We start from the raw sequence: 288,358 nt of genomic DNA, 5'->3' as shown, positions 1-288,358 counted from the left end.
CCGGCCATCGTGCTATATAATGTCGCTGTCAGTGATTGACAAGGGCACTTAAATACTCAAAACAGCAGCAATCAAGGCGAGCTCTGATCACTGCTGTTACAGGCAGACGCTGGCTATGTAACACAGCCGACATCTGCCCGGTATGGAGCAGGCTCAGCTCCTGAACCCGCTCCATACAAGCACATCCATATGGTGACAGTTATGAAAAGGTTAGCAAATTTCACTTGTCTGTTCCTAAATGTGGAAAGAAATGGAATTCCCTAACACATGAGAAGGAGCCGTAATAGATTTAGTAAAGGTGCCCAAAGCATATGATTGTTATTACACACCACAATGCACAGTTACATACATGCATCTTACAAAAATACATATTATTCTAGATACGCAGACGAGCACAAACACGCAGACGTGCACAAACACGCAGACGAGCACAAACACGCAGACGCGCACAAACACGCAGACGCGCACAAACACATCAGTACATGAATACATCATCTGAACCACCATCAATTGTAATGTCAGGTCAGCCCCATATATCTTTATATCGCATGAACCTACAACTCCCAGTATGTGACGCACCCCCTGGGCCATGTTCAAGGGGATACCCGGAGCCGGATCAGTATGGGGGTAGTAGTCCTTGTGGCGGTGACCCGGTCCGTGCCCAGGGTGTCAAACTAAGTGGCAGTCTATGGCAGTAGATGTTGTTAAGTGTCGACTACGCCACCCGTTGAGTGCGGCTTTGAAGCCGCCGCTGCAGAGCAGTCCGCTGAGGCCGGTGGTATATGTGCAGCAGTGATGGTATAACCCCCAACGGGAGGGGCAGGGGCGGAACTACCGCCCGTGCAGCCGGTTCATTGAACGGGGGCCCCGAGGGAGAGGGGGCCCCTCCAGCCTCCAGCAGGGCCGCCATCAGGGCATGACTGCCCTGACTCCAGTATGGGGCCCGGCCGGTAGGGGCCCCCCTCTTGTGCGTCTCTCTCCGGGGCCCCATGCTATGCGCCGGGTCCGGGACATTTCAGCGCTGAGCTGCGCTGTTGCAGCAGCGCCTTGATGATTCCCCTGACTTCCGGTCATGTGACGGTGCCGTCACATGGCCGGAAGTCAGGAGAACCTGCTGTCAGCGATTTGGACGAGCGCCAGGATTCTGCAGGGATCGCATGGGGGTAAGTATAACAAGTTTTATTTTTTTTAAAATACAATTAACTAGGAGTGGAGAGATGGGAGAAGCACATGTGTGTGTGTATGTGTGTGTGGGGGGGGAGATGGGAGATGCACATGTGTGTGTGTGTGTGGGGGGGGGGAGATGGGAGATGCACATGTGTGTGTGTGTGTGGGGGGGAGATGGGAGATGCACATGTGTGTGTGTGGGGGGGGAGATGGGAGATGCACATGTGTGTGTGTGGGGGGGGGAGATGGGAGATGCACATGTGTGTGTGGGGGGGAGATGGGAGATGCACATGTGTGTGGTGGGGGGGAGATGGGAGATGCACATGTGTGTGGGGGGGGGAGATGGGAGATGCACATGTGGTGGAGGGGGATGAGATGGGAGATGCACATGTGGGGGAGGGGGATGAGAGAGGGGCACATGTGGGGGAGGGGGATGAGAGAGGGGCACATGTGGGGGAGGGGGATGAGAGAGGGGCACATGTGGGGGAGGGGGATGAGAGAGGGGCACATGTGGGGGAGGGGGATGAGAGAGGGGCACATGTGGGGGAGGGGGATGAGAGAGGGGCACATGTGGGGGAGGGGGATGAGAGAGGGGCACATGTGGGGGAGGGGGATGAGAGAGGGGCACATGTGGGGGAGGGGGATGAGAGAGGGGCACATAACGAATGTGGGGTGGGGGAGAGTAAATGATAAATGATGATGGGGTGGGGAGAGCACGGACATGATATAATGAATTGGGGCAGGGGGTGCATGTAAATATTGAATGCGGGGAGCAGGAAGTATAGAGTAGGGGGCGTTGCGGATGCAGGAGTGTGACTGGTAACAAATTGGCGGAAAGAGTAGAGGTTCTAATTAAATTATATATTAAGTGCCTATTTACAGTTAATGGGGGCACAGTGGTGGATTACAATTTATATTTGGAATGGTAGGTTGCCTAATAACTAACCATATATTGATGGTGGATGCACGTCTGTATTCAGCTGCGTAATGTAGAAGTTGGGGAATGTGCTCTAGATAACTGTGTTATTTTATGCAGAGACGAGTGATGGCGGTCTGTGCTGGATGAAGGAGAAAAGCGAAGATGAAGGACTTCACCTAGAGACGTCACCGGTGAGTCAGTCTATTACATGTACACTGTGTATAATGTCACTGGTGATCACTGTATTACCTGTACACTGACACTATATACAGAGCTCCTGTGTATAATGTCACTGGTGATCACTGTATTACCTGTACACTGACACTATATACAGAGCTCCTGTGTATAATTTCACTGGTGATCACTGTATTACCTGTACACTGACACTATATACAGAGCTCCTGTGTATAATGTCACTGGTGATCCCTGTATTACCTGTACACTGACACTATATACAGAGCTCCTGTGTATAATGTCACTGATGATCACTGTATTACCTGTACACTATATACAGAGCTCCTGTGTATAATGTCACTGTATTACCTGTACACTGACACTATATACAGAGCTCCTGTGTATAATTTCACTGGTGATCACTAGATTACCTGGACACTTACGTTATACATACCATGTATAGAGCTCCCGTGTATAATGACACTTATGGTAATATTAGTAATGTGGTGGTAATATTAGTAATGTAGTGGTAATATGTGGTCTGGTCATGGTGTGGCAGTTTTTCTCCCTTCTGTGTGGTATTATTCGGTCACTATGTTGTGGTAATATGTGGTCTGGTCATGGTGTGGCGGTATTCCCTGTATGTGGTATTATTGGTCATTTAAAAAAAAAATGTATATGACACATTCCCTTAAAGAAAACTAAATAAAAATATATCTAAAAAGAGTATTGGATATTTTAAGAAAATTTTAATAGGTTAGAGTAGGGCCCGCCCAGAAGAGTCTACCTTATCGTGGTGGCGGCTTTAAAAATCTTTTGGCCAAAACAAAAGCTGATGGCTATGTATGTGGCGCCGTCACATGGCCGAACGTCAGGAGAACCTGGTGGCAGCGACGTGGACGAGCGCCAGGATTCTGCAGGGATTGCATGGGGGTAAGTATAACAAGTTTTATTTTTTTTAAATACAATTAATTAACTAGGAGTGGGGGGAATCAGAGATGCACATGGGGGGGGATGAGAGATGCACATGGGGGGGGGGTGAGAGATGCACATGGGGGGGGGATGAGAGATGCACATGGGGGGGGATGAGAGATGCACATGGGGGGGGATGAGAGATGCACATGGGGGGGATGAGAGATGCACATGGGGGGGATGAGAGATGCACATGGGGGGGATGAGAGATGCACATGGGGGGGATGAGAGATGCACATGGGGGGGATGAGAGATGCACATGGGGGGGATGAGAGATGCACGGAGGGGGATGAGAGATGCACATGGGGGGGATGAGAGATGCACATGGGGGGGATGAGAGATGCACATGGGGGGGATAAGAGATGCACGGGGGGTGAGAGCTGCACATGGGTGGGATGAGAGCTGCACATGGGGGGGTGAGAGATGCACATGGGGGGTTATGTTTACATAACTTTGTTGCCTTATGAAGGGCAGGGGGGGCCCCCCAAAATTTCTTGCACAGGGGCCCACTACAGTCTGTGTCCGCCCCTGGGGAGGGGTATGGCCTCAGGGCAGCAGGTGTGGATGATGGGGGTTGTGATGATGCAGGAAGGAGAGGCAGAGTCAGGAGATGCAGTTTCAGGGTTTTTACTCACTGATGTTGCTTTTAGTCACTCTGGCCTTGAGTGACCACCCGAGCCGTGCTGCGTCCACCAGGTCCTGGACTCGGCCAACCCCCAGGCAATTCCGGAGCGTGGTCCTGAGCTCCTTTCTGACTCTCCCTTCCTCTGGCCGTTCCCACCAGGGATCCACTTTTGTCCGGCTCCCTCGGGCCTCTTAGTGGTTGAACCTTCTCTGGCTTCCCTGGCCCTACTCGTGGTGTGCCTTCCTGGTGGATATGGTGAGGGTCGTGGCAAAACTTGACCACGACCTCCGGTTCCTGGCTAAGGTTTACTTCTGCCTCCGCCAGCTTGGGTTCCGGTACCCTTGTCCGCCAACCCTTCACCCTTCTGTCCTTATTCTGGGATCTTGGGGTTCCTTCTGTCTTTCTCTGGGTCCTTCTGACTCCTCTCTCCTCTGCTTCACTGCAGGCTTTGCTCTGGAGCTGGGCCCAGCCGGAGCCACAGCTCCCTGTCAGCCCTCCTGGCTGAGCTCCTCTGCTCTTCTCCTCCTCAGGCTGAACTCACCCTGATCTAAGATGGTGCCCACCTTATATACTCCCTCTATGTGTGAGCCCAGGTGACCAGCACCCAATGGGCTCCTAGCTTTAACCAGACTACTCCCCCTATCTGCCCCTACACTACTGGGATGTTCCACCCCCCTCCCACTCCAGCCAGGGACAGACGCTGTCGTACCTGCACATATACTGGTGGGAGTACCGTTGTTCTGTCCCCCGGAAATGGGATGTATGTAGTGCATGCAGCCTACTAAGCTCAGTTCCACACTCCATTGAGGTGTAATACCCCTGTAGCAGCCGAATCCTCAGGGTGCTACATATGTACTTAACAATAAAGATACTGGGAGTTGTTGTTACCAGTCACCATCAGACTGTGGACCATACAGGAACCACAGTATTGATGAGACGTAGTCAGTATCATAAATAAACATTTACATCCAGGTATCTTACCTGAGACGTCTTCTCTGATTAGAGTTGTTCTCTCTCTTTTCGTCTTCATCTTGTCCAGACCCCTTGAGGACTTTTCTCATCCACAGCCGTCTCTGCAGACTTCCATCTTCTCCGGTCTTCTGTAGCACATCCCAACATGATGCCATTAAGGATAGCAGAGTCATTATAATGCTCCTGAATAAAAATATCTGTCCTACGCTGAGCCCCTGAATAAACTTAACTCTTACAATGCTCCCTGCACAAAATATGACCCCCACACTACCCCTCTTATGGTACATGCTCTCCACACTCCCCCTCCTCAGCATACTGTTCCCTCCTTGCTGTGTCCTCACACTGTTCCCCCCATACTGCCGCATCTCTCTACCTTCCCCCACACTACCTAGTCTCTGTTCTGTGACCCCTCACACTGTCTGACTCCCTCCATACTGTCTCCTCACACCATTCCCCCACTCCCAATACTGTCTCCTCATACATCACCCCTTCCCTAGTTCACCATACTGTTTCTTCACACATCTCCCCATACTGTCTCCTAAAATTTCTCTCCCATCTCTCCCCAAATATAATAAATCTTCGGAAGAGCACAAAGACACGCACAAAGACACACACAAACATGCAGAAGCGCGCTTACACACACGAAAAAAAGCGCTCACACAGGCACACACAAAGGCTTCTTTCACACGTCAGTGTTTCCGGTACATGTGGTGACAGTTTCCACAGGTACTGGAGACACTTACACACGTAGACTCATTCAAGTGAATGGGTCTGTGCACATCTCAGTGTGTTTTCACTTTCCACAGACCATGTGTCCGTGGGCAAAACATGCTGATATGTCTGTTTTTTACCCGCTGCACGGGCCGCAAAAACATCCCACACTGATGACACACGGATGACAGTTAGCACTGTTCCCAAGCACTGGCTGCTGAACGCTGCCCTCATCATTATTCCCTATCGGCGCTGCAATCAGCACCAGTAGGGACAGTGATGAGGGTAGTAGTCTTCTCCCGCAGTGTCCAACTGTAAAAATAAGAATAAAAAAATCCTTATACTCACCTCTCCTAGGTGTCCCCCGCTGTAATCCATGCGACCACTCACGCTGAGGAGAATGACTCCTGCAGCGAGCGGGCCCCGGAACTGCACTCAGTGAATGACAAAACACCGCTTGTTGAGCGCAGCTCCGGGGCCTGCTCGCTGCAGGAGTCATTCTCCTCAGCATGAGCAGTCACATGGAATACAGTGGGGACACCTAGGAGAGGTGAATATAAGGATTTTTTTATTTTATTCTTATTTTTACAGCTGGACACTGCGGGAGAAGACTACTACTCTCATCATTGTCCCTGCTGGTGCTGATTGCAGCGCCGGCAGGGAACCATGATGAGCAAAGCCCACAGGTGCGGTAGACAAGCAGAGCAGAGCAAAACCCACAGGTGCGGCCGACAAGCAGAGCAGAGCAAAACCCGCAGGTGTGGTAGAAAAGCAGAGCAGAGCAAAACCCGCAGATGCGGTAGACAAGCAGAGCAGAGCAAAACCCGCAGGTGCGGTAGACAAGCAGAGCAGAGCAAAACCCGTAGGTGCGGTAGACAAGCAGAGCAGAGCAAAACCCGCAGGTGCGGTGAACAAGCTGAGCAGAGCAAAACCCGCAGGTGCGGTAAACAAGCAGAGCAGAGCGAAACCGAAGATGCGGTGAACAAGCAGAGCAGAGCAAAACCGCAGGTGCTGTGAACAAGAAGAACCAGATACACACAAGGTACTTACAATGAAGTAGCGAGTGTACACAAAACTCACAAACAGAAGTTCAGAGACAATGAGTTGGAGTTAGGTGCAGGTTCAGACACTGCAGGAAAAGGGAAGGTTTGGACATAGAGAGAAACAGGTAACGGGCTAGGACACAGTTCAGACAGGAACTGAACCAGGAACAAGATACAAGAACGAGCCTGGGAACTCAGCCCCCAGGGTGGCAGAGACAGACTAGAAGTCACAGATACAGTTAACAGGCCTGGGTAAACTGCCCCCAGGGGCGGAAACAGACAAGATACAGGACAGGACCTGGCAACTCAGTTGCACAGAACACACTGAATAAAAGTGTTGCTCAGGCACCTCCTACTCGGTGGAGGGGGTTTAAGTATCCAGTGATTCACAGCAATAGGCTGGGGAGGCATTAGGAGTGTGCACACAGTAACTATAAGAATCAGGCAGTAGCCACGCCGCCGCCCTAAGCAATCAGACAAGAGACACAGCAAGTACTGGAGCAAAGTGTGCAGCCTGGATTGATAGGTAAAATGGTAGTCTTGCATAGTGGGAGGTGGTAAGCCATGCCAGCATGCCGCCAGGGATGTTACAGTACCCCCCCCCTTTACGCCCCTTCTTCTTCAAGCCTGCAAGGATTTTCTGCAGAGAATTTGGAGACCGATCCTTCTCTTCAAGAAGATTACCTCTTCTGTCCACTAGAGGAAACGAAACTGGTCTCACCATCTTGGTGACTAGGATGCTTCCTCCCATCGAGACATCCTCAGCAACAGATGAAGTGAGTGAAGTACCAGGAACAAGACACAGGAAAGTCTCTCTCCATTTGTTAATATCGGATAGCACCCCAAAAGATTCACGGGACAACTGGAGATCCTCCACCGGGTTGGAGGGGTGCAGAGACTCGGGGGTAACCACCGCCTTGACGTAGACTTTGCCAAGCTTACTGGATGAAGTGGGCGAAGTACCAGGTACAGGGTGCAGAAAAGTCTCTCTTCATTTGTTATCAGATAGCACCCCGGAGGATTCAGGAGGTAACTGGAGGTCCTCCGCCTGGTTAAGGGGTGCAGAGACTTGGAGGTAGCCACCGCCTTGATGGACTTATTGCCAGATTTGTTAGAGATGGAGGATCCTTGCTTAGTGACCAACTTCAGTCTGGTTTCTGAGATGACACGTCTGCAAGGCGGGCGGTGCCTAAAGCCAGATCATTGGTACAATCGTCGAGACTGTGTGGGGACAATGCCTCCGCTTCCCTTCCTTCGGAGACTTCAGCGCAAAGTGAGTCAGTGACTAGCAGATCTCGTGAAGAAGAAGACACTGCTGACCGTCCTGAAGATATGGGGACTGGACACCCCTTGTACCTCAGCAGTCCCCCAGGAAACACCATGCAGGATCTCCAGACCTGAGCGGGCACTAGATCTCTCGGCTCTGGACGACCTGTGGGTAAACCAGACAGCACCTGGAATGTGAACTTCTTCATGTGTAATACTCCAATCTGGAGCCTAATTTGTACAGACATATTTTGACTGTTTCTAAGTAGGGCTCGTCCTTCCGCTGACAATGCCCAAACCGGATTCTGGAGTTGTCGGACGGGAATCAGACACTGACTCTTCAAGGCTTTACACCCGAAACTTCCGGTTAATCCGAGGCTTTCACTTGCCACGGAGACAGTCATGGTCATCTGTTGAGAGGAAACAGTAACGCCAAAGGCAGCCTCTCCTACAGGCCTAATGTCTTGGGATTCTCCAACCTTCGCTGGAAAGAGACCATCAGGGTGTCCCAAACAACTGCAGCGGGACCGCAATCTGATTTTGTGACTGAGTTCCGGCCTCTGCTTTGCCTGACGAACATGGTCATCCTTCATGGATTCTGTGCAGGTAGCTGCCTCAACAGGCTGGGGAACAGGAGGTCTTTGGGAGGACAGAACCTGGAGTGACGGTTTACCTCTACGCCTTGCACGTCTGGACTGCCTCTTGAGGTTGGGAAGAGAAGTATTCTGTGGAGCATTGTCATCCTGTGTGAATTCTATTTGGACGGCAGTCTCTTCAGGCTGGAGAGCTGGTGGGCTACCTACACGCATCACCCATCGGGACTGCTCCAGGATATTGGGAAGGAAACCTTTAGCAGAAGCCTCAGGTTTAGGGTCATCGAAGACCATTAGAAAGGCCACCAGGAAGGCCTGCAGGTCAGAGACGATAGGATCCCATGCTTCCCATAGGGGGGTGATCCAATTCAAGGCATCACCCGCTAAGTAGGACATCATGAATGCTACTTTAACCCGATCAGTGGGAAAATAGTGAGCATAGAATTTGAAATGCAGCATACATTACTCCTCAAATGCACGGCTTTGTTTTGGATCCCTATAGTACCGTGGTGGATCTGCAGGAACGAGTGTTGATAGCTCCATTTAGGCTGGTGTGTAAATCACCTGGACCTCAGCTTGAGAAAAAATTTTTCCTTGGTGCACGTATTCACCAGACAAGAATTCAAATGTCTCTGAGAGCGAAGGGCCGTGGGGCTCACCGGGGACCATGGCCTGAGCAAACTGTTATGCTCACGCCCGTACTGACTGGCGTGAGCATGATTAGTGATCCCACTGAACCATGAACCGAGGAGTGCCTGGAGGGGCGTGACTAAGTATCAACCCGGTCCGACCAAGGTCGCACGGCGGCTCAGTCGACTCCGTGAACCAGGGAGGAACCGAGCAGAGGGATCGGGTGCTACTCCAGGTCAGATCCCGGTCACAGCTGTTGACCCACACCGGGGAGTGCAGGAACAGGCAGGTTAGACTGGCATATAGACAGGTGGGTACTGGCAGGCATGGCTGGTATGAAGACAGGTGGGTATTGGCAGGCACGGCTGGTATGCAGACAGGTGGGCACTGGCAGGCATGGCTGGCATGCAGACAGGTGGGCACTGGCAGGCACGGCTGGCATGCAGACAGGCGGGTACTGGCAGGCATGAACGCAAACAGGATAGGGACCAGTACAGACTGGGATACAGGAACGGAGCCGCAGGTGCGGTAGACAAGCAAAGCAGAGCAAAACCCAAAGATGCGGTAGACAAGCAGAGCAGAGAAAAACTAGCAAGTGCGATAGACAAGCAGAGCAGAGCAAAACCCACAGGTGCGGTAGACAAGCAGAGCAGAGCAAAACCCACAGGTGTGGTAGACAAGCAGAGCAGAGCAAAACCCGCAGGTGCGGTAGACAAGCAGAGCAGAGCAAAACCCGCAGGTGCGGCAGACAAGCAGAGCAGAGCAAAACCCGCAGATGCGGTAGACAAGCAGAGCAGAGCAAAACCCGCAGGTGCAGTAGACAAGCAGAGCAGAGCAAAACTCGCAGGTTCGGAGAACAAGCTAAGCAGAGCGAAACCGCAGGTGCGGTGAACAAGCAGAGCAGAGCGAAACCGGCAGGTGCGATGAACAAGCAGAGCAGAGCGAAACCGCTGGTGCGGTGAACAAGCAGAGCAGAGCGAAACCGCCGTTGCGGTGAACAAGCAGAGCAGAGCAAAACCGCAGGTGTGGTGAACAAGCAGAGCAGAGCAAAACCACAGGTGTGGTGAACAAGCAGAACCAGATACACACAAGGTACTTACAATGAAGTAGCGAGTGTACACAAAACTCACAGACAGAAGTTCAGAGAAAACGAGTTGGAGTTAGGTGCAGGTTCAGACACTGCAGGAAAAGGGAAGGTTCGGACATAGAGAGAAACAGGTAATGGGCTAGGACACAGTTCAGACAAGAACTGAACCAGGAACAAGATACAAGAACGAGCCTGCGAACTCAGCCCCCAGGGTGGCGGAGACAGACTAGAAGTCACAGATACAGGTAACAGGCCTGGGTATACAGTCCCCAGGGGCGGAAACAGACAAGATACAGGACAGGACCTGGCAACTCAGTTGCACAGAACACACTGAATAAAAGTGTTTCTCAGGCACCTTCTACTCGGTGGAGGGGGTTTAAGTATCCAGTGACTCACAGCTATAGGCTGGGGAGGCATTAGGAGTGTGCACACAGTAACTATAAGAATCAGGCAGTAGCCGCGCCTCCGCCCTAAGCAATCAGACAAGAGACACAACAAGTACTGGAGCAAAGTGTGCAGCCTGGATTGATAGGTAAAATGGCGGTCTTGCATGGTGGGAGGTGGTAAGCCATGCCAGCACGCCGCCAGGGATGTTACACAGGTAAGTCCAAAAATTCTTCTTTATTGTATTAAAAACAGATGCCAAAGCACATGTCCATGTAAGCAATGCATTTCGAACGCAAATGTTGCGTTCTTCATCCAAGCTACATACAGATGCAAATGCCTGGTATATATATATAAGACTCCACCAATAAAACTGCATACTTAAATCACGTGAGTGTTTAAAAACAAACGATGCTAAAGGATAAATAGTCAACTACACTGCATCATATAGTACTGGATAATACAGACACAGAACAAAAACATAATGTAATATTAGTAATAATTCAAAAAAAGGAGAAAAAAAGAAGAGAAAAGAGTACGATAGGGAGCTACTAGTTGCAATGGAATAAAAGCTCCCTCCGCATCTTTAAGCCGGCCGGATGGCACGTGTTGAGGTAGTACATCCAGAAAGCTTCACGATCAAGAAGACGTCTCCTATTATCCCCACCTCTTGGATTCATAGAAAGACTCTCAATGCCATACACTTGGAAAGAAGAAGTATTTCTATTATGAGTCTGTATAAAGTGCCTAGAAGAGCAAGATATATTGCGGTTATATATTGCGGTTAGTAGCATTAGCAATGTCTCCAATATGTTCCGCAATAAGTTTCTTAATTTTACGTATCGTGAATCCAACATATAACATATTGCAAATCGTGCATTCAATTATATATACAATGTACTCACTATTACAATTAATAAAGTTCCTTATCTCATGTTGTGTTTTTTTCTGTATTAGAGGATTCTTTTGTAACCTTTACATATCGGCACATCCCACAACGATTTTGGCCACACTTGAAAAAACCCTTGCAATCAAGCCAAGTGTGGCGCTGTCTTTTTGGGTTAATAAAACTTGGGGATAGTAAATTCCCCAATGTTTGGGCACTTTTAGCTACCACTCTACATCCCGGTTCCAATATGCTAGCCAATGTGGCATCATCTGGTAATATAGGAAAATATTTTAAGATGATGTGTTTAATTTGATAAAATTGAGGACTAAATGTTAAAGAAATCACTGGTTTGTCACTTTTATTATTAATTGAAACAGTGCTATCAGAGTTACTATTGGGGTGTGTCCGGATCTTGGTTTTTTCTTTACTATGCCCTCCGCCCTCTTTAGTGTCCACGAGGGATACCCACTTCTAGATCATTTATTCCTGCACTCCTCAATCTCATTGTCCAACTTGGTGGCATTACTACAATTTCTCTTAATGCGAGTAAATTCACCCACCGGTATAGATTTAATAGTATGCAGTGGATGTCCACTACTTGCATGTAAGATACTGTTACCTGCCATGGGTTTCACAAATGTGGATGTGATGATATTGCCATCAATAATTTCCAATTTAAGATCTAAAAAAGAAATGCAGGTAGGATGAAAAAAATGGGTGAAAGACAAAATTGAAGGTGTTGTTATTCAAATATGCCAGAAAATCTGGTATGGCAGATACATTGTCCCTCCAAACAAAAATCAGATCGTCGATGTATCTGCCATACCAGAAGAGGTCCCGGGACCAAGGATTGGTGGAGACATACAGCATCTCGTGCTCCCAATATGACATTACCATGTTGGCGATGAATGGTGAATATTTAGCCCCCATGGAAACTCCTTGGGCTTAAAGGTAATATTCCTGCCCATACATAAAAAAGTTGTGAGTCATCAAAAATTGTGCAACAATTAATATATAATTGGATAAATCAGAAGTGTAATTACTATGCTTTTTCAGATGGAAATTTAAAGCATGCATTGCAATATGATAAGGTATGCTGGTGTATAGTGAGACCTTGTCGCAACTTAACCATGTAAACTCCTTCTTCCAGTTTATTTGGGCTAACTGGTCCAATACGTCTCTAGAGTCTTTTAAGAAGCCGGCAGATCTCTGTGCTAGAGGCTGCAATAATGAGTCAGGCCAGTCCCCCAAATGTTCAGAAACAGATTGAACACTGGAGATGATAGGTCTCATGGGTGGGGGTATGATTCCTTTATGAGTTTTGGGTAATCCATATAGGCAAGGTAGCATGGGATGATCAACTAGGAGAAAATCCCTCTGTTTTTCAGAGATGACTCCCAAAAAATACCCTTCTTAAATGTTGGAGTGTGTTTCAACTTTATATGAACCCAATGGGTTGGAAGAAAGTTTTTTGTACGTTGTAACATCAGACAATAATGAAAAAATCTGGGAATCATATATATTCTTGTCCATCATTACCACCCGTCCTCCTTTGTCTGTCATCTTGATCACAATATCCTTATTATTAATACGCTCCTGAAGTGCTCTGTTCTGTCTTTTATTTAAGTTGTTAGTGACACTATGGGTCTCAGTAGACATATGAAGAGTTTTTAATTCTCGTTGAATGATGCCTTGAAATTTGTCCATGGCTTCCGTCCTGGACTGGACAGGGTATAAGTATGGATTCTGGGTTTTGAGGGAAAATGATTGCTTAAGAGAGGGTTGTGTGGATGTAGAAATTCCCTGGAGATCTTCCAAGTTGATTGTTGCTTGTTGCTCTTGAATATTGAACATGCGTTATTCATTGCATATTTGCTTAGTTGCATGGTTTTCCTGCTCATCGGACTCTTCCCTAAAAAAATGTCTTTTAATAGTAAGATTTCTTACAAATTTGTTAATATCCATAAGAGTATCGAACAGATCGAATTTCTTGTCTGGTACAAAATTGAGACCATAAGACAGAACTTGGAGTTGTTCTTGCGACAAGAATATGTACGATTCCCAGATTTTCTCATTATTGTCTGATGTTACAACGTACAAAAAAAATTCTTCCAACCCATTGGGTTCATATAAAGTCGAAACACACTCCATCATTCAAGAAGGGTATTTTTTGGGAGTCATCTCTGAAAAACAGAGGGATTTTCTCCTAGTTGATCATCCCATGCTACCTTGCCTATATGGATTACCCAAAACTCATAAAGGAATCATACCCCCACCCATGAGACCTATCATCTCCAGTGTTCAATCTGTTTCTGAACATTTGGGGGACTGGCTTGACTCATTATTGCAGCCTCTAGCACAGAGATCTGCCGGCTTCTTAAAAGACTTAAAAGCCCAAATAAACTGGAAGAAGGAGTTTACATGGTTAAGTTGCGACAAGGTGTCACTATACACCAGCATACCTTATCATATTGCAATGCATGCTTTAAATTTCCATCTGAAAAAGCATAGTAATTACACTTCTAATTTATCCAATTATATATTAATTGTTGCGCAATTTTTGATGACTCACAACTTTTTTATGTATGGAACCTACAAAAGACAAAAAATATATATCACATACCCTACCATCATTATATATAAATGTAAAGCAAAGTTGCATATGAAATATAGGGTACTTAGTGAACTATTTTTGATCAAAAAAAGTATACAAGCCGTCCCACCAGCGACAAGGTGACCCTAATTGGGACGGTCCTACACTGTCTATATTAAAAACCTTACTGTATATCAGAGTTGAAGTAATGCATATAAAAGGGTCGACAAATAGAACCGGGTCCCAATATCAGGCCACCTAAGCCCGTGGTAAGCTACATGTATCTTTTTGCTAGTGTGAACATGCTCTTATTTCTTGCATGTGTACCATCTTAGACCTCTGCTTGGTTTTTTATGTATGGGCAGGAATATTACCTTCAAGCCCAAGGAGTTTCCATGGGGGCTAAATATTCACCATCCATCGCCAACATGGTAATGTCATATTGGGAGCACGAGATGCTGTATGTCTCCACCAATCCTTGGTCCCGGGACCTCTTCTGGTATGGCAGATACATCGACGATCTGATTTTTGTTTGGAGGGACGATGTATCTGCCATACCAGATTTTCTGGCATATTTGAATAACAACACCTTCAATTTGTCTTTCACACATTTTTTTCATCCTACCTGCATTTCTTTTTTAGATCTTAAATTGGAAATTATTGATGACAATATCATCACATCCACATTTGTGAAACCCATGGCAGGTAACAGTATCTTACATGCAAGTAGTGGACATCCACTGCATACTATTAAATCTATACCGGTGGGTGAACTTACTCGCATTAAGAGAAATTGTAGTAATGCCACCAAGTTGGACAATGAGATTGAGGAGTGCAGGAATAAATGATCTATAAGGTGTAATGCACACGCCCGGACTGACTGGCGTGTGCGTGTTTAGTGGTTCCACTGTGCCATGAACCGGAGAGTGCCTGGAGGGGCGTAACTAAGTATCTGCTCGATCCGACCAAGGTCGCACGACGGCATACGACGCCAGTGCACCAGGGAGGAACCGAGCAGAGGGACCAGGGTCTACTCCAGGTCAGACCCCGGACACGGCTGTTGACCCACACCGGGGAATACAGGAACAGGCAGGTTAGGCTGGCACACAGACTCGTGGGTACAGGCAGACACGGCTGGTATGCAGACGGGTGGATGCTGGCAAGCACGACTGGTATGCAAACAGGGAGGTACTGGCAGGTACGGCCGGTATGCAGGCAGGTGGATGTTGGTAAGCACGACTGGTATGCAGGCAGGGAGGTACTGGCAGGTACGACAGGTTGGAGCACAGAGTGGATAGGACCCAGTACAGACTGGGACTCAGGAACAGAACCTCAGATGCGGTGGACAAACACAGCAGAGTGAGGCCGCCCGGAGCCGCGAGCAAGAGCAGAGCAAGATGAGACCGCCTGGAGCGGTGAGCGAGCATAGAGCAGGACGAGGCCACCTGGAACAGCGAGCAAAGGGTCAGAGCAGAGCGAGACTGCCGGAGCAGCGAGCAAAGGGTCAGAGCAGAGCGAGACTGCCGGAGCAGCGAGCAAAGGGTCAGAGCAGAGCGAGACTGCCGGAGCAGCGAGCAAAGGGTCAGAGCAGAGCGAGACTGCCGGAGCAGCGAGCAAAGGGTCAGAGCAGAGCGAGACTGCCGAAGCAGCGAGCAAAGATTCAGAGCAGAGCGAGACTGCCGGAGCAGCGAGCAAAGGGTTAGAGCAGAGCGAGACTGCCGGAGCAGCGAGCAAAGGGTCAGAGCAGAGCGAGACCGCCTGGAGCGGTGAGCAAAGGCAGAGCAGGCAAGAACCGCCAGAGCGGTGAGCAAGGCAAAGCAGGCAAGAACCGCCGGAGCGGCGAGCAAGGCAGGGCAGAGGGTACAGGGCTCTGTTCACACGGAACAGACAGGAAGGGAAAGGCAGAACCAGATACCCACAGGGTACTTGCAGAGAAGTAGCGAGTGGACCACAAACTCACAAACGGAAGTACAGTGACAACAAGCAGGAGTTAGGTACGAGTTCAGACTCTGCAGAAAAAGGGAAGATAAGGGCGTAGAGAGAAACGGGAAACAGGTTGGAAGATAGTTAGGGCAGGGACAGACACTGGGAAAAGACACAGACAACAGATCTAGGTATGCGGCCCCTAGAGGGCAGAAGGAACAGGCTAAGAGCGTGTTCACACGGGCCTGGAATTACAGCCTCCAGGAAAGGCAGCTGGCTAGAGTACACAGACAGGACACAGTTCAGACACGGGAACTGATACCGCAAGGCAGGAAACATAAACAGGACCTGACACACCAGTGACAAGAAGCCAACTGACAGAACAAGATGCCCAGGCAAGGATTCCAGGGAGGAGCTGGGTTAAATACCAGGTGATAGACAGCAATAGGCTGAGGACGCATTAGGGGTGTGTCTGCAGCAGCTACAAGAAACAGGAAGTTCAGCGGGCGTCGCCCTAAGCAGACAGAGCAGAGCAAGGCAGACCATATGGAAAGAAGCCAAAGTGATAGTCTGGACTGGAAATCAAGTGCGCGCTGTTGCACAGTGGGAGATGGACCACTATGCAAGGACGCCGCCAGGTATGTTACATAAGGCGGTATCCCTCGTGGACACTCAAGAGGGCGGAGGGCATAGTAAAGAAAAAATAAAGATCCGATCTTATTCGGACACCCCCCAATAGTAACTCTGATAGCACTGTTTCAATTAATAATAAAAGTGACAAACCAGTGATTTCTTTAAAATTTAGTCCTCAATTTTATCAAATGAAACATATCATCTTAAAATATTTGCCTATATTACCAGATGATGCCACATTGGCTAGCATATTGGAACTGGGTTGTAGAGTGGTAGCTAAACGTGCCCAAACATTGGGGAATTTACTATCCCCAAGTTTTATTAACCCAGAAAGACAGTGTGGCGCCCAGCTGCGCTTGGTACCACAGATCCTAGAGGGTTGCATAGAAGGATTTCTCTACAAGAGGCCCTCACAGCACACACACACCTCCACCTTCCACCTCAGACCACCAGAGGGAGCCCGTTAGGGATATAAATAGGGAAGGTGGAGCCAGGCAGCTCAGTGACTCAGCAGTTCCTGCTCAGACACAGAAGGAGTCAGTGCAGTCGAGCCAGAGCCTAGCAGTTCCTGAAGAAAGAGTTCAGTATAGTCTGTAGAGTGAGTCCAGACTAGAACTCACAGAGCTCAGGATAGAGAGCTAGGAGTGTGCCGACACTCTGAGAGCGGCGAAGAAGAGCAGCGTCGCGACTGCAGTGTGTGTAGCCTAGTGAGGGCCCGAGCGGGGCCGAAGGCAAGTGGAAGAGAGTAACATAGGGGGCAGAGGAGCTTTACAAGCTCACCCCAGAAGCATATACCGGACACCGGGTCCAAGCTTACCGGGATCTCTACGACCCAGTAAGGCATAACCGGAACCCCTGGCAAACTACATGTCCCAGGATCACCAAAGGCTGATACGTACCAGGGTCAGAAATCACGGAGACCCCAGAGAATAGGGAGAGTGATCTCCAACAGAAGGCCCTATCACCAAGTCAGCAGGTGCAGAACAGAAACCAAGTTAGGCCTAGCTCCAGGCAGGACAGAAACTTACTATTGAGAGGCAAGAAACAGGAGGCCCTACACCCGCTCACTGGGGAGAATCCGGACGTGCACCCCTCACCCTACAGTGCTCAGGGATGTGCCTGAATTTCCATCAGTAAAAGGTACTGAAGTGACTTTCGTGTGTGCTCCTATTCTTGCTCTGACCCGGCTGGGTCCCCTCTGTCCTGCATCCCCCCTCCTAGGCTGCCCTGAGGCCCTGCTCCACCTGTGGGGAGCGATACTATCTAAGCTGCCACAACACCGGCCTCAGTGGACTGCTGCAGTGCTGGTGATCCTCACCAGACACCACAGGTGGCGTCACGAACATTTACAAACCTATTATCCCAATATACATTCCCCTCTTTTCAGTTGTCCGCCCTGGGCCACGGACCGGGTCAGCCACCGTGATACCCTCCAAGCTTCTGAAGGCCCGGTGCTTAGTACCCCACGGCCCCAGGGGCGCGACAACAGCGCCACACTTGGCTTGATTGCAAGGGTTTTTTCAAGTGTGGCCAAAATCGTTGTGGGATGTGCCGATATGTAAAGGTTACAAAAGAATCCTCCAATACAGAAAAAAAACACAACAACATGAGATAAGGAACTTTATTAATTGTAACAGTGAGTACATTGTATATATAATTGAATGCACGATTTGCAATATGTTGTATGTTGGATGCACGATACGTAAAATTAAGAAACATATTGCGGAACATATTGGAGACATTGCTAATGCTACTAACCGCAATATATAACCGCAATATATCTTGCGCTTCTAGGCACTTTATACAGACTCATAATAGAAATACTTCTTCTTTCCAAGTGTATGGCATTGAGCGTCTTTCTATGAATCCAAGAGGTGGGGATAATAGGAGACGTCTTCTTGATCGTGAAGCTTTCTGGATGTACTACCTCAACACGTGCCATCCGGCCGGCTTAAACATGTGGAGGGAGCTTTTATTCCATTGCAACTAGTAGCTCCCTGTCGGACTCTTTTCTCTTCTTTTTTTCTCCTTTTTTTGAATTATTACTAATATTACATTCTGTTTTTGTTCTGTGTCTGTATTATCCAGTACTATATGATGCAGTGTAGTTGACTATCCTTTAGCATCGTTTGTTTTTAAACACTCACGTGATTTAAGTATGCAGTTTTATTGGTGGAGTCTTACATATATACCAGGCATTTGCCATCTGTATGTAGCTTGGATAAAGAACGCAACATTTGCGTTCGAAACGCGTTGCTTACATGGACATGTGCTTTGGCATCTGTTTTTAATACAATAAAGAAGAATTTTTGGACTTACCTGCAGCTGGAGCTTCTCTTTCTTTTTGCACATTTGCCTTCCAAAGTGGTTCCTCGTGTTCCGTGCTTCAGGACGCTAGAGCACAGGTGAGCTGGTGTCTCCCTCCATTACACAAAGAGCCCTAATACACACCCGCAGATACACATACTCACAGAAATGGGGACACGTACACATGCAGACAATCACACGCAGTCATGCACAGACACACTCAGACAATCACACACACAAAAATACAGACATGCAGGGAAGCACGCACACACGTGTAAAGACACATATACACACATAGACACACACACACAGACATGCAGGCACTTAAATAAATACACACAAATGCACACAAACACAGACACGCACAGAAATGCATATGCAGACATACACACATCCAGGCATACAGTACAGACCAAAAGTTTGGACACACCTTTTCATTTAAAGATTATTCTGTATTTTCATGGCTATGAAAATTGTACATTCACACTGAACCCAATCGAGATGGTTTGGGGTGAGCTGGACCGCAGAGTGAAGGCAAAAGGGCCAACAAGTGCTAAGCATCTCTGGGAACTCCTTCAAGATTGTTGGAAGACCATTTCCGGTGACTACCTCTTGAAGCTCATCAAGAGAATGCCAAGAGTGTGCAAAGCAGTCATCAAAGCAAAAGGTGGGTACTTTGAAGAACCTAGAATACAAGACATATTTTCAGTTGTTTCACACTTTATTGCTAAGTATATAATTCCACATGTGTTAATTCATAGTTTTGATGCCTTCAGCGTGAATGTACAATTTTCAAAGTCATGAAAATACAGAAAAATCTTTAAATGAGATGGTGTGTCCAAACTTTTGGTCTGTACTGTATATATACACACACAGACACACACACATGCAGGCATATACACACACACGCAGGCATATATACACACATGCACACACACACAGGCATATACACACACACACACACGCAGGCATACAGTATATATATGTGGTGCCCAGGGGATGGGGACTACTCGGCGCCCCGGCCTTAATGCCTGGTCTTGGGGGAAGTCGCAGTGGTCGGCTCCCAGGCCCGTACCCTGGGGTCTCTCTTAAAAAAGGGGAAAATAAAATGTCAAAGTTCGTGACACCACCTGTGGTGTCTGGTGAGGATCACCAGCGCTGCGGCAGTCCACTGAGGCCGATGTTACGGCAGCTTTGATGGTGCAGCTCCCCACAGGTGGAGCTAGGCCTCAGGGTAGTGATGTTTGACGAGGTGCACGATATGGCGGTGACCCAGCCGGGTCCAAGGAAGAACAGGGGACACACACACACGGTTTTCTTCTGTACCTTTTTACTGGTGGAAATGCTGGTACCGTCCGGAGCACTGTAGGGTGAGGGGTGCACTGCAGGACTCTCCCCAGTGAGCAGGTGTAGGGCCTCCTGTTTCTTCGCTGCTTAGTGTTAGTCTCTGGCCTGCCTGGAGCTAGGCCTAACTTAGTCTCTGTTCTGCACCGGCTGATCCTGTGGTAGGGCCTTCTGTTGGAGTACACACTCCCTGGTATATAGGGCCTCGGTAACTCCTGACCCTGGTATAACAGTCAGCGTTTGGTATTCCTGGGACATGTAGTTCACCAGGGGTTCTGGTTGTCTTCTGCTTGGTGTAAAGAATCCCTGCAGACTCGGACCCTGTGTCCGGTATATGGTTTCTGGGGTGAGCTGGTAAAGCTCCTCTGCCCCCAATGCTCCTCGCTCCTCTAGCCTTCGGCCTACTCGGACCCTCGCTAGGCTATACACACTGGCAGTTAGCTGGCTGCCTCTTTTGCTGCTCTCTGAGCGTCAGCAACGCTCCTAGCTCACTTAACTCGAGCTGCTTGAGTCTGACTGAGCTCCACTGCAGACTGACCTGTTTCTCTGAGTCTCACTCTGCAGGAACTGGCTGTGGACTCCAGACTGTTCTGTCTCCACTCACTTCCTGAGGAGAACTAACTCACAGACTCTTCTGCTCTGTTCTTAACTCTGGAGCAGACTGACTCTGCCTAGCTCCACCCTCCGTATTTATATCCCTATCCGGGCTCCCTCTGGTGGTCTGAGGTAGGGTGGAGGTGTGTGTATGCTCTGAGGGCCTCTTGTGGAGAAATCCCGAAATGCACCCCTCCAGGATCTGTGGCTCCATGCACAGCAGGGCGTCACATTCCCCCCTAGTTGAGCTCAGCACTCCCGGGCTGAAGCACATTTTGTAACAACAATAATAACAAGCTTCCCTTTATGGGAGGTTAGGACACTTGAATGTTGCATAACCAGAACATGGATAAATATACATATATAGTTCATAAACAGTAGGCAATGAGCAACCAGAAAGTCCAAGTCTCTTTCGGAGAGGGTGCTCAAAGGGGCACTCCAGGGAGCGCAAATATTTACAATGCAAAGTCTTTGGGCTGCACATAGTCCTCAGTCACAGAGTTCTTAGATACCCAAGCGGGTAATGGGAAGCAAATAAGTAAAGTGTCCGTTTCACTTGGATTGTCCATTAGAGGGGCAAAATATAAGTTAAAGGCATGTAAAAGGCAATAAATACATAGCAATACATACACAGGACAATGCAATAATATACAGTATTATACAATACAATACAATACCCCAGGGGTAACTATCTACATCTGTCGGGGTTTAACTATTTTACTTAGTGTACCTGACAGGGAGTTGACCTTTCGTGCTACGTGTAGATCTGCGTAGTGCGGTGGTCTGTGTAGTGTCAGTGTTTCTCTCAGCTACCCTGTTTGTTCTACTAGCAATGGTATTGAAAAACTGCCTTAACCTCGCTACTGGGCTGGCAAGTTCACCATTGGCTGGGCCTTCTTGCTCTGCTTCTGCCGGGGATCCTTCTTCCGGGGATTCTTCCTGAGCAGGCTCTTCTGCGGCACTAGGCTCTTCGGCAGCACTTACAGGTTCAACTTGCTGTGGAGGGTCTTCTGGCTGTTGGAAGAATTGGAGTACTGGAATTATGACTGCTCCGCCGATTTGAGGCCAATCTGCCGGGAAGTCTCCTAAATCAGTATGTATTACTGCTTCATCAGGTTCCTCCGGGAAAATGAGAGGCACTTCTTCTTGGGGTTTTAGCAGATCTGGACACAACTTCAGGCGGTCCCTAGATACTGTCGCAGTTGTTCTTCCTCCATCTTTGCTGATCAGACACGTCTTCCTGTTGTCAAACCTTGAATTCAACACAGTGTAGGGTTCTCTCTCCCACTGGTCATCAAGCTTGTGGTTCCTCCGCTTCCTTTTCAATACCACTTCTCCTGGTGTGAAGGGTTCCGCTGGTGCACTTCTGTTGTATTGTGCTTCTTGTTTATCCCTCACCCGAGTGAGACTGTCTTCGACACAGGCTTGTACTCTTCTGTACTGCTCCTGTCTGGTCGTGTCCCAGTCCTCAGTGGTCACATCAGCTTCAGGTTCTACAACACCAAGCTCCAGGTCCATGGGCAACTTCCCAGGTCTTGCCCGCATTAGGTATGCCGGAGTGCAGTTGGTGGAACTTACTGGTATATGATTGTACAGGTCTACTAGGTCAGGTAGTAGGTCTGGCCACTGGTTTCTCTCCTCAAGTGGTATGGTCTTCAGCAGGTCGATGATGATGTTATTCATCTTTTCACAGAGACCGTTAGTTTGGGGGTGGTAAGATGTAGTCCTGATCTTTTTACACCCGTACAGATGGCAGAACTCTTTGAACAATTCAGCCTCAAAGGCCGGGCCTTGGTCAGTCAGTACCTGCTCAGGGTATCCATGGGGTCTGCAGAAGTACGCTTGGAACGTCTTTGCTGCTGTCTCTGCTGTCAGGTCTTTGACAGGGGCGACCACCAGGAACCTGGAGTAGTGATCCACCATGGTCAGGGTATAGGTATATCCTGACCAGCTGGGTGACAACTTGACATGGTCCAGGGCCATGATCTCCAGGGGACGAGTCGTCTTGATGGGTTGCAGGGGTGCCTTCTGGCTGCTGTAGTCTTTTCTTCTGAGGCTACAGGGTCCACAGTCTCTGCACCACCTCTCAATGGAGCTGCGCATTCCCACCCAGTAGAATCGACACTTCAACAGGGTCTCTAGCTTTTTTCAGCCAAAGTGCCCCGCCTGGTCATGGTAGGCCTCCAACACCATCTGGATGTCTGTCTTGGGGACAACTATCTGCCATACCATCTCATGGGTTTTTGGATTGACGTACCTCCGGCACAGCTTCTCACGGTAGAAAAACAGCCGGCTTCTCTCATTCCACAGCTGCTTTGCTTGGAGAGACGCATCCTTCTCCAGGGAGGAACCTTCTTGGGTTATCAGCTCCTTGATACGGCTGACAACCGGGTCACTGTCCTGGGTCTCCTTCCAGCTGTGGTGAGGCAAAGGGTTTAACGCCTTACCATGCTGCCTCCTGGAGGCTCGTTGCTCGTGGATCATCCCATTCCGGTGGAAGGCAGGTAGCTCAACCTCTTCCAGGTCATCCACTTCTTCTTCTGTGCCTGACTGGTGAGGCATCCTGGACAAGGCATTGGCGTTGGCGTTCTTGCGGCCCGCCCGGTACTTTATTGTGAATTGGTAGTTTGACAGCCGAGCCATCCATCGTTGCTCCATGGCTCCCAGCTTGGCTGTTTCAAGATGAGTTAAGGGGTTATTGTCAGTGTAGGCAGTGAACTTGCTGGAGGCTAAGTAGTGCTTGAACCTTTCTGTGATGGCCCAGACCAAGGCCAGGAACTCTAACTTAAAGCTGCTATAGTCCTCCTTCTCCTCCGGCTCATCCAGGGGACATCCTCAGGGCAGTCGGCTAGCAGGATCTTTCCCTCTGTCTCTGACTCCGTCCGTAGTTGCAGGGCACTCATTACAGTGGCCAGGTTTTTGGTCAGCTGGCGCACTTCTGAGCGCAGACAGTCCAGCTCAGTAGGGGGCGCTGCCTGCACTTTGGCTTCAGCAGCCAGCGGGGAAAAGGTGGGTGCTGCTGGCATTAGAGTGGCCCCACCCTGGTAACGCTGGATAGACGTATCTGCTTTCTCCAGGGGTTGCAGTCCCTTGATAGCCATGTCCTTAAGGGTATCAAAGGTAGCATCTGGATGGTCCAAGGACCACCAACGCACAGTCCTGCTCTCCGCTTGAGACCTCAGCCCCCGGACAAATTGTTCTTTTAGCATTTTACTCTCATTGGTTCTGCTAATTGGACTAACCTGATTTAGAGCTACCAGGGCCCCTTGTAAACGGCAGGCATAGTCCCGAACGCTGTCCTCCGGCTTCTGAGAGCATTGGTAGAACCTCATCCGGAGGTCTGCCTCAGTGCGGTCCTCAAGGCAGTCTGTAACTTTTTGAAAATTGCGGGCACTGATTCCTGATCTGGGGCCTCGGTAACTCCTGACCCTGGTATAACAGTCAGCGTTTGGTATTCCTGGGACATGTAGTTCGCCAGGGGTTCTGGTTGTCTTCTGCTGGGTGTAAAGAATCCCTGCAGACTCGGACCCTGTGTCTAGTATATGGTTTCTGGGGTGAGCTGGTAAAGCTCCTCTGCCCCCATTGCTACTCGCTCCTCTAGCCTTCGGCCTACTCGGGCCCTCGCTAGGCTATACACACTGGCAGTTAGCTGGCTGCCTCTTCTGCTGCTCTCTGAGCATCAGCAACACTCCTAGCTCACTTAACTCGAGCTGCTTGAGTCTGACTGAGCTCCACTGCCGACTGACCTGTTTCTCTGTGTCTCACTCTGCAGGAACTGGCTGTGGACTCCAGACTGTTCTGTCTTCACTCACTTCCTGAGGAGAACTAACTAACAGACTCTTCTGCTCTGTTCTTAACTCTGGAGCAGACTGACTCTGCCTAGCTCCAGCCTCCGTATTTATATCCCTATCCGGGCTCCCTCTGGTGGTCTGAGGTAGGGTGGAGGTGTGTGTATGCTCTGAGGGCTTCTTGTGGAGAAATCCCGAAATGCACCCCTCCAGGATCTGTGGCTCCATGCACAGCAGGGCGTCACATATATATACACACACGCAATCAGGCATATACTATATATATATATATATATATATATATATATATATATATATATATATATATATATATACTGTATATATACACACACTCACGCAGGCATATACACACACATGCAGGCATATATACACACACACACATATGCAGGCATATATACAGTATATATATATATATATACACACACACACACACACATATGCAGGCTTATATATATATATACACACACACACAAACACGCATATACATAAAAGCTCATACAAACACACATAAATATTACACTACCTTGGCTTGTCTTCAGTCCAGCCCATATAGTTTACAGAAGCGCTCCTAAGGCGGGAGACTGCAGTGCAGGGCGCGCTGTGACGTAACTTTTATCAGACGTGCAGCCCTGTCTGCTAAATGTGACGCTGCAGTGCAGCCCCTGCTCTCCTGCTTCCAGGCCCAGGCCGTTACTGTCTTGGGCATCGCAGCGGTGAAAGTGCGTGCGCGCGCCCTTAAAGGGCCCGCAAACACTCCCCCCCCCTTTTTTTATTTTTATTTTCTGACTCCGACACTGTCTCCTCTGCAGGGGGCCCGGGGCCCACCGGGAATTTACCCGACACCCCGCCAGGCCAGTCCGAGCCTGGCTGTGACCGACTATAGAGAATGGTGGATCCTGTGTTATCTACTGTATATACAAGTGTTATCAGTCATTATACAGGAGGAGAAGGTGAGCTGTGACATCACCTATTGTGAATGGTGGATCCTGTGTTATCTACTGTATATAGAGGTGTAATCAGTCATTGTACAGGAGGAGGAGGAGGTGAGATGTGACGTCACCTATTGAGAATGGTGGATCCTGTGTTATCTACTGTATATAGAGGTGTTATCAGTCATTGTACAGGAGGAGGTGAGCTGTGATATCACCTATTGTGAATGGTGGATCTTGTGGTATCTACTGTATATAGAGGTGCTATCAGTCACTGTACAGGAGGAGGAGGTAAGCTGTGACATCACCTATTGTGAATGATGGATTCTGTGTTATCAGCCATTGTACAGTAGGAGAAGGTGAGCTGTGACATCAGCTAGATGTCGACACGCATGAGAAACCATTGTCAAAAGTGAATAGTTACATGTCCCTTGATGTCTTTGCCCAGCATCATATAGGAAGGTGCGCCCAGAATATATCCTGCAGATGAAGCTATAATAGGATGATGGAGAGACACAGAGGCAGATATGAGGCACATGAGAGGCTGCAGACTGTCCTGCGCAGCAGCATGCATGTCACAGGCAATGTGCACACTCCACTGTAAATGAAGGGTGGAGATAAATGCTTGTCATCATCTACAGGAACCCGGATGCCGTTTAGAGAATATTTAGTGATGATGTAATTTATCAGAAAACTCAACTTACATGGGAGCCAGTGTGGGTAACATGGCATGTAGACATTGGATGTAATCATAAAACAACCCCTCGACTACTGGGGTGCGTATTCCAAGCCAGGCTCCAACAGCTATTGAGTTATTAAGTCCCGAAACGGCATGAGACCGGACACTCTATAAATATGGATGACTCCTTTAAATAAAATAAAAAAGTTCTATAATAAATAAATGAAGTGTTTAGTGTTTCCGTCACATTCTGACCTTGAATCCATGCCCTGTACACTTGCACAATACATGTTCATAAAAATTGGGGAATGATCTTGCATACTAAACAAGGAAATTAGACGAAAGCGAGGGCTCGGCCTGTGCCAAGTGCCTGCTATGTTATGCAGGAACTAATTTTGTGCCCGGTGGATGAACCCTGGAAGAAGAATGTATGTTCACAGGTGCTAAAAGTAAACAAGCTATACGACATTCATATACTTACAGCCAAGATATGAAAAAAATAAGGTAACCGTGCATAGTCTTGATTAAAAAATAGATCACCGTTTTGTGGTTACAGCTCCTATGCAAAGCTATAGGTCTCCATAGACACAGACTACAAACACTTCCAATGTAGTCTGGTGTTGCTCTTGTGGGATCTGATCACAAAGTATCTTGTAAATGCACCGTCCGAGTACAAGTTGAGTATGAGATGTTCTTGATCTTGGTCTGATCCTGCCCTCGAGGAGCCCGGTGAATTTTGTTTTTCCTTGAGGAGAGCACCATTTTGGCATAGGGGTAAATGCAAGGCAATGCTCCCTGGGAAAAAAGGTATGTAAATAGCCTCCTCGAAGAGGAAGGGAACAGGTTCTCTAGTGCCACCTATGAGAAATAGCCATCCTAAAAGTCAATATTTGCCCGTTAAAGAACGTTGCCACATGACTTAGAATATAAAGCCAAGCCAAGATAATCTTCAGTAGGAAAAAGACATCTGTGAAGACACGGGGTCTTCCGTGGGCATAATACTACTCGCACAACACAGTGTGAGGGTAAAACAGCGTGGCAATATTTTATTGAACCACAAAGCGGACAATACATAGAACAGTCCCAGAAAATACCCAAGATGGTACAATACTACACAGTTTCACCCTTCCGCTCCGCCCGCCTGGGAATAGAACAGCTGCGACTTTGGGACTTTCAGGGCCAGCTACCTTAACTAGTGGCCCACCGCTTCTGGCGGGCCCCCCACAGAAAGGAGGTAGCGGCAAGCTTAGGAAGCTAGCAGTCCATCGAGGTACAAGGCCAGGAGACCCGAAGGTCCCACCCTGGCGTCTCTGAGAGTTTCCATGGGGCCAGATGACCAGCTGGTCCCAATCTGGCTTCTCCAAATGTCTCCATGGGTTCCAGGCAACCGGACGGTCCCTCCTGGCAACCCCAAACAACATATCCATGGGACCAGGTGACTTCATCGTCCCAACCTGGTCTCCACCAAATGTATCCATGGGCTCTCTGATGGTCAATGGAGCAGATCCGTATCTTTCCAGTCAGGGCCTCATACCCTTAGTCCAGAATCATGTAGAATCCAAATCTGTGTCTCTTTTTGTAAAGCCATTCTTCCAAGCTGATGGTCTCAGAGAGTCTGAGACATTGACAATCCCTGTAAAGTCTCTTTCCAATTTCTGTTCCAAGTCTCTTTGCTACAGAGGCACATGTCATTTTTAAGTATACATCCACAGGTTTGGGGGAAAGGGCAGCCTCATGTCTCATTGTTTGAGCATTTAATGAATTTGCTTAGTTTGTCCTCCTGTCTTGTGAGTCAATAAGCCACAGGGTCCACAAAGGTTAATCAGCATAATTAGCAAACATTCATTGTTCCACAGACCAATAGAAGATAATATTGTATTTCTGTTGGGTTAACAAATCTAAACATCTGGCTTGTTAAGATTATAGGCTGTATCGTCACAATATCCAATTTTGCAGTCAGCTGTTTTGGAGTCTTTGCCCCTCATCAGTGCAAAGTAGGAGACTGGTTGTCAGAATCATAGAATGGTAGAGTTGGAGGGGACCTCCTGAGTCATCTGGTCCAACCCCCTGCTCAAAGCAGGATTCACTAAATCATCTCAGACAGATGTCTGTCCAGCCTCTGTTTGAAGACTTCCATTGAAGGGGAACTCACCACCTCTCGTGGCAGCCTGTTCCACTCATTAATCACCCTAACTGTCAAAAAGTTTTTTCTAATATCTAATCTGTGTCTCCTCCCATTCAGTTTCATCCCATTGCTTCTAGTCTTTCCTTGTGCAAATGAGAATAAAGATGATCCTTCTACAATGTGACAGCCCTTGAGATATTTGTAGACAGCTATTAAATCTCCTCTCAGTCTTCTTTTTTGCAAGCTAAACATTCCCAAATCCTGTAACCGTTCCTCATAGGACATGGTTTGCAGACCGATTACCATTCTGGTCGCTCTTCTCTGAACTTGCTCCAGTTTGTCGATGTCTTTTTTAAAATGTGGTGCCCAAAACTGGACGCAGTATTCCAGATGAGGTCTGACCAAAGAAGAGTAGAGTCCGATAATGACTTCACGTGATCTAGACTGTATGCTTCTGTTAATACATCCCAGAATTGTATTTGCCTTTTTTTGCTGCTGCATCACACTGTTGACTCATGTTCAGTCTATGATCTATTGTACCTAAGTCTTTTTCACATGTACTGTTGCTTAGCTCTATTCCTCTCATTTTGTATATACTTTTTTCATTTTTATTGCCCAGATTTAGTACTTTGCATTTTTCCCTGTTAAAACCATTCTGTTGGTTACTGCCCACTGCTCCAGTTTATTTAGGTCTTTTTGAAGCCTCTCTCTCTCTTCTCTAGTATTAGCTATCCCTCCTAGCTTTGTGTCATCAGAAAATTTAATCAGTTTACCCTCAATTCCTTCATCTAAATCATTGATAAAGATGTTGAACAATACAGGTCCCAGGACAGAGCCCTGTGGTACCCCTCTTGAGACATTCATCCAACTGGATGTGAAGCCATTTACGACCACTCTTTGAGTCCGATCACTAAGCCAGTTATGAATCCACCTAACAGTTGGCTTGTCCATTCCATACTTGGTAATTTTTTCAATAAGGATGGTGTGAGATACTTTCTCAAATGCTTTGCTGAAGTCAAGATATACTATATCTACAGCATTTCCCTGATCCACCCAGTCAGTGATTCTGTCATAGAAGGAAATTAAGCTAGTCTGACATGACTTGTTAGTTACAAACCCATGCTGACTCTGGTTAATCACTTCATTCTTATCCAGGTACTTACATACATGTCGTTTAATAGATCTTACATACATGTTGCTCAAAGATCTTTCATGGTATAGAAGTCAGACTCACCGGCCTATAGTTCCCTGGGTCCACCTTCTTCCCCTTTTTGAAGATAGGAACAACATTTGCTCTTCTCCAGTCTTCTGGGACTTCTCCTGTTCTCCAAAAATTTTCAAAGATTATGGAGAGTGGTTCTAAAATTTCTTCTACGATCTCCTTCAGTACTCTGGGGTGTAATTCATCTGGACCTGGAGACTCGAACTCATTTATGTTAGCTAAATATTCCCTCACAATCTCTCTGTTTACAGATAACCTGGATTCTTCTATTCCTTTAATAGGACAGTGAAGATCAGTTGATGTTACATTTTCTTTCTGAAATCCTTTTTTATTGCTTTTGACATCTCTTGCAAGCCTTAATTCATTGTCAGCTTTAGGAAACCTGATACGTGCCCTGCAGGATCTGCAGACTGCATTATAATCTTCTTTAGATATGCCTCCCTCTTTCCATTTGATAAACCAAAATGCAGTGAGAATATGCAAATTATCTCCTCAGGACTCCTCCCCTGGTTTACCGATGTCCTCCTTTCAGCTCCAACGGCCAAAATCCAGTGTTCTTTGAGCTCACGGAGACTCTTCACTTATCCCAAAATGCAGTGAGAATATGCAAATTGTCTCCTCAGTACTCCTCCCCTGGTCAGGATATTAGATTTTCCTGAAGGAAAATGCATGGACTATATTGGGTCCTGCAACACATTCATAATGCAATGCCAGACACTGCCAACAAACCTTACAACCATTGCTGGTAAAAAACAGCCATGGTTTTTTAAAGGTTTTTTCACCATCTTCATAAATGCCTACTGTTGGATTGTACTTGTAAATACAAGCAATTTTGTAATTTACTGTTTCTTTAAACTTTAAGCCTTTAATCTTGAGATATTAACATTTCTTTTTTTTGTTTATAGCTCATTGCCTTGGAGACTGACCACCGCTGCTATATAACAGAACATAAACAGTGTGTTGCATCGGCGTCTCTGCCTCCTGCTAGGCAGAGACGCCGTCCCTCTCACCTTCCTGTTCAGCGCGCGGCGTCCTCCAGCGCTCCTTCCCTCGCTGCTGCCGGCGCGCGCTCCTTCCCGGGCACTGTGCTTAGGGCGCGCGCTCCCCCTCTCTTAAAGGGGCCGCGCGCGTCGTCCTAAGGAGTCCCCGGCCAATTGCCGGAGGACTTCCCATATATAAGGCACCTCCTCCAAAATGGAGGTGCCCGAGCAAAGTTGTTTGCACTGTGTCTGATCTGTGCTTCAGTCCTCAGGTCCCGCTGCTAGCCTGACTTCTCGTCCTGCCTGCCAGCCTGTTATCTGCCCGTTACCTGCCGAGCCTGCCAGCCTGCTCACCTGGAGCGCTCACCTGTTACCTGCCTTGGCTATCTGTCCGCTCACCCGGGAGCATCCGCCTGCCCTGTCTGTCAGACCGCTCACCTGGGAGCGTCCACCAGTTACCTGCCTGTTACCTGCCTTGGCTATCTGTCCGCTCACCTGGGAGCATCCGCCTGCCCTGTCTGTCAGACCGCTCACCTGGGAGCGTCCACCAGTTACCTGCCTGTTACCTGCCTTGGCTATCTGTCCGCTCACCTGGGAGCATCCGCCTGCCCTGTCTGTCAGACCGCTCACCTGGGAGCGTCCACCAGTTACCTGCCTGTTACCTGCCTCGTCTGTCTGCCTGCTCACCTGGGAGTGTCCACCAGTTACCTGCCTGTTACCTACCTCGTCTGTCTGCCCGCTCACCTGGGAGCACCTGCCTGTTTCCTGCCAGCCTGCCTGGAGACCCTGCCGTCACTTGCTGTGACCACCTTCCTGGTAAACCTAAAGACTGCTACTTTCCCTGCTTTCTCGAACTGTGCCCACCTGTCAGCTACCAGAGACTTCCGCCTGCTTGCCGTGTCCATCTGCCATACCGGTCAGTCCCAGCCATCTGACCCGTGGGAGCCACCTGCTCTCTTACAAGGTCGTCCCCAGAGTAGCACCTGGTCCCTCAGCCCTCCCTGGTCACGGTGTCGTTAGCTGCCGTATGACCAGGGTCGGTTCGGGTGGATACTTAGTCACGCCCCTCTGGGTCCCTCCTTGCACCTCGGCACAGAGGTTCCACCACCCGGACCCGTAACACAGTGCTTACAACCTCTTTTCTATTGAGCTTGTAAGCATTTGTTTTGAAGCTGACCAGGATCACTGGAGAGCACTGATAACTCCTAACCTCAGCTATCTTCAGTGCTGTGCTTACAAGCTGAACAGCAGTGGTGGTCGGTCTCCAAGACAACGAGGTGTAAACAAAATAAATAAGTGTTAATATCTCAAGAACGGCTGAAAGTTTTAATAACCAGTAAATTGCAAAAGTGCTTGTTTTTACAGGTTCTATCCGATGATATTCATCTATGAAGATGGGAAATAACCCTTTAAGCTTATTAAACCCCTTTCATGTCTGACATTCATGAAAAACAGTGGAAACAACTTCACATGTCCAGCTTTATACTTCAAGAATCTCGAACAGGAAGAAAAACCCGGGCAACTATCCATTTTGTAATCAAACTAGATGTCAAGTATTCACAACTGTGAGATTAAACCCCGATGAGGAATCCCTTCCTGCTTCTATTGTATTCTTATTACTAATTGTTTGCTTTCTTGTGCTATGTTATGGCGTTTTTTTTTAGGCATAGGTGTTGGCGCGATGAGGCATGGATTGGGATGGGGCGGAGTTTGTATGAATGGGGTTAGTATGTAAGTTTTGTCAGACTATATATTTTTTCCTAAATATTCCCTGAATTCTGTCCCTATTATAAGTACCATGCAGTCAGTAGCGAGAGGATGACACAAAATAGTGATCTCAGACACCATTTTTGCACTTAGGCTATGTTCACACATGTTGGGTTTTTCAGCGTCACAAATCTGCAGCAAAACCTAATCTCTGGCAGGAAATCAGCTGCGTCAAAAAAGCAGTTTTTGCTGCGTTTTTTCAGCGTTTTTTCGGCATTTTTTTCCCTGTCCTTCTGTCTCTATTTATTAATGTACATAACGTTTTGTGAAAAAATGAACCCCATTCTATTTTGCCATCAAAAACGCTGAAAAAAACGCTGATGCAAATTTTGATGCATTTTTTCAGCGCTTTTTTCACTACTCATTACTTCCTATGGGTGAAAAAATGCTGTAAGAAGTGACATGCTCTATTTTCCAAAAACCCAACCAAGGCCCAAAATACACAACAACAAAAAACATGATGTGTGAACAGAGAATTCTGGTTTCTCATAGACTTTGCTGGTACTGCAAAACACAGCTGAAAATCTGCATAAAAATCTGCAGCAAAAAATGCTGAAAAACCCAACATGTGTGAACATAGCCTTAAAGTTACCATTTCAATGCATTTTGGATAACCTCTTTATTCTACACCAGACCTAAAATTAGAATCTAAAACTTAGACCCCAGACCAGAACCCAATAATTGATTCCCCTAGACCAGGGGTCTAAAACTCAGCAGGGTATATGTGCTGCACATACAAAATTTGAATTTGGGGGTCCACATTCTTTGCAGGACAAAGTGACATTTTTAGTGATACCATTTTTTTTCCATATACCTCTTGATGATTTTTTGAACATTTTTGGCATGTTTATTTAATTTTTTTAAATGGCATTCATTGTATGAGTTATGGTACAATTTTATAGCTTGGGTCGTTATGGATGTGACAATAACAAATATGCACTTTTTTATTTACTTTAGTTTATATATAAAACAGCATTTTTAGTGGCAAAATATTTTTTCATGCTTTATTTTGAAAACTGTTTTTTATTTTTTACAATTTTTCCCCCAGTTAGCCACATACAGTAATATTGTCTAACAATTAGCACCATATAGTAATTTTGGCAAACATTTTGTAGTAATGTGCCCCATCCTGGTCCTCTTCTTGTAGTAACGCCCCATCCTGGTCCCCATCTTGTAGTAACGCCCCATCCTGGTCTCCATCTTGTAGTAATGCCCCATCCTGGTCTCCATCTTGTTGTAACATCCCATCCCGGTCTCCATCTTGTAGTAATGCCCCATCCTGGTCTCCATCTTGTTGTAACACCCCATACTGGTCCCCATCTTGTATAATGTCCCATCCTGGTCCCCTTCTTGTAGTAATGCCCCATCCTGGTCTCCATCTTGTAGTAACACCTCATCCTGGTCCCCATGTTGTATTAACGCCCCATCCTGGTCCCCTTCCTGTAGTAATGCCCCATCCTGGTCCCCTTCTTGTATAATGTCCATCCTGTTCCGCTTCTTGTAGTAATGCCCCATCTTGGTCCCCATCTTGTAGTAATGCCCCATCCTGGTCCAAATCTTATAGTAGTATAGTATAACGGCAATCAGACTGCTAAAAGTGAAAGTCCCATAGTGGAACTAAGTAAAAAAGTGCAAAAAAATTGTAAAAGTATTTTAAAAATAAATAAATAAATAAATCAGGAAATAATAAAAAAAATAAAAATATATTGTACTGATAACTTTGTAATTTTATGTAAAAAAAAAATAATGATAGAATAATACAAATGTTTGGTATCGCCGCATCCGGAACAACCTGCCCCCAAAAACTGTCACACTAGTTAACTCCCTTCAGTGAAGACAGTAAAAAAAAAAAAAAAAAAACAGGGCAAAAATGATGCTTTTTCATCATACCACCAGGCAAAAAGTGGAATAAAACGCAATCAAAAAGACGACTGTGAATAAAAATAACATTGCTGAAAACATCATCTGCAAAAAACAAGCTGACATACAGCTCCATCAGTGGAAACATAAAAAAGTTATAGCTCTCAGAATAAAGCAATGCCAAAATAATAATTTTTTCAATAAAATATTTTTATTCTGTAAAAGCGCCAAAACATTAAAAAAAATTATATAAATATATTATCGCTGTAATCGTACTGACCCAAAGAATAAAGTCGTCTTATAAATTTTACCACACACGGAACGGCAAAAAAAAAATCAATTCCTGAATTGCTGGTTTTGTTCATTCTGCCTTCCAAAATTTGGATTAGAAAGCGATCAAAAAATGTCATGTGACCAAAAATGGTAACAAAAAAAATGTCAACTTGTCCCGCAAAAAACAAGCCGTCACATGACTCTGTCGGCAAAAATTATAGCTTTCAAAATATGGCGATGCAAAAACTAGTTTTTGCAATAAAAAGCGTCTTTTAGTGTGTGACAGCTGTCAGTCATAAAAACCCGATATGAACCTGGTATCGCTGTAATCGCACCGACCCGAAGAATAAAGTCGCCTAATCAATTATACTGCACGAGGAACAGCGTAAAAAATGAATGAAACCAATTCTTCACCTGCTGTTGATTTGTTCATTCTGCCTCCCAACGATCGCTGTAAGGCTTGGCGCGCTGAGCACTTACACCGGGGTTTCCGCGTAAATCTCTGAAATATGTGATTCAGACGGAACCCCCGGCGGATGATTCCTTGTAATGAGGCAGATGGAGACCCTGTGGACGCTGTCTGTCCTGTGATCCGGCAGTGTCTGTCTTTTCAGGCGTGCATAAAAGTTCCATCGGCCACAGTTTTGTGCACTTCTGAAAAGAAGAACAGAGGCCAGATGGAGTACAGAATATCTCTGCTGCCTCATTATAGTGAATGGATCCCTCTGGGTTTCATCTGAATCATGTCACGCGGAGATTTAGATGGAAACCCCGATATAAGTGCTCCGGGTAGAACGCCGGATAAATGTGATCCAAAATGTTATTTAAAATGTTCCCAACAAAAGCTTCAACTCAATCCTAAAAAAGCCCCCACTCAAGTCTGTCATCTGTTAGCGGAAATATAGGGGCTTCCACGTTACTGGTAGCACAAAGGCTCTGGAAAAGCGCTGTGGCACCTCGCCCCCCAAAAGAAATCCAACGAATTCTGCACGTCCAAATCCAAATTCCCCCCTCTCTTCTGAGCCCCAGTGTGCCTAAACCACATTTAGCTTCCACATGTTTGGCATTTCTGTAGTGATGAAAGCCTGCCTAATTTACAAGTGTATGTCTCCAGAAGCACGAGCTCGGCACAACATACTGGTCACTACAATGTTCTGTTCACTACAACTTACTGGGCACAACATACTGGTCACTACAACGTACTGGTCACTACAACGTACTGGCCACTACAACGTACTGGTCACTATAATGGCAGTTTGCAATTTTCACTCAACAACATCCACTGCTGCTTGTTTCTGGAAAACTCCTATGGAGTCAAAATCGTCACTACACCTGTGTTACGGATCCGGGTGGTGGAACCTCTGTGCTGCGGTGCAAGGAGGGACCAGAGGGGGGTAACTAGGTATCAACTCGGACTGACCAAGGTCGCATGGCGGCTCAATCGACTCCATGAACCAGGGAAGGACCGAGCAGAGGGACCAGGTGCTACTCTGGGCCTGTCCTTGTATGAGAGCAAGTGACTCCCACGGGTAACTGGCAGGAGCCTACGGGTAGGCACGGCAGGTAACTGACAGGAGACTCCAGGTAGGCTGACTGATAGGCACGGCAGGTAACTGGTAGGAGCCTCCAGGTAAGCTGACAGATAGGCACGGCAGGTAACTGGTAGGAGCCTCCAGGTAAGCTGACAGATAGGCACGGCAGGTAACTGGTAGGAGCCTCCAGGTAAGCTGACAGATAGGCACGGCAGGTAACTGGTACAATCTCCGGGTAGCCAGGCAAGCCAGGCCCCTAGACAGACTGGCGGATTTGGATCGTAGGCAGACCGTCGGGCTGGAGAGTACACTTGGCAGGCGGAGACAGGGAGTCAGGCTGGTGGACTGGACTGGTAGTCAGGCTGGTGGACTGGACTGGTAGTCAGGCTGGTGGACTGGAATGGTAGTCAGGCTGGTGGACTGGACTGGTAGTCAGGCTGGCGGACTGGACTGCTAGTCAGGCTGGCGGACTGAACTGGTAGTCAAGCTGGCGGACTGGACTGGTAGTTAAGCTGGCGGACTGGACTGGTAGTCAGGCTAGCAGCGGGACCTGAGGGCTGAAGCAGAGTTTAGGACACAAAGCTGCAACCTTGCACGGGCACCTCCATTTTGGAGGAGGTGCCTTTTATATGAGAGGTCTTCCGGCCATTGGCCGGGGACTCCTTAGGACAGTGCGCGCGGCCCCTTTAAGAGGGAGGGAGCGCGCGCCCAAAGCACAGTGCCCGAGAAGCTGCGCGCGCCGGCAGCAGTAGCAGGAGAGCCGGAAGACGCCGGGCCGAAAGCGCGGCGGTAAGAGGGACGGCGTCTCTGCCTGTCAGGGGGCAGAGACGCCGATACTACAGTACCCCCCCTTTACTCCCCCTCTTTTTTAGGCTGGAAAGACATTTTTTAAGAAGCGGGGCACGGATGTTCTCCCTGGGTTCCCTAGTTCTTTCCTCTGGGCCAACCCCCTTCCAATCCACCAGAAAAAAAGGTTTTTCCTCTTACCCTCTTGGTGGCCAGAATATTCTCTACCTCATAGATGTCCTCAGCAGAGACCGGAGCTGGGGAGGTACCTGGATTGTCAGAAAAAGAATTAAGCACAACTGGTTTGAGGAGAGATACGTGGAAGGAGTTGGGAATCCGTAAGGTGGCCGGGAGTTTTAACTTGTAGGCTACTGGGTTGATTTGCTTGAGGACTTAAAATGGACCGATGAACCGTGGACCCAACTTATAGGAGGGTATTTTGAGGCGAACATGTTTGGAGGAGAGCCAAACCTTGTCCCCCGGACGGAATTGAGGCGGATCTAGACGTCTCTTATCAGCATGTTTCTTCATCCGCTCGGAGGATTGAAGAAGTGCGGACCTAGTGTCTTCCCAAATGGTGGAAAATTCGCTGACCAGAGACTCCGCGGCAGGGTTGTCCACTGAAGCGGAGATGGGAAACGGAATCCGGGGATGTTGGAAGAAGATTCGGTCTCATGGTTGTTATAGGAGAACTCGGCCCATGGTAGGAGCTCCACCCAATTGGTATGGTGAGTGTTGACAAAGTGCCGTAGGAAGCTGGTAAGGATCTGGTTGATGAGTTCCACTTGGCCACTTGGCCATTGGACTGCGGATGGTAAGCAGAGGAGAAATCCAGGGTGACATCCAACAGTTTACACGTAGCTCTCCAGAAACGCGAAGCAAACTGGACCCCGCGATCAGACACAATGTGAAGGGGTAGGCCATGGAGACGAAAGATGTGATGGAAGAAATCCTTGGCCAGCACAGATGCAGACGGGAGACCAGGCAGAGGGATGAAGTGAGCCATTTTAGAAAAGCGGTCAGCGACCACCCAAATGACAGTACAACCGGCAGAAACAGGGAGATCAGTAATAAAGTCCATAGCTATGTGTTGCCACGGGGCAGCAGGTACGGGAAGAGGCAGGAGGCGGCCGGCTGGAAGATGTCTGGGAACCTTATTGCGGGCACAGGACGATCAGGCCGTGACGAAGTCTACCACATCCTTGCGCAGGGTAGGCCACCAGTAATGCCGGGTAATGAGCAGGAAGGTCTTCTTCTGGCCAGCATGGCCGGCTAGTTTAGATGAATGACCCCAGTGAAGTACCTTCTTACGATCCGGAACCACTACAAACGTCTTATTGGGTGGGAGACGAGACAGGTCCAAGGGGGCCACATTCATCACTTTGGACGGATCGATGATATGCATAGGCTCCTGCTCTTGATCGCAAGACAGGAAGGATGGGGACAATATGTCTGCTTTAACATTCTTGTCCGCTGGGTGGTAATGTAGGGTAAAGTTGAAGCGGGGGCGAAGAACAAAGACCACCGGGCCTGACGCTGATTGAGTCTTTGGGCATTCTGTAGATATGCCAGGTTTTTGTGGTCAGTATAGATGACCACTGGGTGCAGAGCCCCTTCAAGCAGGTAACACCACTCCTCCAGCGCCAATTTGATGGCTAGCAGTTCTCGGTCTCCTATGGATTAGTTGCGCTCGGACAAGGAGAAGAGTTTGGAGAAGAAACCACAGGTTACCATTCTCCCGGATGAAGATTTCTGGGTGAGCACCGCTCCGGCTCCGGAAGAGGAAGTATCAACCTCCAGAAAGAACTGTTTGTTGCTATCCGGACAGTGCAGCACTGGGGCAGAAGAGAAGACTTGTTTTAAGGAGAGGAAGGCCTCCTCCGCTTCCGTCGGCCATTCCTTAGGATTTGCTCCCTTTCAGGTGAGCGCAGAGATGGGGGCAGTCTGGGAAGAGAAATGTGGAATGAAGGGACGGTAATAGTTGGCGAAGCCCAGGAATCGCTGAATCGCCTTCAACCCCTCTGGACGGGGCCACTTTAAGACGGCAGAGACCTTCTCGGGGTCCATCTGTAGACCAGTCTTAGAGATAATATAGCCCAGGAATGGAAGAGAGGTCTGCTCGAAGAGGCATTTCTCAAATGTTGCATATAGGTGATTCTGCCTGAGCCTAAGGAGAGAAGACCAAGATGTCGTCCAGGTACACCACCACGCAAGAATATAAGAGGTCACGGAAGTTGTCGTTAACTAATTCTTGGAAGATGGCTGGAGCATTACAGAGACCGAAGGGCATCACACGGTATTCATAGTGGCCGTCCCGGGTATTGAATGCCGTCTTCCACTCGTCTCCTTGGCGGATAAGGACCAAGTTATACGCCCCACGAAGATCGAGCTTGGAGAAGATCTTCGCACCTTTAAGGCGGTCGAACGGCTCAGAGATGAGCGGCAGAGGGTATTTGTTTTTGATAGTAATCTGGTTGAGTCCTCAATAATCGATACAGGGGCGTAGTGAACCATCTTTCTTTTTTACGAAGAAGAATCCGGCTCCAGCCGGGGAGATAGATTTCCCGATGAATCCCCTAGCCAGATTTTCTTCAATGTACTCCGACATGGCCCGGGTCTCGGCCAATGACAACGGGTAAATACGCCCACGGGGTGGAGTGGCACCGGGTACCAGGTCGATAGGGCAATCATATGGCCTATAAGGTGACAGTGTCTCTGCTTCCTTTTTGTCGGAGACACCTGCATAGGACCAGTAAGGTGTCGGTAGACCAGGTAAATTAGCCGGAGTAGACGGAGGTCGAACCGGGCGTACTGGGACCAGGCAGGTCTCGTGGCAATCCTGCCCCCAACGGAGCACCTCACCGGATTGCCAATTCAGAACGGGTTCATGTCTCTGTAGCGAGGGTAGACCTAGCAAAAGGGAGTGAGAGAGTCCGGAAAGCACATGGAAGGAGATCCTCTCTGAGTGCAGCATTCCCACCTGCAGGGTTACGGGCTCTGTGACAAGCAAGATGGTCACCGGAAGGAGTCTTCCATCCACGGAAGCGACTGCCAATGGTTCAGCCAGAGGTTTGGTAGGAATCTGATACTTCTCTACAAGGGACTGGGAAATGAGATTCCCAACGGCTCCGGAATCCAGATGTGCAGTTTCAAAGAAGCGGTTCTCTCCACAGGAGATAGAGACGGACAAAGTCAAGAACGGAGAGGATTTACTCTTGCCTAGGACGACCTCTCCGAGCGGTCCTAGACACTGGAGTTTCCCAGCTTGACCGGGCTGCAACGGATCAGGTGCTCCTTACTACCACAGTAGAAACAGCTCCCCTTGGCTCGGCGTGTCTCTTGGCGAGATTTGACCATCTTGGTCTGGTCGATCTGCATAGGTTCGGGCGAACGTGCCCGTGGAGTTGCAGGTTGGGAAGCAGGTTTCTGGAAAACAGGAGCAAGACGAGGAAATCTTTTCTCCCGGGTAGTCTCCATAGCACTTTCTAGGAAACGGATGTCAATCCGGGTAGCTAGGTAATCATCCAGGGTGGCAGGAATGTCCCATCCTTAATCCGACCGGAAAGACCCTCCCAGAAGGTGGACACCAGTGCCTCGTTGCCCCGAGCAAGCTCAGAAGCGAGGGTACGGAACTGTATGGCATACTGGCCCACGGTGAGACTCCCTTGGCGGAGACGGAGCAATGAGGAGGCAGTAGAAATCCTTCGTCCGGGCTCATCGAAGACCCTCTGGAAAGTAGTGAGGAAAGCCTGAAGATCGGACACCAGGGGATCCCCTCTCTCCCATAGATGGTTTAGCCATGCCAATGCTTCCCCGGTGAGGTGAGACATGATGAACGCCACCTTGGCCCAGTCGGAGGGAAACTGATGTGCCAGAAGTTCAAAGTGCATCGTGCACTGGTTCAGAAAACCTCGACATAAGACGGGGTCACCTCCAAAATGAGGAGGCGCAGAAAGCCGGGGTCCTAGGGTGGCTGCCGTGGTATTTGCAGGTCGTGGCGCTGCCGGAGCGGGTGTCGCTCGGCTCGAGGCGGGCACAGGTGGGACAGACAGCGTGTCCAGGCGAGAGTTGACAGACTGCAGGCAGGTCAGGATGGTTTCCTGTTGGGATCTCTGACGAGAAACCTCCTGGTACAGGTCATCAAGCGAAGGAGCCTGGGGGCCATTGGGTTCCATGGCCCGTACAAACTGTTACGGATCCGGGTGGTGGAACCTCTGTGCTGTGGTGCAAGGAGGGACCAGAGGGGCTTAACTAGGTATCAACTCGGACTGACCAAGGTCGCACGGCGGCTCAATTGACTCCGTGAACCAGGGAAGGACCGAGCAGAGGGACCTGGTGCTACTCTGGGCCTGTCCTTGTATGAGAGCAGGTGACTCCCACGGGTAACTGGCAGGAGCCTCCGGGTAGGCACGGCAGGTAACTGGTAGGAGCCTCCAGGTATGCTGACAGATAGGCACGGCAGGTAACTGGTACGTTCTCCGGGTAGACAGACAAGCCAGGCCCCTAGACAGACTGACGGATTTGGATCGTAGGCAGACCGTCAGGCTGGAGAGTACACTTGGCAGGCGGAGACAGGGAGTTAGGCTGGCGGACTGGACTGGTAGTCAGGCTGGCGGACTGGACTGGTAGGCAGGCTGGCGGACTGGATTGGTAGTCAGGCTGGCAGACTGGACTGGTAGTCAAGCTGGCGGACTGGACTGGTAGTCAGGCTAGCAGCGGGACCTGAGGGCTGAAGCAGAGTTTAGGACACAAAGCTACAACCTTGCACGGGCACCTCCATTTTGGAGGAGGTGCCTTTTATATGAGAGGTCTTCCGGCCATTGGCCGGGGACTCCTTAGGACTGAGCGCGCGGCCCCTTTAAGAGGGAGGGAGCATGTGCCCTAAGCACAGTGCCCGGGAAGCTGCGCGCGCCGGCAGCAGCAGCGGGAGAGCCGGAAGACGCCGGGCCGGGAGTGCGGCCGTAAGAGGGACGGCGTCTCTGCCTGTCAGGGGGCAGAGACGCCGATACTACAACCTGTACATAAATTCCCAAGGGAGTATAATTTCCAAAATGGGGTCACTTGAAGGGGGATTCTGCTCTTCTAGCACTTATGGGCTCTGTATATGGAGTCCGCAAACTATTATAAAAAAATCTGCATTCCAGGAGGCAAACAGCGCTCCGTCCCTCCCGAGTCTCGCCATGTGGCTAAGCAGTACTGCACAGCCATATATGGAGTATTTCTACGTTCAGCAGAAATTGTAGGACAAATTTTGGCGCCATTTTTCCCCATTTCCCAGTGTGAAATTGAAAAATCTGGGGCTGAAACTCAATTTTGGTGGTAAACATGTAATTATTTTTTCTTCACTGCCCAATGGCATAAAATTCTGTGACAAAATCGTGGTGTCAATATGATCACTGCACCCCTAGATGAATTTGTTGAGAGGTGTAGTTTGTGAAATGGGGTCACTTATGGGGTTTTTTGCTGTTCTTGCACCACAGGGGCTTTGCAGTGGGTCATGGTGCCTGCAAACCATAACTGTAAAATCTGCACTATAATATGGCTCTCTTTCCCTTCTGAGCTTTGCACTGTGCCTGACATGTAGGGTATTGGCGCACTCAGGAAAAAATGGACCTAAGTTTGTCCTATTACCCCTTAGAAAAATTAAAAACTTGGGGCTAAAACAACATTTTAGTGGTAATTTAAAAAGGTAATTTATTGTTTATTCTCTGCCCAATGGTATAAAATTCTGAGGCACACGTGGTGTCAATATGATCACTGCACCCCTAGATGAATTCATTGGGGGGTGGAGTTTGTAAAATTAGGTCACATATGGGGGGTTTCTGTTGTTCTGGCACCTAAGGGGCTCTACCAATGTGATATGGCACCCTCAAACCATTCCAGCAAAATCTGAATTCCAATATGGCGCTTCTTCCTTTCTGAGTTTTGCACTGTGCCTCAAAAGTAGTTTTTGACCACATATGGGGTATCAGTGTACTCAGGAGAAATTGCACAACAAATTTTGGGGTCCATTTTCTCCTGCTATCCTTGTGAACATGAAAAGATTTGGGGCTAAAACAAAATTTTTGTGGGAAAAATATATATTTCTTCATTTTCACAAATCAAAGTTGTAAAATTCTGTGAAGCACCTGGGGGGTTCAAGGTGCTCACCACATGTTAGATAAATTCCTTTAGGGGTCTAGTTTCCAAAATGGGGTCACTTCCGTGCTGTTTCCACTGTTTAGGCACATCATGGGCTCTCGAAACACAACATGGCGTCCGCTAATTATTCCAGCAAATTTTACATTCAAAAAGTCAAATGGTTCTCCTTGCCGTCCAAGCCCTGCCGTGCACCCAAACAGTGATTTTCTCACATATATTGGGTATCGGCTTCATTTTGGGGTCCATTTTTTTCTTCTTACCCTTGTGAAAATAAAAAATAAAAAAGATGGATCGAAAGTAAAATTTTTGTGAAAAAAAGTTACGTTCTTTTTTTTCTACATTCCGAAAATTCCTGCGAAGCACCTGAAGGGTTAATAAACTTATTGAATGTGGTTTTGAGAACTTTGAGGGGTGCAGTTTTTAGAATGGTGTCAGTTTTGGTATTTTCTGTCATATAGACCCCTCAAAGTCACTTCAAATGTGATGCGGTCGCTAAAAAAATGGCTTTGTAAATTTTATTGGAAAAATTTGAAATTTGCTGGTCAACTTTTAACCCTTATAACTTCCTAACAAAAAAAAAATTATGTTTAAAAAATTGTGCTGGTGTAAAGTAGACATGTGGGAAATGTTATTTATTAACTATTTTGTGTGACATATCTCTCTGGTTTAAGGGCAAAATAATTCAAAGTTTGACAGTTGCAAAATTTCTGTTTTTTTCCACAGATAAACACAAGACATACAGTTATATGAAAAAGTTTGGGCACCCCTATTAATCTTAAGCTTAATGTTTTATAAAAATTGGTGTTTTTGCAACAGCTATTTCAGTTTGATATATGTAATAACTGTTGGACACAGTAATGTTTCTGCCTTGAAATGAGGTTTATTGTACTAACAGAAAATGTGCAATCTGCATTCAAACAAAATTTGACAGGTGCATAAGTATGGGCACCCCACCAGAAAAGTGACATTAATATTTAGTAGATCCTCCTTTTGCAAAAATAACAGCCTCTAATCACTTCCTGTAGCTTTTAATGATATCCTGGATGAAGGTATTTTTGACCATTCCTCTTTACAAAACAATTCCAGTTCAGTTAAGTTTGATGGTCGCCGAGCATGGACAGCCCTCTTCAAATGATCCCACAGATGTTCAATGATATTCAGGTCTGGGGACTGGGATGGCCATTCCAGAACATTGTAATTGTTCCTCTGCATGAATGCCTGAGTAGATTTGGAGCAGTGTTTTGGATCATTGTCTTGCTGAAAGATCCATCCCCTGTGTAACTTCAAGTTTGTCACTGATTCTTGAACATTATTGTCAAGAATCTGCTGATACTGAGTGGAATCCATGCGTCCCTCAACTTTAACAAGATTCCCGGTGCCGGCATTGGCCACACAGCCCCAAAGCATGATGGAACCTCCACCAAATTTTACTGTGGGTAGCAAGTGTTTTTCTTGGAATGCTGTGTTTTTTTGCCGCCATGCATAACGCCTTTTTGTATGACCAAACAACTCAATCTTGGTTTCATCAGTCCACAGGACCTTCTTCCAAAAGGAAATTGGCTTCTCCAAATGTGCTTTTGCATACCTCAGCCGACTCTGTTTGTGGCGTGCTTGCAGAAACGGCTTCTTTCGCATCACTCTCCCATACAGCTTCTCCTTGTGCAAAGTGCGTTGCATAGTTGACCGATGCACAGTGACACCATCTGCAGCAAGTTGATGCTGCAGCTCTCTGGAGGTGGTCTGAGGATTGTCCTTGACTGATCTCACCATTCTTCTTCTCTGCCTTTCTGATGTTTTTCTTGGCCTGCCACTTCTGGCCTTAACAAGAACTGTCCCTGTGTTCTTCCATTTCCTTACTATGTTCCTCACAGTGGAAACTGACAGGTTAAATCTCTGAGACAGCTTTTTGTATCCTTCCCCTGTTGAATAATCTTTGTTTTCAGATCATTTGACAGTTGTTTTGAGGAGCCCATGATGCCACTCTTCAGAGGAGATTCAAACAGGAGAACAACTTGCAAGTGGCCACTTTAAGTAGCTTTTCTCATGATTGCATACACCTGGCTATGAAGTTCAAAGCTCAATGAGGTTACAAAACCAAAAAAAGTGCTTTAGTAAGTCATTAAAAAGTAGGTAGGAGTATTTAAAACAAGAAAATGATAAGGGTGCCCATACTTATGCACCAGTCAAATTTTGTTTGAATGCAGATTGCACATTTTCTGTTAGTACAATAAACCTCATTTCAAGGCAGAAACATTACTGTGTCCAACAGTTATTACATATATCAAACTGAAATAGCTGTTGCAAAAACACCAATTTTTATAAAACAATAAGCTTAAGATTAATAGGGGTGCCCAAACTTTTTCATATAACTGTATTGAAGAAATTTTACCACTAACATGAAGTACAATATGTACATGAAAAAACAGTCTCGAAATCAGTGGGATCCATTGAAGCATTCCAGAGTTATTACCTTATAAAGGGACAGTGGTCAGGATTATAAACTTTGGCCTGGTCATTAAGGTGCAAACAGCCTTAGGGGTGAAGGGGTTAAAGTAATGTCATATCCTGGTGACCTTCTTATAGTAATGCCCCATCCTGGTCCTCATCTTATACAAATGCCCCATCCTGGTCCCCTTCTTATAGTTATATCTGTGAAGACCCGGGGTCTTCCGTGGACATAAAACTACTCAAACAACACAGGGTGAGGATTAAACAGTGTCGCAATACTTTATTGAACCAAACGGACAATAAACACATAGAACAGTCCCAGCAAAAACTCAAGATGGTACAACATTACACAGTCTCACCAGTCCGCTGGCCCGCCTGGGATAGAACAGCTGCGACTTTGTGACTTCCAGTGCCAACTACCTCAACCAATGGCCCCCTGCTTTTGGCGGGCCCCCACAGAGACAAAGTAGCAGCAAGCTTAGGAAGCTGATAGTCCATCAAAGTACAAAGCCAGGAGACGCAAGGATCCCACCCTGGCCTCTCCAAGAGTTTCCATGGGGCCAGATGACCGATTGATCCCAATCTGGCTTCTCCGAATGTCTCCATGGGTTCCAGGCGACCGGAGGGTCCCACCTGGCAACCCTAAACAACATATCCATGAGTCCAGGTGACTTCATCGTCCCAACCTAATCTCCCCAAATGTATCCATGGACTCTCTGATGGTCAATGGAGCAGATCCATATCTTTCCAGTCAGGGCCATATACCATATATCATGTAGAATCCAAATCTGTGTATCTTTGGTTAAAACCATTCCAAGCTGATCAGGTATAATATGCAATTAGCATAGTAACAAACATCATTGTTCACAGACCAATAGAAGACAACATTCAGGGTTATACAAATACTGGTCTGTACTTCTTGACCAGCCACAGAAATCCACATACATTTACAAGTCAACACAAACACAATAGGGTATTTCTCTTGGCTTAACAAATCTAATCGTCTGGTTGATTAAGATTATAAGCTGTATCGTCACAATATCCCATCCTGAATCCCTTCTTACAGTGATGCCCCATCCTGGTCCCCTTCTTACATTAATGCCCCATCCTGGTCCCCTTCTTACAGTAATGCCCCATCCTGGTCCCCTTCTTACAGTAATGGGGCGGCTGAGGGCTGCTTCCTAGGCTATTAATATCAGTCCCCAGCTGTCTGCATAGCCTTTGCTAGCTGTTAAAATAGTGGGACATTTTCTTTTGGGGGGGGTCCCCCATTTTAATAGCCAGTGAAGGCTAAGTATTCAGCTGGGTGGGTATAACCCCCTTCCCAGGCTTCAAACATCTGCCTCAGCTGTCCGCTTTCCCTCTGCTGGTTAATAAAATTACGGGGGACTGCACGCCAATTTTTTTTTAATAAAATCTTTAAGTACAGTAACCAACAGTCACTGTACTAATTATATATGTGACTGACATCTTTCTATCTATCTATTCTATGTGTGTAGATCTATTCTTTATATTCTAAATTGTCAGGTACCGCTGTATTGTAACTGTATGCGGCTGATAAATTGCCGAATTTTAAAGAGACGGGTGCGTGAAAATCGGACGGCACTCGCATGGTCCGAGTGCCGTGCGATTTTTTTCACGCACCCATTGACTTGCACTGGCGAGTCTCATCAGAGATACGTGACAAATCGCAGCATTATGCGATTTTTATCTCAGCCGGATTTCAGCTGAGAAAAAAAATCACAGATGAGATGTGCCTCATTGATTAACATTGGTCCGAGTGCAATCCGATTTTTTATCGGATTGCACTCGTCCATTTTTTTCGCAGATGAGTATGAGCCCTTATAGTAATGCCCCATCCTGGTCCCCTTCTTACAGTAATGCCCCATCCTGGTCCTCATCTTACAGTAATGCCCCATCCTGGTCCCCTTCTTACAGTAATGTCCCATCCTGGTCCCCTTCTTATAGATACAGTTCATTGTGAAAGTATTTGGGCCCCTTGAACTTTTCTACCTTTTGCCACATTTCTGGCTTCAAACATAAAGATATAAAATTCAATTTTTTGGGGGAAGAATCAACAAGTGGGACACAATCGTGAACTGGAACGAAATTTATTGGATATTTTAAACTTTTTTAACAAATTCAAAACTGAAAAAAGGGGCGTGCAATATTATTCGGCCCCTTTACTTTCAGTGCAGCAAACTCACTCCAGAAGTTCAGTGAGGATCTCTGAAGGATCCAATGTTGTCCTAAACGACTGGTAATCATAGATAGAATCCACCTGTGTGTAATCAAGTCTCCGTATAAATGCACCTGCTCTGTGTTAGTCTCAGGCTATGTGCCCACAATGCAGAAATGAAGCAGAAAATTTCTGCATCTCCCTGGCAGAAAAAACGCATGCAGATTGTGCATGCGTTTTTCCTGCAGAATACATGCGGATCCACATGCGGATTCACATGCGTTTCCGCATGCAGATTGACAAGCGCTTTCCAGGTGAAATAGCATCACTTGGAAAGTGCTTGACAACTAGGTCACACTGTATAAATCCATGCAAACAGCATGGATTTATACAGTGTGAACCGTAAAAATTAAAACAAATAAAGCTATACTCACCCCCGAGGCCCCGGCGTGGCTGCAGCGCTCGTTCCTGTCTGGTTCCCGGCTGCCGGCATATTGCGAGACAGAGCGGTGAAGGGCCTGCGGTCATATGACTGTGACGTCACCGAAGGTCCTTCAGCGCTGCTGGCATTCAAAGAGAAGCCTTCGGAAAGGTGAGTATAAAATGTATTTGTTATTTTATTCTTTTTTTACAGGTACAATGGTACCCAGGTCTGGATGAGAGTCTCCTCTCCTCCAGAACTGGGTACCATCCGCACATAGAGACGCATAGAAGCCGCTTGTAAAAATGTACAGTCGCGGTTTCTGTGCGTCTCAATGCAAGTCAATGGCGGGAGTTCCGCTGCGCTTCCGCAAAATTAAATGACATGCTGCGGATTTTTGTACGCAGCATAAACGCTGCGGAAAAATCCGCAGCATGTGCATAGAACATGCGGAATCCCCTTGGGGACCATGGGGTGCGGATTACCTAGCATTTAACAAGCGTTTCCGCTGCGGAAAATCCGCAGCAAAAACGCTTGTAATCCGCAACGTGGGCACGCAGCCTGAGGCTATGTGCCCACGATGCAGAAATGAAGCAGAAAATTTCTGCAGCATTTCTGCATCTCCCTGGCAGAAAAAACGCATGCAGATTGTGCATGCGTTTTTCCTGCAGAATACATGCGGATCCACATGTGGATTCACATGCGTTTCCGCATGCAGATTGACAAGCGCTTTCCAGGCGATAGCATCGCTTGGAAAGTGCTTGACAACTAGGTCACACTGTATAAATCCATGCAAACAGCATGGATTTATACAGTGTGAACCGTAAAAATTAAAACAAATAAAGCTATACTCACCCCGAGGCCCCGGTGTGTGCAGCAGCGCTCGTTCCTGTCTGGTTCCCGGCTGCCGGCATATCGCGAGACAGAGCGGTGAAGGGCCTGCGGTCACATGACTGTGACGTCACCGCAGGTCCTCAAGCGATGCCGGCATTCAGAGAGAAGCCGCCGGACAGGTGAATATAACTTTATTTGTTATTTTATTCTTTTTTTACAGGTACAATGGTACCCAGGTCTGGATGAGAGTCTCCTCTCCTCCAGAACTGGGTACCATCCGCACATAGAGACGCATAGAAGCCGCTTGTAAAAATGTACAGTTGCGGTTTCTATGTGTTTCAATGCAATTCAATGGCGGGAGTTCCGCTGCGGTACCGCAAAATTAAATGACATGCTGCGGATTTTTGTACGCAGCATAAACGCTGCGGAAAAATCCGCAGCATGTGCATAGAACATGCGGAATCCCCTTGGGGACCATGGGGTGCGGATTACCTAGCGTTTAACAAGCGTTTACGCTGCGGAAATTTCGCAGCATAAACGCTTGAAAAACGCTACGTGGGCACGCAGCCTCAGGGTTCTGTTTCAAGTGCAGAGAGCATCATGAAGTCCAAGGAACACACCAGGCAGGTCCGAGATACTGTTGTGGCGAAGTTTAAAGCCGCATTTGGATATAAAAAGATTTCCCAAGTTTTAAACATCTCAAGGAGCACTGTGCAAGCGATCATATTGAAATGGAAGGAGTATCAGACCACTGCAAATCTACCAAGACCCGGCCGTCCCTCTAAATTTTCATCTCGAACAAGGAGAAGATTGATCAGAGATGCAGCCTAAAGGCCCATGATCACTCTGGATGATCTACAGCTGAGGTGGGAGAGTCTGTCCATAGGACAACAATCAGTCATACACTGCACAAATCTGGCCTTTATGGAGAGTGGCAAGAAGAAAGCCATTTCTCAAAGATATCCATAAAAAGTCTTGTTTGAAGTTTGCCACAAGACACCTGGCAGACACACCAAACATGTGGAATAAGGTGCTCTGGTCAGATGAAACCAAAATCGAACTTTTTGGCCACAATGCAAAACGATATGTTTGTCGTAAAAGTAACACAGCTCATCACCCTCAAAACACCATCCCCACTGTCAAACATGGTGGTGGCAGCATCATGGTTTGGGCCTGCTTTTCTTCAGCAGGGACAGGGAAGATGGTTAAAATTGATGGGAAGATGGACGAGCCAAATACAGGACCATTCTGGAAGAAAACCTGTTGGAGTCTGCAAAAGACCTGAGACTGGGATGGAGATTTATCTTCCAACAAGACAATGATCCCAAACATAAAGCAAAATCTACAATGAAATGGTTCAAAAATAAATGTATCCAGGTGTTAGAATGGCCAAGTCAAAGTCCAGACCTGAATCCAATCGAGACTCTGTGGAAAGAGCTGAAAACTGCTGTTCACAAACGCCCTCCATCCAACCTCAATGAGCTCGAGCTGTTTTGGAAGGAAGAATGGGCAAGAATTTCAGCCTCTCGATGTGCAAAACTGATAGAGACATACCCCAAGCGACTTGCAGCTGTAATCGCAGCAAAAGGTGGCGCTACAAAGTATTAACTCAAGGGGGCCGAATAATATTGCACGCCCCACTTTTCAGTTTTGAATTTGTTAAAAAAAGTTTAAAATATCCAATAAATTTCGTTCCACTTCATGACTGTGTCCCACTTGTTGTTGATCCTTCCCCAAAAAATTAGAATTTTATATCTTTGTTTGGAGCCAGAAATGTGGCAAAAGGTAGAAAAGTTCAAGGGGGCCAAATACTTTCACACGGCACTGTATATCTCATCTTGTTCCTTATTTGTAGTAATGTCCCATTCACTTTAGATCCTTTGACAATCGCGATCAGTCCAGGGGCCGCCGACGGCAGCACTTTATTTCAGTTAAATGTGCATCCTTGGACACAAATTCAGTTGTAGTGTATTGCCGTGCAGAGAAAAGTTGTTTTTTTTTACATGCATTTATATCTTGTTTTTTTCAGCTGTTGATCGTTTCTCTTTCTGAGATATCATGCATTAAATAAAACTGCTTTGTTTTGGAAAGTCAGATGCAGATCACATTAGTTTCTGCTGAGGAAACGCAGCAAAAATGTTTATACGTTTTTTTACCTGTAGATTTTTTACATCTCTTTCAATTATAATAGGGAAAATTTGCAAATAAAATCCATATTTACGCAAGAGAAATTGACATGCTGCAGAAAATTTTTGCAAACCGTTAAAAAACAGCACAGTGGGCATGACAGTGATATAAATCCCGTACATTTTGCTGGAATTGCAATACGCTCCGTTTTATGTGCATGAAAATACGCAAACCAAAAAAATGAACCAACTACTCATTGTGGGAAGTTATCCTTATGTGCACATGTGGCACCCCAGGGGTCTGGTTTCCACAGTAATAGCAGTATTACGTCTGTGAGCAGGTGGGAGGTCTCCTGGGCAGGAATCCTAAGCATGCCACACCTCCTGCCCAGTCCTGGGAGGGGAAGAACTTCCCCTACAAAAACTGGGGCTGAGGCAGGGTTAGAGAGAGGAGTTCCAGACAGAGACGGAGTCTGGTCTGGACACGCAGAAACAGGGACAGATAGAGATCAGGAGCTCTGTAGGAGCCAAGGAGAAGCGCCAGGGGCTGGAGCTGTGCAGAGCTCGCCCTGGGAGAAGGTACTAAAACCGGACACAGGAGTCCGAGGCTGTGGGGACTAAGATTTACCCAGCAGCAGAATCCATCCGGCAGGGGATTCCAGGTCCTCTGGCCATAAAAGCCCGGAGGCTCAGTCACAACGAAGGGACCAGCACCGCCATCCCGGAGCGGAGGCTAACAGGAGGCCCCAGGTCACCAGCCATACGGGTGAGCACCACACGGTATACCCAGGGACGTGGGCTACTTGTAACCGCTGAAAGCAGGGTAGCCAGGAAGGGTACAGACTAACGGGAAGGCCTACAACTCCACCTGGCCAGGGGAACTCCGGCTTACTCGCAGACTAACCAGGCCCCAACTACTAGCCAGTACTCCCGGGGGAATTTGCCTTGTACCATCAGTAAAGGCCCTGAACTGTACCCTCGCGTCTCCGTGCTTCCTTGTCGCACCGTTAGTGCTGGGACATCCACACCATCACTCCCAACATCATCCACATCCGCTGCCCTGAGGCCATACCTCTCCCGTTGGGGGTTATATCAACATTGCTGCACACCTATACCACCGGCCTCAGCGGTCTGCCCTGCAGCGGCGGTTTCATAACCGCATTCAACGGGTGGCGTAGTCGGACACTAATACCATCCTACCAATAACTGCCACTTAGTTTGACCACCCTGGGCGCGGACCGGGTCACCGCCACACGAAGACTACTACCCCCATCGGATCCGGCTCCGGGTATCCCCCGCGCGCACGCGCGCCGCACTACAGCACTGGCCCAGGGGGTGAGTCTACTTTGGCGTAGTCGGCAGGATTTCGTGCCCGCAACCACCGGGTACTGCGTGAAAAAGAGACTTTTATACTTACCTGTGGTGAAGTTTCCCGCCGTCCGGAGTCGTTTCCCGCCATCTGGAGCCGATTCCCGCCATCCGACGCCATCTTCTGCCTTCTTCCCGCCATCCGTGGAGTTTTCCCGCCATTGGACGCCATTCTGAGGGCGCCGCGCGGGAAGAAGAGGGGCGTGGACTCCGAAAGCCCGCGAGAACTGAAGCCCCGCCTCACGTCCGGACGTTGCGTAAGATCCTGGAAGGAGCCCAGCAGACGCCGACGTCACAGGAGCGCGACGGAAGGTCCTCAACCCTGACGATCCACTGCGGAGCCGCGGCCTACGGAAGAGGATCATCGCAAGGTAGGCCACGGTCCACTAGGGGGGAGGAGGATGTCGGATACGGAGGAGAGCTTCCCCGCCACAGCCGCCGCCAGCGCCACCGCTGCTGCGGTCATGCCTTTCACCATGCCCTATATCCCGGGGGCAGCCTGGCTACCCCAGTACTCAGGGGAGTCACATACCCTAAATGACTTCAGAGAAAGGCTGGATAGCCTCTTCCAGGTGTATCCCCTCACGGAGGCACAAAAAGTGAGCATCCTGGTGGCCCAATTAATCGGGGCAGCCCAAAGGGAGGTAAAGTCCTGGCCACCTGGGAGGAAGAGGACTGTCAGAGACATACTAACCCGGCTGAAAGACACATTTGACACCCGCACCTCAGCCGAAATAAAACTAAGATTTTATGGGTGCAAACAACGGGCACATGAGAGTATAAGAGACTATGCTCTAAACCTACAAGAGGCCCTGAGAGCCATTAAGCAGGCAGACCCTGACAGCGTGGGAAATGAAGATAAGCTGTTGACTGAACAATTCATTGAGGGTCTACTGTGCAATGCCCACCGAACCCAGTTGCGGGCAATGGCCTTACAGGACCCTGACCTGGACTTTGCACAGTTCAAAGACAGAGCCATCCGGGTGCTCCGAGAACCGGCACCAGGTGGCGCTGTGACCCACAGGCGCCCTGCTATCACTTATCACCAGGAGACGGCGCCCTTGTCTGTAGGACCTGTGGGAGCTGATGCGCAGGCTTTAAACAGTGACCCGGCTACAGACCTGCACCATCAGGTCCAAGAGCTGACTAAGAGCGTTGCCGCGCTAACCAGAACTGTGCAGTCTTTACAGGTCTCTACTGCAGGGAAGATCGAGCTGGCATCCGGACCGGAGGACATCCCGTGGCGCCGACCAAGGAGGACCCCACCGGCCAGAGGAAGACCCAGCGATCGATACAACGAGGACGGACGACCTATTTGCCGCCGCTGCAATCAACCCGGACATGTGGCAAGGTACTGTCATTTAAACGGGCACAACCTGGGGTAGAGGGCCAACCCCCAGGCATAAGACCATCAGGCCCATCAAACTGGCGTGATAAATACGTAGGGGGACGTCCAATCTTGCCTGTGGTACTGGATGGCATTCCTATGAGTGCCCTACTAGACACTGGGTCACAGGTCACCACCATCCCGTACGTGCTCTTCAAGCAGTACTGGAATGATTCGGACATAACCCGCTACCCAGACGACGACCTGAGCATCATCGCCAGCAATGGTCAGCCCGTGCCGCAGGTGGGATTCAAGGAGGTGACCATTAAAATCGGTAAAGTCGAACTGGCGGCACAAGGACTGATTATAGTGGACATAGACCGTCATAAGAGTCACCCTAGAATCACCCTAGGAACCAATGTAATTGAAAATTGTCTTGCAGAGGTGATTCTCATTTTACAGCAGGTTGCCAAGAACGCCAGTTCCGGCCAGCAGCGTGTGCTCCAAAAAGAGATCCGGGCACTGATGAAGCGGCAACAGGTGGAACTATCTGGTGGTGAGATAGGTAGCGTGAGAATGTGTGACCCGTTCCCTATTGCCATGCCCCCAAAAAGTGAGATGATGATTTGGTGCCGGGCAGCTATTGGTCTAAGAGGTAGAGACTACCAAGCAATGGTAGAACCCGTCTACTCAGACAGTAGGCCCACCATTTTGACAGCACGGGGGGTGGTCGATGTACGCCATGGGAGGGTGCCCGTTCGCATCATAAATATCGGTGAGAGAGAAGTACACCTGCCCCGGTATGCCACGCTAGCTAAATTGTTCACCATAAACCAGAATTCTGTACAGGCCGTGGAACCCTTGCCTCCATCTCAACCAGAGGAAGGTAACGGCTCTAAGAAACCAGTGGAGGACTGGTGTCAACAACTACATCTGGGTACTGACTCCACTCCCTCACACCAAAAACAAGGAGTCTATCGGGTGGTTCAAGAGTACGAGAGAGTGTTTAGTAAACACCCGTTAGACTTCGGGCGAGTAAAGGGGGTAGAACACCACATCCCCACGGGAGACCATCCTCCCATAAAGGAGAGATTCCGACCCGTACCCCCTGCACACTACCAACACGCCAAGGGGATGCTTAGAGACATGAAGGAGGCTGGGGTAATCAGGGACAGCTGTAGCCCCTGGGCAGCTCCACTAGTCTTAGTGAAAAAGAAGGACAACACTATGAGAATGTGTGTAGACTACAGGAAGGTCAACCGTATCACACACAAAGATGCGTACCCGTTACCAAGGATAGAAGAGTCCTTAGCTGCATTAAAATCTGCTAACTTTTTCTCTACTTTGGATCTCACTAGCGGGTACTGGCAGGTTCCTGTAGCAGAGGCAGACCGGGAGAAGACCGCATTCACCACCCCGATGGGTCTCAGCGAATTTAACTGCATGCCGTTCGGGCTCTGCAACGCACCAGGAACCTTCCAACGGTTGATGGAATGCTGTCTGGGACACCGGAACTTCGAGACAGTCCTGTTATACCTGGACGATCTCATCGTCTATTCCAAGACCTACGAGGACCACCTGAAACACCTGGCAGAAGTGTTTGAAGCTCTGGCAAACTACGGCCTAAAGGTGAAACCCTCCAAGTGTCACCTCCTGAAACCAAAGGTGCAATACCTGGGACATGTGGTGAGTGCTGACGGAGTGGCTCCTGACTCTGATAAGATCACCGTGATTAAGGACTGGCCAAGACCCTCCAGCATAAAGGAAGTGCGGCAGTTCCTCGGGTTGGTAGGCTACTACCGAAGATTCATTCCCGGTTTCACCAAAATGGCAGCCCCTATGCAGGACCTCCTGATAGGTCAATCTCGGAAAGCCAAAAACCAGAAGCCGCCCTTCAGGTGGGAAAAGCTGGAAGAGGAGTCCTTTAGCCAGCTGAAGATGGCCCTCACGGGGGAAGAAATCCTGGCATATCCAGACTACAGCCAGCCCTTTATCCTCCACACGGACGCAAGTAACATCGGGCTAGGAGCCGTGCTGTCCCAGATCCAGCAAGGAAAAGAACGGGTAATCGCTTACGCTAGCCGAAAGCTACGACCCACCGAGAGGAACCCTGAGAATTCTAGCTCATTCAAGCTGGAGTTCCTGGCAGTAGTGTGGGCAGTGACCGAACGTTTCAAGCATTACCTTGCCTCCTCCAAATTCATCGTGTACACGGATAACAACCCGTTGACACACCTGGACACTGCAAGGCTCGGTGCTCTGGAACAGAGATGGATGGCTCGCCTGTCCAACTTTGAATTCACCATCAAATACCGGGCAGGACGCTCAAATGCCAACGCGGATGCCCTGTCTAGAATGCCGAACTTACCGGACGTAGGGGAAGATCCAGAAGATCTGGAAGAAGTTGAGCTCCCTGCGTTCCACCATCATGGGATTACCCTGTATTCCCACCGTGTGAAGGACAGGCGCTCCGCGACGTTCAATCCCTTGCCCCACTACAACTGGGCGGAGACGCAAGACAGTGATCCTGCAGTCCGTCTGGTGAAGGAAATGCTGACCCAAGCCGATGCCAGTCTGGACCCAGACGCCCCAGAAGAGACTAAGCAACTGTGGAAGGAGAAAAGTAGGCTGTTCCTCTACAGGGAGAAGTTGTGCCGGAGAATGGTTAACTCTCAAACACATGAGTTGACCTGGCAGGTAGTGGTCCCCAGACGAGACGCGGCTATGATTCTGGAGGCGTACCACAACGGAGCAGGACATTTCGGGTGGAAGAAGCTGGAGTTCTTGTTGCGTGAACGGTTCTACTGGGTAGGCATGAGAGGAGCCATCGAGAGGTGGTGCAGAGACTGTGGACCGTGCCACCTAAGAAGGAAGGACCGTGCCAGCCAGAAGACTCCCTTGCAGCCCATCATCACCCGACAGCCACTGGAACTGGTAGCCCTGGACCATGTGAAACTGGCTCCAAGCAGATCTGGGTATGTCTACGCCCTCACAATCGTAGATCATTACTCCCGGTTCCTGGTGGTGGTCCCGGTCAAGGACTTAACGGCTCAAACAGCAGCTAGAGCCTTCCAGCAGCACTTCTGCCGTCCACACGGGTACCCGGACCAAGTGCTGACAGACCAAGGGCCAGCCTTCGAAGCGGAAGTCTTCCAGGAGTTCTGCAACCTGTATGGCTGCACGAAGATAAGAACAACGCCCTATCACCCACAAACTAATGGACTCTGCGAGAAGATGAACCAGGTGGTGATAGACCTCCTGAAAACATTGCCCCTGGAAGAACGCAGTCTGTGGCCTGAGAAGCTGCCTGATCTGGTGGACCTATACAACCACATCCCTGTAGGTTCTACCAACTGTACCCCGGCTTACCTAATGAGAGCGAGGCCTGGTAAGCTGCCTATCGACCTGGATATGGGAGTCCTGACGCCCGAGGACACCTCGCCAGAGGCAGACTGGGATACAGGACGGCAGCAGCAGTATCGGAAAGTGCAGGAGAGCGTGGAGCGAAGTCTGTCTCAAGTTAGAGAAAGGCAAGAGAGGGCTTATAATCAGTATGCTCCCGCTGTTCCCCTGGTACCTGGAGAGCAGGTCTTGAAGAGGAAAAGACGGCTCCACAAGTTGGACGACCAGTGGGAGAAGGACCCGTACACCGTACTGCCATCAAGCCATGAGAACCCAAAGATTTGCGTGATCAGTAAGGATGGGGGAGAAACCACAGCCGTTGTCTCCAGAGACCACCTGAAGAAGTGTCCCGAGCAGCTGCAAAACCCTGAAGAAGAAGATCAAGAAAACCCTCGACCCGCAGAGGAAAGGGAAGAAATGATCAGGACTGTACTCGGAGACTTCCCCCGGTCTTGGACACAAGTAAACGGTGCTGTCGTGGTACCCGTCCTCACCTTTCTCCAGCCAGCCCCGCAAGTGCCTACAGAGGAACCAGTAGAGCTGGAAAAGCAGCCGGCCCAAGAGGCAGAAGAGTCCACGCCAGCAGTACAGGAGGATCAACCCTCTGCTAGTAGTGAGCCTGCCGTGCCCCTAGTGAGCCAAAGAGTGCGCAGAAAGCTGCCCAGCCTGCCCATAACACCTCCTACACCCTGTAGTGCAGGACCAGTTAGTGAGCTCCGTAGGTCCACTAGGGTTACCAGAGGCCAGATGCCCGTACGTTGGAGAATCTAAGTTGGCTAGTTGCTTTAACTATTTTATGTTTACCTGTTTTGTTGTAGCCGTTGCTAATTATGTTTTTCAGTTACAGATTTCTTTATATGGACTGACAGGTTATGGACAGTGAGTAACCGGAACTCTGTTGTAAATATGTTTGGAGCGTAACCCAGGAATGGACTAAAGACTGTTGAAGACTCGGGGCAGGACAGACCCCTACCTGGTTACGGCTCCCTGTTCTTTGGTGAAATGGACACCCTTATTGCTTCCCGGTTACGGACACGCCGTGACCATCTCATGTATTTAATTGTTATTGTTTATACCCTGTTATGTTTTGAAAAAAAAAAAAATATATGTTTAGTCCGGGAGTACTAAATTTCACTAGGGGGGAATGTGGCACCCCAGGGGTCTGGTTTCCACAGTAATAGCAGTATTACGTCTGTGAGCAGGTGGAAGGTCTCCTGGGCAGGAATCCTAAGCATGCCACACCTCCTGCCCAGTCCTGGGAGGGGAAGAACTTCCCCTACAAAAACTGGGGCTGAGGCAGGGTTAGAGATAGGAGTTCCAGACAGAGACGGAGTCTGGTCTGGACACGCAGAAACAGGGACAGATAGAGATCAGGAGCTCTGTAGGAGCCAAGGAGAAGCGCCAGGGGCTGGAGCTGTGCAGAGCTCGCCCTGGGAGAAGGTACTAAAACCGGACACAGGAGTCCGAGGCTGTGGGGACTAAGATTTACCCAGCAGCAGAATCCATCCGGCAGGGGATTCCAGGTCCTCTGGCCATAAAAGCCCGGAGGCTCAGTCACAACGAAGGGACCAGCACCGCCATCCCGGAGCGGAGGCTAACAGGAGGCCCCAGGTCACCAGCCATACGGGTGAGCACCACACGGTATACCCAGGGACGTGGGCTACTTGTAACCGCTGAAAGCAGGGTAGCCAGGAAGGGTACAGACTAACGGGAAGGCCTACAACTCCACCTGGCCAGGGGAACTCCGGCTTACTCGCAGACTAACCAGGCCCCAACTACTAGCCAGTACTCCCGGGGGAATTTGCCTTGTACCATCAGTAAAGGCCCTGAACTGTACCCTCGCGTCTCCGTGCTTCCTTATCGCACCGTTAGTGCTGGGACATCCACACCATCACTCCCAACATCATCCACATCCGCTGCCCTGAGGCCATACCTCTCCCGTTGGGGGTTATATCAACATTGCTGCACACCTATACCACCGGCCTCAGCGGTCTGCCCTGCAGCGGCGGTTTCATAACTGCATTCAACGGGTGGCGTAGTCGGACACTAATACCATCATACCAATAACTGCCACTTAGTTTGACCACCCTGGGCGCGGACCGGGTCACCGCCACATGAAGACTACTACCCCCATCGGATCCGGCTCCGGGTATCCCCCGCGCGCACGCGCGCCGCACTACAGCACTGGTCCAGGGGGTGAGTCACACACAAGTCCAATTTACTGGTGGCTAATCTGACACAGTAGAAACCTGAAGCTGACCCTACTGTCGCCTATATGCAGTTTGCGGTGCCGCAGATCTGCGCGAGGATTAACCCTATTCAGAAAGGATAAATTTGCCGTCTTTTCCATGCAACTTCTTTCGTGCTAAAATACCAGGAAAAGCTTCAAGACAGAGGCGATCTTCCTGCACAATCATCTATCTTCCACTAGAGGAGGTATTATGGAAGGTTAATGATGCCACCTCAAACCTGATTTACCCCAAAGGCGCAAGCACGTGGCAAAGGTTGTTATAACAAACCCATAGGGGATCCATTAGCCGATGTATAATGGCAATAAAGTCAGTGACCCCTACTTAGAAATATATATATATATATATATATATATATATATATACACAGTATATATAAAAACTGACTGCATTCATGGACAGTCACCAACTATCCATAAATCCTATTAGAGACCCCCCTATATTAAACCTTTTTCAGACATCTGTGATTTTTTTGCATGCTAGAAAAAAACAGACTTTCATCCAAGTGCTGCATCTGATTTTCATCCATTTTTGTTCCGCTTTTACTGTCCATGTGGCATCCGTTTTCTTATATGCAAAATAATGTTTTCCAAGCTTGTCCTGTGCATTTAAAGGGGTGATTAGTCCAAGTCCAAATTAATTTTTCTCCTCAATCCCTAACTATTTGAAGTCATATTCTAAACTATTTTCTAATACACTTGAATTAAAAATTCCCTATCCTTCCCACACTACATTATCTAACTTTTTTTCCCCACTTCATTTTTATGACGCTTTGTTGCTGCTGGGATACGCAAACAAACAGTCATCTGGAGGCAGAGGATGTAGTCACTGCTGCAGCATTTGCCCCCTCCCTGAAATGAAGCGTCATCAGTGACGCTCCTTTCAAGAGCTGGGCTAGTCCCAGCATGATGTGCACAATGACAGCGCACTCTCTCGCTCTCTGTTTAACCCCTTAACAACCTTGGGTCTTTCTGTTTTTGCGTTTTCATTTTTTGCTCCCCTTCTTCCCCGAGCCAGAACATTTTTAATTTTTGTTCAATATGGCCATGTGAGGGCTTATTTTTTGCGGGACGAGTTGTACTTTTGAACGACATCACTGGTTTTACCATATCGTGTGCTGGAAAACGGGAAAAAAATTCCAAGTGCAGTGAAATTGCAAAAAAAATTTAATTCCACAGTTGATTTTTTTGGGTCCTTTTTTTACCACGTTCACTGATTGCTAAAACTGACCTGCCGTTATTATTCTCCAGGTCATTACGAGTTCACAGGCACCAAACATGTATAGGTTCTTTTTTATTTAAGTGGTGAAAAAAAAATCCAAAGTTTGCTAAAAATAAATGACGCCATTTTCCGAGACCCGTAGCGTCTCCATTTTTTGGGATCTGGGGCCGGGTGAGGGCTTATTTTTTGTGCGCCGGGCTGTCGTTTTTATTTATACCATTTTGGGGTAGATCCGATGTTTTGATCGCCCGTTATTGCATTTTATTGCAATGTTGAGGCGACCAAAAAAACGTAATTCTGGCGTTTCGAATTTTTTTCTCATTACGCCGTTTAGTGATCGGATTAATTTTTTTTTTATGTTGATAGATCGGGAGATTCTGAACGCGGCGATACCAAATATGTGTATGTGGGGTTTCTTTTTAATTATTTTATTTTGAATGGGGCGAAAGGGGGGTGATTTAAACTTTTATATATTTTTTATTTTTTTAATATTTTTAAAAACATTTTTTTTACACTTACTGCATGCTTCTATACTCTCCATAGGAGACTAGAAGCAGCAGTTGTCTGATTGCTTCTACTACATACAGGCAATGAGCAGATCACTTGTATGCAGCAGAAATGCTCACTTGCTATTGTGTCACCCTGGCCTGGATGCCACAAATATAATAAAGCTGTGTCTGAGAGCAAGGGGGAGGTTCTCTGGTCAGCGGAACATTAGCATGCAATACCTCCTGTCTCAGGCCAGTAGGGGGAGCAGGCTGCCCCTATAAAAGCTGGAACTGGGGGCAGAGAGAACTGGACAACCTGTCTCTGGATTGAGAGGTGTCCCAGAGCAGTGAGGGACAGTTGTATTGCACCCTAAGAGGACGTATGGCAGTAGGAGAGCCACAAGCCAGGGACAAGAGGTGAAGTACGCCTGTCCTGGCAGATAAAGAACCAAATTTACCAGACTTTGGCGTCTGAGGCTGTGAGGATTCCACGTCCTACAGCAGATAACCAGTCCGCAGGGGACTGTACGTTCCTTGGCCTAAGAAGCCCGGAGGCTCCGACACAGCAGAAGGGACCAGCAGAGCCGTACCAGGCCGGGAGTAGAAAGGAACCCACGTTGCAAACCATACGGGCGAGAGGACACGGTGAGCTCGGGACCGTGGGCTGTTACTCTACCAGGAGGAGATAGCCAGAAGGAGCGCAGAGAGCACGGTAGGCCTACACCCTCACCCTGACCAGGGCCAATTTCCCGTTTGCTCTCAGACGTCCAGGCCCCCTCCTAGCCGGGCCTGTTTGTGGGTCAGTTCACCTGTTCTAGCAAAGACCCTGGACTGCAACCTGTTGTCTGTGTGCTCCTTGCTCCTCCAGCACTAACGGTACTGGGACGCCCTGCACCATCACCCCCATCTTTCATTATACTGCCCTGGGGCCGCACTCTTCCCGTGGGGAGTCACACTATCCCAGCTGCATACATCATCAGCCCCAGCGGTGTACCTGGCAGCGGCGGTCCGCACTGACCGCAATCCACGGGTGGCGTAGTCGGACACACCAACAGCGCGTCGCAGACTACCAATGGTCTGACCACCCTGAGCCACGGAACCGGGTTTCCACTACTACCCCCATCGTTTCCCGATTGCCCGGCTGCGAGTGCCCCACGGCCCAGGGGGCGAGTCAGCTTTGGCGTAGTCGGCAGGATAGTAACCAACCCGCCACAAACGGGTATTGCGTGCCTGAAAAAGACTGTACACGTACCTGAAGAAGAGGTTTCCCGCCATCCGGAGCCGTTTCCCACCATTTTCAGCCGTCTCCCGCCATCTTCTGTCGGTTCCCGCCATCTTCAGCCGTTTTCGCGCCATCGGACGCCATCTTCAGGACGCCGCGCGGGAAGAAGAGGGGCGTGGACGTCCAAACCGCGCGAGACCCGAAGCTCCGCCCCACGCACCGACGCTGCGCAAGGTCCTGGAAGGGAGAGAGAGCGACGCTGACGTCACCAGGACGCGACGCCAGGTCCTCGTCCAGAGCAGCACCAGCGGAGCCGCGGCCTACAGAAGAGGATCGTCGGAAGGTAGGCCACGCTTAACTAGGGGGGAGGAAGATGTCGGACACAGAGGCACCCACTACCACAAGCGCAGCTGCAGCAGCGGTGATGCCATTTTCCCTGCCTTACATCCCTGGAGCGGCCTGGCTGCCTAAGTATTCAGGGGAGCCCCATGCCCTAACTGACTTTAAGGAAAGGCTGTACAGTTTATTCCAAGTTTACCCCCTGACAGAGGAACAGAAGGTTAGCATACTGACAGGGCAGTTAACTGGCGCAGCCCAGCGGGAGGTAAAGTCATGGCCTGCTGAGGGGAAAAGAACTGTGAAGGGTATTCTGGCCTGGCTGCGGGGTACCTCCGCTGAAATTAAAATGAGGTTCTATGGATGTAAGCAGCGGACACAGGACAGCATCAGAGACTATGCCCTAAATTTGCAGGAAGTCTTGAGAGCCATCCAACAAGCTGACCCTGGCAGTGTGCAGGATACGGATAAGCTACTAACAGAGCAGTTCATAGAAGGTCTGCTGTCTAGCGCCCACAGGACCCAGCTGCGCCTCATGTTCTTTCAGAACCCTGACCTGACCTTTGCCCAATTCAAGGACAGGGCCATAAGGGTGCTCCGTGAACCCGCAACAAGTGGCGCTATGAACCCCCGGCACCCTGCTCTCACCTACCACCAGGAGGCGGCGCCCTCCGCTATGGACTCTGTGGGGGCCGATGCACAGGCCCTGAACCAAGCCCCGTCGAAAGATCTGCATCACCAAGTCCAGGAGCTGACCAGGAGCGTCGCGGCGTTGACCAGGACCGTCCAGGCGTTACAAGTGGACCCGTCAAGACCCATCGAGTTGGCTTCAAGTCCGGAGGATGTCCCGTGGCGTGGACAGAGGAGGACCCCGTCGCTCCGAGGGAGGTCCACAGACCGCTACGCAGAGGATGGACAGCCCATTTGCCGTCGATGCAACCAGCCCGGACACATTTCCAGGTACTGTAATTTAAACGGGTCCAACCTGGGGCAGAGGGCCAACCTCCAGGCATAAGATCACCAGGCCCTTACAATTGGCGTAATAAGTATGCTGGGGGCGCCCGGTTTTACCCGTGGTGCTGGACGGTATCCCCATGAGCGCCTTGCTGGATACCGGGTCGCAAGTAACTGTGGCACCCCAGGGGTCTGGTTGCCACAGTAATAGAAATATTATGTCTGAGAGCAAGTGGGAGGTTTCTCTGGTCAGGAGCCCTAAGCATGCAACACTGCCCGTCCAGACCTGGGAGGTGAGCAATCTGCCCTTATAAACTGGGTCTGGGGCGAGATTAGGTGAGTCAGAGCTTGGAGAGGGAAAGATACAGCAGGAGCTCTGTAGGAGCAGGAGTGAGTGCCACAGGCTGGAAGCTAGATAGCTCACCTTGGCTGAAGACACTAAACCCGGACATGGAGTCCGAGGCAGTGGGGACATCCAGGTCCAGCAGCAGAATCCAACCGGCAGGGGATTCCAGGTCCTCTGGCCTTAGAAGCCCGGAGGCACGGTCACAAGCAAGGGACCAGCACCGCCGTCGTGGAGCGAAGGCTAACAGAAGGCCCCAAGTCACCGGCCATACGGGTGAGCACCACACGGTATACTCAGGGACGTGGGCTACTTCTACCCGCATAGAGCAAGGTAGCCAGGAAAGAGTGCAGATAGACGGGGAGGCCTACAACTCCACCTGGCCAGGGGGAGATCCTGCTTGCTCACAGACTGACCAGGCCTCTACTGCTAACCAGTACTACCGGGAGGGTCTGCTTTATACCATCAGTAAAGACCCTGAACTGCACCACACGTCTCTGTGTTTCATCGCCGCACCAGCACCATTAGTACTGGGACGCTCACACCATCACTCCCATCATCCACACTAGCTGCCCTGAGGCAATACTTCTCCCATGGGGAGTTATCCCATACTTGGCTGCGCTTACAACATCAGCCTCAGCGGCCTGCAGCGCAGCGGCGGTCCCCACTGACCGCAATCCACGGGTGGCGTAGTCGGACATTTGTTATTACACTAAGACTGCCACTGGCTTGACCACCCTGAGCCACGGACCGGGTCGCCGCCACACTGAGACTACCACCCCCAGCATCCCACCAGAGGCCCGGTTCCGGGTTCCCCACGCGGCCCAGGGGGCGAGTCATAACCACTATCCCTTATGTACTTTTTAAGCAGTAGTGGACTGATGCTGATATAACACGGTATCCAGACAGTGACTTGAGCATCATCGCCAGTAATGGCTTGCCCGTGCCGCAGATGGGGTTCAAAGAGATGACCATTAATATTGGTAAAGTTGAACTACCGGCACAGGGAGTGATTATTGTGGACATTCACCGTCGTGAAAGTCACCCTAAAATAACTGTGGGTACTAACGTGATTAAAAATTGTCTTTCAGAGATAATTGTAATTCTACAACAGGTGGCGGTGAATGCTAGTTCAAGCCAACAGAGAGTCCTCAACAAGGAGATAAAAGCCCTGATGAGACGGCAGCAGGTAGAACTGTCTGGTGGTGAGATCGGTAGCGTAAGACTGAGTGACCCATTCCCCATTTCCATGCCTCCCAAAAGTGAAATGATGATCTGGTGTCGGACTGCAATCGGGTTGAGAGGTAGAGACTACCAAGCCATGGTAGAACCCGTGTACTCGGACAGCAAGCCCACCATTTTGACAGCCTGGGGGGTGGTTGATGTCCGTCATGGGAGGGTGCCCGTCCGCATCCTCAACATTGGGGAGAGGGAGGTACATTTACCCAGGTACGCTACACTTGCCAAACTGTTTGCTGTTGAGCACAAAGCTATCAGGGCCGTGGAACCCTTGCCTCCATCTCCACAGGTGGAGGGTAATGGCTCCCAGAAACAAAAGGAGGACTGGTGCCAGAAACTCCATGTGGGTGCTGACTCCACTCCCCTGCACCAAAAACAAGGAGTCTACCGGGTGGTACAGAAGTACGAGAGAGTCTTTAGTAAGCACCCGCTAGACTTCGGCAGAGTAAAAGGGATAGAACACCACATCCCCACATGGAGCCACCCACCAATAAAAGAGAGACACAGACCTGTACCCCCTGCACATTATCAGAACGCAAAGGGCATGCTAAGAGAAATGAAAGACGCTGGGGTCATTAGAGATAGCTGTAGCCCCTGGGCAGCCCTCCTGGTTCTGGTAAAAAAGAAAGACGGCACCATGAGAATGTGCGTGGACTATAGACAAATCAACCGTATCACCCACAAAGACGCATATCCGCTGCCTAGAATAGAAGAGTCTTTAGCCGCACTAAAATCAGCTAACTTCTTTTCTACTTTGGACCTTACTAGCGGGTACTGGCAGGTTCCTGTGGCAGAGGCTGACAAGGAGAAGACCGCCTTCACCACCCCGATGGGACTGAGCGAGTTCAACTGTATGCCTTTCGGGCTCTGCAACACACCAGGGACCTTCCAGAGGCTGATGGAATGCTGTCTAGGGCACCGAAACTTCGAAACGGTCCTCCTTTACCTGGACGACGTGATCGTCTATTCGAAGACTTACGAGGACCATCTAAAGCACCTGGCCGAGATGTTCGAAGCCCTGGCAGGCTATGGCCTGAAGGTGAAACCATCAAAGTGTCACCTGTTGAAACCGAAGGTCCAGTACCTAGGGCACGTGGTAAGTGCGGAAGGAGTAGCCCCCGACCCTGACAAGGTCACGGCAATCAAAAGCTGGCCAAGCCCTTCGAACATCAAGGAAGGGAGGCAATTCCTCGGGTTGGTAGGCAACTACCGAAAGTTCATCCCCGGGTTCACTAAGATGGCAGCTCCTATGCAGGACCTCCTGATAGGACAGTCTAAGTCCAGAAGCCAAAAGCCACCCTTCAAGTGGGATAAACCGGTAGAGGAGTCCTTCCGCCAGTTGAAGATAGCCCTCACAGGGGATGAGATCCTGGCCTACCCTGATTATGGCCAGCCTTTTATTCTCCACACAGACGCCAGTAATGTGGGACTGGGAGCCGTACTGTCACAAAACCAACAGGGCAGAGAAAGAGTGATCGCGTACGCCAGCCGGAAGCTGAGGCCCACCGAGAGGAACCCGGAGAATTACAGCTCCTTCAAGCTAGAATTCTTGGCAGTGGTGTGGGCCGTAACGGAAAGCTTCAAGCATTACCTGGCCTCCGCAAAGTTCACTGTGTTCACGGACAACAACCCGTTAACACACCTAGACAGTGCAAGACTTGGTGCCCTGGAACAGCGGTGGATGGCCCGTCTCTCCAATTATGACTTCGTGATCAAGTACCGGGCAGGCAAAACCAATGCCAACGCTGACGCCCTATCGAGAATGCCTCACTTACCTGAAGGTGACGAAGACCCAGAAGAGCTGGAGGAGGTAGAACTCCCCATGTTTCACCGGTATGGGGCCGCTCAATACTCCCACCGCGTGAAGGAGGAAGATTTAACAACCGTTATGATCAATCCCCTACCTCACAACAGCTGGGCCGAGACCCAAGATAGTGACCCTGCAATCCGCCTGGTGAAAGATCTGCTGACCCAGGAAGACGTCCGCTTAGATCCGGATGCTCCAGAGGAAGCCAAGCAGCTATGGAAAGAGAAGAGCAAGCTGTTCCTCTATGAAGGCAAGCTGTGCAGAAGGCTTGTCAACCACCGGACACACGAGCTGACCTGGCAAGTCGTGGTCCCAAGGCGGGATGCAGCTATGGTCCTGGGGGCTTACCATGACAGAGCGGGGCACTTTGGTTGGAAGAAACTGGAGTTCCTGCTAAGAGGACGGTTATTTTGGGTCGGCATGAGAGGGGCTGTAGAGAAGTGGTGCAGGGACTGTGGCCCTTGTAGCTTAAGGAGAAAAGACCGCACCAGCCAGAAGACACCCTTGAAGCCCATCGTCACCCAGCAGCCTCTTGAGCTGGTAGCTCTGGACCACGTCAAATTGGCTCCAAGCCGGTCAGGATACATCTATGCCCTGACAATCGTGGACCACTATTCCCGTTTTCTAGTGGTGGTCCCGGTAAAAGACTTGACAGCTCAAACGACGGCCAGAGCCTTCCAGCAATACTTCTGCCGTCCACACGGGTATCCGGAACAGGTCCTGATGGACCAGGGTCCAGCGTTCGAAGCTGAAATCTTCCAAGAATTCTGCAACCTCTATGGCTGTAAGAAGATTCGGACAACGCCTTACCACCCACAAACCAACGGGATGTGTGAGAAAATGAACAATATAGTCATTGATCTCCTGAAGACGTTGCCCCTGGAGGAACGCAACCTGTGGCCAGAAAAACTGCCGGACCTAATAGACTTGTACAACCATATCCCGGTGAATGCTACAAACTGCACCCCGGCTTACCTGATGCGAGCTAGACCGGGTAAGCTGCCCGTAGACCTGGAGATGGGAGTCCTAACACCTGAGGACACCTCCCCAGATGCGGACTGGGATACGGAAAGGCAACTGCAGTACAAGAAGGTACAGGAGAGTGTGGAGAAGAGCCTGGCCCAGGTGAGAGAGAGGCAAGAAAAACTCTTCAACCAACACTTCCCTGCTGGTCACCTAGAACCTGGTGAGCAGGTCCTGAAGCGAAAGAGAAGGCTTCACAAGTTGGACGACCAGTGGGAAAGGGAACCCTACACCGTACTGCAGTCTGACCACGACAACCCGAAGGTGTGCGTGATCACCAAGGACGGAGGAGAAACCACTAGTACCGTCTCCAGAGACCACCTCAAAAGATGCCCCGAGCAACTCCGTAGTGCAGAAGAGGATCAAAGTGACCTTGAACCCGCAGAGGACAAGGAAGAAATGATCAGCACTGTTCTCGGAGAGTTCCCTCAGTCCTGGACTCGAATAAACGATGCCATAGTGGTACCTGTCCTGCATTTCCTGCAACCGACTAAGCAACAACCTACACCAGAGCCGGAAGGTGAAGAAGAGCAAGCAGTTCCAGAGGCAGAAGAGCCAGTACCAGCAGCCCAGGAGAATCAACCCTCTGCTGACAGTAAGCCTGCCATGCCTGCGGTAAGCCAAAGGACCCGCAGACAGCTGCCTGCCCTGCCTGTAAGTCCAGCTGGTAGCTGTACCCCTAACGCTAGTGGGGAAAGCCAGGTCGGTCCACCACCAGACAGTGGGCTACGCAGGTCAACCAGGAGCACAAAGGGGCAGATACCCGCTCGCTGGAGAATATAGGGTGCACTAAAATTGTAAATAACCCTGTTGCCAAGTGTTGAAATGTTTGCAAAGTTACATGCATGATTGGTAATTCTGTGTTTCAGTTTCTTACAGTTACCGTACGGATTCAAAGTTTATGGACTATTAATAACCGGGACTTTGTATGGACTGCGTTCGGAGCCTGACCAAGGAATGAACTAAGACTGTAAAGGACTTGGGGCTAGGACAGACCCCCACCTGGTTAAGGCTCCCCGTTGTGTTGGTGAGATGGACACCCGGTTACAGACCACACTGTGATCTTAAGAACTCAGTCTGTGCGTCGTTTGTCTACTAATGTTTTATAGTCATGTATATTATCTTTGTTTACTGTTTAGTCCCGGAGTACTAAATTTTACTAGGGGGGAATGTGTCACCCTGGCCTGGATGCCACAAATATAATAACGCTGTGTCTGAGAGCAAAGGGGAGGTTCTCTGGTCAGGAGAACATTAGCATGCAATACCTCCTGTCTCAGGCCAGTAGGGGGAGCAGGCTGCCCCTATAAAAGCTGGAACTGGGGGCAGGGTTAGGGAGAACTGGATGATCTGTCTCAGGATTTAGAGGTGTCCCAGAGCAGTGAGGGACAGTTGTATTGCGCCCTAAGAGGACGTGTGGCAGTAGGAGAGCCACAAGCCAGGGACAAGAGGTGAAGTACGCCTGTCCTGGCAGATAAAGAACCAAATTTACCAGACTTTGGCGTCTGAGGCTGTGAGGATTCCACGTCCTACAGCAGATAACCAGTCCGCAGGGGACTGTACGTTCCTTGGCCTAAGAAGCCCGGAGGCTCCGCCACGGCAGAAGGGACCAGCAGAGCCGTACCAGGCCGGGAGTAGAAAGGAACCCACGTTGCAAACCATACGGGCGAGAGGACACGGTGAGCTCGGGACCGTGGGCTGTTACCCTACCAGGAGAAGATAGCCAGAAGGAGCGCAGAGAGCACTGTAGGCCTACACCCTCACCCTGACCAGGGCCAATTTCCCGTTTGCTCTCAGACATCCAGGCCCCCTCCTAGCCGGGCCTGTTTGTGGGTCAGTTCACCTATTCTAGTAAAGACCCTGGACTGCAACCTGTTGTCTGTATGCTCCTTGCTCCTCCAGCACTAACGGTACTGGGATGCCCTGCACCATCACCCCCATCTTCCATTATACTGCCCTGGGGCCGCACTCTTCCCGTGGGGAGTCACACTATCCCAGCTGCATACATCATCAGCCCCAGCGGTCTACCTGGCAGCGGCGGTCCGCACTGACCGCAATCCACGGGTGGCGCAATCGGACACACCAACAGCGCGTCGCAGACTACCAATGGTTTGACCACCCTGAGCCACGGAACCGGGTTTCCACTACTACCCCCATCGTTTCCCGATTGCCCGGCTCCGAGTGCCCCACGGCCCAGGGGGCGAGTCACTATGAGTGCTGACCACTATGTGGCGCTCATACCAATTGAGACATGACAACCACAGGGGTCTGCTGCAGACCCTGGGTTGTCATACCCACCCATTGGTAACCCGCGATCATGTGACGGGGCCACCGATGGGCGGGGCCTAGGACTCGCTTCCTGGAAGCGCGAGTTAAATGCCGCTGTCAGAGATTGACAGCGGCATTTAACTGGTTAACAGCCTCGGGTGGATCGCGGTTCCACCCGTGGCTGTTGCGGGCACATGTCAGCTGTAAGAATCAGCTGACATGTGCCCGGTACAGTGCGGGCTCAGCGCCGGAGCCCCCGCTGAACCGGCCTTTCCGACCTGGTGCGTACTATTACTGACCAGGTCGGAAAGGGGTAAAGCAGTAACTAGCAGAGCAGTGTCAGAATACTTGACATGCAGAGACCAGTGACTTCACTTGTGGGGGCGGCGCTGGTCTCTGCACGCCAGTTTTTTTTTACAGCCCGCTATGCTCTCTTGTCGGCTCGTTACTACTAATCTGAGCTGGCGAGGGAGCGCACTGTCATTGTGGACACTGAGCTGGGACTAGTCCAGCCCCTGAAACGAAGGTCACTGATAGCGCTTTGTTTCAGGTATAGGCAGTGACCACATCCTGCCCACAGCATGCACTGGGATTCTCAAATTAAGCATCAAAAAGGAAGTGGAAAATAAAATAAGAAAAGCAGTTAAATAGTGTAGTTAGGGAAGGATTACTGACAGATTGAAATAGTTTTTTCTCAAGAATATCCCTGTGTTTCGTACCATCCATTTTCCCTTCGACTCAGACCATTTTCTCTGTCCCTGCTGCCAAAAAACATCCCCACATCATGATGCTGCCCCCACCATGTTTCAACGTGGGAATGCTGTTCATGGGGTGTTGATTTGAGCTGTAATGGTTTGGCACCAGACATAACATTTACCTTGGTGGCTTTTTGTGGTTGTATGGACAGATACTCCAGTGTCTGCTTGGAAACTCTGCAGCTCCTTCAGGGTTACCTTTGGACTCTGTACTACCTCTCTGATTAATGCCCTCCTTGCCTGGGCTGAGAGCTTGGTGGGCGCCCTCTCTTGGTAGCTTTGTTGTGGTACCACGTTCTTTCCATTTGATGATAATGGATTTGATGGTGTTCCATAGATTTCACACAGCTGGACGTCCTTTCACTAAGCATGTGACTTATGAAGGGAATTGCTTGGACCAGAAATATTTAAGGGCGTCATCGCAAAAGGGGTGAATACATGTGCACATGCCAATTTTTACTTATTTGATCCCATAAATTTAATTTATGCCTATATTTTTCTCACTTCACCAACTTAGACTATTTAGTGCTGATGCCTCACACACAAATCGGATTACAAAAATATTTACACACAGGTTGTAATGTAACAAAATAGGTAAAAAGCCAAAGGGGGTGAATACTTTCGCAAGCCACAGTCCTTTTCACATCTTTAGCTGTCTTCTGAAAAGTTGTAGATTTCTGCATTCATTTGCACTAATTTCAGAAGCAAATTTTAAGAAATGAATCTAGCATCCTCTCTCTTAACCCACCCACTTTTCTACACATTTTTTAAGGTGATGAGATGCAAAAAAAAAGGTGCAAATTTCAGCAAAAATCTGGATTGCCCCAAAATGTTCTTCTTTTTGTATAGGCAGAAAATTAGCAGTAAAAAAAAACCCCAATGAGGGCTCATTCACACCTTGGATTTTTCACCGTACTAAAAAAGAGACCGATTATTATGATCAGAGACTCATCAGAGTGTGGTCCGAGTGTCATCCATTTTTCTCATAAGTGGAGAACTAAAAAATAAAGTTTCTCCACCTTCCCCATTCTAACAGTCCATGAAAATCGGATCGCACTCGGATGTCATCCGATTGCAGCCTGATTTTTTTTTTCACGGACTTATTGACTTGCATTGCCGATTTTGATCCAACCCTTGAATCAAAAATCGTGCGTTTCCACGATTTTTTGCAAACCTCAAGGTCAGTGAAAAGTCGCAGACAAGTGTATGGCCCCATAGACTACCATAGGTATTAGTGCTAAAAGCATGGATCGCACTCGTAAGTGAAAATCGGACGCCTGAAAGAGCCCCAAGACTTAGCCAATATTATCGCCATTACTTAGCTCCCTCTGGGATTCTCATGCAGATTTCCTAGAAGCTAAAACAATAAATTGTACAAGGTATAACAGTAAGGAGTGTATCCTTGCATAAATAGGCCGCAGCCTCTATGGGAGTTATAATGGCGGCCATATTGGTTAATGCTGAGCTTTCCCTGATACAGATCTCGCCAGATGGGAGAGGGCGACAAATGAATTTAGGTTTACTGATTAAATAATCTTAAAATAAAAATAAATCGGCAGATAACAATGGTTTCTTCTGCGTAGGGCTTCTCGCTCCCACCACAAACCATTTCCTGTTTATAACATATTTTGGAAGGTTAATGACCCAAACAAATCTTTCCAAATAAATTTTGAGGGACAAAGTAATATTGTGCTCTGCTGGAATTTACACTTTATATAACCCCTGTCAGAGCGGGATATATTCTACCATACAGCACCATGAAAAGTATTTGCTCCCCGCTCCTGTTATCACATATTGCACACAAAATAAAGTCATGAATTGAAGGAGATTTCGGACTTTATATATCATTATAGGTCTAATTACTGTATATTGAAAAGTTCTGCATTTGTAATATACATTTAATAGTCCTCGTTTATTAAAAATCATTTGGTTGCCCATAGCAACTGACGCGCCCAGGGGATGGGGACGACTCGGCGCCCGGGCCTTGTTGTTGCCTGACCTTGGGGGGATGTCGCGGTGGTCGGCTCCCGGGCCCGTACCCTGGGGTCACTCTTAAAAAGGAAGGGGGGAAAGTTGTATGGGATAGGAATTGTTCGTGACGCCACCCGTGGTGTCTGGTGAGGATCACCAGCGCTGCGACAGTCCTCTGAGGCCGGTGTTTAGGCAGCTTAGTTGGTACAGCTCCCCACAGGTGGAGCGGGGCTTCAGGGTAGGATAGAAGAATAGGCACGCACACAAGAGTTTACTTCAGTACCTTTACTGATGGTGTTTCAGGCACGATCCAGGGCACTTTAGGGTGAAGGGTGCATATCAGGACTCTCCCCAGTGAGCGGGTGTGAGGCCTCCTGTTCTTTGCCTCTCCTTGTTAAGTTTCTGACCTGCCTGGAGCTAGGCCTAACTTAGTCTCTGTCTTGCACCTGCTGACCTGGTGGTAGGGCCTTCTGTTGGAGATCACACTCCCTGGACTCTTGGGCCTCCGTGACTCCTGACCCTGGTATAACAGTCAGCTTTTGCTGTTCCTGGGACATATAGTTTGCCAGGGGTTCCGGTTGTTTCTGCTGGGTGTAAGGAATCCCTGCAGACGCGGACCCGGTGTCCGGTAAAAGGTTTTTGGGGTGAGCGGGTAAAGCTCTTCTGCCCCCTGTGTTACTCTCTTGTTTACTCCACTCGCCTTCGGCCACGCTCGGGGCCCTCACTAGGCTTCACACGGGCAGTGGGCACACTGCGCTTCGCCGCTCTTTTGGCGTCGGCACGCCCTAGGCTCACTAACTCGAGCTCTCTGAGTCTGGACTGACCTGACAACCTCTCTGGCTGCAGCAGACTGTAGACTGCACACTCCAGGCTGTAGATTCCAGACTGAACTGCCTAGCTACACCTTCCCTATTTATATCCCTAACGGGCTCCCTCTGGTGGTCTGAGGTGGAAGGTGGAGGTGTGGGAATGCTATGAGGGCCTCTTGTGGAGGAATCCATCCATGCACCCCTCTGGGATCTGTGGCGCCAATGCGCAGCAGGGCACCACACAACCAATCACAGAGAAGCTTTTATTCTGCCAGAGCAGTTTAAGAAATGAAAGCTGAGCACTGATTGGTTGCTGTGGGCAACAAAGGCAGCTTCTCTGTTAGTTCTAATAAGTGAGGCCCAATGTTTCCATTCTTGATTTTCGAGATCATTGCCTGCTGTCAGTGAATTGCAACATTCATGTTTACATCCAGGCGGTCAAAATTAGTGACCTATTAGAGATGAGTGACTTTACTCACTATACTTCTGTCTAGAGTTATTCTGGTGTTTTCCACTATGGCGCTGCTTCCTATTTTACAATAAAAGTCAATGGGAAAGCTATAACACACCTGGGTGCCTTTTTTTTAGGATTTTTAAGCAATTTTGAGGGGTTTTCACACAAAAAAAAATTCATTGGTTGATGGATTTAAAAAAAATGAGAAAATCAAGCAAAAAACGCCCAAAAAAAGGTCTAAAAAACGTTAACACATCATTAATAAAAATGTTTAGGACAATAACGGCCAATGTTTCCTGAAAGCGGTTTACGCTTGAAAAATACATCGTTTTTTGACCGCGTGATCAAAATGTGAACATAAAATTAAAAAAAAGAAAGATAAAAATACAGAAAAAGAAACAGCCATAAGGCTATGTGTTGTGTTTTTGCTGAGTTTTTTTTTTGCTGCTTTTTTATATGTAAATTAAAAGCTGCGTTTTACAGTACCAGCAAAAGCTATTAGATTTCAGAAATCTCATGCATAGACACATAGACACACACAGAGAAAACTGATGCGTATTTGAAAACTGCAGCGTGTCACTTCTTTCAGCGTTTTTGTAGTGTTTTTTCACCCATAGGAAGCAATGTGTAAGGCTATGTGCCCACGTTGCGGAAATGAAGCATATTTTTTACGCTTCTCCCTGGCGGGAAAATCGCATGCGGATTTTACATGCGGTTTTCCCGCCAGGTAGAAGCGTATGTGAGGCGTCTTTGCAGCGTCTTTGCATGCATTTCCGCATGCGGGTTATCAAGCACTTCTCCAAGTGATTTTAGCATCACTTGGAAAAGTGCTTGACTACTTGTTCACACTATATAAATCCATGCAACCGGCATGGATTTATATAGTGTGACCAAGTAATAGTTAAAAAAAAGAATCAGAATGGTAAAAAATAAAAAAATAAAGTTTATACTCACCTACCGATGCATTCTGTGCCCCGTCCGGAGTCTTGAGCGGCTCACGCTGTTGTGTGCAGGACCTTCGGTGACGTCATTGAGTCATGTGATGGGTCACATGACTCAATGACGTGGCAGGTCCTTCACACACCTCGCGACGGCGGGAAAACACCGGGAAGACATCAGAAGATAAGTATAAACTTTATTGTATTCTTTTTTTTACAGGTTCTTTGGTACCCAGGCCTGGATGAGAGTCTCCTCTCCTCCAGACTTGGGTACCATCCGCATGCGGAAACGCAAAATTAATGAACATGCTGCGGATTTTTGACCGCAGCATATACGCTGCGGAAAAATCCGCAGCATGGGCATTGACATTGCGGAATGCCATTGGGGACCATGGGGTGCGGATAGACATGCGTTTTACAAGCGTTTACGCTGCGGAAATTCCGCAGCATATACGCTTGTAATACGCAACGTGGGCACGCAGCCTAAGTGCTAAAAAGCAGGTGCTGTGTTTTTGGTGCAGAAATAGTTTGTCTCTGTAAATTTCACTCCTGGTTTTGGCATACAAATACTGATGCAAAATACTGACCAAATACTGACGTGTGAATAATCCCTTACCAACACCAGGTCAGATTACCAATGCACTAGCAGGATCCAGGAGACCCCAATGATAAAGGCGGGGGCTGCACCAGGTGCAAAATACTGATGGAGCAACCATTCACAAACCTACCAATTCATGGAGAGGGTGGTTGCCTAGTATTAAAAATGCACACAGATGAGGCCTGTATAGGGCGCCAGACACACAGGTTTCGTATTGGGAATTGGGAATCCCCTCACTGCCCCCACCCCTCCTAAAAAAAGAGTAATATTCAGCAGTGAGTATATCTCACAACTTTGCAGCCCTCACAAAGTAATTTTGGCCATATTGAAACTTAAGCCACGGCTCCACTATCATTATTTGTTCAGTATTCGTTCAGTATTCGGTCAGTATTTTTTCTCAGGAGTGGGAGCCAAAACCAGGGGAGGAACAATCAGAGAAAAGGTATAATAGAAACAAGTCACCAATTCTGCATTTATCACCCACTCCTGGTTTTGGCTCCCACTCATGAGAAAAATACTGACCGAATACTGACCAAATACTGATAGTGGAGCCGTGGCCTTAGTGTTTCATGCTCAAAGATAAGTGGTATGGTACCCATGAAGAATAATGCCAACAATTATGCCCCCCAAACATTGTAAAAAAAAACCCACACTGAATGTCTTCAAACGTACAGTATGATGACCCTACAGTACTCCCCTCCATACAGTGTAGTGGCCCCCACACAACCCTCCACACTGTATAATGACCCACACACAAACCACCATACTGTAGAATGGCCCCCTTAGCCCTGCAAACAGTATGATGGCCCCACACAGCCCTCCAAACACTATGCAGTGTATATATACAGGGCAGGAGAACTGGTACTGTGCAGTGTAAATATACAGGACAGGAGAACTGGTACTGTGCAGTGTAAATATACAGGACAGGAGAAGTGGTACTGTGCAGTGTATATATACAGGACAGGAGAAGTGGTACTGTGCAGTGTATATATACAGGACAGGAGAAGTGGTAATGTGCAGTGTATATATACAGGACAGGAGAAGTGGTACTGTGCAGTGTATATATACAGGACAGGAGAAGTGGTAATGTGCAGTGTATATATACAGGACAGGAGAAGTGGTACTGTGCAGTGTATATATACCGGACAGGAGAAGTGGTAATGTGCAGTGTATATATACAGGACAGGAGAAGTGGTACTGTGCAGTGTATATATACAGGACAGGAGAAGTGGTAATGTGCAGTGTATATATACAGGACAGGAGAAGTGGTACTGTGCAGTGTATATATACAGGACAGGAGAAGTGGTACTGTGCAGTGTATATATACAGGACAGGAGAAATGGTAATGTGCAGTGTATATGTGTCACCCTGGCCTGGATGCCACAAAATGTAATAAAGCTGTGTCTGAGAGCAAGGGGGAGGTTCTCTAGTCAGGAGAACATTAGCATGCAGTACCTCCTGTCTCAGGCCAGTAGGGGGAGCAGGCTGCCCCTATAAAAGCTGGTGCTGGGGGCAGGGTTAGGGAGAGCTGGACAACCTGTCTCAGGATTCAGGTCCCAGAGCAGAGAGGGACAGTTGTATTGCACCTAAGAGGAAGTGTGGCAGGAGGAGAGCCACAAGCCAGAGACAAGAGGCGAAGTGAGCCTGTCTTGGCAGATAAAGGACTTAATCTACCAGACTTTGGTGTCTGAGGCTGGAAGGATTCCACATCCCCCAGCAGATAACCAGTTCGCAGGGGACTGTATATTCCTTGGCCTAAGAAGCCTGGAGGCCTTGCCACAACAGAAGGGACCAGCAAAGCCGTACAAGGCTGGGAGCAGAAAGGAACCCACGTCGCAGGTCATACAGGCGAGAATACACGGAGAGCTCGGAAGTGTGGGCTGTTACCCTATCAGAAGGAGATAGCCAGAAGGAGCGCAGAAAGCACGGTAGGCCTACACCCTCACCCTGACCAGGGCCAATTTCCCCATTGCTCTCAGACATCCAGGTCCCCTCCTAGCCGAGACTGTTTGTGGGTCAATTTACCTGTTCTAGTAAAGACCCTGGACTGCAACCTGTTGTCTGTGTGCTCCTTGCTCCTCCAGCACTATCAGCACTGGGACTCTCACTACCATCACTCCCAACATCCACTACACTGCCCTGGGGCCGCACTCTTCCCGTGGGGAGTCACACCATCCCAGCTGCATACATCATCAGCCCCAGCGGTCTGCCTTGCAGCGGCAGTTCCTAATGACCGCAAATCCACGGGTGGCGTAGTCGGACATAATCATCAGCACATAACGGACTACCACTGGCCTGACCACCCTGAGCCACGGAACCGGGTTGCCACTACTACCCCCACCGTTTCCCTATTGCCCGGATCCGAGTGCCCCACGGCCCAGGGGGCGAGTCAGCTTTGGCGTAGTCGGCAGGATTGCAACCAACCCGCCACAAACGGGTATTGCGTGCCTGAAAAAGACTTTGCACTTACCTGAAAAGAGTTTTCCCGCCGTCCAGAGCCGTTTCCCGTCATTTCCAGCCGTTTCCCGCCATCTTCCATCGGTTCCCGCCATCTTCAGCCGTTTTCCCGCCATCGGACGCCATCTTCAGGACGCCGCGCAGGAAGAAGAGGGGCGTGGACGTCCAAACCATGCGAGACCCGAAGCCCCGCCCCACGCACCGACGCTGCGCAAGGTCCTGGAAGGGAGAGAGAGCGACGCTGACGTCACCAGGACGCGACGCAAGGTCCTCGTCCAGAGCAGCAGCGGAGCCGCGGCCTACAGAAGAGGATCGTTGGAAGGTAGGCCACGCTTAACTAGGGGGGAGGAAGATGTCGGACACAGAGGCGCCCACTACCACCAACGCAGCTGCAGCAGCGGTGATGCCCTTTTCCCTGCCCTACATCCCTGGAGCGGCCTGGCTGCCCAAGTACTCAGGGGAGCCCCATGCCCTAACTGACTTCAAGGAAAGGCTGTACAGTTTGTTCCAAGTCTACCCCCTGACAGAGGAACAGAAGGTCAGCATACTAACAGGGCAGTTAACTGGCGCAGCCCAAAGGGAGGTAAAATCATGGCCCACAGACCGCTATGCAGAGGATGGACAGCCCATTTGCCGTCGATGCAACCAGCCCGAACACATTTCCAGGTACTGTAATTTAAACGGGTCCAACCTGGGGCAGAGGGCCAACCCCCAGGCATAAGATCACCAGGCCCTTACAATTGGCGTAATAAGTACGTTGGGGGGCGCCCGGTTTTACTCGTGGTGCTGGACGGTATCCCCATGAGCGCCTTGCTGGATACCGGGTCGCAAGTAACCACTATCCCTTATGTACTTTTTAAGCAGTATTGGACTGATGCTGATATAACGCGGTATCCAGACAGTAACTTGAGCATCATCGCCAGTAATGGCTTACCCGTGCCGCAGAAGGGGGTCAAGGAGATGACCATTAAAATTGGTAAAGTTGAACTGCCGGCACAGGGAGTAATTATTGTGGACATTGACCGTCGTGAAAGTCACCCTAAAATAACTGTGGGTACTAACGTGATTGAAAATTGTCTTTCAGAGGTAATTGTAATTCTACAACAGGTGGCGGTGAATGCTAGTTCCAGCCAACAGAGAGTCCTCAACAAAGAGATAAAAGCCCTGATGAGACGGCAGCAGGTAGAACTGTCTGGTGGTGAGATCGGTAGCGTAAGACTGAGTGACCCATTCCCCATTTCCATGCCTCCCAAAAGTGAAATGATGATCTGGTGTCAGACTGCAATCGGGTTGAGAGGTAGAGACTACCAAGCCATGGTAGAACCCGTGTACTCAGACAGCAGGCCCACCATTTTGACAGCCCGGGGGGTGGTTGATGTCTGTCATGGGAGGGTGCCCGTCCGCATCCTCAACATTGGGAAGGGGGAGGTACACTTACCCAGGTACGCTACACTCGCCAAACTGTTTGTTGTCGAACACAAAGCTATCAGGGCCGTGGAACCCTTGCCTCCATCTCCACAGGTGGAGGGTATTGGCTCCCAGAAACAAAAGGAGGACTGGTGCCAGAAACTCCACGTGGGTGCTGACTCCACTCCCCTGCACCAAAAACAAGGAGTCTACCGGGTGGTACAGGAGTACGAGAGAGTCTTTAGTAAGCACCCGCTAGACTTCGGCAGAGTAAAAGGGATAGAACACCACATCCCCACAGGGAGCCACCCACCGATAAAAGAAAGACACCGACCTGTACCCCCTGCACATTATCAGAACGCAAAGGGCATGCTAAGAGAAATGAAGGAAGCTGGGGTCATTAGAGATAGCTGTAGCCCCTGGGCAGCCCCCTTGGTTCTGGTGAAAAAGAAAGACGGCACCATGAGAATGTGCGTGGACTATAGACAAATCAACCGTATCACCCACAAAGATGCATACCCGCTGCCCAGAATAGAGGAGTCTTTAGCTGCACTAAAATCAGCTAACTTCTTTTCTACTTTGGACCTTACTAGCGGGTACTGGCAGGTTCCTGTGGCAGAGGCTGACAAGGAGAAGACCGCCTTCACCACCCCGATGGGACTGAGTGAGTTCAACTGTATGCCCTTCGAGCTCTGCAACGCACCAGGGACCTTCCAGCGGCTGATGGAATGCTGTCTAGGGCACCGAAACTTCGAGACGGTCCTCCTTTACCTGGACGACGTGATCGTCTATTCGAAAACCTACGAGGACCATCTAAAGCACCTGGCCGAGGTGTTCGAAGCCCTGGCAGGCTATGGCCTGAAGGTGAAACCATCGAAGTGTCACCTGCTGAAACCAAAGGTCCAGTACCTAGGGCACGTGGTAAGCGCGGAAGGAGTAGCCCCCGACTCTGACAAGGTCACGGCAATCAAGAGCTGGCCAAGCCCCTCGAACATCAAAGAGGTGAGACAGTTTCTCGGGTTGGTAGGCTACTACCGAAGGTTCATCCCCGGGTTCACTAAGATGGCAGCTCCTATGCAGGACCTCCTAATCGGACAGTCTAAGTCCAGGAGCCAAAAGCCACCCTTCAAGTGGGATAAACCGGAAGAGGAGTCCTTCCTCCAGCTAAAGATGGCCCTCACGGGGGATGAGATCCTGGCCTACCCTGATTATGGCCAGCCTTTCATTCTCCACGCAGACGCCAGTAATGTGGGACTGGGAGCCGTACTGTCCCAAAACCAACAGGGCAGAGAACGGGTGATCGCATACGCCAGCCGGAAGCTGAGGCCCACCGAGAGGAACCCGGAGAATTACAGCTCCTTCAAGCTAGAATTCTTGGCGGTGGTGTGGGCCGTGACGGAACGCTTCAAGCATTACCTGGCCTCCGCAAAGTTCACCGTGTACACGGACAACAACCCGTTGACACACCTGGACAATGCAAGACTGGGTGCCCTAGAACAGCGGTGGATGGCCCGTCTCTCCAACTATGACTTCGTGATCAAGTACCGGGCCGGCAAAACCAATGCCAACGCAGACGCCCTGTCAAGGATGCCTCACTTACCTGAAGGAGACGAAGACCCAGAAGAGCTGGAGGAGGTAGAACTCCCCGTGTTTCACCGGTATGGAGCCGCTCAATACTCCCACCGCATGAAAGAGGAGGATCTAACAACCGTGATGATCAATCCCCTACCTCACCACAGCTGGGCCGAGACCCAAGATAGTGACCCTGCCATCCGCCTGGTGAAAGATCTGCTGACCCAGGAAGACGCCCGCATGGATCCGGACGCCCCAGAGGAAGCCAAGTAGCTATGGAAAGAGAAGAGCAAGCTGTTCCTCTACGAAGGCAAGTTGTGCAGAAGGATTGTCAACCACCGGACGCACGAGCTGACCTGGCAAGTCGTGGTCCCAAGGCGGGATGCAGCTATGGTCCTGGGGGCTTACCATGACAGAGCGGGACACTTCGGTTGGAAGAAACTGGAGTTCCTGCTAAGAGGAAGATTCTTTTGGGTCGGCATGAGAGGAGCTGTAGAAAAATGATGCAGAGACTGTGGCCCTTGTCACCTAAGGAGGAAGGACCGTGTCAGCCAGAAGACACCCTTGAGGCCCATCGTCACCATGCAGCCTCTTGAGCTGGTAGCTCTGGACCATGTCAAATTGGCTCCCAGCCGGTCAGGATACATCTATGCCCTGACAATCGTGAACCACTATTCCCGTATTCTAGTGGTGGTCCCGGTAAAGGACTTGACAGCCCAAACAGCGGCCAGAGCCTTCCAGCAATACTTCTGCCGTCCACACGGGTATCCGGAACAGGTCCTGACAGACCAGGGTCCAGCGTTCGAGGCTGAAATCTTCCAGGAATTCTGCAACCTCTATGGCTGTAAGAAGATTCGTACAACGCCTTACCACCCCAAATCAACGGGATGTGTGAGAAGATGAACAATATAGTTATTGATCTCCTGAAGACGTTGCCCCTGGAGGAACGGAGCCTGTGGCCAGAAAAACTGCCGGACCTGATAGACTTATACAATCATATCCCGGTGAATGCTACCAACTGCACCCCGGCTTACCTGATGTGAGCCAGACCGGGTAAGCTGCCCGTAGACCTGGAGATGGGAGTCCTAACGCCTGAGGACACCTCCCCGGATGCGGACTGGGATACGGAAAGGCAACTGCAGTACAAGAAGGTACAGGAGAGTGTGGAGAAGAGCCTGGCCCAGGTGAGAGAGAGGCAAGAAAAACTCTTCAACCAACACGCCCCTGCTGGTCCCCTAGAACCTGGTGAGCAAGTCCTGAAGCAGAAGAGAAGGCTACATAAGTTGGATGACCAGTGGGAAAGGGAACCCTACACCGTAGTGCAGTCTGATCACGACAACCCGAAGGTGTGCGTGATCACCAAGGACGGAGGAGAAACCACTAGTACCGTCTCCAGAGACCACCTCAAAAGGTGCCCCGAGCAACTCCGTAGTGCAGTAGAGGATCAGAGTGACCTTGAACCCGCAGAGGACAAGGAAGAAATGATCAGCACCGTTCTCGGAGAGTTCCCTCAGTCCTGGACTCGCATAAATGATGCCATAGTGGTACCCGTCCTGCATTTCCTGCAACCGACTGTGCAACAACCTGCACCAGAGCCGGAAAGTGAAGAGGAGCAAGCAGTTCCAGAGGCAGAAGAGCCTGTACCAGCAGCCCAGGAGAGTCAACCCTCTGCTGACAGTGAGCCTGCCATGCCTGCGGTAAGCCAAAGGACCCGCAGACAGCTGCTTGCCCTACCTGTACACCCAGCTGGTAGCTGCACCCCTAACGCTAGTGGGGAAAGCCAAGTCAGTCCACCACCAGACAGTGGGCTACGTAGATGAACCAGGAGCACAAAGGGACAGATACCCGCTCGCTGGAAAATATAGAGTGTACTAAAATTGTAAATAACCCTGTTGCCAAGTGTTGAAATGTTTGCCAAGTTATATGCATGTTTGGTAATTCTGTGTTTCAGTTTCTTGCAGCTACCGTAAGGACTCACAGGTTATGGACTTTTTAGAACCGGGACCTTGTATGGACTGCGTTCGGAGCCTAACCAAGGAATGAACTAAAGGCCCCGTCACACATAACGAGATCGCTAGCGAGATCGCTAATGAGTCACGGTTTTGGTGACGCAATAGCGATCTCGCTAGCGATCTCGTTATGTGTGACAGGGCCTTAAGACTGTAAAGGACTTGGGGTAGGACAGACCCCCACCTGGTTAAGGCTCCCGTTGTTCTGGTGATATGGACACCCGGTCACAGACCACACTGTGACCTAAAGAACTCAATCTGTGCGTCGTCTGTCTGTTAATGTTTTATGGTTATGCAAATTGTCTTTGTTTCTTGTTTAGTCCCGGAGTACTAAATTTTACTAGGGGGGAATGTGTCACCCTGGCCTGGATGCCACAAAATGTAATAAAGCTGTGTCTGAGAGCAAGGGGGAGGTTCTCTAGTCAGGGGAACATTAGCATGCAGTACCTCCTGTCTCAGGCCAGTAGGGGGAGCAGGCTGCCCCTATAAAAGCTGGTGCTGGGGGCAGGGTTAGGGAGAGCTGGACGACCTGTCTCAGGATTCAGGTCCCAGAGCAGAGAGGGACAGTTGTATTGCACCCTAAGAGGAAGTGTGGCAGGAGGAGAGCCACAAGCCAGAGACAAGAGGCGAAGTGAGCCTGTCTTGGCAGATAAAGGACTTAATCTACCAGACTTTGGTGTCTGAGGCTGGAAGGATTCCACATCCCCCAGCAGATAACCAGTTCACAGGGGACTGTATATTCCTTGGCCTAAGAAGCCTGGAGGCCTTGCCACAACAGAAGGGACCAGCAAAGCCGTACAAGGCTGGGAGCAGAAAGGAACCCACGTCGCAGGTCATACAGGTGAGAATACAAGGAGAGCTCGGAAGCGTGGGCTGTTACCCTATCAGAAGGAGATAGCCAGAAGGAGCGCAGAAAGCACGGTAGGCCTACACCCTCACCCTGACCAGGGCCAATTTCCCCATTGCTCTCAGACATCCAGGTCCCCTCCTAGCCGGGACTGTTTGTGGGTCAATTTACCTGTTCTAGTAAAGACCCTGGACTGCAACCTGTTGTCTGTGTGCTCCTTGCTCCTCCAGCACTATCAGCACTGGGACTCTCACTACCATCACTCCCAACATCCACTACACTGCCCTGGGGCCGCACTCTTCCTGTGGGGAGTCACACCATCCCAGCTGCATACATCATCAGCCCCAGCGGTCTGCCTTGCAGCGGCTTTTCCTAATGACCGCAAATCCACGGGTGGCGTAGTCGGATATAATCATCAGCACATAACGGACTACCACTGGCCTGACCACCCTGAGCCACGGAACCGGGTTGCCACCACTACCCCCACCGTTTCCCTATTGCCCGGATCCGAGTGCCCCACGGCCCAGGGGGCGAGTCATATATATACAACATAATACAGATACTGAGAATTACACCCAGTATACAGGACAGGAGAAGTGGTACTGTGCAGTGTATATATACAGGACAGGAGAAGTGGTAATGTGCAGTGTATATATGCAGGACAGGAGAAGTGGTACTGTGCAGTGTATATATACAGGACAGGAGAAGTGGTAATGTGCAGTGTATATATACAGGACAGGAGAAGTGGTACTGTGCAGTGTATATATACAGGACAGGAGAAGTGGTACTGTGCAGTGTATATATACAGGACAGGAGAAGTGGTACTGTGCAGTGTATATATACAGGACAGGAGAAGTGGTAATGTGCAGTGTATATATACAGGACAGGAGAAGTGGTACTGTGCAGTGTATATATACAGGACAGGAGAAGTGGTAATGTGCAGTGTATATATACAGGACAGGAGAAGTGGTACTGTGCAGTGTATATATACAGGACAGGAGAAGTGGTACTGTGCAATGTATATATACAGGGCAGGAGAAGTGGTACTGTGCAGTGTATATATACAGGACAGGAGAAGTGGTATTGTGCAGTGTACAGGAGAAGTGGTACTGTGCAGTGTATATATACAGGACAGGAGAAGTGGTACTGTGAAGTGTATATATACAGGACAGGAGGAGTGGTATTGTGCAGTGTGTGTATATACAGATACTTAGATTTGCATGGTCTCATCCCGGCAACTTGTCACTTCTGGAGCCCCTGCCACCTTAACATAGCCCAGCTCTGCTTCATGAACACTGTCATTTTGTAACCACATTAGTATTTTCCCAGTGAATACTGGAGGTGTGTGAATGACTGTTGTGACAATGACAAACTCTTCAGAGCAAACTCTGCAGTTAGAGGCATTAGAAGCTATTAATTAGTGCACACTATACAAGACCAGCTTTTCAAAGTCAAATCTGTGTCTGGATTGCCCATCCTAAACTCTTAGGCTGGTTGCCCACGATGCGTTTTTTTAAGCGCTTCCGCAGCGGCAAAAACGCTGCAGAAACGCTTAAAAAAAACATGGTAGAAGGCCTGCCATGTTCCCCAATGATAATCCGCATGTGCTGTGCACATGCTGCGGAAATTTCCGCTGCGGATCATCATTGCGAAAAAAAACGCAGCACTACCAATTATTTTGCGGAAGTGCTGCGTTTTCGCCGCCATTGACTTGCATTGGAACGCATGGATTACGCATCACTGCATATGTACATGTGCATTCCACGTGTTTCAATGTGCGGATGGTACCCGGGTCTAGGGGACAGGATACTCTCCTCCGGACCCGGATACCATAGAACCTGTAAAAAAAAGAATAAAACAAAAAATAAATGTTATTTTTACCTTCTGACGTCCCCCGCTGCGCTCGTCCTCCCATGCCGGCAGCTCGCGGTGGACTGAAGGACCTGCGCTGACGTCATAGTCATGTGACGGCAGGTCCTAGTGCAGTGTACCGCGATCTGCCGGCAGCCAGGACGGAGCGAAGCAAGACTGCGGGGGCCATCAGAAGGTAAGTATAGATTTATTTTTTTATTTTTACCATTCTTTTACGGTCACACTATATAAATTCATGGATTTATATAGTGTGACCAAGTTGTCAAGCACTTTCCAAGTGATGCTATAATCGTTTGGAAAGCGCTTGTCAACCCGCATGCGGAAATGCATGTGAAGAACGCTTCACATCCGCATGTCCCTGGCAGGAAAAACGCATGTACAATCCGCATGTACAATCCACATGTGCAATCCGCATGTACAATCCGCATGTAAAATCCGCATGTACAATCCGCATGTACAATCCGCATGTACAATCCGCATGTAAAATCCGCATGTACAATCCGCATGTACAATCCGCATGCGTTTTTTTTGCCAGGGAGATGCAGAAACGCTCAGGAAAAATCCGGAGCATTTCTGCATCATGGGCACATAGTCTTAAGGCCCCGTCACACTTAGCGACGCTACAGCGATCCCGACAAGGATACGACCTGTCAGGGATCGTTGCTGCATCGCTAATACATCGCTGGTGAGCTGTCAAACAGGCAGGCTCACCAACGATCAGGGGAGCAGCGACATCGTGGAAAGAATCTTTCCATGATGTCCTGCTCCGGTTACCAGCCTGCTGAAGCAGGAGCAGGCTAGTAACCAAGATAAACAGCAGGTTACTAGGGGCACACGCGCACTTAGTAACCCGCTGTTTATCATGGTTACCAGCCTGATCTCTGGTCCCGCTGGTCACACACAGCGATGTGTGCTGACCAGCGGGAGGGCAAAGACCAAAAAATGGTCCAGGACATTTTGCAGCGATCAGCGACCTCACAGCAGGGGCCTGATCGCTGCAAAGTGTCACACATAGCGACATCGCTGGTGAGGTCGCTGTTGCGTCACCAAAACCGTGACTCAGCAGCGATCTCGCTATGTGAGACGGGGGCTTTAGAACGCTGAGTTGTCCAGTCATTTGTTTATTTACCTACCATAAAGATAAGTAGATAACCTCAGACTCCACACAGAATGCATGACTCACCGATACACAATGGTACACTGATAACAGTAGCCAGGTTGCCCATTTTACAGTATAATGACTTACACACAGCCCTCCAAACAGCATAATGACCCCCACGCAGCCCTCCAACCAGTATAATGGCCCCCACACAGCTCTCCAAACAGTAAAATGGCCCCCACACAGCCCTCCAAACAATATAATGGCCTCCACACAGCCCTCAAAACAGTATAATGGCCCCCACACAGCCCTCAAAACAGTATAATGGCCCCCACACAGCCCTCCAAACAGTATAATGGCCACCGTGCAGCACTCCAAACATTGTAAGGACCCCCACACAGCCCTCTAAACAGTATAATTACTCCCACACAGCCCTCCAAACAGTATAATGGCGCTGGCACCGGTCTATCTCCCCCCCCCCCGACTCATGGGCCCTATAGTGGCCGTGGGGTCTGCCATTATTAGTGGTAGGCCTTTGCCTGACAGTCCACATTATAAGTTGATGGGGTCCGTCTGTCACCATTGGTAGCTGTCACCTGACATATCTTCAGAAAATGGGAAACTTTAGAGTAATGTGAACTCGACATTAATGACAGCACCTTGCAGTTTTGGCATTTTGGTTTACAGAGGATTGTCTAAGACTATTTTTTTTTGTGTACTCACTCCCCACCTTTTAAGCCAGGACAACCCCAAATTTGCTAGGACTGTTTCCGAAAAATGGGGACAGTCAAGTAATACTACTGCGCGTTGAAGCTCAGCATCCGCTCTAAGTGCCGCTCTTCTGTACAGCGCTTCAGCTGTTTATGGCACAGTTTCTGATTTGACGTTTAGCCAAAGTCTTTCCTGTCTTCCCAAGTGACCATTTAACAAACATCTAAACAGCCCGGCCGTGTGATCGACGAGGAAACGCCCCTGGCGAGCTTTATTTTTTTCCACCTGGACATTCAAGCCAAATCGCAGAAACCGCTAACACCACTGATGAGTGATAAAATCCCTTTAAGGATTCGTTCCCATCTTTACAGATGGATATTGTTGGATAGATCTTGTAAAGACCAGCACTTTTGCAATTTACTGCTTGTTAAAATGTGCAGCCGTTCTTGAGATATTACGATTTGTTTGGAGTTATGTTTACAGCTCGTTGCCTAGGAGACCGACCACCGCTGCTGTCTAGCTTGTAAACACTGCGCTGAAGCTCACCAGGATTAGGAGTTAACAGCACACTCCAGTGATCCCGGGCAGCTTTAAAATAAGTGCTTACAAGCTCGATAGAAAAGAGTTTATAAGCACTGCGCATGTTCTCTTGTCTCTGGCAGCAGTGGTCAGTCTTCAAGGCAAGAGCTGTAAATAAAAGAAAAATGTAAATATCTCAAAAACGACTGAAAATTTTAATGAACTGTAAACTGCAACATTGCTTGTATTTATTTACGAGCTCTATCCGACAATAGCCATTTATGTGAAGATGGGAATATCCCTTTAAAGCCAAGTTAGGAGGTGAAATATTGACCTCTCCTAATACTACTAAGGAGGATCTGCAGCTCCAGACTCAAGAACAACTGTCTGACAACCAATAACACCACTACTTCAGCTCACACAGACTGATTATACTGGTATTACTGGTGTATGTGTATTACATAGCTCCATATATGACTGTGCGCATGGACTATACTGGGATTACTGGTGTATGTGTATGATATAGCGCCATATATAACTGTGTGCATGGATTATACTGATATTACTGGTATATGTGTATTACATAGCTCCATATATGACTGTGTGCATGGACTATACTGGGATTACTGGTGTATGTGTATTACATAGCTCCATATATGACTGTGTGCATGGATTATACTGGGATTACTGGTGTATGTGTATTATATAGCTCCATATATGACTGTGTGCATGGATTATACTGGGATTACTGGTGTATGTGTATGATATAGCGCCATATATAACTGTGAGCATGGATTATACTGGTATTACTGGTATATGTGTATTACATAGCTCCATATATGACTGTGTGCATGGACTATACTGGGATTACTGGTGTATGTGTATTACATAGCTCCATATATGACTGTGTGCATGGATTATACTGGGATTACTGGTGTATGTGTATTACATAGCTCCATATATGACTGTGTGCATGGATTATACTGGGATTACTGGTGTATGTGTATGATATAGCGCCATATATAACTGTGTGCATGGATTATACTGGGATTACTGGTATATGTGTATTACATAGCTCCATATATGACTGTGTGCATAGATTATACTGGGATTACTGGTGTATGTGTATGATATAGCGCCATATATAACTGTGTGCATGGATTATACTGGTATTACTGGTATATGTGTATTACATAGCTCCATATATGACTGTGTGCATGGACTATACTGGGATTACTGGTGTATGTGTATTATATAGCTCCATATATGACTGTGTGCATGGATTATACTGGGATTACTGGTGTATGTGTATTACATAGCTCCATATATGACTGTGTGCATGGATTATACTGGGATTACTGGTGTATGTGTATGATATAGCGCCATATATAACTGTGTGCATGGATTATACTGGGATTACTGGTATATGTGTATTACATAGCTCCATATATGACTGTGTGCATGGATTATACTGGGATTACTGGTATATGTGTATTACATAGCTCCATATATGACAGTGTGCATGGATTATACTGGGATTACTGGTATATGAGTATTACATAGCTCCATATATGACAGTGTGCATGGATTATACTGGGATTACTGGTATATGTGTATTACATAGCTCCATATATGACAGTGTGCATGGATTATACTGGGATTACTGGTGTATGTGTATTATATAGCTCCATATATGACTGTGTGTATGGATTATACTGGGATTACTGGTGTATGTGTATTATATAGCTCCATATATGACTGTGTGTACGGATTATACTGGGATTACTGGTATATGTGTATTACATAGCTCCATATATGACTGTGTGTACAGATTATACTGGGATTACTGGTGTATGTGTATGATATAGCTCCATATATGACTGTGTGCACGGATTATACTGGTATTACTGGTGTATGTGTATGATATAGCGCCATATATAACTGTGTGCATGGATTATACTGGGATTACTGGTATATGTGTATAATATAGCTCCATATATGACTGTGTGTACAGATTATACTGGGATTACTGGTATATGTGTATTACATAGCTCCATATATGACAGTGTGCATGGATTATACTGGGATTACTGGTGTATGTGTATTATATAGCTCCATATATGACTGTGTGTACAGATTATACTGGTATTACTGGTGTATGTGTATTACATAGCTCCATATGTGACTGTGTGCATGGATTATACTGGGATTACTGGTATATGTGTATTACATAGCTCCATATATGACAGTGTGCATGGATTATACTGGGATTACTGGTGTATGTGTATTATATAGCTCCATATATGACTGTGTGTACGGATTATACTGGGATTACTGGTGTATGTGTATTATATAGCTCCATATATGACTGTGTGTACGGATTATACTGGGATTACTGGTATATGTGTATTACATAGCTCCATATATGACTGTGTGTACAGATTATACTGGGATTACTGGTGTATGTGTATGATATAGCGCCATATATAACTGTGTGCATGGATTATACTGGGATTACTGGTATATGTGTATTACATAGCTCCATATATGACTGTGTGCATAGATTATACTGAGATTACTGGTGTATGTGTATGATATAGCGCCATATATAACTGTGTGCATGGATTATACTGGTATTACTGGTATATGTGTATTACATAGCTCCATATATGACTGTGTGCATGGACTATACTGGGATTACTGGTGTATGTGTATTATATAGCTCCATATATGACTGTGTGCATGGATTATACTGGGATTACTGGTGTATGTGTATTACATAGCTCCATATATGACTGTGTGCATGGATTATACTGGGATTACTGGTGTATGTGTATGATATAGCGCCATATATAACTGTGTGCATGGATTATACTGGGATTACTGGTATATGTGTATTACATAGCTCCATATATGACTGTGTGCATGGATTATACTGGGATTACTGGTATATGTGTATTACATAGCTCCATATATGACAGTGTGCATGGATTATACTGGGATTACTGGTATATGAGTATTACATAGCTCCATATATGACAGTGTGCATGGATTATACTGGGATTACTGGTGTATGTGTATTATATAGCTCCATATATGACTGTGTGTACGGATTATACTGGAATTACTGGTATATGTGTATTACATAGCTCCATATATGACTGTGTGTACAGATTATACTGGGATTACTGGTGTATGTGTATGATATAGCGCCATATATAACTGTGTGCATGGATTATACTGGGATTACTGGTGTATGTGTATGATATAGCGCCATATATAACTGTGTGCATGGATTATACTGGGATTACTGGTATATGTGTATTATATAGCTCCATATATGACTGTGTGTACAGATTATACTGGTATTACTGGTATATGTGTATTACATAGCTCCATATATGACAGTGTGCATGGATTATACTGGGATTACTGGTGTATGTGTATTATATAGCATCATATATATCTGTGTGTACGGATTATACTGGTATTACTGGTGTATGTGTATTACATAGCTCCATATGTGACTGTGTGCATGGATTATACTGGGATTACTGGTATATATGTATAACATAGCTCCATATATGACTGTGTGCATGGATTATACTGGGATTATTGATGTATGTGAATGATATAGCTCCATATATGACTGTGTGCATGGATTATACTGGGATTACTGGTGTATGTGTATTACATAGCTCCATATATGACTGTGTGCATGGATTATACTGGGATTACTGGTGTTGTGTATTACATAGCTCCATATATGACTGTGTGCATGGATTACACTGGGATTACTGGTGTATGTGTATGATATAGATCCATATGTGACTGTGTGCATGGATTATACTGTGATTACTGGTGTATGTGTATTATATAGCTCCATATGTGACTGTGTGCAGGGATTATACTTGGATTCCTGGTGCATGTGTATTATATAGCTCCATATGTGACTGTGTGCAGGGATTATACTGGGATTATTATTTGGGAACACTGGGCGTGCCCAGTCCAGACATTGGGCGTGTCCATATTTAAGACACGCCCAAATATCAGGATTCCCAGTAGTTGCTCCGCCTACCACTAGATGACTACGCCCACACAGTGGATTTCTCTGGAAAGCCCCGCCCCCAGTGTCAGACGTTCCTGTAGGCCCCGCCCTTGGATCACGTGATGCCGCCGGGCTCTGAGGTGGAGCTGCGCCGCCATTTTCCTCCTCCGCTCCCGTTCAGTGACGCTCGGCGCCGTACGGCGGCTCCTGGGCCGGCAGTGTCCGTGTGTGTGTGCGGGGCCGGCTCCGCTCCATGACCAGGTGTGCGGCCGGGCTGCTCACACCGGATCCCGAGTCCCGGGCCGCTCCCCTCTGATCTGTGAGGTACAAGACGCTGCCATGTCCGGGCAGAGCATCACGGACCGCATCACGGCGGCTCAGCACAGCGTCACCGGCTCCGCCGTGTCCAAGACCGTGTGCAAAGCCACGACCCACGAGATCATGGGGCCCAAGAAGAAGCACCTGGACTGTGAGTACCGGGAGCCGGCGACCACCGGGGTGCGGAGTATCGGGGGGTCTCCCTGTCTGGTCAGTGAGGGGTGCGGAGTATTGGGGGGGTCCCCCTGTCTGGTCAGTGAGGGGTGCGGAGTATTGGAGGGGTCCCCCTGTCTAGTCAGTGAGGGGTGCGGAGTATTGGGGGGGGTCCCCCTGTCTGGTCAGTGAGGGGTGTGGAGTATTGGAGGGGTCCCCCTGTCTGGTCAGTGAGGGGATGTGGAGTATTGGGGGGGGTCCCCCTGTCTGGTCAGTGAGGGGTGTGGAGTATTGGAGGGGTCCCCCTGTCTGGTCAGTGAGGGGTGTGGAGTATTGGAGGGGTCCCCCTGTCTGGTCAGTGAGGGGTGTGGAGTATTGGAGGGGTCCCCCTGTCTGGTCAGTGAGGGGTGCGGAGTATTGGAGGGGTCCCCCTGTCTGGTCAGTGAGGGGTGCGGAGTATTGGAGGGGTCCCCCTGTCTGGTCAGTGAGGGGTGTGGAGTATTGGGGGGGGTCCCCCTGTCTGGTCAGTGAGGGGTGTGGAGTATTGGAGGGGTCCCCCTGTCTGGTCAGTGAGGGGTGTGGAGTATTGGAGGGGTCCCCCTGTCTGGTCAGTGAGGGGGTGTGGAGTATCGGGGGGTCCCCCTGTCTGGTCAGTGAGGGGTGTGGAGTATTGGGGGGGGTTCCCCGGTCTGGTCAGTGAGGGGGTGTGGAGTGTTGGGGGGCCCCCCCTGTCTAGTCAGTGAGGGGATGTGGAGTTTTGGAGGGGTCCCCCTGTCTGGTCAGTGAGGGGTGCGGAGTATTGGGGGGGGTCCCCCTGTCTGGTCAGTGAGGGGTGCGGAGTATTGGGGGGGGTCCCCCTGTCTGGTCAGTGAGGGGTGTGGAGTATTGGAGGGGTCCCCCTGTCTGGTCAGTGAGGGGTGTGGAGTATTGGAGGGGTCCCCCTGTCTGGTCAGTGAGGGGGTGTGGAGTATCGGGGGGTCCCCCTGTCTGGTCAGTGAGGGGTGCGGAGTATTGGGGGGGGGGGTTCCCCGGTCTGGTCAGTGAGGGGGTGTGGAGTGTCGGGCCCCCCCCCCTGTCTAGTCAGTGAGGGGATGTGGAGTTTTGGAGGGGTCCCCCTGTCTGGTCAGTGAGGGGTGTGGAGTATTGGGGGGGTCCCCCTGTCTGGTCAGTGAGGGGTGTGGAGTATTGGAGGGGTCCCCCTGTCTGGTCAGTGAGGGGTGTGGAGTATTGGAGGGGTCCCCCTGTCTGGTCAGTGAGGGGTGTGGAGTATTGGAGGGGTCCCCCTGTCTGGTCAGTGAGGGGGTGTGGAGTATCGGGGGGGGTCCCCCTGTCTGGTTAGTGAGGGGTGTGGAGTATTGGAGGGGTCCCCCTGTCTGGTCAGTGAGGGGTGTGGAGTTTTGGAGGGGTCCCCCGGTCTTGTCAGTGAGGGGGTGTGGAGTATTGGAGGGGCCCCCCAGTCTGGTAAATGAGGGGCTGTGGAGTATTGGAGGGGTTCCCCCTGTCTGGTCAATGAGGGGCTGTGGAGTATTGAGGGGGGGGGGTTCCCCCTGTCTGGTCAATGAGGGGCTGTGGAGTATTGAGGGGGGGGGGGGGGAGTTCCCCCTGTCTGGTCAATGAGGGGCTGTGGAGTATTGGAGGGGTCCCCCGGTCTGGTCAGTGAGGGGGTGTGGAGTATCGGGGGTCCCCCTGTCTGGTCAGTGAGGGGGTGTGGAGTATCGGGGGGGTCCCCCTGTCTGGTCAGTGAGGGGTGCGGAGTATTGGGGGGGTCACCCGGTCTGGTCAGTGAGGGGGTGTGGAGTATTGGAGGGGTCCCCCTGTCTAGTCAGTGAGGGGATGTGGAGTATTGGAGGGGTCCCCCTGTCTGGTCAGTGAGGGGTGTGGAGTATTGGAGGGGTCCCCCTGTCTGGTCAGTGAGGGGTGTGGAGTATTGGAGGGGTCCCCCTGTCTGGTCAGTGAGGGGTGTGGAGTATTGGAGGGGTCCCCCTGTCTGGTCAGTGAGGGGTGTGGAGTATTGGAGGGGTCCCCCGGTCTAGTCAGTGAGGGGGTGTGGAGTATTGGAGGGGTCCCCCGGTCTAGTCAGTGAGGGGGTGTGGAGTATTGGAGGGGTCCCCCTGTCTGGTCAGTGAGGGGTGTGGAGTATTGGAGGGGTCCCCCGGTCTAGTCAGTGAGGGGGTGTGGAGTATTGGAGGGGTCCCCCTGTCTTGTCAATGAGGGGCTGTGGAGTATTGAGGGGGGGGGGGTCCCCCTGTCTGGTAAATGAGGGGCTGTGGAGTATTGGAGGGGTCCCCCTGTCTGGTAAATGAGGGGCTGTGGAGTACTGAGGGGGGGGGTCCCCCTGTCTGGTCAATGAGGGGCTGTGGAGTATTGGAGGGGTCCCCCTGTCTGGTAAATGAGGGGCTGTGGAGTACCGAGGGGGGGGGGGTCCCCCTGTCTGGTCAATGAGGGGCTGTGGAGTATTGAGGGGGGGGTCCCCCTGTCTGGTCAATGAGGGGCTGTGGAGTATTGGAGGGGTCCCCCGGTCTGGTCAGTGAGGGGGTGTGGAGTATTGGAGGGGTCCCCCGGTCTGGTCAGTGAGGGGGTGTGGAGTATTGGAGGGGTACCCCGGTCTGGTCAGTGAGGGGGTATGGAGTATTGGAGGGGTCCCCTGGTCTGGTCAGTGAGGGGGCGTGGAGTATTGGAGGGGTCCCCCTGTCTAGTCAATGAGGGGCTGTGGAGTATTGGAGGGGTCCCCCTGTCTAGTCAATGAGGGGCTGTGGAGTATTGAGGGGGGCGGTCCCCCTGTCTGGTAAATGAGGGGCTGTGGAGTATTGGAGGGGTCCCCCGGTCTGGTCAGTGAGGGGCTGTGGAGTATTGGAGGGGTCCCCCGGTCTGGTCAGTGAGGGGCTGTGGAGTATTGGAGGGCTCCCCCGGTCTGGTCAGTGAGGGGCTGTGGAGTATTGGAGGGGTCCCCCGGTCTGGTCAGTGAGGGGCTGTGGAGTATTGGAGGGGTCCCCCGGTTTGGTCAGTGAGGGGGTGTGGAGTATTGGCGGGGGGGGAATTCTCAATTCTTTGGCTACAGGTTCTTCTAATGTTGGGTCTGGGGTAGTTGTCGATATTCACATTTCCGTAGTTTATTTGTTACCTCTTCCTGCCTGGAGGGGCGCTGTGCTGTGTGGCCTCTGCTCGTCGCTGAGCCCCATGTACATTATATAGTTCTCCATTATACAATGTGTCCATGTTTCCCAGGATGCAGGATCTCCTCTTGCTTTCATGTAATAGGATGATTACTTCCTCGTGATCTGCCGGGTCATGTGACTGACAAACGGGTGCGCGACTCGTTACAGTCCGGTCATTAGAGCCGTGTACCTGTGGGCCCCCCACGTGGCCCGGCCACGGCTAATCATCACAGTGGTGAATCCCATAGGCCGGTGTTTCATACACCAATCTGATAGAGAAGCCCCTGGAATAAAGGGGACTCTTGTCCCTGGTCTTCCCCTTGTAGTTAATGGGGCCTGTTCCTGTTTAGTATCTGTCCTTGTCATCCATCCCAACCTGATACTTCTCACAGTTGAGGGTTCGTTACAAATGTATCCATCCTAAGCAGTCTGATCTCTCCTGTCCTGACAGTTTGATACAATGTATCCGCTGCTTGACCATTTCTTCACACTGATTCAGTAAAGTCTGTTATGAAGACATTTGGAAATAAAACTACTATTCTTCACCTATAGGTATTGTTCCAAAAAATGTTTTTAACACCATAATGACCTGTGATGTAACTAATTACGTTGCCAGATCATTTTTAGCGCACAGTTGAACGACATGAAAATTAAACCCCCTCAAAAAGTAAGATGATTATTATTATTTTTACCATTTCACCACACTTGTATTTTTTTTCTGCCTTTTCTTTTTGTTGTTTGGTAAAGTGAACGGTACCATTCAAAACTACAACTCGTCCCACAAAAAACAAGCCCCCATCTGCTGATATAGGTGGTAAAATGAAAGCAAAAGTTATGGATCTTGAAAGAGGAAGAAAGAATGAAATCGCAAAAATGAAAAATGGCCACGTCTTCAACCCCTTTCCTCCGCAGCCAATATTTATTTTTTCTTCTAAGAGCCATAATATTTTTATGTCAACATCGGGATTCGCCATATGAGGTCTTGTTTTTTTCTTTGTTTTTTTTTTGTCGGACGAGTTTTTAGTTTTGTTTTTTCTTTTGCTTGTGTTGCAATATTCCCAGACTTGTAACATTTTTATTTTTCCGTCGACTGAGCTGGGTGGGGCCTTGTTTTTTTCGTGACGAGCTGGCCGTTTTATTGATGCTAATTTGGGGCAGATACAACCTCTTGATCTGTTTCATCGCATCTCTTGAAAGATGAGTGTTGACTGAAAAACCACAAATTTGCCTTTTTCTTTTTCCTCTTTACAGCGTTTACCGATCGGGTTCATTATTATCTTTTGATAGCTCAGAATTTTATGAATGCGGCGATACCAACAATTTTTATTTTTTTTATATTTCTCAATTTTTTAACTGGAAGAAAAAGAGCAGGTGATTCAAACTTTCATGTATTTTTTTTAAAACTTTTTTGATTTTTACTTTTATTTTTTATATCCTTAGGTAATCACATTATTGCAGTTTATAGTGAAAATCACTGTCCCTTTTTGAAGTTTGGGATGTAGCTGAGCTTCATAAGGGGTACCACGATGGCAGGTACCAGGGTCTTCAGCAGGCCCCTGACGGTCGTCGTAACCCATTAGTGGCGGGGTATGCGTGAGCATCGTCGTGCGTTCCGTGAAAATACCGCCATCAGAGATTGACTGCAGCGTTTAAATAATTAACAGCCGTGTCCAATATTATTCTGAGGGTTTAAAAAGGATTGAAGAAGATTTCCCTAAAACAGTGCCACTCCTTTGTATGGGCTATGTTTGGTATTTCTATCTCATCTCTTTGCACTCGAGTGCAGACACAGACCATCACCAGGAGTGCCGCTATTTCATTAAAAAAATGAAAAAAAATTTTTTTTTTGTCTAATTCCGTGCGACCCCTTTTGCCTCCCTGTAAGCGTCTGGACCTCGGTGTAGACCTATATAGAAGGAGGTGACGTCACGAGTACATATCTAAATTATTCACTGCTGTTAAAGCTTCACTGTATGCTGAGGCTGTGATGGAGGAAATGGCATTTGTTTTTTTTTTATACATGGTGAGGGGCTAATCTTAAAAGTCCCTAAACTGCAAGCAGAATAGTGTGATGGAGTGCTCTAGGCATCCTATAATAGGCACCAGCCTGCTGAGAGTTGTAGTTTTGCAGTCCTGTATCTCTAGTTGAATATGTGTGTACACCCCTGTGTTGTCTACAGGACACTGGCTGCTCGGAGCCTGCATTTTCCTATCATCACGCTGCATTTACTTTCTTCCTCCGTCAACTGCGCATCATTCAGCACAAACCCAATTTATTTTTTGCCCTTATTAAACATAATTGTCCTGTAAGAAATGATTTCCGAGCGTTTCTTCATAATCGCATGTTTGGACGACTCGTGGATCTGTTACCAGAAGCCATTAGATTTATTAAGCTTTTCTCCAAATATTCATTTGTCTCTTTCATCTAGTTTGTCTTTTAAAGAAAAATCTTCCAGGCAAAACTCCAACACTTGAGTTTGTCTTTGTGGGCACAGCAGAGGGATACGTGGGCACGATATGGGGCTGGAAAAGGGGCTCTGCGAACTGTGGGATTTGTATAGACTTAATACACGAGTGTGATTGAGGCCTCACCCCTGCTGTCCTCAGCTTGCCCCGGTGACCTGGGCTATAGGCCCCTACCCATGTTAGCCAGCATGCATGTGTATGGGGCGGCAGGAGACAGCGTGTACCGCACCCTTGAACTCTAGATCAGGACTACTTAAACTTTTTCTACTCGGTCTAGTGCTAGGGTGTCACTGGCAAAGAAAAAACAAAAACCTGCTATGTAGAGTATACTACCTCCATGTAAACACGCACAATATGCCCCAACGGCCTCATATACCACGGTGCAGTACAACATAGCTCCCAAACCTCAGGTACCTGTGTCCCTCTATTACTGCTTTTGGGAATCTAAACTTAAAGAATGTCCTTAACTTGTTTTTTTTGGGTAAAAAAAAAGTTATCCCCTATCGATAGGATAGAGGGTAACCTGCTGTTCGCTTGGGGTCCGATTGCTGGGACCCTTAGCGGTCCTGCGAACAGGGCTCTGGATCTCAGTCCTGAATGGAGAGGAGGTCTCTGCTCCCTTCATTGTCAATGGGACAGGCGGAGAAAATGGAGTACGGGATTCTCCCTCCGGCGTTCCCATATACAATGAATGGAGCGGACACAACTTCACACCATACAAGATGTTCCGAATCTATGGGGGTCAGACCCCTGGCAACCTGCAAGTTATCCCCTATCCTGTCCTTTTTATTTATTATATCAAGTAGTTCACTGCTCCTTATTTATAGACCTTAGATGTTCAACTGACAACCTGCATACGTGGTGTCGGCCCCTTCCGTTACAGTGTAGCAGTGTCTTATCCTGGCCTGGATCAGCCCGCACCTTTTCGAGTGCAGTCAGCAGATCGTGCTCCTCGGGAGCCTCCGATACGTGCCGTTCCCATGATATCAGCTCTGCGCCCGTGACGCCATCACCCGCATTGATCTGTGGTTGCCTCATGAGCCGAGCTTCTCATTTACCTTTCACATGCAGATCAATGTCCTCAGCAGCCGTGTGCGTGGTGTGGACATTGCTCAGATCATGTGTGTTTGCTCTGTCTTATTGCTAGAGCAGCAGCTAAAGTATCATGTGCACCTTCCCACATGGGGGAGAAATGGCATAAGACTCCTTTTTTTCAGCGAAAAGATATTTTTTAATATTGCAGCTCAGCTTCTATTGAAGTGAATGGGAGCCGAGTTGCCGTACCCATTGCTGGCTCTGTGCCCTCTGTATATCCGGCCATAGCATATTGGTGAGGATGTTGAGTATCGGACCCCACTGATCTGATATTGATGACTTATCCTAAGGAGAAAGTTAGGGGCTATCCTGTAGGTAGGTTACATCCAGCTTGTAGGAAGGGGAGCACTTGTGTAACGTCACACCCCTCTTACAGTAACTCCTCGCTGCAGCCCACCTCCAGGCTTGGATCCATAAAGCTTTCCTTAGTCGCTCACGTGTATGTGAATATTTCTCCCTAAGCAGATGGTTTTCAGCAGTTCTTGTTGGATTCTTGGCAGCGTCTGCTTCCGCTGAAGAAGACTTTGGCTGCTCTTTGGCAAACATCGCATGTGTTTACTGAAATAAGAGGGAAAAGGAGCAAAACTGAAGATGGGAGTAGATGAAACTGCCCGAAATAGAGCCGCGATTGTCAGCCCTTCTAGTCAAAGCAATGTCACCGGAAAAACCCCAAAGCTTTATTACATTGGGGGTCGGCTGGCAGCATAATGTACTCCAATGGTGTCACAAGAGCATAAAACAGTCCCAAATAATAAAATCCAACCCGTAAAAAGCAACACAAGAGAAAATAGACGTCAACGCGAAGGTTATATTTCCCAAATTCTTGCCGCCATGCAGTGCTCTCTGTGCCCCATTAATGTCACAGTGCAATTTTTTTAATCGAGGGGTTTCCATGTCACAACATATTGATAACATATCCTTTATTAGATCGGCAGGGGTCCGACACCTGGCACTGCCACTAATCACAGCTACAAAGCGCAGCCCCTAACAATGCGTAGTTGCAGCCGCCGGGTCTTGCCGAACAGCTCCATCAGCTGCCGAAGCCAATGACAGCTGATTGGTGGGGGGTCTGGGCTCCACTGATCTCACATTGATGACTTAATCCGTGGATTGGCCCCTATGACCCGACAATCTCTTTAATCCTGTTCTATAGGGCTACAGGTCGCTCAACAGCAAATTCTCTAAAAAATTGTACGACAAAAATAATTGTGCTTTTTGTCTGCTACTGTTTGTGATTTTGCTGTAAATCAGCATTTTATACCATGCCTTGTGTATTGTCCGGGCTGTGTGTTTTCTGCCGGCCATATTCTTCATATGTGTATGAAGCATTCGGTAGGACTGACATGGGATTCCCACTTCTGCTTTCACTTAGTGCTTGCTGTCTCTGTTTTGTAAGTTCTTTAAGAGATTTTGTGTCTTTTTACTCCGCTCTGTACCTTTTATAACGCAGGTTGGATCTTTGGGTGAATGGAGGGTCCCGGTGCCCCCGTCTGTATGATATAGTGTACTACGGCACCTAGTTCCTTCTCTACGCCAGGCAGCTTCTCGACGCCCACCCTGCTGCTTACACAACTGGACCAGGCGGCTTCTCTACGCCGACCCTGCTGCTTACACAACCGGACCAGGCGGCTTCTCTACGCCGACCCTGCTGCTTACACAACCGGACCAGGCGGCTTCTCTACGCCTACCCTGCTGCTTACACAACCGGACCAGGCGGCTTCTCTACGCTGACCCTGCTGCTTACACAACCGGACCAGGCGGCTTCTCTACGCCTACCCTGCTGCTTACACAACCGGACCAGGCGGCTTCTCTACGCTGACCCTGCTGCTTACACAACCGGACCAGGCGGCTTCTCTGCGCCCACCCTGCTGCTTACACAACCGGACCAGACGGCTTCTCTACGCCCACCCTGCTGCTTACACAACCGGACCAGGCGGCTTCTCTACGCTGACCCTGCTGCTTACACAACCGGACCAGGCGGCTTCTCGACGCCGACCATGCTGCTTACACAACCGGACCAGGCGGCTTCTTGACGCCCACCCTGCTGCTTACACAACCGGACCAGGCGGCTTCTTGACGCCCACCCTGCTGTTTACACAAGCGGATCAGGCGGCTTCTCGACGCCCACCCTGCTGTTTACACAAGCGGACCAGGCGGCTTCTCGGCGCCCACCCTGCTGCTTACACAAGCTGACCAGGCGGCTTCTCGGCGCCCACCCTGCTGCTTACACAAGCGGACCTGGCGGCTTCTCGGCGCCCACCCTGCTGCTTACACAAGCGGACCTGGCGGCTTCTCGGCGCCCACCCTGCTGCTTACACAAGCGGACCTGGCGGCTTCTCGGCGCCCACCCTGCTGCTTACACAAGCGGACCAGGCGGCTTCGTATTTAGAGGGAGTTATCTCAGAGGCTGCCATGTGGATATGGCTGACTGCTGTTTAACACTTTCCCTCCAGGGCAAAAATATTTTCTTAGCGTTTTCGTATTTTCTTATCTTTCCAGGAGCCATAACTTTTTTTTCCACCGACATAATTTTTTCCGTGACGTGTTATAGTTTTAAATGACACCATAGATTGTTATAAAAGGAAGAAACAAGCCGTAATTACCCCTGCGGTTCTCCCTCCCTTTCCCGCTCTGCCAGACTTGAAAAGATCACATCCCGACCACCAGTGACCCGACCGATCGCTTCGGCCACTGACAGATAGTCGGGACGTACAGCGGTGACAGTCAGAGGCAGTACTGGAGCGACGGGTGGGATTCTGGTGGTAAGTTTGGTAGCCCCTTACTTTTGTAACCCATTGCATCTAATCAGGGAATATCTTATTATCATCTCTGCTAAACGTTGTGTGTTTAATATCACTTATTAGTTTATTAGAGGTCATTCTTTGTGAAGCTTTTCCCCTGATCCTGAGAACAGAACATGTTTTCCAGATGTCCATACAGCAGGGCTTGGCCAGATATTCCCGGGCCTACAACGTGAGTGCTGCGTGTACTCCATGTGCTGTGCATCTGCCAGTTGTACAGTAACTGGTGTCCACCAGCTGACACCCACCTGGCGACATCCCACCAGTGTGAGACGTTCACTACTTGTCCAGGGCTTATCTTCTAAGCATTGGCCCGTACACTTTGAACAAGGCCAACTCCTCCATACATGTGCACACTATTCTTGGATGAGCATGCATGTATTTTTGAGGAGAGAAAATCGGGCAAGCCACTGCCATGCACCTCTTGTGGCATCTTATCTCCTAGGATAGTAATTTTAAAGGGGTCATCTGAATTACTTAAATAGGTAAAATTCCAAAATGCTTGTCTAACAAGTAACTTTACAGTTTACCCATTATTGGAAAAACCTCCTTATTCACAAGAATAATTTCCTTCTCATTGCTTTGATCACCGGCCCCCGCTGCAGAATTGCCCGACGCTGACTGGATTACTGGATCCGGGCCTGCTGCTCCAGTGTAGTAAAGGCAAAGCTGCCACATGTTACCGGCCATCGGTACAGCCGTACCGATCATCATTAGTGCACTTCACGCCCAGAAGATGAACCTATGGTACCTCTTTAGGATGCCCAATCTTTCTTTTCCCCAATATTTGTCAAGGGAAAATAGAGAACCCTCATAGATTACATCGAATGCAATTTTTTTTTTCCATTTCCATAGCCGTATGAGGGCCAGGCTTATTGTGGGGTACATACTTTTTTACTTTTTGAGCAAAAAAAAAAAAAACTGAACACCACTTTTTTTCCCCCTTCAATGGAGCGATTTTTCTACTTAAAATACTGAACATGTGAACACGCCCTGAATGTGCTGTTTTTATTGCTTTTTGTTCCTTTTTTCATGAAGTGCAGGGCCTGGAAAAAACAAAACCGCAAATCTGAGATTTTTTTTTTTTTAGTTTTCAGACTTTCACAGATACAGTGAACCCAAATATGTTTATTTTTCTCATTTATTTTTCTGGGCAATTCATACTTGTAAATATCATCTCCTGAGCCCCCTCCATAAACCCGCACCCAATGTGTCGGGAAGGGATTAATGGGTGATATACAGTGAGACTCTGAGGTTGTGGATGCATACATGTTATAACATGGCTCCCCCACTCCTCATTACGACATGACGCGTCTCCCTGGAGTGATCAACCTGCGATCCATAGACTGTAATTTTATGTCTCCTGGACGTTTTTAAGTGGATATTAGCCAACGATGACACCACCAGTAGATTACTAGTAAATGACTCTTCCAAAGAGGTAGTGAGAAGTCTGAGAGCCGGCAGTCGTCATGTCCGGGCCGGCCGCTGTGATGAAACTTTTAGGTCCTTGTGGTTTCCTTTATGCTTTGGGGAAGTCTGTGGTGCAACGAGTTCATCTTGGCTCGGCTCACTGTTGTCTTGCGTGGTGGTCCCTTTTTTTATAGGTCCCTGTGAGGGATATAATATCTTTCTATAGTTTTTGTAAAGCATCTACATTATCTGATATATGTAACAGCCTTTCTAGGTGTGAGGATGCACAAGGTACCTATGTCTGTGTTCTATAATAGGCATTTAACAGTATAATGTATGGCTTTGTATTCTCCGGTAGACTGTCCTAATAGGTGCAGAGGTGGTACTCGTGATCAGTAATTCTCCATTAAAGGCCTATTCCCGTATTATGCCATCATTTTTGGATCGATGGAAGTCTGACCTCAAATGCATCCACTGGTTCTGAGAATGAAAGGCCCGCAATATTTAGTTTGTGTCCTTTTCCTACAGTACAGACCAAAAGTTTGGACACACCTTCTCATTTAAAGATTTTTCTGTATTTTCATGACTATGAACATTGTACATTCACTTTGAAGGCATCAAAACTATGAATTAACACATGGGGAATTATATACTTAACAAAAAAAGTGTGAAACAACTGAAAATGTCCTATATTCTAGGTTCTTCAAAGTAGCCACCTTTTGCTTTGATGACTGCTTTGCACACTCTTGACATTCTCTTGATGAGCTTCAAGAGGTAGTCACTGGCAATGGTCTTCCAACAAACTTGAAGGAGTTCCCAGAGATGCTTAGCACTTGTTGGCCCTTTTGCCTTCACTCTGCGGTCCAGCTCACCCCAAACCATCTGGATTGGGTTCAGGTCTGGTGACTGTGGAGGCCAGGTCATCTGGCGTAGCACCCCATCACTCTCCTTCTTGGTCAAATAGCCCTTACACAGCCTGGAGGTGTGTTTGGGGTCATTGTCCTGTTGAAAAATAAATGATGGTCCAACTAAACACAAACCGGATGGAATAGCATGCCGCTGCAAGATGCTGTGGTAGCCATGCTGGTTCAGTATGCCTTCAATTTTGAATAAATCCCCAACAGTGTCACCAGCAAAGCACCCCCACACCATCACACCTCCTCCTCCATGCTTCACGGTGGGAACCAGGCATGTAGAGTCCATCCGTTCACCTTTTCTGTGTCGCACAAAGACACGGTGGTTGGAACCAAAGATCTCAAATTTGGACTCATCAGACCAAAGCACAGATTTCCACTGGTCTAATGTCCATTCCTTGTGTTCTTTAGCTCAAACAAGTCTCTTCTGCTTGTTGCCTGTCCTTAGCAGTGGTTTCTTAGCAGCTATTTTACCATGAAGGCCTGCTGCACAAAGTCTCCTCTTAACAGTTGTTGTAGAGATGTGTCTGCTGCTAGAACTCTGTGTGGCATTGACCTGGTTTCTAATCTGAGCTGCTGTTAACCTGCGATTTCTGAGTATGGTAACTTGGATAAGCTTATCCTCAGAAGCAGAGGTGATTCTTGGTCTTCCTTTCCTGGGGCGGTCCTCATGTGAGCCAGTTTCTTTGTAGCGCTTGATGGTTTTTACAACTGCACTTGGGGACACTTTCAAAGTTTGCCCAATTTTTTCGCACTGACTGACCTTCATTTCTTAAAGTAATGATGGCCACTCGTTTGTCTTTACTTAGCTGCTTTTTTCTTGCCATAATACAAATTCTAACAGTCTATTCAGTAGGACTATCAGCCGTGTATCCACCAGACTTCTGCACAACACAACTGATGGTCCCAACCCCATTTATAAGCCAAGAAATCCCACTTATTAAACCTGTTAGGGCACACCTGTGAAGTGAAAACCATTTCCGGTGACTACCTCTTGAAGCTCATCAAGAGAATGCCAAGAGTGTGCAAAGCAGTCATCAAAGCAAAAGGTGGCTACTTTGAAGAACGTAGAATATAAGACATATTTTCAGTTGTTTCACACTTTTTTGTGAAGTATATAATTCCACATGTGTTAATTCATAGTTTTGATGCCTTCAGTGTGAATGTACAATTTTCATAGTCATGAAAATACAGAAAAATCTTTAAATGAGAAGGTGTGTCCAAACTTTTGGTCTGTACTGTATGTGCTAAGACCAGGTGACCAGGATTGGTGCAGTGCAAGGAAAACTTAGAAGCAAATGTCGGGTTACAGAAAAATTCCCAGGATCAATGGGTAACTAGGGGTTGGACACCTACCAGTTATAAAGTTATGGCATATTTTATCCTGAATTCAGCAGCTAGGCTCATATTTCTGACAGCCAGTGCACTGGTTACTCATCTGCTGCAGAATAAAACATAAACGTATCACACGTGCCTACAAGACACTCCACAGTCCTGCTCAACTCTACCTCCCTACCCATCCTCTCCACAATGCGGCATCATTCTACATCTCCTCAACTCTACCACCCTACCAGTCCTCTCCACAGTGTGGCACCACCCTACATCGTCTGCTCATCTCTACCACCCTACCCGTCTTCTCCACAGTGTGGCACCATCCTACATCGTCTGCTCATCTCTACCACTCTACCCGTCCTCTCCACAGTGGGGCACCATCCTACATCGTCTGCTCATCTTTACCACCCTATCCATCTTCTCCACAATGTGGAATCATTCTACGTCTTCTCAACTCTACCACCCTACTCATCCTTTCCACAGTGTGGCACCAGTCTACATCTCCTGCTCATCTCTACCACCCTACCCGTCCTCTCCACAGTGTGGCACCGCCCTACATCTCTTCATCTATACCACCCTACCCGTCCTCTCCACAGTGCATCACCCCCCTACAGCTCCTCCTCATCTCTACCACCCTACCTGTACTGCACAAGCCTACAACTCCTCCTCAGCTCTACCACCCTAACCATCCTTCACAAGCCTACAGCTACTCCTCAACTCTACCACCCCAGCCGTCCTCTCCACAGTCCTACACCATCCTATATCTCCTCTCTACTACCTGTCCTCTCCACAGTGCGGCACGATCCTATATCTCCCACATTCCCTAATTGTACCCATTTACTTTAACCTCCCTACCTAATTTATTAGAATCAAATTTCTTAAATGGGTTGTTCAATTAAAAAAATACAGAAATGTGCTTAAAACTATAATTTATATAGTTTAGTAATATCCTTCTGTAATCACTGATGTCCTGACTGTCGGCCCTACCCTCTGATCTCTCATTATTCAGTGACCCTCCTTTGTGCTGGACACAGAGCATTGCTTGTCGCAAAATGACCAGTGCGGCCACGTGGAGGGGGCTGGCTGAAAATTTCATCATTGGCTGCCCTGTTCCTTTTATTTGAAGTATTTATTTATTTTTTTTAATAATTGTTTTCTTTCTATTGAAATATGTTTATCTTTTCAGATTTGATCCAGTGCACAAATGAGATGAACGTGAACATCCCACAGTTGGCGGACACTTTATTTGAAAGAACGACCAACAGCAGCTGGGTGGTGGTCTTCAAGTCACTAATTACTACTCATCACCTTATGGTATATGGCAACGAGGTGAGTGGTTAATTGTTATAACTTATCCGCTATGAATGTCATATGACATCCTATATACACTGCTCAAAAAAATAAAGGGAACACTCAAATAATACATCCTAGATCTGAATGAAATATTCTCATTGAATACTTTGTTCTGTACAAAGTTGAATGTGCTGACAACAAAATCACACAAAAATCATCAATGGAAATCACATTTATTAACCAATGGAAGCCTGGATTTGGAGTCGCCCCCAAAATTAAAGTGGAAAAACACACTACAGGCTGATCCAACTTTGATGTAATGTCCTTAAAACAAGTCAAAATGAGGCTCAGTTTTGTGTGTGGCCTCCACGTGCCTGTATGACCTCCTTACAATGCCTGGGCATGCTCCTGATAAGGTTGCGGATGGTCTCCTGTGGGATCTCCTCCCAGACCTGGACTAAAATATCCATCAACTCCTGGACAGTCTGTGGTGCAACGTGACGTTGGTGGATGGAGCGAGACATGATGTCCCAGATGTGCTCAATCGGATTCAGGTCTGGGGAAGAGGCGGGCCAGTCCATTGCTTCAATGCCTTCATCTTGCAGGAACTGCTGACATACTCCAGCCACATGAGGTCTGGCATTGTCCTGCATTAGGAGGAATCCAGGGCTAACCGCACCAGCATATGGTCTCCCAAGGAGTCTGAGGATCTCATCTCGGTACCTATTGGCAGTCAGGCTACCTCTGGTGAGCACATGGAGGGCTGTGCGGCCCTCCAAAGAAATGCCACCCCACACCATTACTGACCCACTGCCAAACCAGTCATGCTGAAGGATGTTGCAGGCAGCAGATCGCTCTCCATGGCGTCTCCAGACTCTGTCACGTCTGTCACATGTGCTCAGTGTGAACCTGCTTTCATCTGTGAAGAGCACAGGGCGCCAGTGGCGACTTTGCCAATCCTGGTGTTCTGTGGCAAATGCCAAGCATCCTGCACGGTGTTGGGCTGTGAGCACAACCCCCATCTGTGGACGTCGGGCCCTCATACCACCCTCATGGAGTCGGTTTCTAACCGTTTGTGCAGACACATGCACATTTGTGGCCTGCTGGAGGTCATTTTGCAGTGCTCCTCCTGTTCCTCCTTGCACAAAGGCGGAGGTAGCAGTCCTGCTGCTGGGTTGTTGCCCTCCTACGGCCCCCTCCACGTCTCCTCGTGTACTGGCCTGTCTCCTGGTAGCGCCTCCAGCCTCTGGACACTACGCTGACAGAAACAGCAAACCTTCTTGCCACAGCTCGCATTGATGTGCCATCTTGGATGAGCTGCACTACCTGAGCAACTTCTGTGGGTTGTAGAGTCCGTCTTATGCTACCACGAGTGTGAAAGCACAACCAACATTCAAAAGTGACCAAAACATCAGCCAGAAAGCATTGGTACTGAGATGTGGTCTGTGGTCTCCACCTGCAGAACCACTCCTTTATTGAGGGTGTCTTGATAATTGCCAATAATTTCCATCTATTGTCTATTCCATTTGCACAGCAGCATGTGAAATTGATTGTCAATCAGTGTTGCTTCCTAAGTGGACAGTTTGATTTCGCAGAAGTTTGATTTACTTGGAGTCATATTCTGTTTTTTAAGTGTTCCCTTTATTTTTTTGAGCAGTGTATAGATAATTATATTGCATTCATTTCTTTTTTAAGATGTTTAAGGGTTGTCCATAACATTGCTAGTTTTCCGCTATTGTCAGTGGTCGGACCCCATCTGCTCCCAAGGATGGATCTTTAGCCGAGCATGCACGCCGTGGGTCCATTCATTCTCTATGGGACTTCTGGAGATCTACGGCAATCCCACAGAACAATGGTCTCCAAACTGCGTCTCTCCAGCTGTTGTGAAACTGCAGGTCCCAGCATGTCAGGTTGGAGAACGCTGCTATAGAGAATAGATGGAGCTGTGCCGTGCATGGGGGGACATTTCAGACCCCAATTTTCAGAATCGGTAAGGGTCCCAGCATGTCAGTGATGGCTTTCAATGTTGGGAATAGCCTTTTAAAGGTGTGTGGGTTTAGAAAAATATGACTTTCTTTTCAGAAACTGCACCTCTCCCCAACAATGGGATTTTTCTGAGTTTGCTGCTTGGTCTTATTAAAGAGAATCGAGCTGAACTGCAGTCCGCAAACAACCCATCGTCGGCGATGCTGTTTCTGAAAGAAAGGCGCCATGTTTTTCTAATCCATGACAACCCCTTTAAGTGTCAATCAGCCGTTTCTTTGTTTAAAGAGGTTCTCTGCTCATAAGGTAAATTTGTCAGTGCACTGCCATGGTCACCCCGGAACTCTGCTTCCGCTCTGACAGTCTCCCCGCCTGGATGAGGAGTGCGGGGTGGAATTCATCTATTTGATCAGAGAACCCCTTTAATGTGTTTTCTTTTTAGGGGAACTCACTAATGCCCTATTCTTAGATAATAACCCACCTGGATTGCACACTGATCATTGTATAACTGTTAATTTAAATTGACTTTATGAAGCTGTAAAAGGAGATCTCCCCCAGTCCTTAAAGGGTTATTCTAAAGAAAAAAAGTTGTATTTGATTGTGGGAGTCTGTCCAATGGTTCCCAAAACAATCCCAATATTCAGGCTTTAGAACCTGACAACCTCCATTCCATTCATTGTCTGTGGGATTAGCCGAGCAGTCGTCTAGATAATAAATGTGTCGCGAGCATGTAGAAAATACTCACTGCAGTCTTTAAAAGGGGTGTATCACCCAGAAAATAATTTTTTACTATATATATATATATATATATATATATATATATATATATATATATATATATATATACCTTTTTTTTTTTTTTTCATCCCTTTTCTGCCCCTTTGTGCATCCAGCTGCACAGGTCTGAATGGACTGTTGTATTCTTAGATTGCTAAAACTACATTTCCCAGCAGCGCCATGCTTCTCCTCAGTACTGCAGGCCCCTTTCTCTGATTCCTGATAGAAAGAGATGTATCTGAATTTTCATTTATATGAAAGAGGAGACCATTCATTGATTTAAATGTAGTGACTGTCACCCACTATTTGAGAAAATTAGTGTTTTTGGATTTAACACCTTACAGCGTTGGACGACTGACGGATACTTGATCTGGCAGCAGTAACTGTTCTCAAAGTCTATTTTCTGGTACACAGAGATCGCTTTCTGAGCACGTGATGGTATTTGATGAAGTTTATATCTTATCCCTCGGCATTCCCTGCCTTCAATTACTGGCGTCTGTTTCCTGCTCACTCCGCGTGCGATATAAAATCCAGGCTTCTGCTCCGTCCTTGCACTGTTTATAGAAGTCGCTTTGATGTATCGGGCTCGGTTGTCAGCAAATTAAAAGCATAGAAGAGGGAAGTTTGTGAATGCAAACAAAGGAAGTTGTTGTGTTATTGCGCGGTGCGGATCCGCGGTCTCCGGGATGTGGACCGAACATGTGTCTGATTAGGGAATGTAAACAGGTCTGATCAGAGACACACCCCCCCCCCCCCTCCATCTCCCTCAAATGCTGCTGCCATCATCATCATCGACTTCTGATGCAGTTGTCAACGATGGCAGAGCCAGCTTCCTTCAAAGGTGACCTGGTTGACAGCAGAAGCAAAAAGGCCGATATTTCTGGGGATATGATGCACCACACAGATGGCAGTGATGGCTGCAGCTCCCTGCCATACCTAATAATGGGATCATGACTATAATTAGGACAATAAAATGTCCCCTAAACACTAATAACTTGTGTGTGTAAACAGTTTTCCGTATGGCCAATTCGATAATCACTTTATCTTGCTGCGGGCAACAGCATGGATCACATTATACAGCAGAACTGTGCGGTGCAGAGGTGAATCCAGAACTGTGCGGTGCAGAGGTGAATCCAGAACTGTGCGGTGCAGAGGTGAATCCAGAACTGTGCGGTGCAGAGGTGAATCCAGCACTGTGCGGTGCAGAGGTGAATCCAGCATTGAGGCAAGACAAACAGCAGAATGTCGCATCTTATGAATCTGTCTAAAACATCTGGAAATGAATTAAACCACAAACAACTTGAAAAAGGCTCTAAACTTTTGGTGAACTAGTTGCAAATCTAAGTCACTAGCTGAGAGGTATTCACACCAAAAAACTGTCTGGAAATGCCATGATGAATCTGACCCCTCTGTAGTTTTGACGTTTATTTTTTTTAAGCATTTCTCTATTTTGCACTTACATTCTGCCACACGTAAGGCATCGATGTGGCGCCTGATGGGGCAGTCAGAAATCTCCCCTCGCTTTTCCGGAAGGAGTGAAATAAAATGCCTGATCTGATTAGTTAGTAAAGATGAACAGATCAGTTTAAGGATTTGTCCTGAATTCTAGGATGCACCTGTCTGGAGAATGAGCCCGACCTGTGCGCCTCCAGCATTACTGTGTGCTGACAGCAGGGTGCAGGGAAGTGGCTAAATATAACGTTCACCATTTACCGGTAGCTTTGTCCATTAGCTTTCATTATGAGAGGATATTGCGGTAAGCCGCTGATTGACAGCTGGTGGTTCACTAGTCCTGAGTCAATCGGGGATGAAGTGATGTTATTGCTGCTCCGTGCGTTACTTTCCTCAGGCTGGTTTTGTAAGCAGAATCTCAACATTTTATATGTGTCTTTATTCTATAATCTGTTGACTAGCCCAATTACTTTATATTCAACAACACACTTTTATCAAACATTACTTTTTTAATATATATTTTGGGTAAAGCTATCTTGTTTGCTTTATTGTTGGGGAAAATTTTGTGGGCATGTTGTGAGGTATGTGCCAGGGTCACTATGGAGGCTGGAGGTGAGCTGTGATATCCCCTATTGTGAATGATGGATCCTGTGTTACCTACTGTATATAGAGGTGATATCAGTCATTGTATAGGAGGACGAGGAGGAGGAGGTGAGCTGTGACATCACCTATTGTGAATGATGGATCCTGTGTTACCTACTGTATATAGATGTGATATCTGTCATTGTACAGGAGGAGGAGGTGAGCTGTGACATCACCTGTTGTGAATGCCGGATCCTGTGTTATCTACTGTATATAGAGGTGTTATCTACTGTATATAGAGGTGTTATCTACTGTATATAGAGGTGTTATCTACTGTATATAGAGGTGTTATCAGTCATTGTACAGGGGGTGGAGGAGGTGAGCTTTGACCTCACCTATTGTGAATGATGGATCCTGTGTTTAGTCTGTGATAACGAGATGAATGTTGACCTTGTCCTCAGTAATAAATGAACTACAGTATGTCAGGATGTATTAGCCTATTCTGAGGGCTTTGTAGCCATAGTATTTTTATTTTATTACCATACAAGTACAATGTAGACACTGCTTATTTTCGGCCATAACTGTAGTATTGGACAGTTATAGTCTGGGCAGCGTCCATGACTTTCTATCCATGAATGATGTTGGTGTATCCCCCATATCAGGGTGTTGTGCGGGGTGTCATCTCTGCTTCCTCTGTATACAGACTCTTGCGGTGTTTGTGTGCAGCGCTGCCTTGGAGCAGGTACTTTCTGCAGGTACCTTCCTTAGTCTATGGCATTACTAGGTGTGGAGTGAAATGTGATCGGCGCACATCTGCTGCCCCGGGTCAGCACTCTGCTCACTAGTCACCCGACAGTCCGCACCTTCATGTGGCTTTGTGCAGACACGCCTCGCTGGTGTCGGTGAATGCTCCGCTCCTTATATTCATCTCTATAGTCTCTTAGAAACCAGAGAGAATAGATGACAGTTCCCGATGTAACAAGAAATGTATCCTGCGGGTGATGGGAGCGGCAATGCCCGGGATCCACTCGCTTTGTTCTTTCTGTACATACTAGTTTCATGCTTTGCTTTTAAAAGGGAAGGAAAAGAAAACCTAAAGATGGCAGGTGTCCAAAATACAGTGTAAGGGGAGAACCAGAGAACCATTGGGCTGATTGTGGCTCTTGGCTTGTGGTCGGGCCTAGTATTGACTGTCATCCTTACAGCGGTGCAGGATGCCTATTAAAGGCATTAAAAAAATGCCAGCTTACAGATACTTGATGCCCCAATCACCGCTAGGTCTAAAATCATCTTTGTAGACAGGCAATCTACCTGTGTAAGCGATTATTCACCCCCATTTACACCTTTTGAGTAACTTTATAACAATAAAACATCTAATCTACATCCCCCTTCATCTACTTTGTAATACATCTGGATTTCCCAAACTAGAAGCGTCCAAGGCTCAATATATTTCTGTGGATTTCTTGTACAAAGACCGGCAGGGGAGATGTAGTGCTGAAGCAGCAGGAGGAAAACAATGACACTTTTTTTGTTAATTTTTAAAGATCAAGTCTTGGAATTGTTAAAGTTCAAAAAAGGAAAAAAGGTGCCATCTCTATCCTTTTATTGAGCTTGGAATGAGAGCAAATATGGTTTGGGGAGAGGTGAAGGCTCTGGGTGGTAGTAGAAACCCCAACCATAAATTGCTTTTATTTAAATTGACCCTTTAATAAGGTCTGGCCTCTCTCTTAAGAAAAACACCCCTTTCTGGTTAAGCCCTCCTTTATTCATTAAGCCCCTCTTCTTTTTTTTTTTCTTCCCCCTTTGATGTCCTGCCCTTTGTAACGCACACCGCTTTTGGAATTACTGGTTTTTATTGGGGTGATGAAGCTGGAAACAGGCAATTTTAAGAAGCCTGACTTCTATCGAGCCTCCTCTTCCTCGGCCCCTTTCTGTCGAGCATCGCCCCCCCCCCCCACCTACACACTTAATTCAGCTTTTGTAAGGTTTGGTTTTCTTTAGTTGGTGGATGGAGCTTTACAGGCAATGCTCCCTAGAACAAATGTATGCAACTAAGCCCTTTAGCCAATGGATGGGACATTGACTTACAGGATGGCTACCTATAGTTGGCGCTAGAGATGGTTGTCTTCCATCTGGAACCAGACTCCAGAACATACATTTCAAACTCTGGCCCATGGGCCAAATCCGGCTCGTAGGGGGGGTTTTATGTGTCCCGCGACACCGGAACCACCACCCTATGTGGGGCCCATTATTCTGTATGGAGGACTGTGTGGGGACCCGTTATTCTGTGTGGGTGGCCCCCGTAAACTTGGATTCAGTAAAGATTCTGCATCTTGTTGGACATATTTGGCAGCCAGATGCCCCCCCAGGGTGTGTGTAGGGGGGGGGTCGCTCTCAGCAGTTCCTCCTCCATCTCAGCCTTGTCTGTTCATTTGTTGTATTGGCAACCAGAGCTCAACACGTTAATGTGACAGAACCTGCTCCGGCCGAGGTGCCGGTATTTCATGTCAGGCTGCTATGTAGAGGATAAATGAGCGCGTTACTTACCAGTACCTGTACCCGTACCCGTCCTGCACCGATTGCTGGGAAATGTCATGTATTCACATACGCAGGAATGCTCTCCAGCCGTCGGTCAGCTCATTACGGTGCCGGACTCCATCTTCATGTCACTACTTCATCCAGAGTGATTTCTCCCTCATTCTTTCATGTTTAGCTGTAGACTGTGGCTTTTTTTTCTAGTGCTATACATGGGGGCAAATTAATTTAATACCATTGTGGGTGGCCCCTGACTGTGGCTTTATCAGCGCCGGCATGGGGGCACGTCATCCTATGTGCCTATTGACGCGTCCGTGACGTGATCGCAGGGTGCCGATGGGTTGCAATGACAGCAGGGTTGTGTTAAAGACCTCCATACTTTATCATTACAGAGCTCCCTTAAAACCCTGCCTTTGTCCGGGCTTCATGGGAGACTGTGATTTTTACTATATGCAGCAATACTGGGACTAATAAATAAAGTGAAAAGTTAAAGAAAAATGAAAAAAATAAAAATGTTTCCATAGCACTTAAATTTTTTTCCCCCATTTTCCATTACACTACGTGGTAAAATGAACTGTATCATTCAAAAGTACAACTCATCCCGCAAAAAAACAAGCCCTCGTATATCTACGTGGAGAGCCAAATAAAACCGGTATGGCTCTTGGAAGTGGAGAAAAAAAATGAAAAATTTTAAATTGGCCGTGTCAGGAACAGGTTAAGAAACCTGACACGCCTTTCTAAAGAGGCGAGTGGCTTCAAAAAGTCTCCTCCTTTAGGACCTGTCCTACAGATCACGGATTGATTTTTTTTAATGGAAAGCATGTAATGCTTCATATCTCCTGCGGAGGCACTGCAGGGAAACCAAATGCTTGCAGTTAGAATGTCAGCAGCGTCCTCATGTGATTAGCTCATTGTCAGGGCACTTTTCTAACATGTGGGTATTATGTGGAGTTGGGATCCCTTTATTCTCTGCTTTTACTTCATTATTTAAAGGTCTTTTATTATTTTCTCATTTCTAGATTTGTGTCTTTACAGCAATTCCTTTGTGTTCGTCTCTAACTAGAACGGTTTCGTTTACAAGCAGGAGGCCTCGGTGCAGGGTGGTCCAGTAGGACTCAACGTCTATATGTTCTAGATCTGGGTCTTGTACAATTTGACCCTTGCTTTTTGTGTCTCCCATTTCTTTTTCCCCTCATCTTGTTTTTCCTTTCTTCCTCCTGTAGCGCTTCATCCAGTATCTGGCATCACGCAATACGCTGTTCAATCTAAGCAATTTTTTGGACAAAAGTGGACTCCAAGGCAAGTTCTCGTTTCTCTGTGCCCTTATTTTATTCCTTTTTTTATAATTTTTATTTTTAAATCTGTCATGTGGTTTCATATGATATAATCCTTTTTATTTGGTGCTACTTTTTATTTTTTTTTAACAAGGAGTGTTGTTACTGGCAAGAGATGCGTCTGGTCCTTCATTCAAGTGAAAGGGGCCTGCGGTAGATCTCTGCGCAGTGGGCTGTCCGGGAACGCTGCGTTCTTTGCTGTGATATGTTTTTTTGCGCACATTAGGATATTCCATGTAGTCACTGGTGTTTATATCTTATTGTGTCCAGGTTATGACATGTCCACGTTTATACGACGTTACAGCCGCTACCTGAATGAGAAGGCCGTGTCCTACAGACAGGTCGCTTTTGACTTCACCAAAGTAAAAAGAGGGTAAGCCATACCGGGGTTTATATATGTATATAGTGTAAGTCGTGCTGTGAAGCGTATATGTGCACAGAGGGTATAGAGGAGGAGGGTGTAAGCCATGCAGGGGGTATATGGGAGGAGGGTGTAAGCCATGCAGGGGGTATATAGGAGGAGGGTGTAAGCCATGCAGGGGGTATATAGGAGGAGGGTGTAAAGCCATGCAGGGGGTATATAGGAGGAGGGTGTAAAGCCATGCAGGGGGTATATAGGAGGAGGTTGTAAAGCCATGCATGGGGTATATAGGAGGAGGGTGTAAAGCCATGCAGGGGGTATATAGGAGGAGGGTGTAAAGCCATGCCGAGGTTATATAGGAAGAGGGTGTAAAGCCATGCAGCGGGTATATGGGAGGAGGGGGTGTAAAAGCCATGCAGGGGGTATATGGGAGGAGGGGGTGTAAAAGCCATGCAGGAGGTATATTGGAGGAGGGGGTGTAAAAGCCATGCAGGAGGTATATGGGAGGAGGGGGTGTAAAAGCCATGCAGGGGGTATATGGGAGGAGGGGGTGTATGCCATGCATGGGGTATATGGGAGGAGGAGGTGTAAGCCATGCAGGGGACATAGGGACATATGAGCGTGTAGTGCCTGTGTCCTTCTCAGCCTTGTATTTGGGGTGTTCAGTGCTTTCCCAATACCTGTAGATGACTTCATGTAATATTATATCGCCAGGGGCCGCTTCTACTCTTCTCTGCTGCCTTATAACATACTAATGAATGATCCTTGTGTTTTCAGGGCTGATGGAGTTATGAGGACAATGAACACTGAGAAGTTATTAAAAACCATGCCCATCATACAGAACCAAATGGATGCCCTGCTCGATTTCAATGTAAGTCAGTGTACACTTCCAGCACTGGTGATATCTGCACTGGAGCTTCTCTGGGGATTGCCCTTCTCTGGGGATTGCCCTTCTCTGGGGATTGCCCTTCTCTGGGGATTGCCCTTCTCTGGGGATTGCCCTTCTCTGGGGATTGCCCTTCTCTGGGGATTGCCCTTCTCTGGGGATTGCCCTTCTCTGGGGATTGCCCTTCTCTGGGGATTGCCCTTCTCTGGGGATTGCCCTTCTCTGGGGATTGCCCTTCTCTGGGGATTGCCCTTCTCTGGGGATTGCCCTTCTCTGGGGATTGCCCTTCTCTGGGGATTGCCCTTCTCTGGGGATTGCCCTTCTCTGGGGATTGCCCTTCTCTGGGGATTGCCCTTCTCTGGGGATTGCCCTTCTCTGGGGATTGCCCTTCTCTGGGGATTGCCCTTCTCTGGGGATCGCCCTTCCTCTGATAGACACAGCAGAGTTATGTGGGGATCGCGGCTCCAGATCAGGTCATGTGGGTGGATGATTGACAGGTTGGTCCTCTTTGCTGACTGGCAGTGATTTGGGCCACTCGTGTGAATTTTGAGCAGGCAATTCATTCTTCCAGTTCACTTGTTGTATAGTGCCAAGTGCGAGGCTTGGAGCGTCCCCAGGATGGTTTTATTTATTTAATTTTGTCTGTGGTTTTTGTTGCTTACACTTTTTAGGGAATCTCATTGAAAACCTTTTACTAGATCTAAATCATTACTATTTTATATTATACCTCTGACAGGCATCACATGGTACCAGGTATGGGAATCATACCTGCTACCAGAAGTAAAAGGCTAGTTTATGCACGTGATATAGTTTATATATGCTTGTGACCCCTTGAGGAGTCTGGTGTACCCCCAAAACATATAGGAGCATGTGAGATAAATAAAAGCTCATAGGGCAATTTTCCAGCATGGGGTCGCTCTATTTTACTACGGGTTGATCCATTGTGTTTTTTGTGTTTTTTTCCCCAAGAGTACAGAGTAGAGGCTCCACCAACCGCATCTCTATATTTTGAGATTTCTTGCTTTGTTTTTTTTTTTTGGACTTTATTGGGCTGATTATTATAATTTAGCCACATAGATTCAAATCTAAAGCAGAATATTACCAAAGTGGTTTTCCAGGGCTTAAAAATTGATTATCGATTCTTGGATTATAAAATCTATCCCAATTAGCCGATCGAAGGTGTCACAACCACAAGAAATGAGACAGCGCCGTACAGTGTTTAGTGGCTGAGAATGGTACTGCAAGCTGTCTACTACAGAGTTGTGCCACTGATCTGTGAGGGTGCTGGCAGTCAGATCCCCACAGATCTTATATTAATGACCTACATGAATGATAGATGATTATTATTTTTGTTAAATCAATGACTTCGGTGTCTGCATTGAGCATCGTGCATTATCTAACATCAAGTCCCCAGGCTTGTTACTCTGTATTTTTTCCTGCCTAATTATGCAGCTTTTTAGTACTCTGCTGGCTTACAGGCCTTTTCTGATCTTTTGCTTTTCACCTCCGCTCTCCAACTCCAGGTAAATGCCAACGAGCTGACGAATGGAGTCATTAATGCCGCATTCATGCTGCTCTTCAAAGACGCCATCAGACTGTTCGCTGCCTACAACGAAGGGATAATTAATCTTCTAGGTAAATATCTCCATTCTGCCTTATAAAGTAGTCTCTGGATTTGCATTTCTGCGTTGTTTTGTTTTTTTACATAATCGGAATGAATTAGAAGCATTCGCTGTAGCCCGGTCTCGTAATGTTGAAGCCATAAATGTGATGGCTGATCATGGGGACAATGCCTTTTGTGATACCGAATTAAATAGGTTTCTTTTTCTTTTTTTTTCTTTTTTTTTTTTTTTATTTAGGACACATTTTTAAACTTGACAAATCGCAAACTTTTTTTTTTAAATGCATTCTTGGTGATTGAGAGACTACTTCTGAAACCAAATGCGTCACCATTACATTACTTAAAGGGTTTGGGTTTCCTGCTACTGGACACTCCCTTCTTAATGGCTCAGTGCTATAACTCGCAAAGCACAGTATACTGACTTGTTGGACCAGCGCTATTCCTCCTATGTGTCCCCTCACCGGTCACATGACATTGTCACACGGCTGTAGCATTCGTTTTTTTACAACAGATCATAATGTACATATATTACTTAACCTGTACTGATCCTGAGTCACATACTGTATTATACTCCAGAGCTGCACTCACTATTCTGTTGGTGCAGTCACTGTGTACATACATTACATTACTGATCCTGTACTGATCCTGAGTTAGATCCTGTATTATACTCCAGAGCTGCACTCACTATTCTGTTGGTGCAGTCACTGTGTACATACATTACATTACTGATCCTGAGTTACATCCTGTATTATACCCCAGAGCTGCACTCACTATTCTGCTGGTGCAGGCACTGTGTACATTACTGATCCTGAGTTACATCCTGTATTATACTCCAGAGATGCACTCAATATTCTATTGGTGCAGTCACTGTGTACATGGTTATATTCCAAATCTGCATTGATAATTTCTCTGGTTGTTGTAGGAAACAGTCAGCAAGTTTTCCTATAAAACACCACTTCCTTAGTTCCTGTATGGTGTGTGGAGGGTGGTTTCACTTTTCCTATATCATATTATTGTACGTTTCCAAGAATGGAAATTGCTCAAACAGGTATTACACAAGACAGATGGTTAATACATAAAATTCTTTATCTGTTTCCCTTTAGAAAAATATTTTGACATGAAAAAGAACCAGTGTAAGGATGGACTGGACATCTATAAGAAGTTTCTCACTAGAATGACTCGAATCTCCGAGTTCTTAAAAGTAGCAGAGGTGAGGACGGGCTTGCTCCATACCGGATGTTAAAGGGACCCTGTCCTCACAGAATGGCCACGTACGGGCGCTCGGTGCTTCACAGCGTGAAGTGATGTGTGTGCATTAAAATACCCATCGGTCAGTGACTTCTGCCGCTTCCAGCGCTGCTCAGGACCCTCTCCTGCATTGTGACCACAGCTCTGATTTGTTGTCTCACAGTAGACTGTTAGTTTTTCTTACTGTAGCCCTTTATTAGACAGTCACTAGATCAAGTGTCCAGTTTCTGCTCTTACTTTATTCCTGCTGATCCTGAGTATTCCGCTTTTATTTATTTATTTTTTTAAATCCATCTTAAAGATGAAAAAGATTGGCCTTTTGATTTGCTGCGTGTTTTTATGGTCTGACAAGGGGGCGTGGCTGACAAAATCCTCTGGGGCGTGTATTTGGCCTGCTCTGCATTATTGCCCTATGAGCCACACCCACTTGTTAAAACTGTAAATAATAAAGTCTAGATCTCTGGAGCCGTATGGTGGAATTTACTAAAAACAGAATACTCGGAGGAGCTGCGGGAATAAATAGCAAGAACTGGGCACTTTTGACCTGGTGACTGCTCCTCTTTAAATTGAGAAAAATGACTTCCATTCCGCACAGAAGACTGTGTAAGCCGGTGGTCACAACTGCAGTCACCTGGTACAGAAGATCGGCGCTGCGGCGATGAGTGAGCATTTTAATGTACACATATTACTAATGACTGAAACCACCCTCCCGTTATGCCTGTGGGTAGTATGACACAGGAGAGCAGAAGCGAAGAGATAAAGCCCCCTAATTTCCGGCTGAGGCGCGCCGAGGCCCGTCCCCTAATTTCCGGCTGAGAGACGCCGAGACCCGCCCCACCCTTTGGTGTTGGTATTGACGTTTGTCTTGCTCCTCCGGCTGCTCCTTTCTGTGTCACCCGGCCATGTTAATATTTGGATATTATGGAAACTGGACAGAATGACTTGGATTTTTATTTTTATTTTTTTTCTCTCCTTTTTATAGCAAGTCGGGATTGACAGGGGAGACATACCCGATTTATCACAGGTAAGGGGACGTATATTAAGTCTTCTCTTGTTACGTGTAGAGGATATGACACTGTGTAAGGTCCGTACAGGCAGCCATGACTGTCTGCCACAGCTGTTAGTAATTTCTCCTGACTCCCCCATGTACACTGTTCAGCCGAGCATGCATTTTATTTAAGTAGGAAGGATTCAGTAAGCTACCAAAACCTTATGCGAACGCCTTATCTCTCTTGAGAACAATGGATTGGGCATGTGAAAATCCAGCATGCCCAATCCTTCTTAGGCAGCATCCGCAGCTTATGTATGGCAGATGTACACACTGCATGTATGGAGAACCGGCTTGTACAACGGCATTTCAGAAGTTCTCTTCTATTGCCCTTCAAAATCCCCCCACTTGACGCAATTGGTGATGGCATTGTGACGTCCGCTAGGAGCCTACTGAAGACCCCCGTGTCTGCCTTGTTGGTACAGCTATGACGCCCAATGGTAATTGTGCAATTTACTGCAATGCTACAGGAATACACTGTACTGTATAAACCATCACATATTTCCCTATATTGGAGAACAAATAAAAAAAATCATGAATATATATAAAAGTTGAAATCTCCCCTCCCCTTTTCTCAGAACGTAAGTAGTAAAAGCTAATAATGAACGAATCAATTTTTAGGACCGTGTGAACCACTTGCTGGCATCCCCATCACCTCTTCTGATTTGTATGCCTGCCTCATAGCAGCGTGAAACGAGACCCCGGGGATGCCGGCAGGTAGGGCCCTACGTGTCCCCTCACTCTTATGTGAAAACTACAGCTCACTCAAGATACAAGCCTCATATGATGCCATCCACTGAAGAATAAAAATATGGTTACTAAAGCCACATTTTTGGGGGGGAGGTGGGGGTGTTTGTGCAATTTTTTTTTCTAACCAGTAAAACCAAAAAACTATAAACTGGTATCGCCTTATCCGTTCTGACCTGAAAAATAAAATTACCCGGTCATTGTTACCCAAATTACTGGATTTTTTTTTTATTCTCATATTCGATCCCCCTTAATTTTTCCCCCCATATTTTATAGTAATGGGGTTTTACGGGACCTTTTAAGGGGTTCTACAGGATTTGTTAACAGTTTAGCCAAGAGCAGGAGGTACATGAAAAAAAAACCCATCGGTCTTCACCTAATCAATCACCTGATGCTCCGGTGGTCCCAACTGGCCTCTGCCCACTCCATGCAGCATTTGCGTGGCCCCTGCGGTGACGGCGGCATCAAACATTTTAAGTGCACGATATTTGACGGGTGATTTCAAAAGGTGGAACAGATCGTGTTTTTTTTTTTTTTTTTTTTATATATTTTTTCTTACATTTTTGCAAATCTGAGACTCCCATTCCGTGTCTCGTATCATTGGAATATGTCGTATTGCTGCATATAGATGAGAACACGTCGGTTATTTACGTACTTCTAGGTACGATGGTCTCCTGGAGATTGGGGGGAACTCCATGATGACTACCTCCCTGGGGTTTTCCCTATCTGTTTGTCATACACGAACTCTCCACCTCTGATGCACAAGTCTTGCGGTTCCTTTGTGGATTATCGGCAATGGCGCGGGCCGTCATGGGAGAATGAACTTGTCCAGATCACACAGCAGCCGCACACGGACTCATTACTGTAATCCACTCCGTCACGGCCAGAGGAATGTGTCGGGGAAACTTCTTTCCTCGTGGCATTTAGTGAAGAATTTCCCAGGTTTCCTCCGTCCAGATGTCTGGGCTCCAGCTGTAGAGATTTCTTTGATACACGGCATCGGCAGCGGCTTTCATCATGATTTCTGGGGTATTGATAATCAATGACTTGTTCAGGCAGCCGTAACGTGCTGATGAGCAGTATCCAGGCTCGGATTTGTTAAAGGGTTAGTCCGATCTTGTAAGCTGAGGTCTTAATGATAGATTATGCTATATGTTTATGATCGGTGGGGGGTCTCCGTCAGTGTTTTGACCCATGTGGACAGACTTTTGCATTTTATCTGGTTGCTGCCAATTTAGTATTTTCATTGGCGCCACCTGGTGTTCAGGGTGTATATGTGCACGTCCATCTAGTTACTGGAGTCCTGGTGGTCGTACATGCCTAGTAGGGTCTCTGTATGGCCAGATACTGGTCACTACAGCTCAACCAATAGAAATGGCTTTCTGGCCTGCTTGTCAGGAGGGGAGCTCAGCCTCCGCTGTACATGGCCATAGAGAAGTAACGAGAGACTATATTGTCAGCTGCCAGAAGGGGAAGGAGACTGATTCTGTCCACAAATAAGCAGCAGCCCCAATTTGAGTAGGTGGTGGGCACTCTTTTAACATGGCTTCATCACGCCTCTAAAATGTTAAGGTTTTATCTTAGAAAAGCTGTAACCAAAAATGACTTCAGCTCTGATGGGAAATGATTGTTTGCTATGGGCTGAGTTTTCCTATGTAGCTGCCGCCATTATAGGCTGGTGTGAATTATCCGTGCCCGCTGTCTCCTTTTCTGCTTCTTTTCTTGTGCCAGCCCCGGTTTGTTATAATGCTGAATAAATGTGAAGTTGGATGTGAACGTCTCGCTGCCGGATACTCGTCTGACTTAGATGTTTTCTCTTCTCAGGCTCCAAGCAGTCTGCTCGATGCCCTGGAACAACACTTAGCCTCGCTGGAAGGGAAGAAAATCAAAGATTCGACAGCAGCAAGCAGGTAGACGCAGACGACGGACTCATTGTCATCTAGTGTGTGGTACATGGGTGATTTCTGCAGATCCTAATATGCAGATATCCGGATCTGGCTAGCCCCTCCCGAGTGGGGGCCTCGGCGACCTCTGTGGGGGCCCTCCCGAGTGGGGGCGTTAATCCTGGAGAGGTTAAGCTCTCGGGTGTGTCGGTCCTCAGACACCAGGCGGCTTACATATGCTGCAGTCCTCCAGCCGGATGAGATGAGACGCCATTAAATCTGGATGTTTTCTGTTTGGCTGTGATCGGTGTTCTCCGCGGTGTATGGGGCGCGTCTGCTGCTGCCATTTGTTTTAATCTACCGGATTAGTGCGGAAATTGATTCTCCAGGATGGAGATCACATTAACTGTTTATCTCCCTGGTATCAGTGCAGGCTATTGGATAACTTGGGGGCTGTACGGTCTGTTCCCACCTAAAGAAATGATCCATTTCCCCTCCTCACAGGGCGACAACACTTTCCAACGCGGTTTCATCCCTCGCAAGCACAGGTCTGTCTCTCACCAGGGTGGATGAAAGGGAAAAGCAGGCGGCTCTGGAGGAGGAGCAGGCCCGGCTGAAGGCATTGAAGGTAATGTACCCGTCTGTGTCGGACACAGTGGGACTCCCTTGTCATCTGCAGGAACTCATCTCTGGTGGTAGATTTTTTTTTTTCCTTTAATATCACTGTTTCCCCTTTATGACTTATTTTTCGATTCCTCAAGGAACAGCGTCTTAAGGAGCTCTCCAAAAAGCCTCACAACGCTTCCACCACCACCTCCTCCCCCGTATCGTTATCGGCCGGGAGCATAAACACGACGGCTGCTATCGACCTGTTCTCCACGCCGACGTCACTAAACAGGTAAGTGCTTATATTCTGTAACTAATCCAACAGTCCGGAAAGACTGCTAATCCGGCACCTGCAAGGCTGAAAGTGTCTCCACCGTTGCTTAGGTTTGTTATTGCTTTATATCGCCTTCTCTTAAAGGGGTAGCCCCATTTCGGTCGTTTATAGCATATGCACAATGCTTTGTGCAGGCACAACGTTCTCTGCTCTCAGGTTAGGATGGTCCGGCTGTCACCGAGTACCGTCTTTGACTCCGGTACGGAGCAGCGGGTGTCTGTACCTACCTAGGAACCAGTACAACAAGTGTCAAATCTGACCTCCTATCCAGGCTCCTGTTTTGTTAATGACGACCTCTGGTTTTGAACAGTTTGTCCTGCTGGAAGACGTCTATCACCGTCATTGCGATATACTTTGAGTAGCTCCACAGACAAGGACGAGATCCACGGATGATCCTGACTGGGGATTTCGGGCTGTCAGGATCATGTGCGAGGGATCATCTCCGCCTGCCGTATCCTGTCTCTATTCTCCCCATCGGTTTTATTACCTTTTTATCTTTTGCTTATCCGTTATTTGCCCGGTGGCTTCCTCTTCTTGCTAAAGTTCACTGATAAAAAAAGATGTGAAGGACTTTAGTCTCCACCATGACTAATGCAACATGGAAAATAAACTCCATTACTATCTCTGACTCTGCACTGACCTTGCCGACGTCTCATTGATTCCTAGACCTTGGCTTTAGTATTGGTTGGTGTATGAGGGTCCGTCTGACAGATCACGTCTCCTCAGTCACTTTGTTTATGGGATTGATTGCCAGTAAGTGATCTAATACGATAAGGTGATGATGATACAATGATAGGTTACATTGATGACGATTCGATGACAATGCTATAGTGGGATACGACGTCGTATGGTCCATGTCTTGGCCCGGCGGCGGCGGCTGCAGACGAGATATTCGCGTGGGCTGCGTGTAACGGCACAGACATAACACTGCTTGTACTTTCTCCTCTCAGCAGTTCCAAGCTGCCAAATGACTTGCTTGACATGCAGCCAAGTTTCCAGCCAGCCGTTCATCCGCTGAGCGCCGGGCCACCAGTAGCAAGTACGTGGGGAGGTAAGGAGCGTGCCGGAGTGTTATCCTAAGCCTGTTAAGGTTTAGCCAAATCATGACGTGCCCCCGGGCAGCAGGTCGGCTTTTCTGTATTAATAGGACGAGTGCACAGTATAACATGGGTGGGAAATGAGGATATAGGAGCTTTCATGGCATATTCTACTGCTCGGGGGCAGCGGAGCTGAGTGTAGCAAACTGGGAACACCGGTCATATATATAATAACATTACTGACGGCTCCATGCTGGAAAACCTGAGTGTGCTTGTCACATGAGACAGACCACCGTCATCTCCCAATGCGAGCGTGGATGGAACCAAAAGACCCCTTTTTAGTGTGCACTATATTGCTTGAGAATAAAAAAAAAATTGTCTAAAATTGCAAACTTTAGAACTTCAATATCTGATTGTAAAGATGTCGTTCCAACTTGGCATGTTACCACCTATCCTGGTAACCGCTGTGGGTCCCCTTGATCTTGAGGGTGGGTCTCTGCTGTGAATAAGGGGGCCTTGGTCCAGCATGATCAATACGCCACTCCATGGCAGCTGGGGGGAGAGGGGGCACCGCTCCATGGTCGCTGGGGCTCACAATGATCAGTAAGTTATCACCTATCCTGTGGCTTGGTAGCTGCTAATTTAAGGCAACCCCTTATACAGTTAGGTCCATATATATTTGGACAGAGACAACATTTTTCTAATTTTGGTTCTAGACATTACCACAATGAATTTTAAACAAAACAGTTCAGATGCAGTTGAAGTTCAGACTTTCGGCTTTATTTGAGGGTATCCACATTAAAATTGGATGAAGGGTTTAGGAGTTTCAGCTCCTTAACATGTGCCACCCTGTTTTTAAAGGGACCAAAAGTAATTGTACAGATTAAATAATTGTAAATAAAATGTTAATTTCTATTACTTGGTTGAAAACCCTTTGTTGGCAATGACTGCCTGAAGTCTTGAACTCATGGACATCACCAGACGCTGTGTTTCCTCCTTTTTGATGCTGTTCCAGGCCTTCACTGCGGTGGTTTTTAGTTGCTGTTTGTTTGTGGGCCTTTCCGTCTGAAGTTTAGTCTTTAACAAGTGAAATGCATGCTCAATTGGGTTGAGATCAGGTGACTGACTTGGCCATTCAATAATATTCCACTTCTTTGCTTTAATAAACTCCTGGGTTGCTTTGGCTTTATGTTTTGGGTTATTGTCTATCTGTAGTATGAAACGACGACCAATCAGTTTGGCTGGATCTGAGCACACAGTATGGCTCTGAATAAATCAGAATTCATTCGGCTGCTTCTGTCCTGTGTCACATCATCAATAAACACTAGTGACCCAGTGCCACTGGCAGCCATGCATGCCCAAGCCATCACACTGCCTCCGCCGTGTTTTACAGATGATGTGGTATGCTTTGGATCATGAGCTGTACCACGCCTTCACCATACTTTTCTCTTTCCATCATTCTGGTAGAGGTTGGTCTTGGTTTCATCTGTCCAAAGAATGTTCTTCCATAACTGTGCTGGCTTTTTTAGATGTTTTTTTAGCAAAGTCCAGTCTAGCCTTTTTATTCTTGATGCTTATGAGTGGCTTGCACCGTGCAGTGAACCCTCTGTATTTACTCTCATGCAGTCTTCTCTTTATGGTAGATTTGGATATTGATACGCCTACCTCCTGGAGAGTGTTGTTCACTTGGTTGGCTGTTGTGAAGGGGTTTCTCTTAACCATGGAGATTATTCTGCGATCATCCACCACTGTTGTCTTCCGTGGGCGCCCAGGTCTTTTTGCATTGATGAGTTCACCAGAGCTTTCTTTCTTTCTCGGGATGTAAGAAACTGTAGATTTTGCCACTCCTAATATTGTAGCAATTTCTCGGATGGGTTTTTTCTGTTTTTGCAGCTTAAGGATGGCTTGTTTCACCTGCATGGAGACCTCCTTTGACCGCATGTTTACTTCACAGCAAAACCTTCCAAATGCAAGCACCACACCTCAAATCAACTCCAGGCCTTTTATCTGCTTAATAGAGAATGACATAACGAAAGGATTGCCCACACCTGTCCATGAAATAGCCTTGGAGTCAATTGTCCAATTTCTTTTGGTCCCTTTAAAAACAAGGTGTCACATGTTAAGGAGCTGAAACTCCTAAACCCTTCATCCAGTTTTAATGTGGATACCCTCAAATGAAAGCTGAAAGTCTGAACTTCAACTGCATCTGAAATGTTTTGTTTAAAATTCATTGTGGTAATGTCTAGAACCAAAATTAGAAAAATGTTGTCTCTGTCCAAATATATATGGACCTAACTGTATCTCCTGCATTAATGGGTCTATATAGGTGTCTGCTGTAAGTGTCATAGACTTTCTCTCTTACTAACAATCTCTGTTTTTCTGCCTCTTTCCTCTAATCTTCTTTTCTCTGTTTTTTCTGACCTTTCCTGTCTCTGAACTGGCGGCGCAGATCCTTTCGCTTCTTCCGAAGCTGCCGATGAGTCCATCCCAAATCTTAATCCTTTCCTCAGTAAACATAGCGATGGGGCCCACCTACCCATTAAATCCACCGATCCGGCCAGTTTCACTGCTAAGACTCCTAACCATGACATATTTATTGGTAAAGTACCCTCCAGTCTATGTCTATTAGCTCTGGTGATGTCTGTGGTGACCCCAACTCAGTTATACTCATCTTCTCACATTATCTACTTTGTCGCTTACCGTAGGCCCACTTGGTGCCGTCACCCAGATTATCATTACGGTAGGCACTGTATAGTCTACACATGTCACAAGCCTCTATCTAATTTTGGTCAGTAAGCATTTTTTGCAAAAAAAAAGTTTCATAAAAAAAATTAAATGTTTTCTACAGCCTGTATGTATCACAGTATTTACCAGACGCAGAATGAGTTAATAGAAATCAGACAGTGAGCTCATCTGACATCGCAGGGGAGAAGAGTAGAGGAAAGGGTTACAGATGAGTTCACCGATAACTGATTCTGTGATACATAGAGGCTGCAGAAAACAAAACTAAGCAATGTTTTTAATAAAACCTTAAAGCACAAATGCATTTTAGCCAGAAATTTGTGCATTTAGTCAGAACAATGTCCAGGTGAATGAGTCTGATGTGCAAAAAAAAAAAATTGATGGGGACACTAAATAAGCGTTGTACCCCCTTCACTCTCAGGATCTGTGGGCATCCCAGAAATAAAGGCGATGGCCTATCCTAGCAATATACCGTCACTCACTAATATGGGAATGGGATTAAAATATCCTGATAGATAATGGAGCTGAGCTGCAGTACCATACACAACCTGTAGTCGGGGGTGGCGCTATTACTGAACAAAAAACAGCACTTTAAGGTTAAAAAGTTACAGAACTTTTCATTATTCTTTTCTGGCTTTTACATAAAGTTCTCCCACTGTATGGGTCCGTACGTAGCTTTTTGCTGCCGGCCCGAGTGTATAGCATCCATATTGTGTGCGGTAACGCCTGTTGCGTGTTCAGACCCGCGCCTATTAACTCTTCGTTCTTTCTTTTACAGACTCTTTCTGCGGGCCTCAGGTCTATCTTAATGCTTCCCATTTCCACACTGAACCCTCTACAGTAGCTGGCCTATATGGAGGTAGGTAATAACCAGAGAAAAAGCCAGAAAAATGAAATACGGTGCCTGGCAGACATTTCAAGGAGTTTTGCCACTATATCAATATCAGATCGGTGGGGGTTCGGCGCCCAACACCTCCGCCGATCAGGAGTTACCAGGTCCGACATCATCTGGATGCAATGATTGAGCGGCTCTGTTTACTGATTAAACTAACGATATCGTCGTGTTCGGCTGACAGTCTAATATGTTGACTGAATGGGAGAGATGTTGATCGCACATGTCTGATTTCGGGCTGCCGATCACTCTTCTCCCTGAGATGAGCTGCTGTCCAGTGGGTCATTTGGGGGCTTTCTCACAGAGAACACGGGGGCTCGGGAGAGTAGTATGAGATGGGGAACAAAATACCCTAATTGAATGAGATGACCATGATACTTTCCAGAGTCTGTGAACACACAACTCTCTTAGAGGGGAGAGGCTCCTGCTGCAGTCACATACCGGACAATGAAGAGGATATGATTCAGCTGAGATTGAGTGGGGGCCATTTAATGGTCACATAAAAGCAGCCTGTTCTCTAGGAACGGTCCTAATATACCCAGACTGTTTGACGCCGTGCGACCCGCCGTGCCGTGACTCCTCCAGCCAGCGAGGGAGTAAACCTCGGCCCGTTCAGCCTCCTATTATTTTGCTAGGTGAATGCCCATTAGTTGTCAGCTGCTCCCGTCTCCCTGATGCGTGAAGAGACAATAGCGAGCAAATTGTCTGCGTGTGAATGAGTGCTGGCAGGGGTTCAACCCGGCTAACGGCAGTGAATAGATCATCCCATCCACGCCTCCGCTAAGAAAACACATGAGCTTCCGTTCCTCCGATAGCACATGCACAGTGGGACAACCCCACATTTGGGTGGGACACCTTTTTTAAATCCAGCAGCCTGTCCTAATAATATTTTATAACTTTTGGAAACTGGGCGATCTGTCGGGTTTTCAGCCTCTGGAGGTGTCCGATGACAGCAAGCAGAGATCTTATAAAATTGTGAGAATTTTAAACTTTTCAAAAAACTTTCCGTATCAATTATACAGGGGGAGGTCTCTGTCTCATACCCAGGATGTGGCAATCTCTTATAGGATGTAAGCAGAGGAAGCATTAGGGAAGCACAGGAGAACAGACGCTGGCGGATACCTTAGGCAAAAAGTTTAAAACTCCAACAGTAATAAGAGATAAATTGCAAAGTTGCACTTTGCAATTTTACCCCTTAATTCCCCTCGTTAGTCAGGCATTGATGGGACTAGAAAAGCAAGCCTTAGTATCTGTATACAGTGCGCACGGTCAGCAAGTCCACCCCCACCGGCGTCTCATCTGCTCGCCTTTGTGTTTTGCAGGGTTTCCACCTTCTCTCGCTGTTCAACCACAGACCTCCGGTGGCCTTAATGTCGACTTTGATTCAGTTTTCGGCAACAAGTCTCCCACCAACATCAATTTAGATCCAACTGGTAAGAAATACAGGAATAATGAGCCACAGATGAAAGAGGCTGATTAGACAGTCCTCGTGTGTATCCGCTGGTTGCTGTGCTGCAGGCCGTACCCTAAAGTAATCCCACGTTCCTCCCGTTCTGGATATAAAGGCGTCCCATTGACAAAATAGTCTGCAATAAATGTGGGAGCAAAGATTGCCTTTAAGAGGTCATCTTATTTTATTGTCCACCTTCACAACAAAATATCCAGAGTATTTAAAACTAATAATGAGGATATTTTTTTTTTTTTAATCAAAAGCTTTTACTCATTAGTCTGTTTCCGAGGTAACAGACTACAAACAAAGCCAGTGTAGTCTGATCCTCCAGTCACGCTCTGTTATCACTGTACATTACTTATAGCACATCAGTTGAGCAGTTGAAAACAAGGATGGGCGTAGGATCACGATCAGACAATTTGGGGTTTTACAGCCTAAAATCTCACTAGATTTAATGGTGATTCCTAAAGTTATGCAAGAATCCACTGAATTTAAATGACAATAGCGCTGTGTTTATCCCCTTCCTGATATGTCTTCATATTTCCGGTGTTGGTTTGTGAAGGGGGCTTAGCAGCCGAATCTACTCCAGACACTGCAGGCGATGGCTGTATTATACAGCCAGTAGCTGTGATCAGAGCTGGCTCTGATCCCTGCTGTGTAACTATTGTGATGCTGCTGTATGTCACTGACAAGCCGCATTTAAATGGTCTAATGGGAAAACGTTAATTTGACAGTGTATTGGGAACTAAAAAAAAAAAATGTGAATTTCTTTTTAAAAATAAAAATATTTTCAGGCTTTTATTTGTTTTCTAAATATTTAAAAAGAATGTAACAAAAAATAACTATTTGTATTAAAAAATATATATATATATATATATATATATGTATGTTATAATTCGTAAAAATATTATATATATTTTTTAACCGGTATCTTAATTGTAAATTGTATTTGTATTTTATATTTTTTTTTCACAGAATTTTATTTAGTTCCCTTAGTGGACTTGACTCTCCAGCACATTATCAGATATGTGTGTAATAAATAAGTGTGTGTGTATATATCTCAAGCAGAGATCTTAAAGAGGTAAAACCCAAAATAATAGAAAGTTTCAGGACTTTTCATGAGCTTTATCTCTGTATTTTTGTGCTCAGGATTCGATGACATGGGGGGCCTGCTGAGGCCAACCGTAGCTTCTCAAAATCAGAGCATTCCCTCTTCCAGAAACCCCTCTGGCAAGCTCGTGTCTGATGACTTGGACTCATCTCTGGCCAACCTCGTGGGCAGTGAGTATGGACTGTGGTGGTTGTAGTGTTTCATGTAATTTTGTTAAATGTTGCAGCTCATTCAGTTTTGTTTCTCTATTAGATTTGGGTATCGGGAACGGGACAACGAAAAAGTGAGTACAAGCAAAGGCTTTTGATTAACCCCTTAAACCCACCCCAAGCCTGTTTTCACCTTCATGACCAGGCCAATTTTTACAATTCTGACCAGTGTCACTTTATGTGGTGGTAACTCTTCATCGGATCCCACTAATTCTGAAATTGTTTTTTTTTTCTTGACATATTGTACTTCGTTAGCGGTAAATTAAGATTGATAGTTTTTGCATTTATTTGTGAAAATATCAGTCTTGGTAAAAATTTGTCAAACTTCATAACTTTTAATTTGTATTCCCTTAAACCCGAGAGTTATGTCACACAAAATGGCTAATAAATAACATTTACCACATGTCTATTACTTTACATCAGAATCATTGTTGAAACAATTTTTTTTTTTTTTTTTGGTTAGGAAGTTAAAGGGTTAAATTTATTAGCATTTTTTTTTCCAGCAAAATTTACAAAACCACTTTTTTAGGGACCACATCACATTTGAATAGCCTTCGAGGGGTCTATATGACAGAAAATACCCAAAAGTTACACCATTCTAAAAACTGCACCCCTCAAAGTGCTCAAAACCACATTCAAGAAGTTTATTATCCCTTCAGGTGCTTCACATGAATTAAAGCAACTTGGAAGGAAATATAAAAATGTTTGTTTCTCACAAAAATGTTTATTTAGCCCCAATTTTTTTTTCATTTTCACAAGTGTAACAGGAGAAAACACAGTGCGATTTCTCCTGAGTTCACAGATACCCCATATATGGGGGAAAACTACTGTTTGGGCGCACGGCAGGGCTCGCAAAGGAAGGAGCGTCGTTTCACTTTTTGAACACACAATTGGCTGGAATTGAGGGTGGACGCCATGTCGCGTTTGGAGTGCCCCTGGTGTGCCTAAACAATGGAAACCCCCCACAAGTGACCCCATTTTGGAAACTACACCAATAAATGAATTCATCTATATGTGTGGTGAGCACCTTCACAGAATTTTTTAATGTTGAGCCGTGAAAATAAAATAAAAAAATTAAATTTTCCCTCAAAAATGTTGCTTTAGGGTATGTGCACACGATGCAGAAATGAAGCAGAAAATTTCTGCAGCATTTCTGCATCTCCCTGGCAGAAAAAACGCATGCAGATTGTGTATGCGTTTTTCCTGCAGAATACATGCGGATCCACATGCAGATTCACATGCGTTTCCGCATGCAGATTGACAAGCGCTTTCCAGGCGATTTTAGCATCACCTGGAAAGTGCTTGACAACTAGGTCACACTATATAAATCCATGCAAACAGCATGGATTTATATAGTGTGACCCGAGAGAGTGTATATACTTACCTCCGATGGCCCGCGCTGTCCTGCTCACTCCGTTCTCCCGGCAACTTTGAATTGAAAGACCTGCCGACGTCAGCGTCACGTGACCCTGACGTCAGCGCAGGTCCTACAACTCACTGCAAGTGCCGGGAACCAAGCGGGAGCGCTGTGCGGGCCGACAGAAGGTAAGAATACATTTATTTTTTATTTTATTCTTTTTTTACAGCTTTTTTAATGGTACCTGGGTGTGGATGAGACTCTCCTCTCCTCCACACTCGGGTACCATCCGCATATTAGAACGCGCCAATAGCGCAAGTACAAATGCAGTCTTGCGGAATTGGCGCGTTCTAATGCAAGTCAATGGCGGCGAAATCGCCGCGTTTCCGCAAAATTAATTGACATGCTGCGGATTTTTGACCGTAGCGTTCACGCTGCGGAAAAATCCGCATCATGGGCACAGCACATGCGGATTTCCATTGGGGAACATTGCTTCACTTCTACCATGCGTTTTTCATGCGTTTCCGCGGCGTTTACGCAACTGCAAAAACGCCGCGGAAACGCATGAAATACGCATCGTGTGAACAGTCATTCAGCCCCATTTTTTTTTTTCACCAGAGTAACTGAGAAAAATAAACCCAAAAATGTGTTGAGCAATTTCTCTTGAGTACTCCGATATCCCATATGTGGTGGAAAACTACTGTTTGGGTTCAGGGCCGGGCTCGCAAGGGAAGGAGCGCCATTTGTCTTTTTGAATGCAAAATTGGTTGGAATAGATAGCGGACAGTCATGAGGGCTTGTTTTTTTGCGGGACGAGATGATGTCTTTTAGTACCATTTTCATTCACATAGCATTTTGAGCGCTTTCTATTCTGATTTTTGGGAGGCAAAAAAACAGCAATTCAGGAATCGTGTTTTTTTTTTATGCCATTCACCATGTGGTAAAAGTGATAAGGTAGTTTTATTCTTCGGGACAGTACGATTACAGCGATACTACATTTGTGTTTTTTTTTATTATCATTTTTGCGCTTTTTAACACAATAAAAACTATTTTTTAGAAGAGAAAAATAATTTTTTCATCGCTGTATTGAGCTATAGCTATTTTTCCGCTGATGGAGCTGTATGATGGCTTGTTTTTTTGACGGACAAGATGACTTTTTCAGAGATATCATTTTTATTTCCATTTGACTTTTTGATCGTGTTTTTATTTAACTTTTTCTGTTGTGGTATGATGAAAAGGAAGTTTTCTAACCCGTTTTTTATACCAAATGTGTACTTTTTTTTACTAATATGTGTATTGGTATAATTTTTAGATAGATATAGTGGTCCAAAAGTAGGTGGCCAGATAGTGTAATAAGGTTATGAAGCGGGAGATTTATCAAACAAAATCCAGTAATTTTAGATAACATTATGTGGAGTGATGAAGCATTATCCGGCCATATTAACAGACATAATTGTATTTACTGGTATAATGAGAACATGCATTTAACATTAGAGCAACAACTAGATGAGCCTGGTGTCAATGTTTGGGGCGGTATTTCAAGTGTTGGTGTTTTAGGACCAATATTTTTTGATGGAACAGTCACAGGAGATAAGTATCTCGAATTCTAATGAATCAAGTTGTTTCCCAGTTACAGCAACAGCCTAATTCAAATGACCTTTATTTCCAACAAGATGAGGCCCCTCCACATTATTCAAGAGTGGTCCACGAGTATCTTGATGAAACATTTCCTAATAAATGGATTGGCCAAAGAGGCCCACTTGATTGGCCAGCACGTTCACCAGACTTGACCCCAATGGATTTTTTCTTTTGGGGAGTACTCAAGGACAAAGTTTTATAGTCGAAAACCAAAAAGTGTCAGTGATTTGAAAAATTACATAAGAGATGCATTTCAAGAAATTATTACCCAAAGAGACTTGTGCAAAAAAGTTTGTCGAAGCGTAAGAGGCGACTTCAAAGCTGTGCAAATTGTAATGGAAAACAGTTTGATAAAATTTTAAGGGCTTTTGTATTATTGTTCAGAATAAAATTTAATTGTCAATGTTATGCTTGTGTTAGTAAATATAATTTTATATATAAATCAAAATAAATGTTATTTATTAACCAATGGAGGCCTCGATTTGGAGCCACCCCCAAAATTAAAAATAAAGGGAACACTCAAACAACACATCCTAGATCTGAATGAATGAAATATTCTCATTGAATACTTTGTTCTGTACAAAGTTGAATGTGCTGACAACAAAATCACACAAAAATCATCAATGGAAATCACATTTATTAACCAATGGAGGCCTGGATTTGGAGTCGCCCCCAAAATTAAAGTGGAAAAACACTACAGGCTGATCCAACTTTGATGTAATGTCCTTAAAACAAGTCAAAATGAGTCTCAGTATTGTGTGTGGCCTCCACGTGCCTGTATGACCTCCCTACAATGCCTGGGCATGCTCCTGATGAGGCTCAGTATTGTGTGTGGCCTCCACATGCCTGTATGACCTCCCTACAATGCCTGGGCATGTTCCTGATGAGGCTCAGTATTGTGTGTGGCCTCCACATGCCTGTATGACCTCCCTACAATGCCTGGGCATGCTCCTGATGAGGCTGAGTATTGTGTGTGGCCTCCACGTACCTGTATGACCTCCCCACAACGCCTGGGCATGCTCCTGATGAGGCTCAGTATTGTGTGTGGCCTCCACGTGCCTGTATGACCTCCCTACAATGCCTGGGCATGCTCCTGATGAGGTTGCGGATGCTCTCCTGTGGGATCTCCTCCCAGACCTGGACTAAAACATCCGCCAACTCCTGGACAGTCTGTGGTGCAACGTGACGTTGGTGGATGGAGCGAGATATAATGTCCCAGATGTGCTCAATCGGATGCAGGTCTGGGGAACGGGCGGGCCAGTCCAGAGCTTCAATGCCTTCATCTTGCAGGAACTGCTGACACACTCCAGCCACATGAGGTCTGGCATTGTCCTGCATTAGGAGGAGCCCAGGGCCAACCCACCAGCATATGGTTTCACAAGGGGTCGGAGGATCTCATCTCGGTACCTAATGGCAGTCAGGTTACCTCTGGCGAGCACATGGAGGGCTGTGCGGCCCTCCAAAGAAATGCCACCCCACACCATTACTGACCCACTGCCAGACCGGTCATGCTGAAGGATGTTGCAGGCAGCAGCTCGCGCTCCATGGTGTCTCCAGACTCTGTCACGTCTGTCACATGTGCTCAGTGTGAACCTGCTTTCATCTGTGAAGAGCACAGGGCGCCTGTGGCGACTTTGCCAATCCTGGTGTTCTGTGGCAACTGCCACGTGTCCTGCACGGTGTTGGGCTGTGAGCACAACCCCCATCTGTGGACGTCGGGCCCTCATACCACCCTCATGGAGTCGGTTTCTAACAGTTTGTGCAGACACATGCACATTTGTGGCCTGCTGGAGGTCATTTTGCAAGGCTCTGGCAGTTCTCCTCCTGTTCCTCCTTGCACAAAGGCGGAGGCAGCGGTCCTGCTGCTGGGTTGTTGCCCTCCTACGGCCCTCTCCACATCTCCTGGTGTACTGGCCTGTCTCCTGGTAGCGCCTCCAGCCTCTGGACACTACGCTGACAGATACAGCAAACCTTCTTGCCACAGCTCGCATTGATGTGCCATCCTGGATGAGCTGCAGTACCCGAGCAACTTCTGTGGGTTGTAGAGTCCGTCTCATGCTACCACAAGTGTGAAAGCACAACCAACATTCAAAAGTCACCAAAACATCAGCCAGAAAGCATTGGTACTGAGATGTGGTCTGTGGTCCCCACCTGCAGAACCACTCCTTTATTGAGGGTGTCTTGATAATTGCCAATAATTTCCATCTATTGTCTATTCCATTTGCACAACAGCATGTGAAATTGATTGTCAATCAGTGTTGCTTCCTAAGTGGACAGTTTGATTTCACAGAAGTTTGATTTACTTGGAGACATACTGTTACGGGTCCGGGAAGTGGAACCTCTGAGCTGCAATACAAGGGGGAAGTCCTTGTAAGGAAGCGGGTGACTCCCAGGGAGGGCAAGCAGGTAGTCACAGCAAGTGACGGGGACAGTCTCTGGGTAGACAGGCAGGTGGTCATGGCAAGTGATGGGGGCAGTCTCTGGGTAGATAGGCAGGAGGTCACGGCAAGTGACCGGGGCAGTCTCTGGGTAGATAGGCAGGTGGTCACAGCAAGTGACCGGGGCAGTCTCTGGGTAGATAGACAGGTGGTCACGGCAAGTGACCGGGGCAGTCTCTGGGTAGATAGGCAGGTGGTCACGGCAAGTGACCGGGGCAGTCTCTGGGTAGACAGGCGAGGCGGGTACCTGACAGGTAGCTGGCGGGCGCTCCCAGGTGAGCAGTCAGCAGACAAGGCAGGTAACAGGCGAGTAACTGGTGTACGCTCCCAGGTGAGCGGTCTGACAGACGAGGCAGGTAACAGGCAGGTAACTGAAGGACGCTCCCAGGTGAGCGGACTGGCAGACAAGGCAGGTAAGTAGAAGATGCTCCCAGGTGAGCGGTCTGACGGACTAGGCGAGTAACAGGCTGGCATGCAGGACGGGAAGTCAGGCTAGCAGCGGAACCTGAGGGCTGAAGCACAGGTGAGACACAGTGCAAACAACATAGCTCGGGCACCTCCATTTTGGAGGAGGTGCCTTATAAATGGGAGGTCCTCCGGCAATTGGCCGGGGACTCCTTAGGACGGCGCGCGCGGTCCCTTTAAGAGCGGGGGAGCGCGCGCGCGTGCCCTAAGCACACTGCCGGGGAAGGAGCGCGTGCCGGAAGCAGCGGGGAGAGAAGCGCTGGAGGACGCTGCGCCAGGAGTGGGGAGGTGAGAGGGACGGCGTCTCTGCCTAGCACGGGGCAGAGACGCCGATGCTACAGTACCCCCCCCCCCCCCTTAGGCCCCCTCTTTTTTTGGGCAGAAAGAAATTTTTCAAGGAGAAGCGAGGCGTTGATGTTCTCCCTGGGCTCCCAAGTTCTCTCCTCAGGACCAAACCCCCTCCAATCTACCAGAAAAAAGGTCTTTCCTCTTACCCTCTTGGAGGCCAGAATACTCTCTACCTCAAAGACGTCATCAGCGGAAACCGGAGCAGGAGGGGCACCTGGATTATTGGAAAAAGAGTTAGACAACGGGTTTGAGGAGAGACACATGGAAGGAGTTAGGAATCCGTAAGGTGGCCGGGAGTTTTAGTTTGTAGGCCACCGGATTTATTTGCCTGAGGATTTCGAATGGGCCGATGAAGCGAGGACCTAACTTGTAGGAGGGTATCTTGAGCCGTACATGTTTGGAGGAGAGCCAAACCTTGTCTCCCGGACGGAATTGAGGCGGATCCAGACGTCTCTTATCAGCATATCTCTTCATCCGCTCGGAGGACAGAAGAAGTGCGGATCTAGTACTCTCCCAAATGGTAGAAAACTCGCTGACAAGAGACTGCGCGGCAGGGTTGTCCACAGAGGCGGAGACGGGAAACGGAATCCGGGGGTGCTGGCCAAAGACAACAAAGAACGGGGATTTGGAAGAGGACTCGCTCTCGTGGTTATTGTAAGAAAACTCGGCCCAAGGGAGGAGGTCCACCCAATCAGAATGGTGGGCATTAACAAAGTGCCGGAGATAGCTGGTAAGGATCTGATTGATCCGCTCCACTTGACCATTGGACTGAGGGTGGTAAGCGGAGGAGAAGTCCAGGGTGACGTCCAGCAGTTTACATGTGGCTCTCCAGAAGCGCGAGGTGAACTGAACTCCTCGATCCGACACGATGTGGAGGGGTAGGCCATGAAGACGGAAGATATGGCGGATAAAGTCCTTAGCCAGCTCAGGTGCAGATGGAAGACCAGGCAGGGGAATGAAGTGGGCCATTTTAGAAAAGCGGTCAGCGACCACCCAAATGACAGTACACCCGGCAGAGACAGGAAGATCGGTAATGAAGTCCATAGCGATGTGTTGCCACGGGGCAACAGGTATGGGAAGCGGCAGGAGATGACCAGCTGGTAAGTGTCTGGGAACCTTGTTGCGGCCACAAGATGAACATGCAGAGACGAAGTCTACCACATCCTTACGCAGGGTAGGCCACCAGTAATGCCGGGAAATGAGTAGGAAGGTCTTTTTTTGGCCGGCATGGCCAGCAAGTTTAGAAGAATGACCCCAGTGAAGAACCTTCTCACGGTCAGGAGGCGCCACGAACGTCTTGCCGGGTGGAAGACGAGTCAAATCCAGGGGGGCCACATTCATCACCTTGGAGGGGTCGATAATGTGCATAGGCTCCTCCTCTTGGTCGGAGGACAGGAAGGATCGGGACAAGGCATCAGCTTTGACATTCTTGTCCGCCGGGCGGAAATGAAGGATGAAATCGAAGCGGGCAAAAAACAAAGACCACCCGGCCTGACGTGGATTAAGTCTCTGGGCATTTTGGAGATATGCCAGGTTTTTGTGATCCGTGTAGATGATCACCGGGTATAGAGCCCCTTCAAGCAGGTAATGCCACTCCTCCAGCGCCAATTTAACAGCTAACAGTTCTCGGTCTCCAATGGAGTAATTGCGCTCAGAGGAGGAGAAGATTTTAGAGAAGAAGCCGCAGGTTACCATTCTCCCGGAAGAAGACTTTTGGGTGAGCACCGCTCCGGCTCCAGAGGAGGAAGCATCAACCTCCAGGTAGAACTGTTTGTTGCAGTCCGGACGGTGCAGCACAGGGGCAGAGGAGAAGGCTTGCTTCAGGGAAAGGAAGGCCTCCTCAGCTTCGGGTGGCCATACCTTGGGATTTGCTCCCTTACGGGTGAGCGCAGATATGGGCGCAGTCCGAGACGAGAAGTGAGGAATGAAGAGACGATAGTAATTAGCGAAGCCCAGGAATCGCTGTATCGCCTTCAAGCCCTCCGGACGGGGCCACTTTAGGACAGCAGAGAGCTTCTCGGGATCCATTCGCAAACCCGTCTGGGAGATAACATAGCCCAGGAATGGAAGAGAGGTCTGCTCAAAAAGGCACTTCTCGTATTTAGCATAGAGGTGGTTCTGCCTGAGCCTCAGCAGGACCTGACGAACATCCCTCCGGTGTGAGGGAAGATCCGGAGAGAAGACCAAGATGTCATCCAGGTATACCACCACGCAGGAGTAAAGAAGGTCACGGAAGATGTCGTTGACCAGTTCTTGGAAGACGGCGGGAGCATTGCAGAGACCGAAGGGCATCACACTGTACTCATAGTGTCCGTCACGGGTATTAAATGCTGTTTTCCACTCGTCTCCCTGACGGATACGGACCAGGTTATACGCTCCACGTAGATCCAGCTTGGAAAAGATCCTGGCGCCTTTAAGGCGATCAAATAACTCGGAGATGAGCGGAAGGGGGTATTTATTTTTAACCGTGATCTGATTGAGTCCTCTATAGTCAATACAGGGGCGTAGCGAGCCATCCTTTTTTTTGACAAAGAAGAATCCGGCTCCAGCCGGGGAAGTAGACTTCCGGATGAATCCCCTGGCCAGATTGTCCTCTATGTACTCAGACATGGCCCGGGTTTCGGCCGCAGACAACGGATAAATACGCCCACGGGGTGGAGTGGCGCCAGGAACCAGGTCAATCGGGCAATCATATGGCCTATGAGGTGGCAATGTCTCTGCTTCCTTCTTACCAAAGACGTCAGCATAGGTCCAGTAAGGAGCCGGAAGACCGGGTAAATTAGCTGGGGTAGGTGGAGGACGAACCGGACGAACCGGAACCAGGCAGGTCTTATGGCAGTCCGGCCCCCACCGGAGTACTTCACCGGAATGCCAGTTCAACACGGGTTCGTGTGTTTGGAGCCAAGGTAGACCTAGCAATAGGGAGTGGGAGAGTCCGGGCAGCACATGGAAGGAGATTACCTCAGAGTGCAGCATTCCCACCTGCAGGGTTATGGGTTCTGTGGCGAGCAGGATGGTCACCAGAAGGAGTCTTCCATCCACTGAGGCGACCGACAAGGGTTCAGCCAGAGACTTGGTGGGAATACGGTATTTCTCAACCAGGGACTGGGAGATGAGGTTTCCAGCGGATCCAGAATCCAGGTGGGCGAGTTCAAAGTGACGGGTCTCTCCCCAGGAGATAGATACAGACAAAGTCAGGGTTGGAGAGGATTTATTTTTGTCTAGGGCGACCTCTCCGAGCGGTCCTAGACACTGGAGTTTCCCGGCCTCTCCGGGCAGGAACGAATCAAGTGCTCCTTACTGCCACAATAGAAGCAGCTCCCCTCGGCTCGGCGAGACTCTTGGCGAGATTTGACCATCTTGGTCTGGTCGACCTGCATGGGCTCGGGTGAGTGTGCCCGGGGAGTGACAGAAGAGGAGACAGGTTTCTGGAAAGTAGGAGCTAGGCGGGGAAACCTTCTCTCACGGGTGGTCTCTTTGATGCGTTCTTGAAACCGGATGTCAATCCGGGTAGCCAACGACACCAGGTCATCCAGGGTGGTAGGAATATCCCGACCGGCGAGCTCATCTTTAATCCGACCGGAAAGGCCCTCCCAGAAGACGGACACCAGGGCCTCATTATCCCAGGCAAGCTCAGAAGCGAGGGTGCGGAACCGTATGGCATATTGGCCCACGGTGAGACTCCCTTGACGGAGACGTAGCAAAGAGGAGGCAGATGAATTTTTTCGTCCCGGTTCATCGAAGACTCTCCGGAAAGCAATGAGGAAAGACGACAGGTCGGACACCAGGGGATCCCCTCTCTCCCACAGGGGGTTAAGCCATGCCAGTGCCTCCCCAGTGAGATGGGACATGATGAATGCCACTTTGGCCCGGTCGGAGATAAACTGGTGAGTCAAGAGTTCAAAGTGCAGGGTGCACTGGTTTATGAAGCCCCGAGCTTGAGCGGGGTCGCCTCCGAAGCGAGGAGGTGCAGACAGCCGGGGTCCGGGACAGGATGCCATGGTATTGGTGGGCAACGGTGCTGCCGGGGTGCGAGTCGTGACACTAGCGGTGGTTGCTGGTGGAGCAGACAGTGTGTCCAGGCGGGAGTTGACATTCCGCAGGTGGTTCAGGATGGACTCCTGCTGGGATCTCTGACGGGAGAGTTCATGGTATAGGTCAGAGAGCGAGGGAGCTTGGGTGCCACCGGGTTCCATGGCCCGAGCTAACTGTTACGGGTCCGGGAAGTGGAACCTCTGAGCTGCAATACAAGGGGGAAGTCCTTGTAAGGAAGCGGGTGACTCCCAGGGAGGGCAAGCAGGTAGTCACAGCAAGTGACGGGGACAGTCTCTGGGTAGACAGGCAGGTGGTCACGGCAAGTGATGGGGGCAGTCTCTGGGTAGATAGGCAGGAGGTCACGGCAAGTGACCGGGGCAGTCTCTGGGTAGATAGGCAGGTGGTCACGGCAAGTGACCGGGGCAGTCTCTGGGTAGATAGACAGGTGGTCACGGCAAGTGACCGGGGCAGTCTCTGGGTAGATAGGCAGGTGGTCACGGCAAGTGACCGGGGCAGTCTCTGGGTAGACAGGCGAGGCGGGTACCTGACAGGTAGCTGGCGGGCGCTCCCAGGTGAGCGGGCAGACTGAGACAGCAGGAAACAGTCAGGTAACTGGTGGACGCTCCCAGGTGAGCAGTCTGACAGACGAGGCAGGAGACAGGCAGGTGACTGGTGGGCGCTCCCAGGTGAGCAGTCAGCAGACAAGGCAGGTAACAGGCGAGTAACTGGTGTACGCTCCCAGGTGAGTGGTCTGACAGACGAGGCAGGTAACAGGCAGGTAACTGAAGGACGCTCCCAGGTGAGCGGACTGGCAGACAAGGCAGGTAAGTAGAAGATGCTCCCAGGTCAGCGGTCTGACGGACTAGGCAAGTAACAGGCTGGCATGCAGGACGGGAAGTCAGGCTAGCAGCGGAACCTGAGGGCTGAAGCACAGGTGAGACACAGTGCAAACAACATAGCTCGGGCACCTCCATTTTGGAGGAGGTGCCTTATAAATGGGAGGTCCTCCGGCAATTGGCCGGGGACTCCTTAGGACGGCGCGCGCGGTCCCTTTAAGAGCGGGGGAGCGCGCGTGTGCCCTAAGCACACTGCCGGGGAAGGAGCGCGTGCCGGAAGCAGCGGGGAGAGAAGCGCTGGAGGACGCCGCGCCAGGAGTGGGGAGGTGAGAGGGACGGCGTCTCTGCCTAGCACGGGGCAGAGACGCCGATGCTACACATATTCTATTGTTTGTGTTCCCTCTATTTTTTTGAGCAGTGTGTATAATATCTATCTGTCTATCCATTATATATATATATATATATATATATATATATATCTCTTAATTCATCTATGGGATTTTAACGGCTCTGATCGCTGGTATAATGCATTGTCCGCACAATCGCCATGATTTAAGTTTACATCAGAGGTTGTGAAGGGCTCGGCGCCTTTAATTTGCGGGTGGTTCGTCATATTGGAGATTGCATTGACCGGAGTTATATAATTTTAGTGATGTTCACTGGAGTCAGCCTGGAGAAAAGAAACTAACAGGAGGGACTAATTGGCAGCCAAAAGTGGCCCCAACCACGACCTGGAACCCGGCAACTCTGGTAAGCAGCCATCAAACAAGAAAGACTGTACAAATGGAGATCATAGGTTTACTCTTAAGTGAATGTCCACCCTTGAACGCTATAAATATCCTTAATTTGAAGTAGGTTAATTCCTTAATATGTTATAATGGTCAGAGGTCTGTTTTACTGATACAGAGCTCCAAATCCCCTGCTTGGATATGAATGACAAACATTTACATGCTGACTACCTGCTGCCACCACTAGAGGGAGCTCACTGCATACTGATCATACATTGATCTCAATAGTATGAAGTCAGCTCCCTCTAGTGGTGGCCGCCAGTAGCCAGAATGATATCACTTTTCTACTATGACTTTGCAAAAGTTTTGGATCCCTGTGTCAGAAAGAAAATGTACAGTTTAAAGAACACGGTGGCTTTTCCTTCTACATAATTTTTGTGCAGAATTTTTCTGTATTTTCCGGTCTACAGGACAGGTTCACATTAGACCCGTATTATCACATTGCCTTTTATACTTATTATTAGAGCCGCTCCCCTTTATGTCAGTACGGAAACTTAGAATAAGCTTTAGGGGTTGTCAACCTTTTTGGAGAATTTTTTTTTTCCTTACACTTAAATGAATGTATTTTCGTGGCAAAAATTTGTTTGCATTCGGGTTTCATTAAAACTTTTGCACAGTTTTGGATATTTTTACACGCTCTTTGTTTTTCCAATTTTGATATGGTCATAAATCAGCTGAGAGGAGGAGTTGAAGTTGCAAGCTGCCTATTAAAGCGAGCTCACTGACGGATTCTCGGTTGACTCCTTCTGCAGCTGGAGTTACAGAAGGCAAATGGTGCAACATTTTTAATGACACCCACTTGCACAAATGAGTTTTAGCCCCAAATACATTTAAGTAATAGAAAAATAATTTGTCAGAGGTGGACAAGCCCTTTAAATGTCTGGTACAGGATTAGAGAAATACGATTGTTTTCTTTAAGAAACAGGGTTGCTCTTCTCCATAGCTCGTGTTTGGTGTCGTAGATCAGTCCCTTTCCCATCAGTGGAGCTGAGTTGCAATACTGGATACAACCTATGGACAAGTGTGGCGCTCTTTCTGGAAGGATTTAGTCAGTATACTTACAGTATGATTAAAAATGGCAGCTTGCTCCTACGTGCCCAAGCGGCACTTTGTCGTTGTGGCATTTGCCTAGGAGGTGGTCCTGTGATGATCCTGGTCCCCCCCGCACCTTTATTATCAATGTGTGCCTCGTTTTGTGTAAGTTTGTGTTCTAATCTTGTGTTATTGCATTGTATATAACTGTCCGTCTCGATGACCCATAATACAGAATGGCATGCATTTCCCGCCATACGTAAGTTGAACCAAAAAAAATAAGCCTCTGCTTTATTCTGGCATGCAGTTGTGATTAACCCTTGCTGCGGCAGCGCTGGCCCCGGCCCGCTGGCACCTCACACTAATCACAGGTTTGATTGTGTGTTTGGAAATCTGAATCTTTCTACCCTGCACCCGGTGCGCCCCGTCTCCTCCACTAACGGCATGGAGTGCTGCTCCTGATTCCTCCCGCTGCTTCTAGCTTGGGTGCGGAGCTAACCTCTGAGCTGTGGGAGAATGGCTGCTCTCCTGCGGACAGCTGAGCGCTCAATCATCTCCATCCTCACCGGGATGATGGTCTCTGCATGATCCTTCCTTATACCTTCTTGTTTGGTGCTGTCACTGATCGTGCTCTACTTCAGAGTTGCTGTGCAGAGAACACTCGAGCTCCGCCTCGGAGGATATCAGTCTGTTTAAACAGCTTAATTTTAGGTGCAAGTTCTGTTCTAAGGAGTAATACACATTTTTTTTCTTTATTACTTGTCAGAGTTCCATTTATCTCATAAAGAGTTCCAAATTGTCATTATTGGGGTAAATGATAAATTTTTTGCTGCTGGCAACTACCACTAAGGGGCGCTTACTGCATACTTTATTTACATTTGGCTCAATAGTAAAACAGTGTGTACAGTGTGCTGTACTTAGTGGCGACTACAGGCACCCGGGGCTGTATTCTGCCCCCCTAGTGGCGACTACAGGCACCCGGGGCTGTACGCTGCCCCCCCCCCAGTGGCGACTACAGGTACCCGGGGCTGTACGCTGCCCCCCTCCAGCGGCGACTACAGGCACCCGGGGCTGTCCGCTGCCCCCCTTAGTGGCGACTACAGGCACCCTGGGCTGTACGCTGCCCCCCTTAGTGGCGACTACAGGCACCCGGGGCTGTACGCTGCCCCCCTTAGTGGCGACTACAGGCACCCGGGGCTGTACGCTGCCCCCCTTAGTGGCGACTACAGGCACCCGGGGCTGTACGCTGCCCCCCTTAGTGGCGGCTACAGGCACCCGGGGCTGTACGCTGCCCCCCTTAGTGGCGACTACAGGCACCCGGGGCTGTACGCTGCCCCCCTTAGTGGCGACTACAGGCACCCGGGGCTGTACGCTGCCCCCCCCCTAGTGGCGAATACAGGCACCCGGGGCTGTACGCTGCCCCCCCCCTAGTGGCGACTACAGGCACCCGGGGCTGTACGCTGCCCCCCTTAGTGGCGACTACAGGCACCCGGGGCTGTACGCTGCCCCTCCAGTGGTGGCGACTACAGGCACCCGGGGCTGTACGCTGCCCCCCCCCCCCAGTGGTGGCGACTACAGGCACCCGGGGCTGTACGCTGCCCCCCCCCCCCCCCCCCCCCCAGTGGTGGCGACTACAGGCACCCGGGGCCGTACGCTGCCCCTCCAGTGGTGGCGACTACAGGCACCCGGGGCTGTACGCTGCCCCCCCCCCCCCAGTGGTGGCGACTACAGGCACCCGGGGCTGTACGCTGCCCCCCCCCCCCCCCCCCCCCCCCAGTGGCGACTACAGGCACCCGGGGCTGTACGCTGCGCCCCCCCCCCCCCCCAGTGGCGACTACAGGCACCCGGGGCTGTACGCTGCGCCCCCCCCCCTAGTGGCGACTACAGGCACCCGGGGCTGTACGCTGCCCCCACCCCTCCCCCCAGTGGCGACTACAGGCACCCGGGGCTGTACGCTGCGTCCCCCCCCCCTAGTGGCGACTACAGGCACCCGGGGCTGTACGCTACCTCCCCCCCCCCCCCCCTAGTGGCGACTACAGGCACCCGGGGCTGTACGCTACCTCCCCCCCCCCCCCCCCCCCCTAGTGGCGACTACAGGCACCTGGGGCTGTACGCTGCCCCCCCCCGCCCCCCTAGTGGCGACTACAGGCACCCGGGGTTGTACGCTACCTTCCCCCCCCCCCCCCCCCCCCCCCAGTGGCGACTACAGGCACCCGGGGCTGTACGCTGCCCCCCCCCCAGTGGCGACTACAGGCACCTGGGGCTGTACGCTGCCCCCCCCCCCCCCCAGTGGCGACTACAGGCACCCGGGGCTGTACGCTGCCCCCCCCCCTCCAGTGGCGACTACAGGCACCCGGGGCTGTACGCTACCTCCCCCCCCCCCCCCCCTAGTGGCGACTACAGGCACCCGGGGCTGTACGCTGCCCCCCCCCCCCTCCCCCCAGTGGCGACTACAGGCACCCGGGGCTGTACGGTGCCCCCCCCCCAGTGGCGACTACAGGCACCTGGGGCTGTACGCTGCCCCCCCCAGTGGTGGCGACTACAGGCACCCGGGGCTGTACGCTGCCCCCCCTAGTGGCGACTACAGGCACCCAGGGCTGTACGCTGCCCCCCCCCCCCCAGTGGTGGCGACTACAGGCACCCAGGGCTGTACGCTACCCCCCCCCCCCCCCTAGTGGCGACTACAGGCACCCGGGGCTGTACGCTGCCCCCCCCTCCAGTGGTGGCGACTACAGGCACCCGGGGCTGTACGCTGCCCCCCCTCCAGTGGTGGCGACTACAGGCACCCGGGGCTGTACGCTGCCCCCCCTAGTGGCGACTACAGGCACCCGGGGCTGTACGCTGCCCCCCCCAGTGGTGGCGACTACAGGCACCCGGGGCTGTACGCTGCCCCCCCCCCCCCTCTAGTGGCGACTACAGGCACCCGGGGCTGTACGCTGCCCCCCCCCCCAGTGGTGGCGACTACAGGCACCCGGGGCTGTACGCTGCCCCCCCCCCCCCAGTGGTGGCGACTACAGGCACCCGGGGCTGTACGCTGCCCCCCCTCCAGTGGTGGCGACTACAGGCACCCGGGGCTGTACGCTGCCCCCCCTCCAGTGGTGGCGACTACAGGCACCCGGGGCTGTACGCTGCCCCCCCTCCAGTGGTGGCGACTACAGGCACCCGGGGCTGTACGCTGCCCCCCCTCCAGTGGTGGCGACTACAGGCACCCGGGGCTGTACGCTGCCCCCCTTCCAGTGGTGGCGACTACAGGCACCCGGGGCTGTACGCTGCCCCCCTAGTGGCGACTACAGGCACCCGGGGCTGTATGCTGCCCCCCCCCCTTCAGTGGTGGCGACTACAGGCACCCGGGGCTGTACGCTGCCCCCCCTAGTGGCGACTACAGGCACCCGGGGCTGTACGCTGCCCCCCCCCCCCAGTGGTGGCGACTACAGGCACCCGGGGCTGTACGCTGCCCCCCCCCCCCCTAGTGGTGGCGACTACAGGCACCCGGGGCTGTACGCTACCTCCCCCCCCAGTGGCGACTACAGGCACCCGGGGCTGTACGCTACCCCCCCCCCCCAGTGGCGACTACAGGCACCCGGGGCTGTACGCTGCCCCCCCTAGTGGCGACTACAGGCACCCGGGGCTGTACGCTGCCCCCCCCCCCCTCTAGTGGCGACTACAGGCACCCGGGGCTGTACGCTACCTTCCCCCCCCCCAGTGTTGGCGACTACAGGCACCCGGGGCTGTACGCTACCCCCCCCCCCCCAGTGGTGGCGACTACAGGCACCCGGGGCTGTACGCTGCCCCCCCCCCCAGTGGTGGCGACTACAGGCACCCGGGGCTGTACGCTGCCCCCCCCCCCCTAGTGGTGGCGACTACAGGCACCCGGGGCTGTACGCTACCTCCCCCCCCAGTGGCGACTACAGGCACCCGGGGCTGTACGCTACCCCCCCCCCCCCAGTGGCGACTACAGGCACCCGGGGCTGTACGCTGCCCCCCCTAGTGGCGACTACAGGCACCCGGGGCTGTACGCTGCCCCCCCCCCCCCTCTAGTGGCGACTACAGGCACCCGGGGCTGTACGCTACCTTCCCCCCCCCCCAGTGTTGGCGACTACAGGCACCCGGGGCTGTACGCTGCCCCCCTAGTGGCGACTACAGGCACCCGTGGCTATACGCTGCCCCCCCTAGTGGCGACTACAGGCACCTGGGGCTGTACGCTGCCCCCCCCCCAGTGGCGACTACAGGCACCCGGGGCTGTACGCTGCTGCCCCCCCCTCTAGTGGCGACTACAGGCACCCGGGGCTGTACGCTGCCCCCCCCCCTCTAGTGGCGACTACAGGCACCCGGGGCTGTACGCTGCCCCCCTTAGTGGCGACTACAGGCACCCGGGGCTGTACGCTGCCCCCTTAGTGGCGACTACAGGCACCCGGGGCTGTACGCTGCCCCCCCCCCAAGTGGCGACTACAGGCACCTGGGGCTGTACGCCACCCCCCCAGTGGCGACTACGGGCTGTACGCTGCCCCCCCCCCAGTGGTGGCGACTACAGGCACCCGGGGCTGTACGCTGCCCCCCCCCTCTAGTGGCGACTACAGGCACCCGGGGCTGTACGCTACCTCCCCCCCCCAGTGGCGACTTCAGGCACCCGGGGCTGTACGCTACCCCCCCCTCCAGTGGCGACTACAGGCACCCGGGGCTGTACGCTGCCCCCCTTAGTGGCGACTACAGGCACCCGGGGCTGTACGCTGCCCCCCTTAGTGGCGACTACAGGCTCCCGGGGCTGTACGCTGCCCCCCTTAGTGGCGACTACAGGCACCCGGGGCTGTACGCTGCCCCCCTTAGTGGCGACTACAGGCACCCGGGGCTGTACGCTGCCCCCTTAGTGGCGACTACAGGCACCCGGGGCTGTACGCTGCCCCCCCTCCAGTGGTGGCGACTACAGGCACCCGGGGCTGTACGCTGCCCCCCCTCCAGTGGTGGCGACTACAGGCACCCGGGGCTGTACGCTGCCCCCCCTCCAGTGGTGGCGACTACAGGCACCCGGGGCTGTACGCTGCCCCCCCCTCCAGTGGTGGCGACTACAGGCACCCGGGGCTGTACGCTGCCCCCCCCTCCAGTGGTGGCGACTACAGGCACCCGGGGCTGTACGCTGCCCCCCCCTCCAGTGGTGGCGACTGCAGGCACCCGGGGCTGTACGCTGCCCCCCCCTCCAGTGGTGGCGACTGCAGGCACCCGGGGCTGTACGCTGCCCCCCCCTCCAGTGGTGGCGACTGCAGGCACCCGGGGCTGTACGCTGCCCCCCCTCCAGTGGTGGCGACTACAGGCACCCGGGGCTGTACGCTGCCCCCCCTCCAGTGGTGGCGACTACAGGCACCCGGGGCTGTACGCTGCCCCCCCTCCAGTGGTGGCGACTACAGGCACCCGGGGCTGTACGCTGCCCCCCTTCCAGTGGTGGCGACTACAGGCACCCGGGGCTGTACGCTGCCCCCCTAGTGGCGACTACAGGCACCCGGGGCTGTATGCTGCCCCCCCCCCCTTCAGTGGTGGCGACTACAGGCACCCGGGGCTGTACGCTGCCCCCCCTAGTGGCGACTACAGGCACCCGGGGCTGTACGCTGCCCCCCCCCCAGTGGTGGCGACTACAGGCACCCGGGGCTGTACGCTGCCCCCCCCCCCCCCCACCTAGTGGTGGCGACTACAGGCACCCGGGGCTGTACGCTGCCCCCCCCCCCCCCCTCTAGTGGCGACTACAGGCACCCGGGGCTGTACGCTACCTCCCCCCCCAGTGGCGACTACAGGCACCCGGGGCTGTACGCTACCCCCCCCCCCAGTGGCGACTACAGGCACCCGGGGCTGTACGCTGCCCCCCCTAGTGGCGACTACAGGCACCCGGGGCTGTACGCTGCCCCCCCCCCCCCCCTCTAGTGGCGACTACAGGCACCCGGGGCTGTACGCTACCTTCCCCCCCCCCAGTGGTGGCGACTACAGGCACCCGGGGCTGTACGCTGCCCCCCCCCTCTAGTGGCGACTACAGGCACCCGGGGCTGTACGCTACCTCCCCCCCCCCAGTGGCGACTTCAGGCACCCGGGGCTGTACGCTACCCCCCCCTCCAGTGGCGACTACAGGCACCCGGGGCTGTACGCTGCCCCCCTTAGTGGCGACTACAGGCACCCGGGGCTGTACGCTGCCCCCCTTAGTGGCGACTACAGGCTCCCGGGGCTGTACGCTGCCCCCCTTAGTGGCGACTACAGGCACCCGGGGCTGTACGCTGCCCCCCTTAGTGGCGACTACAGGCACCCGGGGCTGTACGCTGCCCCCTTAGTGGCGACTACAGGCACCCGGGGCTGTACGCTGCCCCCCCTCCAGTGGTGGCGACTACAGGCACCCGGGGCTGTACGCTGCCCCTTCCAGTGGTGGCGACTACAGGCACCCGGGGCTGTACGCTGCCCCCCTAGTGGCGACTACAGGCACCCGGGGCTGTATGCTGCCCCCCCCCCCTTCAGTGGTGGCGACTACAGGCACCCGGGGCTGTACGCTGCCCCCCCTAGTGGCGACTACAGGCACCCGGGGCTGTACGCTGCCCCCCCCCCAGTGGTGGCGACTACAGGCACCCGGGGCTGTACGCTGCCCCCCCCCCCCCCACCTAGTGGTGGCGACTACAGGCACCCGGGGCTGTACGCTGCCCCCCCCCCCCCCTCTAGTGGCGACTACAGGCACCCGGGGCTGTACGCTACCTCCCCCCCCAGTGGCGACTACAGGCACCCGGGGCTGTACGCTACCCCCCCCCCCCAGTGGCGACTACAGGCACCCGGGGCTGTACGCTGCCCCCCCTAGTGGCGACTACAGGCACCCGGGGCTGTACGCTGCCCCCCCCCCCCCCTCTAGTGGCGACTACAGGCACCCGGGGCTGTACGCTACCTTCCCCCCCCCCCAGTGGTGGCGACTACAGGCACCCGGGGCTGTACGCTGCCCCCCCCCTCTAGTGGCGACTACAGGCACCCGGGGCTGTACGCTACCTCCCCCCCCCCAGTGGCGACTTCAGGCACCCGGGGCTGTACGCTACCCCCCCCTCCAGTGGCGACTACAGGCACCCGGGGCTGTACGCTGCCCCCCTTAGTGGCGACTACAGGCACCCGGGGCTGTACGCTGCCCCCCTTAGTGGCGACTACAGGCTCCCGGGGCTGTACGCTGCCCCCCTTAGTGGCGACTACAGGCACCCGGGGCTGTACGCTGCCCCCCTTAGTGGCGACTACAGGCACCCGGGGCTGTACGCTGCCCCCTTAGTGGCGACTACAGGCACCCGGGGCTGTACGCTGCCCCCCCTCCAGTGGTGGCGACTACAGGCACCCGGGGCTGTACGCTGCCCCCCCTCCAGTGGTGGCGACTACAGGCACCCGGGGCTGTACGCTGCCCCCCCTCCAGTGGTGGCGACTACAGGCACCCGGGGCTGTACGCTGCCCCCCCTCCAGTGGTGGCGACTACAGGCACCCGGGGCTGTACGCTGCCCCCCCCTCCAGTGGTGGCGACTACAGGCACCCGGGGCTGTACGCTGCCCCCCCCTCCAGTGGTGGCGACTACAGGCACCCGGGGCTGTACGCTGCCCCCCCCTCCAGTGGTGGCGACTACAGGCACCCGGGGCTGTACGCTGCCCCCCCCTCCAGTGGTGGCGACTGCAGGCACCCGGGGCTGTACGCTGCCCCCCCCTCCAGTGGTGGCGACTGCAGGCACCCGGGGCTGTACGCTGCCCCCCCCTCCAGTGGTGGCGACTGCAGGCACCCGGGCTGTACGCTGCCCCCCCCTCCAGTGGTGGCGACTGCAGGCACCCGGGGCTGTACGCTGCCCCCCCTCCAGTGGTGGCGACTACAGGCACCCGGGGCTGTACGCTGCCCCCCCTCCAGTGGTGGCGACTTCAGGCACCCGGGGCTGTACGCTGCCCCACCTCCAGTGGTGGCGACTACAGGCACCCGGGGCTGTACGCTGCCCCCCCCCCCCCCTCTAGTGGCGACTACAGGCACCCGGGGCTGTACGCTGCCCCCCCCTCTAGTGGCGATTACAGGCACCCGGGGCTGTACGCTACCCCCGCCCCCCCCCCCCGCCCCCCAGTGGCGACTGCAGGCACCCGGGGCTGTACGCTACCCCCCCCCCCCCCCCCCCCTCTCTAGTGGCGACTACAGGCACCCGGGGCTGTACGCTGCCCCCCTAGTGGCGACTACAGGCTGTACGCTGCCCCCCCCCCCCCCCCTCAGTGGTGGCGACTACAGGCACCCGAGGCTGTACGCTGCCCCCCCCAGTGTTGGCGACTACAGGCAGCCGGGGCTGTACGCTGCCCCCCTCTAGTGGCGACTACAGGCACCTGGGGCTGTACGCTGCCCCCCCCCCCAGTGGTGGCGACTACAGGCACCCGGGTCTGTACGCTGCCCCCCCCCCCCCCCCCCAGTGGCGACTACAGGCACCCGGGGCTGTACGCTGTAACCCTCCCCCCCCCCCCCCCAGTGGTGGCGACTACAGGCACCCGGGGCTGTACGCTGCCCCCCCCTCCAGTGGTGGCGACTACAGGCACCCGGGGCTGTACGCTGCCCCCCCCTCCAGTGGTGGCGACTACAGGCACCCGGGGCTGTACGCTGCCCCCCCTCCAGTGGTGGCGACTACAGGCACCCGGGGCTGTACGCTGCCCCCCCTCCAGTGGTGGCGACTACAGGCACCCGGGGCTGTACGCTGCCCCACCTCCAGTGGTGGCGACTACAGGCACCCGGGGCTGTACGCTGCCCCCCCCCTCTAGTGGCGACTACAGGCACCCAGGGCTGTACGCTGCCCCCCCCCCCTCTAGTGGCGACTACAGGCACCCGGGGCTGTACGCTGCCCCCCCCTCTAGTGGCGATTACAGGCACCCGGGGCTGTACGCTACCTCCCCCCCCCAGTGGCGACTACAGGCACCCGGGGCTGTACGCTACCCACCCCCCCCCCCACCCCCCCCGCCCCCCAGTGGCGACTGCAGGCACCCGGGGCTGTACGCTACCCCCCCCCCCCCCCCCCCCCCCCCCCTCTAGTGGCGACTACAGGCACCCGGGGCTGTACGCTGCCCCCCCTAGTGGCGACTACATGCTGTACGCTGCCCCCCCCCCCCCCCCCCTCAGTGGTGGCGACTACAGGCACCCGAGGCTGTACGCTGCCCCCCCTCCAGTGGTGGCGACTACAGGCACCCGGGGCTGTACGCTGCCCCCCCCCCTCTAGTGGCGACTACAGGCACCCGGGCTGTACGCTGCCCCCCCCACTGGTGGCGACTACAGGCACCCGGGGCTGTACGCTGCCCCCCCCCCCCCCCCCTAGTGGCGACTACAGGCACCCGGGGCTGTACGCTGCCCCCCCCCCCCCCCTCTAGTGGCGACTACAGGCACCCGGCGCTGTACGCTGCCCCCCCTCTAGTGGCGACTACAGGCACCCGGGGCTGTACGCTGCCCCCCCTCCACTGGTGGCGACTACAGGCACCCGGGGCTGTACGCTGCCCCCCCTCCAGTGGTGGCGACTACAGGCACCCGGGGCTGTACGCTGCCCCCCCTATTGGCGACTACAGGCACCCGACTTGTATTTTAACTCTGCAGGTGACAGACGTGTTTATTGCAGTCGTTCCTTTCCTACTTTTATATGTAGACTGGTTTATTGGCACGTGCTGTTGCGTAGTGTCTGTTCTTTTTATTTTTTATATTTTGCTGCTTCCTCCTTTTCTAATTGTGCCATATTTAACCAGTTATTGTTATTGTTGGGTATATTTTTATCAACGTACCTTTTGTGGAATTTTTATCTTTGTCCCAAGTGTAACCCAAAGTTGTTTAAGCGGTCACAGGGATAATCTGTTAGTTTGTGTGATGTAAACTAGTAGTATAGAAAATTAGTTCAGATAACGTGGATCCATCAGATTTATCAACACAGACCACATACATTATTAAAGGGTACCTATCCTCTTATGCTGCCCACACCATGGGAGCAGGAATCAGAGCCGGGCTGCATGATTGCAGGTGAAAATAGTTTCCTCTAAAATGCTCCCGGGTTTCAGAGTAAGTATGTTTTAAAGATCCAGGCCGGGACCATGACCAGATTATTCCAGCACTGCCCCCGGACAGCTCTGCTACAGGTGATTGACAGATCTCTCCCTCGCATGTACATAGGCAGAGATCTGTCAATCACCCTTAGCAGCGTTGGGAAGAGCCCGCAAGGGCGACGTCTGGTCTCCGGCTACGGTCCCTCTCCAGATCTTTAAAATATATCTTCTCTGACGTGCCGGACAATTTCCGAGGAAAATATACTTTGCTGCAATCGTGTAGCCCGGCTCTGATTCATGCTGCACGCTGTTTGGGCTTCATGAATCAAATGATAGGTTGTCTTTTAATAATCTGTAGACCTGATGAGGCTGGTGTACATACATATTGAGTCCAGGTACAGGGTGATAGAGCTTGTGAGTCCAAGAGTATTCAGTCTCTAAGAATCCAGCCTGACTGACAGCGGCAGCTTTTACTGAGCACCAGTGGGGAGGGCACACTAAGGAGCTGTCATTTTTTTAGGTGGGTGTAATTTCAGCAGCAGCAGGAAGGAGAAGCTCTGAGGAACTGTCAAACACATTTTGGTGAAGATTCAGCTGCAGGGAGGAGGAACACTGAGGAGCTGTCAGGTGGGTGGAGATTCAGCATCAGGGAGGAGCGACACTGAGGATTTATTAGTAAAGCTTGGTGTATGAGGATTCAGCATCAGGGAGGAGGAACACCTGAGGAGCTGTCAGGTGGGTGGAGATTCGGCAGCAGGGAGGAGGAGCTGCTAGGCTGGTGGGTGGAGATGCTGCAGAAGGAGCACTGAGAAGCTGTCTGGTAAGTTGAGTTTCCGCAGCAGGGAGGAGGAGTAACACTGAGGAGCTGTCAGGTGGGTGGAGATTCGGACTCAGGGAGGAGGGACACTGAGGGGCTGTCAGTCAGGTAAGATTGAGTGTACGCTTCACCAGTTGGGTTTCCTCGTCAGGATGGCAGGCGCATGTGCTGACTGGCCAGTAGCCCCTTCGCACCCTATATTGCTGTAAGTCGCTGCGCACACACAAGACCAATAGAGCTCAATTAGGGGTTAATAGATGGCTGCTCACAATGTAATACAGACAGTCAATATTTGGTTCTGAAGTGTGGATTTAGGGGAGGGGGGACAGTGTACATAGTATGTACATGGCTGTAAGGGTGAGTTACATGCTCAGATCACGGATTTCTATTGACTGGATGTGACTGTGAGAGCAAACATTGATTCCTCCTGATCTGACAACGTTCTGGATGGTCGAGCGTCACGTGTGTCGCGGCGATTCAGCTGAGTCTCTCCTAAGCCACCTTTTTCCTCTGCTGCCTCTTTCTTATATTTTCTCATTTTTTTTTCATGCTGCTTTTGTCTGATAGTGAAATGTCGGCGCTCTCGATGTCTCCGGCTGGCCGCATCCTTACCGACATAACATTATTTCCATCAGATCTGACCTTCTGCAGCTGCCGAGACTCGAGCTGCCGTGTTTTGACTTCAGAAGTCAGCATGATAAATAAAATCTCTTGCTGGAAGCGTCGGCTTCCAGCTCTTCCCTTTAATAATTGAGTGTGGCGTCTGACGATTGTGTGGATTTAGCCTCCTGCTTGATACGGGAAATAAACCGTCCTTTTGGGGGGTTTTTTGGCTTGGGATTCATTTTGAGCACCGATCACTGAGGATCCCGCAGCACATCACTTCTTGCTTTGGGTCCCCTCCACTGCATGGCCACAAAGCAATGGCCGACACAATGCTGACCTTGTGTGTCTGTTGCTTCCCGGCTTTTAACATGCATTGTTTTTTTTTTTCTATTAACATAGGCTCCACCGATAATGGCGTACCCAGCCACAACGCCCACAGGGATCACAGCATTTGGAATGGTAAGGTGTCTTCAGGCCTTATTCGAGAAGGGAAAGTGATGCTATAAAGTAAGCACATCTTCAATATAGGGCAGTGTGCCATAAAATTTGTGGGATGTGTCCAGAAAACCCTTGAAATAGCCTGAATATTAGATGCTCGACGCTCTCAGGACAATCTGTCAATCAGTCCAAACTGAACCGCCCTTGCTTCTTTGATTGACCGCAGTGGTTTGATTCAAATCCCACACATGCATGCTCCGATCACCACCATATCGACGCCTACCCAGAACGGGGAGATGGCCGACTCCAGGAGAAAGACACTGCATGAGCCGATTCTGTGTCACTTCCAGATTTCAACAATAGTAGAAAACGCAGCACAACTGGACCAGGGTGCACAAGTAGGGTCCAAAACCATGCAGATATGTAGATAAATCTCGGCACACCAAAGGTAGATTTAATGATTTATTTTAGCAGTCCCACAGCAATAAACGTTTCGGTCAGTAAGACCTTCATCAGTAGCTACCAGCGGTGGATACCGCGGTTCCAAGCCTCCACACCTGACTTACTCCAGCGCCCAAGGAAACCCAATTCTGAGATACTGCCCCCTACTCGTTGCCCTATTGCTCTATTCCCAGCAAGTGGTACACCGATGAAGGTCTTACCGACCGAAACGTTTATTGCTGTGGACTGCTAAAATAAATCATTAAATCTACCTTTGGTGTGCCGAGATTTATCTACTTCCAGATTTCAGTCCAGGCCACTCTGGCCCATGTGATACCCGTGCTGTCAATCAAGGAAGTAGAGGGCGGATCAGGCTGGAGTGACTGAGAGAAGGTCATCTGAACATTGCCAGCACCACCCACAGGGCACTAAACACCTAATCTGCATAATACGCTAAGAAAAGGTTTTCTTCAAATCAAGCCCTATGGATTTTGGAACAAAAATTGTTTCTTATAGCAAACTGACTGAAATGGAGATGAGCTTACTTTGTCTTGTCATTTTGCCCACACTCCCTTTTAAAGGGGTTCTTTGAGATTGTGATGAAAGTGGCTGCCATCACTCATTTCAAGCTGCAACCCGTTACTAAAATAGATTGTAGTTTGAAATATGTGACCACAGCTTTTTTTTTTTTATCACATTGTCTGAGAACCCTGGTATAGATTACTGCAATGAAAGCTTTAGACAGTGGGCGTTTTTTGTTTTTTTTTTTAAAGAATTTTGAGTGAAAAGGTGTAGTGTTCAGAAAGGCAGAAGATGTAGTACACATTATCATTTTACCTATATAATCTAATTTTTTTATATTGTCTAATTGTATATTTTCTTTTTTGTTTTCCAGCCTCCACAAATGGCGCCGGTACCCGTAATACCACAGCAATCATTGATATACAACCAGCCTGTGATGAGACCACCTAATCCCTTTGGCCCTGTATCAGGAGCACAGGTAGGTCCTGCCTCGTACAGCACAACCAATACATGGGAGCTGTAAACCAAGAACGGGTGGGATTTCTATTTAAGACCATTTGGAAAATTGCAAAATATTTTCATTTTTAAATGCAAAGGTGCCATAAATAAAATAATTGCTAACGCCGACCTATCTCATTGGTGTGATGCACCAAATATCAAACCTGGGGGCATCACATACGATACTGCTGGTGGAGTAGAGGGTCTTTTGGGCCTCTGCACCCCCTGTAGTTACACCACAAGTAACAGCTGATGCATCATATTCTCCTCTGGGCAGCATATCATCATCATCGTCATATGTGAGCGCATAATCCGGCTTATCTGATGCTGTTAATCTTTTATTTCGTTAGATGCAAGGTCATGGCTCCTCTGCCCCTGTAATCCGCATTCACATAAATGATGTATTTCATTCTCACACCCGCCATGTGACATCATTACTCATAGACACTTTTTATTTTAACCCCCTGATCTCTGCAATGTAGACTGCAGTGAATTTATAACGTCAGGTAACATGCTGAGAGTTGTAGTCTCGTTCACGGTTATAGGCCGGAGACCAATGGTGTGTCTGGGAAAGCCGCGTGACCCCCTGGTATGCCCACCATAATGGCTCATGGGTATTAGCTCACAGCTTTCACACATCTAACACAGGGATCTTCTGCTGTCTGGGCATGCTGGGAGTCCTAGTTCCACAACAGCTAGAGAGGCGCAGGTTGGAGACCACTGCTCTAACACTTAAAGGGGTTTTCCCATTGTCCAGGAGCGCACCGCTCCCCTGCCTCACAGCTTAGAGATAGGGGGGGTCGAAGTGCTCCTGACGTGGGTCTCTGAGGGGGGCGCGGGCACTCTATGGGAGTGAGGGGGGGGCGCGGGCTCTCTGTGGGGAGAGGGGTGCGGCTCTCTGTTAAAGGAGGGGGGTCGCGGGCTCTCTGTTAAAGGAGGGGGGTCGCGGGCTCTCTGTTAAAGGAGGGGGGGCGCGGGCTCTCTGTTAAAGGAGGGGGGTCGCGGGCTCTCTGTTAAAGGAGGGGGGTCGCGGGCTCTCTGTTAAAGGAGGGGGGTCGCGGGCTCTCTGTTAAAGGAGGGGGGGTGCGGGCTCTCTGTTAAAGGAGGGGGGGCGCGGGCTCTCTGTTAAAGGAGGGGGGGCGCGGGCTCTCTGTTAAAGGAGGGGGGGCGCGGGCTCTCTGTTAAAGGAGGGGGGGGCGCGGGCTCTCTGTTAAAGGAGGGGGGGTGTGGGCTCTCTGTTAAAGGAGGGGGGGCGTGGGCTCTCTGTTAAAGGAGGGGGGGCGTGGGCTCTCTGTTAAAGGAGGGGGGGCGTGGGCTCTCTGTTAAAGGAGGGGGGGCGTGGGCTCTCTGTTAAAGGAGGGGGGGGCGTGGGCTCTCTGTTAAAGGAGGGGGGGGCGTGGGCTCTCTGTTAAAGGAGGGGGGGCGCGGGCTCTCTGTTAAAGGAGGGGGGGCGCGGGCTCTCTGTTAAAGGAGGGGGGGCGCGGGCTCTGTTAAAAGGAGGGGGGGCGCGGGCTCTCTGTTAAAAGGAGGGGGGGCGCGGGCTCTCTGTTAAAAGGAGGGGGGGCGCGGGCTCTCTGTTAAAAGGAGGGGGGGCGCGGGCTCTCTGTTAAAAGGAGGGGGGGCGCGGGCTCTCTGTTAAAAGGAGGGGGGGCGCGGGATCTGATAAGGGGGGCAGGGGGCGCGCGGGATCCCTTAAGGGGGGAGGGGGGGCGCGGGCTCTCCGTTGGGGGGCGCTCGGTGTAGTCTCTCGCCGTGTATATAATATATATCTTGCACCATATTCACACTAGAGATCCGGATGTCACTTTTTGCTGTCTTTTCTGTGGTTTTCAAACTGTTTCCATTTCTGTCTGGGGAAAGAACGAACTCCGGGGTATAACCCCCATCATGACCTCTTTTCCCTTCCATGTTCTGCCATTTCTCAGACGTATTTCTCTCTGCCTCTCCTCTCACCCAGTTGTCTGCAGCCTCGAGCCCCTCCAGTCAGAGTCCTCACAGAGCGCCCGGGAAGGACCCCAATCCACAGCTCTCTTTACAGGATTTCTTGTAGGACCACATAGGTATAGTCAGCTAAGACTGCAAGGCGGGGGCAGGGAGAGCACCCCCGAGGCTTCTCACCGGCTACTGCTGCTGCTCCTGGGGGGGCTTTGTCACTTTTCATTTAAAGCAGCATAGTCACCGTGTCTCACAGTTCAGACTGCATACCTGATGAAGCTGGTATACTTGTTTAGAAAGTCCATGTTTGAATGGCAACGAGTCCACTACAGCTCAACCTGCTCACGAGGTGGACTACAAATCACACAGCCATTCAGATTTGGATTTTCATAGTAAGTACACCAGCCTCACCTGGTCCACCATCTTAATGCAGCCTGTACTGTGTTATCTGGTGACCGTTTTGCTTTCTATTTTACCCCTGGTTTTATTACCTCTTTTATTTGGCCTTGCACTAAATCCATGAACTGCAGGACCTGCTTTGAACTCTGCTCTCATTGAATTACACAAGTCACTTTCACCAAGGAAAAGTAGGTAAAATAGGCGGTGAGAGGTGGGATCATCTTCCAAGATGTCCCCGAGATCCCCACCTTATAGAAATGGGGGTGCAAGCTATGCAGCCTCTCTGACGCCTAAGGGATCATGGAAGTATTGTAGAGGGGGGCAACAAGCTCCATAAATTGAGTTATTCCTAAAATCATAAGTTAGTTTTTTATCCATAGGATAGAGGATAAAGAACAGACCGCTGAGGGTCTGACCTCCGGGACCCCCCAGCAAGCTGTAGATCCCAGGAACCCAGCTATGCAGAGCACCCCGTCTTGAAATGAGCAGAAGCCACCATTGTCTCTAGGAACAGAAGAGAAAGCTCTAAAGTGCAGCGCTCCGGGTTTGTGCTCATCTGCTCCATTCAAGAAGGAGCCCTGCTGAGCCGGGGTCTTAAGATATAGAGCCCTGATCTGGTGGTCCCATTAAGATATGATTTAGAGCATAACTCGTTAAAGCATACTTCCAATTTCAGAAGACTTTTGATCAGTGGGCATCTGGGTGTCTCCACTGTGGAAGTGAATGTGGGCGCTGTGCCCCTTCCGCTGTGGTCGGCTCTGCACAGCTGATCCTTGGAGACGTGAACGGAGCCGTCCACTACTGACAGACAACATTTAACTTAATATAGACCCGAGTAGATGGACTTTGCCCACAGATATCTAGACATGAGGAGGGTCCCCACTGTTAGTAGGGTGGCCCTAGAGAAGTCCGCTGTTACTGGTCTCGGATGCTGGAAGGTTTGTACCCCCCTCGTCTCCACCTCTTTGTGTTGCTTCCTTCCCCTTTTTCTCACTTGATCCTCTTTAGTTCTTGGTGTTTTGTGTCACGTTGTGTCAATGATTTCCACTATTTTTAGGCCTGTACTACACAGCTTCGTTCGTTCCTTGCATGCAGCACCTCCGGATTGTTTAATACAAATAATAAAAAAAAACACTCCCAAGTTTTGCATTGAGTATTTTATTTTCTGTTCTTAAAGGTGACCAGTCCGGATTATTTTCTATGCACCTCCTGGGGAGACTTCTCGGGCTGGCTTGTCATGATGCAACACTGATTTCTGAGCTTTTGAGGGAAAATTCGTAACTAGTGATGAGTTGGTTCGTCATGTTCAAGTGACGAAAGAACTGTACCAGAAGGGTACCAGAACTGTATCTGAACCCGAACCCCATAGAAGTCAATGGGGACCAGAACCTTGTTGCTGTAAACACTAAAATTGACTTTTGTAACTTTTTTTTTTTCTTGTCGGTAACTTTTCTTTGTGTGTTTCCTGATTTGTGACTCACTTCTGTGATTTATGGCTCCTTTTTTTTTTTCCCTTTTGATTTGTGGCTCCCCCCCACCCCCTCTCATTTGTGGCTCGCCCCCCCCCCCTCTTATTTGCTTCTCCACTCCCCTCTGATTTGTGGCTCCCCCTTCCCCTCCGATTTGGGGCTCCCCCTTCCCCTCCGATTTGGGGCTCCCCCTTCCCCTCCGATTTGGGGCTCCCCCCCACCCCTTTGATTTGGGGCTTCCCCCACCCCTTTGATTTGGGGCTTCCCCCACCCCTTTGATTTGGGGCTTCCCCCACCCCTCTGATTTGGGGCTTCCCCCACCCCTCTGATTTGGGGCTTCCCCCACCCCTCTGATTTGGGGCTTCCCCCACCCCTCTGATTTGGGGCTTCCCCCACCCCTCTGATTTGGGGCTTCCCCCACCCCTCTGATTTGGGGCTTCCCCCACCCCTCTGATTTGGGGCTTCCCCCACCCCTCTGATTTGTTTTGTCTGAATTGTGTCCGATGGGAGAGCCCTGCCTGCGCTGCACCCGCTCCTCTTTACAAACATGACTTGGTTAATGAATGCTCCCATATGCTGATCCTGAAGAGGGGGCCGGACACAGTAACGTGGCCCTTTTGGTGTCCCCCCTCTTCATAGGGCTTTATGTGGAGGTTTCTTTTACAAGCCTAGAAGTGAGTGTTGTATCTTGCCCAGGCTGGACCCAGCTTCACTCCTGAGCGAAGAACCTGACGACTTTATCTCATGGACGCCCTTCTTTCTTTTCCCCCAGATGCAGTTCATGTAACCGAGTTGGACGGCGAACACCCTTCTAAGAAGAAAATAAAAAATTTTAAAAAACCAGGCTACGTAAGCGATCCCTACTTCCAATCCAATCCAAACTGCTGCTGAGCGCTCTCCACCTCACGAATGGTACCAGATGGAGCCGTCAGGCTGTACGGAAGGGGTGAGGGGGCGCCGCCGCCATCTCTGGCCGTGACCGCACCTATACAGTAGATATTTGGCGAGTGTAATGTATTTGGCTATACCGTGTGAAGTGAAGGGGTGGGGGTTACACAATTTCTTCTACTGTACACTTCAGACCCCTAGGGACACAGGACAAGGGAATATAGCAGAAGCGCAGCCGGTGTCATTCACCATCACAAGTCACGTTCCTTCCCTCCAGGCCGTAATATGAGGTTAGCACCCCACCCCCGACCTCTTCAGAGAGAGACAGATATATATATATATTCAGTTTGCAGTAGACATTCCTTATGTATTATTTGTATTTATTTATGATTATCATTAACAATTAATGTATCAAACACCTTTTATGGATATGTATGGATGTATACAATTATTATTTTTTAATTTTTCTTTTTTAATTATGAAAGTGACTCCATACCAAGCACTAAATAGTAAAGTTCTTATACTGCTACCGGGGGGGAGAGAGGGGTGCAGTGGGGTGGGGAGTCAATAAACGCCCCCCGAGGATCGATCCTATTGAGCTGCTTTAATTTTAATAGTGGGAGCCGTCTGCAAAGAGGGAGGAGGGGGATCAGGGCGAGCACTACATTGTAAATCGGATTATTAAGAGGGGGGTGGGGACACACAAAATATTGCTTTGTGCTTGGCAGAATATTATTTTACCTTTGACATGGTCATGCCTTTTAAAGATAAGAGAAGAAAAAAAAAAAATGAATGTGAGGAATTGCTTTCATTGTATGATTTCCTGTAAGAGATTGGGGGGAGGAGGGTGGGTTAATAAAATACATCATGGGAGGGGATTTTAAGCTCTGTCACTTTAAGTGCCATATATATATGTTTTCCATATTGGGGAGTGAAGGGTTAAGCCCCACCCCCTTGACTCCCAATTTTTTTCCCCGCTGTAACCCATTGCTGATACAGGTGACGACCATGAATAATTACACCCCCCCCCCCCTTCCCGGCCATTCCTACGGGAGAGCGCCATGTCCGACCCTCGTCATCATGCAGTGCCTTACAGCCGCACACGTGTACCCCATTCTGTTTGGCTCACTGTTTTAAAGGAGGGGGTGGGGGGAGGGGGACAACTCTCCAGACCCCCTTTTTTTTTCTTTTTTTTTTTTCCACCCCCAGCGCTGTTGATCAGCGCTCGTCATGTAAATAAATCTTTGAAAAGGGAAATTCTCGGCATGAAAGCAATTCTGTACATGAACCGCGTACCTGCTGCATTGTCTCTGCAGATTCTATTTTTGTTTATAAGATTTAAAGAAAAAAATTGTATGTGGTCGGAATCGGTGGATTTTCAAATAAAATTCAGCTTCAACAGGTTTTTGGTTTTTGTTTTTTTTTTCTTTTTCTTTTTTTGGGGCCCCGGTGTCTTATTGTGAAATGGCTGGAATTTTAAAGAAGGTCAGATCAATAATAAAAAACAAAAACAAACGACTCCCGATTCCCCGCTGCTTCGGTTACGACGATTCCATATGTCCCTCTCTGGTCTCTACAATCCTTTCGACACAGGAAGTGACTACTTGGCCAGTCTGCGGACACTTAGGATGACAGCTTCTACATACCGCTACCTCCATGGTTAAAAAAAAAAGAATAATGCTGTCCTCCTCCTCCTGGGCCTGTTCTCTGCCTCCGACACAGTGGACCATTCCCTCTTACTACAGACTCTCTCATCTCTCGGCATCACAGACTTGGCCCTATCCTGGATCTCCTCATACCTAACAGACCGGACATTCAGTATCTCCCACTCACACACCACCTCTTCATCTTGCCACCTATCTGTCGGTGTCCCCCAAGGTTCATGTCTAGGACCCCTGCTCTTGTCCATCTACACCTTCGGCCTGGGACAGCTCATAGTCTCATGGCTTTCAGTATCACCTCTATGCTGATGATACACAGATCTACCTCTCTGGTCCCGATATCCCCTCCTTATTAACCAAAATCCCACAATGTCTGTCTATTTCATCCTTCTCTGCTAGATTCCTAAAACTTAATATGGATTTAACTGAATTCATCATCTTTCCCCCATTTCATTCACCCCCCACACCTGACCTAGCTATCAAAGTTAATGACTTCCCAGTGTCACAAGCTCGCTGCCTCGGGGTAACCCTGGACTCTGATCTCTTCTTCAAATGTCAGATCCAAGCCCTTTCCACTTCCTGCCGACTCCAACTCAAAAATATCTCCCGGATCCGCACATTCCTCAGCCATGAATCTGCAAAAACACTAGTGCACGCCCTCATCATCTCCCGCCTCGACTACTGCAACCTCCTGCTCTGTGGCCTCCCCTCTAACACTCTCGCACCCCTCCAATCTATCCTAAACTCTGCTGCTCGACTAATCCTCCTGTCCCCCCGCTATTCCCCGGCCTCTCCTCTCTGTCAATCTCTTCACTGGCTCCCCATTGCCCAGAGACTCCAGTTCAAAACCCTAACCATGGCATATAAAGCTATTCACAACCTGTCTCCTCCATACATCTGTGACCTAGTCTCCTGGTACATACCTGCACGCAACCTCCGATCCTCACAAGATCTCCTGCTCTACTCCCCTCTTATCTCCTCCTCCCACAATCGCATACAAGATTTCTCCCGTGCATCCCCCCTACTCTGGAACTCTCTAGCCCAACACATCAGACTCTCGCCTACCGTGGAAACCTTCAAAAGGAACCTGAAGACCCACCTCTTCCGACAAGCCTACAACCTGCAGTAACCACCTCCCCACCACATTACTGCATGAACTCCTCTACCCTCACTTACTGTATCCTCACCCATCCCCTGTAGATTGTGAGCCCTCGCCGGCAGGGTCCTCGCTCCTCCTGTACCAGTCGCTGTCACGTTTTGTTCAAGATTATTGTACTTGTTTTTTATGATTTGCTTTTCACATGTAAAGCGCCATGGAATAAATGATTCTTAAATCTGCAAAAAATGCATACATGTGAGAAGACCCATAGAAATTAATGAGTACATGTTCTATCTGTGAAAAATACTAAACACCCCATTAAAAAAGACGTTTGCGGATTTAGTGACAGATTTTCACATAACTGGTGTTCATGACATTTTTACCACATTTATATTGAATTCTACTCCCTTGTGATGTCACGGTCTTTCCACAAGCATCAATAGGAAAAAAGAGGGTGGGGGAGAGGGGGGCAACACATCAAAGAGGGAAATGAAGTCACATGCTTTATTCATAGCTCTAAGGTTGAAGGTAGATGTAAGTTGATTGTGTTCAACCTATAATCTGATATGTTGATCCAGAAGAAGACAACCGATGAGGCAGATGCTAATAGCCCCATAGTAGGGGGAAAATTTCTTCCCAACGCCACAGATGACAATCAGACTAGTTCCCTGGATCAACGTCCCATCACCAATTCTACTACCCAGAAAATGTAATATATTTTTCAAGAAAAGCATCCAGGCTCTCTACTTTTTTTATTGAATAGAGCATGACATCATTGCGCAGAGTTTTAAATTAGCACTGCTTGTACAGTAAAAAATACATGGTCTCACTGCTCAGACAGTAAAGAATCAGCCTCACTGCTCGCCCTTTAAATAATCCATAATCTTGACTACTCATACAGTAAAGAATCCATACCCTCACTGCTTTTACAGTAAATATAATCCATGCCCTCACTGCTCGCACAGTAAAGAATCCATAGTCTTACTGCTTGCACAGTAAAGAATCCATAGACTTAACTACTTGTACAGTAAATAATATCCATAGTCTCACTGCTCGAACAGTAAAGAATCCATAGTCTTACTGCTCGCACAGTAAAGTATCCATAGTCTTACTGCTCGCACAGTAAAGTATCCATAGTCTTACTGCTCGCACAGTAAAGAATCCATAGTCTCACTGCTTGTACAGTAAAGTATCCATAGTCTCACTGCTCACACAGTAAAGTATCCATAGTCTCACTGCTCGCACAGTAAAGAATTCATAGTTTCACTGCTTGTACAGTAAAGAATCCGTAGTCTTACTGCTTGTACAGTAAAGAATCCATAGTCTCACTGCTCACACAGTAAAGTATCCATAGTCTTACTGCTCGCTCAGTAAAAAATCCATAGTCTCACTGCTCGCACAGTAAAGTATCCATAGTCTTACTGCTCGCACAGTAAAGTATCCAGTCTCACTGCTCGCACAGTAAAGAATCCATAGTTTCACTGCTTGTACAGTAAAGAATCCATAGTCTTACTGCTTGTACAGTAAAGAATCCATAGTCTCACTGCTCACACAGTAAAGTATCCATAGTCTTACTGCTCGCTCAGTAAAAAATCCATAGTCTCACTGCTCGCACAGTAAAGTATCCATAGTCTTACTGCTCGCACAGTAAAGAATCCATAGTCTCACTGCTCCTACAGTAAAGAATCCATAGTCTCACTGCTCTTACAGTAAAGAATCCATAGTCTCACTGCTCCTACAGTAAAGAATCCATAGTCTCACTGCTCTTACAGTAAAGAATCCATAGTCTCACTGCTCATACAGGAAAGAATCCAGTCTCACTGCTCGTACAGTAAAGAATCCATAGTCTCACTGCTCTTACAGTAAAGAATCCATAGTCTCACTGCTCCTACAGTAAAGAATCCATAGTCTCACTGCTCTTACAGTAAAGAATCCATAGTCTCACTGCTCTTACAGTAAAGAATCCATAGTCTCACTGCTCCTACAGGAAAGAATCCATAGTCTCACTGCTCGTACAGTAAAGAATCCATAGTCTCACTGCTCATACAGTAAAGAATCCATAGTCTCACTGCTCGCACATTAAAGAATCCATAGTCTTACTGCTCGAACCGTAAAGAATCCATAGTCTCACTGCTCATACAGTATAAGATCCATAGTCTCACTGCTCCTACAGGAAAGAATCCATAGTCTCACTGCTCATACAGTAAAGAATCCATAGTCTCACTGCTCGCACAGTAAAGAATCCATAGTCTCACTGCTCATACAGTATAAGATCCATAGTCTTGACTACTTGTACAGTAAATAATATAATCCAGTCTCACTGCTCGAACAGTAAAGAATCCATAGTCTCACTGCTCGCACAGTAAAGAATCCATAGTCTCACTGCTCATACAGTATAAGATCCATAGTCTTGACTACTTGTACAGTAAATAATATAATCCAGTCTCACTGCTCGAACAGTAAAGAATCCATAGTCTCACTGCTCGCACAGTAAAGAATCCATAGTCTTGACTACTTGTACAGTAAATAATATAATCCAGTCTCACTGCTCGCACAGTAAAGAATATAAATTTATGTTAAAGTTGGTCCTTATGGCCACTGTAAAGCAAATCGTGAAATGCTGTTAACATCGACTTACTCAAGAAGACTTCTACCCGTATGAAGGTATGTACTATCAGAAAATGAAAATATTACAAAAGTGAAAATGTTTCAGCATCTGGGTTTTAATTGGTTAAAAAATATATATAGATGACAGTCCATTTTATTAGAGGGGTAGTTCCCTTTCAATTAAATTTCTACCCAGACAGCAGTTTATTAAAGCAAGTCGTACTGTACTCTCATTCCCCGGATCCATCGGTGAGTCTCCACCGATGCCTGGTGGCTGTGGTGCTGACGTCATGTCACAGCGAGGCAGATAGTCTGCAATCACTCTGTGACTGTAGACTTGTGAGTCCTCACATCGCACGCGCTGTGAGGATTCTCCGGTGGCTGGAGCGGTGGGTGCTTGACTACAAGTATGTGATTTGCATACATGCAGTCATATGCCAACTAGACGTGCGCGGCATCACTCTATACACGTCTAGTCAGAATGTGGGCAGAAGTATGACCGCCTGCTCCAGCCTCCAGAAAATCCTCACAGCGATTATGCAAATGACTCTGATCAGAGTGTGAACATGGTTTGAACAGATTCTCTTGGATGAGGGGAAGATGGAGGACAACATTTCTCCATCATCTCCATTGTGTTAGTGCGTGGAAATCGGACTGCACTCATGGCTGATTGCGATCTGATTATCTGATCAAACTCTGACAGTGATTGCCAATGCCAGACACCGGGAGCAGCGCGGAGGCTGGCTGCTGGTACAGTGCGGAGGCTGGCTGGCTGGTACAGCGCGGAGGCTGGCTGCTGGTACAGCGCGGAGGCTGGCTGCTGGTACAGCGCAGAGGCTGGCTGCTGGTACAGCGCGGAGGCTGGCTGGCTGGTACAGCGCTTAGGCTGGCTGCTGGTACAGCGCGGAGGCTGGCTGCTGGTACAGCGCGGAGGCTGGCTGGCTGGTACAGCGCGGAGGCTGGCTGCTGGTACAGCGCGGAGGCTGGCTGGCTGGTACAGCGCTTAGGCTGGCTGGCTGGTACAGCGTGGAGGCTGGCTGCTGGTACAACGCGGAGGCTCGCTGCTGGTACAGCGCGGAGGCTGGCTGCTGGTACAGCGCGGAGGCTGGCTGGCTGGTACAGCGTGGAGGCTGGCTGGCTGGTACAGCGTGGAGGCTGGCTGCTGGTACAGCGCGGAGGCTGGCTGCTGGTACAGCGCGGAGGCTCGCTGCTGGTACAGCGCGGAGGCTGGCTGCTGGTACAGCGCGGAGGCTCGCTGCTGGTACAGCGCGGAGGCTGGCTGGCTGGTACAGCGCGGAGGCTGGCTGCTGGTACAGCGCGGAGGCTGGCTGGCTGGTACAGCGCGGAGGCTGGCTGGCTGGTACAGCGCGGAGGCTGGCTGGCTGGTACAGCGCGGAGGCTGGCTGCTGGTACAGCGCGGTTTGTGTTCTATCCAACTGCAGCTGAGGTAGAAAATTATTTGAAAGGGAACAACCCCTGTAAGTGCTGCGTTCCCTTCACCTTTTCTCCCTTCCCAGTGTTGTTATGGTGGTCCGGCTATGCAGGGATCTGCAGCCGGCCTGTCATTTGAAAAAAAGCTGTCCTCCAGCAAGTGGGAACAGCACGTACGGAGGAGAAAGGGGAGGGTGTGAAGCTGTGATGAGTGGAAGAGCCAAAAATCTAATGAGATCACCTTACTTACTGAGATGGGAATGTATCCTCAGAACACGACTTTTTTTTTTTAAGTTCAGGTTTGTGTGTGTGTGTATACTTGGGAACTTTTTTTAATTAAAAAAAAAAACAAAATTAACTATTTTGTAATTTTCACATTGGCCCAATGGGAACTTTTTTGACTTGTACTTCCTGACCTCAGGAAGAGTTTTCAGCAGTTTCCATATCAGCAGAGGCAAGATTACAATGACTGAAAACACCTCTATATACAGTAGATAACACAGAATCCACCATTTACAATAGGTGATGTCACAGCTCACCTCCTCCTCCTCCTGTACAATGACTGAAAACACCTCTATATACAGTAGATAACACAGGATCCACCATTTACAATAGGTGATGTCACAGCTCACCTCCTCCTCCTCCTGTACAATGACTGAAAACACCTCTATATACAGTAGATAACACAGAATCCACCATTTACAATAGGTGATGTCACAGCTCACCTCCTCCTCCTCCTCCTGTACAATGACTGAAAACACCTCTATATACAGTAGATAACACAGGATCCACCATTCACAATAGGTGATGTCACAGCTCACCTCCTCCTCCTGTACAATGACTGATAACACCTCTATATACAGTAGATAACACAGGATCCACCATTCACAATAGGTGATGTCACAGCTCACCTCCTCCTCCTGTACAATGACTGATAACACCTCTATATACAGTAGATAACACAGGATCCACCATTCACAATAGGTGATGTCACAACTCACCTCCTCCTGTACAATGACTGATAACACCTCTATATACAGTAGATAACACAGAATCCACCATTTACAATAGGTGATGTCACAGCTCACCTCCTCCTCCTCCTCCTCCTCCTCCTGTACAATGACTGAAAACACCTCTATATACAGTAGATAACACAGGATCCACCATTCACAATAGGTGATGTCACAGCTCACCTCCTCCCATCAAATCCACCTTTGCACACGCTCATTAGATGCTTCAATATAAAAGATAGGATCTGACTGGTCATTGTTGCTAATGAACATTTGTTATTTCCAGAAACAGGAAGTTAAAGCCTAAAAAATAACCAGTGGCCAGTGTGAGAATTGCAAGATTTCTAATTTTTTGCTTTTAATACAGATTGTGATATGAAAAATCAAAAATAATTAAAAATTAAAAAAATCCATTTAAACGTGCAACAGGTAAACAAAATTTTACTTTCTGATAACACGTTTCCTTTAAGTCAAAGTTTAAATGGTGATTTATATAGGAAGGTGCCCTGCAGAATACACTACAACAGCAGTAAATGGAGAAATAAGCATGGCTTCTGCGACTATGGAATAGCCAGACACTGCTGTAGTCCCCTGAGCCCCCGCCACTTCCGCTGTGCTCAGCCTGACTATCTCAGGAAACGGTCGTCTTGCTGGTTTCCATGTTGGACAAGGGTAGATGCCATAGACCTTCCTGTGATTGTCCAAGGATCTGTGATCCGTCTGTACTCTGCCGTATACTTGTGTGTGATGAATGATGGCGGTACTATTATTAAGTGCTGCTTATTATTGCTTTATGTTTAGCCGATTACGGGAAGGCGGATTTGATCATCCTCGGTGTTACCGGCCACTGCCCTCTGCTATCCGACTGCTCTGGAAGCTTTGTGTCCACGCTCGGCTTGTGTATAGGTTTGGTTTGTCCCATGACACTTAACATTTTCCACTCCAGTGGCCCCAGTTGTAAATAGTCCTATAAAAATGTAAAAGAAAAGTCAGCAAGTTGTTTAATAAAGTCCTTACGTTTCTGAATAATATACACTGCTCAAAAAAATAAAGGGAACACTCAAATAACAGAATATAACTCCAAGTAAATCAAACTTCTGTGAAATCAAACTGTCCACTTAGGAAGCAACACTGATTGACAATCAATTTCACATGCTATTGTGCAAATGGAATAGACAATAGATGGAAATTATTGGCAATTATCAAGACACCCTCAATAAAGGAGTGGTTCTGCAGGTGGGGACCACAGACCACATCTCAGTACCAATGCTTTCTGGCTGATGTTTTGGTCACTTTTGAATGTTGGTTGTGCTTTCACACTCGTGGTAGCATGAGACGGACTCTACAACCCACAGAAGTTGATCAGGTAGTGCAGCTCATCCAGTTTGGCACATCAATGCGAGCTGTGGCAAGAAGGTTTGTTGTGTCTGTCAGCATAGTGTCCAGAGGCTGGAGGCGCTACCAGGAGACAGGCCAGTACACCAGGAGACGTGGAGGGGGCCGTAGGAGGGCAACAACCCAGCAGCAGGACTGTTACCTCCGCCTTTGTGCAAGGAGGAACAGGAAGAGCACTGCCAGAGCCCTGCAAAATGACCTCCAGCAGGCCACAAATGTGCATGTGTCTGCACAAACTGTTAGAAACTGACTCCATGAGGGTGGTATGAGGGCCCGACCTCCACAGATGGGGGTTGTGCTCACAGCCTAACACCGTGCAGGATCCTTGGCATTTGCCACAGAACACCAGGATTGGCAAAGTCGCCACTGGCGCCCTGTGCTCTTCACGGATGAAAGCAGGTTCACACTGAGCACATGTGACAGACGTGACAGAGTCTGGAGACACCGTGGAGAGCGATCTGCTGCCTGCAACATCCTTCAGCATGACCGGTTTGGCAGTGGATCAGTAATGGTGTGGGGTGGCATTTCTTTGGAGGGCCGCACAGCCCTCCATGTGCTCGCCAGAGGTAGTCTGACTGCCATTAGGTACCGAGATGAGATCCTCAGACCTCTTGTGAGACCATATGCTGGTGCGCTTGCCCCTTGGTTCCTCCTAATGCAGGACAATGCCAGACCTCATGTGGCTGGAGTGTGTCAGCAGTTCCTGCAAGATGAAGGCATTGAAGCTATGGACTGGCCCGCCCGTTCCCCAGACCTGAATCCGATTGATCACATCTGGGACATCATGTCTCGCTCCATCCACCAACGTCACGTTGCACCACAGACTGTCCAGGAGTTGGCGGATGCTTTAGTCCAGGTCTGGGAGGAGATCCCACAGGAGACCATCCACAACCTCATCGGGAGCATGCCCAGGCGTTGTAGGGAGGTCCTACTGGCACGTGGAGGCCACACACAATACTCAGCCTCATCAGGAGCATGCCCAGGCATTGTAGGGAGGTCATACAGGCACGTGGAGGCCACACACAATACTCAGCCTCATCAGGAGCATGCCCAGGCGTTGTAGGGAGGTCATACAGGCACGTGGAGGCCACACACAATACTGAGCCTCATCAGGAGCATGCCCAGGCGTTGTAGGGAGGTCATACAGGCACTTGGAGGCCACACACAATAGTCAGCCTCATCAGGAGCATGCCCAGGCGTTGTAGGGAGGTCATACAGGCACGTGGAGGCCACACACAATACTGAGCCTCATCAGGAGCATGCCCAGGCGTTGTAGGGAGGTCATACAGGCACGTGGAGGCCACACACAATACTCAGCCTCATCAGGAGCATGCCCAGGCGTTGTAGGGAGGTCATACAGGCACGTGGAGGCCACACACAATACTGAGCCTCATCAGGAGCATGCCCAGGCGTTGTAGGGAGGTCATACAGGCACGTGGAGGCCACACACAATACTCAGCCTCATCAGGAGCATGCCCAGGCGTTGTAGGGAGGTCATACAGGCACGTGGAGGCCACACACAATACTCAGCCTCATCAGGAGCATGCCCAGGCGTTGTAGGGAGGTCATACAGGCACGTGGAGGCCACACACAATACTCAGCCTCATTGTGACTTGTTTTAAGGACATTACATCAAAGTTGGATCGGCCTGTAGTGTGTTTTTCCACTTTAATTTTGGGGGTGACTCCAAATCCAGGCCTCCATTGGTTAATAAATGTGATTTCCATTGATGATTTTTGTGTGATTTTGTTGTCAGCACATTCAACTTTGTACAGAATAAAGTTTTCAATGAGAATATTTCATTCATTCAGATCTAGGATGGGTTATTTGAGTGTTCCCTTTAGTTTTTTGAGCAGTGTACATTTTGTAGCAGATCAGTAAATTCATAGTCATTGGTTACAGTCAGAGGATGCACCTTTGGACTCTCATTAAAGGGAATCTGTCAGCAGGCTTTTGCCATGTAATCTGAGAGCAGCATGATATAGGGGCAGAGACCCTGATTCCAGTGATATGTCACTTACTAGGCTGAGTTTTGCTGTTTCAATATAATCAGTGTTTTAGCAGCAGGAGATTATCACTACTGGACTAGTTGTCTCGTGCCTCCTGGCCCAACCACGCACCCCAGCACTGATTGGCAGATTTCTGTGTTCAATGTATAGAAAGCTGCCAATCAGTGATGTGGGCGGGGTTATACACAGATCAGCATTCCGAGCTCTGCTAGATCCGCAGCAGAGAAAACTGTGATTGTATCACAGCGGCTCCACTCAGGAAACTGACACATCAATGGACTCAGGGTCTCTGCCCCTACATCATACTGCTGTTTTTGCAGAAACTCTCCAAAAACCACAAGATTTGATTGAAGAGTTTCTGCATCAAAAACTTAGGAGGAAAATTCAATGTGAACACTCCCTTACTCTACAGAATAGAAAGTGTGGATCTGGTATTGGGCTCAGTGGCCAGTGCGAAAATTAACCACTTCGCGCCAGAGCCTGTTTTTGCCTTCGTGACCAGGACAATTTTTTCAATTCTGACCACTGCCAGTTTATGAAGTAATTACCCTGGAACGCTTCAACGTATTCCCCTGATTCTGAGAGATTGTTTTTTCGTGACATATTGTACTTCATGATAGTGGTAAAATTTCTTCCATATAACTTGCGTTTATTTGTGAAAAAATTGGAAATTTGGCGAAAATTTTGAAAATTTAGCAATTTTCAAACTTTGAATTTTTATGCCCTTAAATCAGAGAGATATGTCACACAAAATAGTTAATAAATAACATTTCCCACATGTCTACTTCACATCAGCACAATTTTGGAACCCAAATTTTTTTTTGTTAGGGAGCTATAAGGGTTAAAAGTTGACCAGCGATTTCTCATTTTTCCAACAAAATTTACAAAAACATTTTTTTAGGGACCACATCATATTTGAAGTCACTTTGAGGGGTCTTTATGACAGAAAATACCCAAAAGTGACACCATTCTAAAAACTGCACCCCTCAAGGTGCTCAAAACCACATTCAAGAACTTTATTAACCCTTCAGGTGCTTCACAGGAATTTTTGGAATGTGGAAGAAAAAAATTAACATTTAACTTTTTTCACAAAAATGTTACTTTAGACCCAATTTTTTTATTTTCACAGGGGTAACATGAAAAAATGGACCCCAAATTTTTTTGTGCAATTTCTCTTGAGCGTGCTGATACCCCATATGTGAGGGAAAACCACTGTTTGGGCGCACGGCAGGGTTCGGAAGGGAAGGAGCGCCATTTGACTTTTTGAATGTAAAATTTGTCTGAATAATTAGCAGACGCTATGTTGCGTTTGGAGAGCTCCTGATGTGCCTAAACAGTGGAAAAACTCCACAAGTGACACCATTTTGGAAACTAGACCCCTTAGGGAACTTATCTAGATGTGTGGTGAGCACCTTGAACTCCAAGGTGCTTCACAGAAGTTTATAATATTGAGCTGTAAAAATAAAATTTTCACATTTTTCCCACAAAACCGTTTTTCATCCCTTAATTTTGCATTATCATAAGGGTAATAGGATAAATTGCACCATGAAATTTGTTATGCAATTTCTCCTGAACACGCTGATACCCCATATGTGGAGGCAAATTACTGTTTGGGCACATGGCAGGGTTTGAAAGGGAAGGAGCGCCATTTGACTTTTTGAATGTAAAATTTGTTTGAATAATTAGCGGACACCATGTCACATTTGGGGAGCCCCTAATGTGCCTAAACAGTGGAAACCCCCCACAAGTGCCACCATTTTGGAAACTAGACCCCTTAGGGAACTTATCTAGATGTGTGGTGAGCACCTTGCACCCCCAGCTGCTTCACAGAAGTTTATAATATTGAGCCGTAAAAATAAAATTTTCACATTTTTCCCTCAAAAAATGTTTTTCATTCCCTAATTTTGCATTATCATAAGGGTAACAGGATAAATTGCACCACGAAATTTGTTGTGCAATTTCTCCTGAGTACGCCGATACCCCATATGTGGGGGAAAACCACTGCTTTTGTGTTTACTGCAGGGTTCGGAAGAGAAAGAAGCGCTATGTTGGCTGGGATAGGCAGCAGACACCATGTCACATTTGAAGAGTCGCTGACATGACAAAACAGCAGAAACCCCCACAAGTGACCCCATTTTGTAAACTACACCTCTCAAGGAATTCATCTAGGGAAGTAGTGAGCATTTTTTAATTTTTAAATTTATACCATTGGGCAGTGAAAAAAGCATAATTATATTTTTACCACAAAAAAATGTTTTACCCTCAGATTTTACATTTTCACACAGGGCAATGGGTAAAAATGGTGCCGAAATGTGTCACACAATTTCTTCTAAAAGTGTCAATACCCCATATGTGGCTGTATCGTACCGCTCAGCCATACGGCGAGATCTGGGGGGGACGGAGCGCTATTTGACAATTGGAGAACAAATTATTGTAGAATAGGCATTTGGATTTGGGAGCACAAAATTTTCTGAATTTCTTTTGGGGGGCAAGGACCATTTTGCTTTTCCAGAGCCTTTCTGCTACCAGTAACTTGGAAGTCCCTTATATTTTTAACAGATGATGGACCTGAGTGGGGACTAGCTTTTTTTGAGGACTGAGTTGAAGCTTTTATTGGGAACATTTTACGTAACATTTATCCGGCGCTCTAGGCTGAGCACTTACATCGGGGTTTCCATCTAATTTTCCAAGTGATGTAATTCAGATGAAACCCCTGCGGGATCCATTCACTGTAATGAGGCAGCAGAGTTACTCTGGACTCCGTCTGGCCTCTGTTTAGCGGTGTCCATTTTTTCAGAAGTGCACAAAACTGTGGCCAACCGCACTTTTATGCACGCCTAAAACAAATGACACCGTGGGATCCCAGGCTAGACGGCATCCACAGTGGCCTATATCTGCCTCATTACAGGGAATCTTCCGTCATGGGTTCTGGCTGAATCACGTATTTCAGAGATTTACACGGAAACTCTGGTGTAAGTGCTCAGCGCAGAGCACAGGATAAATGTGAGCAGAGCCTTACTGGGATCTTTGGGAGACCTAATAAACAAATCAGTAGCAGGTGAATAATATTTGTTTTATTTATTTTTTATGCCGTTCCTCGTGTGATATAACTGATTAGATTACTTTATTCTTCGGGTCGGTGCGATTACAGAGATACCAGATTTATATCGGGTTTTTATGACTGACAGCTGTCACACACTAAAAGACCCTTTTTTTTGCAAAATCTAGTTTTTGCATCACCATATTTTGAGAGCTATAATTTTTCCATATTTCGGCCGATAGAGTTATGTGACGGCTTGTTTTTTGCGGGACGAGTTGACAATTTTATTGGAACCATTTTTGGGCACGTGACATTTTTTGATCGCTTTCTATTCCGTTTTTTGGGAGGTAAAGTTAACAAAAACAAACACTTCAGGAATTGTTTTTTGAGGTTTTTTTTATGCCGTTCTGCGTGTGGTAAAAGTGATCAGGCAGCGTTATTCTTCGGGTCAGTACGTTTACAGCGATACTACACTTACTGTATTTTTTTATGTTTTGGCGCTTTTACACAATAAAACAATTTTATAGAAAAAAATATATTTTTTTTGCATTGCTTTATTCTGAGCGCTATAACTTTTTTATTTTTCGGCTGATGGAGCTGTATGGCGGCTTATTTTTTGTGGAACAAGATGACGTTTTCAGCGGTACCATTTTTATTTCTATTCTGCTTTTTGATCGCATTTTTTTCCACTTTTTGTTTGGCGATATGATGAAAAAGCATATTTTTTTGCTCCGTTTTTTATTTATTTTTATTACGGTGTGCACAGAAGGAGTTAATTAGTGTGACAGTTTTATAGCTCGGGTTGTTTCGGACGCGGCGATACCAAATATGTGTACTTTTTTTGGTTTTGTAATAATTTACGGATTTATTGGTTTAATATTTTATTTATTTATTTTTATTTATTTTGTGATTTTTTTTTTTAATAGTTTAAAAACTTTTTTTTTACTTTTTTTTACATTTTTACTTAGTCCCTGTATGGGACATTAATTTTTATTTTTCTGATCACTGATCTCATGTAATGTAATAGACATATATTACATTACATGAGATCTTCCCTGACTGTTTCAGTCAGAGTCTCCTGTCTGGTATCAGCTACATACAGGCTGAAGCCAGACAGGAAGGACACCATATATGGCAGAGCTGGAGGCGGTCATGTGACCTCCAGCTGCCATAGCAACCCCAGGTCCTCAAACGAAACGGAGGTCTTCGGAGGTAAGTAAGACGACCCCCTCTCTTCCTGCTGTCTCCTATATGCCGCGATCACTATAGATCACAGCATATAGAAGACAGCAAAGGGTTAACATCACTGGGACCTGATCTAATCAGGTCCCGATGATGTACCCTGTCAGAGCTAACGCTCTGCACCGGAATCGCAGTGCTTGCAGGACCCTGGGGGTCCTGAGCACTGCGAGACCACCCACCGTTTTTAAACGTCGGCGCTGCACAGAGCCCGGCAAGCGCCGACGTTTATCTACAGTGGGCGGTCGGGAACCGGTTAATGTTTTTTGAATAATCCTTCCTGATTGGATGACTTTTAGTTTTTTCCTTCTCATCTTATTTTCCACCAGAATTTGAAAAAAAAAATTCTTTCCAAATCAGACAATGTGATTTTCAGGATTTGTTTTCTCATTTTGTCTCTCATATTTGAGGTCGACTTATGATGTCAATTACAGGCCGACCTCATCTTTTTAATTGGGAGAACTTGCACAATTGGTGGCTGAGTAAATACTTTTTTCCCCCACTGTATATTGCTTTTCAATGAATGCTAAAACTACCCTCTCACCGGGAAGCTCTTCTCCTCCTCCTCTAATAGATGGTTCAGCTCAAGATCTGTGTTGGGATTTGTCTCCTTTCTTTCCTTGGCCGCGAGTGTCTTCTTGTGTCCTTGATATTTACCTAGAGGCAAACACATTATATTCATCCATCTTCTGCTCTTATAAAAGGTGAACCTGTCGCGCTACGAAAGCCTCAGTCATGTTATCAGCACCTAACATGGTGAAACCTACTGACTCCGTCCACAAGATAAAAGCTTGCACCGCAACTAGGGGACGGAGCAAATGATCTGGTGTTAGAATCAAAGTGATACATTATCGATTTAAAAAAAAAAAGTCTTTTATTTTTCTTTTCACTTTCTCTATTATTAATTATATTAATGTCTGATCAAACACCTCTATGTACAGTAACCCAGGAATCACCATCCACAATAGGTGATGCAACAGCTCACCTCATCCTCCTGTACTATGACTGATAACTCCTCTATATACAGTAGATAACACAGGATCCACCATACACAATAGGTGATGTCACAGCTCACCTCCTCCTCCTGTACTATGACTGATAACACCTCTATATACAGTAGATAACACAGGATCCACCATTCACAATAGGTGATGTCACAGCTCACCTCCTCCTCCTGTACTATGACTGATAACACCTCTTCTGGCCTGTAGACCAGGAGAATAAAACATGGACTATGGTAGTATACTTCGCCATTGTATCCAGCTGATCACACTGCACGATCCACTACAGCCTCTGTTTAACGGGTGTGATGGGAACTTTTTATGGCGTATATGATAAATGTGACCAGGGTCAAAGGCCTCTCACAGGAAGGGTATCCAGTCCTGTCTCTAGATCGTGGCTTACTCAAAATTCAAAGTTTCTTAAGAAGTTTTAGAACCTGAACTTGAGTCCAGGTCGAGTTTGGCAAAGTCTTCTAGTAGTCCATCCTCTGAGAGATCCAGACCGGCCATCTGAGTCACGAACGTGTTCCTGCAATGGAAGAAAATGCATCTTTTATAGTGACCGCCTCATCTGATGATTTTGAGAAGAGCCTGACCCTACTAAATAAACCTCGTCACCTGTCCTACCTCCTCCACCGGTCATGGCTCCCTCATTACATGGAGTCCTGTCCTCACCAACATCATCGGGTGAGTGGGGAGAGCACTGCCTCCAATACCACATCAGCACACTCCTTTCCTGAAACACTATACCCTGCTGGAAAGCCCATATTCTTTTTTTCTGATTCCCCGCTTGTCCTCATTCATCTCCTATCATGATACTGCACCTATTATACACTGAATGGCCACTTTATTAGAGACATCCATCCAGTAGCACGTTGGACGTCTTTTAACCTTCAGAACCACTGATTTTGGTATAGATTCTGCTAGTCGGTGAAATAGTTCTGCAGGAATATCGGCCCATGCAGACAGGATGGCTTCTCACAGTTTATGCAGAGTAGATGGCGTTCCTGACATGTTTGGAACAGCCCGTTCACCCGTACCCCAAAAGTTGTCATCTAATCTATTGGATTATATTTCTGTGGTCGGGGAAGAAAAGAAAATGCAGTCATGTTCCTAGAAACAATACATGACTATACTGAAGATGGTTGACCACATTGCTTAGGTAAGTCCTACTGTTCAAACGTCCATCTTCAGTTATCAGAGGAGCCAGGCTGTGCCAAGAAATCCTCTCCCCACCATGATTGCACCTCCACCAGTCTGTCAAGGACGGGGTCATTCATCCACAGGTATAAGGAGAGCCAGGCTGTGCCAAGAAAACCTTCCTCCACCATGATTGCACCTCCACCAGCCTGTCAAGGACGGGGTCATTCATCCACAGGTATAAGGAGAGTCAGGCTGTGCCAAGAAAACCTTCCTCCACCATGATTGCACCTCCACCAGTCTGTAAAGGACAGGGTCATTCATCCACAGGTATAAGGAGAGCCAGGCTGTGCCAAGAAAACCTTCCTCCACCATGATTGCACCCCCACCAGCCTGTCAAGGATGGGGTCATCCATCGGTATAAAGAGAGGCAGGGTGTGCCAAGAAAACCTTTCCCCACCATAATTGCACCTCCACCAGATTTTCGAGGAAGGGAGTTATTCATTTACAGGTATAAGGAGAGCCAGGGTGTGCCAAGAAAACTTTCTTCTACTATTTCATCACCTCCACCAGGAAGGCGTCATCGATCCGTGCTGCTTATGCCAAATTCTGATCCTCCCATCAGCGCGGTGCAACAGAAACCCGGATTCATGTGACCGGATGATGTTTTAACGCTGTTCAGTTATACAATTTTTGCTTTTTGCCCAATTGCCTTTCTATTTTCTTTAGACATTAATGATCATCTGCTGTTACCGAGAATCCAATGCGTGGAAAATTGATCACTATTATGCTGCACTGCAGGGGGTTACGCGACTAATTTCCATATGATAAGGATCGGGGTCTCTAATAAAGTGGCCATTCATTGTATGCAGTCTTGTGAATAAACAAGTCACTTTCCCCTACAAGATCACATCACTCCGCTCCCGCTGCTGTCCTCACTGATATTCCTGTGACCAGCAGCTACAATGTTTCTGCTGATTCCAGGCATGATACAGAAAGAAAAAGAGAGGACATGTAGCAAATCGACCCTCTAAGCTTGAGATCTAGCGGGTTACTGTACAGAGCTGAAATCCATCCGGATGGTAAAGTTTCATATAAAATTCTCCACTGTGAGTCATCGTCATGTGTGGGTTGTAAATTTAATCTGGGATCGGAATAATAATAATCAAATCCTTTTATCATTACAATATGGCTATATCTGCAGGGGTCGTGCACTTTATATCACACCACAAAATGTTTCCAGCACCGCACTGCAGCACCAACCCGGATAAACCCCGCCAGGCAAGGCACAATCGAAAACGTAGCCCCCCCGCAGAGTTAATTTCTTTATTTGTTTCAAGATCCTTGCTACCTGTCCAGGTAATTTGCTGCTCATTCTTTAAAATGTTCAGGCATAGAAAGTATATTGAAAAGTTGCAAAAGTTTTCATTATGCATTGATTAAACTTTACAAATTCAGACTGACAGTCTCCCTTTTTTGGTGCAATCAAGCGATCCGGCCTCCGCAGAGTTAATCCCTTTCACATCACTTATTTCTGCGCTCCGGTAATTGTACCTTGGTATTTTTAGATCATGAAGCCGACAATCAAAAAGATGATTTATTAATTGCAGATTCTCTTGCTCCATTTTACAGACAGACACCTCCAGATCATGAATATCTTTCTTGTAGATATCAAACTGCAGAGGACAAGAAATGTTAAACATGATCATATTTCTATCTTGGTCTTAAAGGGAATTTTCCCTTCTAAACCCCTTGTCAACTTTTAAGACCCATATTCTCTAATGATTCGTTTCTTTTTTTATATATTTTTAGTGGTCGGAGCTGAGTTTTTTTCTAATACAAAGTTCCAAATCCCCTGAAAAGTCACAGAACTAAATGATAAAATTCAGTCCGCCTGCAGTCACCACTAGAGGGAGCTCAAACTTCTGATCTCAGTTTCTAGCTATGGATTTGGTCAGTGACTGAATTACCTCTCGCTTTAACCATTCGTTTTCGTTAATTTCCCTCCGACTCTCCTCATCAATGTGATTCACTGCGTCCTGAAAAATGTATTTCATTTTAGTTTATTAATGGTCGTCTGAGGAAGATTCTGCTGCGCTGATTGCACTTGGGCAAATCATCAAGATCCACTGCTGGCAGCTCCCGTGTAGTCACCGTCCAATGATATCCCAAATTTGCTCGATGGGAGACGAGTCTGGAGGCCTAAACGTGCAACCATGGCCTGCATCTCCAGACTTGTCTCCCATCGAACACATCTGGGACGCCATTGGCCGGTAATAAACAAATAATTGCTGATGTGATATTTTATTGCAATCCACACTAGTCATAACATTTCGGTCACAATTGACTTTCATCAGATAAACGGATTACTGACTGTGTAACAAAGAGGGTATTAGACATAGACACACTGGGGAATCAGCGGTAACACTCTCAGGATGGATCAAGTAACTTGGCCATCTTTAGGGATCCACATTTAGTATCTACCGTATGTTACCTGTGTTGCGATTTCTCTGGTTTGATCCATTTTCTTCTCTCTTTTTTTGTCTATGTCAAGTTTTGTTTTCTCCAGGTTTTTTCTAAAATATTCTTTTCAGGATGAAAAAGAGAAATTAAAGAAAAACTTTGGCAGTGAGACGACAGAGCATGGACAAAAGTTTCATCATTAGGGTGTCCATGATATGGGACAATCGCTACAGGGAAGGGGAGTTGGTTGTTTTTTGGTTTTTTTTTAGATTTCAGAGGTATATGTTCAAGGGTTATCTGCAGTATTGAACTACTGGAGACCAAGGATGGCTTGAAAAACCAAACTACTGGAAACTGAGGACTGCCTGAAGCTCCAAACTACAGGAGATCAAACAATGACTGAAGCATCAAACTACTGAAGACCAAATACAACCCGAAGAAAAAAACTACTGGAGACTAAATACTGCTTGGAATACCAAACTACCAGAGACAAAGTCCATATTCCAACAAAAAGAGAGAAAGGCTTGGCACTGTCAGTAAGGAAAAAGATTTCTTTTCATTAATGGACTGATTAATGTGGTGCTCTACTCGCAAAAGAACATGTAAAATCCAAGAAAAACGAGGGATGAGTGGTACTCACCATCCAAAAAAACTTACCGTATTTATTTCAACGCCTTTAAAAATTGCATTGCTTTTAGGGAACAAACAGGGTGTGCTGATGACAGCCGTTTCGCGCTGCAACCAGAGCTTCAAAAGTTCTATATAGACCTGTTGATGCGCTAGTTGCAGAGTGAAACGCCCATCGTCAGCACGTCCCACTTGGATGATGAGCTCCACCCTGGTTTTTCTTGGATTCTACCAGAGATCAAGGACTGCCTGAAGCATCAAATTTCTGAAGAGCAAGGAATGTCTGAAGGACCAAACTACTGGAGGCTGAGGACTACCTGAAGGACCAATCTACGGTAGACCAAGGACTGCCTTAAGCACCAAACTACCAGAGGTTAAGGCATACCTGAAGTACCAAACTACTGGAGACCAAAAACTTCTCCAGACTGAGGACTGCCTGAAGTGGCAAACTATGGAAGATTGAGGAACACCTCAAAGACCAAACAATTGAAGACCGAGGACTGCCTGAAGGACCGAGCTACCAGAGACTGTGGACTGTCTGAAGGACCAAGCTACAGTAGACTGAGGACCATCTGAAGGATCAATCTACCATAGACTTAGGATTTTCTGAAATACTAATCTACTGGAGACTGATGACTTTTGAACGTTCAAACTACAGGAGATCCACGACTGCCTGAAGCATCAAACGATTGGAGACTAAGAACTGCCTAAAGTGGACAACTACTAAAGAGCACCTTAACTGTCAATCTATTGGAGACAAAGGACTGCCTGAAACACCAAACTATTAAGCATCAAGGGATGTTTAGACTCAGGTACTGGACACCAAGAGAGATCTGGGCCATCACAGTACTAGATATAAAAAAAACAAGCTGATGGACTTCATGAACTGTTCCTGGTACCAGACACCAAGACTGACCAAAGCTCTAAATTATTGGTCACCAAACACCCGAGACCACATGATGTATGGAGCATGAAACCACTGGACACTATGAACTACCTGATTCACATACCACAGTTTGAGTCTTGGGTCTAGAGCACCTAACTTTGCCATCGAGGAATGTCTGAGGGGCGCCAAACAATGGAAGACCAAAGCATGTGTGGATCACCGAACCAATCAGACACTAAGGACTCTTTGGAGCACCAAATAACTGAACACCAAGAACTGTGTTAGGAGCACCATGATTCTTTCGAAAGAGCCAATGTTCATGGTCCAACCTACAGTATTCTGTATTATGCTTCCACAACATCTCTGAAATCCAATTTTGCTTGTATGTACTATGGCCGAGTGACCTTTCTTCACAATAGAATTGTCTTTAAAAATATATATAGAGATTCCTAAGAAGTAAGTGAGCGAACGTCTTCTACCGCCTCTCTAAATCCCACCAAACTGACCATCTATTTCAGAGAAGTTCTGTTTAATGTCGCTGATCTCTTCCTGTAGGTGATTAATCTGTTTGGCGTCTTCCCAGCTTCCTACATTCTTATACTGCAGCCAGTAATCCTTCTCAGCTTCTGCTACCAGAATCTGCTGCTCCAGACCATTTATCTCCCCACGAAGCTCTAAAAACAAAGACGTAAAAGTCAGAAATGAAAGACGCCGTGTTTTCCTTCCTTCATGTAGAAATGTGCCACAAGGTAACGATCTCACCAAGTATAGTCACTTCCACCACGCGTCACTGGAGGCGTGATCTATCATTCAAGTATGAAGCATGTTCAGGTGGTGGAGGCATTTTTACACATACATATGGCAGGTCAAAAAAGATGAAATCACTCAATCATGAGACACCAAACATTTCAGTTATATTTTTATAGACAGTAACTAGAATTAAAAAAAGAAACAACCTTGTTTTGAAAGTGTTTCCATAGTAACAGACTACAAACAAACCCTGCGTAGTCTGATCCTGCAATTAAACTTCCTTCCATCAGTGCGCCACTTTTTGATAACATGGTGCGTAAATAAAAAATGGGAGACAGATGGCAGAAAGTATGACTGCAAGATCAGATTTGTGTATACAGCTCCAAGGCACAGATGTGTTTCCATGGTTACAGACTACAAATGAACCCTCTGTAGTCTGTAACCATGGAAACACATCTGTGCCTTGGAGCTGTATACACAAATCTGATATACTCTGTACTTCAATTACACACAGTTTTAAAGAACCCATATGAGAGAAGTGCATGGCTCCGATAACCAGAAAGGGCTTTCATTCTCTTGATGGTTTCTATTCAGTGACAACAAGCAATAATCTTGAAAACCAAAACAAAATGATGTACAAAAAAAAATGAGCCAATCAGATGTTTCCATTTATATAACCCTCTCCCACTAAGGATCCTATTAATCAATTGCGTTTTGTTTTTTTTTATGTCACTTTTCTTTATTTGTCTTGTGGCATTTGTCATTTTCGCGCCAAATCCTTCAAAATGGAGCACAAATTTTGCGCAAAACAAAAAATACTCTTTTTTTTTCTTGTCTTTGATCCGTTTTCCCCACTTTGTAGTCCAAAAAGTTATACGTTTTACAAAAAGGTATAAATATTGTGCCTGGCCTACGTAGAATCACTCCAAAATGTGCAACTTTTTTGATGTATCAGTCTAAAACATCCAGAGAGGCCACATTGGTGTAAAAATCGGAAAACGAAACAACAAAAGACAACTTTAAAAAAAAGCAGCAAATTGTTTGCAAATCAAAAAAAGTTACTAACTGAGAGTTATTCATGCTAAAAAAAAAACCTGGTGAAAAAGAAATGATGAATTGAATTTCTGCAGCTGCATCCCGCTCTTCTCCCCATTACGTTTCTTACATTCGCTCCGATAAGTAGTTGTTGTAATGAAGGAGTCGGTCAGTTATGAGCCACTCTATCACCTCCCTCTTCAATCTGCCTGTCTTCTTTTTATAGTTCTCTGAATATTTGAGTGACTGAACAGGGCTGCAGACAGGGAGAGGGGAAATACAGGCTGCTGAAAGGTGAGGAAGTAAGTACTTTACCCTAATATGAGGTTGGGATGCTTCAATCATTGGATTCTGCTCTACTTTTCTAGCTGGAAGCCTCAGACACATTCACTAAGAGGGAAAGTTACTGCAGCTTCATCCCCCTCCTATCCCTCCTCCCTACCTTTTATTTACTGTTACTATAGATGAATTTTATCTATGACTGAGGAGGTTTGTGAACATTTTCAGAGATGGTACATGCAGGGAAAAGAGTAGGTGATGAAGATGCCACCATTTATTGCAATATGTGCAATCGGAGCGATCTTTTCTGGTGATAATAGCCAGAGAGTAATCTTCAGTTACAAGGTCATCCTGAAGAAGAGCACCCCCACGGAGGATTCTCATGAGGAATATTCGCCCTCTAATCCAAGCTTCTTGGTATTTGCTCTCTTCCCTTGTTACATTCCCCTCTCATTTGACTAAGCAGATCCTTCGGCTTTCGAGCTCCACTTTAAGGGCAGCCTGCGATACTTAATTGCTCTTAAACTAATAGACTTTGCCGAGATGAAGTGGAAGATCTTGCCTCTAGGGAGATAAATATTGAGTATTACTGCAGCGCTGTGCAAAAAAAAAAAAGTAAAAATAGTCTCATTCCCAGGAGAATTTTCACTGGGAATATTACAGAGAAAATATCTTACGACGAATCTGAGTGCTTAAAAGGACAGTGCTGCTAGAAATGAAGGAAAGAAACAACTGAAGAACATTTTTCAGTCTTTCTACAAGATCTTCTAACAAACCGTCTTCAGCTTGGGAAAGAGTTGGGACTCAGTTTGCCATGGAAATCGAATAAATGGGTTTACACACCCCTCTTGGGATAAGGATTGATTATAGCCCCAGCCCCCTGAGGAAGCCTGTATAGGCGAAACTTGTTAGGGAGGTTACGTGTTGATCTTCTCAGCTTTAGTGATACCTATGCGTTTGATAAATGATAGCTATCCACTTGATGCTGTATTGATCCATGGTGTAGATAGGACAGTACAGATGCGTTATCAGCAGTGAGGCTAGGACTCCAAATAGATATGTGTCCAGTTTGAAATGGAAAATACAGGTTCACTATTGTAATTTTAATATCTTTACCACTTTTAAAGTGAATAGAGTAAAAGCTAGATTTTAATACATCCCTTTATTTGGGTTTATTTAACCTTTGGGTATCTTGTTAGTAGTTTGCCATGGAGTTCAAAGAAGGCTTCAGCTACAGCAAGCTGCCCCCCCCCCCCAGCCGGAGAAAAAAGTGCTCAGCCTATACTCTAACAACTTTCTTAAAATTTGCACTGGAGGGAGAAGACAAGAGAAATGGACACATAAGCAGTAGAAGACTTATCTAAGTTCTTTTCATATATTTTAACTATAGTGTTATCGTTAACAGGTCTTATGCCTGTTTTGGAGAGGATACCATATCTTAGAAGGAAAGAAGATGGAAATTTAGATACGGTAAATTCTGCCACTCAGCAAAACTGGTGTGAGAATACTGAGCTGGCTGTTTCTCATGCCGGTTACAGCGTGAGAAGAGTTTCTTTTTTTTAATCAACTTTTGACTTATCAGAGATCTGGTACAATTACAAGATTAGGGAGGAGGCAACATCCAGCTGTGATGAGGCTCTGGATAGGTTTGAACCCTACACTTGGCAAATGTGCCGTAAAATCCCTTGGCTCACACATAGTATTAAACTCAAATTTGCACCTAAAATAGGGTAATATTCAGTGTAGGGAAACCTCATACAGTTTAGACCGGCTAATGTGATACAATTTAATATTTGGTCCAGTACCTTCAAATAGTATTTCCTTCTGCCGGATATATCCCCACTTCTCTTTTATCATCTCATCCACTTGTTCTCTGTTGACGACTTCTTTCTTTTCCATTTCTGTTTCCTGGACCTTTGCCTCGCTCAGCAGCTCCTTAACGTGCACGGATTGCTCGGCTTTTAGGCGCTCGTTCTAGGGGTTACATTAGAATCAATTAGACTTGCTTACTTCTTGCTTACCTATCAGGCGAAACGTTCTACAGCCTCAGGGGGTATGCACGGCATCTGGAAAAAAATTCCAACCTTACTCTTCCTTCAGTCCAGCAATGTTTCATCACCCGAACCCTAAGCCTCGCTCTTATAGAGTACACACGTCAGCTCTTACTGCCTATCAGGCGAAACGTTCTACAGCCTCTGGGGGTATGCACAGCATCAGGAAAAAAATCCCAACCTTACTCTTCCTTCAGTCCAGCAATGTTTCATCACCCGAACCCTAAGCCTCACTCTTATAGAGTACACACGTCAGCTCTTACTGCCTATCAGGCGAAACGTTCTACAGCCTCTGGGGGTATGCACAGCATCTGGAAAAAAAATCCCAACCTTACTCTTCCTTCAGTCTAGCAATGTTTCATCACCCGAACCCTAAAAGCCTTGCACTTATAGAGTACACACGTCAGCTCTTACTGCCTGCCCTACCACCGCTGCCTTTGCAGTGGCTGCTCACTCCCCATCAGAGCTGCTTCTACCTTCTGCTCCTCTGCTGTGCCTGACCACCCTGGGCCACATTCATTAGGGGTGGCTGCCTGGATGGGGGGTTGGTTTTAACATTTTAATGGCCACTGCAATTAGGGTAGTCCCAGCCAGAGGGATTTGTCTGGAGTCTATATATGTAGGGGGGGTCTGCATATACAATGGGGGTCTGGGTATCTGTACACAGGGTGGTCTGAGGTTTGTATACTGTGAGATTCTGGCCTGGGACTGTACTCAGTGGGTTTTGCTTAAGAGAGTTATGTGGGGGTGGGTGTTGTATATAAATAAGAATTTTTTATTGTGCAAACTACTTTTTTTTCCCACTTCTGATTAAAAGTCATGACAAGATCTGTCACATGATGGACACCATCTCTGTCCCCTAATGGACTCCAAACTGACTTATAGTAGGGTCTGTCAGGTCAACATTGTAGAGTCCATTGCCTTGGGGGGTGGAAGAAATATTGTATGCTGCTGTATTCTCAGTTGATCATCAGGGCATGTTGGGAGTTGTAGTTTCACAACATCTGGAGTATAATAGGTGGTTGGTCCCTGCTATAGATTAGGTATGGAAAGTCTGGGATTTTAAGGCTGATCTACTAAAAATGTAATTTAACCATAAAGGAAGGCTGATCTGAAAGTGGTCAGAATCCAGCTAAAACGGACTGTCGACTATCCGCCTATATGTCTCCTTTAGCTGAATGCCAGGTATATTATATAATCCCTTAAAATCCCACTGATCAGTTAGGGATGCCATATCCATTTATTAGGCAATTATTTACTTTATGGGAAAAACCCCTTTCTGTAAAAGCAACAAAAAAAAATAACCCTTGAAATGAGTTGTCTGGCTCCCGGATCCCTGGACATTATTACCTAGTTGCTGGATTTTAGCTCAGTTGCACATTGAATATATGGTTTGGCCCAGTCCATCAGAGCAGAATCCACTGTTACTTAGCCCCCGCTAATAGAGGGCGGCCCCTGTATGACATCTCTATAATCTCTATATGCCAATATGATAGAAAGCCAGAAAAGTGGACTTCAGGTGCTCTGCTGACTCAAAGAACGAATCATAAACAAATTAGCTGAAGGTGGTTTGTCAACGCGTTTCAGAGTCAAATCCAAATCCTTCCTCAGGACAATCACATGTGAAAAAAAACATTTTTCTGTTGAAACTCTTCTTGAAAAGACTAGGAAGTCTAAAATTAGCCCCAGTGATTAGTGTGAAGATTGCAATATTACTAATGTGTTTTCTTAATAAAGATCTTGATAGGAAAAAAAAACATTGGCAACATTTTTTTAAATATAAGTAAACCCAAAAATCTGATTTAAATAATAGGTCATTTTCTGATGATCGCTTCCCTATTCAATCTCCCCCTCTGTCTCTTGGAACGATGGCACTTACCCTTTCTTTATATCTCACATTCTTTTGTTCAACTTGTTTCACCTCGGCCAGTAACTCTTCGATCCGACTCTCCTTCATCTCAATTCTATAATTTGAATTAATGTCATATTTGGATTAAAATCAATCTGCAACAACGTCATGTCAGATAACTGCAAGTGCAATGGTGGCAACTTAACGAGCTTCATAGATGCCAAACAGATGGTGGAACGCAACTTGCCACATCTGATGAGCTCTTTAATGATATAGGACAGCTAAGAAGTCAAAGAAGGCACTGTTCTTCAACCTGGCATGATGATCAAATTAGTTCTTTTTATGTGGAGGGTATAAATATTTGGCCTCCTGTTTGACACTTTCTGAATGAACTGAAGGAAATCCGAGCTTCATCTGGGGGTAAAAATGGGTCATAATCAGCTGATTGTGCTCTAGGTGAAGCACTAGAGGAGCAACAGAAAAAGAAAAGTGGACAGGATGAGGAACGATGCATTGCTAAAAAAGTCTGGACGCCTCTGTGACCAAATGACTGCAATAAAGGAGCAACTTCTAAGACCAACCAACATCTCATCTCCATGTCTAAAGTCATGATGTTGCTACAACCCCTGGCAAAAATTATGGAATCACCGGGCTTGGAGGATGTTCATTCAGTTGTTTAATGTTGTTGAAAAAAAGCAGATCACAGACATGGCACAAAACTAAAGTCATTTTAAATTGCAGCTTTAGGGCTTTAAGAAACACTAAAAGAAATCAAGAAAAAAAAATGTGGTACTCAGTAAGGGTAATTTTTTTCAGACCAAGCAGAGGGAAAAAATTATGGAATCACTCAATTCTGAGGAAAAAATTATGGAATCACCCTGTAAATTTTCATTTCCAAAACTAACACCTGCATCAAATTAGATCTGCTCGTTAGTCTGCATCTAAAAAGGAGTGATCACACCTTGGAGAGCTGTTGCACCAAGTGGACTGACATGAATCATGGCTCCAACACGAGAGATGTCAATTGAAACAAAGGAGAGGATTATCAAACTCTTAAAAGAAGGTAAATCATCAAGCAATGTTACAAAAGATGTTGGTTGCTCACAGTCAGCTGTGTCTAAAATCTGGACCAAATACAAACAACATGGGAAGGTTGTTAAAGGCAAACATACTGGTAGACCAAGGAAGACATCAAAGCGTCAAGACCGGAAACTTAAAGCAATATGTCTCCCAAACAGGAAATGCACAACAAAACAAATGAGGAACGAATGGGAGGAAACTGGAGTCAATGTCTGTGACCGAGCTGGATTTACATACAGAAAAGCTAAACAAAAGCCATCATTAACACCTAAACAGAAAAAAACAAGGTTACAATGGGCTAAGGAAAAGCAATCGTGGACTGTGGATGACTGGATGAAAGTCATATTCAGTGATGAATCGCGAATCTGCATTGGGCAAGGTGATGATGCTGGAACTTTTGTTTGGTGCCGTTCCAATGAGATTTATAAAGATGACTGCATGAAGAGAACATGCAAATTTCCACAGTCATTGATGATATGGGGCTGCATTTCAGGTAAAGGCACTGGGGAGATGGCTGTCATTACATCTTCAATAAATGCCCAAGTTTACATTGATATTTTGGACAGTTTTCTTATCCCATCAATTGAAAGCATGTTTGGGGATGATGACATCATTTTTCAAGATGATAATGCATTCTGCCATAGAGCAAAAACTGTAAAACATTCCTTGAAAGAAGACACATAAGGTCAATGTCATGGCCTGCAAATAGTCCGGATCTCAATCCAATTGAAAATCTTTGGTGGAAGTTGAAGAAAATGGTCCATGACAAGGCTCCAACCTGCAAAGCTGATCTGGCAACAGCAATCAGAGAAAGTTGGAGCCAGATTGATGAACAGTGCTGTTTGTCACTCATTAAGTCCAAGCCTCAGAGACTGCAAGCTGTTATTAAAGCCAGAGGTGGTGCAACAAAATACTAGTGATGTATTGGAGTGTTCTTTTGTGTGTTTGTTTTTCATGATTCCATAATTTTTTCCTCAGAATTGAGTGATTCCATAATTTTTTCCCTCTGCTTGGTCTGAAAAAAAATTACCCTTACTGAGTACCACATTTTTTTCTTGATTTCTTTTAGTGTTTCTTAAAGCCATAAGGCCCCGTCACACTAAGCGAGATCGCTAGCGAGATCGCTGCTGAGTCACAAGTTCTGTGACGCAACAGCGACCTTAGCAGCGATCTCGCTACGTGTGACACGTAGAAGCGACCAGGCCCCTGCTGTGAGATCGCTGGCCGTGTCGGAATGGCCTGGAACTTTTTTTTGATCGTTGAGATCCCGCTGGGTAGCATGCATCGGTGTGTTTGACACCTTACCAACAACCTCGTTGGCGACTCAGAACTGAGACACATAAGCGTGCATTTGCGTTGCATCGTTATACAGGTCATACAGGTTATACAGGTTATACATCGTTGCTGCGTCGTTGGGAAGATCTGACTGTTTGACATCTCACCAGCGACCACATAGCGACACAGCAAGGATCCCTGCCAGGTCGTATCGCTGTCGGGATCGCTGTAGCGTCGCTAAGTGTGACGGTACCTATACAGTTGCCATTTGAAATGACTTTAGTTTTGTGCCATGTCTGTGATCTGCTTTTTTTCAACAACATTAAACAACTGAATGAACATTTCATTTATTTTCTACAAAAATTATGAACCATTTTGAGGAAAAAAACGTCAACACAACACAAAGAAAAAAAATAAGTGACTTAAAAAAAAAAAGGCAAATAATGAATCGTTAGTCTCAGATCACCTTCAAAAAGGTTCTTTGCTCTAAACAATCCTTTTTTGATTAAAGGGTCCGCTGAGGATGGGCGGATAACAGAGTATCTTGCAGCTGAAACGCTCTAGCAATCAGCGATATGATGTCTGGGAACAAAGTTACAAGTGTTCAAAATCCCTACAGTGCCTCCACAGGAGAAATGAAGTATTACATATTTGTCAATAAAATGGGTTATCTATGTAATGCAGGACAAGACAAGTCCTCCAGATCGAACCTCTCTACCCTCTGGCCAGTAGATCGTCATCTAGTGGTGGAAACTGTTTTTGTATATGTTTTGATTTGGGCCCAAATGCAAAAACTGTAACAAAATTCCCAACCTACTATGCTAAGTCATTTATAATACTGATGCATACTTTTGTGGCGGAGGAGCTCTGGGGCACCAGGGCCCAGGTATGACTGCTACCTCTGAACCCACCCGAGCTGCATCCCTGATACTCACTGATAAGCCAGAAGAGCTTCTGCAAACGTCATCTTGTCTTCCTGTGACTTTTTACTTTGCTTCTTTTTCTTGGATCCTTTCTTACTCTTCTTCTTACTCTTCCCCATGTTCTAATATAACTGGAAAAATAATTAAGAAAAATTTTATTTTTTAAAGGAACACTACCATTTTATATTCTTTAGGGATCACTAGATCCCTGTAACCAATCAGCGCTGGCTTCACTCTCCTCTCCTATGAATGTAATTGACATCGGGAGGTAGTGAGAGCTATGACTGCTTACTTCCTCTGGATGTCTTGATTTGTCCAAAGGAGAGGAGAGTAAAGCCAGCGCTGATTGGCTGCAGGGATTTCATGACATAACAATGTCACACTATCACCGGGAGAGCCAGTGCCGACATTGCTGGAGCAGCGCCGGCACTGTAGGTGAGTATAGGCGTTATTATTTTACTAGGGAGAGACATAGGGATTCAGAAGGGGTTGTCCGAGTAGTGGACAACCCCTTTAATGTAATATCTTAAGTTCAGGGCTGTCATTTGTAATATGTGGGCCACAAACAGTGATGCTATCATGGAGTATCTCAATAAAAATAACATCATGATCCAGCATCAACATGTGTTTATGAGGAATCGGTCTTATCAAACTAATCTGATCAGCTTCTTTGAGGAAGTAAACTTTATACTGGACCACGGCGCCACATAAAAGTTTGCTACATAAAGTGAGAGCAACAGGAATGAGGGAAAATATGTGCAAGTGGGATAATAACTGGCTCAGTAATAGGAAACAGGGTGGAACATACTCTGATTGGATCACAGTTAATAGTGGGGTACTATAAGGGTCAGCATTGGGCCCTCTTCTTTTTAATATATTTTTGATTACCTTGTTGAAGCACACCGCGTAGAATGTCAATATCTGCAGATGATACTAAACTCTGCAAAGTAATCAACACAGAGGAGGATAACTTAATATTACAGAAGGATTTATTTAAGCTGGAGGCTTGGGCTGAGAAATGGCAATTCAAGTTTAATATAGATAAATGTAAGGTCATGCACTTGGACTGAGGAAACAAAATGTACAATTATGTACTAAATGGTAAAGAAACTTGGTAAGCTGTCAATGAAAAAGACTTGGTTGCATGAGTGGACGGCAAACTCAACTTTAGAGACCAGTGTCAGGGAGGTGCTACAAAGGCAATAAAATTGTGGGATGCATTATAAGAAGCATATATACTCATGACGAGAATATAGTTTTGCCTATATACAAGTCACTAGGGTGGCTACACTTAGATAATGGGTACAATATTGGGCTCCAGTGTATAAGAAGGACAGAACTTGAACTAGTGCAAGTGCAGAGAAGAGTGACCAAAGTTATTAAGGTGATGGGTGACTGCAGAAGACGGGTTGCCAGACTTGATGTTTGGTAAAACGAAGGCTTAGATGCGATCTTATTACAATGTACAAATATATAAGGGGACAGTACAGAGATCTGTATAATGAGTTTTTTACCAGTAGTCCTGCAATGGTGACAAGGAGGCATCCTCTACGTCTAGAAGAAAGAAGGTTTAATCATAATCACAGATAGCGATTCTATACTCTACGAGCAGTAGGACTGTGGATTTTTTACTGTATGAGCAGTAAGACTATGGATTCTTTACTATACGAGTAGTGAGACTATGGATTCTTTACTGTACAAGAAGTAGGACTATGGATTCTTTACTGTAAGAATAGTGAGACTATGGATTCTTTACTATACGCGTAGTGAGACTATGGATTCTTTACTGTAAGAATAGTGAGACTATGGATTCTTTACAGTATGAGCAGTGAGACTATGGATTCTTTACTATAGGAGTAGTAATACTATGGATTCTTTACTGTACGAGAAGTAGGACTATGGATTCTTTACTGTACGAACAGTGAGATTATGGATTCTTTACTGTACGAGCAGTGGGACTATGGATTCTTTACTGTACGAGCAATGAGACTATGGATTCTTTACTGTACGAGCAGTGAGTCTATGGATTCTTTACTATAGGAGTAGTAAGACTATGGATTCTTTACTGTACGAGAAGTAGGACTATGGATTCTTTACTGTACGAACAGTGAGATTATGGATTCTTTACTGTACGAGCAGTGAAACTATGGATTATTTACTGTACGCGCAGTGAGACTATGGATTCTTTACTGTGCGAATAGTGAGACTATGGATTCTTTACTGTGCGAGCAGTGAGACTATGGATTCTTTACTGTACGAGCAGTGAGACTATGGATCCTTTACTGTACGAGCAGTGAGACTATGGATCTTATACTGTATGAGCAGTGAGACTATGGATTCTTTACTATAGGAGTAGTAAGACTATGAATTCTTTACTGTACGAGAAGTAGGACTATGGATTCTTTACTGTATGAGCAGTGAGACTATGGATTCTTTACTATAGGAGTAGTAAGACTATGGATTCTTTACTGTACGAGCAGTGGGACTATGGATTCTTTACTGTACGAGAAATGAGACTATGGATTCTTTACTGTACGAGCAGTGAGTATATGGATTCTTTACTATAGGAGTACTAAGACTATGGATTCTTTACTGTACGAGAAGTAGGACTATGGATTCTTTACTGTACGAACAGTGAGATTATGGATTCTTTACTGTACGAGCAGTGAAACTATGGATTCTTTACTGTATGAGCAGTGAGACTATGGATTCTTTACTGTGCGAATAGTGAGACTATGGATTCTTTACTGTGCGAGCAGTGAGACTATGGATTCTTTACTGTACGAGCAGTGAGACTATGGATCCTTTACTGTACGAGCAGTGAGACTATGGATCCTATACTGTATGAGCAGTGAGACTATGGATTCTTTACTGTGCGAATAGTGAGACTATAGATTCTTTACTGTACGAGCAGTGAGACTATGGATTCTTTACTGTGCGAATAGTGAGACTATAGATTCTTTACTGTACGAGCAGTGAGACTATAGATTCTTTACTGTGCGAATAGTGAGACTATGGATTCTTTACTGTGCGAGCAGTGAGACTATGGATTCTTTACTGTACGAGCAGTGAGACTATGGATCCTTTACTGTACGAGCAGTGAGACTATGGATCCTATACTGTATGAGCAGTTAGACCATGGATTCTTTACTGTGCGAGCAGTGAGACTATGGATTCTTTACTGTGCGAATAGTGAGACTATGGATTCTTTACTGTGCAAGCAGTGAGACTATGGATTCTTTACTGTGCGAGCAGTGAGACTATGGATTCTTTACTGTGCGAGCAGTGAGACTATGGATTCTTTACCGTATGAGCAGTGAGACTATGGATTCTTTACCGTACGAGCAGTGAGACTATGGAACTCTCTGCCACATAATGTTGCAAAATTCAAGCAGAACTTGGGTGCAATATTTTGAAAAATACAATATTACAGTTTATGGTCAGTAAATTCTGTGATGGGACATTGATCCAGGGAAGTAGACTGTTTGCATATGTGGAGTAAGGAAGACATTTTTAACCCTCAAGATTTACATTCATATCATAGGCGAAGCTCGCTGCAGCAGTAGAGCCATTGTCAGCAGCGTGTCATTGTAATCTAAATATGATGGATGTAGATTATATAATCCAACGAAAATGCAAGACAGCTCACACCACCTGCAACAATTTCATCCCGGGTGCTCGGCAGTCAGAGCAAGCGTAGAAGCATAAATTGAAGTAAAGCCGGCACGCCGTCCTCGTTGAAAGAATTCTTTATTGCTTAGTCCATAGATCTATGAATAAGGAATCTATATCCGAAACGCGTCAGTGTTATTTGTTCGTGTCTAAGCACATGGATTAAGCAATAAAGAATTATTTTAAGGAGGACGAAGTGCCGGCTTTTTTTCGATAGATTATATAATATTACAAGAAGGGTAAAAATAAAGCAAAAATCCCAGAATTCCGTTCGGATCCGACATCTTGGCTGGAACTAAAGGCGCAATAAAGAGCTGGATGTGGGTTTTTATTGAATCTTGACTTGTGGGACAGGATTCTCCTGATGAAGACTCCCTCCTGGCTCTTAGCCCGAGATGAAAATGTGTCGTCATCGGAGGAAGAATCACTTCATTTATGAGCTGAAATAGGACTGGGTTCTGTTTGGCGATTTCTCTTGTAGATGAAGAACAGCTGAGTAGACAGGAAGGGAAGGTCTCGGCCAAAAAAAATTCATTATCCTCAGATTTTATACTCAGCGTGAAAGCAAAGCCTTGTAACAGGTCCTGAATTACTGGGGGTTTCGTATGGTATGCAGGAAACTCAGCATCAAACGGGCCCATTCATAAAAGTCTAAATACAGGATGGACAGAGCCAACGTAACTCACAACATAAACTGTATGATCAGCTGCACAATTATATAAGTACATCTGTGCTCACCCCAGAGCCAAGATTATACATACATAACTGCGATCATAACATCAAGATAGTGGCAGAATTCTTATACATAGGGAGAGGTGTTATAGCAGTTATATTCTTGTATATAGGGGCAGTATTATAGTAGTTATATTCTTGTACACAGGAACAGTATTATAGTAGTTATATTCTTGTACATAGGGAGCAGTATTATAGTAGTTATATTCTTGTACATAGGGGGCAATATTATAGTAGTTATATTCTTGTACATAGGAGCAGTATTATAGTAGTTATATTCTTGTACATAGGGGGCAGTAGCAGTATTATAGTAGTTATATTCTTGTACATAGGGGGCAATATTATAGTAGTTATATTCTTGTACATAGGAGCAGTATTATAGTAGTTATATTCTTGTACATAGGGGGCAGTAGCAGTATTATAGTAGTTATATTCTTGTATATATGACCAGTATTATAGTAGATACATTCTTGTACATAGAGGGCAGTATTATAGTAGTTATATTCTTGTACATAGGAGCAGTATTATAGTATCTATATTCTTGTACATAGGGGGCAGTATTATACTAGTTATATTCTTGCACATAGGGGGCAGTATTATAGTAGTTATATTCTTGTACATAGAGGGCAGTATTATACTAGTTATATTCTTGTACATAGGGGGCAGTATTATACTAGTTGTATTCTTGCATATAGGGGCAGTATTATAGTAGTTATATTCTTGTATATAGGGGCAGTATTAAAGTAGTTATATTCTTGTACATAGAATCAGTATTATAGTAGTTATATTCTTGTACATAAGAGCAGTATTATAGTAGTTATATTCTTGTACATAGGATCAGTATTATAGTAGTTATATTCTTGTATATAGGGGCAGTATTATAGTAGTTATATTCCTGTACATAGGGGGCAGTATTATAGTAGTTATATTCCTGTACATAGGGGGCAGTATTATAGTAGTTATATTCCTGTACATAGGGACAGTATTATAGTAGCTATTTTCTTGTACATAGGGGCAGTATTATAGTAGTTATATTCTTGTACATAGGAGCAGTATTATAGTAGTTATATTCTTGTATATAGGGGCAGTATTATAGTAGTTATATTCTTGTATATAGGAGCAGTATTATAGTAGTTATATTCTTGTATATAGGGGCAGAATTACATTAGTTATATTCTTGTACATAGGGGCAGTATTATAGTAGTTATATTGTAGTACATAGGGGGCAGTATTATAGTAGTTATATTCTTGTACATAGGGGCAGTATTATAGTAGTTATATTGTAGTACATAGGGGGCAGTATTATAGAAGTTACATTCTTGTACATAGGGGGCGGTATTATAGTAGTTATATTCTTATACATAGGGGATAGTATTATAGCAGTTATATTCTTGTACATAGGGACAGTATTATAGTAGTTATATTCTTGTACATAGGAGCAGTAACATAGTAGCTATATTCTTGTACATAGGAAGTTTTGACTGCAGAATAATGTTTGTTTCCTAGGAGAAAATAAGAAAATGGCATGGTACAACAGGGGTGGGGAACATTTTTTCTATCAAGGGCCATTTGGATATTTATACCATCCTATGAGGGTCGTACAAAATTATCAACTTGAAAATTACCATACTACATTTGTACAAACATTTAACTAACTCCCTCCTAATGTGATGGCTGAAACTGCTTCTCTTTGATGCGGCTGTGATGTTAGGTGGTATTGATGATATTGCACTTTTCCAGATTTGCGTCGGTCTGGACTGCAGGCGACTCTTTGCGATGATGAGTTTTGATAAGAACTTGCAGCAGTAAGTACACAGATGTATATTACACAGCAGGTCTCCTCATAGTGAGAAATTCATCACTGCTCATGTAACATTTTTAGAACTCAAGCAGTGAGAGGTCTGCAGTACATACATCACATTGGAGACACCGAGGCTGCTGTATACATCACATAGGAGACACCGAGGCTGCGGTATATACATCATATAGGAGACACCGAGGCTGCTGTATATACATCACATAGGAGACACCGAGACTGCTGTATATACATCACATAGGAGACACCGAGACTGCTGTATATACATCACATAGAAGACACCAAGGTTGCTGTATATACATCACATAGGAGACACAGAGACTGCTGTATATACATTACATAGAAGACACCGAGACTGCTATATATACATCACATAGGAGACACCAAGACTGCTGTATATACATGACATAGAAGACACCAAGATTGCTATATATACATCACATAGGAGACACCGAGACTGCTATATATACATCACATAGGAGACACCGAGACTGCTATATATACATCACATAGGAGACACTGAGACTGCTGTATATACATCCCATAGGAGACACTGAGACTGCTGTATATACATCACATAGGAGGCACTGAGACTGTTGTATATACATCACATAGGAGATACCAAGGCTGCTGTATATACATCCCATAGGAGACACTGAGACTGCTGTATATACATCACATAGGAGGCACTGAGACCGTTGTATATACATCACATAGGAAATACCAAGGCTGCTGTCTATACATCACATAGGAGACACTGAGACTACTGTATATACATTACACAGGAGACACTGGGGCTGCGGCATAGACATCACAGGAGACATGGGGCTGTGGCATAGACATCACAGGAGACATGGGGCTGCGGCATAGACATCACAGGAGATGCAGGGACTGTAGTATAGTCATTACAGGAGGGGCTTGTGCTGCTCTCTCCTACTGTGGGACTGGAGCACATTTCGCACTAACTTCGCCCACAAAGTACGTCCTGATGCTGCAATGTAGTGAACGCTGCATTGTGCATGCTCACAGAGTAAGAAGAAATTAATGGTTCAGCAGCCGTCAAAACGCAGCTGCTGACCTGAGCACTGTGGTCCCGGGGAATCTGTCCGGGGGCTGGAGAAAAGGTCATTGTGGGCCAGAGTGGGCCTGAGGTTCCCCACCCTTGTGGTACAGCATCCCATTTTGGATAAATACACCTGTCTTGTAGACCTTTTACAGTGCCGTGCAGAACAAAGCCAAAAATTTCCTTGTTTATGAGTTGGAAAGGTAATGGTTAATAATTAGGATGCAATCTACATATTCAATTGCATCCACATTCATCCATGTATCCATTGTATTCATCCAATTTTATCTACAGTCTTAATCCACAGACGTTACATAATGTTACGTGCAGTGAATAATATGGACCTGCACCTTCAGTATCTGTTGCCGGCTGTACTATACAGTGCAGAGTTAATTGGGGTCATTAAGTTTACAAAGTTGCACAAGAACGTATGAGTTTCTACAGTACACTGACAAATATTAACCTATGTGGACTTGACCACATTTTGGGACAGGTTGATTTTTTTTTTTCAAGATTCAAGAACTAAAATTTTTATATTTTTCCACTCATATAAAGGATTGTGTTTTGAGAGGCAAGCTCTAGGCTTTATTATCACCATTACAGGGTACAAATAATTTATTCTTTGATTTAATACGCTATCTTTATATTTATTTACTTTTTTAACGGCCTTCAGCTCGTTCTGGAGCCATGCCGACTTGATGGATGCATACTCTGTAGGAAGATCGATCTTGTATTATTGTTATTATTATTATTTATATAGCGCCATTGATTCCATGGTGCTGTACATAAGAAGGGGTTACATACCAGATACAGACATCACTTACAGTAAACAAACTAACAATGATAGACTGGTACAAAGGGAAGAGGACCCTGCCCTGGCGGACTTACAGTCTACAGGATGGTGGGGAAGGAGACAGTAGGTTGAGGGGTTGCAGTAGCTCCGGTGTTGTTGGTTGAGGTGGCAGCAAGCAAGGTCATGGCAGGCTGTAGCTTGTTTGAAGAGATGAGTTTTCAGGTTCCTTCTGAAGGATCCAAGTGTGGCGGATAATCGGACGTGTTGAGGCACAGAATTCCAGAGGATAGGGGATATTCGGGAGAGGCGATTGGGAGAGGAACGAATAAGTGTGGAGGAGAGAAGGAGGTCTTGGGAGGACCGGAGATTACATAAGGGAATGTATCGGCAGATTAGTTCAGAGATGTATGGAGGAGAGAGGTTATGGATGGCTTTGTAGGTCAGTGTTAGGAGTTTGAACTGGATACGCTGGGCAATTGGGAGCCAGTGAAGGGATTTGCAAAGGGGGGGTGGCAGAGGAGTAGCGAGGCGAGAGATGGACCAGTTGCGCAGCAGAGTTAAGGATAGACTGGAGGGGTGTGAGAGTGTTAGCAGGTAGGCCACAGAGGAGGGTGTTGCAGTAGTCGAGGCGGGAGATGATGAGGGCATGCACAAGCAGTTTAGTAGATTGAGGGTTCAGGAAAGGACGGATTCTGGAAATATTTTTGAGCTGGAGGTGACAGGAGGTGGCGAGAGCTTGGATGTGCGGTTTGAAGGACAGAGCAGAGTCAAGGGTTACTCCGAGGCAGCGGATTGTCGGTATAGGGGAAAGTGTGATGTCATTTATTGTGCTAGAAAGATCAGGTGGGGAAGATATGCGAGATGGGGGAAAGATGATGAGTTCAGTTTTGTCCACATTGAGCTTGAGGAAGCGGGAGGATATGGCTGCTAGACATGCTGGGATTTTGGACAGCAGGGAGGTGACATCTGGGCCGGAGAGGTAGATCTGGGGGTCATCAGCGTACAGATGGTACTGGAAGCCATGGGATTTTATGAGCTGTCCCAGGCCAAGGGTATAGATTGAGAAGAGTAGGAGTCCTAGAACAGAGCGTTGAGGGACTCCAACAGAGAAAGGGCGGGGTGAGGAGGTAGTGTGGGAGTGGGAGATGTTAAATGTGTGGTTGGAAAGATATGAGGAGATCCAAGATAGGGCAAGGTCTTTGACGCCAAAGGAAGAGAGGATCTGTAGTAGGAGGCAGTGGTCAACTGTATCGAAAGCAGAGGACAGGTCAAGAAGAAGGAGTACAGAGAATTGTCTGTTAGCTTTGGCTGTAGGTAAGTCATTGGTGATTTTGGTAAGGGCAGTTTCGGTGGAATGGTGGGGGCGGAAGCCGGATTGTCGGTTGTCGAAGAGAGAGTTAGATGAGAAGTGGGAGGAAAGTTCAGCTCAAACTCAAGAAGTTTGGAGGCATATGGGGCAGTAGCTGGACAAGGAGGTTGGGTCCAGGGATGACTTTTTGAGGATGGGCGTGATTGTGGTATGTTTGAAGACAGCGGGGAAGGTACCAGAAGTTAGTAATAGGTTGAAGAGATGGGTTAGGGATGGGATGAGTACAAGTCTAGATAGGTCCACCAGAGTCTTCTCCACTGTTATCTTGATAGTATCAGGCCATTGGGTTGCTGGTATTCCTCTTCACCTTGTTCCTTCTATTCTTCTGACCATGATGTCCTTCTCCAGTGATTGCTCTCTCCGTATGATGTGTCTAAAGTAGACAAGTGACATGTCTGGCATGATTAGTTCCAAAATTGATTTGTTTGTTCTTCTTGCCATTCATGGTATTGATAACATCCTTCTCCAGCACCACATTTCGAAGGCATCGATTCTTCTGTTGTTTTTTTATCGTCCTGGTTTCACAGCTGTATGTTACCACAGAGAAGACCAGACTATGTATGAGCCGTGTCTTCATCCCCAGTGAAATGTTCCTCGATGTGAAGACCTTGTCCAGTGACTTCATTGTTGATTTGCCCAGAGCTATTCTCTTATTGATGTCTGGTGTCGAAGCTGCTTCTTGAGTTATCATCGATTTGAGTAGGTTGAAGACCTGTAAAAAAACTTCCAGTTTGTCGCTGTCTCAAATGTGTCCCGGTTGTACCTGGCAGTAGTCAACATCTTTGTCTTCTATAAGTTGAGTAGCAGTCCCATGTTCGAGCTTTCCATCTTGACTTCATTCCATCTACGCTTGTTGATATCAGTGTTGTATCATCTGCGTATTTAAGATTGCTGATTGTATAATGACAGCAAGTATTTTTGCTGAATAAAAGCATTTTTATGGAAAAAAAAAATCACTTTCATGTTGCCACATTCTGTCGAAGTAGACATATTAGGATTTGTTTTTCTCAGGACATGATCTGGGTCATATAATGCCAATGAGCTGAATGAGGGACCTCCATCCACCCCACTGTCAAACTCAAATGGGGCATCTCAGGGGTTAAGCAGCCTGTTGAAGTCAATGGTTTACATTTAAGAGAAAATGCTTATTCTACTATAGAAAAATAATATTTAGCTCCAAACATGACAAAGACAAATAAATCAGTTGATTCTGTAGGAAATGTACCTGTTTTCTCAAATTTCCCTTTTTATTTTAGATAGCTTTTCTCAGCATTTCATCCTACCACATAGTGCCACGATACCACACTGTACCGTTATAGTTATACAACGCAATTCAATGTCCAAATATTATCACCATACATAGATAAATATCATTGAGAAGTTGTCATTTTCTTTGGGGTCCTCCGGTGCGCTATAGACACTAGGGACCTTGTGCAAGTGCCTACTCTGCACCCACTGAAAAGCGACCCCGAACACGGACTAAACACACTAGAAATACATCATAGTAATACACACTGACCAGTACAGTCCATCGAGTGTCAGCTCTTGAGTATACATATAATAATGCTGAAGTGTGGACTCATCACCCACCTGTGTGCAGCATATGAGGAAAACAGTCCATGGATCTCCCCACACCATGTAGCAGCCTGTGCTACTGTTCACAACATTCTATTACCATAGCAACAACTGACTGGCTACATTGTATCAGTGCTGCATTCTATGCTGCCTGCAGTGTTCTAGTGACACCTGTTGGACACTTAAAATGTTACACATCAAGATCTCTGTGCTATGCTAGAAGCAAAATATTTTTTTGAAGTGACAAGAGGTGTTGCCCTAAAGTTAGGGATTAGTGGTCAGTGTGAAAACTGCACCAGTTTTAGTGTTTTGTTTTGTTTTACTACAGGGTGGGCCATTTATATGGATACACCTAAATTAAATGGGAATGGTTGGTGATATCAACTTCCTGTTTGTGGCACATTAGTATATGGGAGGGGGAAAACTTTTCCAGATGGGTGGTGACCATGGTGGCCATTTTGAAGTTGGCCATTTTGGATCCAACTTTATTTTTTTCAATGGGAAGAGGGTCATGTGACACATCAAACATATTGAGAATTTCATAATAAAAACAATGGTGTGCTTGGTTTTAATGTAACTTTATTCTTTCATGATTTTTTTACAAGTTTATGACCACTTATAAAATGTGTTCAAAGTGCTGCCCATTGTGTTGGATTGTCAATGCAACCCTCTTCAGAGTGAAGCAGAATCGGGCAAAGAATAGAGACCACCTGGCATGACACGGATTAAGTCTTTGGGCGTTTTGTAAATAGACCATGTTTTTGTGGTCAGTGTAGATGACCACCGGGTGCAGAGCCCCCTCCAGCAGGTAACGCCACTCCTCCAGCACCAATTTGATGGCTAGCAGCTTACGATCTCCTATGGAGTACTTGCGCTTGGACGAGGAGAAGAGTTTGGAGAAGAAGCCGCAGGTTACCATTCTCCCGGACGGGGATTTCTGGGTGAACACCGTTCCGGGATGATGCATCAACCTCCAGGAAGAACTGCTTGTTGCAATTCGGACGGTGCAACACAGGGGCAGAGGCCTCCTCCGCTTTGGAAGTCCACTCCCTGGGATTTGCTTCCTTACGGGTGAGCGCGGAGATGGGAGCGGTCAGGGAGGAGAAATGAGGGATGAAGAGGCGGTAATAATTTGCGAAGCCCAGGAATCGCTGAATTGCCTTCAACCCCTCCGGTCGGGGCCACTTTAAGATGCCAAAAACCTTCTCGGGATCCATCCACAGACCAGTCTCAGAGATAATATAGCCCAGGAACGGAAGGGAGGTTTGCTCGAAGAGGCATTTCTGAAATTTTGCATATAGGCGATTCTGCCGGAGCCTTAGCAGAACTTGACGAACATCCCTCCAGTGTATGGGCAGGTTCTGAGAGAAGATCAAGATATCGTCCAGGTACACCACCATGCAAGAATACAGGAGATCACAGAAAATGTCGTTGACCAGCTCCTGGAAGACGGCTGGAGCATTACAGAGACCAAACGGCATCACGCGGTATTCATAGTGACCGTCACGGCTGTTGAATGCCGTCTTCCACTCGTCTCCCTGGCGGATCTGGACCAAATTGTATGACCCACGAAGATCGAGCTTAGTGAAGATCTTCGTGCCTTTAAGGCGGCCGAACAGCTCCGAGATGAGAGGCAGGGGGTACTTATTCTTGATGGCAATCTGGTTAAGACCCCTGTAATCGATACAGGGATGTAGTGAGCCGTCTTTCTTCTTAACGAAGAAGAATCCTGCTCCAGCCGGGGAGGTATATTTCTGGATGAATCCCCTAGCAAGATTCTCTTCTATGTACTTAGACATGGCCCGGGTCTCAGCCAGCGACAAGGTGTAGATACGCCCGCGGGGAGGAGAAGCACCAGGTACCAGGTAGATTGGGCAATCATACGGCTTATGATATGGAAGTGTCTCTGCCTCCTTTTTGTCGAAGACGTCTGCATAGGACCAGTAGGGTGTCAGCAGACCAGGCAGATTAGCCGGAGTAGACGGAGGTCGAGCTGGACGAATCGGAACCAGGCAGGACTCATGACATTCCTGACCCCAATGGAGCACTTCACCAGACCTCCTATTCAGGACGGGTTTATGTCTCTGTAACCAGGGTAGACCAAGCAAGAGGGAGTGAGAGAGACCGGACAGCACATGAAAGGAGATCTTCTCCGAGTGCAGCATTCCCACCTGAAGGGTTACAGGCTGTAACATACCTGGCGGCGTCCTTGCATAATGGTCCATCTCCCACTGTGCAAGAGCGCGCACTTTATCTCCAGTCCAGTCTGCTAGCCTGGCTTCCCTCCATGCTGTCTGCTTGCCTCTGTTTCTGCTGCTTAAGGGCGGCGCCCGATCACTTCCTGCTTCTTGTAGCTGATGCAGGCACACCCCTTGTGCGTCCTCAGCCTATTGCTGTCTGTCACCTGGTATTTAACCCAGCTCCTCCCTGGAATCCATGCCTGAGCATTGTGTTCTGTCAGTTGGCTTCTGGTCGCTGACATGCCAGGTCCCGTCTATGTTTCCTGCCTATCGGTATCAGTTCCCGTGTCTGAACTGTGTCCTGTCTGTGCACTCTAGCCAGCTGTCTGTCTGCCTTCCTGAGGCTGTATTTCCAGGCCTGTCTGAACACGCTCCTAGCCTGTTCGTCTCGCCCTCTGGGGGCCGCATACCCAGACCCGCTCCTGCATTTTGTTGCAGTAACTGTTCTTGTCTGAACTGTCTCCTAGTTTCTTATCTGTTTTGTCTTTATGTCCGTTTGTTCCCTTTTTCTGCAGTGTCTGAACCAGCACTTGGCTTTACCTAGGCTCGTTCCTGCATTTTGTTGCAGTAACTGTTCTTGTCTGAACTGTCTCCTAGTTTCTTATCTGTTTTGTCTTCATGTCCGTTTGTTCCCTTTTTCTGCAGTGCCTGAACCAGCACTTGGCTTTACCTAGGCTCGTTCCTGCATTTTGTTGCAGTAACTGTTCTTGTCTGAACTGTCTCCTAGTTTCTTATCTGTTTTGTCTTTATGTCCGTTTGTTCCCTTTTTCTGTAGTGTCTGAACCTGCACCTAACTCCTTCTCGTTGTCGCTGTACTTCCGTTTGTGAGTTGGAGTCCTCTCGCTACTTCTTTGCTAGTATCTAGTGTGTATCTGGTTCTGCCTTTCTTTCTGTTCCGTGTGAACAGAGCCCTGTCCCCTTTGCTTTGTCTTTGTTTACCTCTTCGGTGATTTATCTTAGCCTTGTCTACCATGTCTGCGGTTTCGCTCTGCTCAACCTTGTCTACCGCGTCTGCGGTTTTGCTCTGCTCAGCCTTGTCTACCGCGTCTGCGGTTCTGCTCTGCTCAGCCTTGTCTACCGCGTCTGCGGTTCTGCTCTGCTCAGCCTTGTCTACCGCGTCTGCGGTTCTGCTCTGCTCAGCCTTGTCCACAGCGTCTGCGGTTCTGCTCTGCTCAGCCTTGTCTACCGCGTCTGCGGTTTTGCTCTGCTCAGCCTTGTCCACCGCGTCTGCGGTTCTGCTCTGCTCAGCCTTGTCTACCGCGTCTGCGGTTCTGCTCTGCTCAGCCTTGTCTACCGCATCTGCGGTTTTGCTCTGCTCAGCCTTGTCCACCGCGTCTGCGGTTCTGCTCTGCTCAGCCTTGTCTACCGCGTCTGCGGTTCTGCTCTGCTCAGCCTTGTCTACCGCATCTGCGGTTTTGCTCTGCTCAGCCTTGTCTACCGCGTCTGTGGTTTCGCTCTGCTCAGCCCTGTCTACCGCGTCTGCGGTTTCGCTCTGCTCAGCCTTGTCTACCGCACCTGCGGTTTCGCTTTACTTTGTTTGATTACCGCATCTGCGGCTCTGAATTCGTCTCCCAGTCTGTACTGGACCCTACCCAACCTGCGCTCTAGCCTGCCTGTTCCTGTATTCCCCGGTGTGGGTCAACAGCCGTGTCCGGAGTCTGACCTGGAGTAGACCCTGGTCCCTCTGCTCGGTTCCTCCCTGGTGCACTGGCGTCGTATGCCGTCGTGCGACCTTGGTCGGATCGAGCAGATACTTAGTTACGCCCCTCCAGGCACTCTCCGGTTCATGGCACAGTGGAACCACTAAACATGCACACGCCAGTCTGTCCGGGCGTGTGCATTACACAGGCTCTGTGACGAGCAAGATGGTCTCCGGAAGAAGTCTCCCATCCACGGAAGCAACCGCTAACAGTTCAGCCAGGCGTATGGTAGGAATCTGATACCGCTCCACAACAGCCTGTGAAATGAGATTCCCAGCGGCTCCGGAATCCAGGTTGGCAGTCTCAAAGAAGCGGGTCTCACCACTGGAAATAGAAACAGATAGAGTCAAGGACGGAGAGGATTTACTCTTGCCTAGGACGACCTCTCCAAGTGGTCCACTGGAGTTTCCAGACTTCACCGGGCAGGAACGGATCAGATGCTCTTTATTGCCACATTAGAAGCAACTCCCCTCGGCTCGGCGCGTCTCCAGGCGGGACTTGATCATCTTGGTTTGGTCAATTTGCATAGGCTCTGGGGAACGTGTCCGAGGAATAGCTGGTTGCGAGGCTCGGCTTTGGAATACAGGAGCGAGACGCGGAAGTCTTCTCTCCCGGGTAGTCTCCTTAGCTCGTTCCAAAAAACGGATGTCAATCTGGGTAGCTAATGACAGCAGGTCGTCCAGTGTGGAAGGGATGTCACGACTGGCTAGCTCATCCTTGATTCGTCCGGAAAGACCCTCCCAGAAGGTGGACACCAGGGCCTCGTTGTTCCAGGCAAGCTCAGATGCGAGGGTTCGGAAATGTATGGCATACTGGCCCACAGTGGCGGAGATCTTCCGGAAGGCAGTGAGGAAAGCCGGAAGATCGGGCACCATGGGATCCCCTCTCTCCCACAGAGTGTTTAGCCATGCCAATGCCTCCCCGGTGAGACATGATGAAGGCCACCTTGGCCTGGTCGGAGGGGAACTGACGTGCCAGGAGTTCAAAGTGCAGCGTGCACTGATTTAGGAAACCCCGACATAAGACGGGGTCACCACCAAAACGTGGAGGCGCAGAGAGCCGGAGCGGGTGCTGCTCGGCTAGAGACGGACACAGACAGGGTGGACAGCATGTCAAGGCGGGAGTTGACAGACTGCAGGTAGGACAGGATAGTCTCCTGTTGGGATCTCTGACGTGAAACCTCCTGGTACAGGTCAGAGATCAAAGGAGCCTGGGGGCCCCCGGGTTCCATGGCCTGTGCAAACTGTTACGGGTCCGTGTGGTGGAACCTCTGTGCTTCGGTGCAAAGAGGGACCAGAGGGACGTGACTAAGTATCTACTCAGCCTGACCAAGGTCGCACGGCGGCTCAATCGACTCCGTGAACCTGGGAGGGACCGAGCAGGGGGACCAGGTGCCATTCTGGGACCGACCTTGTGTGAGAGCAGGTGACTCCCACGGGTCAGATGGCAAGAACTGACCGATACAGCGGATGAGCACGGCAGGAAGGTTGACGGGTGGTCCGGGTAGATAAGCAGGCTGGTTCGGCATATAGCCAGATGGGTGCTCCGAGTAGGCAGGCTGGCGGGCACGGCAGGTTACAGGCAGGTGCTCCAGGTAGGCTGGCTGGCGGGCACAACAGGTAACAGACAGGTGCTCCAGGTAAGCAGGCTGGTGGGCACGGCAGGTAACTGGCAGGTGCTTCCACGTAAGCAGGCTGGCGGGCAGGACTGTAGACAGACTGGCGGACTGGACTGAAGACAGACTGGCGGACTGGACTGAAGACAGACTGTCGGGCAGGACTGAAGACAGACTGGCGGGCAGGTCTGTAGACAGGCAGCGGGACCTGAGGGCTGAAGCAAGTGTAAGCACACGGAACAGCAACCTTGCATAGGCACCTCCATATTGGAGGAGGTGCTTTAAATAGGGGAAGTCCTCCGGCCATTGGCCGGGGACTTTGTAGGACGGCGCGCGCGGCCCCTTTAAGAGGGAGGGAGCGCGTGCACCCTAAGCACAGTGCCCGGGAAGCTGCAGTAGCTGCAGGACGGGAGCCGGAAGATGCCGGACCAGGGCCGTGGTGAGGAGGGGAACGGCGTCTCCGCCCAGCAGGAGGCAGAGACTCCAATGCTACATTGAGATGTGATAAACTCTGAGCACCGATGAAACAAAATTGGGTCATCAGTCAGGATTTGGCCCACAAGCCGATATTCATCTACCGGAGAGAAGGGCAGAAGTCTGAAGAAATAAGGAATAACACTTTAAATATTTAGTCGCTGTATAAACTAGATGTATTTGTCAATAAAAAGTATAAAAACTTATGAAATGTTTATAACTGTACTTCAGTGACCATAGAAACATCAACTAAAAGATCTAAAAACTCAGAAGAAGCAAATTGTGAAAAACTCAAATTTGCGTCAGGCTCAAAATTTTTGACTATAACTGTAATACAAAAATGATCATAAAATCATAGAATCATAGAAAGGTAGAGTTGGAAGGTACTTCCAAGGTCATCGTGTCCAACCCCCTGCTCAATGCAGGATTCACTAAACCATGTCTGTCCAGCCTCTGTTTGAAGACGTCCATTGAAGGAAAACTCACCACCTCTCGTGGCCACGTGTTCCACTCATTGATCACCCTAACTGTCAGAAAGTGTTTTCTAATATCTAATCTGTATCTTCTATCCTTTCAATTTCATCCCATTGCTTCTCGTGTTTTCATGTGCAAATGAAAATAAGGATGATCCTTCTACAATGTGACAGACCTTGAGATATTTGTAGACAGCTATTAAGTCTCCTCTTAGCCTTCTCTTTTACAAGCTGAACATTCCCAGATACTTTAACCATTCCTCGTAGGACATAATTTGCACATCGGTCACCATCCTTACTTCACATGATCTAGAGCAGGGGTCCTCAAACTACGGCCCGCGGGCCACATGCGGCCCGCGGAGGACTTTTATCCGGCCCGCCGGGCTATGGGCGGAGGAGAGGAGAGCGGTGCCATTGCCCGCCCTTCCCCCCGCTTGTTCAGGGCCCCGGCAGGCGGATACTTACCTCCCCCCGTGCCTCTGCAGATCCGCTGTCTTCCTGCTCTGCGCTTCCTGTGACGTCTCAGGTCAGAGGGCGCGGTGACGTCTTTACACCGCGTCCTCCCGAGTGCCGTCACAGGCAGCGCAGAGCGGGACGACGCCGCCGCGACGTTGGAGTCCAGACCGGAGTAGAGCAGCGGCAGCAAGTGAGAAGTGAGGTGAGTATTGGATTTTTATTTTTTTTTAATGCATGGAGGCATAGGTCATTATATGGGGGGGTGACATCCTGCAAGGGGTATAATATGGGGGGGTGACATCCTGCACGGGGCATGATATGGGGGGTGACATCCTGCCTGGGGCATTATATGGGGGGATGACATGCAGCATGGGGCATTATATGGGGGGGTGACATGCTGAATGGGGCATTATATGGGGGGTGACATCCTGCATGGGGCATGATATGGGGGGTGACATCCTGCCTGGGGCATTATATGGGGGGGTGACATGCTGCATGGGGCATTATATGGGGGGAGTGACATGCTGCATGGGGCATTATATGGGGGGGTGACATCCTGCATGGGGCATGATATGGGGGGTGACATCCTGCCTGGGGCATTATATGGGGGGTGACATGCTGCATGGGGCATTATATGGGGGGGTGACATGCTGCATGGGGCATTATAAAGACAGGGGAGTGATATCCTGCATGGGGCATTATATGGGGGGGTGACATCCTGCATGGGGCATTATATGGGGGGTGACATCCTGCATGGGGCATTATATGGGGGGGTGACATCCTGCATGGGGCATTATATGGGGGGAAGGGACATCCTGCATGGGGCATTATATGGGGGGGGTGACATGCTGCATGGGGCATAATATGGGGGGGGGTGACATGCTGCATGGAGCATAATATGGGGGGGTGACATGCTGCATGGGGCATTATATGGGGGGGTGACATGCTGCATGGGGCATTATATGGGGGGGTGGCATCCAGCATGGGACATTATAAGGGGGGAACAGCCTGCATGGGGCATTATAAGGGGTGGAACAGCCTGCATATGACATTATAAGGGGGAAACAGCCTGCCTATTGGGAACATTTACCTGCCCATTGAGGACCTATGCTGCCTATTGGGGATATTTTCCTGCCTATTGGGGACATTTACCTGCCTATTGGGGACATTTACCTGCCTATTGGGGACCTATGCTGCCTATTGGGGACATTTACCTGCCTATTGGGGACATTTACCTGCCTATTGGGGACATTTACTTGCCTATTGAGGACCAATGCTGCCTATTGGGGACATTTACCTGCCTATTGAGGACCTATGCTGCCTATTGGGTACAGTTACCTACCTATTGAAATACCGGTTGATTTAACTTTACTTGTTCTTCATTTTATATATATGGTATTTGTTCCTGTATTGTTTTTTTTACTACAAAATAAGATATGTGCAGTGTGCATAGCAATTTGTTCATAGTTTTTTTTAAAAAACTATATTCCGGCCCTCCTATGGTCTGAGGGACCGTGAACTGGCCACCTGTTTAAAAAGTTTGAGGACCCCTGATCTAGAGTCTCTCCTTCTCTTAATACATCCCAGAACTGTGTTTGCCTTTTTTGCTGCAGCATCACACTGTTGACTCATGTGCAGTCTGTGATCTGTTAGTATACCCAAGTCTTTTTCACACGTGCTGTTGCTTAGTTCTATTCCTCCCATTCTGTAGATGTCATTTTAATTTTTCTTGCCCAGATGTAGAATCTTGCATTTCTCCGTTAAATACCATTTTATGATGATCATTACCGCTTGTTTAATATAATTATAGGCAGCACTACCTGTATGACACCTTTTACTGTGGGGTACTTTAGGGGACACTAAATGTGTGGTATAATTTGTAGTAGTGACTCTGGGTTTTAGTATTTTGGGGGGGCGCTGAGTGTACAGCATTGTGGCATAATTTTAGCAGGAACTATGGGGATCTAAAGATGTATGACCAGCAAATTGCAGAGATAAGTCATAACTGGAGAAGTCGTCATGGTAGTCAGGGCTGGATGGTGAAGACGCTGAATAAAACCGGTATATGGTGGACATGTTTTTTTTTCTTAGTCTAAGCAACTGTATTAATGCAAAGGCAACTCCACAACAAACTACATTCTCCATATTCTTTTCAATACAATTATCACAGCTCCCGTCTAATGGCCAAAGATTACTGTCGTGGCTGATGGACCGGATCATGTGAATCGATTTGCATCAATATATAAATCTTCGACAGTGTAAATTCATATTGACGTGTTATTATAGAAGAATGTCTCTAGTCTCAGATGTAATTCTCCAAGTAACCAGCTGAGGGCGCTGCTGCTTATTCTGTTTTATTATTTTGCTTTAGATGCAAAGACCTTTGTTAATCCCCCCAAGGTATCTTTGTAACTATTCAAGTATGGTAAGAACTTTCCCTTGCCAAATACTTGTCATGGTTGAGATGTCTCACAAACGGGTTTAGCTTCAAAATCTTTAAAAAAAATACTTGATTCTTAAATTCACACAACTAAGTCACAGTCTGGTGGGAAAACCAATATAATAAGCAAACAGCAATACTGCAATAATGCGTGTAAGATAATGATTTACTTACGATCATGGGCGTACCCAGGATCAAAACTAGGGGGGGGGGGCAAAAAAAAAAAAATCAAATACTCACCTCACGTCTCACCTGCTGCCGCTGCTCCGGACTCCTCAGCGTCGCCGGCCTCATCCCGCTCTGCGCTGTAACTGCTCAGGAGAGAGCGCGGTGTAAAGACGTCACCGCGCCCTCTGACCTGAGACGTCACAGTGCAGCAGCCGCGGAGGATGCAGGACCTGCTGCGGAGGCACGGGTAGAGGTAAGTATTGTGCCGGGTGAAGGGGCCCTGAGCAAGCGGGGGGTGGGGGGTGGGAGAGGGCGCTGACGGTGAGGGGCCCCCCCACCTGCTCAGGGCCCTGACATTTGCCCGGGTGCACTGGGTGCTGACGCCGGCCCTGGTGTGCGGCGCGCATCCCTGCTTCTGGGGGGGGGGGCAGCTGCCCCCCCCCCCGCAGCTGCCCCCCCCGCCCCACGGTGGGTACGCCCATGCTTACGATTATAAAGCAGCCTCAAAGAATGGTTCACGGTCTGGAGGACTCTGGTCAGCAATTCATCTGAATGGCCGACATGTAATATTACATTACACCTGTAGTGGCCACTGCAAGGTGACTGAAGCTGATCTGGGGTTTCATCAGCAGGATTTTCTATAAGGTTTTAGAAAAAGTGAAAGCAGGAGCTGTATTAGTTGTTTAGTTTTCACAAGTATTCATAGATCTGTCCATGGCTGGCCTAAGGGGATCTATTGTCACTCCTGAAGAGGGACCCTACTGGCCCTCATAGGCTAATTACCCCAGTTCTTACAGCCCCACTGTATAACAGTTGTTTGGGCAGTATATGATACAGAATAGGTGGCTTCCCCAGGAAGTCCTGCAGAGGACACCAGTCTGTAACGCTGGTGGGTATGGACACACTGCACCATGGGCCGGGCTTACCCTGGAGGGGTGTAACTAAGTGACAATCGGGTGTTCACTAGGGCCCCTGATGGTGAGGATAGGCTGGGCTACCGTTAGACACCACGTACCACTCCGGGGCAGTCCTTGGGTCTGCAGCAGCTGACCGGAGGGTCAGAGACATAGGTACGAGGTACAGGAGGGCGAGACAGAAGCGTAGTCAGACAGTCCGAGGTTGGGGCAGGCAGCATGAGTTCACTATTTAAAGCTGGAGTCAAGAATGGAGATGTCAAACAGAGCAGGTAAACAGGCCGCGTCGATAACAGGAGATAGAATGCAGAGATATGCTTAAACCAGCTACTAGCAGGCTAGGAACCAATGTTCAGGCAAGGAGTGGTGGGAGGAGCTGCCTAATATATACCTGCTGGCATGGGATAGACCAGGGAACCTAATCTCTGCAGGACACAGCAGGGTTAAATTCCTGCAGAGATCGGCCACGCTCCCCTAAAGCCAAATGGAAACAGCAAGCAGATGCAGCAGTGCTGAGGAGAGCTGCAAGAGGCAAACTCAGCGAGACAGCCTGATATAAGGAGAAGCCGCGTGGTGACCGCAGTGAGTAGGGCGGCACTGAAGAGGCATGCGAGTTACCGCCATGACACAGCCAATCCAAGACCACCCTTAAATCTCAGGAAGCCACTTTACATACATGCTATTTCGTTCTGTATAGCTAAATATTAAGGGCTCAGTGTCCTTATTAGCCAAAGATGAGAGCTGGGTTCCTTTCACAGTTATAGTCAGAGCTTAGGTCACGTGCAGCAGTACAAGTCCAGAAACTTGTCTCTCATTGGTTCAGTGATGAGTTCACAATGATCCGGTGGTTTAGTTTCTATACCTTCTAGATGTTAACTGTACATTTGTGATTTGCTGCCTTTCCCTTGTGATTCAATAGTTTAGCCTCCCTCCTGGGTGATCCAATGGATTAACTTCCATCCCTGGTGATCAAGTGGTTAAATGTCTGTCTTTGGATCTCCAGAGAATGAAGACTAAACTACTGAATCAACAGTAATGGGTGCTTATAGCATATCTTCCTATTTCCAGATAGTCATATATTTCCTCTTGTTATTACAGGTCACTTAGGGTTCCACCAGGTATCGAGCATTCTAACTTGGACAACCTTTGTTCTTGTTTTCCATTTCCTTTCATTCCGCCTTTTTTTTCCCTTCGTTTTTCCTTTCTATCTTTCCTTTTGTTTTTCCTTTTTCCCCTTTCTTCTTTTCCTTCTCTTTCTTGATTTCCTCCTTGTAGCTCCCTTTCTCCTTTCTTTTTTTTCTTTTCCTCTCTCCCTTCTTTTTTTCTAAGTGGCATTCTTGTCCTCCTTTAGAATTTCTCTGCTTTTTCCTTCTCATGTACAGTATTTCTAACCTGTCTGTTTCTTATGTGTTTCTCATGGGCTCTACTGCGCATGTCACATTTTTTTTTTTCGTCCATCAGTAGTCTCGCGCATGCGCACTGGGTGATACACATGTCACCATCTCTCAGCTTATGGCGATGGTTGACGCTCCAATTCTCCACCCCTTCCTCTCATTTAAATCCGGCTTTCGGCCTCCTGAGACACACGCCCCAACACACAGACGAACATCAGGACAGGTAATGTTGTTTAGTAATCTATTGGCTTTGTGGATTTTCTTACACATTTATTACCTTGCCATTTAACCCCTATGGTACCTCTCTTATTTCACCTAAACTTGAGATATATGTGTTCCCACAGATATTCCCTATCCACTGACGAGCACCTGGACATGTAATCACTTTTGTTGGTTTGCTATCTATTGGCTTTTCTTTTGTATACATTATTATGCTATTTTATTCCTAGTGATACCTTTCATGCTTTACCCAAACCCAAGGCATATGCTCCTCTTGATACCAGTGATCCACCTGTCCTTAGCTGTTTATTAGTGATGAGTGAGCACTAAAATGCTCGGGTACTCGTTGCTCGGGTCGAGCACATTGGAACACTCGGTTGCTCGACCCGAGCAACGAGCCCAATGTAAGTCTATGGGAAACTCGAGCATTTTTCAGGCGGCTCCCCCCGGCGGTCTGCAGAGGGCCTAAAAATTGCCCAAATCGATGGGAACAGTGCTCAAATGACATGGGGACAGCATGGGGAAGACCCCTGGAAGCATCTCTGACTCCCAGATCACTGCTGTCAGCAATGTGGTCAGAGTATTATGCCACTTTTACGGACTCACAATAAAACATACTAAAACGAAACCAATATGGATTTTCCTGGGAAATATGTTAAGGAACATCCTTTCCAGGGTAATGACTTGTATATAAGGCAAAATAAATAACCAAAAACAAAAATACTCCTCCACACCTTGGGCTATGTTCACACGTAGCGTTTTTGATACATTTTTGTACTTTTGCATTGCTTTCAACCGTGACAAATGCATTCACCAGGAAATGTCATTTTAACATTTTACAACCTTATCTGGCCATGTGGTGTGTGAGATATCATCAGACATATCCTGTTTCATATATGATGGAGGGACTCTGAAAGTCACAAAGCCTATTTTTATAGGGCCATCAGTCTGCCTTTATTATTTTTAAAGGGCCAGCAGTCGGCCCTCGCTATTCTTAGAGAGCCATCAGCCGGCTATGCTTTATTGTTCCCATTACTAAAGATTGGGTCTCCTATACTGTTATTGCGTATGCAGTGAGTGGCAGGTCTGCCCAAAATTTGGACGCTCCCCAATACCACTTTGAAGAGACTTAGAGGAGGGTCTCTTGAAAACAATGTTCCCATTATTAGGAAGTGGGTCTCCCATACTGTTTGCCTATGCAGTGAATGCAAGGGCTGCCAAAAATTTGGACCTACTCCAATGCCCCTTGGAAGAGACGTAGAGGAGGACCTCCTGAAAAAAAATGCAAGGGTTGCCAAAAAATTGGAGGCACTCCAATGCACTCTTGGAAGAGACGTGGAGGTCAGAGGGCCTCCTGAAAACAATGTTCCCATTATTAGGAAGTGGGTCTCCATTGTGTTTGCCTAGGCAGTGAATGCAAGGGTTGCCAAAAATTTGGAGGCACTCCAATGCCCCTTGGAAGAGACATGGAGGTCAGAGGGCCTCCTGAAAACATTGTTCCCATTATTAGTAAGTGGGTCTCCTATAGTGTTGGCCTATGCAGTGAATGCAAGGGCTGCCAAAAATTGGGAGGCACTCCAATGCCGCTTGGAAGAGATGTAGAGGGCCTCATGAAAAAATGTTCCCATTATTAGGAAGTGGGTCTCCCATAATGTTGGCCTATGCAATGAATGCAAGGGCTGCCAAAAGGAGGAGGGCCTCATAAAAAAAATGTTCCCATTAGAAAGGAGCTTGTCTCCTATACTTGTAATGCCCATGTACTAAGTATATGGGCTGACAAACATTTACCCCTGGGGGGTATACATGAACATACTGTATAAATTTTTTTTTTACGGGCATCATAAACACCATTTAAAAAAATTATGTGGGTGTTGCATCACGGACCACGGTCACCCTGGTGATATGGTGGTGGAGGATGAGGATGAGGAGAAGGAGGAGGACAAGAGCAAATAGCCAAAATCAGGAAGCGTATACCCATGTGTGGGTGTGAAAAGGTGCATGGGAATACACATCCCAAAAAAAGACACTGGATTTGAGTTTATGTTACGCTGCTATCATTCGGTGGTGTTGAGAAGTCTGGCCCAATCCAGCCCTTGTTCATTTTTATAAGAGTCAGCCTGTCAGCATTTTCAGTTGACAGCCGGATGCGCTTATCAGTTATAATTCCACCAGTGGCACTAAAAACCCACTTTGATAAAACGTTAGCAGCAGGGCAGGCCAGGACCTCCAAGGCATAGAGAGCCAGTTCATTCCATATATCCAGCTTGGATACCCAATAATAAGGCAAGGAGGAATCACGCAGGACGTTGGCACTGTCAGCAAGGTACTCCCTCAGCATCTTCCCAAACTTTGCACTCCTTGTGAGAGTACCCCGCGCCTGAGGGCCTGTGCGATGGGAGGGGCTGAGAAAATTCTCCTAAAACTTTGACAGTGTTCCCCTGCCGCTGCTGGATTGGAGTTGTGTCTCTCTCGCCTGTACTCCTTGGTTGTCCAACGAACTTTGAACTCTGCCGCCAGCGTTTTCAGATGGGAATTTTTTTAATAGTTCCGCAATAAGGGCCTTCTGGTACAGCCCCATTTCTGTAGACCTGTCTGCCTCAGGAATAAGAGATATATAGTTCTCCTTGTAGCGTGGGTCTAGAAGTGTCACCAACCAGTAATGACTTTCACCCAAAATTTTGAGAACGCGAGGGTCATGGGAAAGGCAGCGTAACATAAACTCAGCCGTGCGTGCCAGACTGCTAACAGGCAAGACTTCCGTGTCCTCACCAAGAGGATGACTGACCATGCTCTCCTCCTCCTCTCTGTCCTCAGGCCATCCACGCTGAACAGACTGTATGACAGTTGTGCAGGTAGTACCGTCTATAGTGCATGAAACTAGCTCCTGTTCTTCCTCCTCCTCCTCCTCTTACTCATTGTCATCCAATCCACGTTGGCATGAGATGAGGCTGGGCTGTGTGTAATCACCCTGTATGGTTCCTTGCTCCATCTCATCGTGCTCTGCCTGCAATGCATCCTCTTTGATTGTGAGCAGAGAGCGTTTCAGAAGACAGAGAAGCGGGATGGCGACGCTAATTATGGCGTCATCGCCGCTCACCATCTTGGTGGAGTCCTCAAAGTTTTGGTACATACAGTACGGACCAAAAGTTTGGACACACCTTCTCATTTAAAGATTTTTCTGTATTTTCATGACTTTGAAAATTGTACATTCACACTGAAGGCATCAAAACTATGCATTAACACATGTGGAATTATATACTTAGCAAAAAAATGTGAAACAACTGAAAATATGTCTTATATTCTAGGTTCTTCAAAGTAGCCACCTTTTGCTTTGATGACTGCTTTGCACACTCTTGGCATTCTCTTGATGAGCTTCAAGAGGTAGTCACCGGAAATGGTTTTCACTTCACAGGTGTGCCCTGTCAGGTTTAGTAAGTGGGATTTCTTGCCTTATAAATGGGGTTGGGACCATCAGTTGTGTTGTGCAGAAGTCTGGTGGATACACAGCTGATAGTCCTACTGAATAGACTGTTAGAATTTGTATTATGGCAAGAAAAAAGCAGCTAAGTAAAGAAAAACGAGTGGCCATCATTACTTTAAGAAATGAAGGTCAGTCAGTCCGAAAAATTGGGCAAACTTTGAAAGTGTCCCGAAGTGCAGTTGCAAAAACCATCAAGCGCTACAAAGAAACTGGCTCACATGAGGACCGCCCCAGGAAAGAAGACCAAGAGTCACCTCTGCTTCTGAGGATAAGTTTATCCGAGTCACCAGCCTCAGAAATCGCAGGTTAACAGCAGCTCAGATTAGAGACCAGGTCAATGCCACACAGAGTTCTAGCAGCAGACACATCTCTACAACAACTGTTAAGAGGAGACTTTGTGCAGCAGGCCTTCATGGTAAAATAGCTGCTAGGAAACCACTGCTAAGGACAGGCAACAAGCAGAAGAGACTTGTTTGGGCTAAATAACACAAGGAATGGACATTAGACCAGTGGAAATCTGTGCTTTGGTCTGATGAGTCCAAATTTGAGATCTTTGGTTCCAACCACCGTGTCTTTGTGCGACGCAGAAAAGGTGAACGGATGGACTCTACATGCCTGGTTCCCACCGTGAAGCATGGAGGAGGAGGTGTGATGGTGTGGGGGTGCTTTGCTGGTGACACTGTTGGGGATTTATTCAAAATTGAAGGAATACTGAACCAGCATGGCTACCACAGCATCTTGCAGAGGCATGCTATTCCATCCGGTTTGCGTTTAGTTGGACCATCATTTATTTTTCAACAGGACAATGACCCCAAACACACCTCCAGGCTGTGTAAGGGCTATTTGACCAAGAAGGAGAGTGATGGGGTGCTACGCCAGATGACCTGGCCTCCACAGTCACCAGACCTGAACCCAATCCAGATGGTTTGGGGTGAGCTGGACCGCAGAGTGAAGGCAAAAGGGCCAACAAGTGCTAAGCATCTCTGGGAACTCCTTCAAGATTGTTGGAAGACCATTTCCGGTGACTACCTCTTGAAGCTCATCAAGAGAATGCCAAGAGTGTGCAAAGCAGTCATCAAAGCAAAAGGTGGCTACTTTGAAGAACCTAGAATATAAGACATATTTTCAGTTGTTTCACACTTTTTTGTCAAGTATATAATTCCACATGTGTTAATTCATAGTTTTGATGCTTTCAGTGTGAATGTACAATTTTCATAGTCATGAAAATACAGAAAAATCTTTAAATGAGAAGGTGTGTCCAAACTTTTGGTCTGTACTGTATGTCTGACATCCATGTCGACTCCTGAGGTCTTATGTATGGAGTCTGAACTGAATACCAACAGCCTTGCTCCTTGTTGATGCTGGTACTCAACAACTGCCCTCTTCTGCTCACAAATCCTTCCCAACATCTGCAGTGTAGAGTTCCAATGCGTGGGGACATCACACACCAGTCTGTGAGCCGGAAGCTGCAAATGCTGCTGAAACATGGCAAGGGCGGCGGAAGCTGTAGGTGACTTTCTAAAATGGGCACACAGGCGGCGTACTTTAACAAGCAGATCCGGCAGCTCCGGTTAGGATTTGAGAAACCGCTGAACCACGAGCTTCCTGATGCTGCTACTTGAGAGTGTACAATGACAGGTGCAGGGCAGGAAGCATCTTCGCATGCACCATGGACAGGGGATTGGCTTGCATGCACAACAGCGGAAGAAGCAGTGGTGCCACCCACAGACACTGTTCCTGGACCCTGGGGTTCGGCCCACAAAATCGGGTGCTTTGCTGCCATGTGCGTGATCAGCTGGTGGTGGTCAGGCTGGTAGTTTTGCCACCCCTGCTGATGCTGGCTCGGCAGGTGGCGAAAATGGCCTTTTTGGGGTTATTGGCAGAGTCTTTAAAAAACAACCAGACTCGGGAAGACCTAACAATTGTACTGGCAACTTCCTTCGTGTTGGTGTTACGGTGAACGGTTGCCTGCCTTCTGTCTGCGGCCACCACACTGCTTCTTCCTGCCTGTTGGGGTGCTCTGCCTCCCTCCCCCTGTGTTCTGCTGTCCTCGCTCTGCATGTCCTCCTGCCAGGTTGGGTCATTTACTATATCATCCACCACCTCTTCTTCCACTTCCGCACCCTGTTCCTCCTCCTGACTTTCTGGCAATTGTGTCTCATCATCGTCCACCTTTTGTGACACTTTCCCACTGTCGCCTTCGTGTGACCGTGGCTGCTCAAATATTTGGGCATCACTACATGTGATCTCCTCTTGCCCCGCTTCAAGTGGACTGGGCGAGAGGCCCTAATCTATAAATGGAAAAGTGAACAGCTCTTCAGAGTGTCCAAGTGTGGGATCAGTTGTCTCCGGGCACTTGGCATGGTGGGAGGAAGGAGGATCAGGGTGAGGAATATACGGTCCATATTTACGGCTACTGAGACTTGACCGTGTGGAAGACAGGGTGGTGGTGGCTAAGTGACTGGAAGCATTATCCACTATCCAGCCAACAACCTTTAGACACTGCTCTGGGTTCAGTAGTGTTGTGCTGCGGTCCCCTAGGAATTGGGACAGGAAGGTCGGGCGAGAAGATGTGGGTGTTTGTTGTGGCACAATTTCAGCTTGCCCACGGCCTTGTCCTTGTCCTCTGCATGCACCATCACCATCACATCCAGTTCCCCGTCCCTTTCCACGTGCCTTGCCCATTTTAAATGGAGGACCAGGGTCGGACTGGGGTGCCTAGGGCCCACCAGGGGAACTGACTCTAGGGGCCCACACTACAGCTCACCATAAACAGTTTTATTACTTGTTATGTTTTTCTATAATGTACTATAATTACATGATTGGCCGCGCTGTGGAGCACCAAGCGGCAGGACTTTGTTCGAACAGTCATTCCGTACTGCCAGAGTGACTTTAATGGTAACTTGTCACCTTGTAAAAATGCTATTTATCTGCAGATATAGGGGTAATCTGCAGGTAAATAGGGTTTAAAGCCTGGTTAGACGGCTTAAAGGAAAAGTGTTGGCTACAGGGAGAAAATTACGTTTTATTCTCCCTGTCGCCACTCGCTTCCTGTTATAGGGTTGGTGCAAGGAGGGAGACATTACAGTCACAACTACAAAGTGAGCGTGCTGCAATAACGTCCGGCACCTTGATTGTGACATCTTCCATGGAGGCCAACCTCAGGCTGAGCTTCATTGAATGACTAACATGGCAGCAGCACCTGGCAACTAGTGCTGAGCGAGAGTGGTCTGATAAGGTGTTATCCCAGCATGCTCGGGTGTTATCTGAGTATCTTGTAGTGCTCTGCTAGTATGCTGGAGTCCCCGGGGTAGCATATTTTGCGGCGGTAGATAGACGCAACACATGCAGGAATTGCCTGTTTGTTAGGTAATCCCTGCATGTGTTGCTTCTGTCTACCGCCGCAAAACATGTTACCGCAGGGACTCGAGCATATTAGCAGAGCACTACAAGATACTCGGATAACATCCGAGCATGCTGGGATAACACATTATCAGACCAGACTCACTCAGCACTACTGGCAACCCATCAGCAATCTGCAACTGCGTCACAGGGGGCAGAAGGGAGCAGGTGACTGCATGCACCGGCCATCGTGCTAGCTAAATGCTGCTGTCAGTGATTGACAAGGGCACTTAAATACTCAAAACAGCAGCAATCAAGGCGAGCTCTGATCACTGCTGTTACAGGCAGACGCTGGCTATGTAACAAAGCCGACATCTGCCCGGTATGGAGCAGGCTCAGCTCCTGAACCCGCTCCATACAAACACATCCCAATGGTGACAATTATGACAGCAAATTTCAAATTTCACTTGTCTGTTCCTAAATGTGGAAAGACAAATGGAATTCCCTAACACATGTGAAAGAGTCCTAATAGATTTAGTAAAGGTGCCCCAAGCATATGATTGTTATTACACACCACAATGGACTCTTACATGCACGCAGCTTACAAAAATACATATTATTCCAGATACGTAGACACATACAAACACACAGACGCGCACAAACTCATCAGTACATGAATACATCATCTGAACCACCATCATTTGTAATGTCAGGTCAGCCCCATATATATTTGTATCACATAAACCTACAACTCCCAGTATGTAACTAACAATAGAGATACTGGGAGTTGTTGTTATCAGTCATCATCAGACTGCGGACCATACAGGAACCTCAGTACTGATGAGACGCAGGCAGTATCACAAATGAACATTTACATCCAGATGTCTTACCTGAGACGTCTTCTCTGATTAGAGTCGTTCTCTCTCTTTTCGTCTCCATCTTGTCCAGTCTCCATGATGACTTTTCTCATCCACAGCTCGTCTCTGCAGACTTCCATCTTCTCCGGTCTTCTGCAGCACATCCCGACACGATACCCTTAAAGATAGCAGAGTCATTATAATGCTTCTGAATAAAAATATCTGCACTGAGCCCCTGAATAAACCTAACTCTTACAATGCTCCCTGCACAAAATATGACATACACTCTACCCCTCTTAAGGTACCTGCTCTCCACACTGTCCTCTCCTTACCATACTGGGCCCCCTGTTCACATTGTCCTCTCAAACTGTGTTCCCCCTATAGGGCCCAGTCTCTATACTGTGCCCCTTCATCACACTCCCCCTCCTCAGCATACTGTTCCCTCCTTGCTGTGCCCTCACATTGTTTCCCCCATACTGCCGCATCTTTATACCTTCCCCCACACTACCTAGTCTCTGTGCTGTGTCACCTCACACTTTTCTCCCTCCATACTGTCTCCTCACACTATTCCTCCACTCTCCATACTGTTTCCTCATACATGCCCCTTCCCCATTCTGTTCCCGCACCCATTCCCACCCCTCCCCTAGTTCACCATACTGTTTCTTCACACATCTCCCTATTCTGTCTCTTAAAATTTCTCTCCCATCTCTCCCCAAATACACTGCTCAAAAAAAATAAAGGGAACACTCAAATAACACATCCTAGATCTGAATGAATGAAATCTTCTCATTGAATACTTTGTTCTGTACAAAGTTGAATGTGCTGACAACAAAATAACACAAAAATCATCAATGGAAATCAAATTTATTAACCAATGGAGGCCTGGATTTGGAGTCACCCCCAAAATTAAAGTGGAAAAACACACTACAGGCTGATCCAACTTTGATGTAATGTCCTTAAAACAAGTCAAAATGAGGCTCAGTATTGTGTGTGGCCTCCACGTGCCTGTATGACCTCCCTACAATGCCTGGGCATGCTCCTGATGAGGCTGAGTATTGTGTGTGGCCTCCACGTGCCTGTATGACCTCCCTACAACGCCTGGGCATGCTCCTGATGAGGCCGAGTATTGTGTGTGGCCTCCACGTGCCTGTATGACCTCCCTACAACGCCTGGGCATGCTCCTGATGAGGTTGCAGATGGTCTCCTGTGGGATCTCCTCCCAGACCTGTACTAAAGCATCCGTCAACTCCTGGACAGTCTGTGGTGCAACGTGACGTTGGTGGATGGAGCGAGACATGATGTCCCAGATGTGCTCAATCGGATTCAGGTCTGGGGAACGGGCGGGCCAGTCCATAGCTTCAATGCCTTCATCTTGTAGGAACTGCTGACACACTCCAGCCACATGAGGTCTGGCATTGTCCTGCATTAGGAGGAACCCAGGGCCAACCGCACCAACATATGGTCTCACAAGGGGTCTGAGGATCTCATCTCGGTACCTAATGGCAGTCAGGCTACGTCTGGCGAGCACATGGAGGGCTGTGTGGCCCTCCAAAGAAATGCCACCCACTGCCAAACCAGTCATGCTGAAGGATGTTTCAGGCAGCAGATCGCTCTCCATGGCGTCTCCAGACTCTGTCATGTCTGTCACATGTGCTCAGTGTGAACCTGCTTTCATCTGTGAAGAGCACAGGGCGACTTTGCCAATCCTGGTGTGGGGTGGCATTTCTTTGTCATCAACCTGCAGTTTTCGGTTTCTCCTGACAGCAGAGGTGGTGCTAGAGAGCAGGACTGAGAACATTTCTGTTTGTAGACAGTGGAGCTGGAGTCATCATGGTTAATGCTGAGTTTGTGAGAACTCATGGGCTGGTTTGCTGTACTTTAGCTAAGCCCATTCCTGTTTTTGCCATCGACTCAGCGCCACTTGCACAGAAAGCTCTAACTCAGATTGTACATAATGTAAGATTGAGGGTGGGGTCTGTTTATTGTGAGATTGTGAGGCAATTCCTTGTTATGTCCTGGACGGTCTTCCCACTCCAATTGTACTGGGTCTACCCTGGTTGGTGAAACATAATCCAATAGTGGATTGGAAATCCAGAGAGATTATTGAGTGGGGAGATTACTGCCATGAGAACTGTTTAAAGATTTCCCTTTGTGCAGTTTCTGCAGAGTCCTTACCTGCGTTTTTGTCTAGTTTTGAGGACGTTTTTTCTGAGAAGGGGTGTCAGGATTTGCCTCCTCATTGTGCATATGACTGTCCTATTACCTGATTCCCAGAGCTAAACTACCAAAGTCCAGACTGTATAATCTTTCTGGCTCTGAGAGACAAGCCATGAAGGATTTCGGAAAGTCTGGAGAAGGAACATATAAAACCCTCATCTTCGCCCGTGGCGGCAGGCTTCTTCTTCGTGAAAAAGAAAGATGGCGGTCTCCATCCCTGTTTAGATTTCCGGGAATTTAATCAAATTACCATCCGAGATCCATACCCTCTTCCTCTGATTCCAGATTTGTTCAGTCAGGTTGTGGGAGCTAAGGTATTTTCCAAGTTGGATTTAAAGGGAGCCTACAATCTGGTTAGAATCAGAAAAGGGGATGAATGGAAAACAGCATTCAATACCCCTGAGGGGCATTTTGAGAGTCTGGTTATGCCTTTCGGTCTGACCAATGCACCTGCGATGTTCCAGCACTTCATAAATGATATTTTCCATCATTTGGTGGGCAAGTTTGTGGTGGTCTACTGGATGATATTTTGGTTTACTCACCTGATTTTGAGACACATCCGGGGCATGTTAAACAGGTGCTTCAGATATTAATGGATAACAAACTATATGCCAAACTAGAACAATGTGTTTTCGCCATCAAGGAGGTACAGTTTTTGGGGTACCTGTTGTCTTCGGGTTTTCAGATGGATCTGGAGAAGTTCCGTGCTGTCCTTGATTGCCACCGTCCCGATAACCTGAAGGCTTTACAGCATTTTCTGGGTTTTACTAATTCTTACCGGAAATTTATCCAAAATTATTCAGTCATTGTGAAACCTCTCAATGACATGACAAGGAAGGGGAATGATTTTACTAAATGGTCTGATGCTGCCCTGCAGGCTTTTTCCTCCCTAAAGAGTTGTTTTGCCACTGCACCTATGCTCAGTAAACCCGATGTTTCTCAATCTTTTATCATGGAAGTTGATGCGTCGGAGGTGGGGGTTGGGGCTGTGTTGTCTCAACGTCCGTCCCCTGGTAAATGGCATCCCTGCGCTTTCTTTTCCAAGACATTATCTTCAGCTGAGAGAAATTATGATGTGGGTAATAGGGAGTCAAGGCTGATGCTTTGTCCCGGAGCTTCCCTGGTGGTGGTGACCATGAGAACCCTGCCCCAATTTTGCACAAGGAGGTAGTCATTTCGGCATTGTATCCTGAACTGGAGGGTGAGGTGTTGGAGGCTCAAGGGGACGCTCCTGTCCTTTGGGGAGGTTATTTCTACCATCTAATCTGTGCCGCAAAGTAATTATGGAACATCACAACTCTGTGCTTGTTGGTCATCCAGGTGGTAAGGCAACTGCAGACCTCCTTTCTCGTCGTTTTTGGTGGCCGGGGTTGCATCGGTATGTAATTGAACATGTGTCTGCTTGTAGTATTTGCGTGCGTTCTAAAGTATCGCATACCCGTCCGTCTGGTATTCTTCTTCCACTACCTTTTCCTGGCAGGCCATGGACACACACACTTGTTCCATGGATTTTATTACTGACCTACCGGTATCTGCAGGCAAGACTGTGGTTTTGGTAGTTGTAGATAGGTTCAGTAAAATGGTTCACTTCGTCGCATTACCGGCACTTCCGAATGCCAAGACTCTTGCTCAGGTATTGATAAATGAGATTGTAAAGCTTCACGGGGTTCCCTCCAATGTGGTGTCAGATCGGGGGACATAGTTTGTTTCTAAGTTCTGGCAAGCTTTCTCTTCTCGGCTGGGGGTGCAGCTGCCCTTTTCCTCTGCCTTCAATCCTCAGTCGAATGGACAGACTGAGCACATTAATCAGAACTTAGAGACTTACCTCCATTGTTTTGTCTCCGAAAACCAGGATGATTGAGCATCTTACTTACCGTTGACAGAATTTGCTATTAATAATCATCACCAAGAATCTACCGACAGGTCACCGTTCTTTGGTGCACACAGTTTGGTACTTTTAGTGGGGGAGGGGCTTCGGAAGTTCCAGAGGAGGAACGTTTTTCTTCGTCGCTCTCCTCTGTGTAGCGGGGGTTTCTGAGTAATTTGAAGGTCATGGGAGACAGGTACAAATGTATGGCTGACAGGAAAAGCTCGCCAGGCCCGGACCTAAGTGTGAATGACTTTGTGTGGTTGTCTACCAGGAATATCAGGTTGATGGTTCCTTCCTGTAAGCTGGGACCTAGGTTTATTGGTCCCTATAAAATAACCGCCGTCATTAACTCAGCAGCATTTTGTCTTGAGCTACCTCAGGCCCTTAAGATACATAATGTGTTTCACAGGTCGCTGCACAAGAAATATGTTGAACCTCTTGAGTCCTCTCCCCTGCCGCCGCCCCCAGTCATGGTTGATGGTAATTGGAGTTTGAGATTTCAAGGATTGTAGATTCTCACCTCCAGCATCGTTCCCTACAGTACTTGGTGCACTGGAAGGGTTATGGTCTAGAGGCAAGGATGTGGGTTTCGGCATCAGACGTGAATGCCCCCAGGCTAGTTCGTTCGTTCTACACCTCTTATCCTGAGAAACCTGGTACTGAGTGTCCGGAGGCAACTCGTAGAAGGAGGGGTACTGTCACGTGTGTGTCAGGTGTGACAGTCGCTCTGGAGCCAGCTGCAGAAGGTCACAGTGCTTGCCATTGCAGACGCCTTCTTGATCCTCTCATCTCTTTAGTTTTGTTATATCCTTCATCCTTTAGGACCCAGCAGCTACCTCCACCTTCTGCTGCTGATTGACACACCCTTGCTTGGTAGTTAAAAACTCTCAGTTTCTCCAGAGAGGTGCTAGTGATAGTTCTATGTACCTCTGTGTTGGCTTGGAGCACTAGCAGTTGGCTAATTTCTTCTCTGGTGCCCTTGGAGGACAGTTGGCATTATCTCTCTGGTGTCTGCTCAAGCTGTCTTTTAGTTTGTAGTGGGGCTTGACTGGTGCTCACCCTGTCCCCTTCCTATATAGAGCCAAGCTCTTGGAACATTCAGGGCTTAGGTTCCTGCTCGGCGATAGGTGTGGAACCTATATAGGCATGGTAGGGTAGGAAGGGTGATATTAGATCTGCCTAGGGGTCTCCACTCCCCCTTTCCCTAGTGTTTGAGCATCCTTCCCCTCTTCTCTTCGTGTTGCACTTAGTCTTTCTGACACGCCCCCTGGGCCGTGGGGTACCTGGTGCCGGGCCGGTAGATGCTGGGGGTTGTAGTCACAATGGCGGTGACCCGGTTCGTGACCCAGGGTAGTCAATCCAAGGGAAATTATATGTATAGGTTTTATTAAAGAGTCCGACTACGCCACCTGTGGAGTGCGGCTAAAGGGAGCCGCCGCTGCGGAGCAGTCCTCTGGAGCTGATGTTACTGCAGCAGGGATGGTGTGGCTCTCCACAGGTAGAGCTAGCTCCAGGGCAGTGTAGATGATGTGTAGGTTGTGCTGGGCATTGTAGTGCAGGGAGTGATGGCGCAGCAAGAAACACAGAGTCAGTGTGGTGCAGTCCTCAGGGTCTTTACTCACGGTTATTGCAGTCCAAGTTACAGAGCTCAGTATAACTGCCCACGTCGTGCTGCGTTTACTCAGTGAGGGGTTTAGTCCTCCCTCAGATATCTCTGGAGTACTTAGCAGGACCCCCTTCTGTGTCTTCTCTCTGGCTGTCTCCCTGAACCTCATACCAAGTGTCCCAGTCCAGTATCTGCGGGCCTTGGCGGGCGACGTCTGTTCCGTCCCCTGGGTCCTATATAGCTACCTTCCTGGTGAGACTGGTATGGAATGTTCGCTACAGGACATGAAATACTGCAGCCTCCGGTTTCTAGTTAAGATGTGCAATCTTTTGCTAGTTGAGGGATCCGGTACCCTGTATGCAGCCTGACCCCTCCACCTCCCGGTAGATGCAGGCGTACGGGTGGCCTTCTGCACGGCCCATACCCCTAGGGTCCCTTCTTCCATTCCTGGAGCCTTCCTGCTCCCTCTCCTCTCTTCTTTCCTTCTCCTCTCAGATTTGGGCCTCACTACTGTCCAGGCCCGCCTCTGGAGCAGAGCTCCTGCAGAGCCTCTGCTCCTGTCACTTCTCCTCCTCTGACTGAACACCCTGATCTAAGATGGTGTCTCTATCTTTCTTCTATGTGCTCCCTTTAACTACGTCCTCCACCCACACCCACTACATGGTTCCCCTTTACTAGGTTCCCCCCACTCCAGCCAGGGTCAGGGCTCAGCAAGTACGAGGGAGGCATTTTGCCCCTCCTGCTGGCCTGGAGAGGTGTGTGTTGGATGCAGGTGTTAGGGTCCTGAGCTGTACTCCTTCCTTACCTGAGAGTGAGATACCACACTTCTGGGTGAGATGCAGTACCTCTGTGGCGACCGAACCCTCAGGGGCGCCACATTTCCCTCACCTTGCGTGACACACAGGTGCAAAATAATGATGTGACGGCCACCCCCTCCATGAATTGGCAGATATGTGAATGGCTGTGTAGTATTAAAAATGCACTCAAATGCAGCTTATATAGGATGCCAGTCACACAGAACGGTGTGATGCACAGTGTCTGGCTTACAGCCTATTAATGACGCCCATAATTTTAAATCAAATGGGTTGTCCAGCATCCCACAAGACAGACGCCCCAATTCACCCAACCAACACTAAGGGGCCTGGCTGCATCCTGCAAATGATGAAAAATGTGCAATAAAAAGATGAAAAATAATGTATAAGATAAATACATTACATGAGGTATTGGTCGATATTTTGGCCAAAATACGCAAGCTCGCAACCCGCCTCAAGGGTCCTCATACTAGCGAGTTCCTACTCTAAAATTAAAAACGGAGCACAGAAAAGGACATGAATTCAAAAAATCTGACCTGGTGTTGGTAAGGCCTGTTTCTTTTCTGTGATTTTTTTTGCATACTGTTTACTTTCCTGTGCCCACTTTTGAGACAAGTGTACATCATGTATATTATGATATATGTTTTCATACTTTGCACAGATAACCTTGATAAAGGCCAGAAGGGCCGAAACGTTGGCATGTAATCTGTCTGGTATGGGTTGACTCAATAAATACAGTCATTTTTAAATAAATTTCCATTTTTGTGCCGAAGGTTTTCTTTACAATTAAACTATAGGATCACCATGGATGGAGAATAAACCAATGGGTCACAATTAGTGTTGAGCGAGTATGTTCTGTTCCGAGTATGCTCAGGCCGAGCTCCAAGTATTTACAGCTGCTTGGTGATATGGTTGAATCGCTCCCGTGTGCATGATTTGCGACTGTTTGACAGCTTTAATACATGTGAGGAATGTGTAAGAAATAGACATTCCTCACATGTAATAAAGCTGTCAAACAGTTACAAATCATGCACACGGGAGCGAGTCAACCATATCACCGAGCAGCTGTAAATACTCGGAGCTCGGCCCGAGCATACTCGGAACAGAACATACTCGCTCAACACTAATTGTGACCCATTGGTTTATTCTCCATCCATGGTGAACCAGCAATTTAGTTTCCAGCCTTGGAGACTAAATCACTGGATCAACATCTCTTGTGATTTAGTGGTTTAGTCTCCATCCCTGGTGATCACATGGTCATACTTAGTGCTATAACCAAACTCCAAATGCAGATCAGCGAGGCTGTACATCAAGCCGAGGAGGCATTTCTTCCTTGGGCTCCATGTTGGCATAGCTTTGAATAATCAAGTTCAGAAGTTTTTTTTTATTTGACAACTGAAGCAAAAATTGCCTTCTAAATACACTTAGATTGTTCATATCACATGAAAACTCCCATCTGCTTACTCCCAAACAACAAATACCACTCTTGTTTATAGACTCCATCTGATATTGAGCGTTAGCTGGGGTAGAGCTATAATATCAGATTCTGCTAATGGTCAAGATTGACATTGTTTCAAGAAAGAACTTTCTAAATTATTCTAAATTAATACAAATTCTTTAAATCTGTTTGTAAATTTTGGTTGGTTTTAGTCTTTGATAGTTTTGATTGGGTCTTGCCAGAAAGATTAAATGTCTCTAGCCGATATGAGGCATTTATCAACACATCCTCTATGTAATGTCAACACTATTACAACCTCCAAGTGTATTAAATATCAATAATCCACAAATGTAAAAAATTAAAAGAATTCCATTAAGCCCTATAAATCAAGTAAATCCCTTTCTGTTACTACAGATTGTGTCATTACAATTTATGTTGGTTTAATTTCTCACCTTCTGTATATTGTCTGCTTGCTGTCACTGGATGGGAACATTCCATACAGAGGCTTATAATATTTTATCCTGTACTGATCCTGAGTTACATCCTGTATTATACTCCAGAGCTGCACTCACTATTCTGCTGGTGCAGTCACTGTGCACATACATTACTGATCCTGTACTGATCCTGAGTTACATCCTGTATTATACTCCAGAGCTGCACTCACTATTCTGCTGGTGAAGTCACTGTGTACATACATTACATTACTGATCCTGTACTGATCCTGAGTTACATCCTGTATTATACTCCAGAGCTGCACTCACTATTCTGCTGGTGCAGTCACTGTGCACATACATTACATTACTGATCCTGAGTTACATCCTGTATTATACTCCAGAGCTGCACTCACTATTCTGCTTGTGCAGTCACTGTGTACATACATTACATTACTGATCCTGTACTGATCCTGAGTTACATCCTGTATTATACCCCAGAGCTGCACTCACTATTCTGCTGGTCCAGTCACTGTGTACATACATTACATTACTGATCCTGTACTGATCCTGAGTTATATCCTGTATTATACTCCAGAGCTGCACTCACTATTCTGCTGGTGCAGTCACTGTGCACATACATTACATTACTGATCCTGAGTTACATCCTGTATTATACTCCAGAGCTGCACTCACTATTCTGCTGGTGCAGTCACTGTGTACATACATTACATTACTGATTCTGTACTGATCCTGAGTTACATCCTGTATTATACCCCAGAGCTGCACTCACTATTCTGCTGGTCCAGTCACTGTGTACATACATTACATTACTGATCCTGTACTGATCCTGAGTTATATCCTGTATTATACTCCAGAGCTGCACTCACTATTCTGCTAATGCAGTCACTGTGTGCATACATTACATTACTGATCCTGAGTTACATCCTGTATTATACTCCAGAGCTGCACTCACTATTTTGCTAATGCAGTCACTGTGTGCATACATTACATTACTGATCCTGTACTGATCCTGAGTTACATCCTGTATTATACCCCAGAGCTGCACTCACTATTCTGCTGGTGCAGTCACTGTGTACATACATTACATTACTTATCCTGCACTGATCCTGAGTTACATCCTGTATTATACCCCAGAGCTGCACTCACTATTCTGCTGGTGCAGTCACTGTGTACATACATTACATTACTTATCCTGTACTGATCCTGAGTTACATCCTGTATTATAGTCCAGAGCTGCACTCATGATGGAGTTGCTGTGTGCAAGTGAGCATGTGTGTGCATGTGTGAGTCACTCAGGTCACGTTTTTAGGCCTTATAGGCCAGCTCAGGCGGCACCTTTCTGCCTGAATATTCAGATAGTTGGCTCACTAGGTTCTATTTTGCTCTACTACTCCTGCTTGCAAGTGTGTCTTCTGATGTACCCATCTCTCCTACACTCCCAGGCTCTGCTACATTGTTATGTCGAGTAACTTATCATACTCAACTTTGCTACACTTTGTGGCTCTGCTATATTTTTTCAGAAAGTAACATATAACTCTGCTACATTGCCAGACTTTGCTATATTATTCCTTTGTTTCTTCTGACATACTCAACCCTGCTAGGTTGCTACATTACAGTGAGTCTTCTAACATAACCAAATCTGCTACTCTGCCAAAATCTGCTACAATGTTTCAGTGAGTGACTTCACATACTCAACTCTGCTACACTGCTGGGCTCTGCTACATCGTTCCAGTGAAGGAATTGGCATACTGAACTTTGTTACACTGTGGGATTCTACTACCTTGTTCCACTAAATGACTTGACATACTCAACTCTGCTATACTGTTGGACTCTGCTACATCATTCCTGTGAGTCCTGTGCTGAATTTGACCCCATTGTGCTTTTAGGTATGCAGTGATAAAACAGGTAGCACCAGCTGTGTCAGGAATGTCCAATCACTAGTTATATGTACAAAATAGGTGTGATAGCTGATAGGATTAACCCTGTGATAGGATTAACCCTGTGTCACAGAATAACATTCAATCACTATTCAGATTTCATTTTCTCAATAAATAATTTCTTGGGGTAAATGGTGCCAAGAAAACACATCTATCCGTGCACTGGAGAGAGAGAGAAATACTGCAGCTGGAAAAAGGGGAAAAGTTTATACTAAGCATTAAAATTGCATTTTTGTGTTGCTGCCATGAATATGGAGTGGGCACATGGGAGCACGCCAAGTCTACTTTGGCTATCTGTACACAAATGATGCTGCTGGTACCATCTCTAATGAATAGGTGGGTATAGTCATGACCATGGTGTCAATGGAGGAAGCAGATCCAATGCTGGTTGTTTTATCCCTACGGAGTAGCAAGAATCTATGCAGAAGTCCCTTCCCATGAGGAACCTTATTACTAGCAAACAAGAGGAAGAACTGAAGGGGGAATCCAATACTAGACATTTGTGTCTTGAGTGGCAAAGCTGTGCACCATAACAGGGGTTTCTATAAATGGCTCATTCTAGCTTTTCTGTTGCCTGAGGCAGAAATTGAAATGGAGCATCTGTCCACAATGCCATATAAGCTTGCAGTGAATAAACACACTCCCATCATTGTTTTTTGGGGTTTGCTGTTACAGTATTCAGTCATTTTTATTTACTCCTCTTAAGGGACTTGTACCTGTGATTGTCCGAATGCTTAATCTATATACTGCAATTTAGGACAAATCACTGTCTCTGATGAAGGAATACAGCACCAGAACCATCATCAATACATGAAGGCAGCACCAGAACCACCATTATTACATAGATACATCAACAGAAACACCATCAGTACATGCAAAAAGCACCAGAACCACAAGCAATACATGAATACATTACCAAACCACTATTAGTACAATAATACAGCAGTAGAGCCACCATCAGTACATGAATACAGAACTAGAACCATTATATAGATATAATTGTAAAATCTATAGAGTTCTCATTGTTCATAGTGAATATTGAAGCAAGGCGATGACCCTTAACTGCAGCTGAGAAACATTTAACTCCCCCCACTTGCAAACAGGTAATTAAAGTTGGGATCTGATAGATGACAGACGGGAATTCCAACCTCAACTTGCAGAAGAATGTGAAAGGCGACAGATTTATGACTTTAGACTTAGCGTGACCAGGACTGGCAGGCAAACTACATTAAGCTGCTTTGTTCTATTCCAGTTCTAAATATTGAGTTTTTTATGTACAAAAAGGGTCCTACAGTAATGAAAGTCATATATTTGGACTCGTGATGAAGTGACGAACGTAACGCATTGTCTTACGTCACTGGGCAGTGACCATGAGACCTTCAAATTAAATATTGGTCAGATGGATGATGCTATCCATGCCATGTTTTCGATCTATATAAAGGTAAAATCGTGATACAAAACAAGGCAGTACTATCTCCCGCCTAGGACCTCCAGGGGCGAAGATATCATAGAATTTGAGAATCCCATAATTTTCTAAGACTGAGCCACATTTTATGGTTTGCTGAAGACCAGCCCTGTTGTGACTCACCAGAGGGGAGGTACAGTATGTGGTCGTAACTTGTCTTAATAAAAGTAAATACCAAATTATAATTTTTGTCAGTCCTGTGAGATGCAGTTTACTGTAGTTCTGTCTGTTGATCCACAAAAACAAAAAGCTCCCTTCATAAAAGCTAGAGGCAATCCTGTCACATAAGGTTTAGTACATTTCTTATGTTTATCTTTTTTATTTTATGTAATTATTTATACTGTAATGTTTTGTCTATTCTGTAACATCTTTGTATATTTTTACAAACCCTGCCTACTTTTTCCAGATTAAATATAAAATGTAATAGCTCTGTTCCTCTTGCTCTATAAACTGCACCCCTAAAGCTATACACTCCTTGTCGGGTGTCCAATCTGCCTGCATAAATGTTTGGTGGTGGCAGCTAGTTTTTTGTGTTTTATTGGGAAGCTTAGCAGTGACTGTACCAGAGTATATACAGTACAGACCAAAAGTTTGGACACACCTCATTTAAAGATTTTTCTGTATTTTCATGACTATGAAAATTGTACATTCACACTGAAGGCATCAAAGCTATGAATTAACACATGTGGTATTATATACTTAACAAAAAAGTGTGAAACAACTGAAAATATGTCTTATATTCTAGGCTCTTCAAAGTAGCCACCTTTTGCTTTGATGAGTGCTTTGCACACTCTTGGCATTCTCTTGATGAGCTTCAAGAGGTAGTCGCCGGAAATGGTTTTCACTTCACAGGTGTGCCCTGTCAGGTTTAATAAGTGGGATTTCTTGCCTTATAAATGGGGTTGGGACCATCAGTTGTGTTGTGCAGAAGTCAGGTTGATACACAGCTGATAGTCTCACTGAATAGACTGTTAGAATTTGCATTATGGCAAGAAAAAAGCAGCTAAGTAAAGAAAAACGAGTGGCCATCATTACTTTAAGAAATGAAGGTCAGTCAGTCTGAAAAATTGGGCAAACTTTGAAAGTATCCCCAAGTGCAGTTGCAAAAACCATCAAGCGCTACAAAGAAACTGTCTCACATGAGGACCGCCCCAGGAAAGGAAGACCAAGAGTCACCTCTGCTTCTGAGGATACGTTTACCCGAGTCACCAGCCTCAGAAATCGTAGGTTAACAGCAGCTCAGATTAGAGACCAGGTCAATGCCACACAGAGTTCTAGCAGCAGACACATCTCTACAACAATTGTTAAGAGAAGACTTTGTGCAGCAGGCCTTCATGGTAAAATAGCTGCTGGGAAACCACTGCTAAGGACAGGCAACAAGCAGAAGAGACTTGTTTGGGCTAAAGAACACAAGGAATGGACATAAGACCAGTGTAAATATGTGCTTTGGTCTGATGAGTCCAAATTTGAGATCTTTGGTTCCAACCACCATGTCTTTGTGCGACACAGAAAAGGTGAACGGATGGACTCTACATGCCTGGTTCCCACCGTGAAGCATGGAGGAGGAGGTGTGATGGTGTGGGGGTGCTTTTCTGGTGACACTGTTGGGGATTTATTCAAAATTGAAGGCATACTGAACCAGCATGGCTACCACAGCATCTTGCAGCGGCATGCTATTCCATCCGGTTTGCGTTTAGTTGGACCATCATTTATTTTTCAACAGGACAATGACCCCAAACACACCTCCAGGCTGTGTAAGGGCTATTTGACCAAGAAGGAGAGTGATGGGGTGATAAACCAGATGACCTGGCCTCCACAGTCACCAGACCTGAACCCAATCGAGATGGTTTGGGGTGAGCTGGACCGCAGAGTGAAGGCAAAAGGGCCAACAAGTGCTAAGCATCTCTGGGAACTCCTTCAAGATTGTTGGAAGACCATTTCCGGTGACTACCTCTTGAAGCTCATCAAGAGAATGCCAAGAGTGTGCAAAGCAGTCATCAAAGCAAAAGGTGGCTACTTTGAAGAACCTAGAATATAAGACATATTTTCAGTTGTTTCACACTTTTTTGTTAAGTATATAATTCCACATGTGTTAATTCATAGTTTTGATGCCTTCAGTGTGAATGTACAATTTTCATAGTCATGAAAATACAGAAAAATCTTTAAATGAGAAGGTGTGTCCAAACTTTTGGTCTGTACTGTATGTACAGTTGAAACCAGACGTTTACATAAATTATATAAAAAATGACAACAAAGTCAATGTTTTGGAGTGGCCATCACAAAGCCCTGATCTCAATCCTATTGAAAAATTTATGGGCAAAGCTGAAAAGGCTGCGAGCGTCGAGCAAGGCGACCTACAAACCTGCATCAGTTACACCAGTTTTGTCAGAAGGAATGGGCCCAAATTCCCACCAACTATTGTGAGAAGCTTGTGGAAGGATATCCGACACGTTTGACCCAAGTCATTCAGTTTAAGGGCAATGGTACCAAATACTAATGAAATGTATATAAACTTTTGACTTTGCAGTAATTAATAAAAATGCCTTAAAACATTCTCTCTCTCTCTCTCATTATTCTGGCATTTGGCAAATATTAAAAATGATGGTAATCCTAATTAACCTAAAACGGGAAAGGTTTATTCTGATTTCATGTCAGATATTGAGAAAAACATGTAGATGTGTCTTTTTATATAGTGTATGGAAACTTCTGGTTTCAACTGTATGTATTACATGCGATGGAATTAGATGTGTATATACTATACGTTCACTGTGAGCTCCCTATTATCCAGCCTAGTAGTGAAAGCAGCCATGGCCTCGTCCATCAACCGTCAGCCAATTGCGTAATTGTTTTGATGATTGGAGGCGGCGGTTCGTGATCATCTAGCAATGGTGGGGAGATATCTGCGGGACCTCACGGCTGTTCCCTGACAATCAGTACAAGAGTACAGCACCAGAACCACCATCACTACTTGACTACATCATCAGAACCACAACCAGTAGATGAATAGATTAGATGTAAGTGAATCCTTTAAAATTCTAATTTGCCAACTTTGCAAAATTTGATTTGCTGCTAATAAAGTCGCACAAATTTCAATAATGTAAAGCTTTTAATTGCTCAGAAAATACAAGAGGGGAAGAGAAGAGAGAGAACCTTGCTGACCATAAGGGCTTACACTTTATAGGTAAGAAGGGACCCCGCTGACCAAAATAGCTTTTATTTTACAGATGAGAGAGAGGATCATACTGGCCATAAAAGCTTACATTTTACAGGCGAGAGAGGACCTCACTGACCATAAAAGCTTACACTCTACAAAAGAAACTTAACTAGTGATCCTGGAGATGGAAAATGACTCTGAGCAAGTTGTGGATCCGTTGAATTCTGATGACCCAGATTCTGACCACCACTGTACAAGGTATGATAATCCATAAATACATGTCATAGGTGAAGGGCAATATGGAGAAGCCCATGCAACAATGCAAATTGACGTTTGTCTGCTCACTGATGCTTCAGCAGTATGGGAAATGGTGAAGGGCAAGTTTTTTGTTTTTTTTGCAAACTGCGAACTGAGTCTCAATGTTCAAATTCTCATGAAAGCGCGACTTTCGGGAAATTCATTGCAAACTCAATCCTCCGTGGATCAGTCCACTCATCTCTAGAACACATAACCAAAACCACCATCAGCACAGGACTACAGCACTAAAACCATCAACACTGCATGAATACATCATCAGAACCACCATCATAACATGAATACAGCACCAGAACCACCATCAGTACAAGAATACAAAACCAATCTTAGCACAGTGATCAACTGAAATGTCAGGTCAGCCCCATCATATACAGTACAGTATATTTGTATCACATGAACCTACAACTCACAGTATGTTCATAACAAGGGTAAGGAGTTGCCTAGAGTTGATTTTACAAGCCATCATAAGACTGCGAACCATACAGGAACCATAGTACTAATTAGATGCATTCAGTATCACAAATAAACATTTACACTCAAGTATCTCACATGTGACGTATTCATTCTCTTTCTTCTTCTCCATCTTGACGAGATTCCATGATGGCATCCAAATCTAATTTCTGAAGATTTCCCTCTTCTACGATCTTCTGCAGCACATCCCCACATGGAACCCCTAGAATTATAATAATCTCTGTATAAAAATATCTGCCCATACTGTTTTGCTGAAGAAATAATTGCCCCTCACTGTACTCCCTGCTCAAAATATTATCCCCACACTGTTCCTATTATGGTGCATTGCCTCTGCACTGTCCTCTCCTATAAAATATTGCCTCAACACTTTCTGCCTTTATGAACTATAACGACCATACTGTCCTCCCATATCAACTATAATATGCACACTGTCTGCTCTAATGAACTATAACTGCCACACTGTCCTGCCTTATGAACCATAACCGCAACACTTTCTGCCTTTATGAGATATAGCCACCACACTCTCTATTCCAATAAACTATAATCATCACTCTGTCTTTTTTTATGAACTATAACCACCACACTGCCCGCACTTCTTGCTGTGCCCTATCCACTATTTCCCTTTACAGTGATCCCATCTCCACATTGTCCCACACAATGTCTCCTCTTCTCACTGTACCCTCACTCTGTCCCCCTATACTGCCCCCTCTCCATACTGTGCCCCCTTTTCACACTGTCAACCCTCATGTTGTACCTATCTACACACTGTCTCCCCTTGGTGCCTCTCTCTACAAAGTGCTCCCTTATCATGATGCCTCCTTACACTGTCCCCCCTCTGACGCTCCCCTCTCCATATTATGCCCATGTTCACGATGCCCCCTCCACACTGCCCTCCATGCAGCCCCTCTCTATAATGCACCCCTTTCCATACTTCTTCCCCCTCTGCATAAAGTAACCACCATACATTGCCCTCACACTAAAAGTTCATTGTTTCTTGGGCTTCACTATGAAGTGCTTAACTAGTCCATATCTCACTTAGCAATTACGTCAGCAGAGTGATCAGTGACATCAGCTGCTGCACATCGCCTCCACCCTGGAAGTGCCGGTGCGCTGCTCATATATTCACTTGTATTCATGCCTGAAAGAATTGTTTCTGCAGTTGAATGCAAGGAGTCGGCGTTATACCACTTATCCAAGCCGGGTGTGAGCCGGAGAACAGCCCCATCATACTCAAGGGGGCAGCAAAATCCCAAGCCCTGGGAGACACCTGAGATTGCCGCCTGAGGCAAGTTGCTCATCCTGCAGCGTAGCAGAAGCAGCCCTGGGCCTATTGTAATGTTTGCTCTGGGGATCCCTTCATGCTCTGTATGTGACATCTAATTTCACTTGCAGTATAGAATGGATCACAACACACCAATCTTCAAATCTGACGAGACGACGTGGACAATGCCATGAATAGGCCTTCACAAAGGGACATTATGCCTGTCTCACTTCCAAGATTATGGTGTGGGGTGGCATAATGTATAGTAGCCGAACCCCTATAGTTTTCATTTCAGGTGCACTAACAGTTTGGCGCTACATTGATTTGGTGGTGGAACCAGTGGTGCAGTCAGTTCCCCAAAGCATCCCAAGAGCCGATTTTCAACACAACAACTCCAGGCCGCATGTTACTGTGCTACTATGGTCTGCAGCGTCTCCGGACTTGTCTCCCACTGATGACATTTGAGATGTCATTGGTCAAAGCAAGCTGCCAGCAGCGGATCTTGATGATTTTCCAAAGCGCATTCAGAACACTCCTCAGACAACCAATAATAACCTCATTAATAGCAGCCGAGACTGTAAGTGCTGGGATTTCTGCACATGGCGCTCATCCTCCATAATGAAGAAATCCAGAGGTTTTGATCAAATTTTTTTTCCCATCTTTTCACCATTTGCAGATTGGTAACACGTCTGTCCATCTTGTGATTTTCATAATCCCATGACATTTCCTTCTTGGTGTTGCAATTTCACTTTTGAGGAGTGTAATAATGGAGAATATATAGAAATTGAAAACATGAGCAGAGAAATGTAGATGAGTTATAACAGGGATAATGGTAAGGCTATGCACTCAGACAGCAATAGCAAATGTGCTGCCTACGGCTTAAACAGATACACTTGGGTTAGCGTGGCATGAAAAGGACTCTAGAATAGCATTAGTATTGAATTGTAGTAACCGATGCCAGACAGCTGCTGCCAAGGCAAATAAAATCACATGATGCATGGAAAGGAACAATCGTTCAGTCAGCCCGCACCTGGAATACTGTGTAGTTTTATGTCTCATTATACACAGAGAAAGCGATCGGATACCCAATATGGAAGCATATTCTAGATACCTGGAGTCTAGGATAATTGGATGGTGACACCTACGGTTAGTTAATGGCGGCCATATTTTTTATTCCGAAAGTTCTCTTTAATAATCTGCAAACAAACACAAGTACTGTATCTAAAGTTTGTGCAACATATTTACTTACAGGTCACTGGGTGAGATTCTCTTCTCAGTACTGTCTAAACCCGTTCTTCTGAAAAGCTCTTTCATGCCCTTCGGTCGAGCCTCCGGCACTATTAACCATTTCTTTTTATGGGGCAATTAACCAGTTATTGAGTGAAATGCAGATTTTAAACTTACCTTGATATCGCACTAGACAAGATTTCTAATGTAGCACAATCTGAATGTATATGTTCTATACGGTTTTATGGTTTAATGGGTCAGGGTTTGACCTCTGGGACCTCGGCCGATCATAGCAGATCATAAATAATTCTGGGTAGGATAATATTAAAAGATAACACCTCTTTTATAAAGCGGGAGGCAGATAACACAGGATTCACCACTTGCACTGGGATCAGCTCCTCCTCCCTCTCTAAAGTTGGCCTAAAGTTGTCTAAAGTTGTCCTAAAGCTGTCTAAAGTTGTCCTAAAGTTGTCTAAACATGTCGATATATCGGTGGGATTGCCCAATGGTCTAATGTGTATGGGGTCCTCAGATAGATGACGTTGGGGGACCGAAGGATCATGTCTGGTTTCGGACTGCTGACTCTTTTGTTCTCGGAGACCTAAGCTGCTGCCGGAGGAGTTTGGAAGAGGACCTCTTTTATAAAGCGGGAGGCAGATAACACAGGATTCACCACTTGCTCAGGGAACAGCAAATTTTCCCTCTCTAAAGTTGTCTAAAGTTGACCTAAAGTTGTCTAAACATGCCAATATCTTGGTGGGATTGCCCGATGGTCTAATGTGTATAGGGTCCTCCCGACTGTCCCCAGATAGATGACGTTGGGGGACAGAAGGATCCGGCATGTCTGATTTCGTACTTTTGTTCTCAGAGGCATAAGCTGCTATCTGAGGGGTCTGAAAAAGGATCTCTCGTAGAGGACACAGGAGCGCTCGACCGAGCTAAGCATTTCTTGTGTAACTGCCGACCCACAATCATTTGGACAACAGCTATTTAATGTGTATAGAGGGCTTGAATCTCCTATTAGTTTCCCTTTGATTTATGCTCTTGTCAGAGAGCATGCCCACAACACTCGCTCATAAAAGTCAAAAGTTAAAAAGTTGTTTAAGTAAAAGTTGTTTTCTGCCTTCGTTTTCTTACGTCCAGCTAGAAATAAAAGTGACTAAGCAACTTGGACAAGATAACTATCCCCATAATTATGGAACGCAAACAGAATAAAAAAATAGGGAACATGAAAATCAATTAGTAAAATCAACAATACTTGCCCTTTAAATCTCTGTTCACTCAGAGTCCAGTGGGCGGTCGTTCTGAATAATTGACAGCTTGTAGGCTCCAGTAATTAAAGGCACATTCTCTTGATATTATGTAAGGGATTTTTTCCTTTTCATTCCCTTCTTACCAACAGGAGTTGATAAAAATACAAAGTATAAAAAAAAATTGTGAGTTTCTTTTCTATATTATTAAGCTAACGTTTCCAATTCTTTGTCCTCGCCTTTAGTAAATCTATATACATCACAGTTACTTTCAAGCACTTGTCATCTATCAAGTCTCCTTCAGGATTTCTAAGAACTTGGCTAATGCAGACTAAGCTGTCCTTTATGTATAATCAGGACACGGTTGTCAGATATAACATTTTTCATTCCTTTTTTCGACTTCTGAACCTACAAATGCAGAACATGTAAAAGGTGAAATTCCTTCCTGTCCGCCCCACCTTGCTGCAAGAATTGTGACGCCTCAGTAAGTTTTTGAAGCTGAGACTGTGTCGCTCTTATTGAGAAGATAAAGAATAGATGGCATTTAAAATGGCATTCCACCATTAATTAGGTCTAGCCCTATAGTCAAATAGGCAAAAATACAATATCAGCATCTTAATAATATTCCTTTATTATGCTTCTTTTCTGTTTTCACTTTACTTTTAAGTTCGTGGAATGTAAAAACATAATGTTGCTTCCAAAAACCATCAGTAATAGGTTAGTGGTGGTGGATGGATCTTATTAGATTATTAGAGATGAGCAAAGTGATTTGAAATTAATCGAATTTGTGTCAAATTTTTGGGGTATTGCAATCTGCTTTGTTCAAATTGCAAATTCATGTTAATCATGTAAAAATGCAGATGCTATTTTTCCACATTTTAGATGACATCAGCCAGAGATGGATCGGACTTACCCATAATGATTTGCAACTATCACATTACATGCTACAGCAGAACTAATCAAGAGTGACTATCACAGGCTGTATAAAAGCAGAAGCATGGAATGCAGCGGCCACTTTGTGGTGAATCTGGATAGTGAGAAAACATCACAACTCACAGCTTCACCATAGAGATAAGGAAAGAAAGCCATAGAGCAATGAAGAAACTGTACAAAAAGTGTATGACACAAAAGTCAAGAAGGTTAGTGTGTGGGGAAAAATAATTATACCATCTTAATAGATAGGGAGCAAGAAATAGGTGAGTCACTGTGTCTCTAAACGATTTTCAGGGCAAAAGTCGATGAATCTGTCGAATTTCAATTCAAAAGGTTCAGTCATTTCTACTTATGTGTTTTTTCTGATATTTTTTTTATATGTTTTTCTACAATCTTTGTGTGACATGCAGAAGTAGCGCTATTGCTTCCAGCAACTGTTACAAATAATTCAAGCACAGGAGACAGGAAGTGTTGTGCTTCAGAAGCATCCAGCAACTAGAGGGGTTAACACAGTCACAGGAGACAGGGAGTGTTTTAGCAGAGCCCCAGAGGGATTGTGGGGAACTTGTTATTGTAGTCTGACTGAAGCCAACGAGAAAGGTGGTGTGTTATCTGGATCTGACAGAAGGCAACTGAACAGGATACAGATCAGGAGAGAAACTAAACACAGGTCAGATAAACTCCCTGAACTAACAGTGCAGAGTATATTCAGGCAGGAAGATAAGGACTGGAAGGAATTGTGTCACAGGGATCATCTCCCTCATCAAACCTTCCCCACCTCCATCTCCATGCAGGATAAAGAATGCTGTGTACTATTGTGTCCTTGTGAAGGAAAAGCCTGTGGTTGTGTATTCATTAAAGTGTGCTGCTAAGAGATCTTATCGGTGCTGAATTATGCTACTGAAGAGACTGTAATACTGTGCCTTGTGAAGAAACTACTGTATTGTTACTGGAGCCGGTTGCTCAAGAAACTCAGATTGTACTGTAATAAAGATTGTTGCTGTAATATCCGTGAATTGCACTGGCCGTGCTTCAGATTAAATTCCACTGTTAAACTGTTAAAAAAGACTCTTGTCAGATGTGTCTCGTCAGCAATTGAATCTATCGTGTGCCTGAGAGAAGCTGCAGCCTATGGTCGCCCTGAGTAACGGTTCCCCCAGGATTCCAAAGAATTCATGAAACCCGTCTCGCCCCTATCTGAACTTAGCGACGTGCGTGTAACATTTGTACTTTTAAAAACCATGTAGCTTGTATCTTATATAAATTCCTAGTTTTCTAACCATTATGTGTGTTACAGTTATTGATCTTTGGTAAAATTGCACAAGGAATAAGGAATCTGGCAATTAATCTTGATGTGACCTAAGCTGCTCTTCAGTGACCTGTTTAACATGATATTAACTCTATACTTTTGTTTAACTCTCGATTTTTTTTTATTAATTTATGACTTTTTACATTTTTGGAATTCTAAGAAATAATCAAATATATAAATCTAAAATCAAACAGCGCTGCAGCTCATATTCTGATTCTACTCGAAATGTAAAAATATGACCCAATATGTGGCCAGTGATCACTTGTTTTTTTTACTAAGAAACATATGACATATAGAAAATCACAGGTGACCACAGCGGTTTCTTCATGTTACAGGGATATGACAATTAACCATATATTCATCAGCTACATTGTTATAAACCACTCTACCAAAAATGGGTTCCCAAAAATTGGAAAAGTGGAAGCTTATGCCACTCCATAAGATAAATATCCATGCTACCACAAACCACAAACCACAGGAGTTTTTTTGGCAATAATAAAAAGGCAAATATTTTATTAGACACTTAAAGACATAGGACATACAACAAGGAACAACCCGGCATAAAAAGTGGGGCTGCATATATACATATATTCAGATTAGCCAAACGTAGAGAGTATAATTAACAATGGATAAAAAGAGGGGGTGCCACAATGTTTAACCCCTAGTGGGATAGTTGTCTAAGTGCTGCATACAGTAAAAATCTATAAAAATATGTATTCTTAGTATAATAGATCGTGTCAGCACATAAACCCCTATAATCAATGTTCAGATCATAGTATTGCACGCTTACCCATTGCTAAATAGCAGCCACACAAGAAAAATCCCCCTAGATTACAGCCGGAGGCCGCACGGCGCCCCCCCCGCAGACACAGCCGGAGGCCGCACGGCGCCCCCCCCAGATACAGCCGGAGGCCGCACGGCGCCCCCCCCCGCAGACACAGCCGGAGGCCGCACGGCGCCCCCCCAGATACAGCCGGAGGACAAACGGCGCCCCCCCAGATACAGCCGGAGGACGCAGGGCGCCCCCCCCCCCAGATACAGCCGGAGGACGCACGGTGCCCCCCCCCAGATACAGCAGGTGGCCGCACACACACAAACAAACATATACAGACATATACAAAGACAAATACATACATGCATAGGCTGTGTGCCCATTGTGCGTTTTTGCCACGGAATTTCTGCAGCGAAAACGCTGAAAAAACGCTTGGTAATACGTGCCCCATGGTCTCCAATGATAATCCGCATGTGCTGTGAACATGCTGCGGAAATTTCCAATGCGGATTATCATTGCGGAAAAAAACGTAGTGACGCGCCCCTGGGCCTGTGTCGCACTGCGGTGCGCACGCGGGAACTTACCCGGAGCCAGATCCGTGGAGGGTTGTAGTCTCGTGGCGGTGACCCGGTCCGTGCCCAGGGAGTCAAACTGGACGGCAGTCTATTAGTAGTAAATAGTTGATGACTACGCCACCCGTTGAGTGCAGCCAGGGAGCTGCTGCTGCGGGGCAGACCGCTGAGGCCGATGGTAGGATTATGCAGCGTGATAGTATAACCCCCAACGGGAGGGGTATGGCCTCAGGGCAGCCGACGTGGATGATGGGGGTAGCAGGAACCACTCAGAGACGGTACGGTGTAGTTCAGGGTCTTTACTGGTAACAACGATAGACCCTCCCGGAGTACTTGCTAGCGAACGGGGCCTGGTCAGTCCTTGAGCAGATGGGATCTCCCCTGGCCAGGCGTAGTTGTAGGCCTCCCAAACTGACTGTACTCTTCTGGCTACCTTGCTAGAAGCTGATGTAAGTAGCCCACGTCCCTGAGTGTACTGTGTGGTGCTCACCCGTATGGCCGGTGACTCGGGGCCTTCTAATGGCTTCCGCTCCACGATGGCGGTGCTGGTCCCACGCGTGTGACCGTGCCTTCGGGCTTCTGGGCCAGAGGACCTGAAATCCCCTGCCTGACGGATTCTGCTGCTGGGTAGGAGTTAGTCCCCACAGCCTCGGACTCCGGGTCCGGAAAGAAGTCTTCTTAGTCAGGGCGAGCTCTGCAGCTGCCAGCCCCTGACTCCTTGTGACTCTGCTGTTTCCTATGCTGCTTCTTGTCTCTACTCCACTTGTCTGACTCACCCTGCCTCAGCCCCGGGTTTATACAGGGGAAGTTCTTCCCCTCCCAAGACTGGGCAGGAGGTGTGGCATGCACAGGATCCCTGACCAAAGGACCTCCAACCTGCTCTCAGACATAACATTACATTACTGTGGAAAACCAGACCCCTGGGGTGCCACATTCCCCCCTAGTGAAATTTAGTACTCCGGGACTAAACACATTTAGAAAAACATAACAAGGCAAAAACATTAATAATACAATAAGAAAACATATAAAGATGGTTACGGCGTGTCCGCAACCGGGTGCAGTCTCTGAAGAAAGCAAGGTGTCCATTTCACCAACACAGGGAGACGTAACCAGGTAGGGGTCTGTCCTACCCCGAGTCCTTAACAGTCTCTAGTCCATCCTGGGTTACGCTCCAACTATGTACAAGGATTCCCGGTAAATCCACCAAGGATCCCTAAAAATAACTAGAAACACAAAATTATACACAAGCAACAAGACACAGAAAAACATAAATAAAACAATTTATACACTTCAAATTCTCCAGCGTGCGGGTAACTGGCCTCTAGTGGCCCGAGTGGACCTACGGAGCTGACTGTCTGGCCCTGAACTACAGGGTGTAGGAACTGTCAAGGGTAAACTGGGCAGCTGTCTACCGGCTCTTTGTCTCACTAGGGGTACGGCAGGCTCACTATAAGCAGAGGGTTGATTCTCCTGTTCTGCTTGTGTGGAGTCTTCTGCCTCCTGGACCGGCTGTCCTTCCAGCTCTACCCGTTGCTCCGTAGGTTCTTGGGATGATGGCTGGAGGAAGGTGAGTACGGGTACCACAACTGCACCATTGACTTGAGTCCAAGACTGAGGGAAGTCCCCGAGCACGGTACTAACCATATCTTCCCTTTCTTCCACGGGTCGATGGTCTTCTTGTTCCTCTTCAGGGTTCCTCAGTTGTTCGGGACACTTCTTCAGGTGGTCCCGGGATACAATGGCTGTGGTTTCCCCTCCGTCTTTACTGATGGTACAGACCTTCGGGTTCTCGTGGCTTGAGGGCAGTACGGTGTACGGGTCCTTCTCCCACTGGTCGTCCAACTTGTGGAGCCGTCTCTTCCTCTTCAAGACCTGCTCTCCGGGTACCAGGGGAACAGCGGGAGCATACTGGTTGTAAGTTTTCTCTTGTCTTTCCCTAGCCTGACAGAGACTTCGCTCCACGCTCTCCTGTACTCTCCGGTACTGCTGCTGCCTCTCTGTGTCCCAGTCTGTTTCTGGTGAAGTGTCCTCGGGGGTCAGGACTCCCATTTCCAGGTCAACAGGTAACTTACCAGGTCTTGCCCTCATTAGGTAAGCCGGGGTACAGTTGGTGGAACCTACCGGGATGTGGTTGTATAGGTCCACCAGATCGGGCAACTTTTCAGGCCACAGACTGCGTTCTTCCAGGGGCAACGTTTTTAGAAGATTCATTACCACCTGGTTCATTTTTTCACAAAGTCCATTAGTCTGCGGATGGTAGGGTGTCGTCCTTATCTTCCGGCAGCCATACAGATTGCAGAATTCCTGAAAGACCTCCGCTTCAAAGGCAGGTCCCTGGTCCGTCAGCACTTGGTCCGGGTACCCGTGTGGACGGCAGAAGTGCTGCTGGAAGGCTCTAGCTGCTGTTTGAGCCGTTAAGTCCTTGACGGGGACGACAACCAAGAACCGGGAGTAATGATCCACGATGGTTAACGCGTAGACGTAGCCACTTCTGCTTGGGGTCAGTTTTACATGATCCAAGGCTACCAGTTCCAACGGTTGCCGGGTGACGATGGACTGCAGGGGAGTCTTCTGGCTGGCTCGGTCCTTCCTTCTCAGGTTGCACGGGCCACAATCTCTGCACCACTTCTCGATGGTTCCCCTCATGCCTACCCAGTGGAACCGCTCGCGCAGCAGGAACTCCAGCTTTTTCCACCCAAAGTGTCCAGCTCCGTCGTGGTATGCCTCCATCACCATGGCTGCGTCTCTTCGTGGCACCACTACTTGCCAGAGTAATTCATGCGTCCGGGAGTTAACCATTCTGCGGCACAACTTCCCTTTGTAAAGGAACAGTCGACTCTTCTCTGCCCATAGTTGTTTGGCTTCCTCCGGAGCGTCTGGTTCAAGGCGAGCCTCCGGCCGAGTCAGCATCTCCTTCACCAGTCGGACGGCAGGGTCGCTGTCTTGCGTTTCCGCCCAGTTGTAGTGGGGTAAGGGGTTCAACGTAGCAGCCTGCTTACTCCTTACCCGGTGGGAATACTGAATAGTCCCATGACGGTGGAACGCAGGGAGTTCAACTTCTTCCAGTCCCTCCGGATCTTCTCCTCCGTCCGGCAGGTTGGGCATCCTGGACAGGGCGTCCGCGTTGGTATTGGAGCGTCCTGCCCGGTATTTAATTGTGAACTCGTAGTTGGACAGACGGGCCATCCACCTCTGCTCCAGGGCACCGAGTCTTGCCGTGTCCAGGTGTGTCAGCGGGTTGTTATCCGTGTACACGGTGAACCGGGAAGAAGCGAGGTAATGCTTAAAGCGCTCAGTGATTGCCCATACTACGGCCAGGAACTCTAACTTAAATGAGCTGTAATTCTCGGGGTTCCTTTCGGTGGGTCGCAGTTTTCGGCTGGCGTAGGCGATTACTCGTTCCTTCCCCTGCTGGATCTGGGACAGTACGGCTCCTAGCCCGATGTTACTGGCGTCGGTGTAGAGGATAAAGGGCTGGCTATAATCCGGGTACGCCAGGATTTCGTCCCCCATGAGGGCCATCTTCAGCTGGCGGAAGGACTCTTCTTCCAGCTCTTCCCATTTGAAGGGCGGCTTCTGGTTCTTGGCCTTCCGGGACTGGCCTATCAGGAGGTCCTGCATAGGTGCTGCCTTTTTGGTGAAACCGGGAATAAACCTTCGGTAGTAGCCTACCAACCCGAGGAACTGCCGCACTTCTTTTACGCTGGAGGGGCTTGGCCATTCCTTAATTGCGGTGATTTTATCAGGGTCGGGAGCCACTCCGTCAGCGCTCACTACGTGTCCCAGGTACTGCACCTTTGGTTTCAGGAGGTGACACTTGGAGGGTTTCACCTTTAGGCCGTAACTCGCCAGAGCCTCGAACACTTCCGCCAGGTGTTTCAGGTGGTCCTCATACGTCTTGGAATATACGATGACATCGTCCAGGTACAACAGGACCGTCTCGAAGTTTCTGTGGCCCAGACAACACTCCATTAGGCGTTGGAAGGTTCCTGGTGCGTTGCAGAGTCCGAACGGCATGCAGGTGAACTCGCTAAGTCCCATCGGGGTGGTGAATGCGGTCTTCTCCCGGTCTGCCTCTGCTACAGGAACCTGCCAGTACCCGCTAGTAAGATCCAAGGTAGAGAAGAAGTTAGCAGATCTTAAAGCAGCCAATGACTCCTCTATCCTTGGTAAGGGGTACGCATCCTTGTGTGTGATACGGTTGATTTTCCGGTAATCTACACACATCCTCATGGTGTTGTCTTTCTTTTTGACTAAAACTAATGGGGCTGCCCAGGGGCTACAACTATCCCGGATTACCCCAGCCTCCTTCATGTCTCTAAGCATCCCCTTGGCGTGTTGGTAATGTGCAGGGGGTACGGGTCGATACCTCTCTTTTATGGGAGGATGATCTCCCGTGGGGATGCGATGTTCTACCCCCTTGACTCGCCCGAAGTCTAACGGGTGTTTACTAAACACTCTCTCATACTCTTGAACCACCCGATAGACTCCTTGTTTCTGATGTGAGGGAGTGGAGTCAGTACCCAGATGTAGTTGCTGACACCAGTCCTCCATGTCTTTCTTAGAGCCGTTACCTTCCTCCGGGTGAGATGGAGGCAAGGGTTCCACAGATTGTATAGAATTTTGATTAGTGATATATAATTTGGCTAGCGTGGCATACCGGGGCAGGTACACTTCCCTCTCCCCGATATTTATTATGCGAACGGGCACCCTCCCATGGCGTACATTGACGACCCCCCGTGCTGTCAAAATGGTGGGCCTACTGTCTGAGTAAACTGGTTCTACCATTGCCTGGTAATCTCTACCTCTCAGACCAATAGCTGCCCGGCACCAAATCATCATTTCACTTTTTGGGGGCATGGCAATAGGAAAAGGGTCACACATTCTTACGCTACCAATCTCACCGCCGGAGAGTTCCACTTGTTGCCGTTGCATCAGTGCCCGGATCTCTTTCTGGAGCACCCGCTGCTCGCCGGAGCTGGCATTCTTGGCAACCTGCTGTAAAAGGAAAATCACCTCTGCAAGACAATTTTCAATTATATTAGTTCCTAGAGTTATTTTTGGGTGACTCTCATGTTTATCAATATCTACAATGATCAGTCCCTGTGCGGCCAGTTCGACTCTACCAATTTTGATGGTCACCTCTTTAAATCCGATCTGTGGCACGGGCTGACCATTGCTGGCGATGATACTCAAGTCGTCGTCGGGGTAGCGGGTAATATCCGAGTCATTCCAGTACTGCTTGAAGAGCACGTACGGGATGGTGGTGACCTGTGACCCGGTGTCCAGTAGGGCACTCATGGGAATGCCATCCAGTACCACAGGCAAGACTGGACGTCCTCCCACATATCTGTCGCGCCAGTTCGATGGGCCTGGTGATCTTTTTCCTGGGGGTTGGCCCTCTACCCCAGGTTGTGCCCGTTTAAAGAACAGTACCTTGCCATATGTCCGGGTTGATTGCAGCGGCGGCAGATGGGTCGTCCGTCCTCACTGTATCGGTCACTGGGTCTTCCTCTGGCCGGTGGGGTCCTCCTTGGTCGACGCCACGGGATGTCCTCCGGTCCGGATGCCAGCTGGATCTTCCCTGGGGTGGAAACCTGTAAAGACTGCACAGTTCGGGTTAGCGCAGCAACGCTCTTAGCTAGCTCTTGGACCTGATGGTGTAGGTCTGGAGCCGGGTCATTGTCCAGAGCCTGCGCATCAGCTCCCACAGGCCCTGCTGACAAGGGCGCCGCCTCCTGGTAGTAAGTGGTAGTGGGGCGTCTGTGGGTCACAACGCCACCTGGTGCCGGTTCTCGGAGCACCCGGATGGCTCTGTCCTTGAACTGTGCAAAGTCCAGATGGGGATCCTGTAAGGCCATTGCCCGCAACTGGGTTCGGTGGGCATTGCAATATAAACCCTCTATAAATTGTTCAGTCAACAGCCTGTCCTCGTTTCCCACCCCATCAGGGTCGGTCTGCTTTATGGCCCTCAGGGCCTCTTGTAGGTTTAGTGCATAGTCCCTTATACTCTCATGCGCTCGCTGCTTGCACCCGTAGAATCTAAGCTTAATCTCGGCTGAGGTGCGGGTATCAAAGGTGTCCTTCAGCCGGGTTAGTATCCCTGCGACAGTCTTCCTCCCAGGTGGCCAGGATTTTACTTCCCTTTTGGCTGCCCCGGTTAGTTGGGCCACCAGGATGCTCACTTTTTGCTCTTCTGTGAGGGGGTACACCTGGAAGAGGCTATCCAGCTTTTCTCTAAAGTCATGCAGGGTATGTGACTCCCCTGAGTACTGGGGTAGCCAAGCTGCTCCCGGGATATAGGGCATGGTGAAGGGCATAACTGCAGCAGCGGTAGCGCTGGCGGGGGTTGAGGCAGTGAAGCTCTCCTCCGTATCCGACATCTTCCTCCCCCCTAGTGGACCGTGGCCTACCTTGCGATGATCCTCTTCCGTAGGCCGCGGCTCCGCAGTGGATCGTCAGGGTTGAGGACCTTCCGTCGCGCTCCTGTGACGTCGGCGTCTGCTGGGCTCCTTCCAGGACCTTACGCAACGTCCGGACGTGAGGCGGGGCTTCAGTTCTCGCGCGCTTTCGGAGTCCACGCCCCTCTTCTTCCCGCGCGGCGTCCTCAAGATGGCGTCCAATGGCGGGAAAACTCCACGGATGGCGGGAAGAAGGTCGAAGATGGCGCCGGATGGCGGGAAACCTCCACGGATAGCGGGAATCTTCACCACTGGTAAGTTTGAACAGTCTTTGCTTTTCAGGCACGCAGTACCCGGTGGTTGCGGGCACGAAATCCTGCCGACTACGCCAAAGTTGACGCGCCCCTGGGCCTGTGTCGCACTGCGGTGCGCACGCGGGAACTTACCCGGAGCCGGATCCGTGGAGGGTTGTAGTCTCGTGGCGGTGACCCGGTCCGTGCCCAGGGAGTCAAACTGGACGGCAGTCTATTAGTAGTAAATAGTTGATGACTACGCCACCCGTTGAGTGCAGCCAGGGAGCTGCTGCTGCGGGGCAGACCGCTGAGGCCGATGGTAGGATTATGCAGCGTGATAGTATAACCCCCAACGGGAGGGGTATGGCCTCAGGGCAGCCGACGTGGATGATGGGGGTAGCAGGAACCACTCAGAGACGGTACGGTGTAGTTCAGGGTCTTTACTGGTAACAACGATAGACCCTCCCGGAGTACTTGCTAGCGAACGGGGCCTGGTCAGTCCTTGAGCAGATGGGATCTCCCCTGGCCAGGCGTAGTTGTAGGCCTCCCAAACTGACTGTACTCTTCTGGCTACCTTGCTAGAAGCTGATGTAAGTAGCCCACGTCCCTGAGTGTACCGTGTGGTGCTCACCCGTATGGCCGGTGACTCGGGGCCTTCTAATGGCTTCCGCTCCACGATGGCGGTGCTGGTCCCACGCGTGTGACCGTGCCTTCGGGCTTCTGGGCCAGAGGACCTGAAATCCCCTTCCTGACGGATTCTGCTGCTGGGTAGGAGTTAGTCCCCACAGCCTCGGACTCCGGGTCCGGAAAGAAGTCTTCTTAGTCAGGGCGAGCTCTGCAGCTGCCAGCCCCTGACTCCTTGTGACTCTGCTGTTTCCTATGCTGCTTCTTGTCTCTACTCCACTTGTCTGACTCACCCTGCCTCAGCCCCGGGTTTATACAGGGGAAGTTCTTCCCCTCCCAAGACTGGGCAGGAGGTGTGGCATGCACAGGATCCCTGACCAAAGGACCTCCCACCTGCTCTCAGACATAACATTACATTACTGTGGAAAACCAGACCCCTGGGGTGCCACAGTAGCAAGTCCATTAATTTTGCGGACACGCAGCGTAATTGCCGCCATTGACTTGCATTGAATCGCTTAATATCCGCATGACTACATGTGCACATGCGGATATTAAGCGATTCAATGTGCGGATGGTACCCGGGTCTGGAGAAGAGGAGGCTCTCATCCAGACCCGGGTACCATAGTACCTGTAAAAAAAAGAATTTAAAGTAAAAAAAATAAAGATTATAGTCACCTTCCGATGGCCCCCGGTCTCCTCAGCGATACGTCCGGTCTGTTGTATGCGTCGCGGTGGTGTGAAAGGACCTGCCATGACGTAATTTAATCATGTGACAGGTCACACGACAGATGACATCGGCTGTCGCGTGACCTGTCACATGACTAAATGAAGTCATGAAGGTCCTTTCACACCACCGTGAGCCGCCCAACACACCGGACGCATCGCTGAGGAGACCAGGGGCCATCGGAAGGTAAGTATAATCTTTATTTTTCACCATTCTTATTCTTTTTTTTAACTATTACTTGGTCACACTATATATGCTGGTTGCATGGATTTATATAGTGTGACCAAGTTGTCAAGCACTTTTCCAAGTGATGCTAAAATCACTTGGAAAATTGCTTGATAACCCGCATGCGGAAATGCATGTGAATAACGCTTGACAAACGCTTCTACCTGGCGGGAAAAACGCATGTACAATCCGGATGTGTTTTTCCTGCCAGGGAGAAGCGGAAAAAATATGCAGCATTTCTGCATCGTGGGCACATAGCCATAAACACATTTGAAACACAAAAATACATATAAACAGACATATCACACAATGATATCTGCACACACTGACACATCACTCATCGTCCCCTGCTCGGCTCCAGTTGTCCAGCTCCTCTATGGTGGTAAGAAGCAGTGCAGGGCACACTGCATGACGTCACGCTAGCAGACACTGCCGCGCACAGGGCCGTGTCTTCTAGCTGTGATGCGGCCGGGCCAGCACACGTGCGCACACACGATATGCAGATATGCGCACACATGCACACTTTACGCAGATATGCGCACAGACACATGCATACGTACATATCTTATAAACACATAAAACTGTACTGTCCAGCAGCTCCTCAGGCATGTCTCAGTGCAGGGCCGCCGGCATGTCACAGACATGGCCCTGGACCATCAGGGGGGCCCACTCGCCGTTGGGGCCTGGGCTGCTTCTACAGCATCTGTGTAGGACCTCTTGCACTGCTTGATTACCGGCACTTCACCTGACATGGCCGTGCGCTGTGCGGTTGTGTCTGGTAGTGATGGCGCGGCAGGGGCAATACACAAGCACAATTATAGGCGCAGCCGCACAGCTCATGGCCATGTCAGGTGAAGTGCCAGCGGTCCTGCACAGGGGAAGCAGCCCGGGCCACGACAGCGAGTGAGCCCCTCTGAGGGGTCTAGTTTTCCAAGATGGTGTCGCTTGTGGGGGGTTTCCACTGTTTAGGCACAACAGGGGCTCTCCAAACGCAACATGGCGTCCGCTAATTATTCAAGCAAATTTTACAATCAAAAAGTCAAATGGCGCTCCTTCTCTTCCAAACCCTGCCGTGCGCCCAAGCAGTGTTTTTTCCCCACATATGGGGTATCTGCGTGCCCAGGGGAAATTGCACAACAAATTTTGGAGTCCATTCTTTCCTGTTACCCCTGCGAAAATAAAAAAATTGGGTCTAAAGTAAAATTTTGTGAAAAAAGTTAAATGTTAATTTTTTTTTCCACATTCCAAAAATTCCTGTGAAGCACCGGAAGGGTTAATAAAGTTCTTGAATGTGGTTTTGAGCACCTTGAGGGGTGCAGTTTCTAGAATGGTGTCACTTTTGGGTATTTTCTGTCATAAAGACCCCTCAAAGTGACTTCAAATGTGATGTGGTCCCTAAAAAAATGATTTTGTAAATTTTGTTGGAAAAATGAGAAATCGCTGGTCAACTTTTAACCCTTATAGCTCCCTAATAAAAAAAAATGTTGGTTCCAAAATTGTGCTGATGTAAAGTAGACATATGGGAAATGTTATTTATTAACTCTTTTGTGTGACATATCTCTCTGATTTAAGGGCATAAAAATTCAAATTGTGAAAATTGCTAAATTTTCAAAAGTTTCGCCAAATTTCCGTTTTTTTTCCACAAATAAACGCAAGTGATATTGAAGAAATTTTACCACAATCATGAAGTACAATGTGTCACGAAAAAACAATCTCAGAATCAGGGGGATCCGTTGAACGGTTCCAGAGTAATTACTTCATAAAGTGACAGTGGTCAGAATTGTAAAAATTGGCCTGGTCATTAATGTGCAAACCACCTTGGGTTGTAAAGGGTTTAATGTAAAGGGTGCCAATACCAGTGACAGCAGCTTTAGGTTTCTATATTTTTCCCTCCCATTGTTTTTTGTTTTATATTATTGTTTATCATTTGCTCTTTAGTATTTAACACTAGAGTGCTATATGCAAAAAACTGTTTCACTTGATTCATTTTTTTTCAGGACATATTCCACATTATGTACTTACACTTCATGGGTGCCAATAACGATGAGCAGGACTGTATATTAAATAGACGGCCGGTATTACCAAAATTGGTGGGTTTGGCCAACCTTAAACTAGCCTGAAAGAGGCATAAACTAAAATTTCCAGCAGCTTATATGGAGAGGTTGTCCAGGACTGTTTTTTTTTTACTATGGGCCTAAAAACTAACAAGCAGATAGTTGCTAACTACCTGCCTGTTTTACCGGCTCAGAGCGGTCACCGCCCGATACTACCGGCGATTCAGCTGCTCCCCATCAACAGTGAAGCTCTTCCTCTTCCAGGCTGCTCTGTCGAAGGGGCGTGACTGCCGACATCATGCTGATTGACAGCTGGCTCCCCGCAGTTAGGCAGCATGGAGCCGGCTGTCAATCAGTCTGATGTCAGCAGTCATGCACGGTCAATAGAGCAGAGCGGAAGAGAAGCTGCTGCTCTGTCGACGTGACATCAACGGAAGCCACTGAATCGCTTGCAGGAGCTGTCTTTGACTATGCTTTGCCGGCAGAGATCTGTGCTGTGAAGGACAGGCAGGTAGGTAGCAATTACCTGCCTGTTAGTTCTTAGTCCCATAGTAAAAAAAATGAAAATAGTCTCAGATAACCCCTTTAAAGGGAAGATGATCTATGGGAGACATAATACACTATGGGCCATTTACAGTGGTGGGCAAAAGTTTCTTCCTGAAAATGATTGCAATCACAAATTCTTTGGTCTTATTATCTTCATTTAATTTGCTTGCAAGTAAAAAACACAAAAGAGAATGAAGCAAAAATCAAATCATTGATCATTTCACACAAAACTCCAAAAATGGGCCAGACAAAAGTACTGGCACCCTCAGCCTAATACTTGGTTGCACAACCTTTAGCCAAAATAACTGCGAACAACCGCTTCCGGTAACCATCAATGAGTTTCTTACAATGCTCTGCTGGAATTGTAGACCATTCTTCTTTGGCAAACTGCTCCAGGTCCCTGATATTTGAAGGGTGCCTTCTCCAAACTGCCATTTTGAGATCTCTCCACAGGTGTTGTATGGGATTTAGGTCTGGACTCATTGCTGGCCACCTTAGAAGTCTCCAGTGCTTTCTCTCAAACCATTTATAGTGCTTTTGGAAGTGTGTTTTGGGTCATTGTCCTGCTGGAAGACCCATGACCTCTGAGGGAAACCCAGCTTTCTCAAACTGGGCCCTACATTATGCTGCAAAATTTGTTGGTAGTCTTCAGACTTCATAATGCCATGCACACGGTCAAGCAGTCCAGTGCCAGAGGCAGCAAAGCAACCCCAAAACATCAGGGAACCTCCGCCATGTTTGACTGTAGGGACCGTGTTCTTTTCTTTGAATGCCTCTTTTTTTTTCCTGCACACTCTATGTTGATGCTTTTTGCCAAAAAGCTCTACTTTTGTCTCATCTGACCAGAGAACATTCTTCCAAAACGTTTTAGGCTTTCTCAGGTAAGTTTTGGCAAACTCCAGCCTGGCTTTTTTATGTTTCGGGGTAAGAAGTGGGGTCTTCCTGGGTATCCTACCATACAGTCCCTTTTCATTCAGACGCCGACGGATAGTACGGGTTGACACTGTTGTACCCTCGGACTGCAGGGCAGCTTGAACTTGTTTGGATGTTAGTCGAGGTTCTTTATCCACCATCCACATAATCTTGCATTGAAATCTCTCGTCAATTTTTCTTCTCCGTCCACATCTAGGGAGGTTAGCCACAGTGCCATGGGCTTAAACTTCTTGATGACACTGCGTACGGAAGACACAGGAACATTCAGGTCTTTGGAGATGGACTTGTAGCCTTGAGATTGCTCATGCTTCCTCACAATTTGGTTTCTCAAGTCCTCAGACAGTTCTTTGGTCTTCTTTCTTTTCTCCATGCTCAATGTGGTACACACAAGGACACAGGACAGAAGTTGAGTCAACTTTAATCTATGTTAACTGGCTGCAAGTGTGATTAAGTTATTGCCAACACCTGTTAGGTGCCACAGGTAAATTAATTACACGAATTAGAGAAGCATCACATAATTTTTCAAACAGTGCCAATACTTTTGTCCACCCCCTTTTTTAGGTTTGGTGTGGAATTGTATCCAATTTGGCTTTAGGACAATTCTTTTTGTGTTTTTTCATTGAAGACAAATTAAATGAAGATAATAATACTAAAGAATTTGTGATTGCAATCATTTTCAGGAAGAAACTGAGTATTATCTGACAGAATTGCAGGGGTGCCAATACTTTTGGCCACCACTGTATATGGATACATCTAAATTAAATGGGAATGGTTGGTGATATCAACTTCCAGTTTGTGGCACATTAGTATATGGGAGGGGGAAAACTTTTCCAGATGGGTGGTGACCATGGCGGCCATTTTGAAGTCGGCAATTTTGGATCCAACTTAATTTTTTTCAATGGGAATACACACTGATAGCAACACCGCAGAAGAAATGCTAGCACAGGCTTCCAGTATCCGTTGTTCCAGATGCTGCACATCTTGTATCTTCACAGCATAGACAATTGCCTTCAGATGACCCCAAAGATAAAAGTCTAAGGGGGTCAGATCAGGAGACCTTGGTGGCCATTCTAATGGCCCACGATGACCAATCCACTTTCCAGGAAATTGTTCATGTAGGAATGCTCGGACCTGACACCCATAATGTGGTGGTGCACCATCTTGTTGGAAAAACTCAGGGAACTTGCCATCTTCAGTGCATAAAGAGGGCAACACATAATCATGTGCAATTTCAGATATCCAGTGGCATTGAGGTTTCCATTGATGAAGAATGGCCCCACTATCTTTGTACCCCATATACCACATCATACCATCAAGATACGAGATGTGCAGCATCTGAAACAACGGATACTGGAAGCCTGTGCTAGCATTTCTTCTGCGGTGTTGCTATCAGTGTGTCAAGAGTGGGAGAAGAGGGTTGCATTGACAATCCAACACAATGGGCAGCACTTTGAGCACATTTTATAAGTGTTCATAAACTTGTAAAAAAACTCATGAAAGAATAAAGTTACGTTAAAACCAAGCACACCATTGTTTTTCTTATGAAATTCTCAATAAGTTTGATGTGTCACATGACCCTCTTCCCATTGAAAAAAATAAAGTTGGATCCAAATTGTCCAACTTCAAAATGGCCACCATGGTCACCACCCATCTGGAAAAGTTTTCCCCCTCCCATATACTAATGTGCCACAAACAGTAAGTTGATATCACCAACCATTCCCATTTAATTTAGGTGTATCCATATAAATGGCCCACCCTGTATATTGGTATAAAGAGCATTGAGAGGCCATAGAGCTGAGAAGACAGAGTCATGACTATGGTAATGTCTTAAACATGATCATTGATAAGAGTGGTCATTCTAAATTAGGACTCCCTTTACAAGTTTTACAATGGAGTTATTGGGGAGGGTTTAGTAATGAGAGCCAGGGCACTTTCCGACCTGACTTGGAGTCGTTTGTGAAGCACTTGTGAGTCAATCTGCATGCATGATAGTGTAATATAACATATCTTTATGAGGCTTGGAGCGAGTAAGTGCTCCCTTCCACATGGCCACAAATTTAAAAGATAAAATTCTGTCCTCCTGCAGCCACCACTAGGGGGAGCTTACTGCAGACTGAGTTTATAATCAGTACAATAAGCAATTCAAGATGTCGGTTCACTTTGAGGCTAGTAGTAGCCCATTGCCAGAGCACTACATTGCACTTATCGGTATGTACAGTATATCACAGAACCAGCCCGATTCTGAAGATTCAACCCCAGAGATGGACCACTTTCTTCTAGAGATTACTAGCTTGTGTCCTTCAGGCTATCACACCTCTATCGGCTCCATATTGCTATGATATGCAGAAAATCTAAATACTGGTAAATCTACAGGAATATTCAGACCCCTGTATACAGAGACTATCCTCCAAGTGATGTCCGCCATTATCTATGAATAATATATGTCACTTGTTACTTCAGTATTCTACCAATATTTAATCTTCTCCTCCCCGCAGAACTGAGTCACTTCTGAGTATTAATAGGCCCTAAGTAGAAAAGCTGATACACAAATATGTACATTAGATAATGTTCTTCACATGTACACCTAATGTACACAGACACTGCACAATGCATCAAAGCGCGGGGTCAACTTTGGTAAATCTGCACTAATATATAATAAAATAGCATAAATGGCAATTCCTCGATCTACACCTATTCCTGAAATCCCTACATGCACAAAGAATTCCAATAATAGAGCAAAACTAGGAAGAATGTGAACTTCTCGTAACCTTGTAAGAGTATTATTGGATTACTCCGACAGCACATTTATACCCAACCATACAAGTTATCAGCTAAGATCAGTCATGGGCCCCAGGTTATTAGGTCCTTTTTGTCACAAGCCTAATAAACTACGATGCAAAAGCAATGACTAATGTACTAGTTGTCACGGCTGAAAAAACTAGAACGGCGGTAATACCAATACCTATGTACAAGAAAATAATGTCAATAATACTATCCCCTATGTACAATAATATATCTACTATAATACTGTCCCCTATGTACAATAATATATCTACTATAATACTGCCCCCTATGTACAAGAATATAACTACTATAATACTGCCGCTATGTACAAGAATATAACTCCTATAATACTGCCCCCTATGTACAATAATATATCTACTATAATACTGCTCCTATGTACAACAATATAACTACTATAATACTGCCCCCCTATGAATAAGAATATAACTACTATAAAACTGCCCCCCTATGTACAAGAATATAACTACTATAATACTGCCCCCTATGTACAAGACTATAACTACTATAAAACTGCCCCCCTATATACAAGAATATAACTACTATAAAACTGTCCCCTATGTACAAGAATATAACTACTATAATACTGCTCCTATGTACAAGAATATAACTACTATAATACTGCTCCCTATGTGCAAGAATATAACTACTATAATACTGCTCCTATGTACAAAAATATAACTACTATAATACTGCTCCTATGTACAAAAATATATCTACTATAATACTGCTCCTATGTACAAGAATATAACTACTATAATACTGCCTCCTACAGTTATATGAAAAAGTTTGGCCACCCCTATTAATCTTAAGCTTAATGTTTTATAAAAATTGGTGTTTTTGCAACAGTTATTTCAGTTTGATATATGTAATAACTGTTGGACACAGTAATGTTTCTGCCTTGAAATGAGGTTTATTGTACTAACAGAAAATGTGCAATCTGCATTCAAACAAAATTTGACAGGTGCATAAGTATGGGCACCCTTATCATTTTCTTGTTTTAAATACTCCTACCTAATTTTTACTGACTTACTAAAGCCTTTTTTTTTGTTTTGTAACCTCATTGAGCTTTGAACTTCATAGCCAGGTATATGCAATCATGAGAAAAGCTACTTAAAGTGGCCACTTGCAAGTTGTTCTCCTGTTTGAATCTCCTCTGAAGAGTGGCATCATGGGCTCCTCAAAACAACTGTCAAATGATCTGAAAACAAAGATTATTTAACATAGTTGTTTAGGGGAAGGATACAAAATGCTGTCTCAGAGATTTAACCTGTCAGTTTCCACTGTGAGGAACATATTAAGGAAATGGAAGAACACAGGGACAGTTCTTGTTAAGGCCAGAAGTGGCAGGCCAAGAAAAACATCAGAAAGGCAGAGAAGAAGAATGGTGAGATCAGTCAAGGACAATCCTCAGACCACCTCCAGAGAGCTGCAGCATCAACTTGCTGCAGATGGTGTCACTGTGCATCGGTCAACTATACAACGCACTTTACACAAGGAGAAGCTGTATGGGAGAGTGATGCGAAAGAAGCCGTTTCTGCAAGCACGCCACAAACAGAGTCAGCTGAGGTAAGCAAAAGCACATTTGGAGAAGCCAATTTCTTTTTGGAAGAAGGTCCTGTGGACTGATGAAACCAAGATTGAGTTGTTTGGTCATACAAAAAGGCGTTATGCATGGCGCCAAAAAAAACACAGCATTCCAAGAAAAACACTTGCTACCCACAGTAAAATTTGGTGGAGGTTCCATCATGCTTTGGGGCTGTGTGGCCAATGCCGGCACCGGGAATCTTGTTAAAGTTGAGGGACGCATGGATTCCACTCAGTACCAGCAGATTCTTGACAATAATGTTCATGAATCAGTGACAAAGTTGAAGTTACACAGGGGATGGATCTTTCAGCAAGACAATGATCCAAAACACCGCTCCAAATCTACTCAGGCATTCATGCAGAGGAACAATTACAATGTTCTGGAATGGCCATCCCAGTCCCCAGACCTGAATATCATTAAACATCTGTGGGATCATTTGAAGAGGGCTGTCCATGCTCGGCGACCATCAAACTTAACTGAACTGGAATTGTTTTGTAAAGAGGAATGGTCAAAAATACCTTCATCCAGGATCCAGGAAATCATTGAAAGCTACAGGAAGCGACTAGAGGCTGTTATTTTTGCAAAAGGAGGATCTACTAAATATTAATGTCACTTTTCTGGTGAGGTGCCCATACTTATGCACCTGTCAAATTTTGTTTGAATGCAGATTGCACATTTTCTGTTAGTACAATAAACCTCATTTTAAGGCAGAAACATTACTGTGTCCAACAGTTATTACATATATCAAACTGAAATAACTGTTGCAAAAACACCAATTTTTATAAAACATTTAGCTTAAGATTAATAGGGGTGCCCAAACTTTTTCATATAACTGAATGTACAGTACAAGAATATAACTACTATAATACTGCTCCTATGTACAAGAATATAACTACTATAATACTGCTCCTATGTACAAGAATAGAACTACTATAATACTGCCCCGTGTACAAGAATATAACTACTATAATACTGCCCCCTGTGTACAATAATATATCTACAATAATACTGCTCCTATATACAAGAATATAACTACTATAATACTGTCCCCTATGTACAGGAATATAACTACTATAATACTGCCCCCTATGTACAGTACAAGAATATAACTACTATAATACTGCCCCCTGTGTACAAGAATATAACTACTATAATACTGCTCCTATGTACAAGAATATAACTACTATAATACTGCTCCTATGTACAAGAATATAACTACTATAATACTGCTCCTATGTACAAGAATATAACTAATATAATACTGCCCCCCTATGCACAAGAATATATCTACCATAATACTGCTCCTATGTACAAGAATATAACTAATATAATACTGCCCCCTATGCCCAAGAATATAACTACTATAATACTGCTCCTATGTACAAGAAAATAACTACTATAATACTGCCCCCTATGCACAAGAACATAACTACTATAATACTGCTCCTATTTACAAGAATATGACTAATATAATACTGCCCCCTATGCACAAGAATATAACTACTATAATACTGCCTCCTATGTACAGTACAAGAATATAACTACTATAATACTGCCCCCTGTGTACAAGAATATAACTACTTTAATACTGCTCCCTATGTACAAGAATATACTGTAACTACTATAATACTGCCCCTATGTACAAGAATATAACTACTATAATACTGCCCCTATGTACAAGAATATAACTACTATAATACTGCCCCCTATGCACAAGAATATAACTACTATTATACTGCCCCCTATGTACAGTACAAGAATATAACTACTATAATACTGCCCCCTGTGTACCAGAATCTAACTACTATAATACTGCTCCCTATGTACAAAAATAGAACTACTTTAATACTGCCCCTATGTACAAGAATATAACTACTATAATACTGCCCCCTATGTACAAGAATATAACTACTATAATACTGCTCCTATGTACAAAAATATAACTACTATAATACTTCTCCTATGTACAAGAATATAACTACTATAATACTGCTCCTATGTACAGGAATATAACTACTATAATACTGCCCCTATGTACAAGAATATAACTACTATAATACTGCCCCCTATGTACAAGAATATAGCTACTATAATACTGCCTCTATGTACAAGAATATAACTACTATAATACTGCCTCTATGTAAAAGAATATAACTACTATAATACTGCCCCCTATGTACAAGAATATAACTACTATAATACTGCTCCTATGTACAAGAATCTAACTACTATAATACTTCTCCTATGTACAAGAATATAACTACTATAATACTGCCCCCTATGCACAAGAGTATAACTACTATAATGTTGCCCCCTATGTACAGTACAAGAATATAACTACTATAATACTGCCCCCAGTGTACAACAATATAACTACTATAATACTGCCCCCTGTGTACAAGAATATAACTACTTTAATACTGCTCCCTATGTACAAGAATATACTGTAACTACTATAATACTGCCCCTATGTACAAGAATATAACTACTATAATACTGCCCCTATGTACAAGAATATAACTACTATAATACTGCCCCCTATGCACAAGAATATAACTACTATTATACTGCCCCCTATGTACAGTACAAGAATATAACTACTATAATACTGCCCCCTGTGTACCAGAATCTAACTACTATAATACTGCTCCCTATGTACAAAAATAGAACTACTTTAATACTGCCCCTATGTACAAGAATATAACTACTATAATACTGCCCCCTATGTACAAGAATATAACTACTATAATACTGCTCCTATGTACAAAAATATAACTACTATAATACTTCTCCTATGTACAAGAATATAACTACTATAATACTGCTCCTATGTACAGGAATATAACTACTATAATACTGCCCCTATGTACAAGAATATAACTACTATAATACTGCCCCCTATGTACAAGAATATAGCTACTATAATACTGCCTCTATGTACAAGAATATAACTACTATAATACTGCCTCTATGTACAAGAATATAACTACTATAATACTGCCCCCTATGTACAAGAATATAACTACTATAATACTGCTCCTATGTACAAGAATCTAACTACTATAATACTTCTCCTATGTACAAGAATATAACTACTATAATACTGCCCCCTATGCACAAGAGTATAACTACTATAATGTTGCCCCCTATGTACAGTACAAGAATATAACTACTATAATACTGCCCCCAGTGTACAAGAATATAACTACTATAATACTGCCACCAACGTACAAGAATATAAGTACTATAATGCTGTCCCCTATGTACAAGAATATAACTACTATAATACTGCCCCTATGTACAAGAATATAACTACTATAATACTGCCCCTATGTACAAGAATATAACTACTATAATACTGCCCCCTATGTACAAGAATATAACTTCTATAATACTGCTCCCTATGTACAAGAATATAACTACTATAATACTGCCCCCTATGTACAAGAATATAACTACTATAATACTGCTCTATGTACAAGAATATAACTACTATAATACTGCCCCCTATGTACAAGAATATAACTACTATAATACTGCTCCTATGTACAAGAACATAACTACTATATAATACTGCCTCCTATGTACAAGAATATAACTACTATAATACTGCCCCTATGTACAAGAATATAACTACTATAATACTGCCCCTATGTACAAGAATATAACTACTATAATACTGCCCCCTATGTACAAGAATATAACTACTATAATACTGCCCCCTATGTACAAGAATATAACTTCTATAATACTGCTCCCTATGTACAAGAATATAACTACTATAATACTGCCCCCTATGTACAAGAATATAACTACTATAATACTGCTCTATGTACAAGAAGATAACTACTATAATACTGCCCCTATGTACAAGAATATAACTACTATAATACTTCCCCCTATGTACAAGAATATAACTACTATAATATTGCCCCTATGTACAAGAATATAACTACTATAATACTGCCCCTATGTACAAGAATATAACTACTATAATACTGCTCCTATGTACAAGAATATAACTACTATAATACTGCCTCCTATGTACAAGAATATAACTACTATAATACTGCCCCTATGTACAAGAATATAACTACTATAATATTGCCCCTATGTACAAGAATATAACTACTATAATACTGCCCCTATGTACAAGAATATAACTACTATAATACTGCCCCCTATGTACAAGAATATAGCTACTATAATACTGCCCCTATGTACAAGAATATAACTACTATAATACTATCCCCTATGTACAAGAATATAACTACTATAATACTGCCCCCTATGTACAAGAATATAACTACTATAATACTGCTCCTATGTACAAGAATATAACTACTATAATACTGCTCCTATGTACAAGAATATAACTGCTATAATACTGCCCCCTATGTACAGGAATATAACTACTATAATACTGCTCCTATGTACAAGAATATAACTACTATAATACTGCCCCCTATGTACAAGAATATAACTACTATAATACTGCTCCCTATATACAAGAATATAACTACTATAATACTGCTCCTATGTACAAGAATATAACTACTATAATACTGCCCCTATGTACAAGAATATAAGTACTATAATACTGCCCTTACGTACAAGAATATAACTACTATAATACTGCCCCCTATGTACAAGAATATAACTACTATAATACTGCCCCCTATGTACAAGAATATAACTACTATAATACTGCTTCCTACGTACAAGAATATAACTACTATAATACTGCTCCTATATACAAGAATATAACTACTATAATACTGCCCCCTATGTACAAGAATATAACTACTATAATACTGCTTCCTACGTACATTATGTAACTGACATTATATTTTTTCTTTACAGTAGATGAAAACAAGGAGACATCAGGAATCGATATGTTAAAATCTATGGTGAAATCTATAAGGAAATGGTATGTTGCCAGATCTGTGTTTTGTAGCCGCCATGTTGAGACCCTTCATTTAATTATACAACTGTTAGAAGTGAAATAAGATCAGCTTGAGGCACGAGGAACAATACCTGAATGAACAGCGTGGGCCTTTTCAAAGAGTCAGATGTCTGCTATTGATCCCTCCTAAAAACAATGGCGTTTAACGGACATTTGTGGGATGAACTGGTCAGGATCTGGGAGCACAGCGTCTCCATTGTACAAAAGTTCCCATCTTTTTACCCACTTCACAATACCAGACTTTGTTGTGTTCTGCTACTGGGGATGCAGGGAAGTCTGATGATAACACGGCCCGACATGTGATGTCTTGTGTGCTCACCTAAAGAATTTGTATACAAAATATATTTCACATCTAATGGGAATCTTCCAAAACATTTGTGAATTTTGTTTTACTGCCGGCAGTGCTCTGTATACTCCGAGTGCAGCTCTGGAGTATAATACAGGATTTAACTCAGGATCAGTCCAGGATCAGTAATGTAATGTATGTACACAGTGACTGCATCAGCAGAATAGCGAGTGCAGCTCTGGAGTATAATATAGGACGTAACTCAGGATCAATAAAGGATCAGTAATGTAATGTATGTACACAGTGACTGCACCAGCAGAATAGCGAGTGCAGCTCTGGAGTATAATACAGGATGTAACTCAGGATCAGTAATGTAATGTATGTACACAGTGACTGCACCAGCAGAATAGTGAGTACAGCTCTGGAGTATAATACAGGATGTAACTCAGGATCAATAAAGGATCAGTAATGTAATGTATGTACACAGTGACTGCACCAGCAGAATAGTGAGTGCAGCTCTGGAGTATAATACGGGATGTAACTCAGGATCAGTTCAGGATCAGTAATCTAATGTATGTACACAGTGACTGCACAAGCAGATTAGTGAGTGCAGCTCTGGGGTATAATACAGGATGTAACTCAGGATCAGTAAAGGATCAGTAATGTAATGTATGTACACAGTGACTGCACCAGCAGAATAGCGAGTGCAGCTCTGGAGTATAATACAGGATGTAACTCAGGATCAGTAAAGGATCAGTAATGTAATGTATGTACACGGTGACTGCACCAGCAGAATAGCGAGTGCAGCTCTGGAGTATAATACAGGATGTAACTCAGGATCAGTACAGGATAAGTAATGTATGTACACAGTGACTGCACCAGCAGAATAGTGAGTGCAGCTCTGGAGTATAATACAGAATGTAACTCAGGATCAGTCCAGGATCAGTAATGTAATGTATGTACACAGTGACGGCACCAGCAGAATAGTGATTGCAGCTCTGGAGTATAACACAGGATGTTACTCAGGATCAGTACGGGATCTGTAATGTATGTGCACAATGACTGCACCAGCAGAATAGTGATTGCAGCTCTGGAGTATAATACAGGATCTATCTCAGGATCAGTAATGTAATGTATGTGCACAGTGACTGCACCAGCAGAACAGTGAGTGCAGCTCTGGAGTATAATACAGGATGTAACTCAGGATCAGTACAGGATCAGTAATGTAATGTATGTACACAGTGACTGCACAAGCAGATTAGTGAGTGCAGCTCTGGAGTATAATACATGATGTAACTCAGGATCAGTACAGGAGCAGTAATGTAATGTATGTAAACAGTGACTGCACCAGCAGAATAGTGAGTGCAGCTCTGGAGTATGTTTTCAGGTGAAAAGAATCCAGACATGTTAACTCCATATTGCTATCATTATGTCAGGACAGAAGAATAGAGATGAAAGGGCAGAAGTTTAGGTCAAAGCTACATCCTGATTTTTGAGGGGCTGTAAAATTTACCCAACCATCTCTCTGTCCCTAAAACCAGGTTTTTGTTCTCCAATCTGAGTTATTTAAGGCTATGTGCCCACGATGCAAAAATGAAGCAGAAAATTTCTGCAGCATTTCTGCATCTCCCTGGCAGAAAAAACGCATGCAGATTGTGCATGCGTTTTTCCTGCAGAATACATGCGGATCCACATGCGGATTCACTTGCGTTTCCGCATGCAGATTGACAAGCGCTTTCCAGGCGATAGCATCACTTGGAAAGTGCTTGACAACTAGGTCACACCGTATAAATCCATGCAAATAGCATGGATTTATACAGTGTGAACCGTAAAAATTAAAACAAATAAAGCTATACTCACCCCGAGGCCCCGGTGTGTGCAGCAGCGCTCGTTCCTGTCTGGTTCCCGGCTGCCGGCATATCGCGACACAGAGCGGTGAAGGGCCTGCGGTCACATGACTGTGACGTCACCGCAGGTCCTCAAGCGATGCCGGCATTCAGAGAGAAGCCGCCGGACAGGTGAATATAAACTTTATTTGTTATTTTATTCTTTTTTTACAGGTACAATGGTACCCAGGTCTGGATGAGAGTCTCCTCTCCTCCAGAACTGGGTACCATCCGCACATAGAGACGCATAGAAGCCGCTTGTAAAAATGTACAGTCGCGGTTTCTATGCGTCTCAATGCAAGTCAATGGCGGGAGTTCCGCTGCGCTACCGCAAAATTAAATGACATGCTGCGGATTTTTGTACGCAGCATAAACGCTGCGGAAAAATACGCAGCATGTGCATAGAACATGCGGAATCCCCTTGGGGACCATGGGGTGCGGATTACCTAGCGTTTCACAAGCGTTTACGCTGCGGAAATTCCGCAGCATAAACGCTTGAAAAACGCTACGTGGGCACTCAGCCTTAATGGGTTGCTTGTTGTATTTTTCATAAAATCCCTTATTTCGCTGCAGATCTATACAGAGTCCTGTATAACCCCACCCACGTCACTGATTGGCTGATTTCTGTGTACACTGTGAATAGGCAGAAGGCTGACAATTAGTGATGGGGGCAGAGTTATACAAAACTTACGCACAGACTTGGTTACTTGACACCAGGGTTATTTGTCCTCTAATGATAAACTCCGTTGATAACTTTTTTTATTTTATCAAAACTACAACAAGCAGCCCAATAAGTGATACATACAATGGGGAAAATAAGTATTTGATACACTGCAGATTTAGCAAGTTTTCCCACCTAAAAAGAATGGAGAGGTCTGTAATTTTTATCGTTGGTACACTTCACCCGTGAGAGACAGAATCAAAAAAAATCCAGAAAATCACATTGTATGATTTTTACATAATTAAATTGCATCTTATTGCATGAAATAAGTATTTGATCACCCATCAACCAGCAAGAATTCTGTCTCTCACATACCTGTTAGTTTTTCTTTAAGAAGCCCTCCTACTCTGCACTTATTACCTGTATTAATTGCACCTGTTTGCACTCGTTATCTGTATAAAAAACACCTGTCCACACACTCAATCACACTCCAACCTCTCCACCATGGCCAAGACCAAAGAGCTGTCTAAGGACACCAGGGACAAAATTGTAGACCTGCACAAGGCTGGGATGGGCTACAGGACAACAGGCAAGCAGCTTGGTGAGAAGGCAACAACTGTTGGCACAATTATTGGAAAATGTAAGAAACACAAGATGGCTGTCAATCTTCCTCGGTATGGGGCTCCATGCAAGTTCTTGCCTCGTGGGGTAAGGATTATTCTGAGAAAGGTCAGGAATCAGTCCAGAAGTACACGGGAGGACCTGGTCAATGACGTGAAGAGAGCTGGGATCACAGTGTCAAACATTACTGTTACGGATTCTGGTGGTGGAACCTCTGTGCTGCGGTGCAAGGAGGGACCAGAGGGGTGTAACTAGGTATCAACTCGGACTGACCAAGGTCGTACGGCGGCTCAATCGACTCCGCGACCAGGGAAGGACCGAGCAGAGGGACCAGGTGCTACTCTGGGCAAGACTTTGTATGACAGCAGGTGACTCCCACGGGTCAGAAGGCAGGGACTGACCGGTACAGCAGATGAGCACGGCAGGCAGGCTGACGGGTGATCCAGGTAGACGGACTGGCAGACACGGCAGGTAACAAGCAGGAGCCTCCAGGTAGGCTGGCTGGTAGGCACGGCAGGTAACAAGCAGTAGCCTCCAGGTAGGCTGACAGGTAGGCACGGCAGGTAACAAGCAGGAGCCTCCAGGTAGGCTAGTTGGTAGGCACGGCAGGTAACAGGCAGGTGCTTTTAGGTAAGCAGGCGGGCAGGGCCCATAGACAGACTGGCGGACTGGACTGTAGACAGACTGTCGGGCTGGAGAGTAGACAAGCTGGCGAACAGGACTGGTAGTCAGGCTGGCGGACAGGACTGGTAGTCGGGCTGGCGGACAAGACTGGTAGTCAGGTTGGTGGACAGGACTAGTAGTCAGGCTGGCGGACTGGTAGTCAGGCTGGCAGACTGGACTGGTGACGCGCCCCCTGGGCCTGTGCTGTGCAGGGAATACCTGGAGCCGGATCGCTGGGGGATGTAGTCCTGCGTGGCTGTGACCCGGTCCGTGCCCAGGGCGGTCAAACCAGTGGCAGTCTGAGTGTGATAACAAATGTCCGACTACGCCACCCGTGGATTGAGGTCAGTGGGGACCGCCGCTGCGCTGCAGACCGCTGAGGCTGATGTTGTATGCGCAGCCAAGTATGGGATAACTCCCCACGGGAGAAGTATTGCCTCAGGGCAGCTAGTGTGGATGATGGGAGTGATGGTGTGAGCGTCCCAGTACTGATGGTGCTGGTGCGGCGATGAAACACAGAGACGTGTGGTGCAGTTCAGGGTCTTTACTGATGGAATAACGCAGACCCTCCCGGGAGTACTGGCTAGCAGTAGGGGCCTGGTCAGTCTGTAAGCAAGTAGGATCTCCCCTGGCCAGGTGGAGTTGTAGGCCTCCCCGACTATCTGCACTCTTTCCTGGCTACCTTGCTCTATGCGGGTAGAAGTAGCCCACGTCCCTGAGTATACCGTGTGGTGCTCACCCATATGGCCGGTGACTTGGGGCCTTCCGTTAGCCTCCGCTTCACGATGGCGGTGCTGGTCCCTTGCTTGTGACCGTGCCTCCGGGCTTCTATGGCCAGAGGACATGGAATCCCCTGCCGGTTGGATTCTGCTGCTGGACCTGGATGTCCCCACAGCCTCGGACTCCGTGTCCGGGTTTAGTGTCTTCAGCCAAGGCGAGCTTTCTAGCTTCCAGCCTCTGGCACTCGCTCCTGCTCCTACAGAGCTCCTAGTTCTTGCTTTCCCTGTGTCTGCTGTCCTCCAGACCAGACTGCGTCTCTGTCTGGGACTCTCTCCTCTAATCCCGCCCCAGACCCAGTTTATAAGGGCAGATTCCTCCCCTCCCAGGTCTGGGCGGGCGGTGTTGCATGCTTAGGGCTCCTGACCAGAGAAACCTCCCACTTGCTCTCAGACATAATATTTCTATTACTGTGGCAACCAGACCCCTGGGGTGCCACATTCCCCCCTAGTAAATTTTAGTACTCCGGGACTAAACACATTTTTAAAGAAACATAAATGCAGGGTATAACAATAATACAATAACATATTTACAAGAAGCTTTAGTTCTTTAAAGGTCACAGCGTGTCCGCAACCGGGTGTCCATATCACCCAAGGTGAAGTTCGTGAAACAAGAGGGCGTCCATGTCACCCAAGGTGAAGCTTTAAGCGAAGTAGGGGACCTGTCCAAAGCAAACCCCTTGCGTTGGCCCTGGGCGTGGCTGCAAGGCTGAAGCTAGCTACTTTGGACCGCAAGGAGGCCACGCCAGACAGGTTTTCTCTTCCGCGGTCGTCTTCGCAAGAGGCACCAAGGTGCAACTATCTACAAGAATTGTTCCGGTTATCCAGTGTCCATAACCTGTTAGTCCAAAGAAATCTGCAGGGTAACTGAGAAACATAATTAATAACAGGGAACAAACATAAACCATAAACAGTTAAACAGATAAATTCACAGTGCATTAGTTTAGATTTTCCAGCGAGCGGGCATCTGACCTCTAGTGACTCTAGTGGACATACGGAGCTCACTAACTGGTCCTGCACTACAGGGTGTAGGAGGTGTTATGGGCAAGCTGGGCAGCTGTCTGCGCACTCTTTAGCTCACTAGGGGCACGGCAGGCTCACTACTGGTGAGGACTCTTCTGCGCTGCTGGTGTGGACTCTTCTGCCTCCTGGGCCGGCTGCTCTTCCAGCTCTACCTGGTCTTCTGTAGGCACTTGAGGGGCTGGCTGGAGAAAGGTGAGGACGGGCACCACGATAGCGTTGTTTACTTGTGTCCAGGACCGGGGAAAGTCTCCGAGTACGGTGCTGATCATTTCCTCCTTTTCCTCTACGGGTTGAGGGTCTTCCTGATCTTCATCCGTGTTTTGCAACTTCTCGGGGCACTTTTTCAGGTGGTCTCTGGAGACAGTGGCTGTGGTCTCTTCTCCATCCTTGCTGATGACGTACACCTTTGGATTATTGTGGCTTGAGGGCAGTACGGTGTACGGGTCCTTCTCCCACTGGTCGTCCAATTTATGGAGCCGCCTTTTTCTTTTCAAGACCTGCTCTCCAGGTACCAGGGGAACAGCGGGAGCATGTTGGTTATAAGTCTTCTCCTGCCTTTCTCTTGATTGACAGAGACTTCGCTCGACGCTCTCCTGTACTTTCCGGTACTGCTGCTGCCGTTCTGTATCCCAGTCTGCCTCTGGCGAGGTGTCCTCGGGTATCAGGACTCCCATATCCAGGTCAACAGGCAGCTTACCAGGTCTTGCTCTCATTAGGTAAGCCAGGGTACAGTTGGTGGAACCTACCGGGATGTGGTTATACAGCTCCACCAGATCGGGCAGTTTCTCAGGCCACAGACTGCGTTCTTCCAGGGGCAATGTTTTTAGCAGATCTATCACCACCCGGTTCATCTTCTCGCAGAGTCCATTGGTTTGGGGGTGATAGGGCGTTGTTCTTATCTTCTTGCAGCCATACAGGTTGCAGAACTCCTGGAAGACCTCCGCTTCGAAGGCTGGTCCTTGGTCCGTCAGGACTTGGTCCGGGTACCCGTGTGGGCGGCAGAAGTGCAGCTGGAAGGCTCTGGCTGCTGTCTGAGCCGTCAGGTCTTTGACAGGGACCACCACCAGGAACCGGGAGTAGTGATCCACGATGGTTAGGGCGTAGACATACCCGCTTCTGCTTGGAGCCAGTTTAACATGGTCCAGAGCGACCAGTTCCAGCGGCTGCCTGGTGATGATGGGCTGCAGGGGAGTCCTCTGGCTGGCACGGTCCCTTCTTCTTAGATTGCACGGGCCACAGTCTCTACACCACCTCTCAATGGCTCCTCTCATGCCTATCCAGTAGAACCGTTCACGCAGCAGGAACTCCAGCTTCTTCCATCCGAAGTGCCCTGCCCCATTGTGGTAGGCCTCCAGCACCATAGCTGCGTCCCGTCTCGGTACCACAACCTGCCAGATCAGTTCATGTGTCCGGGAATTGACCATTCTGCGGCACAACTGCTCCTTGTAGAGAAACAGTCTGCTCTTCTCCGTCCACAGTTGCTTGGTCTCTTCCGGAGCGTCTGGGTCCAGGCGGGCGTCAGCCTGGGTCAGCATTCCTTCACCAGACGGACTGCGGGGTCACTGTCTTGCGTCTCCGCCCAGTTGTAGTGGGGTAAGGGGTTGAACATAGCGGATCGCTGGCCCCTCACACGGTGGGAATACTGGGTAATCCCATGACGGTGAAACGCAGGGAGTTCGATCTCTTCCAATTCTTCTGGATCCTCCCCTTTGTCCGGTAGGTTTGGCATCCTGGACAGGGCGTCCGCGTTGGTATTGGAGCATCCTGCCCGGTATTTGATTGTGAACACATAATTGGACAGGCGGGCCATCCATCTCTGCTCCAGGGCACCCAGTCTTGCAGTGTCCAGGTGTGTCAAAGGGTTGTTGTCCGTGTACACGGTGAACCTGGAAGAGGCAAGGTAATGCTTGAAACGTTCGGTTACTGCCCACACCACTGCCAGGAACTCTAGCTTGAACGAGCTGTAATTCTCACGGTTTCTTTCCGTGGGTCGCAGTTTTCGGCTGGTGTAAGCAATTACCCGTTCTCTCCCCTGCTGGATCTGGGACAGTACGGCCCCTAGCCCAATGTTGCTTGCGTCCGTGTGGAGGATAAAGGGCTGGCTGTAATCAGGGTACGCCAGGATTTCATCCCCCGTGAGGGCCATCTTCAGCTGGCGGAAGGACTCCTCTTCCAGCTTTTCCAATTTGAAGGGTGGCTTCTGGTTTTTGGCCTTCCTGGACTGGCCTATCAGGAGGTCCTGCATAGGAGGTGCCTTCTTGATAAAACCGGGAATGAATCTTTGGTAGTAGCCTACCAACCCGAGGAACTGACGCACTTCCTTTATGCTGGATGGTCTTGGCCAGTCCTTAATCACGGTGATCTTGTCAGGGTCGGGGGCTACTCCGTCAGCACACACCACGTGTCCCAGGTACTGTACCTTTGGCTTCAGTAGATGACACTTTGAGGGTTTTACCTTTAGGCCATAGTTTGCCAGGGCTTCAAACACTTCTGCCAGGTGTTCCAGATGGTCCTCATAGGTCTTGGAATAGACGATGACGTCGTCCAGGTATAGTAGGACCGTCTCGAAGTTCCGGTGTCCCAGACAGCATTCCATCAACCGTTGGAAGGTTCCTGGTGCGTTGCAGAGCCCGAACGGCATACAGTTAAATTCGCTGAGTCCCATCGGGGTGGTGAATGCGGTCTTCTCCCGCTCCGCCTCTGCTACAGGAACCTGCCAGTACCCGCTAGTGAGATCCAAAGTAGAGAAGAAGTTAGCAGATTTTAATGCAGCTAAGGACTCTTCTATCCTTGGCAACGGGTACGCATCTTTGTGTGAGATACGGTTGACCTTCCTGTAGTCTACACACATTCTCATGGTGTTGTCTTTCTTTTTCACTAAGACTAGTGGAGCTGCCCAGGGGCTACAGCTGTCCCTGATTACCCCAGCCTCCTTCATGTCTTTTAACATCCCCTTGGCGTGTTGATAGTGTGCAGGGGGTACGGGTCGGTATCTCTCCTTTATGGGAGGATGGTCTCCCATGGGGATGTGATGTTCTACCCCCTTTACTCGCCCGAAGTCCAGCGGGTGTTTACTAAACACTCTCTTGTACTCTTGGAGCACCCGATAGACTCCCTGTTTTTGGTGTGAGGGACTGGAGTCAGTACCCAAATGCAGTTGCTGACACCAGTCCTCCATTGGTTTCTTAGAGCCGTTACCTTCCTCTGGTTGAGATGGAGGCAAGGGTTCCACGGCCTGTACAGAGTTCTGGTTGATGGTGAACAATTTGGCTAGCGTGGCATACCGGGGCAGGTATACTTCTCTCTCCCCGATATTTATGATGCGGACGGGCACCCTGCCATGGCGTACATCGACCACCCCCTGTGCTGTCAAAATGGTGGGCCTACTGTCTGAGTAGACGGGTTCTACCATTGCTTGGTAGTCTCTACCTCTCAGACCAATAGCTGCCCGGCACCAAATCATCATCTCACTTTTTGGGGGCATGGCAATAGGGAACGGGTCACACATTCTCACGCTACCTATTGTTAGAACCTTGCTGTTAGGTTTTTTTTCCTTTGCTGGTCACATGACCTTGTTGGCCTATTTAATCCTGCTCTGCCCTTCTGGCTTTGCTGGACTTCATTGTATATCTACTTTCTAGCTAGCCTGTGCTCTGTATCTAACTCTGTTAGTTTGCTTGGTCTACGGACCTCTATGTTCTATCTATTTTGTTTGTTCGTCTGTCTGCTACAATTTCTGTTAGGAGGTGTCCCATATTCCTCCCAGTCCTTAGTACTTGTAGGGATTCCCTCCCCACATCTATAGGTCTCCGTACAGACTAGATTAGGACTTTAGCAGGTCTGATCGCAGGATCAGGTTCCCTGTTACATCGTAGGGATTCAGCTGAGTCCTATAGTAGGGACAGATCTCCTCTCTTTCCTTAGCTTTGGTAGCAGAACATAACAGTAAGTCCAGCCTGCAAATTCTCTAAGGAAAGATTTTTTTTTTTTTGTTCCATCATGGTGTCGGTTCAGGATTTGGCTAAACACCTGCAGGGACTCTCTCTGGAAGTGGCCGAGCTCCGTCAGCACGTGAGTAACTGTCCTGGAGCATATTTCTTGGAGCCTAAGGTATGTTTGCCGGATTTATTTTTTGGTGAACATCGAGAATTTTTTTCATTTAAAAATGCTTGCTTATTGTATTTTCGTTTGAGACCCAAGTCCTCTGGGGATGAATCCCAGCGCGTAGGGTTCATAATGTCACTTTTGCGCAAAGAGCCTCAGGAGTGGGCCTTTTCTTTGCAACCTAGTGATACATGCTTCAGATCAGTGGATAGTTTTTTTTCTGCTTTAGGACTATTATATGATGATCCTGACCGTGTGGCATCAGCTGAGACTGAGTTGAGACGTTTAAAACAAGGATCAGGTAATGTCGAAAAATATTGTACTCATTTTCGTCGTTGGTCCACTCAAACAGGGTGGAACGATTCTGCTCTGAAAAGTCTATTTCTTGCTGGGCTCAGTGAAAGGGTTAAAGACCTGCTAATTGCTTATCCTACACCTGAGGATTTGCAACAGGCTATGCAATTAGCTATACGGGTGGATAGAAGACTGCGTGCTAGGGTTAATGAGAGCAAATCCTCTGCTATGTCAGTTTCTGGTTATGATAATGTGTGTACTAACAGTGGTGAACTGATGGAGATTGGATCGGTGGCACCTCGCTCTCAAGAAAAAGACCGTCGTTTTTCGGAAGGCTTGTGTTTCTATTGCGGAAAATCTGGTCATTTGATTAAAGGCTGTGAGCTTCGTATGAAGAAAGAAAAAAAAATGGTCAGTCACGCCCGTATTGCCTGTTTAAATTCCAAGGGTATATTTTTAGCTGCTTCCACGATTGCTCAGGAAAAATTGATGGAATTTCGGGTGTTTGTTGATTGCGGGTCTACACTGAATGTAATTGATGGGGGATTCGTGGAAAAACTCAATTTAAAACCTGAACCTTTATCATCCCCCATTTCTGTGGTTTCTGTGGATGGCTCCCCTTTGAAGAATATTACTCTCAAGGTCAGTGAATTTCCTCTCACTATTAATGGTGTTCACCATGAGAAATTGGATTTGGTAGTGTTGAATAACTTGCCTTCTCCAGTAATATTGGGTTTGCCCTGGTTAAAATTTCACAATCCTGTACTGGATTGGTCTACCAGTGAAATTAAATCCTGGAGCCATAAATGTTATGACAAGTGTTGTAACGGGCGTATTGCAGCTTTGGATAGGGGAGAATTGCCTGTTCCTATTCAGGATTTTTGGAGAGTTTTTTCTGAGAAGGAATCGCAGGTTTTGCCTCCCCATAGAGACTATGATTGTTCTATTGAATTTGTCCCTGGAGCGACTCTTCCTAAAAGTCATTTATTTAACCTTACTATTCCTGAGAGGAAGGCTTTGGAGGAATACATACAGACAAGTTTGGCCGCCGGTCACATTAGGCCCTCTAAGTCTCCTGTGGCGGTTGGATTTTTTTTTGTAAAAAAAAAGGACGGCGGTTTACGTCCTTGTCTGGATTTTCGTGAGATTAACAAAATTACGGTACGCAATCCTTACCCACTGCCATTGATTCCGGATCTGTTTAACCAGTTATTGGGGGCCAAGTGGTTCTCTAAAATTGACCTTAAGGGGGCATACAATCTGTTGCGCATGAAGGAAGGTGATGAATGGAAGACTGCTTTTAACACCCCTGTGGGTCATTTTGAGAATCTGGTTATGCCTTTTGGTCTTACTAATGCTCCTGCATTTTTTCAGAATCTGATTAATGACATCCTTAGACCTTTGATCGGTAAAAATGTGGTTGTGTATTTGGATGACATTTTGATTTATTCGCCAGATCTGGAGTCTCATTGGCGGAGCGTGCGTGAGGTATTACAGTTATTAATGGACAATTCGCTTTTTGCTAAGCTGGAGAAATGTGAGTTCGCTGTACAGAGAATTAGTTTTTTGGGCTACATTATCTCCAGCAAAGGTTTTGAGATGGATCCGGTTAAGGTTCAGGCTGTGCAGGAATGGCCTAGGCCTATTGGTTTGAAATCGATACAGAGGTTTTTGGGTTTCGCCAATTACTACAGAAAATTCATAAAAATTTTTTCTAGTATTGTCAAACCTCTGACTGATCTCACCAGGAAAGGTGCTGATGCGGTTCAGTGGTCTTCTGAGGCCATTGAAGCTTTTGTGTATCTCAAGGAGAGGTTCACCTCTGCTCCCATCCTTATGCAGCCTGATGTTACTAGGCCGTTTTTGGTTGAGGTTGATGCTTCCTCTGTGGGGGTTGGCGCAGTATTGTCTCAGGATAACGGGGATGGATTACATCCCTGTGCCTTTTTTTCAAAAAAATTTTCGGAGACTGAACTGAATTACGATATTGGTAATCGGGAATTATTGGCTATTAAACTCGCATTTGAACACTGGCGCCACTTCTTGGAAGGTGCGGAATTTCCCGTTCAGGTTCTTACGGATCATAAAAATCTGATATATCTTGATGCTGCCAAGCGCCTGAATGCCCGTCAGGCTAGGTGGGCACTGTTTTTCTCGCGGTTTAATTTCTCCGTTACTTACATCCCTGGTACTAAGAATGTTAAGGCGGATGCCTTGTCTCGCAGTTTTTCTCCCATAGTCGGTGCTGAGAAAGAGGAAAACATTTTACAAGAAGGTGTTGTGATAGCTGCTTTAGACTCCGTTTTGGAAGATGAGATTCTTAAAGCTCAGGAGAATGCCCCATCTAACACTCCTCATGGGAGGTTGTTTGTGCCTGGGACCTTTAGGAGAGATTTGTTTGTTGAGTGTCACGAATCTCGGTTGGCAGGTCATCCCGGAATCTCTGAGACCAAGAGACTGGTGGGTCGCAGTTTTTGGTGGCCTGGATGGCAGAAGGAAGTCATTAAGTGGGTGCGCCAATGTACTATATGTGCTAGATCTAAGTCCTCACATACTCCTGCTGCGGGGTTGCTTTGTCCTTTGGAGGTCCCCAGTGCTCCTTGGACACATTTGGCTATGGACTTTATAACTGACCTTCCCCCCTCTGAGGGTTTTACTGTCATCTGGGTGGTCGTGGACCGTTTTAGCAAGATGTGTCACTTGGTTCCCTTCGTCAAACTGCCCTGCGCTAAAACTCTCGCTAAGGCCTTTGTCAAGGAAATTGTCAGACTTCATGGCGTTCCTACTGACATTGTTTCTGATAGGGGTCCTCAGTTCGTGGCTCGTTTTTGGCGTGCCTTTTGTGACAGGTTGGGAATTCATTTGTCGTTTTCGTCCGGATATCATCCTGAATCTAATGGCCAGACAGAAAGGAAAAACCAGGATGTTGAGCAGTTCTTGCGTTGTTTTGTGGCAGACAATCAAGAGGGGTGGTCTGAGTTTCTGCCACTTGCCGAATTTGCTCTGAACAATCATACATCTTCTTCTGCTGGTTGTTCGCCTTTTTTTTGTTGTTCTGGGAGACATCCGTCGTTTGGGTCGTTCTCCAAGTTGGGATCTGCCGTGCCTGAGGAGGAGAATTTTTCCGGTGATTTGGAAAGAGTTTGGACGGATGTGCGTGGTAATCTTCAGGAGGCCAACAGAAAATCTAAAGACTACTTTGATAGGAAACGACAGGAGGTTTTGTTCGCTGTTGGTGACATGGTTTGGTTGTCCTCTAGGAATCTGCGGTTGAGGATTCCTTCTAAGAAATTGGGTCCCAAGTTTGTAGGGCCCTTTAAGGTGCTTCAGGTTGTCAACCAATCTGCTGTTAGGTTGGAGGTTCCTACCTCCTGGAGAATTAATCCGGTCTTTCATGTCTCTCTGTTAAAAAAAGCTGTTGTGTCGGATGGTGACGCCTCTGCCTCTGTTCCTCCGGTGGTGGAGGACGGGGAATATGAAATTTCTCGCATCCTTGACTCTAGACGGTATAGAGGTAGTTTGCAGTATCTTGTGGCCTGGAAAGGTTTCGGACCCGAGGATAACTCTTGGGTGAGGTCAGATGATGTTTCTGCGTCCAGACTTATCAGAGCGTTTCACAGGAGATTTCCTGATAAGCCTGGTCCTAGGGGATCCGGAGGATCCTCTTAGAAGGGGGGGTACTGTTAGAACCTTGCTGTTAGGTTTTTTTTCCTTTGCTGGTCACATTACCTTGTTGGCCTATTTAATCCTGCTCCGCCCTTCTGGCTTTGCTGGACTTCATTGTATATCTACTTTCTAGCTAGCCTGTGCTCTGTATCTAACTCTGTTAGTTTGCTTGGTCTACGGACCTCTATGTTCTATCTATTTTGTTTGTTCGTCTGTCTGCTACTATTTCTGTTAGGAGGTGTCCCATATTCCTCCCAGTCCTTAGTACTTGTAGGGATTCCCTCCCCACATCTATAGGTCTCCGTACAGACTAGATTAGGACTTTAGCAGGTCTGATCGCAGGATCAGGTTCCCTGTTACATCGTAGGGATTCAGCTGAGTCCTATAGTAGGGACAGATCTCCTCTCTTTCCTTAGCTTTGGTAGCAGAACATAACACCTATCTCACCACCAGATAATTACACTTGTTGCCGCTTCATCAGTGCCCGGATCTCTTTTTGGAGGACACGCTGCTGGCTGGAACTGGCGTTCTTGGCAACCTGTTGCAAAATAAGAATCACCTCTGCAAGACAGTTTTCAATTACGTTAGTACCTAGGGATATTTTTTGGTGACTCTCGCGACGGTCAATGTCCACAATGATCAGTCCTTGTGCCGGCAGTTCAACTTTACCGACCTTGATGGTCACTTCCTTAAATCCTATCTGTGGCACGGGCTGACCATTGCTGGCGATAATGTTCAGGTCGTCATCTGGGTAGCGGGTTATGTCCGAGTCATTCCAGTACCGCTTAAAGAGCACGTACGGGATGGTGGTGACCTGTGACCCGGTGTCCAGTAGGGCACTCATAGGAATGCCATCCAGTACCACAGGCAAGACCGGACGTCCCCCTACGTATTTATCACGCCAGTTCGATGGGCCTGATGATCTTATGCCTGGGGCTTGGCCCTCTACCCCAGGTTGTGGCCGTTTAAATGACAGTACCTTGCCATATGTCCGGGTTGATTGCAGCGGCGGCAGATGGGTCGTCCGTCCTCGTTGTACCGGTCGCTGGGTCTTCCTCTGGCCGGTGGGGTCCTCCTCAGTCGGCGCCACGGGACGTCCTCCGGTCCGGATGCCAGCTGGATCTTTCCTGGAGAAGAGACCTGTAAAGACTGCACAGTTCTGGTTAGCGCGGCAACGCTCTTAGTCAGCTCTTGGACCTGATGGTGCAGGTCTGTAGCCGGGTTATTGTTCAAAGCCTGCGCATCAGCTCCCACAGGCCCTGCAGACAAGGGCGACGCGTCCTGGTGATAAGTGATAGCAGGGCGCCTGTGGGTCACAGCGCCACCTGGTGCCGGTTCTCGGAGCACCCGGATGGCTCTGTCCTTGAACTGTGAAAACTCCAGGTCAGGGTCCTGTAAGGCCATTGCCCGCAACTGGGTTCGGTGGGCATTGCACAGTAGACCCTCAATAAATTGTTCGGTCAACAGCTTGTCTTTATTTCCCACGCTGTCAGGGTCTGCCTGCTTAATGGCTCTCAGGGCCTCTTGTAGGTTTAGAGCATAGTCTCTTATACTTTCATGTGCCCGTTGTTTGCACCCGTAAAATCTGAGTTTTATCTCGGCTGAGGTGCGGGTGTCAAATGTGTCTTTCAGCCGGGCTAGTATTTTTCTGACAGTCCTCTTCTTCCCAGGTGACCAGGACTTTACCTCCCTTTGGGCTGCCCCGATTATCTGGGCCACCAGGATGCTCACTTTTTGCTCTTCCGTGAGGGGGTATACCTGGAAGAGGCTATCCAGTCTTTCCCTAAAGTCACTTAGGGTATGTGACTCCCCTGAGTACTGGGGTAGCCAGGTTGCCCCCGGGATATAGGGCATGGTGAATGGCATGACCGCTGCAGCGGTTGCGCTGGCGGCCGGTGTGGCGGTGGAGCTCCCCTCGGTATCCGACATCCTTCTACCCCCCTAGTGGACCGTGGCCTACCTTGCGATGCTCTTCTTCCGTAGGCCGCGGCTCCGCAGTCAATCGTCGGGGTAGAGGACCTGGCGTCGCGCTCCGATGACATCAGCGTCGCTCTTCCTCCCTTCCAGGACCTTGCGCAGCGTCAGTGCGTGGGGCGGAGCTTCGGATCTCGCGCGCTTTCGGCGTCCACGCCCCTCTTCTTCCCGTGCGGCGTCCCGAAGATGGCGTTCCGAAGGCGGGAAGCAGCTGCGGATGGCGGGAAGACGGCAGAAGACGGCGGGAAACGACCCAAGATGGCGTCCGATGGCGGGAAACGGCTCCGGATGGCGGGAAACTTCGCCACAGGTAAGTATAAAAGTCTTTTTCAGGCACGCAGTACCCGGTGGTTGCGGGCACGAAATCCTGCCGACTACGCCAAAGTTGACGCGCCCCTGGGCCTGTGCTGTGCAGGGGATACCCGGAGACGAATCGCTGGGGGTTGTAGTCCTCCGTGGCTGTGACCCGGTCCGTGCCCAGGGCAGTCAAACCAGTGGCAGTCTGAGTGTGATAACAAATGTTCGACTACGCCACCCGTGGATTGCGGTCAGTGGGGACTGCCGCTGCGCTGCAGACCACTGAGGCTGATGTTGTATGCGCAGCCAAGTATGGGATAACTCCCCACGGGAGTATTGCCTCAGGGCAGCTAGTGTGGATGAGGGGAGTGATGGTGTGAGCGTCCCAGTACTGATGGTGCTGGTGCGGCGATGAAACACAGAGACGTGTGGTGCAGTTCAGGGTCTTTACTGATGGAAACGCAGACCCTCCCGGGAGTACTGGTTAGCAGTAGGGGCCTGGTCAGTCTGTAAGCAAGTAGGATCTCCCCTGGCAAGGTGGAGTTGTAGGCCTCCCCGACTATCTGCACTCTTTCCTGGCTACCTTGCTCTATGCGGGTAGAAGTAGCCCACGTCTCTGAGTATACCGTGTGGTGCTCACCCGTATGGCCGGTGACTTGGGGCCTTCCGTTAGCCTCCGCTTCACGATGGCGGTGCTGGTCCCTTGCTTGTGACCGTGCCTCCGGGCTTCTATGGCCAGAGGACATGGAATCCACTGCCGGTTGGATTCTGCTGCTGGACCTGGATGTCCCCACAGCCTCGGACTCAGTGTCCGGGTTTAGTGTCTTCAGCCAAGGCGAGCTTTCTAGCTTCCAGCCTCTGGCACTCGCTGTGCCTGCTGTCCTCCAGACCAGACTGCGTCTCTGTCTGGGACTCTCTCCTCTAATCCCGCCCCAGACCCAGTTTATAAGGACAGATTCCTCCCCTCCCAGGTCTGGGCGGGCGGTGTTGCATGCTTAGGGCTCCTGACCAGAGAAACCTCCCACTTGCTCTCAGACATAATATTTCTATTACTGTGGCAACCAGACCCCTGGGGTGCCACACTGGTAGTCAGGCTGGCGGACTGGACTGGTAGTCAGGCTGGCGGAATGGACTGGTAGTCAGGCTAGCAGCGGGACCTGAGGGTTGAAGCAGAGTTTTACACACAAAGCTACAACCTTGCACGGGCACCTCCATTTTGGAGGAGGTGCCTTTTATATGAGAAGTCCTCTGGCCATTGGCCGGGAACTCCTTAGGACGGCGCGTGGCCCCTTTAAGAGGGAGGGAGCGTGCGCGCGCCCTAAGCACAGTGCCCGGGAAGCTGCGCGCGCCAGCAGCAGCAGAAGCAGGAGCGCCGGAGGATGCCGGGCGGGAAGCCTGAAAGAAATTTTTTAAGGAGAAGCGGGGCGTGGATATTCTCCCTGGGTTCCCAAGATCTCTCCTCTGGGCCAAACCCCTTCCAATCCACCAGAAAAAAAGTTTTTTCCTCTTACCCTCTTGGTGGCCAGAATGTTCGCTACCTCATAGACGTCCTCAGCGGAGACCGGAGCTGGGGAGGTACCTGGATTGTCGGAAAAAGAATTAAGCACAACTGGTTTGAGGAGAGATACGTGGAAGGAGTTGGAAATCCGTAAGGTGGCCGGGAGTTTTAACTTGTAGGCTACTGGGTTGATTTGCTTGAGGACTTCAAATGGACCGATGAACCGTGGACCCAACTTATAGGAGGGTATTTTGAGACGAACATGTTTGGAGGAGGGCCAAACCTTGTCTCCCGGACGGAATTGAGGCGGATCCAGACATCTCTTATCAGCATGTTTCTTCATCTGCTCGGAGGATTGAAGAAGTGCGGATCTAGTGTCCTCCCAAATAGTGGAAAATTCGCTGACCAGAGACTCCGTGGCAGGGTTGTCCACTGAAGCGGAAACGGGAAACGGAATCCAGGGATGTTGACTGTAGACCACAAAGAACGGGGACTTGGAAGAAGATTCGCTCTCATGGTTGTTATAGGAGAACTCGGCCCATGGTAGGAGCTCCACCCAATCGGTATGGTGAGCGTTGATGAGGTGCCGGAGGAAGCTGGTAAGGATCTGGTTCATACGTTCCACTTGGCCATTGGACTGCGGATGGTAAGCAGAGGAGAAATCCAGGGTGACATCCAGCAGCTTACATGTAGCTCTCCAGAAGCGCGAAGTGAACTGGACCCCCCGATCAGACACAATGTGGAGGGGTAGGCCGTGGAGACGAAAGATGTGATGGATGAAGTCCTTAGCCAGCACAGATGCAGACGGGAGACCAGGCAGAGGGATGAAGTGTGCCATTTTAGAAAAGCGGTCAGCGACCACCCAAATGACCCTACAACCGGCAGAAACAGGAAGATTAGTAATAAAGTCCATAGTAATGTGTTGCCACGGGGCAGCAGGTACGGGAAGAGGCAGGAGACTGCCGGCTGGTAGATGTCTGGGAACCTTGTTGCGGGCACAGGACGAACAGGCCGATACGAAGTCTACCACATCCTGGCGCAGGGTAAGCCACCAGTAATGCCGGGTAATGAGCAGGTCTTCTTCTGGCCAGCATGGCCGGTAGCTTGGATGAATGACCCCAGTGAAGAACCTTCTTATGATCCGGAACCGCTACAAACATCTTACCAGGTGGGAGACGAGAAAGGTCCAAGGGGGCCACATTCATCACTTTGGAGGGATCGATGATATGCATAGGCTCCTCCTCTTGATCGGAAGACAGGAAGGATCGGGACAAGGCATCGGCTTTAACGTTCTTGTCCGCCGGGCGGTAATGTAGGGTAAAGTTGAAGCGGGCGAAGAACAAAGACCACCGGGCCTGACGTGGATTGAGTCTTTGGGCATTCTGTAGATATGACTAGTTTTTGTGGTCAGTATAGATGACCACCGGGTGCAGAGTCCCCTCGAGCAGGTAACACCACTCCTCCAGCGCCAATTTGATGGCTAGCAGTTCTCGGTCTCCTATGGAGTAGTTGCGCTCAGACGAAGAGAAGAGCTTGGAGAAGAAGCCGCAGGTTACCATTCTCCCGGATGAAGATTTCTGGGTTAGCACCGCTCCGGCTCCGGAAGAGGAAGCATCAACCTCCAGAAAGAACTGTTTGTTGCTATCCGGACGGTGCAGCACAGGGGCAGAAGAGAAGGCTTGTTTTAAGGAGAGGAAGGCCTCCTCCGCTTCGGATGGCCATTCCTTAGGATTTGCTCCCTTTCGGGTGAGCGCA

General features: G+C 47.6%; 2 protein-coding genes across 12 annotated transcripts; one reads left to right on the top strand and one right to left on the bottom strand.

Moving 5' to 3' along the window:
• Positions 1-92,342: 92,342 nt before the first annotated feature.
• Positions 92,343-164,394, top strand: PICALM (phosphatidylinositol binding clathrin assembly protein). Of its 9 annotated transcripts, none has more exons than XM_073661938.1 (22): positions 92,343-92,716; positions 107,078-107,220; positions 115,737-115,812; positions 116,118-116,220; positions 116,986-117,079; positions 118,618-118,729; positions 119,819-119,925; positions 120,946-120,987; positions 123,583-123,668; positions 124,146-124,269; positions 124,409-124,539; positions 125,535-125,632; positions 128,068-128,217; positions 129,139-129,219; positions 130,575-130,685; positions 131,852-131,983; positions 132,066-132,096; positions 143,790-143,889; positions 145,195-145,218; positions 156,801-156,860; positions 158,176-158,280; positions 162,876-164,394. In XM_073661938.1, exons 1-22 carry the CDS (start codon positions 92,587-92,589, stop codon positions 162,888-162,890), a joined length of 2,055 nt encoding a protein of 684 aa, XP_073518039.1. In that variant the 5' UTR covers positions 92,343-92,586; the 3' UTR covers positions 162,891-164,394. The 9 variants fall into 9 exon arrangements, with proteins under 9 accessions (XP_073518039.1, XP_073518030.1, XP_073518025.1 ...); XM_073661929.1 differs by having other exon boundaries at positions 125,532-125,632; XM_073661924.1 differs by having other exon boundaries at positions 124,403-124,539.
• On the bottom strand, positions 163,355-204,982 carry CCDC83 (coiled-coil domain containing 83). 3 transcript variants are annotated; one of them, XM_073662003.1, is made up of 13 exons: positions 204,877-204,938; positions 195,356-195,395; positions 194,730-194,781; positions 193,854-193,972; positions 190,594-190,678; positions 188,469-188,637; positions 185,106-185,273; positions 183,118-183,209; positions 182,594-182,662; positions 182,178-182,299; positions 179,921-180,012; positions 179,027-179,139; positions 163,355-171,766 (listed from the first exon to the last, which is right to left on the bottom strand). In XM_073662003.1, exons 4-13 carry the CDS (start codon positions 193,958-193,960, stop codon positions 171,605-171,607), a joined length of 1,179 nt encoding a protein of 392 aa, XP_073518104.1. In that variant the 5' UTR covers positions 193,961-193,972; positions 194,730-194,781; positions 195,356-195,395; positions 204,877-204,938; the 3' UTR covers positions 163,355-171,604. The 3 variants fall into 3 exon arrangements, with proteins under 3 accessions (XP_073518104.1, XP_073518094.1, XP_073518088.1); XM_073661993.1 differs by lacking the exon at positions 194,730-194,781 and having other exon boundaries at positions 204,877-204,964; XM_073661987.1 differs by lacking the exons at positions 194,730-194,781; positions 195,356-195,395 and having other exon boundaries at positions 204,877-204,982.
• Positions 204,983-288,358: the final 83,376 nt, after the last annotated feature.

This window comes from Phyllobates terribilis, unplaced genomic scaffold (assembly GCF_046119375.1).
Source record: "Phyllobates terribilis strain yellow unplaced genomic scaffold, ASM4611937v1 Scaffold_2__4_contigs__length_985480577, whole genome shotgun sequence".
In the NCBI taxonomy this organism is placed as follows: domain Eukaryota; kingdom Metazoa; phylum Chordata; class Amphibia; order Anura; family Dendrobatidae; genus Phyllobates; species Phyllobates terribilis.
The sequence above is the reverse complement of the archived record's forward strand: the minus strand, read 5'-3'. Positions and strand labels throughout refer to the sequence as shown.

Coding starts and splice junctions, on each gene's coding strand:
- PICALM (XM_073661921.1), top strand. CDS start 92,587: ATGTCCGGGCAGAGCATCACGGACCGCATCACGGCGGCTCAGCACAGC. Junction 124,540..125,531: donor ACGCCGACGTCACTAAACAG/GTAAGTGCTTAT, acceptor TTCTCCTCTCAG/CAGTTCCAAGCTGCCAAATG. Junction 128,218..129,138: donor TAACCATGACATATTTATTG/GTAAAGTACCCT, acceptor TTTCTTTTACAG/ACTCTTTCTGCGGGCCTCAG.
- CCDC83 (XM_073661987.1), bottom strand. CDS start 193,960: ATGGGGAAGAGTAAGAAGAAGAGTAAGAAAGGATCCAAGAAAAAGAAG. Junction 190,679..193,853: donor GAAGCTCTTCTGGCTTATCA/GTGAGTATCAGG, acceptor TTCAAATTATAG/AATTGAGATGAAGGAGAGTC. Junction 180,013..182,177: donor CATGATCTAAAAATACCAAG/GTACAATTACCG, acceptor CTTCCATTGCAG/GAACACGTTCGTGACTCAGA.